This window comes from Gorilla gorilla, chromosome X, assembly GCF_029281585.2.
Source record: "Gorilla gorilla gorilla isolate KB3781 chromosome X, NHGRI_mGorGor1-v2.1_pri, whole genome shotgun sequence".
Classification (NCBI taxonomy): domain Eukaryota; kingdom Metazoa; phylum Chordata; class Mammalia; order Primates; family Hominidae; genus Gorilla; species Gorilla gorilla.
The window spans coordinates 59377620-59654107 of NC_073247.2; the positions used below are offsets into that span (position 1 = coordinate 59377620).

Genomic DNA, 276488 nt, shown 5'->3' on the forward strand with positions numbered 1-276488 from the left:
TGCACAACCGCACCTGGCCTCTTTGCATATTAGGAATATTAACAACTTTTTTGGGTGAGGGTGGACGGAGTTTTGCTCTTGTCGCCCAGGCTGGAGTGCAATGGCGCGATCTTGGCTCACCACAACCTCTGCCTCCCGGGTTCAAGCGATTCTCCTGCCTCAGCCTCACGAGTAGTTGGGATTACAGGCATCCACCACCACGTTTGTATTTTTAGTAGAAATGGGGTTTCACCATGTTGGCCAGCCTGGTCTCGATCTCCTAACCTCAGGTGATCCACCCGCCTCGGCCTCCCAAAGTGCTGGGATTAAAGACGTGAGCTAAGCTACCACACACGGCCTTTTCCTTTTCTTTTTTCTTTTTTTTTTTTTTGAGACAGGGTCTCGCTCTGTCATCCAGACTGGAGTGCAGTGGTGCAATCTCGGCTCACTTCAGCCTCGACCTTCTGGGCTCAACCAATCCTCCTACCTCAGCCTCCCAAGTAGCTGGGACTACAGGCACAGGCTACCATGCCCAGCTAATTTTTTTTAAATTTTTTGTAGAAACCAAGTCTTACTATGTTGCCCAGGCTGGTCTCAAACTCCTGGGCTCAAGTGATCCACCCACATCTGCCTTCCAAAGTGCTAAGATTTCAGGGGTGAGCCACCACACTAGGCCTACTTTTGGGTTTTTTTTGTATGTGTGTGATTTTTTGAGATGAAGTCTCGCTCTGGAGTTCAGTGGCCCAATCTTGGCTTACTGCAACCTCTGCCTCCCAGGTTCTGGCAATTCTCCTACCTCAGCCTCCCGAGTTGCTGGGATTATGGGCACATGACACCATGCCCGTCTAATTTTTGTATTTTTGATAGAGACAGGTTTCACCATGTTGGCCAGGTTGGTCTCAAACTCCTGGCCTCAAGGGATCCGCCCACCTCAGCCTCCCAAAGTGCTGGGATTACAGGCGTGAGCCACCGTGTCCGGCCCTTGCCTACATTTGTAATATATAAATTATGTTGTCACAGTCTCCATTCCATACTGGATCCCCTGACCTCCTGGTTGCTTTTTTAAAATTTTTGCATACATTAACAAACTTTTTTTGTATCGTAAAGATCAATGGGTTTTGACAGAAGCATTTTAAAGTGTTCCACACATAGATTTTTTTCACATTTCTTGTTAGATTTCTTCCTAATTATTTTCTTTGATGCTATGGATGCTATTGTAAATGAGGTTTTCTCTATCATTGTATCTCTTTTTTTTTTTTTTCGGTAGAGACAGGATCTCACTATGTTGCCCCAGCTGGACTGTACTGGCTATTTATAGGCATGATCATGGCACACTACAGCTGTGAACTCCTGGGCTCAAGCCATCCTCCCATTTCAACTTCCCAAGTAGCTGGGACTACACATGTGAGCCACTATGCATCTTTATATCCTCTCATTGGTTATTGTTGATATATACAAAAGCCATTGATTTCTCTATGTTAATTTTATATCCTTCCATTTTACTGAATACTTTTATTGTTAGAGTGTTTTATCATTGATTCTCTAGGGTTTACCAGGTACAAAATCATATCATCTGAAAATAGGGATATCTTTATTCTTTTCCAATCAGTTACACTGGCTGTAATTGATTTCTCTTGCCTAATTACCATTTTCCACTAACAGAAACCAGGGCCCCTTAGAGAAATAGCTGATTGCAGGGCTGGGGCAAGGAAAGTACAAGATTAGCCTGGAACATCTTGTTTTAACCACACATTGAAAGAATTTGAATTAAAAAAGAATACAAGAGTCCAAAGTGATCTAAATAAATAAATGGAGGCGAAGGGAAAACTCTTCCTCACAGAGGAATGCCAACTAATAAATGTACAAGTAATGATGGAATTAGAAAATAACTATTTGGCAACTACTACTGTAATAATTGTTTTAGGCAAGCATCATTGGCCAGGCGCAGTGGCTCACGCCTGTAATCCCAGCGGTTTGGGAGGCCGAGGCAGGTGGATCAATTGAGGTCAGAAGTTCGAGACCAGCCGGGCCAACATGGTGAAACCCCGTCTCTACTAAAAATACAAAAATTAGCCGGGCATGATGGCGGGCACCTGTAATCTCAGCTACTTGGAAGGCTGAAGAAGGAGAATCGCTTGAACCTGGAAGGCAGAGGTTGCAGTGAGCCGAGGTCGGGCCACTGCACTCCAGCCTGGGCGATAGAGCAAGACTCTCTATTAAAAAAAAAAAAAAAAAAGTGCTGTGGTTCACGCCTGTAATCCCAGCGCTTTGGGAGGCCAAGGCAGGCGGATCACCTGAGGTCAGGGGTTCAAGACCAGCCTGACCAACGTGGTGAAACCCGGTCTCTACTAAAAATACAAAAATTAGCCAGGTGTGGTGGGTTCAAGCGATTCTCCTGCCTCAGCCTCCTGAGTAGCTGTGATTACAGGCGCCTGCCACCATGCCCAGCTAATTTTTTCTATTTTGAGTAGAGACGGAGTTTCACTATGTTTGTCAGGCTGGTCTTGAACCCTGACCTGACCTCAGGTGATCACCCCGCCTCGGCCTCCCAAAGTGCTGGAATTACAGGCGTGAGCCACCACACCCGGCTCAGAGGGCTAATTTTTAAATTTTTTGTAGAGATGAGATCTCACTATGTTGCCCAGGCTTACTTTTTAATTATAACAAGGATTAGGGTAACTTTATAATGGAGAACACTACCTTAACCAAGTCACCTTTAGCGTCACCAGGACAGGGACAAATTGGTATTATGTGCTTTCCGACGTAATGCACTGAGAAAGACACAAATCACTTCTGTGGTATTTCTGCCAAAAATTCATAATCTGAATCGAATCATGAGAAGCTATTAGGCAAACCCCAACTAAAGAACTCATCAAGACATCAACATCATAAAAAACAAAGATCACTTGCAGTCAGGAGTTTGAGACCAGCCTGGCCAACATGGCGAAACCTGTCTCTACCAAAAATACAAAATTTAGCCGGGCGTGGTGGCAGGCGCCTGTAATCCCAGCTACTTGGGAGGCTGAGGCAGGAGAATTGCATGAACCCAGGAGGCGGAGGTTGTAGTGAGCCAAGATCGCGACACTGCACTCCAGCCTGGGTGGCAGAGCGAGACTTTGACTCAAATAAAAAAAAAAAAGAGAATGACTTTCTCTTACATGTCTTTGGAGAACGACTTTCTCTTAAATGTCTTTATACAGAAGAGACTGAGACTATTATCCTTAGAAAGATCTGATTGCAAGGTTAGCCCTTGACTAGCATCTGCAAATTTGGCTAGTAAACAGTTCGCTACACTGATACGAGTTGTTCATTGTGGCTGGGCGCAGTCGCTCATGCCTGTAATCCCAGCACTTTGGGAGGCCGAGGCGGGTGGATCACTTGAGGTCAGGGGTTCGAGACCAGCCTGACCAACATGGTGAAACCCCGTATCTACTAAAAATACAAAAATTAGCTGGGCATCGTTGCAGTGTCCTGTAATCCCAGCTACTGGGGAAGCTGAGGTAGGAGAATTGCTTGAACCCGGGAGGAGGACGTTGCAGTCAGCAGAGATTATGCCACTGTACTCCAGCCTGGGCGACAGAGCGAGACTCTGTCTCAAAAAACAAAAAAAACAAAAAAACAAAAAACAAGAGTGGTTTATTGTGCCTAAACTGTTTGTAGAAACTACGTGGTTTATGCGGAACACCTGCATTCCCTCAGAGTCTAGGATTCTGATATGTGCTAGGTAGAGAGTACCTATGTGACCAGTCCCCACTAAAAAGCCTTGGCCACTGAGTCTCTAATGAGCTTCCCCAGTAGACAACACTTTGCACATGTTGTCACAACTCATTGCTGGAGAAATTAAGTGAGTCTTGTATGACTCCACAGGGCGACTCTTGGAAGCTTGTGCCTGGTCCTCTGGATTTCAGTCTCTTGCTCAAGGGAGGTACAGAGCATAAAGAAGCCTGTGCATGGATTTCCTGGATCCCACCTGTGTCCTTTTTTTTTTTTTTTTTTTTTTTTGAGACAGGGTCTCACTCTGTCATCCAGGCTGGAGTGCAGTGGTGCAACCTCAGCTCACTGGAACCTCCGCCTCCTGGGTTCAAACAATTCTCCTTCATCAGTCTCCTGAGTAGCTGGCATTACAGGTGGGCGCCACCACGATGGGCTAATTATTGTATTTTATTTATTTATTTATTTATTATTATTATTATACTTTAAGTTTTAGGGTACATGTGCACAATGTGCCGGTTAGTTACATATGTATACATGTGCCATGCTGGTGTGCTGCACCCATTAACTCGTCATTTAGCATTAGGTATATCTCCTAATGCTATCCCTCCCCCCTCCCCCCACCCCACAACAGTCCCCAGAGTGTGATGTTCCCCTTCCTGTGTCCATGTGTTCTCACTGTTCAGTTCCCACCTATAAGTGAGAATATGCAGTGTTTGGTTTTTTGTCCTTGTGATAGTTTACTGAGAATGATGATTTCCAATTTCATCCATGTCCCTACAAAGGACATGAACTCATCATTTTTTATGGCTGCATAGTATTCCATGGTGTATATGTGCCACATTTTCTTAATCCAGTCTATCATTGTTGGACATTTGGGTTGGTTCCAAGTCTTTGCTATTGTGAATAGTGACGCAATAAACATACATGTGCATGTGTCTTTATAGCAGCATGATTTATAGTCCTTTGGGTATATACCCAGTAATGGGATTGCTGGGTCAAATGGTATTTCTAGTTCTAGATCCCTGAGGAATCGCCACACTGACTTCCACAAGGGTTGAACTAGTTTACAGTCCCACCAACAGTGTAAAAGTGTTCCTATTTCTCCACATCCTCTCCAGCACCTGTTGTTTCCTGACTTTTTAATGATTGCCATTCTAACTGATGTGAGATGGTATCTCACTGTGGTTTTGGTTTGCATTTCTCTGATGGCCAGTGATGATGAGCATTTTTTCATGTGTCTTTTGGCTGCATAAATGTCTTCTTTTGAAAAGTGTCTGTTCATATCCTTTGCCCACTTTTTGATGGGGTTGTTTGTTTTTTTCTTCTAAATTTGTTTGAGTTCATTATAGATTCTGGATATTAGCCCTTTGTCAGATGAGTAGGTTGCGAAAATTTTCTCCCATTTTGTAGGTTGCCTGTTCACTCTGATGGTAGTTTCTTTTGCTGTGCAGAAGCTCTTTAGTTGAATTAGATCCCATTTGTCAATTTTGTCTTTTGTTGCCATTGCTTTTGGTGTTTTAGACATGAAGTCCTTGCCCATGCCTATGTCCTGAATGGTAATGCCTAGGTTTTCTTCTAGGGTTTTTATGGTTTTAGGTCTAACATTTAAGTCTTTAATCCATCTTGAATTGATTTTTGTATAAGGTGTAAGGAAGGGATCCAGTTTCAGCTTTCTACATATGGCTAGCCAGTTTTCCCAGCACCATTTATTAAATAGGGAATCATTTCCCCATTGCTTGTTTTTCTCAGATTTGTCAAAGATCAGATAGTTGTAGATATGTGGCGTAATTTCTGAGGGCTCTGTTCTGTTCCATTGATCTATATCTCTGTTTTGGTACCAGTACCATGCTGTTTTGGTTACTGTAGCCTTGTAGTATAGTTTGAAGTCAGGTAGCGTGATGCCTCCAGCTTTGTTCTTTTGGCTTAGGATTGACTTGGCTATGCAGGCTCTTTTTTGGTTCCATATGAACTTTAAAGTAGTTTTTTCCAATTCTGTGAAGAAAGTCATTGGTAGCTTGATGGGGATGACATTGAATCTATAAATTACCTTGGGCAGTATGGCCATTTTCACGATATTGATTCTTCCTACCCATGAGCATGGAATGTTCTTCCATTTCTTTGTATCCTCTTTTATTTCATTGAGCAGTGGTTTGTAGTTCTCCTTGAAGAGGTCCTTCATGTCCCTTGTAAGTTGGATTCCTAAGTATTTTATTCTCTTTGAAGCAATTGTGAATGGGAGTTCACTCATGATTTGGCTCTCTGTCTGTTATTGGTGTATAAGAATGCTTGTGATTTTTGTACATTGATTTTGTATCTTGAGACTTTGCTGAAGTTGCTTATCAGCTTAAGGAGATTTTCGGCTGAGACAATGGGGTTTTAATTATTGTATTTTAAATAGAGATGGGGTTTCACAATGTTGGCCAGGCGATGGTCTCAAACTCCTGACCTCAAGTGATCTGCCTACCTCAGCCTCCCAAAGTGCTGGGATTACAGCCATGAGCCACCAGGCCCAGCCAACTTTTTTTTTTTTTTTTGAGACAGAGTTTTGCTCCTATTGCCCAGTCTGGAGTACAGTGGCGAGATCTCAGCTCACTGCCACTTCTGCCTCCCGGGTTCAAGCAATTCTCCTGCCTCAGCCTCCCAAATAGCTGGGATTACAGGCATGCACCATCATGCCTGGCTAATTTTTGTATTTTTAGTAGAGATGGGGTTTCACCATGTTGGTCAGGCTGGTCTCCAACTCCTGACCTCAGGTGATCCACCTGCCTCAGCCTCCGAAAGTGCTTGGATTACAAGCGTGATCCACTGTGCCCAGACTTTTCATTAATTTATTTATTTTTGAGATGGAGTTTGGCTCTCGTTGCCCAGGCTGGAGTGCAATGGTGTGATCTCTTCTCACTGCAACCTCCACCTCCCCAGTTCAAACTATTCTCCTGCCTCAGCCTCCCAAGTAGCAGGATTACAGACATGCGCCACCACACCTGGCTATTTTTTTTTTTTTTGAGATGGAGTTTTGCTCTTGTCACCCAGGATGGAGTGCAATAGCGTGATCTCAGCTCACTGCAACCTCCACCTCCCGGGTTCAAGTGATTCTCCTACCTCAGCCTCCCTAGTAGTTGGGATTACAGGTGCCTGCCACCAAGCCTGGCTAATTTTAAATTTTTTTTTTTTTATTTTTAGTAGAGATGAGGTTTTGTCACGTTGGCCAGGCTGGTCTTGAACTCCCGACCTCAGGTGATCCACCTGCCTCGGTCTCCCAAGTGCTGGGATTACAGCCATGAGCCACTGCATCCAGCCTTTCAGCCTTTTTTTTTTTTCCTTTTTTTTTTGAGATAGGGTCTCAACTCTAGTCTCCCAGGCTGGAGTGTAGTTGCAGGAACACGGCTCATTACAGCCTTGACCTCCTGGGCTCAAGTGATCCTCCCACCTCAGCCTCCTGAGTAACTGGGACCACAGGCACCTACCACCAGGCCCAACTAATTTTTGTATGTTTTGTAGATGCGCCCACCACCACACCCAACTAATTTTTGTATGTTTTGTAGAGATGGTTTTTGCCATATTGCCTAGGCTGGTCTTGAACTCCTGAGCTCAAGCAATCAGCCTGCCTCAGCCTCCCAAAGTGCTAGAATTATAGGCATGAGCCACCAGGCCAGCTGCAACTATTCTATTAATCCGAAATTATTTCAAGACATAATTTAAAATGGAAAAACCGGCTGGGCGCGGTGGCTCACACCTGTAATCCCAACACTTTGGGAGGCCGAGGTGGGTGGATCACTTGAGACCAGGAGTTTGAGACCAGCCAGGGCAACGTGGTGAAACCCCCTCTCTACTAAAGATACAAAAATTAGTCGGGCTCGGTGGCACACACCTGTAGTCCCAGCTGCTCGGGACGCTGAGACACAAGAATTGCTTGAATCTGGGGGACAGAGATTGCAGTGAGCTGGGATCGCACCACTGCACTCCAGCCTGGGTGACAGAGCGAGACTTCATCTCAAAAAAAAAAAAAGAAGGAAAAGAAAAATAGAAAAATGAAAATGAAACCAAATCTGTACCCTAGATGCGCTTATTGCTCATTGCTAGAGATATATCTGTTTCTAGGCCCTCTCAGTGAACAGACAGGGGACACATACACAGACATGCACACTAGTTCTCTTTATAACATAACTCTCTTTCTCTGTCTATATATAAAACCATGAGATCATCCTGATACCTCCAATTCCAATTCAACACTTCAGGGTAAACTTTTGTTTTCCCCATCCATATTTGTCACTCTTTTAGTAAGTAATCTAACTCCCATTATTCCTAATTACTTGTTTCCTCAAACCTAGATTACACAAAGGAATTTTCAGAATTGCCTAAACCACACCACTACAAAAGCAAATCTACTTACCAGAGTACAATATTTGTTTACAGATATATATATATACATATATATATATTTTTTTTTTTAGAGACCGCGTCTTGCTCTGTCACCCAGGGTGGAGTGCAGTGTGGCACGATCTCAGCTCACTGCAACTTCCACCTCCTGGGTTCAAGCAATTCTTGTACTTCAGCCTCCCAGACCTTTTTTTTTTTTTTCTTGAAGACAGGGTCTCACTTTGTCACCCAGGCTGGAGTGCAGTGGTGTGATCACAGCTGACCGCAGCCTCAAACTCTTGGGCTCAAGCGATCCTCCCACCTCAGCCTCTTATGTAGTGGGGACTACAGGTACATGCCACCACGCCTGGCTAATTTTAAAAAAAAATTTTTTTGTGGCCGGGGGCGGTGGCGCACGCCTGTAATCCCAGCACTTTGGGAGGCCAAGGCGGGCGGATCACGAGGTCAGGAGATCGAGACCATCCTGGCCAACACGGTGAAACCCCGTCTCTACTAAAAATACAAAAAATTAGCTGGGATTGGTGGCACGTGCCTGTAGTCCCAGCTACTTGGGAGGCTGAAGCAAGAGAATCGCTTGAACCTGGGAGGTGGAGGTTGCAGTGAGCCAAGATCGCACCACTGCACTACAGCCTGGGCGACAGAGTGAGACTCCATCTCAAAAAAAAAAAAAATTTGTAGGCCGGGCATGGTGGCTCACACCTTAATCCCAGCACTTTGGGAGGCTGAGGTGGGCGGATCACCTGAGGTCAAGAGTTCGAGACCAGCCTGGCCAACGTGGTGAAACCCCATCTCTACTTAAAATACAGAAATTAGCTGGGCATGGTGGCGGGCACCTGTAATCCCAGCTACTCAGGAGGCTGAGGCAGGAGAATCGCTTGAAGCCAGGAGGCAGAGGTTGCAGTGAGCCAAGATTGCGTCATTGCACTCCAGCCTGGGCAACAAGAGCCAGACTCTCAAAAAATATATAGATAGATAGATAGATATGTATATATATATACACACACACTATATATACACATACATATATATATATACACACACATACATATATATATATACACACACACATATATATAGTAGAGACAGGGACCTTACTATGTTCCCCAGGGTTGTCTCCAACTCCTGGCCTGAAGCAATCCTCCTGTCTCAGCCTCCCAAAGTGCCCAGATTGCAGGTTTACAGGCATTTTTCTTTTTCTTTTTTTTTTTTTTTTTTTTTTTTTTTTGAGACAGAGTCTTGCTCTGTCGCCTAGGCTGGCTGGAGTGCAGTGGCGCAATCTCGGCTCACTGCAAGCTCCGCCTCCTGGGTTCACGCCATTCCCCTGCCTCAGCCTCCCGAGTAGCTGGGACTACAGGCGCCTGCCACCACGCCCGGCTAATTTTTTGTATTTTTTTTAGTAGAGACGGGGTTTCACCGTGTTGGCCAGGATGGTCTCGATCTCCTGACCTCGTGATCCGCCCGCCTCGGCCTCCCAAAGTGCTGGGATTACAGGCGTGAGCCACCGCGCCCAGCCTGTTTACAGGCATTTTTGAGGTAAAATTTACATGTGGTAAAATTCACAAATCAAAATTCACAGCAGCCTGATAAAGAATACACTTGGCCGGGTGTGGTGGTTCGCGTCTGTAATCCCAGCACTTTGGGAGGCCGAGGCTGGCGGATCACGAGGTCAGATCGAGACCATCCTGGCTAACATGGTGAAACCCCATCTCTACTAAAAAAAAAATACAAAACACTAGCCGGGCGTGGTGGCGGCTGCCCGTAGTCCCAGCTACTTGGGAGGCTGAGGCAGGAGAATGGCGTGAACCCGGGAGGCAGAGCTTGCAGTGAGCCGAGATCGCACCACTGCACTCCAGCCTGGGTGACAGAGTGAGACTCCGTCTCTAAAAAAAAAAAAAAGAATACACTCAAGTAGCTCCTACCCCTGTCATGATATAGAATGTTTACATCAGCAGGGCGCGGTGGCTCACACTTGTAATCCCAGCACTTTGGGAGTCCAAGGCGGGCAGATTACGAGGTCAGGAATTCAAGACTAGCCTGGGCAACACACTGAAACACCGTCTCTACTAAAAATACAAAAATTAGCTGGGTGTGCTGGCGGGTGCCTGTAATCCCAGCTACTCGGGAGGCTGAGGCAGGAGAATCGCTTGAACCCAGGAGGTGGAGGTTGCAGTAAGCTGAGATCGCATCACTGCACTCCAGCCTGGGCGACAGAGCTAGACTCTGTCTCAAAAAAAAAAAAAAAAGAATGTTTACATCACCCCAGTTCTTTCCCAGCTGTTCTCAGTCAATCCTCTCCCCCATGAGGCAATGAGTGTTAAAACTTCAGGGATCCTGTAATACCAGCACTTTGGGAGGCCGAGGCGGGTGGATTGCTTGAGGCCAGATGTTGGAGACTAGCCTGGCCAACATGGCGAAACCCCATCTCTACTAAAAATACAAAAATTAGCCGGGCGTGGTGGCATGCGACTGCAGTCCCAGCTACTCAGGAGGCAGAGGCACAAGAATTGCTTGAACCCGGTAGGTGGAGGTAGCAGTGAGCAGAAGTCACACCACTGCACTCCAGCCTGGGCGACAGAGCGAGACTCCATTTCCACAAAAAAAAAAAAAAAAGAAAAAGAAAAAAAGAAATTGAGGGCACATGGCTATCCAATTTTTCCAACATTATTTGTTGAAAAGAATATCCATTCTGCACTTAACACTTTTTTCAAAAATCAATTGAACATATATGTGTGGGTCTATTTCTGGGGTTTCTATTCTCTTTCATTGATATAATTGGCTGTCTTGACACAAATACCACAATATTTTGATTATTGTAGCTTTATAATAAGTCATGAAGTCAGGAAGTGCAGGTCCTCCAAATTTGTTCTTGTTTTTCAAAGTTGTTTTAGTTTTTTTACATTTCCATATGACTTTTAGAATCAGGTTGTCGGCCGGGTGCGGTGGCTCACGCCTGTAATCCCAGCACTTTGGGAGGCCGAGGCAGGTGGATCACTTGAGGTCAAGAGTTCGAGACCAGCCTCAACGTGGAGAAACCCCATCTCTACTAAAAATACAAAATTAGCTGGGCGTGGTGGTGCATGCCTGTAATCCCAGCTACTCGGGAGGCTGAGGCAGGAGAATTGCTTGAACCTGGGAGGCAGAGGTTGCAGTGAGCCGAGATTGCACCATTGCACTCCAGCCTGGGCAACAAGAGCGAAACTCCGTCTCAAAAAAAAAAAAAAAAAAAAGAATCAGGTTGTCAATTCTACAAAAATATCCGCTGGGATTTGACTGGGATTACATTGATTCTATAGATCAATGTCAGGAGAACTGGTATCTTAATAATATTGAGTCTCCTGCTTCATAAACATGGTGTGTCTATTCATTTGGGAATTATTTAATTTCTTTCTTTCTTTTTTTTCTTTTATTTTTTGAGACAGAGTCTCACTCTCTCACCCAGGCTGGAGTACAGTGGCACCATCTCGGCTCACTGCAGCCTCTGCCTCCCGCATTCAAGGGATTCTCCTGCCTCAGCCTCCTGAGTAGCTGGGACCACAGGCTCATGCCCCCACGCCTGGCTAATTTTTGGTTTGTTTGTTTTTTGAGACAGAGTCTCCCTCTATTGCCCAGGCTAGAGTGCAGCGGCACAATCTCGGCTCACTGAAACCTCTGCCTCCCAGGTTCAAGCGATTCTCTCACCTCTGCCTCCTGAATAGCTGGGACTACAGGCACACACCACCATACTGGGCTAGTTATTTTTTATTTTTAGTAGAGACAGGGTTTCACCATATTGACCAGGCTGGTCTCCAACTCCTGATCTCGTGATCCATCCACCTCAGCCTCCCAAAGTGCTAGGATTACAGGCATGAGCCACTGCACTTAGCCTTTTTTTTTTTTTTTTTTTTTGAGATGGAGTTTTGTTCTGTTGCCTTGGCTGGAGTGCAGTGACGCCATCTTGGCTTACTGCAACCTCTTCCTCCGGGGTTCAAGTGAGATGGGGTTTCACCATGTTGGCCAGGCTGGTCTTGAACTCCTGACCTCTGGTGATCCACCTGCCTTGGCCTCCCGAAGTGTTAGGATTACAGGTGTGAGCCACCGCTCCTGGCCTAATTTTTGCATTTTTAGTGGAGATGGGGGTTTCACTGTGTTGGCCAGGCTGGTCTCAAACTCCCGACCTCAAGTGATCCATCTGCCTGGGCCTCCCAAAATGCTGGGATTACAGGCGTGAGCCACCATGCCCAGCCCATACATGTTATTTTAAGGTTTCAATTTCCTATGGGTCATTGCTAGTTTATAGAAATACAATTAGCTGGGTGCAGTGGCTCGCGCCAGTAATCCCAGCACTTTGGGAGGCTGAGGCAGGTGGATCACTTGAGGCCAGGAGTTAGAAACCAGCCCGGGCAACATGGTGAAACCCCATCTCTACAAAATATACAAAAATTAGCAAGGCATGGTTGCGTGTGCCTGTAAGTCCCAGCTACTCAGGAGGCTTAGGTGGGAGGAATGCTTGAGCCCAGAAGACGGAGGTTGCAGTGAGCCAAGAGCCAGACCCTGTCTCAAAAAGAAAAAAGAAAAAAGAAAAAAAAGAGCTGGGCATGGTGGCTCACGCCTGTTATCCCAGCACTTCGGGAGGCTGAGATGGGTGGATCACCTGAGGTCAGGAATTCGAGACCAGCCTGGCCAACATGGTGAAACCCCGTCTCTACTAAGAAAATACAAAAATTAGTCGGGCATGGTGACGGGCGCCTGTAATGCCAGCTATTTGGGAGGCTGAGGCAGGAGAATCACTTGAACCTGGGAGGCAGAGGTTGCAGTGAGCTGAGATCGCGCCATTGCACTCCAGTCTGGGCCACCACAGACTGAGACTCCGTCTCAAAAAAAAAAAAAAAAAAAAAAGGACATGTTGGCCTGTTTGTAATGTTATGTTAGGAGGAAAGGCAGTCTTTCACCATTGAGTTTGACATTACTATAGGTTATTTGTAATTGCTCTTTATCATATGGAGGAGATATTACCTTCTTTCATTTCTAGTTTTCTGAGAGGTTTTTTTGGTTTTTGGTTTTTGGTTTTTTTTCTGAGACAGAGTTTTGCTCTTCTTGCCCAGGCTGGAGTGCAGTGGTCCAATCTAGACTCACTGCAACCTCCACCTCCCGGGTTCAAGTGATCCTCCTGCCTCATCCTCCTGAATAGCTGGGATTACAGGTGCACGCCACCATGTCCAGCTAATTTTTTGTATTTTTAGTAGACGTGGGGTTTCATCATGTTGGCTAGGCTGGTCTCAAACTCCTAACCTCAGGTGATCCACCCGCCTTGGCCTCCCAAAGTGCAGGGATTACAGGCGTGAGCCACTGCACCCGGCCGAGAGTTTTTTTTAAATCAGGAATGGATGGTGGATTTTGTCAAATGCTTTTCTTTGCATCTCTTGAGATGGTTTTTCTTGCATTCTTGGAATAAATTCAAATTCATCTTGATGTATTTTCTTTTGTATATATTGTTGGATTTGATTTACTAAAATGGGCTGGGCACGTGGCTTATGCCTGTAATCCCAGCACTTTGGGAGGTAGAGGCGGGTGGATCACCTGAGATCAGGAGTTCAAGACCAGCCTGGCCAACATGGTGAAACCCCGTCTCTACTAAAAATACAAAAATTAGCTGGGCGTGGTGGCATAGCCTGCAATCCCAGCTACTAGGGAGGCTGAGGCAGGAGAATCGCTTGAACCCAGGAGGCAGAGGTTGCAGTGAGCCAAGTTTGTGTCACTGCACTTCAGCCTGGGCAGCAGAGTGAGCCTCTGTCTCCAAAAGAAAAAGAAAAAAAAAAGCAAAAAAACAAGATTTACTAAAATGTTAAGAACTTTTGCATCTGTGTTCATGAAGGATAGTTACATATAGCTTTCTTTTCTTGTAATGACTTTCTGTGGTTTTGTATCAGAGTAATGCTAGTTTCATAGAATGAGTTGGAAAGTATCCCCTCCTCTTAAATTTTCTGGAAGAGTTTGTGCAGAATTCATATTATTTCATATATATATATGGTACAGTTCCCCAAGGAAGCCATCTGGGCCTGGAATTTCCTTCAGGGGAATATGTTTTACTACAAATTCAATTTATTTAATATATATAGGGCTAGTCAAGTTATCTATTTCTTCCTGAGTGGGCATTGGTATTTTGTGTCTTGCAAGGAATTTGTTTTGAGAAGTATGGGCATAAATTTGTTTGTAATATTCTCCTTTATCCTTTTTTAAAATTGAGGTAAAATGTGCATGACATAAAATTTATCGTTTTAACCATCTGTAAGTGTACAATTCAGGAGCATTAAGTACATTCACAGTGTTGTGTAACCAACGCCACTGTCTATTTCCAGAACTTTTTCATCATCCCAAACAGAAACTCTGTACCCATTAAGCAATAACTCTCCATTTTCCCCATCCCCAAGGCCCTGGTAACCTCTATTCTACTATCTTCCTCTAGTAACTTGCCTATTCTAAATACCACATATAAGTGGAATCAATATTTGTCCTGTGTCTGGCAAATTTCACTTAGCGTATTTTCAAGGTTCATCCTGAATTGGCCTTCTCCATCTCCAGGCAGTAAGCTGGGCAACCATCATGCTTACCTTGTTTGTTTCCCATCTCTCAGGGATCACTTTCCTTCATTGTCTAATGTCCAGTATCTTTTTTTTTGTTGTTTTGTTTTTGAGACAGGGTCTCACTCTCACCCAGGCTGGAGTGCAGTGGCGCAATCACAGGTCACTGCAGCCTTGACCTCCTGGGCTCAAGCAATCCTACCGCCTCAGCCTTCCAAATAGCTGAGGCTTCCAGATTAGCCACCACACTCAGCTAATCTGATGTCCACTATCGTGAGATTTGTTTTTCCATTTTATTCGTCTGGATTTTTGTTTGTTTCAGGCAGGAGGGCAAATTCTGTCCCCATTATTCCATCTTGGTTGAAAATTGGGCTGGGCGCGGTGGCTCACACCTGTAATCCCAGCACTTTGGGAGGCCAAGGCAGGTGGATCTCCTGAGGTCAGGAGTTCGAGACCAGCCTGCCCAACATGGTGAAACCCCATCTCTACAAAAATACAAAAAATTAGCCGGGCATGATGGTGGGTGCCTGTAATCCCAGCTACTCAGGAGGCCAAGGTGGGAGAATTGCTTGAACCCAGGAGGTGGAGGTTGCAGTGAGCCGAGAACAAGCCATTGCACTCCAGCCTGGGTGACAGAGTGAGACTCTGTCTCAAAAAAAAAAAAAAAAAGAAAACCAATGATTACAAACAGCAGAAAATCATGCACCAGGTTTCCAGACAAATTTGGTGAAAGATAAGTAGAACAAAATAGTTTTTTAAATAAAAAGAATGTAATAACAGCGAACTATTTATCAGTTTTTTTGTTTTTTTGTTTGTTTGTCTCAAAGAGCTCCCGGCCGGGCGCGGTGGTTCATGCCCGTAATCCCAGCACTTTGGGAGGCCGAGGCGGGCAGATTACCTGAGGTCAGGAGTTCAAGACCACCATGGGGAACATGGTGAAACCTCGTCTCTACTAAAAATACAAAAATTAGCTGGGCGTGGTTGCACACGCCTGTAATCCCAGCTACTCGGGAGGCTGAGGCAGGAGAATTGCTTGAGCCTGGGAGACGGAGGTTGCAGTGAGCCGAGATTGTGCCACTGCACTCCAGCCTGGCCAACAGAGCGAGACTGTCTCAAAAAAAAAAAAGAAAAAAGAAAAAAAAAGAAGGAAAGGAAGGAAGGAAGGAAGGAATGAAGGAAGGAATTCAGTGCCAGGCACGGTGGCTCACACCTGTAATCCTAGAACTTTGGGAGGCCGGGGCGGGTGGATCACCTGAGGTAAGGAGTTCAAGACCAGCCTGGCCAACATGGTGAAACCCCATCTTTACTAAAAATACAAAAATTAGCTGGGCAGCCTGGCACAATGGCTCACGCCTATAATTCCAGCACTTTGGGGGGCCCGAGCCAGTGGATCATGAGGTCAGGAGATCGAGACCATCCTGGCTCGATTCTCCTGCTTCAGCCTCCCGAGTAGCTGGGACTACAGGCGCATGCCACCACACCAGCTAATTTTTGTATTTTTCTTAGAGACATGGTTTTACCATGTTGGCCAGGATGGTCTCGATCTCTTGACCTTGTGATCTGCCCGCCTCGGCCTCCCAAAGTGCTGGGATTACAGGTGTGAGCCACTGCACCCGGCCGTTTTTTGTTTTTTGTTTTTGAGACAGAGTCTCGCTCTGTCACCAAGGCTGGAGTGCAGTGGTGCGATCTTGGCTCACTGCAACCTCTGCCTCCCAGGTTCAAGCAGTTCTCCTGCCTCAGCCTCCCAAGTAGCTGGGACTACAGGCATGTGCCACCACGCTTAGCTAACTTTTGTGTTTTTAGTAGAGATGGGGTTTCGCCGTGTTGGCCAGCCTGGTCCTGAACTCCTGACCTCAAGTGATCTGCCCTCCTCGGACTCCTAAAGTGCTGGGATTATAAGCGTGAGCCACTGCGCTTGGCCTACACTCTTCATTAGAAGCAAGTCTCTAAGTCCAACTCACATTCAAGAGGAGGAGGGGAATTAGGTTCCACCTTTTGAGGGGATGAGAATAAGATATCTAATACATATTTTGGAGGTGATAATTTTTTTTTTTTTTGAGATGGAGTCTCGCTCTGTCACCCAGGCTGGAGTGCAGTGGCGCTATCTCGGCTCACTGCAAGCTCCGCCTCCCGAGTTCACACCATTCTCCTGCCTCAGCCTCCCGAGTAGCTGGGACTACAGGCGCCTGCCACCACTCCCGGCTAATTTTTTTTAGTTTTTTTTTAGTAGAGACGGGGTTTCACCATGTTAGCCAGGATATTCTTGATCTCCTGACCTTGTGATCCGCCTGCCTCAGCCTCCCAAAGTGCTGGGATTATAGCCATGAGACACCGAGCCTGGCCTATACTTTTTAAAAATAATATATTTTTTGGCTGAGCACAGTGGCTCACGCCTGTAATCCCAACACATTGGGAGGCTGAGGCGGGTGGATCACTTGAGGTCAGGCGTTCAAGACCAGCCTGGCCAATATGGTGAAACCCCATGCCAGGTGTGGTGGCACGTGCCTGTAATCCCAGCTACTCGAGAGGCTGAGGCAGAACTGCTTGAACCCAGGAGGTGGAGGTTGCAGTGAGCTGAGATTGCGCCACTGCACTCCAGCCTGGGCAACAGAGCGAGGCTCTGTCTCAAAATAAAAATAAAAATTAAAAAAATATATATTTTTTGACATGGGGTTTCACCATGTTGCTTAGGCTGGTCTTGAACTCCTCAGCTTAAGCGATCCTCCCACCTCAGCCTTTTGTTGGGATTACAGGCGTGAGCTGCTGCGCCCAGCCTGAAGGTGATACTTTAAGGATGTGCAACTGTGTTTCACCTTAAAGTTTTGCCCACTAGTTTTAGCATTTAGTGGATCTTGTCTGCAGCAATTATTACTGTGGTATTCTAATGGGAATTTTCTACTTCCCTCATTCCTTCTATATTTATTATTTGGAATTCTTGTGTAAGAAAGAGTTGACCCTTCTCCATCATTCATGTATTTATTAGAGACAGCATCTCCCGGTGTCATCCAGGCTAGAGTTCAGGGGCTATTCACAGGAGTGATCATGGTGCATTACAGCCTCAAACTCTTGAGCTCAAGCCATTCTCCCGCCTCAGCCTCCCAAGTATCTGGGACTACAGGCACACACCACCTCGTCTGGCTCTCAGCATTTATTTATTCAATCATATCACTTATATAAATAAGTATGGAATCATGGATGTTCATTTTTTGAACTATAATCTAATATTACCCTTTCTGTTATTCTTGCTCAAATTGTTCCAGCTTTGGCCATTGGGAGTTGTTTTTCTTTTTTTTCGAGACGGAGTCTCGCTCTGTTGCCAGGCTGGAGTGCAGTGGCGAGATCTCGGCTCACTGCAACCTCTGCCTCCCACGTTGAAGCAATTCTCCTGCCTCAGCCTCCCGAGTAGCTAGGACTACAGGCGCGTGCCACCACACCCAGCTAATTTGTGTATATTTAGTAGAGGCGGGGTTTCACCATGTTGGCCAGGATGGTCTTGATCTCTTGATCTCATGATCCGCCCACCTTGGCCTCCCAAAGTGCTGGGATTACAGACGTGAGCCACCGCACCTGACCAGGAGTTCTTTCAGGTTGGCTTCTGTATCTTATGACATGCTGCAATCATTGCTTTTTTGTTTGTTTGGTTTTTGTTTTTTTTTTTGAGATGGAGTTTCGCTCTTGTTGCCCAGGCTGGAGTGCAATGGCATGATCTCGGCTCACTGCAACCTCCGCCTCCCAGGTTCAAGCAATTCTCCTGCCTCAGCCTCCTGAGTAGCTGGGATTACAGGTGCCCCCCACCACACCCGGCTAATTTTTTGTATTTTTAGTAGAGATGGGGTTTCACCATGTTGGCCAGGCTGGTCTGAAACTCCTGACCCCGGGTGATCCACCCGTCTTGGCCTCCCAAAGTGCTGGGATTACAGGTGTGAGCCACCGCACCTGGCCTCCATCATTGTTTTTAGGCATTTCCTTACTTTCTGTCACTACAGGATGCTCCAGGCTCATCTTGTATTTCTCTCCACCCCAGACTGAAAATCAGCCATTTTTCCAGGAGCACTGGTTTCTTTTATTGGAGAATGGCATTTAGAAACCAAGGTCCAGGCCAGGCACGGTGGCTCAGACCTGTAATCCCAGCACTTTGCAAGGCCAAGATGGGCAGATCACCTGAGGTCAGGAGTTCAAGACCAGCCTGGCCAACACGGCGAAACCCTGTCTCTACTAAAAATACAAAAAGTAGTCAGGCGTGGTGGGCAGCGCCTGTAGTCCCAGCTACTCAGGAGGCTGAGGCAGGAGAATCGCTTGAACCCAGGAGGCGGAGGTTGCAGTGAGCCAAGATTGCGCCATTGCACTCCAGCCTGGGTGACAAGGGTGAAACTCTGTCTCAACAACAACAACAAAAAAGAAACCAAGATCTGGCCACTAGATGTGCTCATTGTTTCTGGGATAGCATGATTTGTAGGACTTCTCAGTGGACAGACTGAGAAACCGTCTGCAAAAACCAAGAAGATAGGACCACTTAGTACAACATAGTATCTATGGTAGGTGCCTTCTGAGATGCCCTCAACCAGTGCTCCCCGCCTGCTATATTCTTGGTCTTGTGTAATCCCCTCCCCTTTAGTAACTTGCTTGCAAGTAACAGAATGCCTCAACCTTGAGGGGATATCACTTCCATAATTAGATCACAAGAGATGTGACCTCTGTTTTGCTAGCCAACTCTTTCTCTCGCTGGCTTGGATGAAGCAAACTACCATGCTGTGAGCCACTGCGTGGAAAGGCACACATGGTGTGGATGGTGGGCACCTCTGGCTAACAGCCAGCATGGAACTGGGGCCCTCTGTCCAACAGGCTGCAGAGAACCGGATCCTGCCAACAAATATGGGAGCACAGAGCAGATCCTTCCCCGGTCGCATGTTCAGAGAAGTCCTCAATCCTGCCCAACTCCTTCCTCGATTGTGCCTTAGTGAGAGAGGCTGAAGCTGAGGACCCAGCTGAACCCAGCCTGGATTCCTGACTTGCAAAACCTGAGAGATAATTTATGTGTATTGTTTGGAGCCACTAAGATTGTGGTCATTTGTTTCACAGGAATAAGTAGTACGGCATACTTACTTGGATCCTAGCACAGAAAAGACGTTAGTGGAAAAGCCAGTGAAATCCAAATAAAGACTGAAGTTAATAGTACTCTACCAATCTTATTTTTTTTTTTTTATTTTTTATTTTTTTTGAGATGGAGTCTTGCTCTGTCGCCCAGGCTGGAGTGCAGTGGCACAATCTCGGCTCACTGCCAGCCTCCCGGGTTCATGCCATTCTCCTGCCTTAGCCTCCCGAGTAGCTGGGACTGCAGGTGCTCGCCACCACACCCAGCTAATTTTTTATATTTTTAGTAGAGACGGGGTTTCACCGTGTTAGCCAGGACGGTTTCAATCTCCTGACCTCGTGATCCGCCTGCCTCAGCCTGCCAAAGTGCTGGAATTACAGGCGTGAGCCGCCGCGCCCAGCCCAATGTTATTTTCTTAGCACTGATAAATGTGCCATGGTTACGCAGAATGTTAACATTAGGGGGAGGTGGGTGACAGGTATGAAAGCTCACTAATGGTGATGCAACTCTTCTGTAAATCTAAAATTATTTCAGAAAAACTGTTAAAAAACCTCTGGGAGGCCAGGTACGGTGGCTCACGCCTGTAATCCCAGCACTTTGGGAGGCTGAGGCAGGTGGATCACGAGGTCAGGAGATCAAGACCATCCTGGCTAACGTGGTGAAACCCCATCTCTACTAAAAATACAAAAAAATTAGCCGGGCGTGGTGGTGTGCCCCTGTAGTCCCAGCTACTTGGGAGGCTAGGGCAGGAGAATGGCTTGAACCCAGGAGCCGGAGGTTGCAATGAGCCAAGATCCCACCACTGCACTCCAGCCTGGGCGACAGAGTGAGACTTCGCCTCAAACAAAAACAAAAACAAAAACAAAAAAACACACCTGTGGGAGGCCAGGTGCAGTGGCTCACACCTGTAATCCCAGCACTTTGGGAGGCCGAGGCAGTTGGATCATTTGAGATCAGGAGTTCAAAACCAGTCTGGCCAACATGGTGAAAACCCATCTCTACTAAAAATACAAAAATTAGCCGGGCAGTAGTGGCATGTGTCTGTAATCCCAGCTACTCGGGAGGCTGAGGCAGGAGAATCGCTTGAACCTGGGAGTTGGAGGTTGTGGTGAGCCAAGATCATGCCACTGCACTCCAGTCTGGGTGACAGTGAGACCCTGTACCCCCTTCCCCCCCAAAAAAAAACCTCTGGGCATTACATGTTACGTTTAAAAAATAAAGAAGAGGCCAGGCACGGTGGCTCATGCCTGTAATCCCAACAATTTGGGAGGCCGAGGCGGGCGAATCATCTGAGGTCAGGAATGCGAGATCAGCCTGACCAACATGGTGAAACCCCATCTCTACTAAAAATACAAAAATTAGCTGAGCAGTAGTGGCACATGTCTGTAATCCCAGCTGCTTGCGAGGCTGAGGCAGGAGAATCACTTGAACCTGGGAGGCAGAGGTTGCAGTGAGCCGAGATCGCACCATTGCACTCCAGCCTGGACGACAGAGCGAGACTCTGTCTTTAAAAAAAAAAAAAAAAGGCCGGGCACAGTAGCTCACCCCTGTAATTTCAGCACTTTGGGAGGCCGAAGTGGGCAGATCATGAGGTCAGGAGTTTGAGACCAGCCTGACCAACATGGTAAAATCCTGTCTCTAATAAAAATACAAAAATTAGCCAGGCGCGGTGACAGGTGCCTGTAATCCCAGCTACTCGGGAGGCTGAGGCAGGAGAATTGCTTGAGCCTGGGAGGTGGAGGTTGCAGTGAGCCGAGACCGTGCCACTGCACTCCAGCTTGGGCAAAAGAGCGAGACTCCATATAAAAAAAAAGAAAAGTACCTAAAATTTGCCAGGCATGGTGGCACATGCCTGTAATCCCATATACTCAGGAGGCTGAGGCAGGAGAATCGCTTGAACCCGGGAGGCGGAGGTTGCAGTGAGCTGAGATCGCGCCATTGCACCCCAGCCTGGGTGACAGAGGGAAACCCTGTTTCAAAATAAATAAATAAAATAAAATAAAATAAGAGAGTATAGGGCCAGGTATGGTGGTTTACGCCTGTAATCCCACTTTGGGAGGCCACGGCAGGTATATCACTTGAGGCCAGGAGTTTGAGACTAGCCTGGGCAACATGGTGAGACCCTGTCTCTACTAAAAATACAAAAATTAGCTGGGCGTGGTTGCGCGTCTGTAATCCCAGGTACTTGGGAGGCTGAGGCACGTGAATCTCTTGAACCTGGGAGGCAGAGGTTGCAGTTAGCAGAGATTGTGCCACTGCACTCCAGTCTGGGCAATAGAGTGAGACTCCGTTTCAAAAAAAAAAAAAAAAGAGAGAGAGAGTACAGCAAAGTTGAGGAGAAAAAATAAAGGTTATTAGGGAGCCATCAGTCTGGTTACAGAGATTCAGCAACCAGGCTTGGAGGGGTAGCAGTGTGATAGGTTAGAAAGAGCTAGCAAGGGTCGGGTGTGGTGGCTTACACCTCTAATCCCAGCACTTTGGGAGGCCGAGGCAGGCAGATCACTTGAGGTCAGGAGTTCGAAACCAGCCTGGCCATCATGGTGAAACCCCGTCTCTACTAAAAACACAAAAAATTAGCTGGGTGTGGTGGCAGATGCCTGTAATCCCAGCTAGAGAGGTTGAGACAAGATAATTACCTGAACCTGGGAGGCAGAGGTTGCAGTGAGCCGAGATCATGCCACTGCACTCCAGCCTGGGTGACAGGGCGAGATTGTCTCAAAAAAAACAAAAGAGATAACAAGTATGGTGGTCACAGTCTAGGGTAGTCACGGTGACCAAGCCCAGTTCCAGCCCTCAGAGGTCACAGTCTGGTGGGGGAAATGGAGGGACCAGGCCTGATGCTTGTTCTAGGAGTCAGTGTCTGGTTGAGAAATTGCGGGAAAATACTTTTTCCCAGCCTTCAAGAAGATACTTGTGTTCATTTAAATTCTCCCAAAATCTCAACATCTGTTCCAAAATTCAGTTGGTTGCCTGTTCCTCTGCCTTTCAGATATTTGTCTTTGTCCTTTCCACCATCTTAAATACCTCTGTTGTCTGCCAGGAAATATCCTCATAGACTTCTTTATCAGTTTCAAAAGTGGATTTGCAAGAAAAGCTTCTTTCCCCCTCTGCCCTCAGCGGCATTTTTCAATCGAGCCCTCACTCACCTGACTTTACTGTTTTACCGCCTCACCCATTTACAGGCTTGCATATCTTCAGAACAGTTCAATTATATTCCTCAGCTTCTTCAAAGACCAAATGGAAGTAAGAAGCAGCATGTTCTGACTAACATCCCTTTAGAGAAATAAATTAGATGAAACACTTGCAGCAGTTAAAATTGTGCCTGGTGATTGGTCTTTAAAAGTACTGTCTTTTGTTTGCATATTGTCTTCCTCCATGCCCTCTTCCTTTCTAAATTCTTTTATCCATCCTTCTGGAATCTGTTTCTCCCAAGGACTTTTATCCCTCTTGGCCTGCATGGGCTATGTTCACTGCACAGTGAAAAACAAGGACAGGAGACTCTTTGCCAAAGTTAAAAGCGCATCAAACACGCCTAGCTTTTATTATTTTAATCACAAACCTATAGACCCCTCAGTATACCCTCCATGGGGCCTGGCCCCAGCAATCCAAAGCTGACAACCTTGGGTGTAGGTATGAGGGGTGGGAATGGAGGGGGGAGTGTCTCTTGATAACTCTGAAATGGGGTGATTCTTCCAAATGAAGAACTGGGTGGGGAACAGAGGTTGGGGTGGCCTAGATTCTCAGTATACGGAGCAATAAAAAAATCAGATAAACAAATGAGGGGGTACAATATGCTTTTACAACCCTCCTCCAAGCTTCTGCCTTGCTGGGGGAAGGCTTCCAGTTTTTCCTGGGCTGGGGAGGTCCCAGGATAGCCCCTTCCTTCATCCTCTTGCCCTACATGTTGAAAAAGAATACTGAGGTACTGGTTCTGGTAACCTGAACTCAGTCGCCACTAATACCCATCACCTTCCCAAACTGCCCCTCAAGGAAGAAGGCAGGACTCTGCCCAAGGGTGGGGGCCTCTCACTCCAGATATAGGTCTGGAAAATTCATCCATGAAATTTCATAATCTGTCCCCTCCCTCAAGAGCAAGGTTGGCTCAGAGCCCTCCTAGGTTAGGTCAGGTTGGTCCCAGGTTAAGGCAGGGGAGCTTAAGTATCACTCCTCCCTGCAGTGTGGAATGCTTAGATGGGATGTTGCTGAGGGACAAGGGTGGGGCTGTGATCTCCACAAGCACTAGCGGTGGCCTGGTCCTACTGATTCTTTCACACCTGAAATACCTGTGCTGGGCTGTTCCTATAGGGAAGGGGTGGGGCCTGGCTCCTCCATTCCTAGAAGGCCAGGAGAGTTCCCAGGGGAAGGGGCTGGGTCTCATCCTCGCTTCTGTTCCTTGCCTGGGCAGAGCAGGGCAGGGTTCATGGGGAAGGGGCAGAGCTTAAACCCCCAGGGCTGGGACCTCCATTACTTGACTCCTCTTCTGTGCCAGGACGGACTAGACTGGTGGTTCCAAGACAAAGGATGGAGCAACATCCTGACATCTCCCTTTCCCAGGAGACCTGGCTAGGACAGTCCCTAGGGAACAGGGGCGAGACCTCATCCTGTCTCCTTCCCTCACCTGGGCAAGGATGAGTCCCACAGGGGCAGGGGTGAGGCTGTGATCCCCAGGGGGCAGGCCCTGATCTCATGTCCTTCTCCAGCCTTCTCCTTCTGAAATACCTGCACTGGGCGGTTCCTTCGGGGAAGGTGCAGGGCCTCATCTGACTCCTCCTCCTTGCCTGATTACAGGGGTGGGGCCTGATCACATCTCCTCTTCCCCCAGGATACCTGGGCAGGGCAGTCTCATGGGAGGGTGGGGGAAAAGGCGGGGCCTCATCCTGACTGGTCCTCCTTTCCTGGGTGGGAAAGTCCCAGGGGAGGGGTGAGGCCTGATCAGGACTCCTCCTCCATGCTGAAGCTGCTGCGGCGGCTGCTGGCCTTGGAGACAGCAGGGGACACTGAAGAGAGCAGGGGATCGGAGGCAGCCCGCAGTGGGGACAGGGCACCCCCCGACAGTCCTCCCACCACCCCCTCCTCCTCCTCCATCAGAATGTCCTCCAGCCCCAGGTGGAAGGGGTCTCCCAGGTCCCCCAGGTGGTCGCTGGGAAAGTGCAGGTCCAGAAGGGCATCTGAGGGCGGTGCGGGGGGCTGCTGATGGGGAGCATTCTGGGCAGGTCCCCCCCCTACATGGAACGTTGCTGCGCCTGGCCTGCCCTCCTCCTCAATGTCCAGCTGCTCTGGCTTGAGGCTGTCAGAAGCCGAAGTCGTGGCCAAGGAAAGCAGCCCTGGAGTGGGAGGTACTGGCAGGCCATGGATCTGGGCCTGCAGTTCTAGTTCCTGTAAAAAATAGGGGTTGGGTGCAGGATAAGTAGGGTTCAGAGTCCCTCAGAGGCAGAGGAGTATAAAGGTTGAAAAGGGTAGGTTCCCTGGGTTGGAATTCAGCTTCTGCTACTCACTAGTTCCAAAACTTTAGGCAAGGTGCTTAACATCTCTGAAGCTTCAGAGTCGCAAACTGTAAAGTGGGTATATAATAATGGCCCCTAGGCTGGGCGCGGTGGCTCACGCCTGTAATCACTTTGGGAGGCCGAGGCAGGTGGATCACCTGAGGTCAGGAGTTCGAGACCAGCTTGACCAACATGGAGAAACCCCATCTCTACTAAAAATACAAAAATTAGCTGGGTGTGGTGGTGCATGCCTATAATCCTAGCTACTCAGGAGGCTGAGACAGGAGAATTGCTTGAACCCGGGAGGCGGAGGTTGCGGTGAGCCGAGATTGCGCCACTGCACTCCAGCCTAGGCAACGAGCGAAACTCCATCTCAAAAATAAATAAATAAATAAATAAAATAATGGCCCCTATCTCATAGAATTCTGAGGATTGAATAAGTTAGTGGATATAAAGCTCTTGTCACAGTACAGAGCACAAGATAAATGCTATGTACATTAGCAATATTATTATCCTTGTTAATATTATGATTATTATTTATCATTATCACTATCATCATCGTGTGATCTGGGAAGCCCAGGGATCCCCCAAGTATGCCAGGAAGGGAAACCCTGGCCTGCTCTCTCTCTGCCTCCACCTGCAGGAAGCTTTCCCCCTCTTCCCCCACCACCATCTCCTCTTTTCAAACCTGAATTCGGAGCTGCAGGCTGCGGTTGGCCTGCTCCAGGGATCGCTGCCGGCTCTCCAGGTCTTTGGAGCGCTGCTGCTCCTTCTGCAGCTTGCGGATATAATCCACAGAGGCCTTCAGGATGGTGCCCTTGTTCCAGCGCATCTCCCTGTGGGGCCCAAGTGGGAGGCAAGCAGGAAATGCCACATGAGGGGTTTCTCAGGAGCTGAGGCGGGGATTGCACCAGGTGGGAGCCTCCCACCACATGCTTAGAACTTGAGGCTGGGGTCTTTCAAAGGTATGGAGTACCCAGAGGAAAACTTCCCGCCTGGAATCTTACAATGGTGCCCCATCACACTCCAAACCCTGGAAGCCGTCTCTGACCTGACCCCTTAGGATTCCTCTCTTCCCTATGTCCCTCCAATTGATCTCACTACAGCCACATTGGTCTCTCAGTGCTCCTAGAATATGGAAAACCACTCCCATCTCAGGGCATCAATCCCAGCCGTGCCCTCTGCCTTGAATACTCTTACCCCCAGACACCCATGTGGCTCCCCGCCTTGCCTCCTTAGGCTCTTTATTCAAACGTTTCCTTGTCAGTTGGGGCCTGCCCTGTCCTCACCTTCCTTATCCCAAACTAACCCTCTCCAACATTCTCCCATTTTCCTTCCAGTCTTTATTCTTCTCATAACACTCATCATAATGGATCTCATCGATGTTTACTTATTTACTATTTGTCTGCCCCCACTAAAACATCAGTTTCATGAGGTCTGTTTTGTTCCCTCTGGTATCTTTAGGGCCTAATATGGTACCTGGCACAAACCAGAGGCTCAATAAATAAATCTTTCTCTTTTCCTTTTTTTTTGCGGGGCGGTGGGGGATGGAGTCTCGCTCTGTCACCCAGGCTGGAGAGCAGTGGCACAATCTCGGCTCACTACAACCTCCACTTCTCGGGTTCAAGCGATTCTCCTGCCTCAGCCTTCTGAGTAGCTGAGATTACAGGCCTACGCCACCACGCCCAGCTAATTTTTTTTGTATTTTTTGTAGAGATGGGGTTTCACCATGTTGGCCAGGCTGGTCTCAAAATCCTGACCTCAAGTGATCCACCCGTCTCGGCCTCCCCAAGTGCTGGGATTACAGGTGCCCACCACCACGCCCCGCTAATTTTTATATTTTTAATAGAAATGGGGTTTCACCATGTTGGCCAGAATGGTCTCGATCTCCTGACCTCGTGATCCACCCGCCTCGGCCTCCCAAAGTGCTGGGATTACAGGCGTGAGCCACTGCGCCCGGCCATCTTTTTTTGTTGTTGTTTTTGAGACAAAGTCTTGCTCTGTCACCCAGGCTGGAGTGCAGTGGCACCATATTGGCTCACTGCAACCTCCACCTCCCGGGTTCAAGCGATTCTCCTGCCTCAGCATCCCGAGTAGCGGGGATTACAGGTGCGTGCCACCACGCCCAGCTAAATTTTTTTTATTTTTAGTGGAGACAGGGTTTCACCATGTTGGCCTTCAACTCCTGACCTCGTGATCCGCCTGCCTTGGCCTCCCAAAGTGCCAGGATTACAAGTGTGAGCCACTGCACCTGGCTAATTTTTGTATTTTTTAGTAGAGACGGGGTTTCATCATGTTGGCCAGGCTAGTCTGAAACTCCTGACCTTAGGTGATCCACCCGCCTTGGCCTCCCAAAGTGCTGGGATTACAGGCATGAGCCACCACACCCGGCCAATAAATAAATCTTGAATAAATAAAGGAAGTACCATTGCACCACTGCACTCCAGCCTGGGTGACAGCATGAGACTCCATCTCAAAAAAAAGAAAAAAAAAAAAGGAAGTACTAAGTGAACAGAAAAGTAGGTGCATATATCCTATGGGGACCAGATGGGGCACACAGACCATAACATTATGTGCCTAAAATTTTAGGTGCTGACATAGTGAGGGTCTGCAACCCTGCTCAGGCTGAGAAAGAACCAGACAGAGGAGAAATGCCTGGGCCGAGACTGCCTGGTGAGCCCACCAAGGCACAATTTTAGTAGCATGGGACGCCTGCCCCACCTCCCGCTGGCCTGAGGGTCCCAGCCCAGACTCACGGGTCACTGGACTTAGGGATGAGAGTGCCCAGTTCCTTGATCCTGTCGTTAATGTTGAATCGCCTGCGACGCTCAACTTTGGAGAGGGGAGGAGAGGAAGAAAGAGTGGGAGAAAGAGTTGTCAATTAGCCAAAAATGGAAGAGACAGAAAGTAGGGAGTTGGGAGGCTGTTGCAGGGAAGGAGTTCCCCATGGGGGGCCAGGACTCGGGGTGAGGCAGGCCTGCACAGCACCCGGGCAATGCACACGCTCTCTGGCTTACTTAGGTTGTGATTGTCTTTCTTCTGCCGTTCCTTCAAAAGGGCCTTTGCCTCGGTCTCTGGAAAAGAGTGGAGTGATCAGGGCCTCTGAGCACAGGAAGGCAAGAAACACATGCAGATGCTAAGGTAGGGTTTGGTAGCCAAAAGCAGGGGAAATGCCTTTTTTAAAAAGTGCCTTCTTTTTACTATTTTAAGCCATGGTGATAGGCTGGTTGTTAAATCCAAGATGAGAGGAACTGAAGTGGGGTGAAAGCAAGACCACAAGCCATACGGGGAAAGGGGACAAACAGCCTCCATTTCCATATGTCCAAACCATTCCCCTCAGAATCAGGCCCATCTCTAGACCTGGTAGGCACAGGGCTCACCTGGGGTAAAGTGTAGGGCCATGGGGCCAAGACCCTATCACCTACCAGAGATCTCCCGTTTGATGTTGGGCAGCTCAGCTGGGCAGGAGTTGCTGACAGTGATGGCTGGTGTGGCCACGCCTTGACTACTGTACACATCAAGCAGATTCCCTGACACAGGCAGCTGGGGGCAGAGAGGGCAGAGAACCACCAGTTGGGAACAAACCCCAGGCTTGGCTCCTCCTCAGAACCAGGTTCCTGAGCTTCCACATATCCCAAAGATGGGGCACCCTCTAATGCAAGGACTGGCTGACTCAGCACCAGAACCCTTGCTTCTCCTTCAAGGCAAATTCACATGGCGACCAAACAGGGAGGACAGAGCAAACCGGACCTACCTTGCTTCGCTGGGAGACTGGAGCCTGCCTGGCCTGCTTATCACTTCCTCCAGTCCCTCATATCCCTCAGTGACCTCTAAAGCCCCTTTCCCAAACCCCGGGGCTGGCTCTGAGAAGAAATGCTGGAAAACCACCCTTCTCAGGTCTTTGTCGGCTCTGATGGGACATTCCAGTCCGTTAGCTCCTCCCAGCACAACATTCCAATCCAGCATTCTTGGAACACTCCAACCCAATCTTCTCCGACCTTGGTAAATTGTCATGACAACATTCTATCCAAAATCTGGCCTTCTGGAGAATTCCAACCTAATCTCCAGTCTTTCACTCTGATCAAGTTGTACCATCTTCCACTCTGATCAAGTTGTACCATCTTCCACATCAGGGTCTCCTGCTGCTGTGGACCAAGGTCCTGACTCCAGTATCTTCCTGCACATTCTGTTCTCTCAGGAGATTCTTATCCAACTATTCAATTAGCACTGCTTTATGTCAGCCTAGTTTTTTTTTTTTCCTCTCCTTCACACTTTCCTGGATATACTCCAGAGGAGCACGTCAATCTGAAGTATACCCAGGGCCAGGTGCAGTGGCTCACGCCTGTAATCCCAGCACTTTGGGAGGCCGAGGCGGGCGGATCACTTGAGGTCAGGAGTTCATGACCAGCCTGGCCAACATGGTGAAACTCCATCTCTACTAAAAATACAAAACAACAAAAAAAATTAGCCGAGCATGGTGGCCTGCACTTGTAGTCCCAGCTACTTGAGAGGCTGAAGCACGAGAGTTGCTTGAACCCAGGAGGTAGAGGTTGCAGTGAGCCAAGATCACACCACTGCACTCCAGCCTGGGCAACAGAGCAAGACTCCATCTCAAAATAAATAAATAAATAAATACAAATAAAATAAAGTATATCCAAATCCCACTTCTTCATGAGTTTTAATCTCTTTTTTTTTTTTTTTTTTTTGAGACGGAGTATCATTCTGTCACCCAGGCTGGAGGGCAGTGGCGCAATCTCGGCTCACTGCAAGCTCTGCCTCCCAGGTTCACGCCATTCTCCTGCCTCAGCCTCCCGAGTAGCTGGGACTACAGGCACCCGCCACCACGCCCGGCTAATTTTTTCGTATTTTTAGTAGAGACGGGGTTTCACTGTGTTAGCCAGGATGGTCTGGATCTCCTGACCTTGTGATCTGCCCGCCTCAGCCTCCCAAAGTGCTGGGATTACAGGTGTGAGCCACCGTGCCTGGCTGAGCTTTAATTTCTTGAACCCACTTCCAGTCTGGTGGATATAAGGTCCCAATCTCTAGTTGTGTCCAAATCAATAAAAAGTTCTGATAAATTAGTCCCATTTTTATACATGCTTCCATCCTATTGATAAGTTGGAAAAAAGCAAAACTACAGCCACTTGGTATGCTCTAAAGCAAGTTATGAGACCAGGCATGGTGGCTATGTCTGTAATCCCAGCACTTTGGGAGGCCGAGGTGGGCAGATGGCTTGAGCTCAGGAGTTTGAGACCAGCCTGGGCAACACAGTGAGACCCTGTCTCTACTAAAAATGCAAAAAATTAGCCAGGCATGGTGACACAAGCCTATGGTCCCAGTTACTTGGGAGGCTGAGGTGGGAGGATCACTTGAGCCCGGAAGGTGGAGGCTGCAGTGAGCCAGGATTACACCACTGCACTCCAGCCTAGGTGACAGAGCAAGACCCTGTCTCAAAAATAAATAAATAGGCCGGGCGCAGTGGCTCAAGCCTGTAATCCGAGAACTTTGGGAGGCCGAGGCAGGTGGATCACCTGAGGTCAGGAGTTCGAGACCAGCCTGACCAACATAGTGAAACCCCGTCTCTACTAAAATACAAAAATTAGCCAGGCGTGCTGGCGGGCACCTGTAATCTCGGCTACTTGGGAGGCTGAGGCAGGAGAATCGCTTGAACCCAGGAGGCAGAGGGTGCAATGAGCAGAGATCGCACCATTGCATTCCAGCCTGGACAAGGAGAGCGAAACTCCATCTCAAAAAAAAAAAAAAAAACACTCAATCAAAAAAAAAATAAATAAATAAATAAAGCAAGTTAGGCCAGGCATGGTGGCTCATGCCTGTAATCCCAGCACTTTGGGAGGCCGAGGCAGGCAGATCACAAAGTCAGGAGATTGAGACCATCCTGGGTAACACGGTGAAACCCCGTCTCTACTAAAAATACAAAAATTAGCCGGGCATGGGGGCACGCGCCTGTAGTCCCAGTTACTCAGTAGGCTGAGGCAAGAGAATCGCTTGAACTTGGTAGGCGGAGGTTCCAGTGAGCCGAGATAGCACCATTGCGCTCCAGCCTGGGTGACAGAGCAAGACTTTGTCTCAAAAAATAAATAAATAAATATAATAAAGCAAGTTATGAGACTCTTGGAGTGTTCAAAACCAGAATGTTACAATGGTATATCCCTTGCTCTAGAAAGTTTTATCTACTGACTAGAAGGACTCTGCCTCCTGGCACAGTTCACTTGGTATATTCCAATCACTACGAGATTCAACTACTTGTTATAACCCACAGCAAGTTTGAAAACTTTAGTTATGCTTCAAGGCCGGGCGTGGTGGCTCACACCTGTAATTCCAGCACTTTGGGAGGCCAAGGCAGGTGGATCACTTGAAGTCAGGAGTTCAAGACCAGCCTGGCTCACAGGGTGAAACCCGGTCTCTACTAAAAATACAAAAATTAGCCAAGCGTAGTGGCGTACACCTGTAATCCCAGCTACATGAGAGGCTGAGGCACGAAAATCGCTTGAACCCAGAGGCTGCAGTGAGCCAAGATCGCACCGCTGCACTCCAGCCAGGGTGACAGAGTGAGACTCTGTCTTAAAAGAAAAAAAGGTAAAAATAAAATAAAACAAAATGCTCCAATCATTACATAATCTGGTGTATATGTCCCGATGACCTGAATCCCTTGGTACATTCAAGTTGCTATAAGATGCTCATCTCGGCCAGGTGTGGTGGCTCACGCCTGTAATCCCAGTACTTTGGGAGGCCGAGGCAGGCAGATCACGAAGTCAGGAGTTCAAGACCCGCCTGACCAACATGATGAAACCCCGTCTCTACTAAAAATACAAAAATTAGCTTGGTGTGGTGGCACGTGCCTATAATCCCAGCTACTCAGGAGGCTGAGGTAGGAGAATCGCTTGGACCTGGGAGGCAGAGGTTGCAGTGAGCTGAGATCGCGCCACTGCACTCTAGCCTGGGTGACAGAGTGAGACTCCGTCTCGAAAAAAAAAAAAAAAAAGATTATCATCTCTTGGTACTTCTCACAGCAAAGCCCAAGCACCTTGATATGCCCTACTGTCTCAGTGAACTCCCCACCTGTATCTCTCACAGTCTACATGGTCCACCTCTCAACACAGTCCAACAAGGTCCAAGGGCATTGTTGACATACCCTGTTCTCGTCATAAGGCCTCCCTCTCTATCTTAGCACAATCAAGGCAAGGGTCTCATATACACACAGCCAGACTGAGTATGGTCTTGGTGATACAGAAATGCCCTAATTTTCAGACCAACCTCCCATCTCAGGGCCTCACCGTGCTGGGGAGCTGCAGTCCTGTGGTGCCTCCGGGCAGATAGCTGAGCATTTCATCATTGTAACTGGACTCCAGGCTGATGATCTCATCAATGACATCATCAATCTAGGGAAAGAAGTAAATATTATACAGGTTTAGAAGAATTTGGGAGGGGAATGTGGGAGGAGGTTTGGCTGTAGCCTCTTACCTCCTTCTCTGAGCTGGACCCGATGGTGAGCAGTGCCATGGGGCTGTTGGGCGCACTGCCTGTGGGGCCGGTAGTGTGGGCAGCCTCGGGGGCAGGCAGTGGCTGGGCACTTGCGGGCCCCGGCGGTGGGGTGAGGGCCTGGGAAGCCAGCTTGGGCCCAAGTGTGGTGGACAGGTACTGTTTCACCTGCTGCCGGCGCGCCTGCTGCAGGTGGTAGCGCGTTGGGTTCTCCAGATGGGTCTGCACCTGTGAAATAAGGTAGACAAGGAAAGAGAGGGGACAAGGCAGAACAGGAGTCAAAGGGGTGAATTCTGAGCCCCAGCCTGACCCTCCTAACTCATTGGTGCCTAGACTCAGGCAGACAAGCTGGGCCCAGAATCTGAGAACAACCCAAAAATATTGGCGAGTCTCCCCCAGGACCCAAACTCTCTTTCTCAGAAATCCTTCACAGCTGCCAAGATCCACCCATGACTGACAGGATCCCTCGTAGTTTCTGGAAAACCCTGTCACAGTCCCCAAGATTCCCCACCTAGTCTCTGACACCACCTAATAGACCTGGGAACCATACAATGCTTCCCAAGACCCCCTAATGGCCAAAGAACTAATGTATCCCACACACATGAAGCTCTTCCTACAAAGCCAGGGCCCACTTGGGGCACTCATGAGCCTCCATGGTCCACCAAGACATCCTCATGGCCCCCACGAACTCCTCGCAATTTCAAAAGATCATCTCAGAAACCCAAAACACATGAGACATGAACACAGATAATTTAAACAGTACCAGGGACCTTCCTTAGAGCCCCTAAGACCTTGCCCCCAAATCACCAGCACATCGAGGCCATCCCTAGCTCCTAGGATCACTCCTCAGTCACTAGGAGCCCCCTCCCAGGGCCTCTGGATCTCACCTTACCTTGAGCACCTCCCTGGGCACCTGAGCAGGGGGTGGACGGCTCAATGTGTGGCCCCCAGCAGAGACGCCAACCACAGAGATGGCAGGAGAGGCAGGTGCAGGACTGGGGAAGGGAGCCGCGGCGGCCTGTTCCCGACGCTCACGCCTCTCCTGCTCCTGCGCCTGGGCCCGCATTAGCTGCTGCCGCAGCAAGACCCTCGATGAAGAAGATGACGACATGGCAGGGGTCCTGGAGCCCCCTGCAGAAGACGATGCAGAGAGTGTAGCTGGGGTGGCTGGTGTGGCCTGCAGTGATATTGGGAGGCTGTGGAATGGGAAATATGGGGCCATATTTTAGGTAAGCTAAAAGTCTCATCCCAAGCCTAAAGGGTCTTAGCGTGACGGAGCAGACACAGGAACCAGGCCTGTTCTCTGCCTTCCGAGGCCACAATGTAGAAGCAGAGACACAGGAACCAGGCTTGGTGATGGCTCTCAGGGGTCACAGTCTGATGGGGGACACACTGGAGGTCAGTCTGGTGGGGGAGTTTTAGCCTTTGGTCCTTATGGTGAAGCCTAGATTTGAGCCTGTTCACATATTAAGTGGAGATGCTATTGTTCAGCTCTGCAAGTGGGGGTTTGTCCTATTTACAGGAGAGCAGAAGAAGCAGAATTGAGGCTTTGGCAGCAGAATGTGGATACAGAGGGCTCCTAAGCCCAATGTGAGGCTAGAGAAGCTCTCTGAGCTCCTGGGGGTGGGCGTCAGGTGACAGGAGAAGCCCCAGGTTCCTCTTCCTCCCCTGCCTGGGCCTCTGGTCCCAGGAGCTAGTCAGTCTTGAAAACCTCGGAGATTTCACAATACTCTCTTCCTGCCCCTCTTCCCCCTCCCGTCCCCTCTCTCAGAGCCCGGGCCGATGACTCAGCACATTTAGACTTCCAAGCTTGGGGAAAGAAGAGACCAGCAGGGGCTCCTCAAGGGCTGAGGGTGGGTGAGTTGGTAGTGTGGGAAGGGACTGAGTTGGGGCTAGAGGCATGTCCCCGCCCACCCGGGGACATGAGTTTAAGCAGGCCACGCCCTATCTCTGAGCACTCCAGGCCGGCTGGAACACCTGAGGCTGAAACACTTGCATATGAATGGGTGTGCAGGTGGGCTGGGGGCAGGCAGGGGAGGTCTTGACAGAGATACTGGAGTCCTAGCTTGGCCACCTACTTTCCTGTGTGACATGCTCTTTCTGGTCCCTAATTTTACCACCTAGAAAACGCAGGCTGGTGAAAGAATGGGTTGGGCTGGTACTGAGGGCCTCTGCCCATCAAGAGGGGAGAGGAGGGCTGAGGAATTGGGAGGGGAATCAGATAGACAAGTCATACATACCTTGAGCGAAGGGGTAAGGGTTGGCTTTTGAGCTCGTAGAAGCTGTCAGGATCAAGGACGTTTTCTAATTCTATGTCAGCAACAATCCCGGATTCCGGAAGCAAAGAGTTCAGGCTGAGGGGGAGGTGGAGTGGTGGTCAGTGATTGAATGAAGGACCTTATTCCCCAGCCCTCCCCTGAGACAGAGAAAGAGAGAGAGAGAGGGGGAGAACGAAGAGGAGGGCACAAGCCCCTCATATTTGGCCACCTTGCTGGGTACCACACCACCATGAATTCCCACCTCCTTCCCCCATCCCCCTTTCCCTTCCCCACTGTGTTACTCATAGTCCCTTAGGAGTCAGAATAATAAGAACGCCTGCATCCCAACCCCCACACTGTAACAACCTGGGTTTGAGGAAAACAGAATTTAGGAATAACAATTCACTTTATAGAAGGATTCCTGACTTCCTATTCAGAGTTCTCCCAGCCCCCATATCCCCCTACTTTTTTTTTTTTTTTTTTTTTTTTGAGACAGAGTATCACTATGTCACCAGGCTGGAGTACAGTGGTGCGATCTCAGCTCACTGCAAGCTCTGCCTCCTGGGTTCAAGTGATTCTCACGCCTCAGCCTCCCGAGTAGCTGGGATTACAGGCACACGCCACCACGTCCGGCTAATTTTTGTATTTTTAGTAGAGACGGGGTTTCACCATATTAGCCAGGATGGTCTCGATCTCCTAACCTCATGATCCGCTTGCCTCGGCCTCCCAAAGTGCTGGGATTACAGGTGTGAGCCACTGCGCCCGGCCAACCCCCTGCTATTTTCTTTACAGCTAAATGTGAGCCCAGGTATATGTGTGTACACACACACACACACAGAGCAAGTAGGGGCATCCCTCAGCATAACAGTCCCTTGTAACACAAACTGAATGCATCACAAAGAGAACTGGGAATAATTCACTTGACGTAAAGATCTACCATTTCACAAATGAGTTTCTCCCAGCCCCAGCCAGAGTTCATGGGATACCAACACATGCCTAAATATAAAATAGAAATATCAAAGGCTCCCCTCGCTCCAACAGACTGGATTTACAAGAGGGAGAATTTGGGTGGTTGATCCACTTTATACAAGCATTCTTTTCTTACCGGAGGAGCCTGCCCAGCCTTCTCCTGTTTTTTTGGATAGATCAAAACACACACACACCCCCAACACTAACACCCACTGGCGCACAAAATAAGAAGCCATATACACCCATCCCTTTAACTATGTCCACTACTGCGATGATCTAGGTTGTTACAGAGGAATCAGAAGATGGTGAATCGATATACAGAAAGGCTCTGCTCAGCCCCAGAGAGCAAGGGACAGTTAACACACACGTGGATGAATATGCATCCTTCAATTTAGCTAAACATTTAGAATGCTGAGAGATTGCTGGTGACTTCACTTGACAAGAATCCTCTCCCCTCCCCAAGGATCTGTCTTCCTTCCTCTCCTCACCCTCAGATGGAGCCCTAAAACCACCCAGGAAGTTGGGAAGAGGAAGCTCGGGCGAGTCACTGAGCTCAGCACAATCCCAGGCACAAAGGAGGCAAAGACCCCCCCCCCCACCCAGGGCTCACACACCCATTGCACAGAAGTTGGAAGAGATGGGCACTGGGGTGAGCAGGGAGGGCTGGGGCTCCAAAGCCCATTGATGAAAATAAGGATGAGAAGAGGCCAGAGGGGATCCACCCAGGCAGGGATGGTGCAATCTGTACTCGTTCCAGCTCTATGGACAGATTCAAGATTACCCCCAGGAGCTCGGAGATCGAAAAGAAGATAAAAAGAAAAGGGGTGTGGGGCTAGGGAGTGGGAAGGGCTGAGAGGCTAGAGCAAGTAGCAGCATGAACAAGAGCCTCCTCTGGGTTCCCAAACAAGGTCTGAGGCCTCTGAGCTAAGAGGTAACATCATCACCCTCTGCCTGGCTGTCTATCTCCCATTCAGGCCCTTAACAGGTGTGGGAAGAGGGTTTTGCCACTATCCTTGGGATCTGCCCCAGCTGGGTAGGCGGGCAGAGGGGAAAGGATTATTCTGGTCAAGTCTTGCTGAATGTTGCTTCTCTTGTTCATTCACACGCACTCACAAGGCTGGTCCCAGGCAGCATATCTGAGATACCTCCAAATCCCTCCAGATTCATGTTATCCCCAAACACAGCAACCAGTCACTGAGAGGCACCAAGCTCCCAAGACAGCACTTCTGTCCCTCAGGACCCCTTCTCCCACACTGAGGGAAAAAGATTCTAGGATTCCCTTAAAACCAGTGACTGACCTGACAGTGTCCCCTCAAATTCATTCCCCTCATGTCCGACTGAAAATCCCCGAATTCAGCCTCTAATCAGAGACCCTGTCTGCCAAGTTCAGCTATCTCAGACCAGTTTCTGGATACTCCAGAATAGGCCCCTCTAGACGCAGTCAAGGGCTCCCCAAACCTGACCCAGACCCCGCTTAATGCACTCCCACGACTCCTTTAATAAAGCCACAATCCAAGCAGGCCACTGCCGGATTCCTTAGGTGCCCCCCCAAGACGGGCGCCCCGACGTCCTCCAAGGCTAGGCCGAGGGCCTCCAATCCCAGTCCGGGGCCCCCGCTGCCCCCGAGATCAGGCCCCTGGGAGCCCCAGTCGGCACTCCCGGCCCCAGGCGGCCCCGCACCTGAGCAGCTGAGCCGAGTCGGCCGGCCTGCGCTCCTCCAACAGCACGAACACGGCTCGAGGGCCCTCCGCGCTGGCCTCTACGCCATCCCGAGCTGGTTCGGCCGCATGAGACATGACGCCCGGCCCCGGGCGAGCCCTGCCAGGCCGGTCGGGCCTCGGCCCGGTCCCCCTAACAAAATAAGAGTCCCCCCTCCCCCCAGCTCGCCACCGCCGCCTCCTCCGCTAAGCCATGGAGCTAGCACTGCGCGGGCGGGCGGTGTCGGGGAGATGGGATGGGCTGTGAGTCATCCCCCGCCCAGAACGGACCGACGCCCCCCCTCAACCTAACCCCGGACGACCGCCCTCCTCCCCCTCGTCTTCTTCCCCCTCCTCCCCCCTCCCAGGGATGGGGAAACTCCACAGGAAGTGACCGCACTGGGGATGGACGGCCCGTCTGGCCACGACCCATTAGCGAGGCGGCCAATCGCTGAACGGCGATTCGAGGGCCCACCCTAAGCGACGCCTCCGACGAGGAGGAAAAACGCGATTCGGCCCGCCCTCATTCCGAGAAGCAGCACCCAGACCACGCCCTCAGGGGCAGCGACAAATAGGCGAGGGTTGATTTGGTTGAACCACGCCTCTATGTTTGCGTCGCTTTCGGAGCCACGCCCTCTCTTCTCAAATTATCCCTCTGCAAGGTAATATTAAGCCGCTCCTTGGGTCCTCTGCGCCTGCGCATCGGTGGCCAGTCGGCGCACGGAGGGTCTCCCGGCCAAGCTTTTAGCTGCGGAACCGCGCCCTCTTTCGGCCAATATTTGTAATATCTGAGCCCTAGACCGCGCTCCAACCTCGATCTGTCTGTGCTCTCTCAGCCAAAGCCATAACTATGAGGCAGAGGCAGCTACATTCCCTGAAGGTGCGGGCCAGAAACCCCGCCCTTTCGCTGTCCGCAGTCCAGCCGCCCAGCTGGTCTTCCGGGAGTATTCCGCCTGTTCCATGCCATCGAGAGCGGTTGTACTGTGTTCATTGCGCTGCGCAATATGTGCTTAATAAATTCTTGACGGGTGGATGAATCTGGTCCCTTCGGTGAATGACGACTTCTGGAATCACAAAGATCCAGGTTTGAATAGGGAAGGGGACCTCCCCTCTCCCAGCCTCAGCTTTCCTGGCCTGTTAAATGGGGGTCAAAATACCTGTCTGGCAGGGTTGTTCTGAGGATTAAAGATAATGTATGAAAAGTGCTAGCAGGTTGTTTGGCATACAAGAAGCTTCCCAAAATTAGTTGATTCACTCATTTGTTCACTTATTCAACATTCACTGAGCGCTTCTGTATGCCAGACGCATGCAAGCCGGCTCGCACAAGGCGGAGGGTCTCACCCATATATCCTCAGGTGCAAATAGCTCACAAAACACCCAGACCTACAGCCTTCCCTTCCTCTTTCCTGACATCCCAAGACCCCACCCTGAGTTGCGCCTCCAGGAATTTCACCGGGCTTTCATTTACCTTGGACCTTCCTGTATTGGCATCATTATTTCACAGGTCTGTCAGTTGCTTTCGTAAACTCATCCATACTCACACACAACCATCTCGTAAGGGGGAAACCTCTACATAATAAAGATGACTTCTGGCCGGGCGCGGTGGCTCATGCCTGTAATCCCAGCACTTTGGGAGGCCGAGGCGGGTGGATCACCTGAGGTCAGGAGTTTGAGACCAGCCTGGCCAACACGGTGAAACCCCGTCTCTACTAAAAATACAAAAAATTAGCCGGGCGTGGTGGCGAGCGCCTGTAATCCCAACTACTCGGGAGGCTGAGGCAGGAGAATCCCTTGAACCGGGAGGCAGAGGTTGCAGTGAACCAAGATAGTGTCACTGCACTGCAGCCTGGGTGACAGAGTGAGACTCAGTCTCAAAAAAAAAAAAGAAAAAGAAAAAGAAAAAAGAATACATTACCAATTGTACCAATCAAAACTCTAAAATGGAACTTGTAGATCCAATGTTAAAATTCCTATGATGCCTTAAACATGTAAGAATGGGCCGGGCACGGTGGCTCACACCTGTAATCCCAGCAGTTTGGGGGGCCAAGGTTGGTGGGTCGCTTGAGGCCAGAAGTTCGATACCAGCCTGGCCAACATGGCAAAACCTCGTCTCTACAAAAATACAAAAATTAGCCAGGCGTGGTGGTCTGCGCCTGGCCTGTAGTCCCAGCTACTCGGAAGGCTGAGGCAGGAGAATAGCTTGAACCCGGCAGGCGGAGGTTGCAGTGAGCCGAGATCACGCCACTGTGCTCCAGCCTGGGGCGACAGAGTGAGACTCTGTCTCAAAAACAAAAACAATGGCCCAGTGCGGTGGCTCACGCCTGTAATCCCAGCACTTTGAGAGGCCGAGGCAGGTGGATCACTTGAGGTCAGAAGTTCAAGACCAGCCTGGCCAACGTGGCAAAACCCTGTCTCTACTAAAAATACAAAAAAATTAGCCAGGCATGGTGGCGTGTGCCTGTAATCCCAGCTACTAGGGAGGCTGAGGCACAAGAATCGCTTGAACCCGGGAGGTGGAGGTTGCAGTGAGCCGAGATCGTGCCACTGCACTCCAGCTTGGGAGACAGAGCTAGACTCCGTCTCAAAAAAAACAAAAACAAACATGTAAGAATGGCTAATTTTACAAAAGAAGAAAGAGGAGGGTCCGGGGGGGTGGTTCCCACCTGTAATCCCAACACTTTGGGAGGTCAAGGTGGGAGAATTGCTTGAGCCTGGGAGTTTGAGACTAGTCTGGGAAACATAGGGAGACCCCGTCTGTACAAAAAAATTTTTAAAAAATTAGGCCGGGCATGGTGGCTCACGCCTGTAATCCCAACACTTTGGGAGGCTGAGGCGGGAGGATCACGAGGTCAAGGGATTGAGGCCATCCTGGCCAACATGGTGAAACCCCGTCTCTACTAAAAATACAAAAATTAGCTGGGCATGGTGGCACGTGCCTGGCCTGTAGTCCCAGCTACTTGGGAGGCTGAGGCAGGAGAATCTCTTGAACCCAGGAGGCAGAGGTTGCAGTGAGCCGAGATTGCACCACTGCACTCCAGCCTGGGGACAAAGTGAGACTCTGTCTCAGAAAAAAAGAAAAAAAAAAGAAAAGAAAAGAAAAGAAAAATTAGCCAGGTATGGTGGTGCACACCTGTGGTCCCAACTACTTGGGAGGCTGAGGCAGGAGGATCGCTTGAGCCTGGAAAGTTTGAAGTTGCAGTGAGCCGTGTTTGTACCACTACCCTCCAGCCTGGACGACAGAATGAGACTCTGTATCAATTAATCAATAAATAAAACTACATACTGTCTGATGAAAGATGCTACAAAGTTAAAAGACTTACAACAGACTGGCAACAAATATTTACAGCAGTAGAGCCACAGAGTAATTATCCTGTCACACATCCCAATCCTACAAACACCAGCTTCACACACGCATCTCAAATGTCTCCATGACAGGTGATATCCCATGACACCCTGCATGATATGCCTACCCTGCATCTTTCTGGGTTTCTCTCTCTCTTTTCTTTTTCTTTTCTTTTCTTTTTTTTTTTTTTTGAGACAGAGTCTCGCTCTTGCCCAGGCTGGAGTGCAGTGGCACGATCTTGGCTCACTGCAAGCTCCGCCTCCCGGGTTCACGCCATTCTCCTGCCTCAGCCTCCCCAGTAGCTGGGACTACAGGCACCCGCTAACATGCCCGGCTAATTTTTTTGTATGTTTAGTAGAGACGGGGTTTCACCATGTTAGCCAGGATGGTCTCGATCTCCTGACCTCGTGATCCGCCTGCCTCGGCCTCCCAAAGTGCTGGGATTACAGGCGTGAGCCACTGCACCCGGCCTTCTTTTTTCTTTTTCTCTCTCTCTCTCTTTTTTTTTTTTTTTTTTGAGATGGAATCTCGCTCTGTCACCCAGGCTGGAGTGCAGTGGCACTATCTCGGCTCACTGCAGCCTCTGCCTCCTGGGTTCAGGCGATTCTCCTGCCTCAGCCTCCCAAGTAACTGGGATTACAGGTGCCCGCCACAGCGCCCAGCTAATTTTTTTTGTATTTTTAGTAGAGACAGGGTTTCCCCATGTTGGCCAGGCTGGTTTCAAACTCCTGACCTCAAGTGATCCGCCTGCCTCGGCCTCCCATAGCGCTGGGATGAGCCACATGCCCGGCCCTAGTTTCTATCAATATCTCATTCTCAACTTTCTCAATACTTGCACCCCTGCCATATAGTTGGAGTTCCTTTTTTTCTTTCTTTCTTTTTTTTTTGGAGACAGGGTTTCGCTCTGTCATCCAGGCTGGAGTGCAGTGGTGCGATCTCGGCTCACTGCAACCTTATCTGGGGTTTCACTGCAAGACAACTTCAAGGTGCTGTGAAGGAGACATGTGGAGCGAAGTGGGAGGGCAGCTGGATGGTGAAGTTGGGGGTATTTAGGGATAGATATGAGTGGTGATTGAAGGTGGCTTGGGGGTGAGTTTGGGTTCTACAACAGGACAGTTTGCAGGCAATTGAAGGATCATTTGAAGGTCTTTGGGAGGAATGGGGCTTCAATAAGACAGTTTAAGAATGCAGGTGGGAGCTATTGGGAGGGTGGATTGGGAATACGGTTAATGGGTGGAGGATGGTTTGGGGTACAGTTGGAGGGAATATAGGAAGATGGGTTTTTAGAGATAGAGTTCGGCCTTCTGTAAGGTGGTTTAAGGAACAGATGTTAACTGTCATAAGATGGTGTGGTAGGCTGAATAATCCCCTCCACCCCTGCCAATATATTTATGTCCTATGTCCTAATCCCTGGAATTTTTTTTAATTAATTAATTTTTTTTAGACGAAGTCTCACTCTGTCACCCAGGCTGGAGTGCAGTGGTGTGATCTTGGCTCACTGCAACCTCCGGCTTCCGGGTTCAAGCCATTCTCCTCCCTCAGACTCTCGAGTAGCTGGGACTACAGGCAGGCACCCGCCACCACGCCCGGCTAATTTTTTGTATTTTTAGTAGAGACGGGGTTTCACCGTGTTAGCCAGGATGGTCTCGATCTCCTGACCTCGTGATCTGCCCGCCTCGGCCTCCCAAAGTGCTGGTATTACAGGTGTGAGCCACCGCATCCGGCCAAGGAACTCTTTTTTTTTTTTAAGAGTCTTGCTCTGTCACCCAGGCTGTAGTGCAGTGGTGTGATCTCAGCTCATTGCAACTTCGTCTTCCTGGTTCAAGCGATTCTCTTGCCTCAGCCTCCCAAGTAGCTGGGATTACAGGCATGCTGCACCACGCCCCATTAATTTTTGTATTTTTAGTAGTGACAGAGTTTCACCATGTTGGCCAGGCTAGTCTTGAACTCCTGACCTCAAGCAATCTGCCTGCCTCTGCCTCTGCCTCCCAAAGTGCTGGGATTACATGCATGAGGCACGGCGCCTGCCCCCTCACCCATTTTTTTTGTTTGTTTTTTGAGTCAAGGTCTCACTCTGTCACCCAGGCTGGAGTGCAGTGGCATGATCACGGCTCACTGCAGCCTCCATCTCCTGGACTCAAGCAGCCCTCCCGCCTCAGCCTCCCGAGTAGCTGGGACTACAGGTGTGTGACAGCATGCCTGGTTAATTCCCTGGAACCTTTGAATGCTACTTTATGTGACAAAAGGACTTTGCAGGTGTGATTAAGGATTTTGAGATGAGGAGATTGTTCTGGATTAGCTGGTAGACCCTAACTGTAATCCTAAATGTTCTTATAAGAGGTAGGCAGAAGCAAATTCGACTGACAGAAAAGGAGGAGGCAATTTGACCACGGAGGCAGACTGTAGTGATATGACTGCCAAAAGCCAAAGAATGCCTGAAGAGGCAACAGATAGTCCTTTTTGTTTGTTTGTTTGTTTGTTTGTTTGAGATGGAATCTCACTCTGTCACCCAGGCTGGAGTGCAATGGTGCAGTCTTGGCTCACTGCAACCTCTGCCTCCTGGGTTCAAGCGGTTCCCCTGCCTCAGCCTCCCAAGTAGCTGGGACTACAGGCGCCCTCCACCATGCCTGATTAATTTTTGTATTTTTAGTAGAGACGGGGTTTCGCCATGTTGGCCAGGCTGGTCTGGAATTCCTGACTTCAGGTGATCCACCTGCCTCGGCCTTCCAAAGTGCTGGCATTACATGTGTGAGCCACCTCACCTGGCCTAAAGACAATTTTTCCATGGAGTGTGGTGGGGGATGGTTTCGGAATGAAACTGTTCCACCTCAGATGATCAGGCATTAGTTAGATTTTCATAAGGAGAATCTTGAAAGCATGTAACCCGGATCCCTTGCATGCACAGTTCACAATAGGGTTTGCTCTCCTATGAGAATCTAATGCCACTGCTGCTGTGACAGAAGCTGGAGCTCAGGTGTTAATGCTTGCTTGCCTGCCACTCAGGCTCCTAACAGGCCACTGACTGGTACTTGTCCTTGGCCCAGGGGTTGAAGATCCCTGCCTTATAGCCTCCAGAGGGAGTGCAGCTCTGCTGACACCTTAATTTTGGCCCAGTGCAACTGATTTTAGACTTCTGGCCCTTAAAACTGTGAAAGAATACATTTCTGTTTTTTGTTTGTTTTTAAGAGAGGTAGCTATTTATTTATTTATTTATTTAGAGATGGAGTCTCGCTCTATTGCCCTGGCTGGAGTGCAGTGGCATGATCTTGGCTCACTGCAACCTCCACCTCCCAGGTTCAAGCGATTCTCCCACCTCGGCCTCCCTAGTAGCTGGGACTACACCATGCCTGGCTAATTTTTGTTACATTTTTTTAGTAGAGACGGGATCTCGCCATGTTGTCCAGGCTGGTCTCAAACTCCTGGCCTCAAGTGATCCGCCAGCCTGGGTCTCCCAAAGTGGTGGTATTACAGGGGTGAGCCACCGCGAATTTCTGTTTTTGTTTCTTCTTCTTTTCTTTTCTTTTTTTCTTTTTTTGTTTTTTTTGAGATGGAGTCTCGCTCTGTCGCCAGGCTGGAGTGCAGTGGCGAGATCTCGGCTCACTGCAACCTCCGCCTCCCAGGTTCAAGCGATTCTCCTGCCTCAGCCCCACGAATAGCTGGGATTACAGGCATGTGCCACCATGCCCGGCCAATTTTGTATTTTTAGTAAAGACGGGGTTTCACCATGTTGGCCAGGATGGTCTCCATCTCTTGATCTCTTAATCTGCCCACCTTGGCCTCCCAAAGTGTTGGGATTACAGGTGTGGGCCATCCTGCCCGGCCCTCTTTGTTTTTTTAAGCCACCAAGTTTGCAGTAATTGGTTACAACAGCCACAGGGAAGAACTACAGATGGCTTTGGGGAAGAGTTGGGGGTCACTGGAAGGACGTAGGGCTACGTTGGGGGTTACCAAGGGCAGTTTGAGAGTATAATTAGAGGCTGTTGGAAAGCATTTGGGTGCAGTTGGAGCCATCAAAGGGAAAATTGAGGTGGGATTTCGGGGGTCATTGGAGGGTGGATGGGAGGTATAGTTGGGAGACTGTGGGGAGGTAAATGGGGAATGTTTACAGGTAGCATTGGGTGCTATTAGAGGGCAGTTTAGGGTGTAGTTGGCAGTTCTTGGAGGGTGGTTTGGGTGGTATTGTTGGGAAAAATTGAAAGATGTTTTGTGGGTGTAGTTGGTCATAATTTAAGACAAGGTTGGGGCTGGGCGCAGTGGCTCACACCTGTAATCCTATTACTTGGGGAGGCTGAGGCGGGCAGATCACCTGAGGTTGAGAGTTCGAGACCAGCCTGACCAACATGGAGAAACCCCGTCTTTACTAAAAATACAAAATTAGCCGGGCGTGGTGACACATGCCTGTAATCCCAGCTACTCGTGGGGCTGAGGCAGGAGAATCGCTTGAACCCAGGAGGCGAAGGTTGCAGTGAGCAGAGATCTCACCATTGCACTCCAGCCTGGGCAACAACAGCCAAACTGCATCTCAAAAAAAAAAAAAAAAAAAAAAAAAAAGACAAGGTTGGGCATGGCGGTCAGTGAAGAGTGGTTTGAGGTTACAGTCTGGGTCTGCAGTTCTGGGACCAAAGGAAGGTAGTTAGTGGGTAGAGTCATGGCTGGGGCTGTTGGAAGGGGAATTTTAGGGGTGGGGTTTGGAATTGTTGGAGAGTAGTTTAGAGTTAGGTTTGGGTATTACTGAAAAGGCATTTTGGGGATATTCTTGGGAGTTGATAAAGGGCAGTTTGAGGATGTAGAGCAGACTGCTGGAAGGTGGTTTAGGGGTGAAGATGAGGCTCGGGAGGGAAGTTTAGTGATGATATGTGGGGATTATAGAGTGGTCTGGGGTACAGTTGAGGGCTGGTAGGTATGGTCCAGTGTGCAGTTTGGGGGTCTGTTTTGAAGTCTGGATGTCAGAGGGGTGTTTTGAGTTGTGGTTGAGGAGCTATTGGTGGGTAATTTGGAGAGAAGTTAAAGATCATTGGATAGACTACTGTTCAGCAATAAAAGGAACAAACCACTGTTACATGCTATCACACGGATGAACCTCAAAAACACCAAGCTAAATGAAAGATGTGAGACACAAAAAATCCACATATTGCATTTTTATGAAATGTCCAAGAAAGGCAAATTTATAGAGACAGAAAGTAGATTTGTGGTTGCCTATGGTTGGGAATGGGAATGGCATTCAGTCATGAGGGATTTTTTGGGGGGTAATGGAAATGCTCTAAAACTGGGCTATAGCGATTGTTACACACTTTGGTAAATACTTTTTTCTTTTCTTTTCTTTTCTTTTCTTTTTTTTTTTTTTTTTGAGACAGAGTCTTGCTCTGTCGCCCAGGCTGGAGTGCAGTGGCATGATCTCAGCTCACTGCAACCTCCGCCTTCCAGGTTCAAGCTATTCTCCTGCCTCAGCCCCCTGAGTAGCTGGGATTACAGGTGCCTGCCACCACGCCTGGCTAATTTTTGTATTTTTAGTAGAGATGGGGTTTCACCATGTTGGCCAGGCTGGTCCTGAACTCCTGACCTCAGGTGATCTGCCCACCTTGGCCTCTCAAAGTGCTAGGATTACAAGTGTGAGCCACTGTGCCTCACTTAGGTAAATTTACTAAAGTTGTTGCATTGCACACTTAATCGTGGATGACTTTTATGGTACATAATTATCATTATTATTTTTTGAGATGGAGTCTCACTCTGTTGCCCAGGTTAGAGTGCAGTGGCACTATCTAGACTCACTGCAACCTCCACCTCCTGGGTTTAAGCGATTCTCCTGCCTCAGCCTCCTGAGTAGCTGGGATTACAGGTGTGAGCCATCATGCCCGGCTAATTTTTTGTATTTTTAGTAGAGACGGGGTTTCACCATGTTGGCCAGGCTGGTCTTGAACTCTTGGCCTCAAGTGATCCACTCGCCTTGGCCTCCCAAAGTGCCGGGATTACAAGTGTGAGCCACTGTTCCCGGCCTGGTACGTAAATTATATCCCAGTTAAGTTGTTTTAAGAAAAAAATCACTGAGAGTGCTTTGTAATTTAGGTCACTTAAGTATGATCCAGGGTGCATGTAAGTCTTTGGAGGGCTTAGGGGACACATTTGGGGCCACTGGAGTATGATTTGGGAGCCCAGTTGGGTAACTACAGCAGGATGGTTGGTGGCTATTCGGAGGTACAGTTGAGGACTGTTGGAGAGTGTTTGAGGTGCAGTTTGGGTCAGTGGAGTGTGGGTTAGAGGCGTAGATGGTGCTGGAGGGTGGCTTGAAATGCAGTTGAAAGACCACAGAAAGTGTAGTTGGGTTATATGGCACAGTGATAGGGGCTGTTGGAAGGTAATTTTGTGGGGATACGAGGGGAGGTCAATGAAAGGTGGCTGGGTAAGAGGGGTCCATGGAACATGGTTTGGAGGTAGTGTGCGTGACTGTTGGAATTATTTTGTGGTGCAGGTGAGGCCCACGTTGAGGGTAATTAGGAATGTTTGGGCTGGTGTTGGGGGCTCCTGGAGAGCCATTTTGGGTCAATGGAGTATGGTTTGGAGGGTACACGGAGAGGAGCTTGGGGTCAATGGAGGGTGTTACGGGTGCACATTGGAAGTAGATAGCAGGTGATTTGGACATGCTGTTTGGAGGGTAATGGTTTCAGGGCTGATTGCAGATGGTTTGATGGAGCAAACTGGGGGTAGTGTAAGGTAGTTTACTGCTACAGCTTGGGTGTCCATAGAGGGTGGACTGGAGGTACCGCTTGGAATCAACAGACAGTAGTTTGGGGATATAATTTGGAGGATAATGGAGGTTGGTTTGGAGTGCATTTGAGGAACAACAGGGAGGGTAGCTGGGGTTTACAGGTGTGGGGATAGCTTACAGAGAGCAGCTTGGGGTACTGCTTGAGGGTCCCTGGGGGACGACCTGGGGTGAGGGGCGCCAGTAGGCTCCCTGAGGGGCGTGGCCTCGGCGAGGGAGGGCTCCGCCGCCCTCGAGAAAGCGTGTGCGCACGCGCTCCCAGCTTGTTCGCTCCTGGCGCTCCCAGGGCAAGAAAATCGAAGACCCGAGCCGGCGCCTGCGCACTTCGTCTCCGCCGCTGCTGTGGTCTCGTGCCCCGCCCCCCGGTCCCCCCACCCCCTAGGCTAGGCTGAGCGGCGGAGGTGGCCGTGCCGCTGGAAGCGGACAGACCCGAGTTAGAGGTGGGGGCGGGGGTCCATCGCCCGCGGCCGGGCCGGCGCTCCCCTCCTACCCTCCCCGCGACCCCCGTCTGGCCCCCACGGCTAACGGTAGCGCAGCCGAACACGGCCCACGGGCAGGGCGCCGAAGAGGAGCAGGCGCGCGCCCGGGGACGAGCAGGGCGCAGTGAGGGAGGGGCGCGTCCACTGCCCCGGCCCGTCGACACCGACCCCGCCTACCGCGGCGCGGGGACCCTTGGTGAGTAACCAGCCCCGCCTGCGGAGGAAGGGAGGGGACAGGGTGGGGTGAAGGCCCGGAAACGCCGACGGGGCGTACCTGCGCGCGCACCCGCGACCTCTGACCCCGTGGCCTCAGCCCTGACCCCTTACGACCTGACTACATCTTTTTTAAACCTCAACCCCTGCTGGCCTTGGCCTCAGGACCTTCCATCCGAGCCCTGACCTAACCATATTCTGGCCTGGTATGATCCTCAACCCCTGTTTTGTCCCCCTAAATCCAGTCCTGACCCCAAACCCCATCCAGTTATGTCCTGGGGATCTTTGACCTGACCCTGATCCTTGCCTGACCCCGTCTCATCTCTGAAACATCTTGCCCTATCCTAATGCCCAACACTGACCCCAGTTTCTGTCCTGACGCTTGAGCTGTCTGTTCCCTAAACTCTTATCCAGTCTCCAAACCTCTTCCAGTCATGTCCTGTCCCCCTAACCACAATCTGGTGTAGTTCTGTCCTGATTCCTGCCCTCTAACTTCTGTCCTTTCTCTGCACCCTATATGATATCCTCTCCTGTATACTCGTGATCTGCATCCTGGCTCACCACCTTCGTCTCCTGCCTTGTCCCTGCTCCTGACTCTGCCCCGTTTTTCCCTCTTTTCTTGTCCCATCACCATACTCATTCCTATCCTCATTGTGTCCTGATCTTTTCCTGTTCCTGACCTCCATCCTGAACCTGCCCTTTTCCTTGTCCCCTCCTTTGACCACTGGCTTAGCCTTTCCTAGTCATGTCTTCTGACTGCTGTTCTATGTTAATCCTGACCCCTGCCCTGCTGTTTTGTCTCTTTCTTGTACTTTGTCTCTGACCCTTGTCCTGTGAACCCCACCTTATCCCATCCCCTGGCCAGTGTTCTGGCTCATTCCCCATCCTGCCTCTTGACCTCCATCCTGCGATAACTCTGGCTCTATCTTGTCCCCTACACTCCTTCCTGTTCTGTCCCTTCCCATCCCAGCCCCAGGGTGTTCTTCCTCTTACCATGCCCCTCCACCCTGTTCAGATCTTCTTCCTTCCTAATATCCACTTGCCATCCCTTCTGAGCCCAGGACAGGGGTCCCATTATACTGTGCCCGGAACTTGAAGATTCTGCTGTTCCCAGGACCTCCGAAGTACATCCCAAATGCTTCTCTTAGCAAGAGCAAGCAGCCCTATGTGCCCTGCGTGGCTGATGGGGGTTTTTGTGTGTGATCTCCCCTATCCCCACCCTAGTGATCTTACATAGAGCTTACATTTCTCTTCCTGCCCCAGGAGGGCATGCAACTGTTCCTACGCCCCTGCCCTCCGCAAGTGTGAAAGAATACCCTAAATTATTCAGTGACTCTCTGGGAGTCTGAGAGGTCTGGGTCATGTTTCCAGTCTTGCTGTGTTGGGGACTGCCTCGTGTTGGGGGGAAGAGTTAAGAAAATATGAAGAGATGGGGGACCCAGGGGTATGTGTGAATCTTCTAGGCCATGTTTGATTCTGGGTGCATGATCCCTGCTTTCCTGGCCTGAAAAAGAAGAAGTCTATTCTAGGCCAAGGCTTCGGGACTTGGTATAGAGGAGGGATGGGGTCAAGGATTCATCCTCCTTCTCTCAGTAAGCAATAAAAATCTTGGTACTAAGTCCACTCCACCTCTGTGGGGCTTGTCTGTGGGGGAGAAGGCCAGGCAGTCACTGGATTTAAGAATCAGGCCTATCCAGTGGTAACAGTAACAACAATAATGCAGTGTTCCCCTCATTGTCCGAATCTCCTTGATTCTGAGGATGATGGGGAGAACTTGGATAGCTAGAGGGTAATGTGTTACTCAATTGGGTTTCGTTCCTGCATTTCTCATAGAGACTAGTGAGTTTGAATAACTAGATGCCAGACCTATCTTATCCTGAACATCTATCCAAACCTATTGATAACAAAACAAGCATTCCTCACTTTCCCAATCTATTTGGTACCTGAATTCTGAGAGGGAGAGTGCCCAAAGTTCAGACAGTGAAACCTACCAAGTTATTTGAAGGTATTTTGTTTTCACATCTTACATAGTGAGTAGGGAAAACTGAGATAATGAAGAATAATGACTAACTAAAAAATGTATCCGAATCTATGAGCTTTCCTGAGCTCCAGGGACAAGAGTTGGGATAGTGAGGGTACCCTGTTATGTAAATGGTTCCTGCATTTTGTTTGGAGGGTAAGGAAAGTTCAAGAATGAGGGATACCAGTCGTATCTCAAAAATGTTTCTGAATCCATTCAGTTCTTGCATTTGGATGGTGAGAGTTCAGACAAGTTCTCTGAATGTATTTGGTTCCTGCATTTTTGATGTTGAAAAAGGAGAGGTTGGATCATGAGGGAAACAGCTCTGTTTCAAATATGTCTCATTTGGTGAGCAGGGAGGGTACCGTGTCTAGATAGCAAGTGGGATTTGGAAGCTGAGGGATACCAGTTCTGTCTCAAAAATGCATCTGAGGCCGGGCGCGGTGGCTCACGCCTGTAATCCCAGCACTTTGGGAGGCCGAGGTGGGTGGATCACGAGGTCAGGAGTTCGAGCCCACCCTGGCCAAGATGGTGAAACCCCATCTCTACTAAAAATACAAAAATTAGCTGGGTGTGGTGGCACGCACCTGTAATCCCAGCTACTCAGGAGGCTGAAGCAGGGAACTGCTTGAACCCGGGAGGTGGAGGTTGCAGTGAGCCGAGATCATGCCACTGCACTCCAGCCTGGGTGACAGGGTGAGACTCCGTCTCAAAAAAAAAAAAAAAAAAATTGCGTCTGAATACATTTAGTCTCTGATTTTGGATAGCAAGAGTTCAGACAAGTTATCTGAGGAAAAACAACTGTTTCAAATGTATCAAGTGAGACTGAAGGACACCAGCTCTGTCTGGAAAAAATGTGTCTGAATGTATCTACTTGATTCCTGACTTCCTGTGGGGAAGAATACTTGTAACTGTGACAGCCAACATACACTGAGCTCTTACCAGGCACTGTTCTGCACAAGCTTTAAATGTATTAACTGATTTAATGCTCACAATAGCCCCGTGAGGTACATACTGTTATCATCGTCCCCAGTTGACAGAGAGGCACAGAGAGGTTAAGTAACTTGTTCAAGCAGTCACACAGCTAGTAAGTGGCAGAGCTGGGTTGAATCCCAGACTCACCATTTACTAGTGATAGCAGGGTCACGTGAGGCCCAGGGCCCAGCTGGGGTAGGGCTTAGAGGTTGGGTCCTCTTCGAGGCTATTAAAAGTCATGGACCAGGGCAATGATGTGTGTTAGTGACTGCCCCATTTGTCTGCCTGGCCCAGGAGGTCCAGTTACCTGCTCTCCCCCAGTTACCCCCACAACAGCCCACCTCTGTGTGAGTGTATTAATTGTTGTTAGTAAGAGTCATTAATGACATGGTGTGTTTCCTTGCACTTTGAAATGCCTTTCAAAGTTACTTGGGGCCTCCATTGTCTCTGTAACCACCTTTTACCCATTTTACAGATGAGGAGACCTAAGCTTTGAGACTCAATCTACATTGCCAGCCAGATTCTCATCCCTCTTGGCTCTGATTTTATTACTGTCTCGCTTCCCAACATCTTTGGTGGCCCATAAGAGGTGGGAGAGGCTGTGGCCGAGAGGACACTCCCCAATGCCCACCTTACCACTGCCCGCCCCAGGCAGTGAAGGGGGGAGGGCGATGAAAGGGGCCTTTGTGTTCCATGCTGGAAATCTCACACCCAGGAAGAAAGGTGGGCAGGGATGGCGGGAGGCCTTAATAGTATGAGTCTGGGGCATTGCTGATTCAGAGCGAGCTCCTCTCTAGGCTCAGCCCATCTGCAGCTTTTCTCACTTCAGGTCATGGTGTGGGCTGCTGCAGGGGTCTGGGTAGGGCTTGGGCCCTGGGTCACAGAGCAGATGGTCCTGAATGGAGCACAGGATGTGTGCTGTGTGCCGAGACTGGCCCAGAGCTCAGGTGGTAGTGGTGATGGTGGTGGTGGTGATGGTGGTGGTGGTGGGCGGGGTGAGGGGAGGCAGGGACAGTACGTCGTAAGGACTCAAAGCTCTCATTTCGTTCTCTGGCATGAAGCCTGACTCTCTGAAGAAGAGAGACCCAGCATGGATGTGAAGAAGCATGAGCCCCCTTCCCTACTTCTCCTTCCCACTTGCAGGAGTAGCCTCTGTCTGCCTCCCAGCCAGGACCCAGCCCCCGGAAATTCTGATTTCACCTGCTCTTCTGCCACTGTGATCTGAATCAGGCCTCTTCACCTTTCCAGGCCTCAGCTTCTGCATCTATAAAATGGCTGTGAGGAGGCTGGGTCTGTGCCATCTTGCTACCTTTGTAGGAACCAAGAGGGATCAAAACCCATAAGTGTTTTGTAGGGTGTAAGTTGTGCTTGATTTATTGAGATTATTTCTTCTGGAGCCACAGAAGGATCTTGAGACCTGACCTCTCCTTAGAAAGGTTGACTTCCTCTGTCCCCAACTTGGGAAACTATTATTCCCCAGTGAGGGTGGGAATTGCCCCAAGGCCTTCTACCACTGCCTTGCCCTGGGAGGAAAGGGTAGGGGCCTCAGAATGTGATGCTTACTGCCAAGACACAAAAACCCAGTTTACACCCGAAGCCTCCCATGTACTTTACAGCTCCCCACACCTCTATGGCCCAGATCCAAGTTGCCCCTTGGGTGGGCAGCGTCTAATCCTCTGGGAATTTGGGCAGTAGGAGAGGCAGCTGCTACTCCCACCACTCTCAGCCCTTCTTCCCAGTTTTCTGCTAAGTGTATGGGGTGAGGAGGCACAGGCCTCCATGCCTGGCCAGTTTTAAAAAAAATTTTTGTAGAGATGGGGGTCTCATTATGTTGCACAGTCTGGCCTTGAACTCTTGGCTTCAAGCAATCCTCCCACCTCAGCCTCCCAAAGTGCTGAGATTACAGGCACCAGCTACCCTGCCTGGCCCAGGCTGTCTTCTTAGACATGCTGAGCACCCTGAGTGGACCTGGCCCTGAAACCGCCCCCAGGGGTGACCCTAGTCCTGGTGGCAGACAGGCAAGGGTTAAAAGGTGTGGGCCGGCCCAGTTCCTGGCCAGGTAGGCTGGGCCATTACCTAGTGGGAGGTGGCCAAGGCATCTGCCACTGCTGCTCACTGCCACTACCAGCCGGAGCCAGGGCCTGGTCGAGACAACTATTTTTGAGGTATCTGAGGCTACCCCACAGCACTCTTTGGCATTGGTGAGCACCTGGGAGCAGTGGGCCCAGGGTGCGAGGGGGATAAGGGCATTGGGGATCTGGGGCAGGGTGTACTGAAGTTCCCTTCGGTAGAGAGCTAGGTCTGTTGGAGAGGCACACCAACAATGCAGGGCAGGGTGGTGGTGGGGGGGTAGGGGGGCAGTGAGAATGGAGGGCCTGAGGACAGGGGCAAAGCCCAAAACACCAATTTCCTTTCCTGGCACCAAGCCGATTCCCGGCCGGAAATGGACGAGGAGGGATCGGGGAAAAGAGAAGTATGAGTCCCCACTTCTCCACCCTATCCCTGCTTCCTTTCCTCCCGCCCAGGAGTAGCCTCTGTCCTCCCCCAACCCAGGGCCCAGCTCTCCAAGAAAGACCAGACTGGGCTACTAAGAAACCATTACTCAGGCACCTGCCTGCCTATGCCTGATTTGTTCACTGCAGTGGAGGAAGCAGGGGTTCTGGGGAGGGTAATGGCCCAGACATTGAGATTTTGTATTTGCTCTAATAGTGGCAGGATGTGGAAATGACCCCCCAAGTGTTGGGGTGCCACCCAGGTGAGGTATCTTGGTTGTAAACAGTTATTACAGCCAGGAATTTCTTTCTCGGCTGTGGTGTCAGAATGGCAGACCTGAAAAACCTGCCGGGTCCGCCTCTGGGTGTGGGGGGTGCCCTCTACTGCTCTCCCGCTGCAGCTGGTCCCTGGGACAGGATGGGGGCCATGGGGTCACTGGTAGGGGGAGACCTGGGGTTGGTGTGGGGGTGTGCTGGGGAGGGGTTTGCTGGGATCCCTTTCTCGCCATCTGGGCGGGGATGAGGCAGCTCCAGGCCCCAAGGCAAGTATGCAGAGGGCAGGTGAGCGGAGGCAGAGGCTTAGGAACTGGGTGTGGGGGTGTGGGGCGTTGACTGTGTCTAGCCTGCCCAGTGACCCCATGACTCATACTCTAACTATGTCCCCCCGAGGTCGGGCTGATAGGGAGGAGTTGGGGTTCCTGTGTGGACCCTGTCTGGACTTCCAGGACACTCTGAGAAATTAGAGGAGAAAGGATCTGCTGGGCGCAGTGCCTCACGCATGTAATCCCAGCACTTTGGGAGGCCGAGGCGGGTGGATCACCTGAGGTCAGGAGTTCAAGACCATCCTGGCCAACATGGTGAAACCCAATTTCTACTAAAAATACAAAAGTAGCCAGGCATGGTGGCGTGCACCTGTAATCCCAGCTACTTTGGAGGCTGAAGTGGGAGAATTGCTTGAACCTGGGAAGTGGAGGCTGCAGTGAGCCAAGATCGTGCCACCACTGCATTCCAGCCTAAGTGACAGAGCCAGATCCTATCTCCAAAAAAAAAAAAAAGAATCGAAGCAGCCCAGCATGGAATTGGGATTGGATTGGGACCAATGCTGGCAAGGGGGACCGTGGATGGAGTTGGGTTCCTGTGGGGGTAAAGGAAGGTTCCAGGGAGCCCTGGGAGAGTTCCTTGGGCCTAAATGGGGGCTGGGAAAGTTGGAGCCCCAGTGATCTGGGATGTGGAGGAACCCCTGCCATGCTGGGAAGTGTCAGACCTTAGATGAGTGGGGATGTGGGGCCTGGGTTTGTCAAAAGGCTTTAGGGACTGATCCCCACCCCTGCTGTTGAAGGCAGGGCACCACTGCTTCAAGAGAGGGGTACAGGCCCTATGGGGCAGGCAGGAGGACTGCAGTGAAACATGACACCTTACAAGCAGCTTGGCCTCACCCCACAATACACAGATGGGGAAGGGGCTTGAACTCATGCCTCCTTGGTTGGCTGGGTCTTCCTCACACCAGGCTAACATGTCATGACAAGCTGCCGACTTCAAGGTAGGTGATAATGGGAGCTCTGTGGCCCCATAAAGCCCTCCCAGTCACCTGCCACCTAGGTTAGGCCAGGTGGTGGGAGGTGATGTCACTCAGCTGCCCAGCTGGGGACTGAGCATGATGTGGAAGGAAGGGAGCAAACTCCAGAGGAGGGGTGGCCAGCCAAGGCAGGTTCCATGGTCAGCTGAGCCATCGGGGGCAGAGAAGGAGGCAGGAGGCAGGTGGTTTGTTATTTGCAGCTGTGGACTTTGCTTCTCACAAATCCCAGCAGGAGGACTTCCCTACACTAGGCTCAGGACAGGCTGTCATGGTGAGAGGGGCTGGAGGGACCCTGGGTCAAGTGAACATTCTCCTTGCTGCACTAGAGCTACAGAATGGAGTTGGGACAAGCACAGACCCACAGATCTGAGCTTGAACCCTGGCTCCACCGCCTCCTCATTCACTTACTCTATCTTTTATTCATTCAGCTGGCACCCATTCATTGAGCACTTGTGTGTACAGCCATGTTCAGGGTGCTGGTGATGCTGCTGAAAATGGGACAGATAATGTTTCCTGTCCTCGTCGATGTTCCAGGAGGCACAATCTCTTGTTGGACAACCGTTTGTGAGAGGATATAACTGTGGAAGTGATAATTAAGTTCTAGAATGATAAGTGTGATGCAGGGGCTGGGGTGGTGAGAGGTTGAAGAAAGCACTTCAGGCAGCATCCACAGCCTGGGCAAAGGCCCTGAGGCCTGAGGGACCAGGGAGCTTATGAGGAAGTTGGTGGAGTTAGAGCGGTTCTCATGAGCGAGAGTGTAGGACCAGAGAGGTGGGCCTGGGTTATATCTGTGGCTATGGGCCAGTTATTTCACCTCTGTGCCTTCCTTTCCTCATCTCTAAAATGGGGATACGAATCTTTCCGGGTGGCTCTGAAGATTGAGTGTGGCATCATAGGTAACTGTTGCAGGCACCCAGGTGTTGACTGCGTGTCCATTGTTGTTATAGTTGGTTGAATCTGTCCCATTAATTCTCCTTCCCCAGGCAAGACTCGTGGCTGTGACCCATGGGCCTCTGAGGAGGCGTTGTAAGTCCGCCCAGCTCCCCACTTGCTGTGCTCTCACTCAATGCGAAGGGAACCAAGGTACCAGGGCCAAGTGGGTCCAGACATCCACACGGATTCTGAAAGGGCAGGTCAAGCAGGCACGTGGGGCCCAGGTTACCCCTTATTCCCCGCTGTGGCATGGGAAGCTGGGAGGGGCTGGGGGTTGGGGTATCATGGGATGTGCTTCCTTAACGGCTCCTGTGTGTCACTGCCAGACTTTGTCCAGCCATCAGCCACGGCCTCTCGACAGCACCAAGATGGAAGTCAAAGGTCAGCTGATCAGCTCTCCTACCTTCAATGCCCCAGGTCAGTGGCTGCTTCCCCTCCTGGTGCCTCCACCCCTGCTCTGAATCACCACCTGCTTGCTCGGGAAGAGTCGGTCCCTTGCCCCACAGCTGCTCCAGAATGCCCTGGCTGTCCCACTGATCTTTGCTCCCTCTGTGTCCAGCTGCCCTGTTCGGAGAGGCTGCCCCCCAGGTGAAGTCAGAGCGTCTGCGGGGGCTGCTTGACCGGCAGCGGACCCTGCAGGAGGCCCTGAGCCTGAAACTTCAGGAGCTCCGCAAAGTGTGTCTCCAGGAGGCGGTGAGGGCCTGGCTCTAGGGGTATCAGGCGGGGAGGTTGGGAGGAGGTGAGGAGCTGGGGCCCCTAGGTAGACAGACTTGGGTGGCAATTCCTCAACCACTTGTCTTGGCTGTAGATTCCCTGTCACCTACTTTCTCCTCAAAGCTCAGCTTAGATGTGTTAGAATGAATGAAATAGGGTGGGCGCTGTGGCTCACGCCTGTAATCCCAGCACTTTGGGAGGCCGAGGCAGGTGGATCACCTGAGGTCGGGAGTTCGAGACCAGCCTGACCAACATGGAGAAATCCCGTCTCTACTAAAAATGCAAAATTAGGCTGGGCGTGGTGGCTCACGCCTGTAATCCCAGCACTTTGGGAGGCCGAGGTGGGGGGAACACGATGTCAGGAGATGGAGACCATCCTGGCTAACACGGTGTAACCCCGTCTCTACTAAAAATACAAAAAATTAGTCAGGCGTGGTGGCGGGCACCTATAGTTCCAGCTACTCGGGAGGCTGAGGCAGGAGAATGGCATGAACCCGGGAGGCGGAGCTTGCAGTGAGCCGAGATTGCACCACTGCACTCCAGCGTGGGCGACAGAGCAAGACTCTGTCTCAAACAAAAAAAAAAAAAAAAGCAAAATTAGCTGGTGTGGTGATCCCAGCTACTTGGGAGGCTGAGGCAGGAGAATCACTTAAACCCTGGAGGTGGAGGTTGCGGTGAGCTGAGATTGCGCCATTGCACTCCAGCCTGGGCAACAAGAGCAAAACTCCACCTCAAGAAAAAAAAATATGGTAATACAGGCCCACTGTTGACAATTTCAAATCCAACAAACCTCAGAAAACAGGTTCTGTCCAAAATTTGGCAGCACAGTCTGACCTGAACTGGCACAGGGTGATCTGTAGTTTCAGTTTACCCCTCTTACTGTGAATGCCCACAGTGTGCCGGAAATAATACTACAGCTCAGACCACGCAGCCACAGCCCCTGAAGGGAGTTATATAATACGTAGGATCTCGATGGTGTCACCTTTATAAAAACAAAACAATTCTGGATTCCAAAGCAGGTCTCCCTGCCTCCCATGCCCACCACCCCAGGGGTTTGGGCCACTGAGGTTTGGGCACACCTGCCTAGTGGAGATACTGGTAGGAGGGAGGGGAGTATCGTGCATGGTTGCTGAGCAGGGCCAGGCTCCTGGTAGGACTTCTGTAGCTTCTGGGATCATTAATGCTTCACCCCATCCTTCCAACTAACCCTTGGTAGTCTCTGACCCCTGCCTCCCACCAGGAGCTGACTGGCCAGCTGCCCCCTGAGTGCCCACTAGAGCCTGGTGAACGGCCCCAGTTGGTCCGCCGGCGGCCCCCCACAGCCCGCGCCTACCCTCCACCGCACCCCAACCAAGCACACCACTCCTTGTGCTCTGCTGAGGTGAGCAGATGGGTGTGGAGAGCAAGAGGGTGGGGAGAGGGGACAGGTACAGAGGAGTAGCCAGGAGGAAGGTGTGGGGAGGGGGCTTGTGGCCAGGTGAGGGAGAGGCTAAGATGAAAAGGAAAAGGGCTTCTGGAGTTAGGTTCCTGCGATGAGGGAGGATGCTGGTCCCTAACTGTCAGGACAGGCCTCCCACCCTAAGGAAGATGAACAGACCCAGCCCTTCACCAAGAGAGGCCCTGACACGCCCCCTCCCCCGGGTGAATAGGTCTGAATAGGCTGCAGGAAGTGCAGGCCAGCCTCTACTGGGTTTGGCCCCGCCAGGTCCCTGTTCCTGGCCATTTCCAACATTTGGGTGGGCCCGACAGGAGCTGGCTCTTGAGGCCCTGGAACGCGAGGTGTCAGTGCAACAGCAGATCGCGGCGGCCGCCCGCCGCCTGGCCTTGGCCCCTGATCTGAGCACCGAGCAGCGCCGGCGCCGGCGCCAGGTCCAGGCAGATGCACTGAGGAGGCTGCATGAGCTAGAGGAGCAGCTCGGGGATGTCCGGGCCCGCCTTGGCCTCCCAGTGCTCCCGCTGCCCCAGCCACTGCCACTGTCCACGGGGTCAGTGATCACCACCCAGGGAGTCTGCCTGGGCATGCGTCTTGCTCAGCTCAGCCAAGGTGAGCATCCCCTGGTGAGGGTGGGAGAGTGGACACTGGCAAATGGACGTGGTAGGGCTGGGATGGGTGACTGGCCGGTGAAAACCGGGAGGTAGGCACAACTCAAGTGGCCCAACCCGTGAGAAGAGTTGCGACAAACTGGCTTACCGGAAAGGACAAACTGTGGGGGACTGATGAATATCTGCCAGGACAGTCAGGAACCAAACTGGGGTGGTCTTGGGCTCTGGTAAAAGCAGATTCTTGGGACGGGAACAGGATGAGGCGGAAACTGGCCAGAAGGTGGCCCAAGTAGAGGTGCCCACCCAGTGGTGTAAGGGGGCAGCACCCAGGCCTGGGAGTGAGAGGCCCACTTCTCCCCCTCTCACCTGTAGAGGACGTAGTTCTGCACTCAGAGAGCAGCTCCCTCTCAGAGTCTGGGGCCAGCCATGACAACGGTGAGGACTCCTATCCCCCAAACCTGCCCCCGACTCCTACGTCCCTTTAGCCCATCCCCTTTATTCATCCGACCACATCCTGCATGATCAGCCCATCCTTTGATGCCCAGCCCCTCCTGTGCTGCTTCAGCTTCTCCTTAGCCATGCTCCATCTTCCTATGGGTCCCCCATCTTCTTAGCCTCACCCCACCCCAGCCCCACAGCCCCAGAACCTACTTGTCAGCCTTAGTTCCTCCTCAGCCTGCTTAACCTGTCCCAGCACTTTGCCCCTCCCCATGGCCTTGCCCCCCAGCCTGTCCTGCCCCCTCTGGGCCCCCCTCATTGAATTCTATCCCACTTGCTCTCTTCCACTCAGAGGAGCCCCATGGCTGCTTCTCTCTGGCCGAGCGCCCCTCACCACCCAAGGCTTGGGACCAGCTGCGGGCAGTATCTGGGGGGAGCCCTGAGCGGCGAACCCCATGGAAACCACCTCCATCAGATCTTTATGGGGATCTGAAGAGCCGGCGGAACTCTGTGGCCAGCCCCACCAGGTGAGAATGAGCCCCTCCTCCCCTCCGCAGGAGCTGGGAATGGGATAGCAAGCCTGGGCTGGCAGAGGGTCTGCTGGTCGGTACAGTCTCTAACCTAGGCCCGCCTGTCTCTGTCTAGCCCCACACGCTCGCTGCCCAGGAGTGCCTCCAGTTTTGAGGGGCGAAGTGTGCCTGCCACCCCTGTCCTCACCCGGGGCGCTGGCCCCCAGCTCTGCAAGTAAGGGGAATCTGAGGGTGGGCTGGAGGATCAGAGGGGAGGGAACCATTAGTTCTCACTGGAAGCTTGAGGACAGCATTATCAAAAGGTGGGATGGCTGGGCGCAGTGGCTCACGCTTGTAATCCCAGCACTTTCGGAGGCCGAGGCGGGCGGGTTACTTGAGGTCAGGGGTTCAAGACCAGCCTGACCAACATGGTGAAACCCTGTCTCTACTAAAAATACAAAAATTAGCCAGGCATGGTGGGGCATGCCTGTAATCCCAGCTACTTGGGAGGCTGAGGCAGGAGAATCGCTTGAACCCGGGAGGCGGAGGTTGCAGTGAGCTGAGATCAACATCATGCCATTGCACTCCAGCCTGGGTGACAAGAGCGAAACTCCGTCTCAAAACAAACGAAAAAACAAAAGGTGTGGGACATGGGAGGCTGGGCATTAAAGGTGAGCAGGCATCTCGGTGGATAATGGGGTAGGAGTCAGTCTCCTCATTTGTGAAATGGAAATAATAATATCTGCCTTTGAAAGACATGGACATAATAAGTTCTGGTTAACATATACTGAGTGCCTGCCATCTGCTAGGAATTAGTGTTTTACGTGGCATCAACTCATTTAATCATAATGAGATCCCTATGAGGTAGGTGCTATTGTTATTCCCATTTTATAGATGAGGCAAGTGAGGCACAGAAAGGTTAAGTAACTTGTTAGTAAACTGAAGTCCTGGAGTTTGAGCCCAGGCAAGTTTTACTCTAGAGTCCATGCTTTTAACCACTGTCCTCTGCTGCTTCTTAAACAGAGTGCCTACTTTCCCCAGGCTCTGAACAAAACCAAGTCCCCGTCCTTGTGGGGCTTGCATTCTGTGAACAGTGGCTGTTGGGATGGTAGCTTTGGATGGTTCATACGTATGGTCGGATAGAGAATTCAGGCAGGGTTTTACATGTGAGCCCTAAGGCCTAGGACTTAATCCTGGAGGCCGTGCGAGCCATGAGAACGGCCTTAGCAGGGGGAGGGGTCAGCTGGATTAGGAACAGCCCCCTGCCCGGCATCTACTCTGCTAGCCTTTCCTCTGAGTCCCTACACAGATTTACACCTCCCTTGGAGCTAACAGTGCCAGGCCTCCCCCACGCATTTCTACCCCTGACCGCCTGGCCTAGGATAGAACCTCAGCTGCCCTTTACATGTCACTACCTGCCACCTTTATACACACAGCTTCCAACCCTGGGCCCATTTGGAGATGTGAAAGTGAAGGCTTAGAAAGGGCTGGGGTAGGGAGGGCACTGCACGCCTTCTGCCTGATTTTTCTGACCCTATTCCCATGACCCTCGCCTCTCACCCCAGACCTGAAGGCCTTCATTCTCGTCAGTGGTCCGGCAGCCAGGACTCCCAGATGGGCTTCCCCCGGGCGGACCCTGCCTCCGATCGCGCCTCCCTCTTCGTAGCTCGCACCCGCCGCAGCAACAGTTCTGAGGCCCTGCTGGTGGACCGGGCCGCTGGTGGGGGAGCTGGCTCCCCGCCTGCCCCTCTGGCTCCCTCTGCCTCTGGCCCCCCAGTCTGCAAGAGCAGTGAGGTGCTGTATGAGCGCCCCCAACCAACCCCTGCCTTCTCCTCCCGCACAGCAGGCCCCCCAGACCCTCCCCGGGCCGCCCGGCCTAGCTCAGCTGCCCCTGCCTCCCGAGGTGCCCCCCGGCTCCCACCTGTGTGTGGGGACTTCCTCTTGGACTATTCCTTGGACCGGGGCCTACCCCGCAGTGGCGGTGGAGCAGGCTGGGGGGAGCTGCTGCCTGCAGCTGAGGTCCCAGGACCCCTCTCCCGCCGGGATGGGCTCCTCACCATGCTCCCCGGCCCACCACCTGTGTATGCAGCTGACAGCAACAGCCCCCTCCTCCGCACCAAGGACCCCCACACCCGTGCCACCCGCACTAAGCCCTGTGGCCTGCCCCCAGAGGCTGCCGAAGGCCCTGAGGTGCATCCAAACCCTCTGCTGTGGATGCCCCCACCCACCCGTATCCCCTCGGCTGGTGAACGCAGTGGCCACAAGAACCTGGCTCTGGAGGGGCTGCGGGACTGGTACATCCGGAACTCGGGACTGGCTGCGGGGCCCCAGCGCCGGCCTGTGCTCCCTTCCGTGGGCCCGCCACACCCACCCTTCCTCCATGCCCGCTGCTATGAGGTGGGCCAGGCGCTGTACGGGGCCCCCAGCCAGGCGCCACTCCCACACTCGAGGAGTTTCACGGCGCCCCCTGTCTCTGGCAGGTATGGGGGGTGCTTTTACTGATGGGTAGGGGGTCTCGTAAGGCAGATGGCAAAGATATCCAGGCCAGGGAGTGGCTAGTCATGATAGCTAATGAATTGGACCATGAGGAAACTAGCTGCTGTGATGGCACAGGGTCACTCTACTGCACATGACCTGCATTAGTCCATGGGGTCCTGGTGGAGGGGATCTTGGGCACTGGTAGCAGCAATTCTTTATCAAGTTATAGGCTGAAGATGAGCCTTGAAGCCAGGGTGCCGGGAGGAAGGGACATCTCATGCCCCTTGCTGTTTTCTTCCTTTTTTCTCCATGCCCCAGAGCCTGAAAGTGCTGTCCTGTGCCTGCCTCCACCTCTTTAACGAGCCTCTTTTCCTTTCTTTTTCTGTGTCTTGTCTGTCTTTTCCTCTTCTTGTCTTCCCTGCCCTGTCCTCCGGATTCCTGCTACCCCTTCTAAAGATACTACGCGGACTTCCTGTATCCCCCGGAGCTGAGCGCTCGTTTAAGTGACCTGACGCTAGAGGGGGAGCAGTCCTCCAGTTCTGACACCCAGACCCCGGGGACACTGGTCTGACCCCTTCTGATATGTCCCTTGTTGGCCTGGGCACGATTCCAATCTGGGGAGCACACAGCTGACCTTGCTGGGCCCTGGGGTGTGGTTGCTCTCAGTCCTGAGCGGAGTGCGCCAACCTAATCTTCCAAGGCCCCTGGCTCCCCGTAGGCCCAGGAAGGTGTCTGACACCCTGCTTCTTCTCTCACACTGTGCTGGGGACTGGGGGCCCTCAGCCAGCTTAAAAGAGGGGGGATGATGTCATGGGGACCCCAAGCCCCTTCCTCCATTTATGTTTACAGTTGTGACTTAGGTATTCACTGTCTTCCTCCAACACTAGGCGTTTTACAAAAGGGAAGCTGTGATCTCATCTGGTTGGGTTCATTCCTGTTCCCATGCCCAACCAGGTTCCATTCAGGAACCCCCTCCATAAAATGGACCATATCGGGTCTCAGGGCCATTTAGGGCAGCCAGGAGACTCCGGTGTGAACAGAAATCCCTGCCACGCATCGCCAGGGCAGTTGTTGGGGCAGTGGGCTCTCTGCCCACACTTGGAAGGACTGCAGTCTGGGTGGGATGCCTGAAAGAGCCCAACCCCGTCTGTGCCTATGGCCTCTGCCCTGACCACCCCCAGTCAGGAGGCCCCACAGGAGGGGTAAAGGGAAGAGCCATCAGGTGTGCTGTGTCCTGGGATCCTGTGGGGGTTGAACTTGGCATCTACCAGATCTGGCACCCGGTAGATGCCAGTGAAATCGTCAGGTGAGGTCTGCCTACGGGCCACGGGCCACTCACCACTCACACCTTCCTTGGCTTTCCTTCCACCCTTTTTTTTTTCTCGAGACGGAGTCTTGCTCTGTCGCCAGGCTGGAGTGCAGTGGCGCAATCTCAGCTCACTGCAACCTCTGCCTCCTGGGTTCTCCTGCCTCACCCTCCCGAGTAGCTGGGATTACAGGCACACGCCACCATGCCCAGCTAATTTTTGTATTCTTAGTAGAGACAAGGTTTCACCATATTGGCCAGGCTGGTCTTGAACTCTTGACCTCGTGATCTGCCCGCCTTGGCCTCCCAAAGTGCTGGGATTACAGCCGTGAGCCACTGCACCCAGCCCCAATCCACCACTTTTTAAGCAAACCCACACATGTTGTGTTTTCTATGATACCTGTCTGTGATTTTCGGAGCTGGGCGTTCCCCTACCCCCTTTTCCTGGCGTTAAGCTTTTCTTTTTATACCAGTGGATCTGGACCCAAGACATTACCCACACTGGAAGGGGATTTGTATAATAAATGTGTAAACTGAACCCATGTGTTGCTGCTTTGTCTGCCTCACCTTGAGGACCCACACCTCTAGTCAAGACCAGATAATATATTTTTGCAGGAAAAAACATACCTTGGGAATAGCCTGTGATAGTGTCATCTGTTTTGACTTTACTTGCTTTGTGATGTGGGGCAACTTCTTTGCCTGTCTGCACTCAGATTTCTAGCCAACCTCAAACAATAACTCTTGGTAATATAAATGGTGATAACAAAGACTCTGTCCTTAACCTCCCTATACATTTTTTAAAAATTTTTATTTTTTTGAGACAATGTCTCACTCTTGCCCAGGCTGAAATGTAGTGGTGCGATAACTGCTCACTGCAGCCTTGACCTCCTGGACTCACAATCTTCCCACCTCAGCCGCCTGAATAGCTGAAACTACAGTTGTGCACCACCATACCCGCTAATTAAAAAAGAAAAAAAAAATTGTAGGCCGGGTGCGCAGTGGCTCACGCCTGTAATCCTAGCACTTTGGGAGGCCAAGGTGGGCAGCTCACGAGGTCAGGGGATCAAGACCATCCTGGCTAACAGTGAAGCCCCGTCTCTACTAAAAATACAAAAAAATTAGCCGGGCATAGTGGCACGTGCCTGTAATCCCAGCTACTCGGGAGGTTGAGGCAGGAGAATCGCTTGAACCCGGGAGGCAGAGATTGCAGTGAGCCGAGATCATGCCACTGCACTCCAGCCAGGGCGACAGAGCAAGACTGTCTCAAAAAAAAAAAAAAAAAAGTAGAGATGGGGGTCTCATTATGTTGCCCAGGTTAGTCTCGGACTCCTAGGCTTGAGCAGTCCTCCTGCCTCAGCCTCCCAAAGTGCTGGGATTGCAGGCGTGAGCTACCATGCCCAGCTTTTTGAGACAGGTTCTCACTGTTGCCCAGGTTGGAGTCAGTGGCACAATCACAGCTCACTGCAGCCTCTGCCTCTTATGCTCTGGCCATCCTGCCACAGCCTCCCAAGTAGCTGGGACTACAGAAGCACACCACCATAACCAGCCAAATTTTAATTTTTTTGTAGCAATAAGAGTCTTGCTATATTGTCCAGGCTGGTCTCAAACTCCTAGCCTCAACTGATCCTCTAGTCTCAGCCTCCCAAAGTGTTGGAATTACAGGCGTGAGCCACTGCACCTGTCCTTCCCTGTGCTTTAATGCTGATCCAGAGGTAATAAGTTCAAGGAAGGGCCTCAGAGATCACCTCTTCAGCCCACATATTCAGGAAGAGTCTAGCAGAATTGAAAAGTAGGCCACTTCTGTCCTTTGAAATGTACAAGGACTTTACCCAGGAGGCTCAAATTGGCATGAGAGATGCAACAGGCTTTATTGTTGCAGCAACACTAACATATACGCCCCATTCCCTGCTGAGGCCTGTCCCCACCTCACCCCTTGGTTGTCGATGGTGTAGAACATTGGGGTGAGGGGCAAAATGCCTAAGCAGAGCTGGAGGGAGGCAAATGGGACTGGTGAGGGTTGGGATCACCTGGACCAGGGGTCCAACAGTCAGGATACCCGACTCCATCCACACAGGGGAATGGAACACTTGGGTTCTGAGTTCAAGATTTGGCAATGTCTTGACCTGGGTTGGAAGGTAGGGTGGGGTCTGGAAAAGCTTTGGTCCAGGGCTCAAGATTTGAGAGTGCCTTGCCCCAGGCCCATTTGGGGATGAGCATGGAGAAGGGTGGATGGGAGTGTCTCTGGGTTCACAATTTGAAATTGGCCATGGATGTTCTGGCCTGAAGCCCCAGTTTTGGGGCTGGATGTAGGTGGCTCTTGGTCCTAGGTTCAGGGCTGGGGAAGACTCTTGTCCCTAGGTAATGGGGGCTGGGTGTGAGGGATATCTTAGTTTGGGGCTGGCGTGGGGGTAGGGCGGTCACAGATGTCCTGTTTTGTTTGGGCAGGGGGCTCTAGGCTCCTGTTTTAAGTGCTGGGAAAGGGCTCTGGGTCCCAATTATGGGCTGGGGGTGGGGTGGTATTCTCCAGGTCCTGGGTACAGATCCTAGGGGCCTAGGATCCAGCCTCCTGCTCTTGTCCCAGTGCCTCTAGTAGCAGGCCCATTGGCGTCCGCTTGAGACCAATGCTCTCGATCTTGTTCTCAATCTTGTTCTTAAGGTTGCGCAGGCGCAACGAGGCGTGCACCAGGATCACTGTGGGCGGCACCGAGAGGGGTGGTCAGTGGAATAGACCTCAGCCTGCAGCCAACCGGTGCCCACCGAAGGGAATTGGCGCGCAGGCAGGCCAATGGAGTGGTGAGCAGCCAGGACGCCTCAGATACTGAAAGCGTGGCCGAGTAATTGGCTTGGCAACGTGGGCATGGCCAGGGAAGACGCCCGGTAACGGGGACGTGGCCAGTGGAAGGCACTTAACACCAAGAGTGAGATAGGAAAGGCGATAATAAAAGGGGTGTTCCCAGAAGGGGGAACGAAGCCCGGGAAGGCGCTTTTAGCGGGGGCGTGGCCAGGTCCTCGGGTTTCCCAGCCCCCTCTCAACCCGGGGACCGGGGCAGGGCTGGCCTGGTGCCTTAAGCATGCTCTGGCCGCTTTCCTGGCTATCTCGGGGTAGTGGAGACTCACGAAGCACCGGCCCGGCGATGCTGAACAGGAAGGTGCAAGCGCCGCCCGCGACCCAGAGAACCAGGAGGCCGACGGCAAGCACTGCGGCCAGGCAGGCTGCAGGGTGGCTGCGACGGCAGCGGCGCACAGCTGCGCGGGTCTCAGCTGCCCACACCAGCACGCCGAGGGCCACCGCCACTACCAGCGCGCTCAGGAGCGTATGAAGTGGCCGCACGTACCTGCGGGTACAAGGGAACCAAGCTAGCCGGCCGGGCGGAGAGACGGCCTCCGGACCACCACCCACCCTGGGCCCCAAGAGCCAGGGTCTCCCGTCTCCGGACACTCCAGCCTGGCACATCCTCCCACCAGCCCTGTCTCCAGCAGGCCCATCTGCCAGGGCTCCCGACTCACCCTTGTAGACCCCTCCTTTCCTCCTTGTCAATTCCACTGTCCTGTCTTCCTCAGGTCCCCGCTTCAGGCCCTCCCATCCTGCTAGACACTCCCCACACCCCCGGGCTCCCAACACTTCCCTGGACTTTCCTTTCGACTCTGCCCCCGTAGGGCCCCTCATCAGCCTGCCCGCAAGCTCCCCCTTTAACCCCAGCCCCTGCAAATCCCTCTTTCAGGCCTTCTGTCTTCACACGTTCCCCTCTCCCCAGGCCTAGGGTCCTTATAGGACCGCCCTCCAGGCTCCCATTTCCCTATAGATTCCTCCCTCCATCATTGCTAGGACCTCTTCCAGGTCGTCAGCCCCACTCTGAACTTTCAGCACTGCTCAAGTCCTTCCTCCAGATTCTCCATCCCTCTCTGGTCTCAGGCTTTCCAACCATGGATCCTCCTCCTGGGCCCAAGTTCCCCAACAGGTACCTGCCCCTGGCGCCTTCCAATCATAGCCAGGCTCCCCTCCAAGACCGGATCCCCAATAAATACATCTTCCAAACCCTCCAACTTTACCGTCTATTTCCCGGTCTCTGCCCTAAGTACTCCAGGGTCGGCCTCAATCTGGCCCCATCATTCACATCACACCCCCCCTACGCCCCTCAAGTACTCTCATGTCCCCCTTTCGGGCCCTCCTTTTTTTCCGGTTCACCTTCCAGCCCACTTTCCCCTTCAGTCCCACACTTGTCTCCATCCTCCCCATATCTTCCCTGCAGACCCCCATCCCCCGCAGGCCCTCCTCATCAGCCAGGCTCCATCTCCCTGAGGCCCTCCTTATAACTAGGTTCCACCTCCTTCAAGGCCCCCCTTCCAAGCCCCTCAGGCCGTCCATCTCTACTGACTTCGCCCTTCCCGGCCTTGCATCCCCCTCAGGTTCCCCGTCCTGGTCCTCAAAGACCTGTGGGTCTACCCCCCACGCTCTGCAGACGTCCCTGGCCAACCGGCGCCTCCCTCCCTCACCCGGCGAGAGCGAGGCCGATGCCGAAGCAGAGAAGGTAGTTGGTTTGGTAGTAGAGGAGGTTGTTGATGACGCGGTGGCACCATCGCTGCGGGTCGCATGGATCCGGAGCCGCCAGACGCGCCGACCCCAGAACAAAGTCGTCCAGGGCGCGCAGCGGTGGCAGCCGCACCTCCGACATCCTGCCGGTTAATGTGGCTGGACCAGCCAGGAGGGGGCCGGACTACAACAACCGTTACGCCCCCTCGCCACCGCGGGGCACACCGGGAAATGGAGTCTGGGCTGGGCAGCTTTTTCCTACCCTCCTAGGTGAATTGCGCAGGGGCGGCGATGCACGTGACCGGAAAAGCAACTAACACGCCGCTCAGGAAAGCAGCAAAGGCTGCCGGGAAATCAAGCCTTTGCCACGGAGCGAGATGCTCCCAACCCTTAAAACTGCCATCCACCCCCGCGCGGGGCGCCGCAGGGGCTGCTCCGGGCGGTGCCAGCGGCTCAAGCACAAAGTAGCCAGACAGATAAGAAAGGAGGGACTGTCACAAGGATCCGAGTTGGATTCCACCTCCTTCCTGTCAGCGCCCAAGAGGGTCACATTTCTCCAGGAAACTCCATGCCCCGCCCCTGAGGTCAAGCCGTAAATGCCATTAAGGGCCTTTTATTCGTATTCATCACATCGGAGATCATCTCTTCCTAGGAAGCTTTTAAAAAATCCCCAGGTTGGATTAGGGCACTCCCTCTGGGTCCCTGGCAATTTCCTCCAGGTTAGGGATCCCAAGGGGTCGCTGCCTTCCTGGGTCTCTGGCCTGGCCCTTGGGGCACACAGTCATCAAGAAGTGCTGGGGGGAAGTGAGCTCTTTATTTAGACATAGCTCTGCTGAGTGGAAAGTGGGCACCAGCCCCATTAATGCTTGCTGGCTGGTGGCTTCCAAGCACGCCCCACTGCCAAGGCTCAGCTCTGCAGTCTGCCACTGCAGGTCCCTAGCACAGCCCCCAGGGTCCTTAAAAGTCATCATCATCACAGATGTCAAGGTACACGTCGAAAGCCTCTCTGTTGCAGTTTCCATCAGGAGTGAAGACATATTTGTGGAAGGTCCCATCTACGCAGATGGCTGGGGGAGGGGAGGTGGTAAAAGGTCAGAGGCTGCCACAGCCACAGGCTCCAGTCCTCTCAGGCATCTCAGGACCTAGGGTCTGCCTCCAGGCCTTTGCCCAGTGCTGTCCCCCTTACTGATGATGAAGCTGAGCCTCACATGGCCCTAAAATCCTTTCAGGTCCAACCTGCAGGCCTTTGCCCCATGCAGTACCCCCAACCAAGGGGCTGTTCCCACTCACCAATGACAGAGTTGACGTTCTTGGAAGTATTGCGACCGAAGGCGCAGATGCAAGCTGACTCAGCAGGCACAGTGAAGCTCGCCAGGCTCCACTGAGAGTCCACGTACTGCCCAATCATAGGCCCCACCTTGCCCACGCGAGCCAGCCTGCAGGCAGCACTGGCTAAGCCCAGGTATGGTAAACGGGCAGGGGGACAGGGACACGGTAGGGTGGGGAGGGGGTACTCACGCGGAGCGGCGGTTGAGGCGGGTATCCTTGAGAGCAAAGATATGGACAGTGCCCTTATCACTGGAAGCGCAGAGGAAGGAGGAGTCGTGGCTGAAGTTAATGCTAGAAGACAGATCAGCAGTGATGCCCACATGTCATGTGGTATGGGGTCACCAGCCCACCATGCATACCCTGTGCTCACCAGTAGAGGGTGGCAGGGTCAGTGCCTCGGCGCAGCTCCACCAGTTTCTCCTTGGATTGTGTGTCAAAGAGGCGAATAAGGGTACCCTTCTGGGAGGCTGAGGCCACTACAGTGCCTGGCTGGTTTAGAGACACACAGGCTATGTCACTCTGATGTGCATTGATCGTGAATGGAGCAGACGAGGTGCCAGGCTTTGTGCTCGCCAGGTCCTGGGGTAGGAGGGAGGAGTCTGAGGTTGGGGTGGTATGCAGGGAAGGGGCCAAGAGTCCACAAGGAATCCAGTCCACCAACCTACCCACCCTTGTCCACTGGACGGCTCACCACAAGTTGCAGACTCCCACACTTGTGTCCTGGGAACACTAACAGTTGCTTCTCCAGGCTGGGGCAGAGGTCACAGAGCCCTAGGGTGTGAAGATGGGGGGTGGGGTGGGCGGCTGAAGAGGAGGCAGCATCTCAGAATGGACAGAGCTGGATGAGGACCAGACTTCAACCCTCCACGATAAGCTTAACCCGAAGAACCCTGAGGGGGCTCGGCTCAGCTGCACGCCCTGCCAGCTAGGCAGATTCCATTCCTTGCTCTGCAGCTGTGGAATCTAGTAAGCTGCTATCACAGCCCCAGAAGCTCAGGGATCCCTGACACACCCACCCATGTCCTCACGAGGTATTTTTGCTCTGCCACTGGGGTACCCAGGGGTGGGGCAGGACCGGAGGTGGGGAGAAGTGGCTGAGGGCTGGAAAGATGGAGAGGCTATGAGTGTGAGCATCTCCCTGCCTCTTTCCCCATTTCTGTGTGTGAGTGCCCCTTCCTTTCTTTCCTCATCTCTGCCCCTCTGCCCCATCCACTGTTTCATGCCCTTACACCTGTGTATCTGAGCCCTCTCACCCTTGGGGTTGTCCCGGGTATCAAACTCAAACAGCTTTCGGGGATTGTCGGGGAAGGAGTACACATAGATGCGGTTCTTCAGCACGATCACGATCCTGTGGGTATCACACAACACAGGATGGCCGTGAGGGGGTGGCGGGATGCCCAGGGAGGACTATCCCTCTCACTTACTGTGGGGACCTCCTACCTCCCACCCCGGTCCTCCTCAGGCTCACTTGTCATGGCGCATGCGCACAGAAAGCACTGGCTTGGTGAAGGTGAACTCCAGCACCAGCTTCTCCTTGGAGTCCTTGCCCTCCCGGGCATCGTCCCAGATCAGCACTGCTGGGCAGGTGGGTGGGTTGTCGGGGCCAAGGTTTAGGGTAAGGGGCAGCCCTGGTGACACAGGATCCACCCCTGCTTCCCAGGGACCTCAACCTACTTGCTTAGCCTTTCAATAAACAACCAGTGAGATCCTCGCACAGCACGAGCACTTGTGGATATGATCCCTGAGAGGAGTGTTCTAGACTGTTACACTCATCTACAGATGAGGAAACTGAGGTTCAAAGTGGTTGAGTGTCTGGCCAAGGACCTCAAAGCTCATCAGCAACCAAACAGGGACTCACACTCAGGACTGTAACTTCCCCTCGGTAACTATTTCTGCCTCCAGGGTCCTAGTCCATGCACCCTGGAGATTTCCGTGAGGAATCCTAGGGCTCTGTGACTCACCTAGGGCAACTCCTGCCTTGTCCAGATGGGATCATCAAGAAAAACCCTTAAAGTAAGATGGCACTTGAGGCTCAAGCCAAGGGGGTATTGGGAAGACGGCTCCAAGATTTTAAAACCTATTGCTTGTGTGACCTTGGATAAATCACTTAACTGCACTGGGCCTCAGTTTCCTCATCGGTAAAGATGGGGATAATGATCCTTCCTACCCCATAGAGTTACTGTGAGGATTAAATGAGTTAATAAACGTAAAGTGCTTAGGGCAGTCCCAGGCTCACAGTAAGTGCTCTAGGGCATGGCACACAGGAGGCACTCAATCAGAATTTTTAAAATGAAAACAAAGCACCAAGCTTCTCAAGCTATAAGATCCATGACTTCCAAGCTGTAGGCCTCCTCTCTGTGTGACTCTGAAGTACTCTGACGTCTTCATCTGCCAGTACCTTGGGGTGCCTGTGGGAGGCCAGGAATCCGAGAAATCTGGGCCAAAGGGCAGGATGAGGGCACTTACCTGAGATCTCTGAGAACTTGGGACTACTACCACCGCCCACCAAGGCCAGAAGGTTGGAGCGGTGCAGCATCTCCACCAAGCCCATGCTGCCCACCTGCTCGTGGTCTGGACAGGGACCAGGGTGTCAGTGGAGGTGGGAGCCAATGCCCAGCCCAGCTCTTCTGCCCATTGCCCCTCCCCTGCCAACAGCTCACCCAGATGCCCCTTCTCCATCAAGGGCTCCACGTTGTAGATGCGCACACCTGTCTCCATGGCGCAGCAAAAGCAGCCTGGGGGATGGAAGGAATCCAGACTGCCTTAAAGAATGCCCAGGTAGGAAGCTGGGGGCCCATGGCCCACTTCTGACCCCTCTTTTCCTCGCTTCCTCCCACAAGGGTACAGGCCCAATCCTCTCTCACTTTGGTCTTGGTTGAAACGCAGGCTGGTCACTCCTCGAAGTGGCTGTTGAGTCATGGTGCAGGATTGTTCCCCTGGATACAAATGGGATAAAGATGAGAAGAGTCCTGGAGTCTCCCCTCCAAGTTCTGCCTCACCTGATTTCCTCCTCCCACTCTGCTAACTACTGACTCTGGAGTGACTGCAAAAAAGATAAAAACAGGCCAGGCGTGGTGGCTTATGCCTGTAATCCCAGCACTTTGGGAGGCCAAGGTGGGTGGATCACCTGAGGTCAGGAGTTTGAGATCAGCCTGGCTAACATGGTGAAATCCCGTCTCTAATAAAAATACAAAAGTTACCCGGGTGTGGTGGGGGGCACCTATAATCCCAGCTACTCAGGAGGCTGAGGCAGGAGAATTGCTTGAACCCGAGAGGCTGAGATGGCAGTGAGCCGAAATCGAGCCATTGCATTCCAGCCTGGGTGACAGAGTGAGACTCCGTCTCGGGGGGAAAAAAAAAGATAAAAACAGAGAGAGTCCCAGGGTCTCTGCTCCAAGCTCCCAAGATCCCAAACAGCATGGCCAGGAACCCTCCTTCTTTCAGGTTTGGCAAGCTCCAGGCCCACACTGACGTGGACCCCACACCTCCTCTTTACATGCTGGCCCTCACTGACTTGTCAGGAAGTAATGTGATAGGGGGTGCCCCCGTGATATCTCCTCCCCACCGCCAGCCAATCTTGATCCCAATGCCAGACATGGCCTGGAACCACTCCCAACCCATTTCTCATCTTCAAACCTGACCTAGCACCCGACTCTCTCAATAAATAGACAAAAGTGGGCTAGGAGATGCACTTCTTGTACCTCCCTGACTTGGCCCTGGGACTGCTATGCTTGGTCTGCCATCCCCAGGAACTCCTCTGCTCATACCCTTCTAACTGTACCCCAACCTATTTGACCACCCCAGAGTCCTCTCATACCTTTCCCCCTCACCGGCTTCCACAAACTCCTTCAGGATGCCTACCTTGGGATGACCCCTTCTCATGCCTTGGTAACTACCCTTCAGGGCCAGCCTAGACATTCCCTTAGATTGGCTTATGCCCTGGGGACTCTACCCTAGGATTCCCCCTAGCACTCTAAATTTTCCACCCCTGGGACATCTCCTTTCTTGTGTTCTGCTGTCCTTGACTACAACATAACCTGGCCTGGACTCAACCCCAGGAACCCCACCCATCCTCCTAAGATTCCCCCTCTAGACCCCTATCCAAGACCCTGCCCCAGGGCACCCTTGCCTTCTAAGACCCTTGCCCAAAACAAACCACCCAAAACTCCTACCTAGGAGAACCTCAACCCCTAAGATGCCTGCGCAGTCCCCTACTAAGATTACTGCCATACAGCCCCCAACTTCCCTTCAAATCCTCAACTCCCCAATAACTCTGGCCAGACATACTCCCTCCCCATCCTCCAGGAGTCCAAATCTCCTTCCTTTCTTTCAGTTACACCCTCCACTGGAATGCCTCATGCTCTTTCTTTGGACAGCTCTGCCTTAGAGTTATTCTCTGGACAGCTCCAACTTTCAACACCCCTTTTTTGCACCTCCATTCCAAGACTCTGTCCGGGATGCCTCGCCCCTCTCCCAAGACCAGCCGCATGCTCCTTCCAACGCCAGCACCCACTCAAGACCTCTGCCTTAGACCCCTACTCGAAAGACTCCCAGCCTCCCCCAGACCCAACCAACCCTGGGATCGTGCTCCAGCTTCCTGCCGCCTTCACCGGCCTGACCTCCGCGTGTCCCTGACCCAGGCCCCAGCTGTCGGTGCCGCCCGCGGCCCGGTTTTCTGACCTCCCGGGCCTTGGAGCCCGGCTCGGGTGTTTACATCAGGCCCTACTTCCGGGGGAGGGAGCCTGTCGCAGGAAATGACTCACCCCAGCTGGAAAAAGGCGGCCACCGCCTTCCTCGCCCAGTTCCCGGGTCTTCGGAGCATCGCGAGTGACAGTGGGGTTCTCCGGGGAGGGCGCGGGGAGCGGAGGAAGGTTGGCTGGGGGACCGGAGGCGAAGGGGGTTCCTCAAGGCCGAGACTGTCTGAGGGAACCCGGAAGGGTGGGGAGAGAGAGCGTGCCTTGCCCCCAGCAAAGCGAAACCGGCCAAGCCCTCAGCCCCTTGGTCACCCACAATGGGGGAGTAAACCTTCCCTGCTAACAAGACGCGGACCTCCGCGGCGGCCGAGAGTAGCCGCCCCGGTTCGCAACACACAGTCCTCCCAGGCTTCCAGAGGGGCGGCGCTGGGGGTTACAGGCGGGGGCGGAGCTGGAGACCTTGAAAGTGGAGAAACCTCCTCGGCTCCGGGAAGCCAAGGAACAGATTTCGCTTTCTTTCTCCTCACCCTATCCCCCCAACCCCGCCAGCTCTGAGTTTTGTCTTTTGTGTTTTGTTTAGTTTTGTTTTCTGAGACAGAGTCTCGCTCTGTCTCCCAGGCTGGAGTGCAGTGGCGCGATCTCGGCTCACTGCAACCTCCACCTCCCGGGTTCAAACGGTTATCCTGCCTCAGCCTCCGGAGTAGCTGGGACTGCAGGCGTGCGCCACCACGCCCATCTAATTTTTGTATTTTTGGTAGAGACGGGGTTTCACCATATTGGTCAGGCTGGTCTCGAACTCTTGACCTCAGGTTATCCACCCACCTCGGCCTCCCAAAGTGCTGGGATTACAGGCTTAAGCTACCACGCCCGGCCTCTGCTTTTAGTTTTACAAAATACAAAATAGCTTTTTGATAGTAAAAGGTATGAATGCTTTGGGTTAAAAAAAAAAAAAAAGAGGTCCTACCTATGATAAAGCTTTTTAAAAAAAAGGCCCCAAATTATATGCATACTGGAAGGAATTTTTTTTTTTTTTTTGATACAGAGTTTGGCTCTTTTTGCCCAGGCTGGAGTGCAATTAGCGCGATCTCGGCTCACCACAACCTCCGCCTCCCGGGTTCAAGGGATTCTTCTGCCTCAGCCTCCCAAGTAGCTGGGATTACAGGCATGTGCCACCACGCCCAGCTAATTTTGTATTTTTAGTAGAGACCGGGTTTCTCCCTGTTGATCAGTCTGGTCTTGAACTCCTGACCTCAGGTGATCCGCCTGCCTCGGCCCCCCAAAGTGTTGGGATTACAGGCGTGAGCCACTGCGCCCAGCTGGAAGGATTTTTAATTAAACTTTACATTAAGAAATAATAAATAGGCTGGGCGCGGTGGCTCACGCCTGTAATCCCAGCACTTTGGGAGGCCGAGGCAGGCAGATCATGAGGTCAGGAGTTCGAGATCAGCCTGGCCAGCATGGTGAAACCCCGTCTCTACTAAAAATACAAAAAGTTAGCCAGGCATGGTGGTGCGTGCCTGTAGTCCCAGCTACTCGGGAGGCTGAGGCAGGAGAATCACTTGAACCCAGGAGGAGGAGGTTGCAGTGAGCAGAGATCACACCACTGCACTCCAGCCTGGGTAATAGAGACTCTGTCTCGAAAAAAAAAAAAAAGCCAGGCATGGTGACACGCTCCTGTAATCCTAGCTACTGGGGAGGCTGAGGCAGGAGAACCACTTAAACCTAGGAGGCGGAGGTTGCAGCAAGCCCAGATCCTGCCATTGCACTCCAGCCTGGGAGACAAGAGCGAAATTCCCGTCTCAAAAAAAAAGGGCTGGGCATGGTGGTGCATGCCTGTAATCCCAGCAATTTGGGAGGCCGAGGCAGGTGGATTGCCTGAGCTCAGGGGTTTGAGACCACCCTGGGTAACATGGTGAAACCTCCTCTCTACTAAAATACAAAAAATTAGCCGGGCGTGGTGGCGGGCACCTGTAAGTCCCCTACTCGGGAGGCTGAGGCAGGAGAATCACTGGAACCCAGAAGGCAGAGGTTGCAGTGAGCCAAGATCGCGCCACTGCACTCCAGCCTGGGCAACAGAGGGAAACCCTGTCTCCAAAAAAAAAAAAAAAAGAATATTCTTGAAAAAAAGAAATATGCTTTTTGCAGTGGCAGTATCATAGCCAATGAGGTTTAGCCAAGGTGTGGATATTGCTAATTGGAAACTTTTCCCAATACCCCGCCCCGAAGACTTGCAATATAGTCAGCATTGGCAATTTTTGACAGTCTATGAAGACCGAATATTAAAGAAAAAAAAAGAAAAAATACAGAGAAATCTCATACTTTTAATACAATCAGGGTTTCACATTGATGAAATCCCCCCTTTTTTTGAAGTATTGTTTTGATGCTTCTGTTTTTTCATATATTAATATATAAGAACATCTTTTTAACTCATCCTTTTTAACTGGTTCATGATATTATGTAGCATTGTTCAGCCCTTCCCCAACTGATGGCTGCCTAGGTTGTTTCAGATACTGTGTCGTCAATTCCCATGTATATATTTACTTGTGAATTTTGGCCTTATATACTCCCCTTGGCATGATTCCACTACTGTGCTCCTCAACAAGGCCAATCATCTGGCTTTCTTCAGACTCCACTTCCTCATGTCCCAGACCATATTCAACTCAATTCAATTTGGTGTCTGTCACTCCTGTGTCTTTGGGACTGCTCTTAACCAGACCACTGATGAATAATAATCTTGCCAAACCAGCAATCACTTCTCTGCCCTCTCCTGTGACTTTCTAGTGAAACCCACAATTTCTTCCTCTCACTCTCTTGGTTTTTCTTTTTCTTTCTTTCTTTCTTTTTTTTTAAGATGGAGTCTCACTCTGTCACCTAGGCTGGAGTGCAGTGGCACGATCTCGGCTCACTGCAACCTCTGCCTCCCGGGTTCAAGCGATTCTCCTGCCTCAGGCTCCCAAGTAGCTGGGGTTATAAGCATGCACCACCACGCCCGGCTAATTTTTGTATTTTTAGTAGAGACGGGGTTTCACCATGTTGGTCAGGCTGGTCTCGAACTCCTGACCTCGTGATCCGCCCGCCTTGGCCTCCCAAAGTGCTGGGATTACAGGTGTGAGCCACCGCGCCCAGCCTAATTTTTGTATTTTTAGTAGAGATGAGGTTTCACCATATTGGCCAGGCTGGTCTGGAACTCCTGACCTCGTGATCCACCCGTCTCGGCCTCCCAAAGTGCTGGGATTACAGGCTTGAGCTACCACGCCCGGCCTCTCTTGTTTTTTGTTTTTTTTTTTTTTCTCCATGTCTGGCTACTCCTCCGCTTGTATCAAACTTCCAAATATTAGAATATCCTTGGGTATAATCCTGTCTGATCCTCTCTTCCTAAGTGACTTCCTCTTCTCCTGTAGCCTTAATTATTGCAAATATTTGGAAGATCCTCTAGGCCTTCAGCTTAGACCTTTCTCTGGAACACCAGACTCAAACGTACTGTAATGACCTGTTTGACATTCATGTGGGTGTCACATACTGCTTATCCATCCAAACAGATTTGTTCTATTTCCTTTGCTCAGATGCTCCCCCACTGTCTCCTTCATCTCAGCCAATGGCATCACAGTACAGTTTGTGGCCAGGCGTGGTGGCTCACGCCTGTAATCCCAGCACTTTGGGAGGGCGAGGTGGGCGGATCACTTGAGGTCAGGAGTTGAGACCAGCCTGGCCAACACGGTGAAACCCCATCTCTACTAAAAATACAAAAATTAGCTGGGTGTGGTGGTGCACACCTCTAATCATAGCTACTCAGGAGGCTGAGGCAGGAGAATCGCTTCAACCCGGGAGGCGGAGGTTGCAGTGAGCTGAGATTGCACCACTGCACTCCAGCCTGGGTGACAGAGCGACACTCCGTCTAAAAAAAAAAAAAAAAAAAGAATAAAAATTAAAATACATTTTGTTACTTGAGTCAAAGAGCAGATATATCATGCTTAATTCCCCTCCATTTTCTTTTTCTTTTTTCTTTTTTTTTTTTTTTTTGATAGAGCCTTGCTCTGTCGCCCAGGCTGGAGTGCAATGGTGTGGTCTCAGCTCATTGCAACCTCCGCCTTCTGGGTTCAAACGATTTGCCTGCCTCAGCCTCTCAAGTAGCTGGGATTACAGGTGCCCACCACCACACCCAGCTAATTTTTGTATTTTTAGTAGAGACGGGGTTTCACCATCTTGGTCAGGCTGGTCTCGAACTCCTGACCTCAGGTGATCCACCTGCCTTGACCTTCCAAAGTGCTGGGATTACAGGCATGAGCCACCACGCCCAGCTGATTCCCCTCCATTTTCATTGGCAAATTCTGTTGGTCCCACTGTCAAAAGTTATCATGGGCTGGGCATGGTGGCTCATGCCTGTAATCTCAGCACTTTTGGGAAGCTGAGGTGGGAGGATTCCTTGAGGCTAGGAGTTTGAGACCAGTCTGGGCAAGTCCCTGTCTCTACAAGAAAAAAGGTGTCATGCACTCTCAGTCAAAGTGGAATAACAGGGACCAACTTTGTCCTCTCACAGGAAACAACCAACTTTGCCCCCCACAAAAAAACCAAAATACATGAAACAATGTTTTTTTTTTTTTTTGACGGAGTCTCACTCTGTTGCCCAGGCACAATCTCACAATGGCAAGATCTCTGCTCACTGCAACCTCTGCCTCCCAGGTTCAAGTGATTCTCCTGCCTCAGCCTCCTGAGTAGCTGGGGTTACGGGCACCTGCCATCATGCCTGGCTAATTTTTATATTTTTAGTAGAGATGGGGTTTCACCATGTAGGCCAGGCTGGTCTTGAACTCCTGACCTCAGGTAATCTGCCTGCCTCGGCCTCCTAAAGTGCTGGGATTACAGGTGTGAGCCACCGTGCCCGGCTGAAACAATGATTTTTAAGACATTAGACATCAGGCACCAAAGGACAGTGATCCCTGAAAGATGGGAAACAACGTGAGCACTACAACTGTCCCAGCACACTGCCTGGAGAGCTTCCATGCTATGGCACTGGAACGGGAAACTGAGGCAGCGCCTGGTGGACTCCCTAAGTTGAGGTGGTCCAGAGAGACAAGGGCAGCTGGAGTTAAAAGGACAGAATCTCAGCAGAGAGGAGCACAGAGAATCACAGAGATCTGCAGAGGGTCCCCCTTCAGTATTTAGCAGAGTGCTTATCAACACATGCATATGAGGCAGCTACCTAAGGCCAGGAAAAGAACCATCCAAATGGATTGGAGGGAACAGGTCCTGACACTCACATGGAGCTTTTGAAAATAGTGCCTGCACCCACCAACCAGACTGGAAAACTCATAATTCACAGGGCATAGAGTACACAGGAATGTCTTGTCTCAGTTGTGGGGAGTAACTAGCCCTAGACTTAGTATTGCTCCAGGCTCACTTTACACATCATAAAAGAAGACCCTAAAAGATCCTTAGGAATAACAAAGATTGATAAGAATAAAAAAAGACCCAGCTCCTAAAAAGGTAAAGTTGACAATGTCTGTTATCCAAACAAAGATTACCAGGCATAAAAAGAAGCAGGAGGCTGGGTGCAGTGGCTCATGCCTGTAATCCCAGCACTTTGGGAGGCGGAAGGCGAGCAGATTGCTTGAGCCCAGGAGTTGGAGAAGAGCCTGGGAAACATGGTGAAACCCTGTCTCTACAAATAATTTTAAAAGTTAGCTGGGAGTGATGGCGTGTGCCTCTAGTCCCAGCTACTCAGGAGGCTGAGGTGGGAGGATTGCTTGGGCCCAGGAGGCCAAGATTGCAGTGAGCCATGATGGGGCCATTGCACTTAAGCCTGGGTGACAAAGAGTGAGACTCTGTCTCTAAAAATAAATACATAAATAAAATGAAAAGGACAATATTCCAATGACCTAGTAATCTGTGGAAAGTTGGATGAAAGTTTAGGTATTCCAGACTTGTTCAAATTAATTGTATCTATATCTCAGAGAAAATCTTCCTCAAAACATGATTTTTTTTTAATTGGGGAGACAGCTTCCAATGTAAACTGAAAGTGCACACCCAAAACACAAATATCTAAGGTAAAAATTACTCTGCTCAGACCCAGTTGAGCCAGCTTTAATATTAGTGTCCCTCCTTTATTACCACAAAGGGGTCCCAATCCAGACCCCAAGAGAAGGTTATTTGAGATGGAGTTTCACTCTTGTTGCTCAGGTTGGAGTGCAATGGCATGATCTCGGCTCACTTCAACCTCTGCCTCCTGGGTTCAAGCGATTCTCCTGCCTCAGCCTCCTGAGTAGCTGGGATTACGGGTGCGTGGCACCACGCCTGGCTAATTTTTGTATTTTTAGTAGAGACGGGGTTTCACCATGTTGGTCAGGTTGGTCTCGAACTCCTGACCTCAAGTGATCCACCCACCTGGGCCTCCCAAAGTGCTGGGATTACAGGCATGAACCACCGTGCCTGGCCCAACATCTCTTTAAACAACTGCCCCTGGGCATGGGTGGGTGGGTGGAGGATGTGACTGAGCTGAGATGCTCCTTTCTCTCTGGGACTGATAAATTTTGCATACTTTACATAGCTCAGACTGCCCTTGGGCTATTTGTCTTTTCTCTTTTTTTTTTCCCCGAGGCAGAGTCTTGCTCTGTCGCCCAGGCTGGAGTGCAGTGGCACAGTCTCCACTCACTGCAGCCTCCGTCTCCTGGGTTCAAGTGATTCTTCTGCTTCAGCCTCCTGAGTAGTGGGGATTACAGGCGTGCACCACCACGCGGGCTAGTTTTTGTATTTTTAGTAGAGATGGGGTTTCACTGTGTTGGCCAGGCTGGTCTGGAACTCCCGATCTCAAATGATCTGCCCGCCTTGGCCCCCCAAAATGCTGGGATTACAGGCGTGAGCCACTGTGCCCAGCCTCCTTTTTTTCTTTTTTAGAGACAGGGTCTGGATCCTCCTGTCTCTGCCTCCCAAAGTGCTGGGATTACAGGCATAAGCCACCGCTCCCAGCCTAGTTTTATTTTCTCAGTGCAAATTTAGGAGCCATCAGTATACTGTTTTTGTTTTTTTGTTTTTTGTTTTTTTTTTTAAAGATAAAGAAGGCTGGGCATGGTGGCCTACGCCTGTAATCCCAGCACTTTAGGAGGCCAAGGCAGGCAGATCACCTAAGGTCAGGAGTTCAAGACCAGCCTGGACGACATGGTGAAAGCCCGCCTTTACTAAAAATACAAAATTAGCCGGGCATGGTGGTGCATGCCTGTAATCCCAGCTACTTGGGAGGCTGAGGCACGAGAATCTCTTCAACCCGGGAGGCAGAGGTTTGCAGTGAGCTGATATCGCGCCATTGCACTCCAGCCTGGGCAACAAGAGCAAAACTGCGTCTCAAAAAAAGAAAAAAAATTAGCTGGGTATGGTGGCACATGCCTGTAATCCCAGCTACTCGGGAGGCTGAGGCAGGAGAATCACTTGAACCCGGGAGGTGGAGGTTGCAGTGAGTCGAGATTGTGCCACTTCGGTCCAGCTTGGACAACAGAGCAAGACTATATCAAATAAATAAATAAATAAAATGAAATGAAAGAGATCACCTAGCAAGTGATGTAAATAAATAAGAGGTTATAGGACTAAGACGTGGGACATTGCTAAGATATAGGGCTCAGGGGAACCAGGAGGAACTAGCAAGACTGAATAGGAGAAGCCATCGAGGCAGGAGCAGAGCCAAGAGAAGATTCCAGAAAGTCAAAGGAAAAAGCATTTCAAGGACAGGTGCGGTGGCTCACGCCTGTAATCTGAGCACTTTGGGAGGCCAAGGTGGGAAGACTGCTTGAGCAGTTGCTGAGATTGTTTTAGCCGGAGGTTGAGGCTTCAGTGAGCCATGATTGTGCCACTGCACTCCAACCTGGGCAACAGAGCGAGACCCAGTCTCAAAATTTTTAAAAACACAAAAAATCAGTGGCAGTTGTTTAACATCATAGCTGGTTGAGATGGTGATAAGAGCTAGAGTAAACAAGCAACAGACCAAAAAGCATGAAAGGAAAAGCTGGGGAATGAGATGTCTATGAAAAGTTCTGACACACTGCTGGATATCTGGAATGCCATATGCATGCCCATGCATAGGGCTGTGAGCATGCCCAAGAAAGAACCAAGAAAAGGCCGGGTGTGGTGGCTCACGCCTGTAATCCCAGCACTTTCGGAGGGTGAGGCGGGTGGATCACTTGAGGTCAGGAGTTTGAGACCAGCCTGGCCAACGTGGTGAAATCCTGTCTCTACTAAAAATACAAAAAAAGTTAGCTGGGCGTGGTGGCGTGTGCCTGTAATACCAGGTACTCGGGAGGCTGAGGCAGGAGAATCGCTTGAATCCTGGAGACGGAGGTTGCAGTGAGCCGACATCACACCATTGCACTCCAGCCTCGGCAACAAGAGCAAAACTCCGTCTCAACAACAACAACAACGAAGAGAACCAAGAAGACCTTAAGCTCTTATTTGTGGGGGACCTTCAGGCTTTGGGCAAGGAAAAAGTGAAGGCTAAGGCACAGTTGTGAACTACCTGAGGGAGTGTTCAAGGTATTCTCCAACATACATGGACACACATTAGGCAAATGCTGGAAGAAGTAATGGTTCAAGGCATTTAAGGGAACCTTTGCCTAACTGTTATCTGGTCAGTAAGCTAATGAAGCAGGGCCTTCAGTGGCCACACACAACAAAGAATACAGACTTTATAGAATTAGTTCAGAAAAGTTGCTAAACAGGCCAGGCATAGTAGCTCATGCCTTTGGGAGGCTGACATGGGAAGATGGCTTGAACCCAGGAGTTTGAGGTGCAGTAAGCTATGATCATGCACTACAATCCAGCCTAGACAACAAGAGGGAGACCTTATCTCAGAAACAAACAAAAAGAAGTCACTAAACAGCAGTGATAATAAAAACAAACAGCAGCCACAACAAACCCTGGGAAGGAGACAATCTGAATTTCAGAGTTGCCACATTATTTAAAATGTCCAGATTAAAAAATGCAAAGAAACTAGAAAGTAGGCCAGACACAGTGGCTCATGCTTGTAATCTCAGCACTTTGGGGAGGCCAAGGTGGGTGGATCACCTGAGGTCAGGAGTTCGAGACCAGCCTGGCCAACATGGTGAAACTCTGTCTCTACTAAAAATACAAAAATTAGCTGGGCGTGGTGGCGCACGCCTGTAATCCCAGCTACTCAAGAGGCTGAGGTGGCAGAATCACTTGAACTCAGGAGGCGGAAGCTGCAGTGAGGCAAGATCATGCCACTGCACTCCAGCCTGGGTGACAGAGGGAGGCTCCATCTCAAAAAATAAATAAACTAGAAAGCATAGCCCATACACAGGAAAGAAAAAAAGAAGAAAAAAACGGTAAATAAAAACTTCCACTGAGGAAGCTCAGATGTTGGAATTACTAGACAAAGTTTTTTTTTGAGACAGAGTCTCACTCTGTTACCCAGGCTGGAGTGCAGTGGTGTGATCTCAGCTCACTACAACCTCAGCCTCCTGGGTTCAAGCGATTCTTGTGCCTCTGCCTCCTACGTAGCTGGAATTACAGGCATGTGCCACCACGCCCCACTAATTATTGTATTTTTAGTACACACAGAGTTTCGCCATGTTGGCCAGGCAATATAGTGAGACCCCATCTCTACAAAAAAGTAGCTGGCCATGGTGGTGCATGCCTGTAGTCCCACCTACTCAGGAGGCTATGGCAGGAAGATCGCTTGAGCCTAGGAGGTGGAGGTTGCAATGAGCTGAGATCGGGCCACTGCATTCCAGCCTGGGTGACAGAGCAAAACCTTATCTCAAAAAAAAAAAAAAAAAAAAAAAGAAAAGAAAAGAGAAAAAAAGAAGTACTGTACTTATACGTGTGGTACAACATGGATGAACCTTGAAAATATTATGCTATATGAAATAAGCCAGACACAATAGGCCACATATTTTTATGATTAATTTATACGAAAAACCAAGATAGGCAACTTCATAGAGACAGAAAATACATTCGTGGTTTTTAGGAGCTAAAGGCTAGGGGATGGGTGGAATAGTGACTGGTAATGGCTATGGGGTTTCCTTTAGAGGTAATGAAATAAAGGAATAAAGGTTTTTTTTTTTTGAGACAGGAGTCTGACTCTGTCCAGGCTGGAGTGCAGTGGTGTGAACTTGGCTCACTGCAACCTCTGCCTCCCAGGTTCAAGCGATTCACCTGCCTCAGCCTTCCGAGTAACTGGGATTACAGGCGCCTGCCACCGCGCCCGGCTACATTATGTATTTTTAGTAGAAACGGGATTTCATCATGTTGGCCAGGCTGGTCCGGAACTCCTGACCTCAGGTGATCCACCCGGCTGTGCCTCCCAAAGTGTTGGGAATACAGACGTGGCCACCACACTCGGCCCAAAATAAAGCTTCTTGAATTAGATAGTGTTGATGTCTGCACAATCTTGTGAATGTACTAAAAACCACTGAATTGCACACTTTGAAGAGGTTGGTTCTATGATATGTAAATCTTACCTTACAACTATAAGAAAAGGAATGACCTATTGAAACATGGAACAAACCTGGTGAATCTCCAATAATTTTTTTTTTTGAGATGGAGTTTTTTGCTCTTGTCACCCAGGCCAGAGTGCAATGGCACGATCTCAGCTCACTGCAACCTCCGCCTCCTGGGTTCAAGCAATTCTCCTGCCTCAGCCTCCCAAGTGGCTGGGACTACAGGCACCCGCCACCATGCCCGGCTAATTTTTATATTTTTAACATGGGCAGAGTTTCACCACATTGGCCAGGCTGGTGTTGAACTCCTGACCTCAGGTGATTCACCTGCTTCGGCCTCTCAAAGTGCTGGGATTACAGGTGTGAGCCACCGTAATCCGGGCCTTTTTTTTTTTTTTTTTTTTTTGAGACAGAGTCTCGCTCTGTCACCCACACTGGAGTGTGGTGGCGCGATCTCGGCTCACTGCAACCTCTGCCTCCCAGGTTCACGCCATTCTCCTGCCGCAGCCTCCCAAGTGGCGCCCGCCACCATGCCCAGCTAACTTTTTTTTGTATTTTTAGTAGAGGCGGGGTTTCACCGTGTTAGCCAGGATAGCCTTAATCTCCTGACCTCGTGATCCACCCGCCTCGGCCTCCCAAAGTGCTGGGGTTATAGGTGTGAGCCACTGCGCCTGGCTTCCAATAACTTTTATAGAGTGAAAGAACTTAGAGAGAGCTAGTCTTGGTGGCTCATGCTTGTAATTCCAGCACTTTGGGAGGCTGAGGCGGGTGGATCACTTGAGCTCAGGAGTTCAAGACCAGCCTGGCCAACATGGCAAAACCCCATCTCTACCAAAAATACAAAAATTAGCTGGGCGTGATGGTGCATGTCTGTAATCCCAGCTACTTCAGAGGCTGAGGCAAGAGAATCACTTGAAACCGGGAGGTGGAGGTTGCAGTGAGCCGAGATCGCAGCACTGCACTCCAGCCTGGGCGACAGAGCGAGACTCCGTCTCAAAAATAAAGAAAAGAAAGAAGGAATTTAGAAGAGTTCATACTAAGATGCACTTATATGAAACTCTTAAAAAGGCAAAATATGCCAGGCGCGGTGGCTCACGCCTGTAATCCCAGCACTTTGGGAGGCTGAGGCGGGTGGATCACGAGGTCAGTAGATCGAGACCATCCTGGCTAACACGGTGAAACTCCGTCTCTACAAAAAATTAGCCAGGCGTGGTGGCACTTGCCTGTAGTCCCAGCTACTCGGGAGGCTGAGGCAGGAGAATCACTTGAACCCGGGAGGCAGAGGTTGCAGTGAGCGAGACCACGCCATTGCACTCCAGCCTGGGCAACAGAGCAACACTCCATCTCAAAAAAAAAAAAAAAAAAAAAGGCAAAATATAACAAAGTATATTTTGTACACTTTGTTATATTTTGTATACTTTGTTATATTTTGTATGCTATAGTAACAAAGCAGATCCGTGGTTGCTTGGGGATGAGGTGGGGCAGTTAGGAAGGGAATTAATTACAAAGGGGCATGAGGAAACTTGGAGATGATGATATGTTCACTATCTTGATTATGGTGATGGTTTCATGAGTGTATGCATATGTTATTTTTTTCAAAACAAATACCTAACACTTCTGTTTCTTGGACCAATTTTTTTTTTAACTTACCCTGCCCCCACCACCTGCTTGGACCAAAATATAATACCTATTTATGTCCTAAAAAAAAATAGTAGTTTAGAAAATCGACAACACATAGATAGAAAAAAAAATTGTTAAATAACTACAATTGCTTATTAATGGATGCATGTTTGTTAGACTCTGCACACCTTCCCAAACCTTAATCAGATTGTCTGATATCACCTAAATCACTTTATCCATGCTGATTTTTGTCAGGTGTTTGCTTTTTATCACAGAAACTGCTGTAAACCCAGCTTTGCAAAAAGATGTCATTGAAAGAAAAGTAGTTCAATGTAACTTTGAAACTTTGAACTCCCTTGAATAGTTTATGAGGTATCTGACATGTTGAGTACCCATATATTTCCCTCAAACAATTTAAAGCATCTTACAGCGTCCCTGAGAATTCACTATGGCACTCTGAGGTGCCTCAACACAGTTTGGGAACTGCAATCCTAACTCATGCTGGTCTGTGTTTCCTCATTCTGTTTCTTTTCACTTAGTATTATGGTTTTTTTGTTTTGTTTTTTAGAGGGAGTCTCTGTCACCCAGGCTGGAGTGCAGTGGCGCCATCTCGGCTCACTGCAACCTCCGCCTCCTGGGTTCAAGCCATTCTCCTGCCTCAGCCTCCCAAGTAGCTGGGATTACAGGTGCCCACCACCACGCCTGGCTAATTTTTGTATTAGAGACGGGGTTTCACCATGTTGGCCAGGATGGTCTCGATCTCCTGACCTCGTCCTCCCAAAGTGCCGGGATTACAGGTGTGAGCCACTGTGCCTGGCCAGTATTATATTTTTAAGCTGGATACTTTGTTTTATTTTAATAGAGATGGGGTCTTGAGGTCTCACTATGTTGCCCAGGCTATATTTTTTTTGAGACGGAACTTGGCTCTTGTCACCCAGGCTGGAGTGCAATGGCACGATCTCAGCTCACTGCAACCTCCACCTCCTGGGTTCAAGCAATTCTCTTGCCTGGGATTACAGGCTTGAGCCGCTGAGCCCGGCCAGCCCAGGCTAATCTTGAACCACTGGGCTCAAGTAATCTTCCCGTCTCAGTCTTCCAGAGTGCTAGGATTACAAGCGTGAGCCACCACAATCAGCCTTCTTCTTTTTTTTTTTTTTAATGAGTCAGGGTCTCCCTCTGTCACCCACACTGGAGTGCAGTGGTGTGATCATAGTTCACTGCAGCCTGGAGCCTCGAACTCCTGGGCTCAGGCAATACTCCCACTTCAACCTCCCAAGTAGCTGGGACTACAGGCGCACTTCACCATGCCCAGCTTTTTAAAACATATTTTTTGTGAAGATGCAGTCTCATTATGTTGGCCAGGCTGGTCTCAAACTGCTGGACTCAAGTGATTCTCCCACCTTGTTCCCCAAAGTGCTGGGATTACAGGTGTGACCCACCTTGCCTGGCCCAGGGTGTCTTTTTTTTCTGAGACGGAGTCTCACTCTATCGCCCAAGCTGGAGTGCAGTGGTGTGATCTCAGCTCACTGCAACCTCCACCTCCTGGGTTCAAGCGATTCTCCTGCCTCAGCATCCCCAGTAGCTGGAATTACAGGCACGCACCACCATGCCTGGCTATTTTCTGTATTTTTAGTAGACACAAGGTTTCACCATGTTGGCCAGGCTGGTCTCATAGGGTGTCTTTAACTAGCATGGAACCCACAAGGTCCACTCATTCATTTTTGTATTACCTCCCAGGCTCAGCATGGTGCCTGAACCTCTATAAGGAGGCAATGTGTGTTAAGAGAGACAGGAGGGGTCAGGTGCGGTGGCTCACACCTGTAATCCCAGCACTATGGGAGGCCAAGGCAGGCAGATCACTTGAGGCCAGGAGTTCGAGACCAGCCTGGCCAACATGGCAAAATCCCGTCTTTACTAAAATTGCAAAAATTAGCCATGCGTGGTGGTGTACGCCTGTAATCCCAGCTATTCAGGAGGCTGAGACATGAGAATTGCTTGAACCCGGGAGTTTGAGGTTGCAGTGAGCTGAGATCGCCCCACTGCACTCCAGCCTGGGTGAAAAAATAAGACTGTCTCAAAGAAAAAAAAATTTTTTTTTGTAGAGACGGGGTTTCCCCACGTTGCCCAGGCTATAACTGTACTTTAAAAGACACAATACTCTAGAGATGTCATTACAGTTAGTAGATTATTATCTTAATTGACCCTAAATTCGCTATTTTGGAGCTAAGCAACCAATTACAGCCTGGTGGTATATTCACCTGCTCCTTAGATGGAGGTTCTGTGAAGGCAGCAGCTCTGTCCATGTTGTTTACTGTAGGGCTGAACACTGACCTTGAGACATAGTTGGCACTCAAAATTATATGTTGAATGACAGAATTTTGATTAGGTGGATCTAACGCATTTGAAATAATTCATAGGGCTGGGCACGGTGGCTCAAGCCTGCAATCCCAGCACTTTGGGAGGTGGAGGCAGGCAGATCGCCTGAGGTCAGGTGTGCAAGACCAGCCTGGCCCCAGCCTCCCTAGTAGCTGGGATTACAGGCATGCACCACCATGCCTGGCTAATTTTGTATTTTTAGTAGAGATGGAGTTTCTCCATGTTGGTCAGGCTGGTCTCAAACTCCCGACCTCAGGTGATCTGCCTGCCTTGGCCTCCCAAAGTGCTGGGATTATAGGCATGAGCCACCGAGCCCGACCATCCTGGACATCTCTTAACCCAGCTTTCTCTCTGCAAAGGGAGCATGCATTTCAGTGAAAGTTTAGAAGAATTACAGTGATATCACTTTCATGAATCAAAATTGGCTACTTGACTACAGGGGACCATTTGTGAAAATTACTGTTGCGGCTGGGCATGGTGCCTCACACCTGTAATCCCAGCAATTTGGGAGGACAAGGTGGGAGGATTGCTTGAGCCCAGGAGTTCAAGACTGGCCTGGGCAACATGGCAAAATTCCATCTCTACAGAAAATACAGGCTGGGCACGGTGGCTCACACCTGTAATCCCAGAACTTTGGGAGGCCAAGGCGGGCGAGCCTCCTGAGTAGCTGAGACTATAGATTCACACCACTACATCCGGCTAATTTTTTTTTTTTTGAGATGGAGTCTTGCTCTGTTGCCCAGGCTGGAGTGCAGTGGAACGATCTCGGCTCACTGCAACTTCTTCCTCCCAGGTTCACGCCATTCTCCTGCCTCAGCCTCCCGAGTAGCTGGGACTACAGGCGCCCGCCACCACGCCCAGCTAATTTTTTGTATTTTTAGTAGAGACGGGGTTTCACCATGTTAGCCAGGATGGTCTCGATCTCCTGACCTCATGATCCGCCCACCTTGGCCTCCAAAAGTGCTGGGATTACAGGTGTGAGCTACCGCGCCCGGCCTTTTTTTTTTTTTTTTTTTTTTTTTTTTTTGAGGCGGCATCTCGTTCTGTCACCCAGGCTAGAGTGCAATGGCGTGATCTGGGCTCACTGCAACCTCCGCCTCCCGGGTTCAAGCAATTCTCTGCCTCAGCCTCCTGAGTAGCTAGAATTACAGGCGCCAGCTGCCACGCCTGGCTATTGTTTTTGTATTTTTTTTTTTAGTAGAGATGGGGTTTCAATAAGTTGGCCAGGCTGGTCTTGAATTCCTGACCTCGTGATCCACCCACCTCGGCCTCCCAAAGTGCTGGGATTACAGGCGTGAGCCACCGCGCCTGGCCACATCTGGCTAATTTTTTGTAGGGTTGGGATTTCTCTATGTTGTCTAGGCTGGTCATGAACTCCTGGGCTCAGGTGATTTGCTCGTCTTGGCATCCCAAAGTGCTGAGATTACAGGCATGAGCCACTGCACCTGGCCTATAACGCAAATTTTATTTTTATAATTTTTTTTTTTTCTGAGACAGAGTTGCACAGGCTGGAGTGCAGTGGTGCGATCTCGGCTCGCTGCAACTTTCGCCTCCCAGGTTCAAGTGATTCTCCTGCCTCAGCCTCCCAAGTAGCTGGGATTACAGGTGCCCGTCACCATGCCTGGCTAATTTTTTTTTTTTCTGAGATGGAGTTTTGCTCTATCACCCAGGCTAGAGTGCAGTGGCACAATCTCGGCTCACTGCAACAACCTCCGCCTCCCGGGTTCAAGCGATTCTCCTGCCTCAGCTTCTCGAGTAGCTGGGATTACAGATGTGCGTCACCACACCTACCTAATTTTTGTATTTTTAGTAGAGATGGGGTTTCACCATGTTAGCCAGGCTGGTCTCGAACTCCTGATCTCAGGTGATCCACCCACCTCAGCTTCCCAAAGTGCTGAGATTACATGCATGTGCCACTGTGCCCGGCCAATAAGACTACTACTACTTAATCAGAAAAAGTTTTGAAAGGTTGGATATTTTTAAACATTGAAAAAGTATTTTTTGCCAGGCACAGTGGCTCATGCCTGTAATCCTAGCACTTTGGGAGGCGCAGGCAGGAGTTCAAGACCAGCCTGGCCAACATTGTGAAAAACCCTGTCTTAAAAATTAGCAGATGTGGGCCAGGCGCAGTGGCTCACACCTGTGATCCTAGCACTTTGGGAGGCCAAGACGGGCGGATCATGAGGTCAGGAGATCGAGACCATCCTGGCTAACACGGTGAAACCCCGTCTCTACTAAAAATACAAAAAATTAGCCGGGCATGGTGGCGGGCACCTGTAGTCCCACCTACTCGGGAGGCTGAGGCAGGAGAATGGCATGAACCCGGGAGGCGGAGCTTGCAGTGAGCCGAGATAGCGCCATTGCACTCCATCCAGCCTGGGCAACAGAGCGAGACTCTATCTCACACATACACACAAAAAATTAGCAGACGTGCACGCTTGAACCCAGGAGACAGAGGTTGCAGTGAGCTGAGATCATGCCACTGCACTCCAGCCTGGGTGACATAGCAAGACTATCTCAAAAAAAAAAAAATTGTGGCTTAAGAAATATTGACACTTAAACTACCTTGAAAATAAGAATAGATTTTGTCTAGAAATAAATTATATTATTTGAAATAATGATTAAGTTTTTATTTGGTTCACTAATTCCATAAGGTCATAAAACAGATAATATAAAAAGCTTCCATGGTTCTATTTATATGGACATTAGTAGGAACTTGCAAGTGCTACTGTAATTCCTCAATGTATTGTTTCAGCAGTACTAATTTAATGCAGATATAGTCTAGATTAAGTTTTACATTTTTTTTTGAGATGGAGTCTTGCTCTGTCGCCCAGGCTAGAGTGCAGTGGCACGATCTCGGCTCACTGCAAGCTCCGCCTCCCGGGTTCACGCCATTCTCCTGCCACAGCCTCCCTAGTAGCTGGGACTACAGGTGCCCGCCAACCCGCCTGGCTAGTTTTTTGTATTTTTAGTAGAGACAGGGTTTCACCGTGTTAGCCAGGATGGTCTTGATCTGACCTTGTGATCCACCTGCCTTGGCCTCCCAATCCCAAAGTGCTGGGATTACAGGCGTGAGCCACCCTGCCCGGCCAAGTTTTACATCATTAAGCTATCCATGTTCTCTTGGGAACTGAACTTTTTTTCCTCTTGATGCTCTGGATTTGACATTGCACTTGACTTTTTATGTAGTAACTGACATGTGCCAGAGTTGGCATCTTCCCCCAAGTCCAAGCATCATCAGTAACTCTTGCTTATCTCTCTCTCTCTCTTTTTTTTGAGACAGGTTTTGCTGTCACCTAGGCCGCAGTGCAGTGGCGTAATCATGGCTCATTGCAGTCTCAACCTCCTGAGCTCACTCAATCCTCCCACCTCAGCCTCCCATGTAGCTGAGACTACAGGCACGCACCACCACACCCAGCTAAATTTGTTTATTTTTGTAGAGACTAGATCTCACTATGTTGCCCAGGCTGGTCTTGAACTCTGGAGCTCAAGCGATACTCCTGTCTCAGCCTCCCAAAATGTTGGCATTATAGGCGTGAGCCACTGCACCCTGCCTTGCTTATCTTTATAGATTCAAATGGTAGGCATTTCCCATCACCTAGTTCCTTTTTTTGTTATTGTTGAATAGGGTCTTGCTCTGTTGCCCAGGCTAGAGGGCAGTGGCCCGATCACAGCTCACTGCAGCTTCAATCTTTTGGACTCAAGAAATCCTGCCTCAGCCTCACAAAGTGCTGGGATTACAGGCATGAGCCACCAGGCTTGGCAAGTGATGACATTTTTTATTTTTATTTTTTGAGACGGAGTTTCGCTCTGTCGCCAGGCTGGAGTGCAGTGGCACAATCTCGGCTCACTACAACCTCCGCTTCCTGGGTTCAAGCGATTCTCCTGCCTCAGCCTCTCAAGTAGCTGGGACTACAGGTGCGCACCACCATGCTCGGCTAATAAGAGATGGGGTTCCACCATGTTGGCCAGGATGGTCTCCATCTCTTGACCTCGTGATCCGCCCACCTCGGTCTCCCAATGTGCTGGGATTACAGGTGTGAGTTACCGCGCCTGGCCAGCAAGTGATGAAATTCTTATAATTTAAATGGCTACAGACTTAAAAGGCAAGCTATATACATTGAAGCACTTTTTTTTTTTAGCATTTGTACTTTTCAAATAGATCCATTCTTTTATTAATAAGCTAAAGATTTTCTTTTCCTCCCCCATCTTCTTTATTTGTAAATACTTTTGGGTGTGTTTCTTTTAGTTAAGTATGCACAACAGATAAGAAAGGGTGTGTTTCTGTTATTTACTTATTTGAGATGGAGTTTCACTTTTGTCGCCCAGGCGCCCACCACTAGCCCCAGCTAATTTTTTTTTTTTTTTTTGAGACAGAGTCTCGCTCTGTCGCCAGGCTGGAGTGTGGTGGCGTGATCTGGGCTCACTGCAGCCTTCACCTCCCGGGTTTAAGTGATTCTCCTGCCTCAGCCTCCCGAGTAGCTGGGACTACAGGCACGTGCCACCATGCCCAGCTCATTTTTTGTATTTTTAGTAGAGATGGGGTTTCACAATGTTGGTTAGGATGGTCTTGAACTCCTGACCTCAGGTGATCTGCCCGCCTCGGCCTCCCAAAGTGCTGGGATTACAGGCATGAGCCACCGCGCCTGGCCTCCCCCAGCTAATTTTTGTATTATTATTATTTTTTGAGATGGAATTTTGCTCCTGTTGCCCAGGCTGGAGTACAATGGCGCAATCTCGGCTCACCGCAACCTCTGCCTCCAAGGTTCAAGCAATTCTCCTGTCTCAGCCTCCAGAGTAGTTGGGATTACAGGCGTTAGCCACCACACCTGGCTTATTTTTTGTATTTTTAGTAGAGATGGGGTTTCACCATGTTGGTCAGGCCGGTCTTGAACTCCTGACCTCAGGTGATCCACCTGCCTTGGCCTCCCAAATTGCTGGGATTACAGGCACGAGCCACTGTGCCCGGCCTATTTATTTATTTTTTGAGATGAGGTCTCTGTTGCCCAGGCTGGAGTGCAGTGGTGTGATCATGGCTCACTGCGGCCTCTAATTGCAAGGCTTAAGTGATCCTCCCACATCAGCCTCCTGAGTAGCTGGGACCACAAGTGTGTACCACCAAACTGGGCTAATTTTTGTAATTTTTGTAGAGACAGTGTCTCACATTGCCCAGACTGGTCTCAAACTCCTGGCCTCAAGTACTCTCTCTTTAAAAAAGATAATACTGCAGGGCGTGGAGGCTCATGCCTGTAATCCCAGCACTTTGGGAGGCTGAGGTGGGCGGATCACTTGAGGTCAGGAGTTTGAGACCAGCCTGGCCAACATGGCAAAACCTGGTCTCTACTAAAAATACAAAAATTAGCCAGGAGTGGTGGCGAGCACCTGTAAATCCCATCTACTCAGGAGGCTAAGGTGCGGGAATTGCTTGATCCTGGGAGGCGGAGGTTGCAGTGAGTCAAGATCGTGCCACTAAACTCCAGCCTGGACAACAGAATGAGAACCTATCTAAAAAAAAAAAAAAAAAAAAAAGGTAATACAGGCTGGGTGCAGTGGCTCATGCCTGTAATTCCAGCACTTTGGGAGTCTGAGGCAGGAGGATTGCCTGAGCGCAGAAATTTGAGACCAGCAGGGCAACACTGTGAGACCTCATCTCTACAAAAAGTAAAACATTAGCCAGGTGTAGCGTGGCGCACCTGTACTCCAAGCTACTTGGGGGGCTGAGGTGGGAGGATGGCTTGAGCACAGGCTGTCCAGACTGCAGTGAGCCATGACTTCACCATTATACTCCAGCCTGGGTGACAAAGAAATACCCTGTCTCTACCCCCCAACCAAAAAATGAGTTAATATAGCTTATTGTATGTTTGGTTATACTGTAATCTTTAGAACAAAATCCCAAACAAAAACAATGCACCCCTCACTTCCTATGGCATCTGAGTGGCGAAACTGAAGCATATACAAAGTATTATATGAAACGGAAGTATATACAAAGTATTATACAAAAGTGAAGTATACATGTTACAAAGCCAGCCACTCTCAGAAATATCCAGAGGAGGGGCCTGGCACAGTGGCTCATGCCAGTAATCGCAGCACTTTGGGAGGCCCAGGTGGGTGGATTATCTGAGGTCAGGTGTTTGAGACCATCCTGGCCAACATGGTGAAACCCCATCCCTACTAAAAATACAAAAATTAGCTGGGCGTGGTGGTGCGTGCCTGTAGTCCCAGCTACTCGGGAAGCTGAGGCAGGAGAATCGCTTGAACCCGGGAGGCAGAGGTTGCAGTGAGCCGAGATCACACCACTGCACTCCTGCATGGCAACAGAGTGAGACTCCATTTCAAAAAAAAAAAAAAAAAAATCCAGAAGTGACTAATTGCCCGGACTTCAACTGAACCTTTGAAGAGTGCTACCCAGTACTCCAGTTCCCACACACTCACAGTTAAAATAGCAACCTTTTTCCTCATTCCTGAGAAAAGAGGGATAAAATAACAATCTAAGAGGAAAGGAAAGAACAATGTTTCTGGGGCGGGCGTAGTGGCTCATGCCTGTAATCCCAGCACTTTGGGAGGCTGAGGCAGGCGGATCACAAGGTCAGGAGATCGAGACCATCCTGGCTAACACGGTGAAACCCTGTCTCTACTAAAAATACAAAAAATTAACCGGGCGTGGTGGCGGGCGCCTGTAGTCCCAGCTACTCGGGAGGCTGAGGCAGGAGAATGGCGTGAACCCGGAAGGTGGAGCTTGCAGTGAGTCGAAATCGCGCCACTGCACTCTAGCCTGGGCGACAGAGCGAGACTATGTCTCAAAAAAAAAAAAAAAAAGAACAGTGTTTCTTGGGACCAGACCTGATATCAACGTTGTTTCTTGGGACCAGACCTGATATCAAGGTTGGCTGTTTTCAGCAGTGGAGGCAGCACCACGCTATTGGAGTTTCCAAGCTAATTAAGGGAATTTTTTCCCACTTGGTGAAAGCTGGGGCCTCAGGCCTCAGGTTTCCTAACATTTTGGGCACCCAGTTAAAAGATCAACAGTCCCCTGTCCCTTCAGCATGTGACTCACCCCAGGGCAATGAACTGGGCCCACGGCTCCATCTGCATCTATATCCCTGTAAATCATGGATTTATACATATTGGTATATACGTTTATAATGCTTGCAATATATACTTCCATTTCAACTTACATATATATAAAATGTAACAATTTCTTTTCTTTCTTTTTTTTTTTTGAGACGTAGTTTCGCTCTGTCGCCCAGGCTGGAGTGCACTGGCGCGATCTCGGCTCACTGCAAGCTCCGCCTCCCGGGTTCACGCCATCCTCCTGCCTCAGCCTCCTGAGTAGCTGGGACTACAGGCGCCCGTCACCACGCCCGGCTGATTTTTTGTATTTTTTTAGTAGAGACGGGGTTTCACTGTGTTAGCCAGGATGGTCTCGATCTCCTGACCTCGTGATCCACCTGCCTCGGCCTCCCAAAGTGCTGGGATTACAGGCGTGAGCCACCGCGCCCGGCCAAAATGTAACAATTTCAACCTGTAAAAAGATAAGTGGTCACCTTACCGATGATGTGGATTAAATAAGACGTGTCAACGCAGCCATCCTGCCCCATCCGACCAGACCTTAATGCTCCAAAACCATCAGTTTGCGCCTGGAAAACTGGGGAAAGTGTTTATTCCCTTACACAGGCTTCGCCAAAGGCCCTGACACTTAGGGCTTTTTCACTGCTGCAAACGTTGGACCGGCTTGTGAGAAGGAGTACAGTTAATCTAACTTTGGTATACTGTATCCAGAGACCACAGAGGGCTCGCTCTGCGATTTATGGTGCGAGGAGGACCAGACACCCGCTGTGCCCGTCCTACTCCTGCAGATCAAACTCAAAGCCACACTTTCCGGAGTGAGAAACGGGACAGTAAATGAACGCAGGAACCGCGGTGCGCAGGCACAGAACCCGGCTGGGTTTGCTACGAAGGTTGAGGTGGAAGCGCCCAGCGCACCAGGCGTCACGGCCCGGTGTGTGACCTCACTAACCTCCACCAGCGCGCACCCTGTCCTGCCCCTTCATGGGCGAACAACCCCACACGAGGCAGTGGTGTGGGAGCCAGCACAAGGAACCGTAAAAGCACGGCTTTCCCGGAGCCCAGGCACTGAATGGCACCCACTGCGCATGCCCCAGAGCGACGACGAATGGGAGCCCGGAGCGCAGGGGCGGAGGCGCGCCCGGGCAGCTACCGAGAAGCGCCAATCAACCATCGACCAATCAGATCATCACCGTCAATCGTCATCGACCAATCAGAACCCACCGCGCCCCGGCCTTGAGCCAGTTGCTTGTTTCGCTGCGGGAGGGCTGGGTCAAGACTAAGCCTTCGGGGGAGAGGGCAACGCGGTGGGCGGGAGAGAGGCCGAGAGCCGCTCGGGTCTGGGAGTGCCAACAGGACGGGATGGGCACGAGCATGCCGGGCCCCGCGCGGGGAAGGGGCTCTTTCCTTACCCCACACAAAAAGGTGTGCCCGGGTTGGCTGCCCCTGCCCAGTGTTGTGGCTCCATGTGGACGCTTTCGTGCGCGCGTCCCTGCCCCGCGCGTGGCGGGCCATTCCAGGCTGTGGGCTGCGGGCTCTGGGGTCCGAGGGCCGGACACGCTGGGGAGTGGACACCCCTAGGGTCACACAGACAGGGCTTTGGACACCCACAGGGGCACATACATTGGGGAGTGGGCACTCCTGGGGTCACACAGACCGAGGTGCAGGGATGTAGGGGGCGCCCGCCCAGGGGTAGTTGGTGGTGGCTGAGGGTGAGGGCAAGGTAGGGACTGGGAGGAGATTTCTGGTTCCCTGACTGGGCCAGGGTTTTCCTGTGCAGGTGAGGGGAGTAGGCCGGGGCCTCTCGTTGGCGAGGAGGGCTCCAGGAGCCTGTCCCAACCCTGCAGGCCTCTGGCTGAGCCTCACAGAAGGGAGCTCTGAGATGGGCTGTGCAGCAGGAGAAAGAAAAAGAGAGGTCGGTCGCCTGTTCTGGGTTCTTGACCATCCACCAGTGGTGGTGGAACCTGGAAGTCTGAGGGAGGAGGGTGAGGAGGCGCTTGAGGGACGGGGGGAATCTAGGCGTCAGGAATGATAGTTCGTTGATCCAAATTACCCAGTAATGGATAATTTTAACACGTGCCAACCTCTCCTGATTACGTGAATAATTTCACTGCATCTTCACAACAACCTTAACTACTATTATCATCGTTGCGTTCTGGATGAGAGACCTAAGGCCCTGTAGGGGTTACCAGAAGGCACACAGCTGAGCAGAGCCAGAGCCAGGGTCAGGCTGTGCACTCTGGACTCTGTGTTCTGACCATGCGTCACTGACTCTACAGATGTCTCTGCTTTCTGTGCTCACGCTGTCCTCATTCCGCCCCCGGCAGGACAGAGGGCCCCTGAAGCATCCATTTGCCCACAGCATCAGTGAACTATGTAGAACTCTCTCTGTGCAAGGGAGCTGGCCCCTGCGCACCCTGAGTCGTTTTTCTTCTCTGGCTCCCCACGCAGGGGCAGTGAACAGAGGACAGGGACGCTTTGTAGGAAGAGGGCAGTAAATCACAGCATAGTTATCCAGACTGCAATTATTTACTTAGTGCATTCAGGGTCTTGTACTAGGTGGTGGGGATTCCACGCTGAACCAGACAGACAAGGGTCCTGTTCCTGCCTGCCCTCGGGGTGTGTTTTGGGAATTCCTCCTTGAGGGTGCTTTGGCACTGAATGGGCAGAGGTCTGGTGCTGGGGGGCTGTCCCACACCAGCAAGACTTGTAATGTACATGAATGTGAATGTCATTTCAGGATGGTAAAAGGAGGCCGTTTCTTTTCTTTTTTTTTTTTTCTGAGACAGAGTTTCGTGCCCAGGCTGGAGTGCAATGGCACGATCTTGGCTCACTGCAACCTCTGCCTCCCAGGTTCAAGTGATTCTCCTGCCTCAGCCTCCCTAGTAGCTGGGATTACAGGCATGTGCCACCATGCCCAGCTAATTTTGTATTTTTAGTAGAGACAGGGTTTCTCCATGTTGGTCAGGCTGGTCTCGAACTCCCGACCTCAGGTGATCCACCCACCTCGGCCTCCCAAAGTGCTGGGATTACAGGCATGAGCCACCGCGCCCGGCCGACATGTTTCTTACTAAAAGGGCGCACTGGATCTGAGGGTTGGGAAATGACACTTCCTTAGGTCAGGCCTGTCCCAGGAAGCACCCCGCAGTCGGGTACGGAGGGCCATGAGGATAGTACAGTGAGGGGAGGAAGAGGATATAGCAATGTAAATTTTGCCATCTTGGCCTCAGTTTGGTCTTAAAGGACAGCAGCTGGACCTTCCCTATGTGTAGGACTCAATCAGTGGGGCTAGGGTGTGGAAAACACCCCTGTGTCTTATTACCTACTCAGGGCCTGAGGTGTGGCAACCAGGATCTTACAGGGAATGCCTTCCCAAAAAGAAGCAAAATACAGAAGATATAAACAGGAAGCCAGGCATAGTGGCTCACACCTGTAATGCAAGCACTTTGGGAGGCTGAGATGGGAGGATCCCTTGCACTCAGGAGTTTGAGACCCACCTAAGCAACACAGTGAGACCCTGTCTTTATAAAAAAATTTTAAAAATTATCCGGGTATGGTGGTGTGTGCCTGTAGTCCCAGCTACTTGAGGGGCTGAGGAGGGAGGATTGCTTAAGCCTGGAAGTTCAAGGTTGCAGTGCACTGTGATCGTGCCAGTGCACTCCAGCCTGGGTGACAAAGCAAGAACCCTGTCTCAAAAAAAAAAAAAAAAAAGATATAAACAGGAGGTGATTCATCTGGTGCCCCTGGAGGTTGGAGACGAAGGTGATGGGGTCTATCCCAGTTCTTGGGCTGGATTAAAGCTGTTGTTTTTAAGTCTATTTGAAGGCCCAGGAGAGCAAATTATCTCTGAGGTATTACCTCACCAAATACTGGCATCCAGTGCAGAAAAGCAAGAGTTGATGGAGACACATAAAAAACAAACTCGGCTGGGCACAGTGGCTCACGCCTGTTATCCCGGCACTTTGGGAGGCTGAGGTGGGCGGATCACCTGAGGTCAGGAGTTCGAGACCAGCCTGGCCAACATGGTGAAACTCCGTCTCTACTAAAAATATAAAAATTAGCTAGGTGTGGTGGCGGGTGCCTGTAATCCCAGCTACTCGGGAGGCTGAGGCAGGAGAATCACTTTAACCTGGGAGGCAGAGGTTGCAGTGAGCTGAGATCGTGCCACTGCACTCCAGCCTGGGCAACAGAGCAAGACTCTGTCTCAAAAACAAACAAACAAAAAACAAACTAGCTCTGGCTGGATGTGGTGGCTCACGCCTGTAATCCCAGCACTTTGGGAGGTGTGTGGATCACCCGAAGCCAGGAGTTCAAGACCAGCCTGGCCAACATGGTGAAACCCCATCTATACTAAAAATACAAAAAATTAGTCTGTCGTGGTGGTGTGTGTGCCTGTGGTCCCAGCTACTGGGGAGGCTGAGGTGGGAGGATCACTTGTGCCTGGGAGGCAGAAGTTGCAGTGAGCTGAGATTGTGCCACTGCACTTCAATCTGGGTGACAGAGTGAGACCACGTCTTATCAAAAAAATAAATACAAATATTAGTTGGGTGTGGTGGCATGGGCCTGTAATCCCAGCTACTTGGGAGGCTGAGGTGAGAGAATTGCTTGAACCCAGGAGATGGAGGCCTCAGTGAGCCGAGATCACGCCACTGCACTCCAACCTGGGCAACAGAGCAAGAATCTGTCTCAAAAAAAAAAACAAAAACAAAAAACAAAGGCCAGGCGCAGTGGCTCACACCTGTAATTCCAGCACTTTGGGAGGCCCAGGCAGGTGGATTACTTGAGGTAAGGAGTTTGAGACCAGCCTGGCCAACATGGTGAAACCCTGTCTCTACTAAGAATACAAAAATTAGCTGGGCATGGTGGCCCATGCTTGTAATCTCAGCTGCTCCGGAGGCTAAGGCACAAGAATCACTTGAAACCCAGGAGGCAGAAGTTGTAATGGGCGGAGATTGCACCATGGCACTCCAGCCTTGGCAACAGAGTGAGACTGTATCTAAATAAATAAATACATACATACAGACAGACATACATACTAGCTCCAAATTACTGATGCCAATCAACAGTAATAAAAAATATGAATGATATGAAACGTGATATTAAAATGATTAGTAAATCACTATAGTCCATAATGGGAAAACTCATTCCATTATGTACTAAAATAACAAAAATCAGGCCAACACTTTGGGAGACTGACGTGGGCAGATTCCTTGAGTTCAGAGGTTCGAGACTAGCCTGAGCAACATAGCAAAATTTCATCTCTACAAGAAATATAAAAATTAGCCAGGTACGGTGGAACATGCCTGTGGTCCCAGCTACTCGGGAGGCTGAGGTGGGAGGAAGAGGATGGCTTGAGCCTGGGAGGCGGAGGCTGCAGTGAGCCGAGATCACGCCACTGCACTCCAGCCTGGGCAACAGAGCCAGACCTTGTTTTTTTTTTTTTTTTTTTTTTTTAAATCATTCTCATACCTTGATAAGGAAATATGCAACTTTTAAATGTTAATTTAGAAAATAACCAGCAAATGTAGCAGATTTTTAGTGTCCCCTAAATTAGTGTTCAAGGGGATCGATCTGGACGCAGAGAAAGAAGTAAAAAAATGGAGAACAGGCCAGGCACAGTGGCTCACGCCTGTAATCCCAGGGCTTTGGGAGGTTGATGGAGCAGGATTGCTTCAGCCCACGAGTTCAAGACCAGCCTGGGCAAAATGGCAAAGCCCAATCTCTATGGAAAATAAAAACTTTTAAAAATTAGCCCACCATGGTGGCACTGGCCTGTAGACCCAGCTACTCAGGAGGCTGAGGTGGGAGGATCCCTTGAGCCCAGGAGTTGGAGGTGGCAGTGAGCCATGATTGCGCCACTGTACTACAACCTGAATGATGGTGAGACCCTATCTCTAAAAAGAAAAAGCAGAATAATTTTATCTTGGCCCCCATGTGGCACCTCACAGCTTGGGAACAACAATTTCTCACGTTTCCTCAGCTCCAACCACCACTCACAAGCTGTGTGACCTCGAGCAAGGCACCCAAGCTCCTCTGGACCTCAGCTTCCCTGTCAGTACAATGGGGATAACAATAGTGCTTACTTTATGGGGTCATTTGTGAATGTGAAATGAGTTAATAAATGGAAAGCACTTAGAAAAACCTCTGGAACCACTGAATCAAATTGGATATCATTATTGATCCCTCATTCAATCCTTCAATACCCATTTAGTGTCGTCTGTCCAGATGCTGGAGATACGCCTAGCACAGAGTGACTGCTCAGCAAACAGTGTCACAATGAACATGTGCAATGGCCTTGAAGCCCACATTGGGGCTTGCCCTGATCAGCAGGTTAGAGGTGCTCCAGGCCCGAAGCTTAGCTGTGAGTGGGGACATGGGAGGGAGGTTGGAACTACCACTGCAGAAGGGGCTCTGAACCTAGGTTCAGGAGAGAGGCTTTGAACTTGCACGTGTGGGGAGCCATGGAAGTTTCCAGGAAGGACTGCAGGTCCCACCTGGAGATGTGCCGTTCCTCCTTCAGGTACCTGGGAATGTCAGTCACACCCCAGACCTGCTCAGCTCCTCCAAACTGCTGTTCCTGTATCTGAGAGCTTCAAGTCCCCAAATGGCCTATCTAATACATGGGGAAACTGAGGCCTGGGGACTGAGCTAGCATTCACTTGTGGAAATAGTCTGGCATCACCTGAAGAAGTTAGAGACATGCAAACCCTACGCCCTCAGATTCCCCTCTGAGAGTCTGCGTGCCTATGTGAACCAGGAGACATGTGTGGGAGTGAACACTGCAGTGTTACTCCCAACAGCAAGAACCAGAAACAGCCCAAAGGGCCGTTACAGGAGAATACGGACACCCAGGCTGCACATGCACACCACGGAATGCTGTATGGCAGTGGAAATAAATGAACAGCTACCCCTACAGGCAAACAGGAATCATAGCAACAGCTGGGAGTGACGGCGTGAAACAGAGGGACAAGAATGTGCACTCATGCCGGGTCTGCCTGGCTTACAATCCCGGCTCTCTGCTTGCCAGCTAGAACTATCATGCAAATCATTTAACCACTCAGTGCCTCAGTTCCCTCATATGTAAAATGGACATGGTAACAGTGTGTATCCCACAGGCCATTATGAGGATTTAAATGATTTAAAGCATTGTGGGCTGGGCACAGTGGCTCAAGCCTGTAATCCCAGCACTTTGGGAGGCCGAGGTGGGTGGATCACCTGAGGTCAGGAGTTCAAGACCAGCCTGGCTAACATGGTGAAACCTCGTCTCTACTAAAAAAAAAAAAAAAAAAAAAAAAAAATTAGCCAGGTGTGGTGGCAGGGGCCTGTAAACCCAGCTACTTGGAAGGCTGAGGCAGAAGAATCACTTGAACCTGGGAGGCAGAGGATGCAGTGAGCTGAGATCGTGCCACTGTACTCCAGCCTGGGCAACAGAGTGAGGCTCGGTCTCAAAAATATAAATAAATAAACAAACAAATAAATAAAGGATTGTGAATGTAAAGGGGACAGAACAGTGCCTGACACACACATCAAGTGCTACATGAGTGTTAAGAGAAAGCCGGCTGGGTGTGGTGGCTCACGCCTGTAATCACAGCACTTTGGGAGACTGAGGTGGACGGATCACCTGAGGTCAGGAGTTCGAGACCAGCCTAGCCAACGTGGAGAAACCCCGTCTCCACTAAAAATACAAAAATTACCTGGGTGTGGTGGCGGGCACCTGTAATCCCAGCTACTCGGGAGGCTGAGGCAGAAGAATCGCTTCAATCTGGGAGGTGGAGGTTGAAGTGAGCCAAGATTGCGCCACTGCACTCCAGCCTGGGTGACAGAGCGAGACTGTCTCAAAACAAACAAAAAACAAAAACAAAAAGAAAACCAGAAGCTGGGTGCAGTGATTCATGCCTGTAATCCCAGCACTTTGAGAGGCTAGGGTAGGAGGATCGCCTGAGGCCAAGAGTTCAAGACCAGCATAGGCAACATGGCGAGACCCTGTCTCTATTAAAAATTTAAAAATTAGCCAGGTATGGTGGGATGCACCTGTAGTCCCAACTACTCAAGAGGCTGAGGGGCGAGGAATACTTGAGTTTGAGGCAGCAGTGACCTATGATTGCAGCACTGCACTCCAGCCTGGACAACAGAACAAGACCCTGTCTCAAAAAAAAAACAAAAACAAAAACAAAAAAAAGATAAATCTAGAATGTCCAGTGGGGAAAAAGTAAGTTTCCAAAGATTACATAGTGTTATGGTTTGATGACTTGTACCTCTCAAACCCAGCACTTTGGGAGGCCAAGGTGGGTGGATCACCTGAGGTCAGAGGTTTGAGACCAGCCTGACCAACGTGGTGAAACTCCATCTCTACTAAAAATACAAAAATTAGCCGGGCATGGTGGCGGGCACCTATAATTCCAGCTACTCGGGAGGCTAAGGCAGGAGAATTGCGTGAACCTGAGAGGTGGAGGTTGCAGTGAGCTGAGATCGTACCATTACACTCTAGCCTAGGTGACAGAGCACTACTCTGCCTCAAAAAAAGAAAAAGAAAAAGAAATGTAATTGCCATTGTAACAGTATTAAGAGGTGAGATCTTTAAGAGGTCATCAAGCAAGCAAGAGAGAGAGAGAGAGAGAGAGTCTTTTTCTACCACGTGAGAACACAGTGAGGTCATCTGCAAGCCAGGAAAAGAGTCCTCATCAGAAATGACCCTGACAGACCTTGTTCTGGGAATTCTAGCCTACAGAACTGTGAGAAAATAAATTTCTGTTGTTTAAGCCAAAAAAAAAAAAGTGGTAATCAAGAGGCCTCATGAATGGATTACTGCTGTTATTATGGGAGTGGGGAGTGGGTTTCTCATAATAAAATGGGTTCAGCCCCCTCTCTGGCCCTCTCTTACTCTTTCCCCCTCCACTATGGAATGACACAGCAAGAAGACCCTGGCCAGATGCTGCACCTAGATCTTGGACTTCCCAGCCTCCAGAACTATAAGGAATAAATTTCTATTCTTTATAAATTACCCAGTGTCATGTATTTTGGTACAACAGCACAAAACAGACTAAGATGTATACATTTTTTTTTTTTTTTTTTTGAGACGGAGTCTCGCTCTGTCACCCAGGCTGGAGTGCAGTGGCGCGATCTTGGCTCACTACAAGCTCCACCTCCCAGGTTCACGCCATTCTCCTGCCTCAGCCTCCCGAGTAGCTGGGACTATAGGCGCCCGCCACCACGCCTGGCTAATTTTTTGTATTTTTAGTAGAGACGGGGTTTCACTGTGTTAGCCAGGATGGTCTCGATCTCCTGACCTCGTGATCTACCCGCCTTGGCCTCCCAAAGTGCTGGAATTACAGGCGTAAGCCACTGTGCCCAGCCTAAGATGTATACTTTTATACAGTTCAGAAACACCAAAGATGAAGCAAGATATTTAGGCTGCAGACTACTGACTTCCTGTATTCTCACATAGCTGAAAGAGGACGAGAGTCTCTGGGATGCCTTTTAAGGCACTGATCCCATCTATGAGGGCTCTGCCCTTGTGACCTAATTACCTCCCAAAGGCCTCACCCCTAATGCCATCACATGGGGTGGTTATGATTTATTTTTTTTTCTTTTGAGATGAAGTCTCGCCCTATTGCCCAGGCTGGAGTGCAATGGCGCAATCTCAGCTCACTGCAACCTTCGGGTTCATACGATTCTCCTGTCTCAGCCTCCCAAGTAGCTGAGATTACAGGTGCACGCCACCACGCCCGGCTAATTTTTGCCTTTTTAGTAGAGATGGGGTTTCACCATGTTGGCCAGGCTGGTCTCAAACTCCTGACCTCAGGTGATCCACCCACCTTGGCCTTCCAAAGTGCTGGGATTATAGGCGTGAGCCAGTGCTCCTGGCCTCTACAAAAAATTTTTTAAAAATTAGCTGGGCGTGGTGGCGCACACCTGTAGTCCCAGCTACTCAGTAAGCAGGAAGATTGCTTGAGCCCAGGAGATCAAGGCTGCAGTGAGCCATGATTGTGTCCCTGCACAATCAGCCTGGGAGACAGAGTGAGACCCTATCTCCAAAAAAAAAAAAAAAAAAAAAAAAAAGGAAGCCTTGCTGGGCATCTAATGGGAAAATCTGTGTTCCCAACAATGGAAATCAGCTAGATTGACCAAAGCACCAGAGGAACAAATGTATTTAGAGTGGTTCTGTGTGCACATGGTGGGGGGTGTATGGCAAGTGGGGAGTTGTCAACTGGCAGTCTTTAGCAGTGGCTATATGGAGGCTTCTCATGATTTCCACTTCAGTCAGAACAAAAGCCATAGTAGTTCCAGTGGACTGACCTTAACAGCACTACAGGATCTCCCTGACCTGACCTCCTACCACCTTCTCCCTCACTTACTCCCCTGCAGCCACACCAGCCTCCCGGCTGTTCCTCACACATGCTAGCAAAAGTGCTACCACAGGGTCTTTGCACTTCATTTCCCCTGCCTAGACCACTTTCCCCAGATAGCTGCATGACCGTCCCTTACTTCCTTAATACCGTTGCTTAATGTCACCTTCTCTCTAAGGCTTTCTGTGGCCATCCTATTAATACTGCCCCTTTCCCCCATGGTTCTTAGCTTCTTATAACATCTTCCATCACTTACTTCTGCTTATTGCTCACTGTCTCAGCCCCGGTGGAGTGTCAGCCCCACAAGGGCAAGGATGTTTGTTTTGTTTGTAGCTCCATACTCGGTACCCAGGATGCTGCCTGGCATATAGTAGGGTCTTGATATTAAGTGATTTACTCCATACGGTTCCCCTAGCATGCAGGATGGTACCTGGCATTCAGTAAGAGCTCAAGAGATGTTTGTTGAATGAATTGGTGTGATAGGGGACTTGGTGAGGACCTGCCCCCACTTAGATAGCTTTAGAAGCTGTTGGATACTTCATCCCTCTGCGTGGTGCTGCAGACATGGAGATGAAGAGGTGGCCTCAGTGTGGGAGTAGAGGGGAGCATTCCCTTGACTGAGGAAGGAATGTTAGAAAAGAGAGCTGAGGCTGGGCATGGTGGCTCATGTCTGTAAACCCAGCACTTTGGGAGGCCGAGGTGGGCAGATCACGAGGTCAGGAGTTTGAGATCAGCCTGACCAACATTGTGAAACCCCGTCTCTACTAAAAATACAAAAATTAGCCGGGCATGGTGGCATGCACCTGTAATCCCAGCTACTAAGGAGGCTGAGGCAGGAGAATCACTTGAACCCGGGAGGTGGAGGTTGCAGTGAGCCAAGATCACGCCACTGCATTCCAGCCTGGGCGACAGAGCAAGACTCCATCTCAAAAAAAAAAAAAAAAAAAAAGCTGAGGCCAGGAGTGGTGGCTCATGCCTATAATCCCAGCACTTTGGAAGGCCAAGATGGGAAGATCACTTGAGCCCAGGAGTTCAAGACCAGCCTGAGCAGTATAGTGAGACCTTGTCTCTCTTATATTTAAAATAAAAAATTATTTAAAAAAAATTTTTAAAAAGAAGAGCTGACCTGTCCATATCTGCCACCGAACACAGCCCAGACAGCAACCCACAGCACCTCAATAATTGACTCCTCTCTGAAAGGTAAAGAAATTGCTTCCTGAGTCTGCTGCTACAAATTCAAGGCTTGGCATCTGGACAATTTTTAACAGAAGCAGACCCCTGCCAGGGAAACTTCTGGGGGCTTGGCAGAAGAGGCAGATGCCTTTTAATCTACCTCTTGCTCAATCCCTGTGATGTGAAAAAAGCCAGTCTGGACAAATTGTACAGGTCACAGTCCCCAGCTTGTGAGGGGCCTGTAGAGAATTCTCGGGCTCACAGAAGCCGTTGCTGCAGTAACCACTGCCGCAAGAGCAACTTTGGCAGCAGGCAGGTGCCAGGCAGCAAGCTGAGAGAACACTGCACAGATTCAAAGCGTCTTCAGATACAAGGCTTTGTTTGTGCACAGTGAACAAGGGGCATATTGGGAAGGCCTCCCTATATTGTCCACACTTCCCTGAATGTAAGGAGCCCTGTCCTCAAAATGGGGATCAGCAGGGCTCCTTTCAAGGCAAAGCAGAAAAAGTCCCAGTGGCCTGTCAAGGGAGACCAGGCGCTTTGGCTGGAGCTAGGTGTTCTGGACAAAGGGCCATATTCAAGAACTTTGTGCCCCATTTTCAAGCGTAGGCTTAGGAGAAAGATGAATTCCAGGAAATCTGAAGCTGATGAGATATCTACTTTAGCATTGTGGCACGGGGAGGAGATGGAGGGTGTCTGAAATGGCCAGGTTATGTTGTGTTACAGGCAGAGACAGAGCCCCAGTGCCATTCCCTGGGGAGCTTTAGCCCTTCTCAAAGGTGCTACCAAGGCTGGTTTATTATGATTGGAGAAAGGAGGAGGCCTCCTTGACAGAGTGAAGTGCATAAAGCATAGGAAACGGACTACTGGACATGAGAAGTTGGGAATATCCTCCCTACGATTAACAAAATACAAGCCAGAGACCAGGCACGGTGGCTCATTCCAGTGCCTATAATCCCAGCACTTTGGGAGGCTGAGACGGGAAGATCGCTTGAGCCCAGGAGGTCAATGCTGCTGTGAGCTATGATTGCACCACTGCACTCCAGTCTGGGCAACAGAGGAAGACCCCAGGCTCAGCATATTCTCTGGGGTCCTGCTCTAAACTGAGAGTGAAAGCATACTTTGCTGCTGGTTGCTAGAGTTCTTGCTCAGAAAGTTGTTCAGAGATACAGTATTTCAGATTCCACAGCATCTAAATATTTTTTTTTTTGAGACAGAGTCTAACTCTGTCCCCCGGGCTGGAGTGCAGTGGCGAAATCTGGGCTCACAGCAACCTCTGCCTCCTGGGTTAAAGCGATTCTCTTGCCTCAGCCTCCTGAGCAGCTAGGATTATAGGCATGCACCACCATACCTTGGTAATTTTTTGTATTTTTGTACTTTTAGTAGAGACAGGGTTTCACCTTGTTGGCCAGGCTGATCTTGAACTCCTGGGCTCAAGCGATCCATCCACCTCAGCCTCCTAAAGTGCTAGGATTACAGGCATGCACCACTGTGCCCAAGCTCATAGTTTCTATATTCCAAGAGTGAGCTCACAATCAAATGAGTCCTTTAACTTGTCCTGTACCCTGAGCAGAAAAGCAAGGCTGAAAAGTGAAATGGTTCCCACCTCAGTCAACTCAGTTCCCACCTTAACTCGCAGCTCATCATACCACTTATGATTTCATCTTTCTATTAAGTACTTGAAATGGTTTTTATTATACCCTAAATTTTGGTAAATATTGGGTTTGTTTCTAGCTTCCTTACTGGTTCACCCATCCCTTTCCCTTGTCCTTGTCCCAGGACTGCACCAGAAGTAGAGGATGGAACAATGATCTTCCCACCTTCTGAAGGCAACTTTCTCATATGGTACAGAACTGGTACCAGCCTGGGGGATGGGAGGAGTCCCATGGGTCAGTCATCATCTGTGTCACTAGGGCCCATGTACTGGCAGATGGCATCGTAGTGAAGCTCCACCACCTGATTTTCTCTTGGCAGTTGCACCAAAGCCCGGCTCCGTGCTCTGTCCCGGCTCAGCAAATGTCCCACCTGGAACAGAGGTGAAGTGGAATCAGCAAGGCAAGCCTAGACCCTGGGACAGGCCCTGAACGACCCACAAACCTCTACTGCCAGGTCTGAGACTCACCCTTCCAGTCTGTGGGCCCAGCACCACCATCACACGGTCACCCTCTGCCTTGGGAACCAGGGTCTCCAGCATGTCTTCCCTCAGGCCTATGGATAAGGGAGAGGGGAGTGAGGCCCACAGCAAGGACCAGCCCAACCAGCGTCCTGTCAGAAGGCCTTTCCTGGCCAGGCGTGGTGGCTCACACCTGTAGTCCCAGCACTTTGGGAGGCTAAGTTGGGAGGATCGCTTGAGCCCAGGAGTTCGAGACCAACCTGGGCAAGATGGTCAGACCTCATCTCTACAGATTTTTTTGTTTTGTTTTTGTTTTTTGAGACTGAGTTTGGCTCTTGTTGCCCAGGCCGGAGTGCAATGGTGTGGTCTTGGCTCACTGCAACCTCCGCCTCCTGGGTTCAAACGATTCTCCTGCCTCAGCCTCCTGAGTAGCTGGGATTACAGGCACCCACTACTGCGTTTGGCTAATTTTATATTTTTAGTAGAGATAGGGTTTTGAAATGTTGGTCAGGCTGGTCTCAAACGCCTGACCTCAGGTGATCCACCCTCCTCGGTCTCCCAAAGTGCTGGGATTACAGGCATGAGCCACCGCGCCCAGCCTACAAAAAATTTTAAAATTAGCCAGGCGTGGTGGTGAGTGCCTGCAGTCCCAGCTACTCAGGAAGCTGAGGTGAGAGGATGGCTTGAAACCAGGAATTCGAGGTGGCAGTGATCCATGATGGTGCCACTGCACTCCAGCATAGGTGATAAAATGAGACCCAATCTCAAAAAAAAAAGAAAAAAAAAAAAGAAGGGCCTTTCAGCTGGGTGTGGTGGCTCATGCCTGTAATCCCAGCACTTTGGGAGGCTGAGGCAGGAGGATCACGAGGTAAGGAGTTCAAGACCAGCTTGGCCAATATGATGAAAACCTGTCTCTATTAAAAATACCAAAATTAGCTGGGTGTGGTAGCAGGCACCTGTAGTTCCAGCTACTCAGGAGGCTGAGGCAGAAGAATAGCTTGAACCCGGGAGGCGGAGGTTGCAGTGAGCCAAGATTGCGTCACTGCACTCCAGCCTGGGTGACAGAGTGACTCTGTTTCAAAAAAAAAAAAAAAAGAAGGGCCTTTCCTGTATTCCCTGGAGCCACTCTACACCCTGTTGACAGATGGGAGTCCCGCCACATCCATTTCACAGATGAGGTAGCCTAAGGAGTAGTTTACAAAAATCACTGTAATAAAGGGTGGTGGTGATAACAACAGGCACCTTTTATTGTGGGCATGTTTTAACCCCTGTCCTGCACTGAGAGCTCAATACACATTCCTTCACTAAGGCACCAATCACAAGAGGAAGAAATAGTAAATTCCATGCTAATTTGACAGACCGGAGGCCGAGCGCGGTGGCTCACGCTTGTAATCCCAGCACTTTGGGAGGCCAAGGTAGGAGGATCACTTAAGGTCAGGAGTTCCAAGACCAGCATGGTCAACATGGTGAAACCCTGTCTCTACTAAAAACACAAAAATTAGCCAGGTGTGGTGATGCTTGCCTGTAATCCCAGCTACTCGGGAGGCTGAGGCAGGAAAATCGCTTGAACCTGGGAAGTGGAGGTTGCAGCGAGCCGAGATCACGCCACTGCACTCCAGCCTGGGTGACAGAGTGAGACTCTGTCTCAAAAAAAAAAAAAAAAGAAAACTTGACAGACTGGGAGAGTGGGGCTGAAGATAACCACCATCATGGAAGTGTCTAATGTTCTGTAAGAGGATGCTAGGCCTTGCAAAATACCTGAACTCTGCCAAACCTCCCAGCTTTGCCTGGGCCAGGCTCTGGGCCTAAAACACTCTTCTTGATCAACCTCCAGCTGCCATTGCTCAAACTCACCTTCCAGGACTCGGCCTTCATCTGTCCGACATACACAGGTATCTGGGCTTAGGACATCTTCAATTATCATCTGGGGATACAGGTCAGGGGGATGTGAGATTTTAGAGAGGTAGGGGGGCCCAGTCCCTAGGAGAGGGAGGGGGACTCAGGCTGCAGGGTTCCCACCTTGGTGTTGTAATATTGGCCTCCTTTGTACATGTTGTCCACAAACCGCACACGCAGGTCCCTGTGCAACCAGTGCTGACTCCTGGGGGCTGCTTTCTCACTCTTGGCTGCAGGCCCATCCTGTCTGTGGAGAAGGTGCCAGCACCAGGCTTAGCTCTTCATCAGATGCACTTTCCAGTTGCCCTCCCTTTGCCTATGCTATGAAACCCACCCACAGTGCAGTTCCCCGTTCCTTCTACGAGCCTGCCTTGCCTTGGAAGCCTTCCCTGGCTGCTCGAGCCTACCCACAGCCCTGCCTTCTTGACCCCTCCCGCATGCTCAGAGTCCCACCGGTCTGGAAGGTGTTTCCGCTTCCTCTCTGAGTTGTCCTGCTGGATGTGGAGTTCTTGATTCCAGAGGGTCTTCCGTGATGAGGCAGTTCCGTTCTGTTGCCCTGGGGAAGGAAGTTTTGCTCACCTGGCCTGTTCAAGAGGTTATGAGGAGAACCAGGACAGAGCCTCAGTGTCTCACTGCCCTTTCCTTCCAAGGCCATGTCTCAGCCTAGAGCCACCTCCCACCTGCCAAAGTGCCCCTCTCACCCCTCATGCATTTGCTAGTAGAATGCCTCTCCCCCACCTCTCAACCATTTCAGCTTCCTTCAGGAACCCTCCCGCAGCCAACCTAGCCCACACCAACAATGCTCACCTAGTGTGGACTAGAGATTCCCAGAGAGCTCTGTCTGTACCCATTTGCCAAACTGCCCCGTCCTACCGAAATGCCTTCGCCTGTGCTGTTCTGTCTGCCTAGAATTCCTTCCTTCTTGATCACACCCTAATCCTAGCAGTTCTCACTCCCTAGTAAAAGAGAGGTTCATCACCCCAAATGGACAAAGATCTCGAAGGTAGGAATTGGTTTCTGCACCTGTTTCTTCTCACTCAGAGACAGGCTACAGACCCAGGGGTATGACATCGACCTTTCTCCAATCAAATGGAGTAAGTCACTTATGTCCATTCTCACCTCCTGACCTCTGATTGGAAGTCATATCTGCCAGGCACACTGCTGCCCCTCCCTGATGCAGATCTAAAACCACCCCATTAGCCAGGCCCTGCCACCCCTAGGAATGCGTTGCCAACTCCCCTAGCTCTACAAGAGGCTCACTCACTGAGATCCAAGGTGTTCTTGTCAAACTCCTGCTGGGAGACAGGCCGCAGGTAGTACTCACTAACAGTCACCACCCGGCTCCCCACAGACAGACGAACCATGGCCCGAACATTGTCAGGATCAAGGCCTTCCACCTAAAGTGTTGAGGGGAAGAAGTCAGGTAGGGGTTGTGGACTCCACCCACACTCCTAGGACCAAGATGTCAACCCCTTACCTCTAAGAGGCCTGCTTCCTCTGTCTCCCCAACCAGACTCTGACCCCTGAGAAGTGGGACCAGGTCTGGTTCCTGTGTCTCCCTCAGCTGACTGTGGGGCTTCCTTGGATCCTTTAAGCATTTAATCTTCAGGGACTTGTGGCATATGGCATTCTCTTCCTTTTAGCTGGGAACTGAGGCTCACGAAGGCCAGCAAGTGGTCCTGGGTTACTGAGTGAGGCAGTGGGCCAAGCAGACCTAAAAGACTAGGAGTCCCAGCCTTTCTACCTCAAATCCAATTATTCCTCCATCTGACCCTCAGATCAACCTTCCCTGCTGCCTGTTTTGGGCTCCCGGGATATCTTGGTTCCTTACCTTCCCATAGAGGCCTCGGTGAGGGCCAGAAAGAACCACCACAGCTCCTCCAGGCACCAGCCCTTGAGGCTGATCTTCCTTATCTTTCTCTTGCTCCTCATCTGGTCTTGGCATGCGGGAGGGGCCAGTGGGGGTCAAGGCCTGGGCCTCGGTCAGGTTGGCACCCAGCCCTAACCCCTTGGGCCTCAGTGAGTTGACACGGGGCTTCACTACTCTGCAGGGAGGTATATGGGTTTGTTGGAGAGGATGTAACAGTCTTCAACACCTTATTTACTTCCTCTTCCTGCCCAAACCCGCCCCACCCGCCCCATTGACATTTTCTTTTCTTTTCTTTTTTTTTTGGAGACGGAGTTTTGCTCTTGTCATCCAGGCTGGAGTACAATGGCTCGATCTCGACTCAATGCAACCTCCACCTCCCAGGTTCAAGGGATTCTCCTGCCTCAGCCTCCCGAGTTGCTGGGGTTACAGGCGCATGCCACCATGCCCGGCTAATTTTTGTATTTTTAGTAGAGACAGGGTTTCACCATGTTGGTCAGGCTGGTCTTGAACTCCTGACCTCAGGTGATCCGCCCTCTTTGGCCTCCCAAAGTGCTGAGATTACAGGTGTGAGCCACCGTGTCCAGCCCCCACCAATATTTTCAAGGTTGCCCTTTCTGATCTCATATTAGGACTGTTTTTGACCTACAGAAACAGCAATTTCATTTGGTTCAACCTAATAACATGCTGCATATACCATCTATTACATAATATCTACAGTGAGATCAGAGGCAGATCGCTGTAACCAAATATACTATTTCTACAGGGGAAATCATATGAATATTCACACCGAGCAGGAGAAACCAGATTATAAATACTCAACATGGTTGGGCATGGTGGCTCATGCCTGTAATCCCAGCACTTTGGGAGACCGAGGTTGGTAGATCACCTAAGGTCAGGAGTTCAAGACCAGCCTGGCCAACATGGGGAAACCCCATCTCTACTAAAAATACAAAAATTAACCAGGCATGCTGGTGCATGCCTGTAATCCCAGCTACTCAGGAGGCTGAGGCAGGACAATCACTTGAACTCAGGCGGTAGAGGCTGCAGCGAGCCGAGATTGCGCCACTGCATCCCAGCCTGGGTGACAGACAGAGACTCCATCTCAAAAAAAAAAAAACAACGCCAATTCAGGTCATATTTGGCTGCCAATGGGTTATGAAAAAATGTTTGGTTTTCAGAATTATTGAGTTTGCAATTGTGAAGAAAGGGTTCCAAGTCTGCATGACAATAGCAAATGTTTAGTCTACGCTTTCTTGGGGTCAGGGCCTACTGTATGTGCTTTATGTATATAATTTCTTTTCCTTTTCCTTTTTTTTTTTGAGACGGAGTCTCACTGTCACCCAGGCTGGAGTGCAGTGGTGCAATTTCGGCTCACTGCAAGCTCCGCCTCCCGGGTTCATGCCATTCTCCTGCCTCAGCCTCCTGAGTAGCTGGGACTACAGGCACCCGCGACCATGCCCGACTAATTTTTTGTATTTTTTTTTTTTAGTAGAGATGGGCTTTCACCGTGTTAGCCAGGATGGTCTCGATCTCCTGACCTCGTGATCCACCCACCTCAGCCTCCCAAAGTGCTGGGATTATATGTGTGAGCCACCGCACCCGGCCCTAATTTCTTTTCTTAAAATTAATTAATCTTTTGTAGAGATGGGGCCTCCCTATGTTGCCCAGGCCAGTCTCAAACTCCTGGAGTTAAGTGATCCTCCTGCCTCAGTCTCCCAAAGTGCTGGGATTACAGGCATGAGCCACTACCTGGCCTATGTGTATAATTTCATTTAACTCTCACAATAGACCTATGAAGTCAGTACTATTACCCCCATTTTTCAGATGAGGAAATTGATGCCCCTAGAGGCAAACTTTATATAAATGGGATTCTATTAGAGTTTCAAAGGGCAAATGGGAGTTTAAAACAGTAGTGGAAGGGGCTGCTGAATTAGTTAGGGCGATAATGTATCCTCCCTCCCTGCCTAGGTGGTTCTGGTTTGGCAGTGACCCTGGGGATCTTGATTGCAGCCTGATCTGTCTGTCCCCTCGACCCTATCCCAGAACTCACTGATTGAAGGTGCGGCCGATGCCCTCGCCAGGTTTCCAGCCCATGCCCCGCAGCATGGCCAGCCCATAGGCCTCCACGGGGACCGCCTCATAATTAGCCTCCTCTGGCACCTACAGGTTCAGGTAGAGGAAGGAGGGTCAGGCTTTGCTTACACTGGGTCTTCTATTTGAAGTGCACTTGCTGCCCCCCACTGGGAGACCTGCTACGCGTCTTTTCCAATCAGCTCAAGGGTGAGTTTTGATTTCCTCTTTCCATCCCTCACTGTACTCCTCCATGTTCAGTCCTTCAACAAATATAAAGCACCTTGTCTATGGCAAGTACTGTTCTAGGTACTGGGGATGAAGCTGTGAACCAAACAGACAAAAACCCCTACCCCTGCAGAGCTTCTGATCTAGTTGTGGAGACATACTATAAATAAAACCCAGAAAACATGATATGTCAGGTGGTGACATAAAGAACAAGAAAACAGGGTAAGAAGATGCAGAGGGATGGAGAGGGAGTGCCACTGGGTTGACATTTAAGCAGAGATCAGGAGATGACAGCAGAGGGAGCCATGAGGATATGAGAAGAAAGTGTCCCAAGCTGAAAGCATAGTAACAGCAAAGGCCCTGAGGCCGGACAAGGCTTGGTATGTGTGAGGGGTATCATGAAAGTCACCGTGACTGAAATGGAGAGAGTGAGAGTAGACAGCAGAGAAGGGTGGGGAAGAGACCAAATCAGGAGAGCTGGGCAGGAGTCAGAGGACCTTGAGCCAGGTGGGAGCCACAAGAGGGACCAGTGAGGAAATTACTCTAATAGTCCAGATGAGAGATGCTGGTGGCTCAGCCCTTTGCAGTGGTATTGGTGGTGGTGAGAAGTGGTCAGTTCTGGGTGTCATTTTGAAAAAAGATGATAGGATTGTGCTGGCATATTGTATGGGGCACGAAATAAAGAGAGGAATTGATGATGACTCCAAGGTTTTCTTTTTTTTTTTTTTTCTTGCGATGAAGTCTTGCTGTGTTGCCCAGGCTGGAGTGCAGTTGCACGATCTCAGCTCACTGCAACCTCAGTCTCCTGGGTTCAAGCGATTCTCCTGCCTCAGCCTCCCGAGTAGCTGTGATTACAGGCACGTGCCACCATGCCCAGCTAATTTTTGTATTTTTACTAGCGATGGGGTTTCGCCATGTTGGCCAGGCTGGTCTTGAACTCCTGACCTCAGGTGATCCGCCGGCCTCAGCCTCCCAAAGTGTTGGGATTACAGGCGTGAGCCACCGCGTCTGGCTGACTCCAAGGTTTTTACGCTGAGTGAGAGGAAGGATGGATGGAATTTTTGGTCACCTGATATGTAGAAAGCTGCAGGAGGAGGTTTATAGGGGAAAAATTAGAATGAGGCCAAAGCTGGAACAGGATGAAAGGATGAAGAGGGAAGTGAGGATCTTTTTTTTCTTTAAAGATGAAGGAGCTGGGCACAGTGGCTCACGCCTGTAATCCCAGCACTTTGGGAGGCTGAGGTGGGTAGATCACTTGAGGTCAGGAGTTCAAGACCAGCCTGACCAACGTGGCGAAACCTCGTCTCTACTAAAAATACAAAAATTAGCCAGGCGGTAGTGACATGTGTCTGTAATCCCAGCTACTTGGGAGGCTGAGGCAGGAGAATCGCTTGATCCCAGGACCGGGAGGTTGCAGTGAGCTGAGATCACACCACTTCACTCCAGCCTGGGCGACAGGGCAAGACTCTATCTCAAAAAACAAAAAACAAACAAACAAAAAAAAGTTGAAGGAAACCAGGGCACATCTGAAGGCTGAAGAGAACAGTTCAGTTGAAAGAGAGAGTGGTGTGGGGCTGTAGGAGAACTAGACTCAAAAGAAGCAGTGCAAGAAATTTATGAAAGAAGAGGTGAAAAGTCATGTCTGTGGGTATGAAAGACAGACTTGGTTACTTCTGTAGACATGCCTCTCACGTCCCCTCTTGTCACCTCCCATCATCACTCCTTCCCATTCACTCCAGATACACCACATGTTGCCTCACTGATGGACACACACCATATCGATTTTCTGCCACTATGCCATTGCTTGGGCTGTTACTACTAACAGGAGTACTCACTCTGTTCTTCCCTCTCTCACTAAATCCTACTTATCCTTCCAGACCACTCTGGTCTAAGTCCCCAGCATCTCTAGCCTGGACTACTCATCCCCTTGCTTCCACCTTCACTAATGAGTCTGTTCACAGCTGCCAGAGGGATACTGTCAAATCATAAATCATATTTCATCTATGCTCAGGGCTTGTCCAGGCTCTCATCTCACTCAGAGTAAAAGCCAAAGTCCTCACAATGGCCTACAAGGCCCTGCCTGGTCTAGCACCCCCATCTCCTTTCTGACTTCGTCTACTACCCCTTCCCCTTACTCATTCCACTTCAGTCACACTGGTCTCCTTGGTGTTCCGCAAACACTTTAGGCAGTGTCTACCTTCAGGGCCTTTACATTTCCTGTTCCCTTTGCTGCACACCTCATTCAGATAATCCTAGGATTCAAGTACGTTTTTAGCATCCAGATACCCAGATTCATTTGGTAATGCTTCCAAAATGATGACAGGAGAAGGGGCAGGTGGCGGGCCTCTAGCACACACACAGATTTTCCCTGCTATGTGCAGGGACACAGCCTGGCAGACAGGGCAAAGAAAGGCTGGGGCAGGAGGGGGACAAGGGGCCAGCTCACTGTCTCTGCCCGGGGTTCGCTGTCTGCCCCTTCCCCGCTGGGGGTGCATCCTTTCTGGATCATGGGGATAGCGAGCGTGGGGTCGACACCCGCATTCTCTCTCTCTTCCAGAGACTTCTTGGATTCTAAAGGAAGAATAGGAGGGAGCAATGAAGTCCCACTCTATCCTTCCACCTTCTTCCTCTTCTTCCTTCACTGGGGAAGGGTAAAGGGGCATCACTCACCCGCAATGAGCTCCTTCACAGCCTGGGACAGCACCCCATCCGCCAAGGCCCCAGTATCTGTGGATGGCCCAGGGGGCCAGGCTGGTGGCTGCCTGCGATGGCCATTCTGGATCAAAGGGATGACGAGTTCCTTGGGGGCCTCCTGGGGCTTCACACTGATGTGGACACAGAGGGGTGGGGTTGGGAGAATGGCAAGGTCAGTGGGTCACACTCCTTCATTCAGAGAAAACACAAGAGCCAAACTCACCCCAGCCCCACAGACCATGTCTTCCCTACTCCATGTCTGGATCTCCTGTACCTCTCTGATCGTGCATTCTTTGGATTATCTCCCCAGTGCCCCCAACTCATAAATGTCAGTGCCTTCGAGAAATAAGTCCTGCACTCTCTGTTTAACTCAATACCGGCTTCCACAATGGCCCACAAATCACTATCTTCAGCCCAGACCTTCCCCAGCTACAGGTTCCCAAACAGCTTCCTAGATGCCTGATTCTCTTCTGGAAATCCCTCCCTCAGACCCCTCAGACTCTCCTCTCCTCATTAAGCTGATGGTGGCCTCCATCAACCTGAATCTGCCGCTCCATCCCGTTTCCCATATCGGAGACGCCTCACCACTTCAGTTGAGACACTAGCAGGTCCTGTCATTTTCTCATTCTTTCCTTCTCCCAGAACGCACAGACCTTAGTGTCTTCAAGTCCTAAAGACACTTCTTCTCAGTAATACATCCTCTCTTCGCAATTCCCACGGCTATCAGGCCCAATTTCCTCACCCCCTCCTATAAACTCCCGCCTTCTGGCCTCCACGAATTTACTCAGGCTGTGCTTCAGGCTTAACAGGTCACTGTCACCAAGACAAACAACTGAGATTCCTCCCTCCCGCTTACGCCCACCGCAGAGATTTCCAAGGGGTGAAAGACCCGGCGCGTCACCTCTGCAGCTCCCTCCCTTCCACGGTTTTCAAGAAATCCTTCTCCTCCGGAGATGGCCCCGCGCCGTCTCCCGAGTCGGCCAGCCGCCTCCGTGCGGACGTGCGAGTGAAGCCGAATGAAATTGGGGCAGTGGAAGCAGCCGTCAGCGGCAAAACACCCTCTTCGGAGTCAGCCATCTTGCTCCTTTTCCCAGGCCGGCGCGCTGCTTGCTGGGAAATTTAGTTTGGGTTCAGATCGCTAGGGGCCGGCCAAAGTGCGTAAAAACTACCTTCCCATCAACCACTGTGGCACCGGCGGGAGGGGGCGGTAAGGGGCCGTGGGAAGTAATTGTCGCTCTTTCAAACGTGGTGGGAGCGCGTCGCGCCAAGCACCCAGGGAAATGTAGTTTTGTTTTGTTTTGTTTTGTTTTGTTTTTTAAGATGGAGTCTCGCTCTGTTTCCCAGGCTGGAGTGCAGTGGCGTGATCTCGGCTCACTGCAACCTCCGCCTCCCAGGTTCAAGCGATTCTCCTGCCTCAGCCTCCCGAGTAGCTGAGACTAAAGGCATGCGCCACCACGCCTGGCTAATTTTTGTATTTTTAGTAGAGACGGGGTTTCACCGTGTTAGCCAGGATGGTCTCGATTTCCTGACCTCGTGATTCTCCTGCCTCGGCCTCCCACAGTGCTGGGATTACAGGTGTGAGCCACCACGCCTGGCTGGAAATGTAGTTTTTAGCGGGGTAGGCATGGTGGAAGGTGGATTCATTCTTGCCAGAAATTAATCTTCCTTCGTGTAGGCGTTTGACAAGTATTTATGGAGCGCCTAATGTGTGCCCTACTTATGTGGGAAGTGTTGACGAAGTAAATCATTTAGAAATAATCAGCTGGGTGTGGTGGCGCGCACCTGTAGTTCCATTTACTCCGCAGGCTGAGGCAGGAGGATGGCCTGAGGCCTGGGAATTCGAGGCTGCACTTAGCTCTTATCGCACCACTGCATTCCAGCCTGGGTGACAGAGCAAGACCCCATCTCTAAAAAAGAAAAAGGTCGGGGGTGGGGGGGATGGAGCGTCAGTTGTGTACAATAATAAATAATAGACATAAAATAAATAATAGGCATAAAAAACCCCGTCTCTACTGAAAATACAAAAATTAGAGGGGCGTGGTGGCTCATGCCTGTAATCCCAGCATTTTGGGAGGCTGAGGCTGGTGGATCACCTGAGGTCAGGACTTTGAGACCAGCCTGACTCATATGGTGAAACCCTGTCTCTACTAAAAATACAAAAATTAGCCGGGCGTGGTGGCGGTGCCTGTATCCCCAGCTACTTGGGAGGCTGAGACAGGAGGATTGCTTGAATCCGGGAGACAGAGTTTGCAGTGAGCCGAGATCCTGCCACTGCACTCCAGCCTGGGCGACAGAGCGAGACTCCGTCTTAAAAAAGAAAAAAGAAAGAAAGAAAGAAATAGTGCCTATTGGCCAGGCTCACACCCGTAATCCCAGCACTTTAGGAGGCCGAGGCGGGCGGATCACTTGAGGCCAGTAGTTCGAGACCAGCCTGGCCAACATGGTGAAACCCCGTCTCTACTGAAAATACAAAAATTAGCAGGATGTGGTGGCGCATGCCTGTAATCCCAGCTACTCGGGAGGTTGAGGCAGGAGAATCGCTTGAACCGGGGAGGCGGAGGTTACAGTGAGCCGAGATCTCAACACTCCGGCCTGGGCTGTAGAGTGACACTCAGTCTCAAAAACAAAAGAAAAACAAACAAAAAAAAAAAAAAAGAAAGAAAAAGAATAGTGCCTACTGATGTCAGATTTTAATACTCAACAAGGCACTAGATTCAAATATCAATAAAATAGGCTGGGCACAGTGGCTCATGCCTGTAATCCCAGCACTTTGGGAGACCAAAGCAGGCAGATGACCTGAGGTTAGGAGTTTGAGACCAGCCTGTCCAACATGGCAAAACCCAATCTCCACTAAAAATACAAAAATTAGCCGGGTGTGGTGGCACATGCTTGTAATCCCAGCTACTCGGGAGGTGGAGGCAGGAGAATCGCTTGAACCTGGTAGGTGGAAGTTGCAGTGAGCCAAGATTGCCTCACTGCACTCCAGCCTGGGCAACAGAGCGAGACTCTGTCTCAAAAAAAAAAAAAAAAAAAAAAAGAAAAGAAAAGAAAAGAAAAAGAAAAAAAAGAAACTTGTAGTCTAGTAGGGAACACAGACATTTAAATACATATTTTAAAAATATAGCAACATGTGCCGAGCTTAGTGGCTCACGCCTGTAATCCCAGCACTTTGGGAGGCCTAGGCAGGAGGATTGTTTGAGCTCAGGACTTTGAGACCACCCTGGGCAACCTAGTGACACCCTGACTCTACAAAAAAATTTAAAAATTAATGGGGTGTGGTGGCGCACATCTGTGGACCCAGCTACTCAGAGGGCTGAGTGGGGAGGATCACTTCAGCCCAGGAGGTTGAGAATGCACTGAGCGGTGATCAGGCCACAGCACTACAGCCTGGGCAACACACACACATATACATATAGCAACATTAAACATATTGTGAGAACCAGGTCCTAAGGCTTCAAAGATTACTGATATGAAGGAAAAATGAAGCAGTCAGAAAATTAAAAAAAAAAAGATTATTGAGACAGATCTCTCTCGTGTAGGACCTCAAGAGTTCATACAGGCAGGGTGCGGTGGTTCATGCCTGTAATCCCAGCACTTTGAGAAGCCGAGGCAGGTGGATCACTTGAGGCCAGGAGTTCAAGACCAACCTGGCAAACATGGCAAAACTCTGTCTCTACTAAACATACAAAAATTGGCCAGGCATGGTGGCAGGCGCCTGTGGTTCCAGCTACTCAGGAGGCTGAGGCATGAGAATCGCTTGAACCCGGGAGGTGGAGGTTGCAGTGAGCCGAGATCACGTCATTGCACTCCAGCTTGAGCGACAGAGTGAAACTCTGCCTTAGAAAATGAAAAAAAATTTAAAATGAAAAAAAAGAGTTTATATAGAGTGGCTTATACAGAGTTGCTGGGTGTGGTGGCTCACACCTGTACTTTCAGCACTGTGGGAGGCTGAGGCAGGAGGATTACTTGAGGCCAGGAGTTGGTGGATGCAGTGAGCTATGATCGTGGCACTGCACTATAGCTTGTGTGACAGAGCAAGATCCTGCCTCTAAAAAAGTAAATAAGTAAAATAAAAATAAAATAGTTTGTACAGTAGATGACAGATACTTAAATATTCTTAAGAAAGAGTTATATAATTCTGCTACAAATTAGGCTCAAGGAAATCATTGAAGATGTGTAAAATAATTTTTTATGAGATTCATTATCATATTATTGTGGCAAAAGCTTGAAGACCACTTAAATTATCAACAGAAGGGGATGCAGTAAATGAATTACAGCACACACCTTGGATGAAAGAAATACGCCTTTACATTGGAAGTTGTAAATAAATATATATATTTTATATATAATATATATTATATATAATATATATATTTTATGTATATTATATATATAATATATAATAAATATATAATATATATAATATAATATTATATATAATATATAATATAATATATATAATATAATATTATATATAATATATAATATAATATTATATATATAATATATATAATATAATATTATATATAATATATAATATAATATTATATATAATATATAATATAATATTATATATAATATATAATATAATATTATATATAATATATAATATAATATTATATATAATATAAAATATTATATATAATATATAATATAATATTATATATAATATATAATATTATATATTATATATAATATAATATTATATATTATATATAATATAATATTATATTTATATATAATATAATATTATATATTATATATAATATAATATTATATATTATATATAATATAATATTATATATAATATATATTAAATAATATATAATATATATATTATATATATTTAATATATATAATATATATTAAATATATATAATATATATAATATATATATTTAATATATATTATATATATTAAATATATTTAATATATATATTAAATATATTTAATATATATTATATATATTAAATATATATAATATATATTATATATATTAAATATATATATATTATATATATTAAATATATATATATTATATATATTAAATATATATATATTATATATATTAAATATATATATATTATATATATTAAATATATATATATTATATATATTAAATATATATATATTATATATATTAAATATATATATATTATATATATATTTTTTTGAGACAGGGTCTCACTCTGTTGCCCAGGCTGGAGTGTAGTGGTGTGATTTCGGCTCACTGCAACCTCCACCTCCCGGGTTCAAGCGATTCTCGTGCCTCAGCCTCCTGAGTAGCTGGGATTAGAGGTGCCTGACACAACGCTGGGCTAATTTTTCTATTTTCAGTAGAGGTGGGATTTTGCCATGTTGGCCAGGTTAGTCTCAAACTCCTCACCTCAGGTGATCCGCCTGCCTTGGCCTCCCAAAGTGCTGAGATTACAGGCGTGAGCCACTGCATGACCAGCTGCTATAAATATAATTAAATGGACTGGGCACGGTGGCTCATGCCTATAATCCCAGCGCTTTGGGAGGCTGAGGCAGGCAGATCCTCTGAGGTCGGGAGTTCGAGACCAGCCTGGCCAACATGGTGAAACCCCATCTGTACTAAAAATAAAAAATTAGGCATGTGTGGTAGTGGTTACCTATAATCCCAGTTACTCGGGAGGCTGAGGCAGGAGCATCGCTTGAACCCAGGAGGCAGGGGTTGTGGTGAGCTGAGATCGTGCCACTGGACTCCAGCCTGGGTGACAGAGCTAAACTCCCTCTCAAATAAATAAATAAATAAAAGAAAGGAAAAGAAAAAAATATAAAATTAAATGAAATGGGGACATACCATATTTTGGAAGGTAAATTAGTATGGTGGTTTGGAGAATGGTCTTAAAAAGAGGCAACCCATTATTCAATCTCATGGCCGTGTTTCCAGGTATAGAAGCTCTGGGCATTCTGGCATGGGCCCTGGAATCTCAAGGGTAAAACCACTTTGCTTTTCAAGATACAACAAAATTCATTAAAATGTATTTAAAGGTGAGGCACGGTGGCTCATGCCTGTAATCCCAGCACTTTGGGAGGCCAAGTCAGGAGGATCGCTTGAGCCCAGGAGTTGGAGGCTGCAGTGAGCTCCGATTGCACCACTGCACTCCAGCCTGGGCAGCAAAGGCAGAGGTTACGGTGAGCCGAGGTCGCGCCACTGTACTCCAGCCTGGGCGACAGAGCAAGACTTCATGTCAGAAAAAAAAAGACTTTAGACTTCTGCTTTTTTTTTTTTTTTTTTTGAGACGGAGTCTCGTTCTGTCACCCAGACTGGAGTGCAGTGGCACAACCTCCGTTCACCGCAACCTCCACCCCCCCCAGGTTCAAGCAATTCTCCTGCCTCAGCACCCCCGAATAGCTGGGACTACAGGCGCATGCCACCAGGCCTAGCTAATTTTTTGTATATTTAGTAGAGACAGGGTTTTACCGTGTTAGCCGGGGTGGTCTCGATCTCCTGACCTCGTGATGCGCCTGCCTTGGCCTCCCAAAGTGCTGGGATTACAGGCGTGAGCCACTGCACCAGACCTGGTTTTGTTTTTGTTTTTGTTTTTTGTTTTTGATTTTTGAAATGGAGTCTCACTCTGTCACCCAGGCTGGAGTGCAGTGGCGCGACCTTGGCTCATCGCAACTTCTGCCTCCTGGGTTCAAGAATTTCTCCTGCCTTGGCTGGGCACGGTGGCTCACGCCTGTAATCCCAGCACTTTGGGAGGCCGAGGCAGGCGGATCACGAGGTCAGGAGATCAAGACCATCCTGGCTAACATGGTGAAACTCCATCTCTACTAAAAATACAAAAAATTAGCTGGGCGTGGTGGCGAGCGCCTGTAGTCCCAGCTACTCAGGAGGCTGAGGCATGAGAATGGTGTGAACCCGGGAGGTGGAGGTTGCAGTGAGCGGAGACTGCGCCACTGCACTCCAGCCTGGGCGACAGAGTGAGACTCCGTCTCATTAAAAAAAAAAAAAAAGAATTTCTCCTGCCTTAGCTTCCCGAGTAGCTGAGATTACAGGCACCCGCAAACGCCCGGCTAATTTTTGTATTTTTAGTAGAGGCAGGGTTTCACTATATTGGCCAGAGTGGTCTCGAACTCCTGACCTCGTGATCCACCCGCCTCGGCCTCCCCAAGTGCTGGGATTACAGGTGTGAGCCACCGTGCCCGGCCTTTTTTTCTGTTTTTTGAGATGGAGTCTCATTCTGTGGCCCAGGCTGGAGTGCAGCAGCGCCGTCATGGCTCACCGCAAACTTCACCTCCTGGGTTCAAGCAATTCTCCTGCCTCAGCCTCCCAAGTAGCTGGGATTACAAGTGCGTGCCACCACGCCCAGCTAATTTTTGTATTTTTAGTAGACGGGGTTTCACCATGTTGATCAGGCTGGTCTTGAACTCCTGACCTCAGGTAATCCACCCACTTTGGCCTCCCAAAGTGCTGGGATTACAGGTGTGAGCCACCACGCCTGGTCCAAAAAATACTTCTGAAAAATATAGTTCACTTATTTTCTGGAACACCCCTCAATACAGATTTGTCTTGTGATTTCTCATTATTAGACTGAGATTATGAGTTTTGGGCAAGAATGTCATGGAGATGATGTGCCCTTCTAATCACATCATATCAAGGAGTTCATGATGTTGATAAGTCCAATTGTTAATTACATGAACATGAATCAGTTGGTTAAGGTGTTGTCTACCAGGTTTCTCCACTGGTTCCATTGCCTGCAATGCAAACTGTCCGTGGAGGAAGTGATACCTACTTCCTAAAGCAGCCGCCTGAGGCAATGTGCGCAATGCAGCCTTATACACGCTGGGACAAGAGGTCCCTGAAGGAGTTTTGTTTTTTGTTTTTAAGCAAGAGTTCCTAGGAAAACCTGAGAGTTTTACCTTCTCAGCTGGTTCACACTCTGTCTCTGACTTGCTCCTGATATGTATCATGGAGATCACCCCAGCCTAACCTGATCCTGATGCATTTTTTTTTTTGAGACAATCTTGCTCTGTCACCTAGGCTGGAGTGCAGTGGCGTGATCTCGGCTCACCGCAACCTCCATCTTCCGGGTTCAATCGATTCTCCTGCCTCAGCCTCCCGAGTAGCTGGGACTACAGCCATGCGCCACCTCGTTCCGCTAATTTTTGTATTTTTAGTAGAGATGGGGTTTCACCATGTTGGCCAGGCTGGTCTCGAACTCCTGAGCTCAAGTGATCCACCCGCCTTGGCCTCCCAAAGTGCTGGGATTATAGGCATGAGCCACTGCAGCAGAACTTGATGCAAAATTTTTGGTGGTGAAAATATAATGGTGACTCATGCCTGTATCCTCAGCTACCCTGGAGGCAAAAGTGGGAGTGTTGCTTGTACCCAGGAGTTTGAGACCAGGCTGGGCAACATAGTGAGATCCTGTCTGTAACAAAAGAATAAAAAAGAGGGAGGAAGAAAAATATATAATAAGAGAAAAGACCTTTGTTTCTGTCTTTACTTCATACTGAAAAAATCAGGAGTAACATTTAGAAAAGTATTTGCTTACCATATAATTAAGGAAGACCATATCCAAGTTTTACAAAACCAGCCATTTATTCTTTTGCTCATTCAATAATCATTAATTGAGTATCCACTCTGTTAACAGGTCCTGCCTCCAAGGAACTCATATGAGATGGGAGAATCAGGGATTACAAATGTGTCTAAGACCTCAGACACAGATGGCTGTAGGGAAGGGTGGTCAAACAGACAAAATGGGGATTAATTGTGCCCAGCACTACTTCCAAAATGGACCGAAGACTGAAAAAGGATTGTGAAGGATGGCAGGAAGTGAAGTTGGAGTGATGTGCAGAGGCTAGGTCATGGATAGCAGGGAATATTAGGACTTTGCTGGGGTAATGAGGAAGTCATGAGAAGGTTATGGGACATGACAAAAATTTGTGTTTTATTTAAAAGTATTTAAAAAAAAAGGTAGAACAGCCTGGGCAACATGGCAAAACCCCATCTTTACAAAATATACAAAAATTGGCCTGGCGCGGTGGCTCACACCTGTAATCATAGCACTTTGGGAGGCCTAGGCGGGTGGATCACGAGGTCAGGAGGTCAAGACCAGCCTGGTCAATATGGTGAAACCCTGTCTCTACTAAAAATACAAAAATTAGCCAGGCGTGGTGGTGCACACCTGTAATCCCAGCTACTCAGAAAGCTGAGGCAGAAGAATCGCTTGAACTTGGGAGGCGGAGGTTGCAGTGAGCTGAGATCGTGCCACTGCACTCCAGCCTGGGTGACAGAGTGAGACTCCATCTCAAAAATAAAATAAAATAAAATAAAATAAAATAAAATAAAAAAATAAAATTATTAGCAGGGCATGGTGGCAGGCGCCTGTAATCCCAGCTACTCGGGAGGCTGAGATGGGAGGATTGCTTGAGCCCAGGAGGTCAAGGCTGCAGTGAGCCAAGATCGTGCCACTGCACCCCAGCCTGGACAACAGAGTAAGACCCTGTTTCAAAAAAACCCCAAAAAGTAACATGCATAAAACATACAGGGTCAACATCCCCAAAACGCAAAGAGCTCCTCCAATTCAATAACTATCAACTGCAGGAAATCCCTGACTGAAAAATAGGCAATGGACATAATCAGGTATTTCATAACATAAGATATACAGATTGAGAACAGTGGCTCATGCCTGTAATCCCAGCACTTTGGGAGGCCAAGGCGGGCGGATCACCTGAGGTCAGGAGTTCGAGACCAGCCTGGCCAATATGGTGAAACCCCATCTCTATTTTTTGTAGAAATACAAAAAAATTAGCTGGGCGTGGTGGCGGGCACCTGTAATCCCAGCTACTCGGGAGGCTGAGGCAGAAGAATCGCTTGAACCTGGGAGGCGGAGGTTGCAGTGAGCCGAGATCGCGCCATTGCACTCCAGCCTGGGCGACAAGAGTTAAACTCCGTCACACACACACACACACACACACACACGAAAAGAAAAAAAGAAAAAAAAGAAAGAAGTACAAATCACGGCCGGGTGCGGTGGCTCACTCCTATAATCCCAGCACTTTGTGAGGATGAGGCGGGCGGATTATGAGGTCAAGAGTTTGAGACCAGCCTGGCCAACATGGTGAAACCCCATCTCTACTAAAAATACAAAAATTAGCTGGGCGTGGTGGCAGGCCCCTGTAATCCCAACTACTCAGGAGGCTGAAGCAGGAGAATTGCTTGAACCTGGGAGGTGGAGGTTGCAGTGAGCTGAGATTACGCCACCGTACTCCAGCCTGGGGAACAACAGCAAAACTCCATCTCAAAAAAAAAAAAAAAAAAAAAAAAAAAAAGAATTAGTTCACTTTGGAAGGCTGAGGCAAGACAATCACTTGAGGCTGGGAGTTCAAGACCAGCCTGGGCAACTTAGCAAGACCCCCCCCCCCCATCTCTCCAAAATTAAAAAATTAGCCTTGCATGGTGGTGCCTGCCTGTAGGCCAAGTTATTGGGGAGACTGAGATGGGAGGATTGCTTGAGCCCAGGAGTTGGAGGCTGCAGTGAGCTATGATGCCACTTACTTTATCGATAAATAAGTGTCTTAGACTGTTTATGTTGCTATAAGGTAATAAATGAGCCTGATTTATTTATTTATTTATTTATTTATTTATTTTTGAGACAGAGTCTTACTCTGTCACCCAGGCTGGAGTGCAGTGGCACGATCTCAGCTCACTGCAACCTCTGCCTCCCGGATTTAAGCGATTCTCATGCCTCAGCCTCCCGAGTAGCTGGGACTGCAGGCATGTGCCACCATGTCCGGTTAATTTTTGTATTTTTAGTAGAGACGGAGGTTTCACCATGTTGGCCCGGCTGGTCTTGAACTCCTGATCTCAGGTGATCTGCCCACCTCGGCCTCCCAAAGTGCTGGGATTACAGGCGTGAGCCACCGTGCCTGGCAGGTAATTTATTTTTATTTTATTTTATTTATTTTATTTTATTTTTTGAGATGTACTCTTGCTGTGTCGCCAGGCTGGAGTGCAGTGGCACGATCTCAGCTCACTGCAACCTCTGCCTCCTGGGCTCAAGCAATTATCCTGCCTCAGCCTCCCAAGCAGCTGGGACTACAGGCGCCCGCCACCACGTCTGGCTTTTTTTTTTTTTTTAGTAGAGATGGGGTTTCACCATGTTGCTCAGGCTGGTCTTGAACTCCTGAGCTCAGGCAATCCACCCGCCTCAGCCTCCCAAAGTGCTAGGATTACAGGCTTGAGCCACTGCACCCGGCCTTATTTTTATTTTATTTATTTATTTATTTTTGAGATGGAGTTTCGCTCTTGTTGCCCAAGCTGGAGTGCCATGGCATGATCTCGGCCCACTGCAACCTCTGCCTCCCAGGTTCAAGCGATTCTCCTGCCTCAGCCTCCCAAGTAGCTGAGATTACAGGCACGTGCCACCACACCCAGCAAATTTTGTATTTTTAGTAGAGACGGGGTTTCTCCATGTTGTCCAGGCTGGTCTCAAACTCCCAGCCTCAGGTGATTGGCCCACCTCGGCCTCCCAAAATGATGGGATTGCAGGCGTGAGCCACCACACCCAGCCAGGTAATTTACTTTTATTTATTTATTTATTTTTGGGAAAAGGTATCACACTGTTTGCCCAGGCTGGAGTACAGTGGCTCAATCATAACTTACTGCAATCTCAAATTCCTGGGCTCAAGCACTCCTCCCACCTCAGGCTCCCAAGTAACTCCCAGCTAATTTTTTCTTTTTTTAGTGGAAAGGAAGTCGCACTATGTTGCCCAGCCTTGTCTTGAACTCCTGGGCTCAAGTGATCTTCTTGTGACTGGGTAATGTATTTATTTTTATTTATAAATGTTTTATATTTATATAATTGGGTCTCACTATGTTGCCCAGGCTGGTCTCCAACTCCTGAGCTCAAGCAACACTCTTGTCTTGACCTCCCAAAGTGTTAGCATTACAGGTGTGAGCCACTGTGCCTGGCACTTGAAATCTTTTTAAACATTTTTATTTACTTATTAGTTATTTAAGGCTGGGTAATTCACAAAGTGAAGAGGTTTATGTGGCTCACAGTTCTGCAGACTGTACAAGAAGCATGACAGTATCTGTTTGGCTTCTGGTCAGGGCCTTTTGCTGCTTTCATTCATGGCCTAAGTCCAAGGGGAGCCACCATGCAGAGATCACATAGGAAGAGCCATGCAAGAGAGAGGGGAAGTGCCAGGCTCTTTCTTTCCTTCTATCCTTCCTTCTTTCTTTCCTTCCTTCTTTCTTTCCTTCCTTCTTTCTTTCCTTTCTTCTTTCCTTCCTTCCTTCTTTCCTTCTTCCTTCCTTCCTCCTTCCTTCCTTCCTTCCTTCCTTCCTTCCTTCCTTCCTTCCTCCCTTCCTCTCTCTTTGTTTCTTTTTTAGATGGAGTCTCACTCTGTTGTCAGGCTGGAGTGCAGTGGTGCAATCTCATCTCACTGCAACCTCCGCCTCCCGGGTTCAAGCGATTCTCCTGCCTCAGCCTCCTGAGTAGCTGGGACTACAGGCACGCGCCACCACGCCCGGCTAATTTTTTGTATTTTTAGTAGAGACAGCGTTTCACCATGTTGGCCAGAATGGTCTCAATCTCTTGACCTCGTGATCCACCCACCTCGGCCTCCCAAAGTGCTGGGATTACAGGAGTGAGCCACCACGCCCAGCCTTTGCCAGGCTCTTTTCAACAACCAGTTCCCCAGGGAACTAAGAGTGAGAACGAACTCACTCCCTTCCTGAGACATCCACCCACAAGATCCAAACACCTCTCATCAGGCCCCTCCTCCAACACTGGGGATCAAATTTTAACACGAGGGTTGGCGGAGCCAAACCGTGTCTAAACCACAGGAGTAAGCTTTTCTGTGTTATTCGTGACAATTCATCAATCTGTATGCTTATAAATCAGTGTATGCCGTACCATGATTAAACAGGTTTAAAAATTCTTCTAGAAGTTTTAACAGGGAACAATAGCTAGAATATTTTGTTAAGTGGAAAAAGCAATTTCAGAAGTGTGCAGGTGACTTCTGGGGAATTGGTCACAGTCTCTTTTTTAACCTGGCAGGGGTTACACATATATTAATTTTACAATTCATTAAACTGTTTATGTACATTGTATGCATGTTCTTCTCTATTAGCTATATATCACCATTTTAAAAACTAGAGAGAGAAGGACTTTCAGATGGGTAGGATGAGGAGCTTGGTGGACCTTCTCCCCAACAAAGCAAGCATAACTGGTGGAAATTATTAAAAAATAAAACAACAACCCCCTGAGAGTTTTCAAAGGTCATACAGCAAATGGAGACACATTTATTCAAGAAAATAGGCCGGGTGTGGTGGCTCACGCCTGTAATCCCAGCACCCTGGGAGGCCGAGGTGGGTGGATCATTTGAGGTCAGGACTTTGAGACCAGCCTGGCCAACATGATGAAACCCCGTCTCTACTAAAAATTAAAAAATAATTAGCCGGGTGTGGTGGCACATGCTTGTAATCCCAGCTACTGGGGAGGCCGAGGCAGGAGAATTGCTTGAACCCAGGAGGCAGAGGTTGCAGTGAGCAAAGCTCGCGCCACTGCACTCCAGCAAGGGCAACAAGAGTGAAACTGTCTCAAAAATAAAAATAAAAATAAAAAATAAAATAAAATAGGCCAGGTGCGGTGGCTCACACCTGTAATTCTAGCACTTTGGGAGGCCGAGGTGGGTGGATCACTTGAGGTCGGGAGTTCGAAACCAGACTGGCCAACATGGTGAAACCCCATTTCTACTAAAAATACAAAAATTAGCCGGGCGTGGTGGTGCATGCTTGTAATTCCAGCTACTCGGGAGGCTGAGGCAGGAGTATTGCTTGAACCTGGGAGGCAGAGGCTACAGTGAGCCGAGATGGTGCCACTGCACTCCAGCCTGGGCAACAGAGCTAGACTTCGTCTCAAAAAAACAAAACAAAACAAAACAAAACAAAACCCCAAAAAACAATAACAACGACAAAAAAAAAACCTTAAGGGAAGGGGAAGGTATGATGACACTATTTCATCAAATAGAGAAGATTAAGTAAGAAGTAAAAATTACAAAAAACCCACAAATTGCCGGGCGCGGTGGCTCACGCCTGTAATCCCAGCACTTTGGGAGGCTGAGGCGGGTGGATCACGAGGTCAGGAGATTGAGATCATCCTGGCTAACACGGTGAAACCCCATCTCTAATAAAAATACAAAAACAAATTAGTCTGGCGTGGTGGCGGGTGCCTGTAGTCCCAGCTACTCAGGAGGCTGAGGCAGGAGAGTGGTGTGAACCTGGGAGGCGAAGCTTGCAGTGAGCCGAGATCGCGCCACTGCACTCCAGGCTGGGCGACAGAGTGAGACTCCGTCTCAAAACAAAACAAAACAAAACAAAACCCCACAAATCTTGAAGTTGAATAGTACTGTATAATAACTGAAATGAGAAGAGAGAAAAGAAAAAAATTCACTAGAGGGGATAACAGTAAATTAGAGCTGGCAGGCAAAAGCACCAGTGAACTAGTAGAGAGAACAATATGGATTATGCAAACTGAAGACCAGACAGTAGAAAGAATCAAGAAAAATGAACACAGCATCAGAGAAATATGGGACACCATTAGGTGCACCAACACACAAGTAACAGCAATAGCAGCAGAAGTGGAGACATGCAAGATGAAAGGGGAACATTAAACATACATACATACATACATACATACATACATAAAAGAAGTGAAGACAGGAAGTATCATGGCTGCGAGTAGCTGGGGCCTGTGTTGCAAGCAGTAAAGGAATTTACCAAGACAGTCGTAGGTAAAGAAAAGCAGATTTGGCTCAGCATGGTGGCTCACGCCTGTAATCCCAGCACTTTGGGAGGCCGAGGCAGGAGGATCATGAGGTCAGGAGATTGAGACCATCCTGGCTAACATGGTGAAATCCCATCTCTACTAAAAATACAACAACAACAAAAAATTAGCTGGGTGTGGTGGTGGGTGCCTGTAGTCCCAGCTACTCGGGAAGCTGAGGCAGGGGAATGGCGTGAACCCAGGAGGCAGAGCTTGCAGTGAGCCAAGATCGCGCCACTGCACTCCAGCCTGGGCGACAAAGCAAGACTCTGTCTCAAAAAAAAGAAAAGAAAAGAAAAGAAAAACAAATTTAGGCCAGGCACAGTGGCTCACATCTGTAATCCCAGCACACTGGGAGGCCTAGGTGGGCGGATCATTTGAGGTCAGGAGTTTGAGACCAGCCTGGTCACCATGGTGAAACCCCATCTCTACTAAAAACACAAAAATTAGCCAGGCATGGTGGTGCATGCCTGAAATACCAGCTACTTGGGAGGCTGAGACAGGTGAATCGCCTGAACCCAGGAGGCGGAGGTTGCAGTGAGCCAAGATTGCGCCACTGTACTCCAGCCTTGGCAACAGAGGGAGACGCCGTCCCCCCCAAAAAAATTTAAAAAAATAAAAAATAAAAAAGTCTGGGCACGGTGGCTCATGCCTGTAATCCCAGCACTTTGGGAGGCTGAGGTGGGAGGATCACCTGAGGTCAGGAGTTTGAGACCAGCCTGACCAACATGGAGAAACCCTGTCTCTATTTAAAAAAATACAAAATTAATCCCAGCTACTTGGGAGGCTGAGGCGGGAGGATCACCTGAGGTCAGGAGTTTGAGACCAGCCTGACCAACATGGAGAAACCCTGTCTCTATTTAAAAAAATACAAAATTAATCCCAGCTACTTGGGAGGCTGAGGCAGGAGAATTGCTTGAACCTGGGAGGCGGAGTTTGCGGTGAGCCAACATCACGCCATTGTACTACAGCCTGGGCAACAACAGCTAAACTCTGTCTCAAAAAAAAAAGAAAAAAAGGGAAAAAGAAAAGCAGATTTGTTAGAGAAAGTATGAAGATACATTGCAGGGTACAACAGGCAGCAGAGAAGGGGCTGTCTGCCAAGAGGTGGGGGCTGGAGGTTCATGCTGGAGGGGCCTACCTGGTGGAATGAGGTCATTGTGCCAGCAGGTTGTTTGTGATTAGCCATCTCTCAGAACAATTGTTCATTGTTCTCTCCATCCTGGGGCCCTTCCTGAACTAGGGCCCCTTCCTTGTTACTTAGTTATCAGGACTAAACAGGAAGGAACAGAAAAAAATATCCAAAGAACAGCTAAAAACTTCCCACATTTGATGGAGAAACTTGTTTGTTTGTTTTTTTTTTTTTTGAGATGGGGTCTCACTCTGTCACCCAGGCTGGGGTGCAGTGGCTCAACACAACTCACTGCAGCCTCGACCTCCCAGACTCAAGCGATCCTCCCACCTCAGCCTCCGAAGTAGATGAGACTACAGGAACACACCACCATGCCCAGGTTTTTAAAAAAATTATTATTTGTAGAGATGAGGTCTTGCTATGTTGCCCAGGGTGGTCTTAAACTCCTGGGCTCAAGGGATCTTCCATCCTAGGCCTCTCAACCTGTTGGGATTACAGGCATGAGCCACCATGCCCAGCCTGATGGAGAAACTTTCTTTCTTTCTTCTTTTTTTTTTTTCAGATGGAGTCTCCCTCTGTCAACCAGACTGGAGTGCAGTGGCTCGATCTCAGCTCACTGCAACCTCCACCTCCCTGGTTCAAGTGATTCTCCTGCCTCAGCCTCCTGAGCAGCTGGGATTACAGGTGCCCGCAACCATGCTAAGCTAATTTTTGTCTTTCTTTCTTTCTTTCTTTCTTTCTTTCTTCCCTTTTTTTTTTTTTTGAGACGAAGTCTCGCTCTGTTGCCCAAGCTGGAGTGCAGTGGCGTGATCTCAGCTCACTGCAACCTTCACTTCCCGGGTTCAAGCAATTCTCTGCCTCAGCCTCCCGAGTAGCTGGGATTACAGGTGCCCACCACCACTCCCAGCTAGTTTTTGTAGTTTTTACTACAGATGGGGTTTCACCATATTAGCCAGGCTGGTCTCAAACTCCTGGCCTCAGGTGATCTACCCGCCTTGGCCTCCCAAAATGCTGGGATTACAGGCGTGAACCACTGTGCCTGGCCTTTTTTTTTTTTTTGAGACGGAGTTTCACTCTTGTTGCCCAGGCTGGAGGGCAATGGCGCAATCTCGGCTCACTGTAACCTCTGCCTCCTGGGTTCAAGCGATTCTCCTGCCTCAGCCTCCTGAGTAGCTGGGATTACAGGCATGCACCACCACGCCTGGCTAATTTTGTATTTTTAGTAAAGACAGGGTTTCACCATGTTGGTCAGGCTGCTCTCGAACTCCTGACCTGAAGTGATCTGCCCACCTAAGCCTCCCAAAGTACTAGGACTATAGGCATGAGCCACCACGTGGGTCTGTGATGGAGAAATTTTAATCTACACATCCAAGAAGTTCAATGAACAAGTAAGATAAATGCAAAGAGGTCCACACCTAGTGTAGGATCCCTGAGTTCCTCCTCCTTTCTTTTTGTGTTCTGACCTAAAATCACAGAGTGCTTTGGCCATTCTTCCACCCAGCGAGCTGCAGATTTTTCTCAGCAGGCTTGAACCCAAACCAAGGCCTTGAACATTCCCAGGCACTGATAAAGGTATCTGGGTTGTTGCCCAAGCACTGAAAGAAACTGACCCTAGCCCTGAACAAATTCCTTAAAGCCTCATATAAACTCCATACCGTGACCCTTTGGCTGCGGACATACCTAAGTAGAACACCCCTTTTCTCTCATTGTCCCTCATAAGGACAGAGTGCTGTCTCTAGGAATCGATGGAACTGGACTGGATCCCTGAGAAAATATTTTAGTCCAAGGGGAGGTCCACAAGCGATCTGTCTCTGCAGCACTCTGTATGTAAATTCCCCCAACATGCATTTTGGGCTTATCACCCTGGCATTTAGTGCTTCTTTTTTTGGAATCCCAACTCATCCCATCTCAGGATCATTTTGTAGCAGGACGAGCCGCAGACAGAACCCCTCAGACACTGGGTTAAAGAAGGAAGAGGCTTTATTCGGCCAGGAGCATCGGCAGGCTTGCGTCTCAAGAACCGAGTCCCAAAGACAGAGTTCTTGGCCCTTTTAAGGGCTTACAGCTCTAAGGGGTCCACATGAAAGGGTCGTGATAGATTGAACAAGCATGGGGTACATGGCTAGGTGGGGGTGGTGAGCAAGGCAAGTGTTTCTCCATACCATTGTCTGTGATCTATAGATAGCACAAGTGGTTAGGGTGTGGGTTAATCTTTAACCTACGGGCCTGGCCAGTGGTGCCGATCAGTCTGTTATTTTTTCAGTTTTTACTTCCTCCTTTTCTTTGGAGATAGGGGACAGTAGGAGAAATGGCCTCTCTCCTCATCCCCCCCTTTGAGAACCTCACTCACTAGTGGGAGTTCTCATTATCATCCTCACTATCTAGATCTTCCTGTGAGACAGATCAATAGTGATTCATGTAGTATACTTGTGCTGAGGTCTTTTGATGAACTAAGGTGATAACGAAGCTTCTTAGTAACTGGAGAAATATGGGTAACATACAGGGGAGTAACATGCAGGTTCCTAACACCATTATCATTCCTATTATAAGAGTTTTAAATCCTCCTAGAGCTGGAAGCCATTTTCCAAACAGGGATCCAGGATCAAACCTATGCCAAACCTGCATGGGTACATGTGCCAGCTTTGTCATGTCTCTAACTATATTTTTGACTACTTGTCCTTGATTATCTCTTTGCAGACAGCAATTGGTCAAGTTGAATTTTTCACAGACTCCTCCTTCAGCTGCCAGCAAATAGTCTAAGGCCAATCTATTCTGATAGATGGCATTTCTCATTTGGGTTTCCTGCTGGGCTAAAAGAGTTAAAGCTCAGCCAGTTTCACTAGTGATTATTTCTAAGATGGCCTGTAACCGTATGATCCAGTTGAGCATGTAGATGGGGGTATGGTATCCCTATGAGTCATCTTGTGCCCATGTGGCAGGCCTATAGTACTGTATGATCCTTTCGGGGCACCACTCATCATCTTTCCAATTTCCTATAGCTATGCTCCTCTTTTCTTGGGAGGCATAGACAGGGAAACCTAGGAGGTCACCTGTTTTTATGGGCAGTAGGAAAAAGGATGGCTTAATGGTGCCAATGACACAACTACCTGCCCATTGATCAGGTAACTGATTGTAGGCTCTGTGCCTACATATCCAGTATAGTCCAGCGGGAGCCATCCAGTCTTGATGAGATTGTGGATGGGCCTAAGCAGTCTGTAATTTAGGAAATTTACTGAAGGGATTATTTTCAGTATGGTTTAGACCCCACCAGGTGACTGTCCCTGTGTCCCTGTTATGCTTTTATACAGCTTCTGTCCTAGACAATTGAGCCTTCCTACAGGGATGGTGAAGTCTTTTCCTTTTCTAGCTATGCAGTATTGTCCATTAATAGAGGTTTTCAAGACCCAGAAGTTGCTAGTTTGGGCCTTCTGGACTGGAATTATGTCAGGAACTGGATCAGTAGGCACTAATTCTCGGGTTTCCCAAGGCCATCAGTCTCCCATAGTGGTTCCCCCACATACATAACAGGAAGTAACATTGAGGGAATGAGCTACATATTCTGCTAACTGGAGAAACAAGTTCTTTGTCCTTTTTTGTGGAAGCTCTGGTGCTGGCAGATTCAGCTCATCATAAAAGGTCTGAAACACTGGTTTGGAAGATCGCTTGTGGACCTCCCCTTGGACTAAAATATTTACTCATGGATCCAGTCTAGTTCCATCGACTCCTAGAGTTATATACTCTCCTGTTTTCCAGCAGGGATCAAGGGGATTGGTAATTAGTAGTTCAATGGGTTACCGTGACCACTAGTGCAGGAAGAGTTACTCTTTCCTTTTTGAAGGCGGACAGGGTCCTTCTCATCTTTTTTTCCAGGTGGCCTAAATGACACAGGACCAGTAACTACATTTATCACTACACAGTCCTAATTCATGACAAACATACTTATTTTCTACTATATAGCCCCTTTCCCAATCTAGAGAGCCACATCTTATTCTATTTCCGTATGGGTCACTGTTGATTGCTGCACAGGCATCAAATTTTAAGATAATTTGTTTGGGGACTTCTTTCTCTTCTGTTCTAGTTATTACTTTACTAGTATCAGCTTTTCCCCAGCTGCCAGTCCTCAATCTTATTTCAAAAACAGTAGTCATAGGGGGCTCAGATGGGTTATAGTACACATCAAACTGGTCACTTCCTGGGCTACATACCTTGTATAGAGTAGCATTATACAAACAAGTTCCTTTTAGAGTCCCAGTACACTCATACTAACTATAAAATAATAGGACTGCAGCAACCTTTTGTCCTACCTTAGTGACTTGATTTTGTCCTACAGTTCTCAGTCTGAGGAAGGTCAGTTGAAGTCCTTACTGTACAAGTCCAAAATTTAAGGAAAATGAGTCCCACGATGAGTTTTCTCATGCTTTGGCCATGCGTGGACCAGTCAGCTTCTGAGTGTGACTGGAGCAGGGCTTGTCATGTTCTTCAGAGTCACTTTGCAGGGGTTCTCTAGGCTTGGTCTCGCCTCCCAGGTCTCAGGTGCTGCAGGTTTTACCTGGCTGTGTTGGATCCAGGCTGGGATTCCCTCTATCTTTACGGCTGTGGGAGTGGTCAAGATGATGGTCTGGGGTCCTTTCCACCGTGGCCGCAAGGGGCCTACATTCCAATCCTTGATCCACACCTGATCACCTGGGGAGAAAGGGTGAACTGGGGAGAATAAGCTGCCGGGGCACCTCTCATTTACCCAGGCTGAAATTGTGTAATTTTCCCTAAAGCCTGTAGCTGTTGCTGTAACGCAATTTCACCTAGCTCTCGAGGAGTGCCTGGGAGTCCCCGTAGTATGGGAGGGGGCCTATGATATAATATTTCATAAGGGGAATATCCTGTTCTTCTAGAAGGGGTACATCTAATCTTAAACAATACCATAGGGAGAGCTTGTACTCACTTTAATCCTGTTTCTTGACACACTTTCCCTAAACTATTTCCGATAGTGCGATTCATCTGCTTCACCTTTCCGGAACTTTGTGGTCAGTAGGTGGTATGTAGTTTCCATGTGATCCCCAATACCTTTGCTGTCTTCTGTAACAAGTCAGCCACAAATGCCGGCCCATTGTCTGAGCTGATTTGTAAGGGCAGTCCAAACCTAGGGATGAGATCTCGGAGAAGCACATGGGTTACTTCACGAGCTTTCTCGGTCCGTGTTGGATAGGCCTCCACCCACCCAGAGTATGTACACACTAGAACTAGCAAATACTTGTTACCTCCACATTTGGGCATCTTGGTGAAGTCTACTTGGAGATCTTCAAAGGGGGCTGCTCCATAAGCTTGTATGCCGGCAGGGATGGTTAGACCTTGCCTAGCATTGTGCTGCCAGAAGGTGACACACTGCTGCGCCACTGTTTTGGCAAGGGCTGAAAGATGCGAGATGTAGAAGTACCAGCCTAACAACTTTTCAAGTGACTCTTGGCCTAGGTGGGTGGTCTCATGCACAGCCAGTATGACTGCGGCTCCTAGCAGTTGTGGCACAGCTATTCTTCCATCTGATAACTGGATCCATCCCTCTTCTATCACCTGCCCTCCCTCTGCCTGGAGAAAGTCCTTCTCTTTAGAATAAGTAGGTACAAGGTCAGGTGCCTGAGGGAGCAGGGGGCTGTGACTGATGCCTGGTAGGGGGTGGATGCTGCTTTTCGAGCCTCTGAGTCAGCTTGGGAGTTCCCCAAGGCAATCGAGGTAGAAGCTCGCTGGTGTCCTCTGCAGTGCATGAGCCACCTTTTGGGGCTTCCACACTGCCTCTAATAATTGCAGGATCTCTTGCTGATACTTTATGTCTTTTCTCCCAGCGTTCAACAGGGCTTTTTCCTTGTAGAATGCCCCACGCAGTTGGAGAGTTAAAAAGGCATACCAAGAGTCAGTGTAAATGTTTACAGTCTTACCTTCACTTAGCTCAAAGGCCAGAATTAAAGCAATGAGTTTGGTCTTGCGGGCTGAAGTGCCCTGGGGCAACGATTTGGCTTCAATGACAGCATCCAGGGTTACCATATCCTACACACCTCTCTTCTTGTGGGTCGACGAAGCTGCTCCCGTCCACGTACAGCTCCCAGTCTACTGTTGTCCAAGGATGGTCTCGGAGGTCGGGCCTGCTAGAATAAACTGACTCCAACACCTCTACACAGTTATGTTCAACTTGGCTCTCTGATACCAGGAGCAAGGTAGCGGGGTTCAGGGTGTTGCAAACTTCAATGGTTATGCGGGGATTCTCACAGAGCAAGCTTTGGTACCTAGTTAGTCTAGCATTCGTTAGCCAGTTACGTCCTTTGGTGTTCATTAGTGTTACCACAGCATGGGGGGGCCTTTATGTTTTTTCTTTTTTTTTGAGATGGAGTCTCGCTCTGTTGCCCAGGCTGGAGTGCAGTGGTGCGATCTCGGCTCACTGCAAGCTCTGCCTCCCGGGATCACGCCATTCTCCTGCCTCAGCCTCCCGAGTAGCTGGGACTACAGGCGCCCGCCACCATGCCCGGCTAATTTTTCTGTATTTTTAGTAGAGATGGGGTTTCACCGTGTTAGCCAGGATGATCTCGATCTCCTGACCTCATGACCCGCCCGCCTCAGCCTCCCAAAGTGCTGGTATTACAAGCGTGAACCACCGTGCCCAGCTAGGGGGCCTTTATGTTTAGGTTTTGCCCTAAACATAAAGTTAGGGCAAGAGGTAGCTTATCTGCCTCTAGTGCTAGCAGGGCAGTTGCTGCCAAGGCTCTTAAGCACAGGGGCCAGGCTCAATTATCCACAGATAATTCTTGTCGATACTGGTGTTGAACATTCAGTAGTAACCACCCCAGTCGCCCCCTTATCCAAAAAGACTATTGATATAATTGGAGCCACGGGGGTTTCGGCAAAGCAAGCTTTCTGTTTGCCCCAGACCTGCACTGTCAGGGGGCATGAGATAAGTCACCAGTAATTCATCCTGCCTGGACTTTCTCCAGGCAGAGGGAGGGCAGGTGATAGAAGAGGGATGGATCCAGTTGTCGGACGGAAGAATAGCCGTGCCACAACTGGTAGGAGCCGCAGTCATACTGGCTGTGCATGAGACCACCCACCTAGGCCAAGAGTCACTTGAAAAGTTGTTAGGCTGGTACTTCTACATCTCGCATCTTTCAGACCTTGCCTTAGGAACTCCATCTAGCTCTTTGGAGAGGTAGGCTACCGGTCTTGGCCAGGGCCCCACCATCTGGATTAAAACTCCAATGGCCATTTTTTCTCTCTCTGACACACATACAGTGTGAAAGGTTTTGTTAGGTCAGGTAGCCCCAGGGCTGGGGCCGACATGAGTTTCTCTTTTAACTCATGAAAAGCTCATTGCTGTTGGGACCCCCATTTGAAAAGTTCTGTGTCTCCTCACTTTGTGACTCCGTACAGGGGCTTAGCCAATACTGCAAAGTTTGGGATCCACAACCTGCAGAACCCTACAGCTCCTAAGAATTCTCTCACCTGCCTTCTGGTCTTAGGCTCCGGCAGGTTGCAGATGACTTGCTTTCTTTCTGATCCCAGGCTGTGCTCTCCCTATCGGATAGTAAATCCCAGGTAACATACCTGCTATCTGCAGATCTGAGCTTCCTTCTTGGACACCTTATACCTATAGTCCTCCAGGTGCCAGAGCAGGGTATCCATTCCCTTGGCACACCTGACTGCCATGGGGTGTCCCAGCAGGAAGTTGTCGACGTACTGGAGCAGCACGAAGCCTAGGTCTCTGGTGGGAATTTTCTGGAGGTCTCGAGCCAGTGCCTCCCCGAAGATGGTGGGGGAGTTCTTGAACCCTTGGGGGAGCCGGGTCCAAGTGTACTGAGTGGTGACACCTGGCTCCAGATCCTCCCACTGAAAGGCAAACAGTTTTTGACTCTCAGGAGATAGTCTGATGCTAAAGAAAGCATTTTTTAGGTCCAAGCAGGTGAACCAGCTGTCCTCAGCTGGCAGCAACCCCAACAATGTGTATGGGTTGGATGCAAAGTCACTTTGCTTGGTTGACCATATGCAAATCCTGTACTGGCCTGTAGTCCTTGGTCCTCAGCTTGGGAACAGGTAGGAGGGGAGTGTTCCATGGAGACTGACAAAGGACTATAATTCCGAAGGCCCTCAGATGCTTGAGATGGACCCGGATGCCCTCAAGGGCTTCTCTGGGGACCGGGTACTGCTTTTGCCTGACCAGCTGGGCCCCAGGCTTAACTTCTTTTAGTATGGGGGCCTGGTTGATTGCCAACCCTGGCGGGTTGTCTTCCTCCCACACCCTTGGCCACCGCTTAGCCAGAGCTGGTCCTATCTCTTGGTCTGGCTCAGTTAAGAAGAGTCTCCATTCCTCCTCCTGAGGAACCATAAGGGCCATGATGACTCCCTTTCCAGGTAACTTTAGCTGTAAAGAGCCATGCTTTGTAAAAGAGATAGTGGCTCTCAGCTTGCTAAGTAGGTCCCTTCCCAGTAAAGGCAAGGGGCAGTCAGGCATGTACAGGAACTGGTGAATTACCTCATGTCCCCCGACAGTGCAGGTCCAGGGCAAACAGAAAGCTTGCTTTGCCGAAACCCCCGTGGTTCTGATTATATCAATAGTCTTTTTGGATAAGGGGGCGACCAGGGTGGTTACTACTGGATGTTCAGCACCAGTATCGACAAGAAACTCAATGTCCTTGCCCCCGACTGTCATTCTGACCATGGGCTCTTTGGGTGCACATGAGCCTAGTCCCCCTCAGTCCAGTAACCCTTCTGCCAGATTAAACAAGGCCCTTTCGTCCTTATCTGAGGCCTCCTGCTCAGAGTCACCTTGTTTCCCTTTCAACTGGGGGCACTTGTCCTTCCAACATCCTATTTCCTTACAGTAAGCACACTGGTTACGCTGCAAGTGTGGATGGCCAGACTGGGTATTTTTCCTGGGGCTCCCCTTTCTCGCCCCTTTGCGGGGGACCCCTCTATTGCTGCGGCTAGCAGGTCGGCGTTTCGCTGGGCTTGGCGTTCGCTCTCTCTGCAGTTCTCTCTGCGGCTTACAGCATCTCTATTCACAAACACCTGGTTGGCTGTCTCCAATAACTGTGAAGTGTTCATGCCTGCAAACCCAGCCTGTTTATGTAGTTTTCTTCTAATGTCTTCTGCACTTTGACTAACTAAAGCCATGTTAATCATGCGCTGGTTTTCAGGGTTGTTGGGATCAAAGGGAGTATACATACGATAGACCTCACGTAGTCTCTCATAAAATTGTGCTGGACTCTCTTCCTTTCCTTGAATAACCTCAGATATTTTATTTATATTGGTGGCCTTCTGAGGTCCTTTCTTTAACCCTTCCAGGAGGGCTTCCCTCTACCAGTTTAGCCTTTGCATACCCTGTCTTTCATTTGGGTCCCAGTGGGGGTCTGTTCCTGGTAACTGGGCCATCACATACTCTTGGGGGTTTTTGTAATCAGCCGGAACATGTTCCTCTAGCCACTTAGTTGCTGCTTGGAGCACCCTTCGCCGTTCATCCGTGTTAAACAGGCACATGAGCAACTGGTGGCAATCAGCCCAAGTAGGGTTGTGGGTCTGGATAATAGTTTGGAGCAAATCAATTATAGCCTGAGGCTTTTCAGTATAGGATGGGGTATTGTTTTTCCAATTGAGGAGATTGGCAGAGGTGAAGGGTTGGTACACAAAGGCACGCCTTTCCACCATATGCCCGTCCTTGTTTACCCCAGTATACCGTTGCTCTCTCAGGGGCATTTGTATCCCAGTTTTAGGCCTCAAATGGGCTACCAAGGGAGGAGTTTCTCCTGAGGTCTTGCATCCTTTCTTTTCTACTCTAGGTGGCCTAGGGGTATGTAGGCCTTGTGGAAGCTTGGGCACAGTGGCCTCAGGAGTGGGAGGCCTTCTTTCTTGGTGAAAGGAGGGGCCACTGGCACTGTTTCTTGCCATGAATCCTTTGATGTTGGGTCGGACAGGACTTTAGGTGCCGACTTCCCTCGGTGGGTGAAGCGGGATTCTTCCTTGGCTGTCTGTCCCTTTGCCACTAGTACTGCTGCTGCCTGTCCTCTTAACCACTGTAGGGGGTCTAAAACTAGCTGTAACCAAGTGTCTATGTATGGAAACTGGTCTGGGTTTTCTGGCTTACCAGTTACCTTGTGCCATACCTTTGAAACAAGGGACCTGTCTAGGCTTCCTTCTGATGGCCAACCCACTTCTAATGCTGGCTAATCTATCTCACACGAGGTCCTAAATTTTCCTGGGGTCATAGTAACCCCATAATCTCCATTAAAACCTTTTTTGAAATTCTTTAACATAGTTCCTAATGGAGTGGGCTTACTTTGCGTCTCACCCATCTCCACCCCCACCCAAGACAAAAATGGCACTCACGACACAAGAAGGGAAAGGGTAAAGGGGTCACCCACTCTCCTTGGCAGTCACTGGCCGCTTCCCTCACGGGAATCTCAGATCCTCTTAGCTTAAGCAGGCTGGTACCAGGCGCCAGCACGAACTGCCACTTAGCCATGTGAGGTATCCTACGGAACTGCAGCTTGGGGCTCAACGCTCACTTTGGATGGCGACCACTGTCCATCCTGTGCCCGTCTAAAACAAGCATTCACTCACTTTCACTTTCCTTTTTTTCAAACAAGCCAAGCCAAATCATAATCAAAACTGAGACCAAAGTGCCGATAAGGGCACACTGTGGGTGATCAGGCCACGCTTCCACTCAAATGGAGTGGGTAAGTTCCCAGGACTGGTCCTACCATATTCCAGATGTCCGGACTCCAAGTGCCAGTTCCTTCCTGGTGTTCAGCCGCTGCATTGATCCTCCGCGGGGGCCTGCCGTGCACCGCTCTGACGAGGTGTTCCATGAGGGCAAATGCCTACCCGGGAGCGCTCTCAGGATCCGCGCTGCTCAAACTGGCCGGAGTCCCCTGCAGGGATGCTCCGCAGGGCAGGCCTAAGCCGCCTAAGGGGCTGCCTCGACCATCGTTAATCACCTCGCTTCCCGGTCAGGGAACCAAGAAATGTAAGGAAGAGGCTTTATTCGGTCAGGAGCGTTGGCAGACTTGCGTCTCAAGAATGAAGCCCCCCTAAGAAAGAGTTCCTGGCCCTTTTAAGGGCTTACAACTCTAAGGGGTCCACGTGAAAGGGTCGTGATAGATTGAACAAGCATGGGGTACATGACTAGGTGGGGGTGGTGAGCAAGGCAAGTGTTTCTCCATACCATTGTCTGTGATATATAGATATCACAAGCGGTTAGGTTGTGGGTTAATCTTTAACCTACAGGCCTGGCCAGTGGTGCCGATCAGTCTGTTATTTTTCAGTTTTTACTTCCTCCTTTTCTTTGGAGACAGGGGACAGTAGGAGAAATGGCCTCTCTCCTCAATTTCAGCCACTCCCTTGTGGGAACTCCCTTACTGCTGATTTTTGAGAGATTCCAGCCATGGTTAGACAGGACAAAACACTCAGGCACATCATGGTCAAAAATCTTGAAATCCAAAGAGAATATCTTGCAAGCACAAATAGAAAAATGACCTGTCACATATAAGGGAACTCCAATAAGATTAAGAGTTGACTTCTCATCAGAAACAAGAGAGCCCAGAAGACAGCTAAAATCATATTTAATGGTGAAAGACTGAATACCTTCCACCTAAGATCAGGAACAAAACAAGAGCGTCTGCTCTTGCTCCTTCTATTCAATATCATATTAGAAGTTCTAGCCACGGCAATTAGGCAAGAAAAAATAGGCATTCAGGGCCGGGTGCAGTAGCTTACGCCTGTAATCCCAGGACTTTGGGAGGCCGAAGCAGGTGGATCATGAGGTCCGGAGTTTGAGACCAGCCTGACCAACATGGTGAAACCCTGTCTCTACCAAAAATACAAAAATTAGCCAGGCATGGTGGTGCGTGCCTGTAATCCCAACTACTCAGGAGGCTGACACAGGAGAATTGCTTGAACCTAGGAGGCAGAGGTTGCAGTGAGCTGAGATCGTGCCATTGCACTCCAGCCTGGGCAATAGAGCAAGACTCCATCTCCAAAAAAAAGGCTGGGCGCGGTGGCTCACGCCTGTAATCCCAGCACTTCGGGAGGCCGAGGCAGGCGGATCACAAGGTCAGGAGATTGAGACTATCCTGGCTAACACAGTGAAACCCCATCTCTACTAAAAATACAAAAAATTAGCCAGGTGTGGTGGCGGGTGGCTGTAGACCCAGCTACTCGGGAGGCTGAGGCAGGAGAATGGCATGAACCCGGGAGGCAGAGCTTGCAGTGAGCCGAGATTGCACCACTGCACTCCAACCTGGGTGACAGAGTGAGACTCCGTCTCAAAAAAAAAAATAAATAATTTTTTAAAAGTTAGCTCAAAATTGGCTGGGTGCGGTGGCTCATGCCTGTAATCCCAGCACTTTGGGAGGCTGAGGTGGGCAGATCATCTGAGGTCAGGAGTTCAAGACCAGCCTGGCCAACATGGTGAAGCCCCATCTCTGCTACAAATACAAAAATTAGCCAGTGTGGTGGCGCATGCCTGTGATGCCAGCTACTCAGGAGGCTGACGCAGGGGGAATTCCTTGAACCCAGGGAGGGGAGGTTGCAGTGAGCTGAGATCGTGCCACTGTACTCCAGCCTGGGTGACAGAGCAAGACTCTGTCTCATATATATATATATATAATTACATATACATATATATACACACACAATGTATTTATATATATATATGTATATACACATGCACAAATGGCCAATAAGCACAATGAAAAGATGCTTAAAATCTGTATTAATTTCTGATTGCTGCTCTAACAAATTACCATACATTTACTGGCTTGAAACAACACCACAAAATGTCTTACAGTTCTGTAGGGCAGAATTCTCATCAGGCTAATATCACGGTGTCAGCAGGGCTGCCTTCCTTGTGGAGAATCTGTTTTCCTTGCCTTTTTAAGCTTCTACAGGTGGCCTGCATTCCTTGGTATGTGGCCATTTCCTCCATCTTTTTCTTTTTCTTTTCTTTTTTGAGGCGGAGTCTCGCTCTGTCACCCAGGCTGGAGTGCAATGGCGTGATCTCGGTTCACTGCAAGCTCCGCCTCCCAGGTTCAAGCTCCGCCTCCCAGGTTCACGCCATTCTCCTGCCTCAGCCTCCCAAATAGCTGGGACTACAGGCGCTCGCCACCAGGCCTGGCTAATTTTTTGTATTTTTAATAGAGACAGGGTTTCACTGTGGTCTCGATCTCCTGACCTCGTGATCTGCCCGCTTCGGCCTCCCAAAGTGCTGTGCTTACAGGAGTGAGCCACCGCGCCTGGCCACTTTTTCTTCTTTTTTTTTTTTCTTGAGATGGAGTTTTGCTTTTGTTGCCCATGCTGGAGTGCAATGGCGAGATCTCTGCTCACTGCAACCTCTGCCTCCTGGGTTCAAGCAATTCTCCTGCCTCAGCTTCCCGAGTAGTTGGGATTACAGGCGTGTGCCACCACGCCCGGCTAATTTTGGTATTTTTAGTAGAGACGGGGTTTCACCATGTTGGCCAGGCTGGTCTCAAACTCTTGACCTCAGGTGGTCCGCCCGCCTAGGTCTCCCAAAGTGCTGGGATTACAGGCATGAGCCACTGTGCCCGGCCAGCACTTCCTCCATCTTCAAAGCCAGCACTGCATCATCTTCAAATCTTTCTCTATCACCCCTGCTTCACATTTCCTTTTCATCCCTTGTCATATTTTCTTCACTGATTCTCCTGCATCCTCTTTTATTTTTAAGAACTCCTTTGACTATATTGCCCCCCTCAATAATCCAGGATAATCTCCCCATTTCAAGATCCTTAATCACATCTGCAATGTATCTTTTGCCATATAAGGTAACATATTCACAGGTTCTAGGGATTAGGAGGTGAACATCTTTGGGAGCTTATTGTTCTGCCTATCAAAACATTTATCTAAAGCATATAAAAACATAATTATTTATTAGGAAAATGCAAATCAACCACAATGAGATCCAACCTCACATCCACTAGGATGTTATATTAAAAAATACAGACAAGGGGCCAGGCATGGTGGCTCACACTTGTAATCCCAGCACTTTGGGAGGCTGAGGTGGGTAATCCCTTGAGGTCAGGAGTTTGAGACCAGCCTGGCCAAAATGGCAAAACCCCATCTCTACTAAAAATACAAAAATTAGCTGGGTGTGGTGGCACTCACCTGTAGTCCCAGGTACTTGGGAGGCTGAGGTGGGAGAATCGCTTGGACCCGGGAGGCAGAGGTTGCATTGAGGTGAGATCACACCACTGCACTCCAGTCTGGGCCGGAGCAAGACTCCATGTCGAAAAAATAAATACATAAAATACAGATAAGGCAGAGAGTGGTGGCTCATGCCTGTAATTCCAGCACTTTGCGAGGCTGAGGTGGGTGGATCATTTGAGGCCAGGAGATCTAGACTAGCCTGGCCAACATGGCAAAACCCTGTCTCTACTAAAAATACAATAAAAAAATAGCCAGGTGTGGTGATGCACACCTGTAATCCCAGCTACTGAGGAGACTGAGGTGCAAGAATCACTTGAACCCGGGAGGTGGAGGTTTTTTTTTGCAGTGAGCCGAGATGGTGCCACTTCACTCCAGCCTGGGCAACAGATCGAGACCCTCTCTCAAAAAAATATATAGACAATAACAAGTGTTAGAGACGACTTGGAGAAATTGGGAACCTCATACATTGCTGGTGGGATTGTAAAATGTTGCAGTGACTTTGGAATATAGTTTAATAGCTCCTCAGAATGTTAAACTTACCCAACAATTCTACCCCTAGGTATATACTCAAGATAAATGAAAACATATGTCCACTCAAAAATTCATACACAAATGTTCAGGGCAGCATTATTTATAATAGCCAAAAAGTGGAAACAATCCAAATGTTCATTTACCAATGAATGTATAAATAAAATATGGTATGCCCATACAAGAAATATTAATTAGCAGTATAAAGGAGTGAGGTAATGGCACAGGCTACAACATAGAACTTCAAAAACATTGTGCCTTGTGAAGGAAATCACAAAAGACCACATATTGTATGATTCAATATTTAGGAAATGAGAATAAGCATATCCGTAGAGATAGTGTGTTAATGGTTGCCAAGCGCTGGAGAAGTAGAGCTAAAGGTTGTGGGGCAGACTCTGTGACCATGCCTGCAGTCCCAACTACTCGGGAGTCTGAGGCAGGTGGCTCACTTGAGTCCAGGAGTTCGGGCTGTAGTGTGCTATGCTGATTGGGTGTTCACACTAACTTTGTGATCAATATGGTGACCTCTCAGGACTGGGCACCACCAGATTGCCTAAGGAGGGGTGAATCTACCCACGCTGGAAACAGCAGGTCAAAACTCCTGTGCTGCTCAGTAGTGGTATCACAACTGTGAATAGCCACTGCACTCCAGCCTGGGCAACATAGCAAGATCCCATCTCTCTAAAAAAAGGCTATAGGGTTTATTTATTTATTTATTTATTTATTTATTTATTCATTCATTCAGTCATTCATTGAGACAGGGTCTTGCTCTGTTGCCTAGCCTGGAGTGCAGTGGTGTGATCAGGACTCACTGTAACATCCACCTCTCCTGCTCAAGTGATTCTTCTGCCTCATCCCCTGAAGTACCTAGACTACAGGCATTTGCCATCATGTCAGGCTACATTTTTATTTTTTATTTTGATTTATTTATTTTTTGAGATGGAGTCTTGCTCTGTCACCAGGCTGGAGTGCAGTGGCACGATCACGGCTCACTGCAACCTCTGCCTCTTGGATTCAAGCGATTCTCGTGGCTCAACTTCCCGAGTAGCTGGGATTACAGGCACGCGCCACTGCACCCAACTAATTTATGTATTTTTAGTAGAGATGGGGTTTCACCATGTTGGCCAGGATGGTCTCGATCTCCTGGCCTTGTGATCCGCCCACCTTGGCCTCCCAAAGTGCTGGGATTAAAGGCGTGAGCCACCATGCCCAACCTTTATTTTTTACTTTTAGGAGAGACAGGGTCTCACTATGTTGCCCAGGCTGGTCTGGAACTCCTGGGCTCAAGTGATCCTCCTGCTTCAGCCTCCCAAAGTGTTGGGATTACAGACATGAGCCACTGCGACTGGCATGGGGTTTCTTTTAGGAAGACAAAAATGTTCTAAATTTACAATGGGATGATGATTGCACAATCTTGTGAATATACTAAAACCAAGTGTACACTTTAAATGGGTGAATTGTATGGTATGTAAATTATATATATATATCTCAATGTCTATTAAAAAGTTATTAAAAGATTGCAATAATTTTCTACCCATGATCTCCTGTATTTCAAACAAAAAGTCTGAAAGTTGATTCAGAAAAATACAGGTTACATGGTTTTGGTTTTTTGTTGTTGTTCTGATTCTTAACATGAATATATGTATTTTGTTTACATTCGAGTAGCTAAGTTTTTCTTTCTTTCTCTTTTCTGTTAGTTTTGTTTGTTTGTTTGTTTTTGAGATGGAGTCTGGCTCTGTTGCCCAGGCTGGAGTGCAGTGGTGCAATCTTGGCTCCCCACAAGCTCCACCTCCCAGGTTCACGCCATTCTCCTGCCTCAGCCTCCCAAGTAGCTGGGACTACAGGTGCCCGCCACCATGTCCAGCTAATTTTTTTTGTATTTTTAGTAGAGACGGGGTTTCACCATGTTAGCCAGGATGGTCTCGATCTCCTGACCTCGTGATCCGCCCACCCTGGCCTCCCAAAGTGCTGGGATTACAGGCGTGAGCCACCGTGCCTGGTCTAGTATTTTTTTTTTTAAATTTTTAGTTTCAGGGGTGGCCCAGAGCAGTGGCTCATGCCTGTAATCCCAGCACTTTGGGAGGCCGAGGTGGGTGGATCACTTGGGCCCAGGAGTTCAAGACTAGACTGGACAAAATGGTGAAACCCCATCTCCACTAAAAATACAAACATTAGCTGGGCATGGTGGCGGGCACCTGTAATCCCAGCTACTCAGAAGGCTGAGGCAGGAGGCAGAGGTTTCGATGAGCCGAGATGGCGCCATTGCACTTCAGCCTGGGCAACAGAGCGAGACTCTGTCTCAAAAAAAAAAAAAAGTTAAGGGGTACATGTGCAGGTTTGTTACATAGATAAACGTGTGTGATGGGGGTTTGTTGTACAGATTATTTCATCCCCCAGGTATTAAGTCTGGTAACCATTAGTTATTTTTCCTGATCCTCTCCCTCCTCCCATCCTCCAATCTCCAATAGGCCCCAGTGTGTATTGTTCCTCTCTATGTGTTCATGTGTTCTCATCATTTAGCTCCCACTTACACTGAGAACATGCAGTACTTGGTTTTCTGTTTCTGCGTTAGTTTGTAAAGGATAATGGTCTCCAACTCCATCCATGTCCCTGCAAAGGACATGATCTCATTCTTTTGTATGGCTGCAGCTAAGCTTTTCACAAAGAGCTTAAATAACATACTGAAGGTGAGGAAGCAGGTAGAAGCAGTCAGACTTGAACCCAGGCTGCCTAGCACCAGAGTTTGGAGTCTTACCCAATTCTCCATATTGGCTCAGGGCTTGTGCTATGTTTTCAGCCTAGCTTTGTCCACTGCCCTTCCTCACCTTCCATCCTTCCCCATACCCTTGTAAGCCTCCCGCCCCCAAGGTTCATTAAGGCAGACTCCAGAGCCACGTACTGTTCACAGCTCCCAAAAAGTACCCAAGGTTTTTCACGCCTGGCTGTATTTGTCATGATAGAACCTCTGCATGAAAGGCGAGGGGGTCTGTGGGGCAGACGACTATCCATGACATTATTGTCCTTACAGCCCAGAACGATAAAGGCTAGGGGATTGAAGAGGCGGAGAAAGCGGTTAGAGACTCTCCACAGAAATTGTCTCAGCCCTGCCCCTTAAATTCACTTTCTAGCCGCAGCTCCTTGAATTTACGTCCGAGCCACGCCTCCAATTAAACTGTCTCCCCACCCTCATCTCAAGTAATCCCCAAAGCTCCACCTCCTTAAATAATCTTGGGCCCGGCCATTTGAACACCTCCAGACCTTATCTTCCTATCTCCCTTTAATAAAGCGCAGAAAACATTTCTCAAATAACACCTTTAGGATTATCTCCAAATATGGTCACACACACAGGCAAACTCCATTCGGCCCACCCTGGAGAATGCTACTTCAAAATTTGGCTCCTGTGGGGAACATCGCACACCGGGGCCTGTCGTGGGGTGGAGGGACGGGGGAGGGATAGCATTAGGAGATACACCTAATGTAAATGACGAGTTAATGGGTGCAACACATCAACACGGCACATGTATACATATGTAACAAACCTGCACGTTGTGCACATGTACCCTGGAACTTAAAGTATAATAATAATAATAATAAAAATTTGACTCCGGAACCTTCCAGAGCACACCCTTTAATTAGCCTCTAACCGTCATCCCATTCCTGACATCTCAAGCCCCGCCCCCATGGGCCTATAGGCTCCATCCCCATGACTCACCTTTCAGGCCTGCCCCTTCGCTGCGTGCTCGCCCCCAGCACTCTCCAGGCCTCAACCCCTCGGAAAGGACCCTCAAGGCCCCGCCGACCAGAACGGGGATCCAGCTACGCACTCTCAACTAATCTGGCCCTCGCCTACTGCGATAACCCTCAAGGAATATTCTAGGATAACCCCAAGGATCCTTCGAAGCATCCTCCGATCCCCGCCCTCCCAAATCGCGCCCCTTGGCCCCACCCAAAGGCAGGGCAGTAGCTGCTGACCCCCCAGGCCTGCTCCTCCGAACCCAGCTCCTCTCCGAACCTGCCCCCTGGGAGGCCCCACCCCCGTCACACACCCTCCTTCCGGCGCAGGCGCAATGTGGCGCCCGCCCTGTGTACCAGCGCCGCCACATCGACCGCAGCCCTCGCCGCCAGGGGGCGCGCGTTCAGCCGCGCCAGGAGCGGAACGGCGCTGGGGCACGCGGGCGGGAGGGGCCCAGGCCTGCGCGCAAGAGGGGACAGGTCAACGCCGACCATCGGCCTCCGCCAACCCCCATGCTTCCGGACGCTCAAAGACTAGAAATGCCCCTCAGGATACCCGGCGACCCCTGGCCACTCCCTCGGTAGTTTCGGAGGTCACTGCTGTCCCTCCCCTCTCACGCGATCCCCGACCATCGCGGGTAGCGGGTGCACCCCCAGCCTGCTCTCACGGTGTCCCTGGAGATCGCTGTTTGACTGCAATAGTCCTGGACACCTCCGAACACCCCGTGAGGTCCTCGACTGCCCCCTAATCACCCTGGATGCCCAACTCTTCATCCACGATATCTCAGGGGACCCATTTCCCCCAGATATCCTGGGAGAACACGGCCTGACCCCGTAGCCCCGGAACCCCCAATTCCCCCTCTAGGTATCCTAGGCAACCCCTGCTACCCCCATGAATTCCCTCAGAGGGCCCGTTCCCCCCATGGCCCACATACCTCCAGAGTCCCCCTCCACAGGTCCCCAGGGGCCCCCAGCTCCCCTCCCCCCAGTTCACTACAGACCCTGAGTGCCCAGGTGTCCCTAGTGACCACGGGCAGACCCCTCCCCGCACATCTGCACGTCTCCCTGGAGACTTCTGAGAGCCCCTCCCCTGCTCTGGTGCGCGGCTCTTTCCCTCGTGTGTGGGTGTGGGTAGGGGACCTCCAGCCCAGCCTCCATCGCTGGGCCCCTGCCCCCTGCCACCGCCACTTGGGCGCCAGAGCCGCTCTGTTTACCACCTGTCAGAAGGAAAAGGTGTGGAGCAGACAGGCGGGACGGGGGTGGCGGCGACTCGCTCTGTCCTTCCCCAACATCCCCAATCTCTGTACTTCCTCTGCTCCCCTTAGGGTTCGCGGCGCCCCCTGTGCGCGGCTCCATGGCCAGTAGTCGGCCGGGTGGACGCAGGGCAGCCAGCGACGAGTTTTGAGCTCTGGGGCGTGCTCACCTGGTGACCCACTCAGACCCTGGAAACAGGGTGGCGGGCCCGTGCCTGGTTCCTGTATCTGCGGGGTGGCCTATCTGGCGGCCAGCAAGGAGGCCTCCGTTAGCTGAGGACGCTGGGCTGGCTCGTTTTTCCACTCTGGGATGTTGCTATTCCAGCATAGGAAGGGGCAGTCGAAGCCCAGAGAAATTAGGGTACTGTCTGACCTCTGACAACTAAAAGCAGGGACGCAGAACTGGAGCCCGAGTTTACTAGGAAACTCTGCAATCTCCACCAGAGCTTTGCACAAGTAGGCACTCAGTATATTTGCAGGGAAAGTTTATCTCCCACTGTCCCTATTGGGAAACTGGAAATGTGTGGTGGGACTGAGTAGCGTTGGAGCTTTTGGAGCCAAAGAATGGTTTGGTGCTCTGGGCATTATGAGGTTGCGGAACTCAAAAATTGGAGAGGGTGGGCTGGGCGCGGTGGCTCATGCCTGTAATCCCAACACTTTGGAAGGCCAAGGCAGGTGGATCACTTGAGGCCAGGAGTTTGAGACCAGCCTGGCCAACATGGCAAAACCCCATTTCTACTAAGATTATAAAAATTAGCCGGGCGTGGTAGTGGGCATCTGTAATCTTAGCTACTCGGGGGGCTGAGGCAAGAGAATCGCTTGAACCTGGGAGGCGGAGGTTGCAGCGAGCTGAGATCGTTCCACTGCACTCCAACTTGGGTGACAGAGCAAGACTTCCTCTCAAGAAAAAAAAGAAAAAGAAAAAGAAAAAAAAATTGCAGAGGGCAGGTCTCTTGGAGAGTGGATGAGAGATGGGACCCAAAATTGAGGAGGCTCTGAATGAATGCATTGGAGTTGGATGGGACACTAGCCGATGTCAGTGGAGGAATGAGGCCTCTTCTATGTTTGAAAAGGGGAGTGTCTGGGGACATAAGCCCCAAGCAGGGAGCATTCGGACACAGTGTGACTGTAGTGGAAGGAGGAATGGGATTGCAGTGAGAGAGGGCCTTTCACCACTACTTTGCCAAATAAGAAACTCAGGGTCTGAGAGGCTCAGGGACCTGCCTAGGTCCCTGCAGCAAGCCAACAACACCAGTTTCAGGCAGCTTACCTACAAGACTCACTTGGTTAGTGACTATTTCACTATGGCTGTGGACACACTGTGTCCTAATGTCCATTCTGGCTGGTTGTGCAAGCCTCTCTCGTTCACCTTTCAGAGACCCAGTATCCTCATAGGTGAAAGGGTCTGAACTACGGTTCCTGCTTTCATTCCACCTGCAGTCCCCTGCCTCTTTCACCTCTGACCTGACCTTGTCTAAGGGGGGACACCCTGGACCTCCTTCACTGCTCCTCCCAATTCTTGTTGAGACTTCCACACCTGAATCTGGAGAGGGCAGCTTCCAATCTGGGGCTCCAGGTTTTAAGAACCTGTGGATGTGAGAGTGAGGTGCTTACACACTGTGAAGGAGAGCTTGAGGCTCTGTAGCTCCATGGATGGGAGGGTCTTGCAGACTGGGGCATTGTCCAAGGGCCGAGGACAGATGGACAGTGAGGGGAGGCATCCAAGCACCAGGTAGAATCTACTAACATCGATCAGGGAGCTTGCCAACTGGATGGGAAACTGCTTCCAGGCTGGGAGGTATTCAGGCTTGGGGAATCATGAACGAATGAAGGGGTCCAAGGACGTCCTCAGGGGACGTGAATTACAGGGGCGGGGGCCCAGGATGCTGGATAGGTGTTCACTGAGACAGCTGACACCAGCAGGGCTGAAATTACAGGAGCAGGGGCCCAGGATGCTGGATAGGTGTTCACTGAGAGAGCTGACACCAGCAGGGCCGAAATTCCAGGGCCAGAGAGTAGTGCATGTGTCACTGAGGCTGCTGGCAGGGTTAGGGGTGTAGAGAGGATGCAGACATGAGGGAGGAACTCCAGCCACTGCATTGTCTGACACCTCAATGTACCTCTCTGGGAAGTGGGTGTGATGAGATATGCATGGTAAGACTGTCAAGAGAGTTCAGAACAAAGCTTCCAAATTGCTGGTGTTGTGCCAAGCCAAGCTATTTGGTAGCAGTATTGGTGCTTATCTTTAATATTGATTACAATGACACTATGGGGGAGCAAACCCTCACTTAGCCCTGCCCCACTGTGGATTCAAATCAATGCCCCTCTTAGCCTCATCCATTTGTGAATACAACCCAATTACCCATGCTGGGCACGGTGGGTCATGCCTGTAATCCCAGCACCTTGGGAGGCAGAGATGGGCGGAGTTTGAGACCAGCCTGGCCAACATGATGAAAACTTGTCTCTACTAAAACTGCAGAAATTAGCTGGGCGTGGTGGTGGGTGCCTTTAGTCTCAGCTACTTGGGAGGCTGAAGCATGAGAATTGCTTGAACCCAGGAGATGGAGGTTGTAGTGAGCCGAGCTCGCACTACTGCACTCCAGCCTGGGTGACAGAGCGAAACTCCATCTCAAAAAAAAAAAAAAAATCATTAAAAAAACCCCCAATTACCCCTTTTAGCCTCACGTAATTCAAGAATTAAGTCGATTTCTCTCACAGCCCCACCCAATTCATTAATTTAACAAAAGATTGTATTTATTTATTTATTAGAGACAAAGTCTTGCTACATTGGCTAGGCTGGTCTCAAAATTCTGGGCTTAGTGATCTTCTCACCTTGGCCTCCCAAAGTGCTGGAATTACAGGCATGAGTCATCATGCCCAGCCTGTTTTGAGAATTTATATTTTATTTTTTTAAAGACAGGGTCTTGCTCTGTCACTGAGGGTGGAGTGCAGTGGCATGATCACAGCTCATTGTAACCTCTAAGTCTTGGGCTTAAGTGATCCTCGTGCCTCAGCCTCCCAAGTAGCTGGGACTACAGGTGCATGCACGACACCCAGCTATTTTAAGTTTTGAAGGGGTTGAGATATAATTGACTTCAATTTGATAGGTTTTGAATATGTTTATATCAGTGAAACGATCACTACAGTGAAGATACTGAACAGGCTGGGTGTGGTGGCTCACCTCTGTAATCCCAGCACATTGGGAGGCAGAGGTGGGAGGATTTTTTGAAGCCAGGAGTTTAAGACCAGCCTGGACAACATAGTGAGAAACCCCCGCCCCAGTCTCTACAAAAATGTAAAAAATTTGCCAGGCATTGTGGCACATATGTGTAGTCCTATCTGCTCAGGAGGATCCCTTGAGCCCAGGAGTTTGAGGTTACAATGAGCTATGATTGTGCCACTGCAATCCATCCTGCATGACAGAATGTGACCCTGTCACTTAAAAAAAAAAAAAAAAGAAATACTGAGTATAACTATTTCTGCCAAAAGTTTTCTCCTGCCCTTTGTATTTCCTCTTTCCTGCCCTTTTGGCCCCCTCCCTCCAGGCAACAACTAATCCACTTTCTGTCACTGTATATCAGTTTGCATTTTATTAGATTTTTATATAAAAGAAATCATACAGCATGTGCTTTTTTGGAGTGTGGGTCTGGCTTGTTTTACCATAATTATTTTTGAGATTCATCCAAATCCTTCATTGTTTTTTATTGCTGAGTTGTATTACCCTGTATGTGTATACCATAGTTTGTTAATTTATTCATCTATTTTTTTTCATTGAAAATTGTTTTCTTTTTGAGAGATGGGGTCTCACTATGTTGCCCAGGCTGGTCTCGAACTCCTGGGCTCAAGCAATCCTCCTGCCTCCAGCTCCAGCCTCCCAAAGTGCTAGGATTACAGGCATTAGCATTTTTAAAATAGAGACAATGTTTCTATGTTTTTAAAATAGAGACAATCTTTCACTATGTTGCCAAGGCTGGTCACCAACTCCTGAGCTCAAGCGATCCTCCCACCTCAGCCTCCCAAAGTGCTGCGATTACTGGCCTCATTCAACTATTAATGGACATTTGGGTTATTTCCAGTTTTTGGATATTAACAAATATTATGGACTGAATTGTGTCCACCCATAAATATATATATATATATATATATATATATATATATATTTGTTGTTGTTGTAGTTGTTGTTTTGTTTTTTTGAGAGAAGTCTCGCTCTTATCCCCCAGGTTTGAGTGCAATGGCTCGATCTCCACTCACTGCAACCTCTGCCTCCTGGGCTCAAATGATTCTCCGGCCTCTGCCTCCCAAGTAGCTGGGATTAAGTCACCTAACACCACGCCTGGCTAATTTTTGTATATTTTAGTAGAGATGGGGTTTCACCATGTTTGCCAGGCTGGTCTTGAACTCCTGAACTCAGGTGATCCACTCGCCTTGGCCTCCCAAGGTGCTGGGATTAGAGGCGTGAGCCACTGTGCCCAGCCATAAATATATATGTTAAAGCTCTAACCTCCAATGTGACTGTATCTGAAGATAGCTTCTTTAGGAGGCAACTAAGGTAAAATGAGGTCACTAAGGTGGAGCCCTAACCAGATAGGACTGTGACCTTATAAGAAACAGAAGAGAGAGATCTCTCCCTGTCTCTGTGTGTGTCTCTCTCACGCCTTTACTCTCCTTCACTCTCTTAATTCCATGTGAGGACACAGCAAGAAGGCAAGCATCTGCAACCCAAAAGGAGAGACCTCACCAGGAACCAAATTGGCTACCACCTTGATCGTGGACTTTCCGGCTTCCAGAACTGTGAGAAACTTATGTTGTTTAAACCACCCAGTCTATGATATTTTGTTACAGTAGTTCTAAATGAATAAGACAGGAAATAAAGCTGCTATGAATATTTGTAAGACAAGGCTGTGTAAATGTATGCTTTCTTTTAGATAAATACGCAGGAGTGGAATGGCTGGCTCATATGTGTACGCTTAATTTTTAAAGACACTACCAAACTGTTTTCTAAAGTTGCAGGCCGGGCGCGAGTGGCTCACGCCTGTAATCCCAGCACTTTGGGAGGCTGAGGCGGGCCTCGCCTGTAATCCCAGCACTTTAGGGAGTTCGAGACCAGCCTGACCAACATGGAGAAACCCCGTCTCTACTAAAAATACAAAATTAGGGGGGCGTGGTGGTGCATGCCTGTAATCCCAGCTACTCAGGAGGCTGAGTCAGGAGAATCACTTGAACCCGGGAGGCAGAGGTTGCAGTGAGCCGAGATCGTGCCATTGCACTTCAGCCTGGGCAACAAGAGCGAAACCCTGTCTCTAAATAAATAAATAAAGTTGCAATATCATTTTACATTTCCACCGGCGGTATAGGAGTTCCATTTCCTCCATATCTTCAGCAACAGTTGGTATTGTCAGGCTTTTAAATTCTAACTAGGACCTTTAGTTAACAGAGTGCGGCGCCTGCAGCAGAGTGAGGCCAAGCACTCCTCCTGGCTCCTACAGCCAGGCCTCCTTGCTGGCCGCCAGGTAGGTCACCGCGCGGGTCCGGGAGCCAGGCACGGGACCCGCCAGCTTCAGCCTCCAGGGCCTGGGCGGGCCGCCAGGTGAGCGCGCCCCAGAGCTCAAAATTCGTAGCTGGCTGCCCTGCGTCCACCCGGCGGACTACTGGCCATGGAGCCGCGCACAGGGGATGCCGCGGACCCTAGGGGGAGCAGAGGAGGTACAGGGATTGGGGTCATTGGGGAAGGACAGGGCGAGTCGCCGCCACCCTCGTCCCGCCTGTCTGCTCCACACCTTTTCCTTCTGACAGGTGGTAAACAGAGCGGCTCTGGCGCCCAAGTGGCGGTGGCAGGGGGCAGGGGCCCAGCGATGGAGGCTGGGCTGGAGGTCCCCTACCCACACCCACACACGAGGGAAAGGGCCGCGCACCAGAGCAGGGGAGGGGCTCTCAGAAGTCTCCAGGGAGACGTGCGGATGTGCGGGGAGGGGTCTGCCCGTAGTCACTGGGGACACCTGGGCACTCAGGGTCTGTAGTGAACTGGGGGGAGGGGAGCTGGGGGCCCCTGGGGACCTGTGGAGGGGGACTCTGGAGGTATGTGGGCCATGGGGGGAACAGGCCCTCTGAGGGAATTCATGGGGGTAGCAGGGGTTGCCTAGGATACTTAGACGGGGAATTGGGGGTTCCGGGGCTACGGGGTCAGGCCGTGTTTTCCCAGGATATCTGGGGAAATGGGTCCCCTGAGATATCGCGGGCGAAGAGTTGGGCATCCAGGGTGATTAGGGGGCAGTCGAGGACCTCACGGGGTGTTCGGAGGTGTCCAGGACTATTGCAGTCAAACAGCGATCTCCAGGGACACCGTGGGAGCAAGCGGGGGTGCACCGGCTACCCGCGACGGTCGGGGATCGCGTGAGAGGGGAGGGACAGCAGTGACCTCCGAAACTACCGAGGGAGTGGCCAGGGGTCGCCGGGTATCCTGAGGGGCATTTCTAGTCTTTGAGCGTCCGGAAGCATGGGGGTTGGCGGAGGCCGATGGTCGGCGTTGACCTGTCCCCTCTTGCGCGCAGGCCGCGGCCCCTCCCCGCTCGCGGGCCCTAGCGCCCGGCAGCTCCTGGCGCGGTTGGACGCGCGCCCCCTGGCGGCGCGAGCTGCGGTCGACGTGGCAGCGCTGGTACGCAGGGCGGGCGCCACATTGCGCCTGCGCCGGAAGGAGGGTGCGTGACTGGCGAAGGGCCTCCGCTGGGGTTGGGTTCGGAGAGGAGTTGGGTTCAGTGGGGCAGGCCTGGGGGGTCAGCAGCTACTGCCCTGTCTTGGGTGGGGCCAAGGGGCGCGACTTGGGGCGGGGATCGGAGGGTGCTTCGAGTGGGAGGAGCCTTGGGGTTATTCTAGCATATTCCTTGAGGGTTATTGCAGTAGGCGAGGGCTAGATTAGATGAGAGTGCGGAACTGGACCCCCGTTCTGGCGGCGGTCCTTTTTGAGGAGGCAGGGCCTGGAGAGTGCTTGGGGGGAGGGCACGCAGCGAAGGGGCAGGCCTGAAATGTGAGTCACGGGGGTGGAGCCTATAGTCCCATGGGGGCGGGGCTTGAGATGTCAGGAATGGGATGAGGGTTAGAGGCTAATTAGAGGGCGTGCTATGGAAGGTTCAGGAGCCAAATTTTGGAGTAGCATTCTCCAGGGTGGGCCGAATGGTGTTATTTGAGGGATGTGTTCTGCGTGTTATTAGAGGGAGATAGGAAGGCCTGGAAGATTATTCACATGGCTGAGCCCAGGATTGTTTATTTAGAAGGTGGGGTCAGAACAGTTATTTGTTTGGGCTGAGAACCTTTAAGATTACTTGAGGGGATGGTGCGTAAATGGTGGGCCAGTTTGTATATGAGCTGCAGGGGCAAGACAAGTAGATGAGGCTAGAATGTTAACTCAGGGAACAGGTCCTAGGTAGTTTCCATGGCATGTCCCCCAACAGCCCTCTCCACTGCTTTTATCTCCCAGCTGTTAGCGTGCTGGACTCTGCAGACATAGAGGTCACAGACAGTCGTCTGCCTCATGCCACTATTGTGGATCACCGGCCCCAGGTACCATCTCATCCTTCTATCGGAGGCCACCTGCCTCAGGGCAAACTATGTACACCTGTGTCCTTTATTCCAGCACCGTTGGTTAGAGACATGTAACGCGCCTCCCCAAGTGATCCAGGGTAAGGCACGTAGTGCTCCGAAGCCATCCCAGGCCTCTGGTCATTTCTCTGTGGAGCTGGTCCGCGGTTACGTAGGCTTTGGCCTCACCTTAGGTGGGGGCCGGGATGTAGCTGGGGACACTCCGCTGGCCGTGCGCGGGCTGCTGAAGGATGGCCCAGCACAGCGCTGTGGTCGTTTGGAGGTGAGCCCTGAAGCCCCTTCCACTGGTAGGTGCTATCCCTGCCTTTGTTGGAGTGCTCTCCTTTTGCCTTTCCAACACGACTGCATTGCACTCCTCCAGGTCGGGGACCTCGTGCTCCACATCAACGGAGAGTCAACGCAGGGCCTCACCCATGCCCAGGCCGTGGAGCGGATCCGAGCTGGAGGCCCCCAGCTCCACCTGGTTATTCGTCGGCCTCTGGAGACCCACCCTGGCAAGCCTCGAGGGGTGGGAGAGCCCCGAAAAGGAGTTGGTGGGTTTCCCAAGGGAGAGAAGTCAGAGATCAGTGAGGAGAAGGGAGAGGTTCACAGAGTGGAGAAGCTGAGATTCTGGGTGGGAAGGGTTTGGTGGTCTCTGTGGGGAGGGTCTGCAAGAGGTCATGGTATTCTCACAAGTAGGGGCAGGGAGGGGTACAGGGTCCCAGGATAGGAATAACGTGTGGGCAGGGAGGGGTGTCAGTCCCGAGGATAGGAACTTCGGAGGGTGGGTTTTCCAGGTACTGGGGGGAGAGAAGGGAAGGGGTCTAGGATAAAAGCAAGTGTTTGGAAGGAAGGGTCTTAGTTCTCAGAGGCGAAGGCAGAGTGGATCTTAGCCGGGGGAAAATGGGATGGGGATCCAGAGAGTAGGGGGTCTAGTTCTGAAAAACAAAGGGTCGGTGGTTTGGGAGTCAACGGAGGTGGGATGAGAGAGGAGAGAGCAGGGGCTCCTAGATGAGCGGGGTTTGATTTCCTTTGGAGATTGTGGGAAATGATTTCTGAGGGGCATGTTCTGGATCCAGGAGGGGAGGGGTCTCGGGAAAGGAGGTGTCGGGGTTGTGAGGGGTGGTGCTGATCCTAGAAGGCCTGGAGGGGAGATTTCTCTAAGGGTCAGGGTCTCATCTCCCGCAGCCTTTGGGTTCTCCTGTCCATCCTCAGCCAAAGGCCTGGATTTCCCTTCCCTACTTCACCACCCAATCTAATCCGTAGTCCCGTCATGGCCAGATCGCAGCCCAGATCCTGGAGGGCCGGAGGTAACGGGGTCTCGCAGCAGCAGCACTTCCCTAGTTCAGCACCCTCCATCCCGGACGACGCTCAAGAAGACCCGGGGCAGCCCGGAGCCTAGTCCAGAGGCGGCCGCCGATGGCCCCACGGTTTCTCCTCCTGAGCGCCGCGCTGAGGATCCCAACGACCAGATCCCGGGTTCCCCGGGGCCCTGGCTAATGCCCAGCGAGGAACGGCTCTCGCGGGCCCTAGGGGTCCGGGGGGCAGCGCAGCTCGCTCAGGAGATGGCAGCCGCAAGGCGGAGACACTGAGCCTACCTCTGACGCGCGGGGCTCACTAGTTACCGCCCAACCTGGATCCGGCGCGTGTGGCCGCTGGGCACTTGGCACCTCCCCGAGAGCTTCCACTTGGTTTGGTCCCCCCACCCGCTGCGCAGTGGCTCTGCCCACACTCCCCTCGCAGCGTCAGTGGTACGACCCTTCCAGCCGGCTAGCCTGCGCTTCTGGTTCTGGGAGGGGGAGGTAATAAAATGGTTCGATCCGGTCTTGACTTGCTAGGCGCTCGAGGCGGGGTGGGGCTGCCCAGGCCACTCTGTAAAGGAGCAGGTGGGTCGATCCTGCTTGAGTAATCGCTGACGAGCTTCGTCCTGCTGCTTTCCTGCTTGCACATGTTATCTTTGCTTCTGCTGGTCCTCAGTCTGGCGTGCTTTCCTTTTCTCTTCGCCGTCTCCTGCTCCTCTCCTTATTCATTAATTTCACCTTTTTGGAGGTGTACAGGGTCTCACACATAAATTATTGTGCATGGCATGGAGAATGCAGAGGTGAGCCTGTCGTGGCGGGACTGCACCAGTGTATCCACAGTCCTGTCTCGGAATCATACAGACCCTCAGCTGACGTCGGGATAGCAAGGCTAGAAGCCTAGAAGCAGGGCAGCTTCCTTCGCCAGAGGCCTGCGGTCTCCCACTTCCGGCCTAGTCTGCCAGCTTTTGCTGGCACGTAGGCTACCACTCTCCGGGCACCGGCTGGGGCCCTGGAGCCCCCTTTGGGGCGGAGTGGGGAAGGTGTGAGTCAGCGCCCCTGGACGGGCCGGGCTAAAAAAAGGCTGTTAGAACCTTTGGGCCGTGCCCCCATTTTCCGTACATGGTGAAGAACTGCAGCCGGGCTTGTGTGCACACGCCACACACTGGGCGTTCCCGGCACGGGAGAGGCCCAGAGTTTCCTTCACCCTGGGAACAGAGCCCTACAGCCAGGGCTTATATGGCCAGCGGGACTCCAACCGGGGTAGCCGCGAGGAAGGCGCTGGCAGAGGACAGAAATGTCCAGTCACCTCCGCTGTCACCACATCCTGAGCACTCGGCCCCATCCCCCCACAGGAGGGAAGCTGTGGTCTGACGGAATGGGCAACTTTCGCCCCTGTGGGGAGGGGACGGGGAAGGAAGAAAGAATTTAAAGGACCGGAATGCGAGAGTCCAGGTGGCCTTGGAGAGGAAAGAGGAACGGTGAAGACAAGCTGCGAGAGCTGGGAGCTGGAGGGTGAAGAGGTGAACACTTGAGTGGTTAGAGCTGTAGATAGACATTGTGGGGAAGTGTGGCAGGGTGGCTTCCAGCTACCCCTGACTTAGAGCCTGGTGGAGGTGTGGTTCTTCAGAAGTCAGCAAAGGGCTCAAGAGCCCCAGTCCTATAAATACAGTCACACCCAGGAGACTAATAATAGTAACCCCAGCCACCATGTACTTAGTTTTATCCCTGCTACTGGCTTTATTGCAATATTTATTTTCATCTACAATAGTTGCACATCTACTCAACTATCCGAATATGTCCATTTCGCAGAGGAGGAAAGTGAGGCCCAGGGAGTGCAGATAGGTAGAGAGAGGAGGGTCAAAGTACGATTTAATCAAGGCCTGATTCCCAAGTCTGTCCTCTTAATTTCACCTGCATTGACAAGTATTAATTGAACCCCAACTGTATATGTTGCACTGTGCTAGGTACTGTGGAGATGCTGGAGGAACAAGACATAAAATTTCTTTGTGTAGCTGATGTATGTAATGAGGGTAGACAGATGTCAGACAAAAAAGACAAGAAAATGAATTAATAAAAAACCAGGCCAGGCGTGGTGGCTCACGCCTGTAATCCCAGCACTTTGGGAGGCCGAGGCTGGTGGATCACGAGGTCAAGAGTTCAAGAGCAGCCTGGCCAAGATGGTGAAACCCCGTCTCTACTGAAAATACAAAAATTAGCCAGGTGTGGTAGCAGGTGCCTGTAATCACAGCTACTCGGGAGGCTGAGGCAGAGAATTGCTTGAACCCAGGAGGTGGAGGTTGCAGTGAGCCAAGATGGCACCACTGCACTCCAGCCTGGATGACAGAGCAAGAATCAGTCTCAAAAAAAAAAAAAAAAAAAAAAAATTCAGGCCAGACATGGTGGTTTGTGCCTGTAATCCCAGTACTTTGGGAGGCGGAGGCGGGTGGATTGTTTGAGACTACGAGTTTGATACCAGCCTGGGCAACATAGACCTTGTCTCTACAAAAAGTTTAAAAATTAGCTGGGAGTGGTGGCTCATGCCTGTAGTCCCAACTACTTGGGACACTGAGGTGGGAGGATCACTTGAGCCTGGGAGGTCAAGGCTGCAGTGAGCCATGATTGCACCATTCCACTCTAGCTGGAGTGACAGTGAGACCTTATCTCAAAAAAAAAAAAAAAAAAAGGCCAGGCACGTGGCTTACATCTGTAATCCCAACACTTTGGGAGGCCAAGGCAGGCGGATCACCTGAGGTCAGGAGTTCGAGACCAGTCTGACCAACATGGAGAAACCCCATCTCTACTAAAAATACAAAATTAGCCTGGTGTGGTGGCACATGCCTGTAATCTCAGCTACTCAGGAGGCTGAGACAGAAGAATCGCTTGAACCCGGGAGGTGGAGGTTGCGGTGAGCCAAGATTGTGCCATTGTACTCCAGCCTGGGCAGCAAGAGCGAAACTCCTTCTCAAAAAAAAAAAAAAAAAGACAATTTCAGAGAGAAGTGAGAGTCATGAAGCTATGAAGCTAGCAAAAGGAGGTTACATTGTGGGAGACGATGGTGAGCTTCTGGCCTCTTTGAAGACATAACTTTTGAGCTGCAACCTGAATGACCAGAAGCCAGGTATATGAAGCACTGAGTGAAGGGCATTGACAGCAGGGGGAATAGCAAGTGCAAAGGTGTTGAAGTGGAACCAGGTTCATCTTGTTTCAGAAATTCAGACGTGTCCTCACAGAGTTGGAAAGCACATACTCATCACTAGGAAAAGTATGTTTCATCCCTTCCACTATTCACTCACTCTTCCGGCAACCGGGGCTGAAAGAGGGGAGCTCTTTCCTTAGTTTTGAGGGGCCCTGTGTTGGCAGAGAGAGCAGGCAGTCCCTTGGGTTGAATCCTCCTGGCCATCCAGTTATGATTCTCCCCCACTTCAAATGAGATGAGAATAAAAACAACTTCTAGTCTGGAGAGTGTGTCCCTCAGGGTACCTCTGGGATCCTGATTCCAGGAGACCAGATGCATGTCTTAGATGCAGAAATTAAGGCTGAGCTGGGGGAAATTACTTGCTCAAAATAACGCACTTAGCCAGGCGCAGTGGCTCACACCTGTAATCTCAGCACTTTGGGAGGCCAAGGCGGGAGAATTGCTTGAGGTCAGGAGTTCAAGACCAGCCTGAGCAACATAACGAGACCTTGTCTCTACTAAAAAATAAATAAATACAAACAAAGTGTCTACAAATGTCACCCAGCCTTGCACCCCAGGAGCCATCCATTCATCTTGCCAATCCCCTAGAAATAAACTTTCCTATTCCTCATGTACGATTGTGCTGACTGGCCCCTCTCTTCAGAACCAGGAAACTGAGGCCCAACATTTAGGGCCAGGACTTCCTTGGGATTGCAGAACACAGAATCAGACCTTGGGCTCTCTGGGCTCTAACACTATTGCAAAATATGTTTTTTAAAAATAGAGACAAGCTCTCACTACGTTGCCCAGGCTGGTCTTGAACTCTTGAGCTGAAGTGATTCTCCTACCTCGGCCTCCCAAAGTGCTAGGATTACAGGCATGAGCCACTGCTCCTGGCCTTGGGCTCTAACACTAGAAACAATGCTTGCCCTATTTCTGAGCAACTCAATGCTCACCAACCCCTATTCTCACACAGCCTTTACACTGGCAGGGTCTTATTCTCATCACTGCTCAGAGGTTTATTCCACTGTCCACAATCCATTATCCAAAAACAAAAAGCTCTGGAAACTGATGGTTTTCCCACAAGATAGGCACTATTTGGTTACAAAACCTGACCTGATCTAACGAGGAACAATTTTCTTTCTTCCTTTCTTTTTGTTTTTCCTTTTTTGGAGACAGGGTCTTGCTCTGTTGCCCAGGCAGGAGTGCAGTGGTCTGATCATGGTTCACTGCAGCCTTGAACTCCCGGGCTCAAGCAATCCTCCCACCTCAGCCTCCCGAGTAGTTGGGATTACAGGCACATGCCACCATGCCTGGGCTAATTTTTTTCTTTTTTCTTTTTTTTTTTTTTTTTGAGACGGAGTCTTGCTCTGTCGCCCAGGCTGGAGTGCAGTGGCGCAGTCTTGGCTCACTACAACCTCCACCTCCCAGGTTCAAGCGATTCTCCTGCCTCAGCCTCCTGACTAGCTGGGATTATAGGTGAGCGCCACCACACCCGGTTCATTTTTTGTGTATTTTTAGTAGAGACGGGGTTTCACCATGTTGGACAGGCTGGTCTCGAACTCCTGACCTCGCGATCTGCCCACCTCGGCCTCCCAAACTGCTGGGATTACAGGCTTGAGCCACCGCGTCCGGCCGCCTGGGCTAATTTTTAAAATTATTTGTAGAGATGAGGTCTCACTATGTTGCCGAGGTTGATCTCCAATTCTTGGGCTCAAGCGATCCTCCCACCTGAGGCTCCCAGAGTGCTGGGATTACTGGCATGAGCCACTGTGCCCAGCCGAGGAACACTTTTCAATCCTTACCCAGTTATTGTGAACGTTCATACCTTTTCTTGAAGAAATACCGTTTTTGTTGTTGTTGTTGTTTTTGAGACGTGGTTTCGCTCTTGTTGCCCAGACTGGAGTGCAATGGCATGATCTTGGCTCACCGCAACCTCTGCCTCCCGGGTTCAAGCGATTCTCCTGCCTCAGCCTTCCGAGTAGCTGGGATTACAGGCATGCGTCACCGTGCCTGGCTAATTTTTGTATTTTTAGTAGAGATGGTGTTTCTCCATGTTGGTCAGGCTGGTCTTGAACTCCCGACCTCAGGTGATCCACCTGCCTCGGCCTCCCAGTGTTGGGATTACAGGCGTGAGCCACCGCGCCTGGCCCTTTTTTTTTTTTTTTTTTTTATAACGCGGCAGCTCCAAACCCCGCTGAGAGTATATGCACGGGAAAACTTTCTGAAATCAAAAATATTCTGAGTTCTGGCAACATACTGGGCCCCAAGTCTTTCGGATTTAACTCTGCCTCGGCCGTTTTATTCAGTTAAGGAAACTGAGTCACTCCATCCCAAAGCCAGATTCCCGCGGTTCTAAGCTGAAGCTGTCTCGGGTGCATTTGCATTCCAAAAAGGCGAAGGGTCCCGCTATTACTGCTCCTGGTACCTGGAGCTGCCAAGCACCCCTGCGATGGGGCGCCCCGGGGGCTGTGCGCCAGGCTGGGAGTATCCTTGGGGGGCGGGGCGAGGGGGCTTCCGGGGCGGCAGCCACCTGGCCCGGCTCCGGCCCCGCCCGCGTCAGCTCTGCGCGGTGATTCACTCCCTCCTTCGCCCCGGGGCCCCCTTCCCGGCCAGACGGCGGGCAAGACAGCTGGGTGTACAGCGTCCTCGAAACCACGAGCAAGCGAGCAGATCCTCCGAGGCACCAGGGACTCCAGCCCATGCCATGGCGGATTCTGAGCGCCTGTCGGCCCCTGGCTGCTGGGCCGCCTGCACCAACTTCTCGCGCACTCGAAAGGGAATCCTCCTGTTTGCTGAGATTGTGAGCGTTCTGGGGCAGGCGCGTGGGCAAAAGCGGGATGGGGTGGCTGGACCATGCGGAACTGGATGGTCCGGGTGAGGCAGGCACTTGGCCGGGGCGCTCGGCAGTGGGGTGCAGGTGGGTGGGTTCACGGTGGAGGCCCGAAACCCGGGGCGCAGGGCGAGTCGGTGGGGTTTGACGAAGGTTGTTGAGATCTGGTGGTCCCCGGGGTGAAGCAAGGAGCCTCTAACGCATACGGAGGGCTACGTGGGGACAGCCTGCGTGAACTCATCAGTGGACGCATCGAAGGGGTCCCAGGGTGCTGGGAAGTGGGGGCCTCCTGTGGCAGGGCGTGGCGCGGCCTGGGCACAGGAGGGCGGGCTGGCAGCGCGCCCAGGGGCAGGGCCTGTTGGGGTGGGCCCCCCCGCCCCGCGCTAGTCCCGCGGTGTAGAGCGCCCCGCCCTTCGCCAGTTCTTCCTCGCCCTTCTGAGGCCGGGCGGGATGTCCTTAGCTTTTCGGGGTTTCCACCCTTCTCAAAGTGGGCGCCGCCTTTGAGTCACTTGTAAAAGGGGTGCGGCGCCTTTAACGGAGTCCTGCCTCTCTGGTGTCACTCTCACCGCTTCCCAAAGGGGTTGCTGGGGGAACCGCGTGTTCCGCCCCGGTCAAGGCCACAAAGCTGGCGTCAGCGGGGCTCACAAAACACCTGGCAGCGCCACTCCCCTCAGGCTGCCCGTATCCTAGAAGGGAAAAGAGGAGGAAACTGAGGCACCCAACTCTACTCCTTACTTGTTGGGTGACCCTGGCCAAGCCATTAAACCTCTCTGTGCCTCAGTTTTCTCGTCTATAAATTAGAAAGAGTAATAATAGTACCCAGAGCATTAGATTGTCGTGATGATTGAATTTGGAACACAGTGAGCACATAAAAAGTGTTTAGCTATTATTGTATGTCATTTCCCCAGCCCTCGTAGGCATCTCAGTATGGGACCCCCAATTTAAACCAATCTTCTCAGCCCTGGTTGCTGATTGAGGTCCCCTTTCCCATGTCACCCTTCCAGATATTATGCCTGGTGATCCTGATCTGCTTCAGTGCCTCCACACCAGGCTACTCCTCCCTGTCGGTGATTGAGATGATCCTTGCTGCTATTTTCTTTGTTGTCTACATGTGTGACCTGCACACCAAGATACCATTCATCAACTGGCCCTGGAGTGTGAGAAGGGGTCCACAATGGCAAGACCAGGGAGGGGTCTGGGCAGTTAGGATTGTCGGGGAACTGTGGTTGCTGACTTCCCTCTTCTCCTCCCTACACCTCACAGGATTTCCTCCGAACCCTCATAGCGGCAATCCTCTACCTGATCACCTCCATTGTTGTCCTTGTTGAGAGAGGAAACCACTCCAAAATCGTCGCAGGGGTAAAGGCCATGGGAGCAGCTCTGAAGCACAGAGCGAAGGGTTTGAGGAGCCAGGGACCATTTCTGCCTTTGCTTCTGGCAGAAATCGTGTGACCCACAGCAAGTCACACTTGTCCTCAGGCATGGAGGAAAGTCTGGCCCAGGACTTGGTTTTGCCTCCCAAGGTCTTCATTTGCTGTGAAGGGCAGTCCCTTGTCAGACACAAGGACCTTGGTGAGAGGTACAAACAGGCGGCCCCTTTGTCAACGCACTAGACTACCATCTGCAAGAACTTTGTCCCAAATGTAGTAGAAATTGGGGCCGGGCGCAGTGGCTCATGCCTGTATTCCCAGCACTTTGGGAGGCTGAGGCCGAGGCAGGCAGATCACTTGAGGTCAGGAGTTCAAGACCAGCCTGGCCAACATGGCGAAACCCCATCTCCACTAAAAATACAAAAATTAGCCGGGCGTGGTGGTGGGCGCCTATAGTCCCAGCTACTCAGGAGGCTGAGGCAGGAGAATCACTTGAACCCAGAAGACAAAGGTTGCAGTGAGCCAAGATCATGCCACTGCACTCCAGCCCCAGTGACAGATGGGTGACAGAGTGATACTGTGTCTCAAAAAAAAAAAAAGTATGAATTGAATTGTGCCCCCTACTGGCCTCCCTGTGTTGAGAGGTATAGGAGGAGGGAGAGTGGGGTAGGATGCACTCTCTTGGCCTTTCCCTGGCTTACCAACCCGGTGCTTGAGTCCCATCCTGCATGGGGCAGGTGCTGGAGGTGGTGGATACAAGAAGATAAGAGACTGAGTAACCTGACCAGCTAATCTAAACCCCCTCACTCCTATCCTGTCCCCCAGGTACTGGGCCTAATCGCTACGTGCCTCTTTGGCTATGATGCCTATGTCACCTTCCCTGTTCGGCAGCCAAGACATACAGCAGCCCCCACTGGTAAGTGTGTGTGTGTGTTGGTTGGGGGTAAGGGGGTTGCTGAGAGGGCAGAGGGAAAAAGGAAAGGGATCTCTTAAAGGCACGAATGCCAACTCTGGTCTCGTATTGGTACTTACGGCTTTTGTACCAATAGGTACCATAAGCTTCGGTATTCTTGTGTGTAAAATGTTCACGGACTTTGGATCTTGTTTTAAAAAATGGGCATATAGATTCAGCCAATGCTTTCTCTTTTCCTCACCTGCAGACCCCGCAGATGGCCCGGTGTAGGCGAACTTCCCTCATTTCTCTCTGCAATCTGCAAATAACTCCTCCATTGAAATAACTCCTCCCCACCCCAACAACAACATTCCCAGCAGACCAACTCCCACCCCCTCTTTGAGGTAAAAGTGCCTTTATTGGGAGACTTTTGTCTTCCAGCCTGCCAATCAACCCTCCTGGGTGTGGCCACCATATGCGTGTGCCTAGGTCCTCCTTCTGCACGATCCAATAGGAGACACCAGTTCTGACTGAACCATGCCCCCACCTAAGTCACAAAATGAGGGAAGTGGGGAGTTAGATTTCAGAGTCCAGGCCCTAGGTTGGGACCCACTCCAAATAATCTCCTCGGTGTGGGTGGTGGTTCTATAGAGGGATAAGTGAATAATAAACATTGTTAAAATATACGATAATGAATAAAGTAATCCTTTCATCAAATGTGGGTAAATTTCAAGCATCAGGAGGCGGAAATGGAGTGGAAACAGCTGGGGCAAGGAGGCAAAGAAGCCAGGCCTGTTTTACAACAAATATTAAATTACTTCAATAATACAAACGAGAGGCCCGGTGCAGTGGCTCATGCCTGTAATCCCAGTCCTTTGGGAGGCTGCGGGAGGATTGCTTGAGCCCAGGAGTTCTAGACCAGCCTGGGCAACATGGCAAAACCCCATCTCTACCAAAAAATTAAAAAATTAGCTGGGAACGCTGACACGAGCCTGGAGTCCCAGCTACTTGGGAGGCTGAGGTGGGAGGATAGCTTGAGCCCAAAACTTTTGAGGCTGCAGTGAGCCCTGATCACACCACTGCACTCCAGCCTGGGCAATAGGGCAGACCAAGTCTCTAAAACAGAAACAAAAATAGAAACAAACAGATAAAGGAGGGAGGAAGAGGATTTATGACTTAGGTTGTGGGGGCGGGGCGTGGGGGTGAGGGGTATGGGCCTCATCATCTACTCTGACTGGAGAATGGAGCCCCCTCCAGGACGGCCTGCCTTCAAGCCACGATGCAGTTCTTGTCTCGGGCCTGACGAGGCATCCCTGGGCGAGAGTCCCTGGGGAGCGATAAAGATGGGGAGTTGAAGGTCTCCGTTGCAGTGTCCCGAGCAGGCATGGGCCTGCACAAATGCGGGGGCAGAGGGATGCGCTCTCCTAGGAAGAAGCCATCATCCTCTGACGATTCGGAACTGGAACTGGAGGGCGAGCTGGAGCAAGATTCCGAGTCTGACCCTGATCCCGCGTCACATTGATAGTGGCGACGTCTGCTTGGGTGGCGGTTGTGATGGTGATGGTGATTATGATGGTGGCGGCGACGGCTGGGGGCCCTGGGTGGGGGACTGCGTGGCCTGCGGCGCTGGGCCGGGGGTGCACTGAGGGTCCGGCGCGGACCTCCTTCAGACACCAGAGGGTCGCGGAAGCTGACGCGTGGGGTGCTCTGACGACCGAAGGCACTATCATCCGGGCGCAGGTTAGGCTGGCCGGGGGACTCTGGGGGCGGCTCGGGGACACTGCGGAGCCCCAGTTCCGGCATGGAGTGGCGGTGGGGAGCCCCTCTCAGAAAGCGGGAGGGCTCCTCAGGGCCTGTAGCTGTTAAGGGGGAGACAGAGTGACTCCTTGTATCTGCCCTCCCACTGGCCCCCTCCTAAGAGGAGGCCTGCGGAAGGGCCTTCTTTCCTCCAGTAAGACTGGGAAAGTGGGGGCAGGGGTCGGAGAATGGCAGGGAGGTGGGAAGTCTGGGAAGTGTGAGGCCTGGAGCAGGCTCTGGGTGTTGAGAGGGTTGGAAGGAAGAACACGGAGCAAGATGGGACTGGTGTGGGGGGCGTGGCCAGGGCACCCGGGGTGGCTTCGGACGGAAGAGGTGTGGCATAGGCTGGAGTAGATTTGGTTTGCGATAAAAGGGGTGGGGCCTGACTGCAGAGGATGAAGGGTGACCGGCTGGAGAAGAGGAAGAGGAACTTGGGGTCAAGCAGAGACAAGTTGAGGTAGGGGACCAGCCCTGTATTGACAGGGTGGAACCAGGGTTCATGAGGCGGGTGTAGTTTGGGATGGAAACCAGGCCTGGACTGGTGTGCGGAAGGAGGATGAGCTGAGAAATGGGCGGGGCCCAGGGATACAGCAGGTGAAGGGCCTGGGCGAGTCAAGAAGGAAGGGCCAGGGCTGAGGCAGGGGCAAGGACGTAGGGGTGACTGGGCTGTGGCTGGGTGTGGCTAGAGGGTTAGCTCACCTGGCGCTAACTCTGTGCTGGTGCCTTTGGTGGTGGTCTCTGATGCCCCCTCCACAGCAGAGAAAGAGGCTGTGGAGGCTGCAAGTGGGGCTGTGACAGTGCCGGCACTCCAGCTGCGGCGGCTCGGCCCTGGAGCTGTGGGCTCGGACCCAAGGCTGCAGGCTCGAGAGCAGAAGATTAGGCCTCGGCGTGGCAGGAATGGGCGGCCCAGCAGGGCCCGCCCACAGCGACTACAGCAGAAGCAGCGGTCTGAGGCATGCCAGTGCTGGCCCTCGTAAGCCATCTGGCCTTGGTCCAGGCCTGTGGGGAACGACGAGGGGGAAAAACTGAGGCAGAACCCCCAGGCGTAACCCCACCCCTCGTGAACGAGTCCCTTCTCAAGAAGAGGTGGGGAATCTGAGGCAGGGCACCCCTGGGTGACTTCCTCCATCCTCCAGAATGGCGCCCTTTTGGAGAAAGCAGGAAACAGGTTTTGGTTCTCTCCTGGAGACTGGCTGGTGAACCTCTCTCTCACTCCTCCCTTTCTTTCCCAGGGTGCTCTCTCCCAGAGTGGGGTGGGCATTGGACTCTAAGATTCGGGCCAGGCTTAGACATTAAGGGGTGGCTCCAAGTGGAAGGAGAATGGAAGGCTGGGCCTGAAGAGGAGGCCTGGCTGGTGGGGGCAGGGCTTAGCAGGTGGGGAGTGGCCCTGTTGAGAAAGGAGTGGTTCTCAGAGGATAGGGTGTAGCTAGAAGCTAGGCCTGACTTAGGTTGATACAGGAGAGTGGAGGAGAACGGGGCACAGCTTGGGGTGGTAGAGGCTAGGAGTAGGGCGAGCCCTGGGGCTGGAATTAGAGCACCCTCTGGAGGTGGGTGTAGACATGTGGTGGTGGCCTAGCATTGTGTTAGGTGGGGTTTAGAAAGCATGGCATAGTGGGGACATTGGGAGTGGGACTTGCAACCAAGCGTACAGGTCTATAGTGTTGGGGCTGGACAAAGTACAGGGCACAGTGGAGGATGGGGCCTGGAGGACAGGAGGAGTCCTGGTGGGGTAGGACTGTGGCCCAGCTGTCCATCCATCCCTCTGTCCAGTCCCACAGCATTCACCCACCGATGTGCTCCCCACAGCCATCACAGTACTCCGCATGGCGGGCCTCGTAGCAGGCGCAGCAGTGGGGGCGGCTCTGACGCATGACATAGCGCTGCCCTCCTAGTGAAGCTTCACACTCAAAGCAGCAGAAGTGATCCATGTGCCAGTGGCGGCCCTCAGCCTCCGTGCACTCAGGGGAGAAGATGATCTGGAGGGCGCAGGCCATCTGTGGCTGTCAGATGAGCCTGCTCCTGGCCCTGCCCACCCTCCACTCCCACCCCTGGGCAGGGAGGCCCAAACCTCGTCACAGGCTTGGCAGCGTGGACGCAGGCATTCGGCATGGTGACGCCCGCAGTAGACCTTGCCAGCATGGTAGAAGTAGATGAGGTCAACCAGCAGTTCCTGGCACGTGGTACACACGAAGCACTGTGGGTGCCAGCAGGCACCCAGGCCTGCACGGCTGGCAAACACTGCGATGTCCCCACCTCCAATCTGCTTTCCGCACTGCCATGAGACAAGCACCAAGATGGTTACCATCACTGTCACCAAGATGGTCAGATGGATGGGGTCAGCCAAAGTATGTTACACTTGGGCCTTTCCCACAGTGAAACTTTGTGATCAGCCCTACCCACGGGGTAACTTTGACACAGGCCCTGCCTATACCAGGGATGGGGTTGGGCGGTACCTTAGAGACTGACCCTGCTCATGAGGGAAGCCGTAGAGACAGGCCCTACCCATGGTGGGTGGCCTTATAGGCAAGCCTCCCTCATCAGGGGTGGGGAAGACAGACAGGCCAGGCCTAGTGGGGGAAACCACAGAGATAGTCCCCACCCACCGGGACCTTAGCAATAGATCTCACCTAACAGTAGGATCTAAGGACAGGCCCTGCTTACCACTGGGCCCTGCAGACAGGCCCTGCCACTGTGGGTCAGCTCTTGAGGACAAGTTCTGACCACAGGAGGACCAAAGAGATAGCCCATGCCCCATGTCCACTGCACAGAGGGGGAGAAAAACACACTAAGGCCTCCTTACAGACAAACCCCACACGACAGTGGGATTGATGGGACAGGTCCCTGTCCACCAGGGGTTGCCTTAGAGACAGTCCCTGCCCAACAGTGAGATGTGAGGAACAGACCCCGCCCACAAGAGGGGACCCTAGAGACACCTCACTGGGGCTTAAGTGGCAGGCCTCATCTTCCCAGTGCTTGGAAGATGTGTCCTGCTCCCCAGGGCTTGGAGCAGAGGCACTGCTCACTCGCTGAGGCCCTCCACGGCTCACCTCCTCACAGATGGCCCCAGTGATGGTCACCGGGAAGATGCGCACGATGCCACGCCCCAGATTCTCCCGCTTCCGCTGCTGGCTAAAGGCTCGGAGCTCTTTCCTTTCCTCCTCTTCCAGTGCTGTGCAGTACTGTGCCTGGGAGGAGAAGGCATCTCCCAGGCTCCTCCCTTGACGCCTGTCCCTGCCCCTCTTCCAGACTTCATCCATGCCCCGAAAGTTTACTTCTAGGTCTTTCTATAGATGGTGCCTCCTGCCTGAAGTAACCACCTCTTCTTCCAAGGCCCAGCTGTGGTTTTGCCAAGGAATGTCCCCTGATGACCCCTGCCTGTCTGGACCACTCACCTCAGATCAGCTCACCTTTCCTCCTCTGACCCTGCCCTGCATTGGCCCAGGCTGTGTGCTGTGCCTGGCATGCCCTTCCTGTCTTCTCTCTCCTCACCTCACTGTCGTGTGGGGGCAGCTGGTGCAGCAGCTGCTTGATCCTGTATTTCTCCCCAGGACTGTTGACGTAGGGGACCTTGTCCTCTGGGAGGCAGCTGAAAAATTGATATACCTGGGAGGACATAGGAGTGGGAGAAAACAACTGAAATGAGAGGTGAGTTGGGATGCAGTGAGATGGCGGGTCCCCATTTCTCTGAGAAAATGAAAGGCATTAGGAGGGACCTTCTGACTCCCCCATCTCTCCTTCCTAAAGGCGGATCATTTCCCTCAGCTCCCAAACACGCTGAGGGTTCCTGCATGTATTGACCTCACTTCCTCCTCCAGCTGCTGATCACCTTTTTTTTTTTTTTTTTTTTTTTTTTGAGACGGAGTCTCTCTCTGTTGCCCAAGCTGGAGTGGCGCGATCTAGGCTCACTGCAACCTCCGCCTCCTGGGTTCAAGCGATTCTCCTGCCTCAGCCTCCTGAGTAGCTGGGATTACAGGCACACCACCATGCCCAGCTAATTTTTTATTTTTAGTAGAGACAGGGTTTCACCATGTTGGCCAGGCTGGTCTCGAACTCCTGACCTCAAGTGATCCGCCTGCCTTGGCCTCCCAAAGTGCTGGGAATACAGGCGTGAGCCACCGTGCCCAGTCTACTGATCCACTTTTCTTTTTCCCTTTACAGGAAAATTCCTCAAAAAGTTATGAGCACTTGTGTTCACTCCACTTCCTGTCCCTCCAATCTCTCTTGAGCCTACTTGAGGCAGGCTTCCACTCCCATCCCTCTTCCAAAGCTGTCAAGGTCATCGATGACTTCCCCATTGTTAAAATCATTGTTCAGGTCTCAGTCGTCATCAGACTTGATGATGGTAGCACTGCACCGAGCTGACCACTCTCTCTTCCTGGAAACACTTTCTTCCCTTGGCTTCCAGGACACCACACAGTCCAGGTTTTCCTTCCACCTTATTGGCTGCTCCTTCTTTGTCCCTGTTTTGGCTCCTCCTCAACTAGCTGACCCCTAAATGCAGGAGGATCCTAGGACTCAGCTCTTGGTCCTCTTGCCTCTGTCTACATTCAATTTCTTGGGAATTACATTCAACCTTATGGCTGTAAATATCATCTATTTGGCTGGCTAATGTGTCACCTCCAGCCTGTGACACATAATGACAAACACATACGTCCAGCTCTGTAACTTATCCCTTGAGTTCCAGGCAATGTGGCTATTTAGATGTCTAACAGGCATCTCAAACTCCAGATGGCCAGAACCAAACTTATGCTCTTACCCCTCAAACTGCTCCTGTCTTGGCCTCTCCCACATCAGTTAATCTACCTATCCTCAGGGTCATCTTTCACTCCTCTTTCTCCCACCCCCACAAGCAAATCCTCTGAGTGCTACTTCCAAAATATAGGCTGGGTGCTGTGGCTCACACCTGTAATCCCAGCACTTTAGGAGGCCCAGAGGGGAAGATAGCTTGAGCCCAGGAGTCCAAGACCACCCTGGGCAACATGGCAAAACCCCATCTCTACAAAAAATACAAAAATCATCCAGGCGTGATGATGCGTGCCTGTAGTCCCAGCTACTTGGGAGGCTGAGGTGGGAGGATCACTTGAGCTCAGGAAGTTGAGGCTGCAGTGAGCTGTGATTGAGCCACTGCACTCCAACCTGGGAGACAGAGTGAGACCCCCCCCCTCTATATATATATGTACGTATAATTATTATACGTATATTATTTACGTAAATTATATACATAAAATAATTATTTTATATATACGTATATAGATGTATACATATGTGTATATATACGTGTATATATATACACGTATATATGTGTATATATACGTATATATGTGTATATATACGTATATATATATACGTGTATATATATATATATACACACACACATATATATATATTAAATAATTATTTATTAAACGGAATTTTGCTCTTGTTGCCCAGGCTGGAGTGCAATGGCATGATCTGGACTCACCGAAACCTCCGCCTCCCGGGTTCAAGCGCTTCTCCTGCTTCAGCCTTCCAAGTAGCTGGGATTACAGGCATGTGCCACCACGCCTGGCTAATTTTTTTGTATTTTTAGTAGAGACGGGGTTTCTCCATGTTGGTCAGGCTGGTCTCAAACTCCCGACCTCAGGCGATCTGCCCGCCTAGGCTTCCCAAAGTGGTGGGATTACAGGCGTGAACCACTGCACCCAGCCTATTTTTTTTTTTTTTTGAGACAGGGTCTTGCTCTGTCGCCCAGGCTGGAGTACAGTGGTGCAATCTCAGCTCACTGCAACCTCTGCCTCCTGGGTTCAAGGAATTCTTGTGGCTCAGCCTCCCGAGTAGCTGGGATTACAGACATTTGCCACCATGCCAGACTAATTTTTGTATTTTTAGTAGAGATGGGGTTTCACTATGTTGGCCAGGCTGGTCTCAAACTCCTGACCTCAAGTGATCCACTCGCCTCGGCCTCCCAAAGTGCTGGGATTACAGGTGTGAGCCACCATGCTGGCCTTTCTGTCTGTCTGTCTGTCTCTCTCTCCATATATATATAACTCCTTGCACTGCCAGTGCCATCATCATCAGGTTCCTCACTGGTCTCCTGATTCCACCCTTATTCCTCCAGGCTGTCCTCTGCTGACAACCCTCTTGCGACTTTCCCTTTCATTCACAGGCAAAGCCAAAGTCCTCTCCATAGCCCCTGCCACATCTCTGACCTCATCTCCAGCTGGTCTCCCCCTTGCTCACTCTGCGCCAGCAGCACTGGCCTTGCCATCCCTTACATATGACAAGCACACGCCTGCCTCAGGGCCTTGGCATTAGCCATGCCCTTTGCCTGTGTGAATCGCTGTAACCTTAGATGTCTGCATGGCTCACTTCTCACCTCCTTTCGGGCAGCTCAACCATTAAATTCTCACAGAGGCTTATTCTGGGCACCCTATTTACAATTCTAGCATCTCTCTCCCTCCCTCTCTCTTTCTTCACCCCACCTTCCTTGCTTTTTAATTCCATAGCACTTACACCATCTGACATATATTTACAGGTTTGCTTATTGGGTGTTCCTCCTTTCCAGAATCTACCCTCTGCCTGGGCAGATTTTTTTTTTTTTTGAGAAGTATCACTCTGTTGCCCAGGCTGGAGTGCAGTGGCACGATCTCAGCTCACTGCAACCTCCGCTTCCTGGGTTCAAACAATTCTCCTGCCTCAGCCTCCTGAGTAGCTAGGATTACAGGTGTGCACCACCACACCCGGCTAATTTTTGTACTTTTAGTAGAGACGGGGTTTTGCCATGTTGGCCAGGTTGGTCTCAAACTCCTGACCTCAAGTAATCCGCCCGCCTCAGCCTCCCGAAGTGCTGGGATTACAGGTGTGAGCCACCGTGCCCGTGGGCAGATATGTTATTTTGTGTTTTGCTCATTGCTGTGTCCTCAGTGCCTAGAACAGTGTCTCACATGCAGTAGGTGCCCCATAACTATGTGTTGAATGAGTCAATCAATGAAGTCATGTGGTGAATGAAGTGCTGGGAGGGTAGAATAGGGAGTGGGGCCATGCATGGTGGCTTGCTCTTGTAATCCCAGCACTTTGGGAGGCCGAGGCAGGATTACTTGAGCCCAGGAGTTCAACATCAGCCGGGGCAACATAGGGAGACCCTGTCTCTACAAAAAAATTTTAAAAATAGCCAGGCAGGGTGGCATGCGCCTGCAGTCCCAGCTACAAGGGAGGCTGTGGTGGGCAACAGAGTGAGACCCTGTCTCAAAAACAATCAATCAAAAATAATAGGATTGGGGTGAACAGGCCCTGAGGAACTGGTCCCTCAGTCACCCAAGGTATGGGGGGCTGACCACTCCTCCATCACAGAGGGGCCAGAAGGACCCTCGGTCTGACTGCACACTCTAGCATAGCCCTAGAAATAGGTTCCCACCTGAGTGTGTGTGTGTGTGTGTGTGAGCATTAGTGTGCACCCACTGGACAGCAAGAGTGGAGGGCTGGCCTCTGGTCACCTGCTCCGGCTTAAGGCCTGGGGGCACCCAGGCATACTCCTCCGATGCACAGCCTGAGTCGTCGTCGGAGATGGAGTGGCGCTGGAAGTCCGAGATTAGCCGACACATGATGCGTTCCAGGTCCACAGGCACCGCGTGCACTGCATGCTCCTCCCGCGGGCATTTGCAATGCTGGCAGATCTTTCTGAGGGGGCCGGGATGGGGGTCAATTACTAAGGGGTTGCCCACCCGAAGCCCTCGGCAGCCCAGGTCCAACGGAAGAGCGGGGACATACAGATTATCACCACCAAAGGTCTGTGAGCGGGGACAGGGATCTGGGCCTGGGGGCGGGGCTGCAGGAGGTGGGCCTATGAGCCAGGGTGTGGCTGGGCTGTGAGCCAGAGGACAGGTCGTGGGGAGTGGGATGCTTTGTGGGGGAACTTTCACTAGACGCAGGCATCTAACCTGTGGTGAGGCTCTGAATTTGTGGGCTCTGAGCCTGTCGGTAGGGCCTGAGTCTGGGGGCTGTAGGCTCTGTTTGTTGGGTGCAGGGCTCCAGCAGGAGGATAGGACGCTCGGCCTGGGAGAGTAGGTCTGAGTCTAAGAGGGGTGCTGGAGGCCAGAGGGCGGCGCTCAGAGTTAGGGACGAAGAATCTCCCTAGGGATGCGACTCAGCGGCTACGGGAGAACACTTCTGGGGGAGGGGCTGCGTAGTGGGTGGAGCTCTCCTGGGAAAGGACTTTGGGGATGAGTCAGGGGGCGGGGCTCTGAATCTGAGCCTGAGGCTCTTTTCCCAACTGAGATCCCTCTGTAGGCGGAGCTCAAGCGTAGGGGCGTGGCGTAAGGCTCCTGGATTTCCCCCCGAAGGCGGAGCTCTGACAAAGGCGAGGCCCTTTAGGGGCGCCACTTACCTCCAGCCGTGGAGCAGGAAGCCGGGGCACTGCTCCCTACAGGAGTTGCAGGGCTGGCCCCGGTCTGGGTCCTCTGCCTCTGGAGGCTGCAGTGGGCGGGGGCAGATGCAGGGCCGGGTGAGGCGCGGAAGCAGGGAAGGAGAAGTCAACGCCCGCCCCTCCACTTCATTGCCCGCGACCGCACGCTGGGGCCTGTCTTACCTGGGCAGCGCTGGGCAGGCTGGGACAGCGCCCAGAGTGCGGGGGAGCGGGACACAACCGAGGCAGAGGCGGGGCAGTTGGAGCCACCTCCTTATATGTCCCCTTTTCAGGGAATTCCCCTTCCTAGGCTGGCCTCGGACCCCCCCTCCCCGTCCGCCCCTAGCCTCAGACACCTCCCACCAGCCTTAGATCCTTCCAGGGCTCAAGCACCTCCCCTATAATTCATTGTACTCTCCCCACTAGAGCACAGAACCCCTACTCTGGGCATCCTCTCCCCGGCCTCATCCCGGTTCCCTCTCCATCTACGCTGCCAGCAGCACTCCAGTTCCACAGGGTAGGAGACGAGACCGCATTCTTCCTTGAGATCCCCACGTGAACCCTGCCCCTCTCTTCAGAAGCTCAGGAGCTCCTCCCCTAAACCCTGGCCTCATGCCCTGATACCCAAGGAACTGGGGACCCTCCCCAGGATCTCAGGAGGCCCCTGCTCCATTCAGAAACCCCCATCCCAAGAAACCTTGGCCTTTACCCATCCTATCCTAGGGCTATTTATTCCTTCTCCGGACCATCAAACCCAGACCCCACATTCCCAGGTCAGAGACCCACTCCAAAGGAAGTGAAAGACCCTCCTATCTAAGAAGTCAAAAACTCCCTTGCTCAGGCGGAACCCTGGAAGCCTTGTCCCCCCAAATCCCAGTCTCTTGACTCTCAGCATTTCGGCATCCCAGGAGTGTAGGACTCCATCCCTCCGTCCACATTCCTCAAAGGTACTGTGTCCTTTAGAAGCTGAGGAGGTCGGCCAGGATCGGTGGCTCACGCCTATAATCCCAGCACTTTGGGAGGCCGAGGTGGGCGGATCACCTGAGGTCAGGAGTTCGAGACCAGCCTGGCCAACATGGTGAAACCTTGTCTCTACTAAAAATACAAAAATTAGGCAGGCACGGTGGCGGGCGTCTGTAATCCCAGGTACATGGGAGGCTGAAGCAGGAGAATCGCTTGAACCCAGGAGGCGGAGGTTGCAGTGAGCGGAGATAGCACCACTGCACTCCAGCCTGGGTGACAGAGATTCAGTCTCAAAAAAAAAAAAAAAAAAAAAAAAAAAGCAGCAGCTCAGGAGGTTCCTGCTCAACCTAAGGCATCAAGACCCAGTTCTCTGGCCCTCAGGATTCCCTCCCACAATTCACAAGAGAGGGGTCCCCACCAGGTCCCAGGAGTGCTGATGAAAGTGTGTGGAGAGGTGATTAGGGGGTTTGGGCCACCAGATCTACACCTTCCTCCATCCATTCGCCTCCAGCAGCCCCAGCCCCAGGTCTGGGAATGCAGGGGGTGGGATTCCCAGATCCTCTGTGGGGCACCTATTCGCTATGCCTATCCATTGCCCCCTCGCCTGGGCCTCAGTTTACCCCCGACCCCCACCGCTGCCCTGACTCCCGCTCACCGCACGCCCGGAGCGGCGCCTCCGGGACCCACGCGCGAACATGGCGCGCCCGGGCAGGGTCAAGCCGGGCCGGGTCAGGCGAATGTAATCCTTGCGACCGTCAGGCCACCGCGCGTCCGGCCTGGGAACTCGGTTCCGTAAACCCGACACCCTCGTGGGAGGAGCGCGCCCCGCAGGGCCCGCCCCCGGGCATGTGGTCTCTCCGCTGCCAGGGCGCCCCCTGCCTAGAGGTGAACTGCACGTAGCCCGGAGTGCCCCGCGGGAAAGGCCTCTGCCCTCCCGCTCCGGGCCGGTGCGGGGCGTCACAAGGCACGACCCCCAGAACCCCGGTGTGCCACGTGGCCTCTCACGGGACCTGGGGCTTGAAGGCTCTGTAGTGGAGGATGGGGAGACTCAGAGGTGGCCAACTGGACTGAGGGGGGTGGCGCGCTAGGGTGCTTGTGTTGACGCTTTGTGTCGATTTATTTCGGATGCTTATTTGGGAGAGGGGTTAAAGACACCTCTTGGCTCCTCCCCACTGGTGAGGTTCCGAGGGTCTCCCCGATGAATGCTGTAACAATGGGCCCCAACCTCACCCGCAGCCCCAGCTGGTGCTCGCTGGGAACCTGGGAACCTGGCCCTAGCCACCAGAGAGCTAGATTTTATACGCACTCCTCCCTTCTCATTCCCCTCTCAGCCAGGCCAGGTTCCAAAGCCCTCCTCCCCTCTCTCCCCTCATCCTTATAAGCCTAGCTGTCCAGCCCCGTCCCCCCACCCCAAGTCTTGAGAAGTAGATCTTAAAGCCTTCCCTCCCCCACCCACATTTTTCTCTCTCCAGTTATCCCCTTCCCCAGCTCAGTTCCAGGGCGGGGAGCCTCTCCTTCACGCTCTCAGGCTTGGCTGTGCCTCCGGGCTGGGGGGAGGGGGTCCCATGGCCTCAGTCAGAACTCGGCCCGGGTCTCTAATTATGCACGGAGACTGCAGCGGCCAGGCCGTTCATCGCGGGCCCCGGGGACCTCTCCCCGCCCCCCATTACACATGTCCCTGTCACTTCCCGTGGAGTGGAGAGGTAAAAGAGAATAACTAATGAACTAAGGAGTCACCCCGGCGCCCCACCTCCCCTCCTTGCCTAACCGGTCTCCCATTTCTCCAGCCTGGGCGGAGGCAGGGAAAGGAGAGACAGTAGGGTCTGAAGATTAGGGATGGGGTCAGGCAATGTGAGGTTTCCTCCTATTCGGACCCCTTGGGGATTTGAGGAGAGGGTTCCACAGGGGCTCGGAAGAGGCTTGGCTAAGGGACCAGAATTAGAACCAACTCCTAGAAAGACCGGGCATTTGGTGGCCAGTAGTGGGAGGGTGAGCAGGGCTACTCAGAGAGTGACAGAGTGATTGGCAGGAGGGGCTTCCCAGAGGATGCTGCTCTGCCTAACACTTTTGAAGGGGCCTGAAATGGTGCAGCAAACTGAACTGCGGTCGGTGGGTCCGGGTGGAGCTTGTTCTCACCACCTCTCCCTCCTTTCTCCCCCGGCCAACCCCCTCCCCGGTGCCCGAAAAAGACACACTGAGAAATCAGAGCCGGGTAGACTAGGTGGTTAAGGAGTTTATTTGGGAGAGGAGAATCATATTTGTTCTTCCTTGGGGAGGGGGGTTCTTCGAACAATACCGAAGGGTTTGGGAAAGGGTAGGGGTCTGGAGGGGAGAAGGAGGGGCCACAGCCAGACAAAATGGCAACACACGATCACAGGCACTACTGACATCACAGACACAGCAGAGGGTGCAGGATAGGGGCTCCAGACCAGGCCTCCAACCACCCCAGGACGGGTGGAGGTGTGGAGGGAGGGAGGGCGCAGGGGAAGGGGGAAGAGGGGTGGGCCAGTCCCACAGACCTGTTGGTTCTGTCCTCTTATTAACCTAGCTGTTTCATCACGAGAGTGGGGAAGGGTGTGTGTGGTGGGGTGCTTCTCTCTGGACCCCACGCCTCACCCTACAAGCCATATCACTCGACTCTTCTCAGGCCACTTCCGTCCCAAGTCGTAGCCAGAGCCATTCTCCCCCACCCCTAACAAAACCCATCTGGAAGCTCCTATCCAAGTCCCCTCTCCACTGCCCAAACCCAGCCATTGTAAAACATTTTCTTCACTGCACCATGGGGAGGGGCTGCCCTTTCTGAAACCACCATGGAAGCCCCATTCTAAGCCCCACCCTGTCTGGAAGCCTGGCTTGGCCCATTCCTGAACCCCACTTCTTCCCTTGCTCAAGATCTGTCCCCTTTAGAATCAAGCTCAGTCTCCCAAATGTTCCAAGCCACACCCTTTCCATAGGCTCTGGTACCAATCCAAGACTCACCTACTCTGGAGCCCACCATTCTGCCTCGCTTAAAGCCTCGCCCCTTCTAGAACCCTGCCCTCAGCGTCCTTCCAAGCCCCACCCCAGAATGCTCTAGCGCACTCCTCTCCTTCAGACTCCAGATCCACTCTGTCTGGAACCCAACCCCCCTGCTGACCCCTCCACTCCACACCTCCTCTCCAAGACCACCTTGGGTCCTAAACTGTCCTCTCTACCCCAAGCCCCCCCAATCTCTGCCTTTCTTTCACCCTGGAGTTGGATTTCCCTAATGGCCTTTGTTCAGGCAGGCATTGCTGGAGGAACCAAGGCCAGAGTTGGGAGGAGTGGAGGGAGAGAGAGGAGAGAGTCTGAAGTCACGCCTACCCTCCCCACACAGCCGAGGTCTGTTCCCTCCCTGTCCTCCTTTTAGATCCCCTTAACCTCAGGGGACAGGGAGGGTAAACAGAGAGGGGCCAAGGGATGCAGGGAAAGGGACGGGGTAAGAGAGGGGGCCCACTCAAGACTGGGCACCTAGTGCATGAGGGGAGTGGAGTGAGGGCAGGGCTCAGACAGATAAATAGATATTTATATATAATATATATATATATATAAACAGCAAAGACAGTTAGGGTCTCCTGGCTTGAGGGGTGGAGACCTAGGGTATAGGGGTGGGAAGGGGGGCAGGCCTTCTCCTGAGCTCTTGCCCCCCCAGGTCCTCCTGGGCTTCACTGACCTGTAGAGACAAAAGACACAGAAAGGAGAGGGGGTCCGACATGGGTGGCGCCCTCAGATAGGGGTTGGGCTGTTATGCTTTTGTCCTGGCTTTATGTCTTTTCTTCTTTCCTGGAGCCAGCTTCATCCCAGCTGCCTCTGCTGAGAAGATATACCTGACCTTGCCCCCACTGGGTTAGGTACCAAAGAGATTACAGTCTCTTTCCTCCAACCAAAAAAATAGTCCCTTAACAGGTACTGTTCTAGCCATTTGTGATAAACTATATTGAGCAAAACAAAGATCCCTGTCTTTGTGGAGCTTATACTGAAGCAGAGATAGACTTCACAGAGCGAACATGATGCATGAGTGGATTATCTTGTATAACATAGGGTGACAATAATAAGTGAAATGGAAAAAATAAAGTGAGCTGGGCATGGTCGCTCACACTTATAGTCTCAGCTACTTGGGAGGCTGAGGTGGGAGGATCACCTGAGCCCAGGAGTTCAAGTCTAGCATTCCTAAAGTGCTAGGATTACAGGCGTGAGCTACCACGCCCAGCCTGCGACAGGGCAGAGTTCTGACACAGGAGGACTGTGGCCTAATTTAGGATTTAACAGAATCCCTCCAGATGCTGTGAGTAGAACAGAATGGAAATGGAGACCTGAGAAGAGGTCTGGGAGAGATGACAGTGGAAGATGAAGGATATATTTTTTGAAGGTAGGACCCACAGGATTTTTTGATGAATTAGATGTGGGATGCCCTTTCCATCCTGGCTAACCCAGTGTCAGAAGCTACCTCCATCCAAGTATTGCCACCTTCTTGCCTTCCCCCACTTCATGCCACCCCTTAGCCTTTTCCTCCTGCCTTTCCTCCCCTATATCCTCTCTCCTATCTGAGGGAAATCTCACTTCTCTTTTTCTTTTTTCTTTTTTTTTTTTTTTTGAGACAGAGTCTCGCTCTGTTGCTCAGGCTGGAGTGCAGTGGCGCAATCTCGACTCACTGGAACCTCCGCCTCCCAGATTCAAGCGATTCTCCTGCCTCAGCCTCCAGAGTAGCTGGAACTACAGACGTGCGCCACCACGCCCAGCTAATTTTTATATGTTTAGTAGAGACGGGGTTTCACCGTGTTGGCCAGGCTAGTCTCGAACTCCTGACCTCAGGTGATCTGCCCACCTTGGTCTCCCAAAGTGCTGGGATTACAGGCGTGAGCCACCTCACCTGGCCTCTTTTCTTTCTTTCTTTCTTTTCTTCCTTTCTTTCTTTCCATTTTTTTTTTTTTGAGACAAGGTCTCGCTCTGTTGCCCAGGCTGGAGTGCAGTGGCAGGATCATAGCTCATGGCAGCCTCAGCCTCCTGGGCTTAAGTGATCCTCCCACTTCGGCCTCCTGAGTAGATGGGTCCACAGATGCATGCCACCACGCCCGGCTAATTTTTGTATTTTTTGTAGAGGTGGGATTTCATCATGTTGCCCAGGCTGGTCTCGAACTCCTGGGCTCAAGCGGCCCGCCCGCCTCGGTCTCCCAAAGTGCTGAGATTACAGGCATAGGCCACCAAGCCCCGACCCTCACTTCTCTTTTAAGGCCCAGCAAGAAGGCCGACAAGCCTTTCCAGGACCCCACCCTATCCCTCTTCCTCCTTTGAAATTCCACACTACTTCCCTCCCCTCCAGCGTTGGGGAGAGGCGGCAGATCTATCCCCTCCTCCCGGATTGGTGAACTCGTCTGACCTTCAAGATCCACGCCCATTTACCCTCACCATCTATTGGCCTTATCACCTACTGGCTTATCAGTCACTTCTAAGACCCACCTCCTCGTCGCTTCCGTGGCTCTTGCGCTCCGCTGATTCGCCACTGCGCAAGTCCCCCGATATTCCCTCCCTTTATTGGTTGCTTTGCTTCTCTCCCCCCGCCTTTCCGCCGAGTTGCCCTTCTACCTCCCTCCCATTGGCTCTTCATTCTGTCCATCTTGAAGCACCATTCTTCTTTTCTCCATTCATTAGCTAGTTTTTCAGCTCTTAGCAGGTAGTTCTGCCTCTTGATTGGCTCCTTCAAACTTCAGTCCTTACTTGCCCCAGTAAACGCCTTACGTACTCTCTACCCCCGACTCTTATTGGTTCACTGACCCGCTCGTCTCCTTCCTTGTACCCTCCTTGGCCGCACCGCTCGCCGGTCACTCACCAGACTACATCTGATTGGAGAAGGAGGTGGGTGCACCCTGCGGGCCGTAGCCTTGCTGCCCATAGTCGCCCTGAGGCCCGTAGCCACTGCCACCGCCGCCGGCTGGTTGACCATAGTCAGGCTGGTAGCCGCCCTGAGGCCCGTAGGAATCCTGGGGCCCGTACCCGCCGGGGCCCTGCCCGTAGCCTGCATCGCCGTAGGCGTCCCCGGGTGCCGGTTGTTTCTCGGGGGCGCCGGGAGGCGCGCGCAGGAACGGGGCGGCCCAGCCTGTTTCCTTAAACACGAACCACAGGTTGCCGATCCAGAGCACCAGGTTCAGGAAGCCGAACACCTGCAGGGAGACAAGGCTCGGCTGTGGTACCCCGCCCATTGCCTTGGCGGCCCTGCGTGCAGGAATGAGCATGCTGGGAATGAATACGTAGGCTCCGCAAGGTGGGGGTTTCTGAAACCCAGACTCTCTGAGTCCCAGTGCGAGAACGTCGATGTGCAGAAAAATCACCTCTGGCGGGGTGGGCGTGTTAGAAGAATTTGGAGCCCTGGGGATGCTGCGATCTATCAGTATTACATATACAATTATTTACATATTTGCACATATACACATTATATGCACATTTATGCATGTATAAAATGTAAATTTGTAATATATTCATAGTAAAATGTAAGGATACAAACTTATTAAATATAGCTATACCACTAACATGCATCTAAATACATAAATGTAGATAAAATATATGTATAAGTGCACATGTATAAGATATATGAAACTTGCATAATTTTTTTTTGAGATGGAGTTTCGCTCTTGTTGCCCAGGCGGGAGTGCAATGGCATGATCTCGGCTCACCACAACCTTCGCCTCCCGGGTTCAAGCAATTCTCCTGCCTCAGCCTCCCGAGTAGCTGGGATTACAGGCATGCACCACCACACTGGCTAATTTTGTATTTTTAGTAGAGATGGGGTTTCTCCGTGTTGGTCAGGCTGGTCTTGAACTCCCGACCTCAGGTGATCTGCCCGCCTCGGCCTCCCATAGTGCTGGGATTACTGTCGTGAGCTACCGCGCCCGGCCACATAAAGTAATTTTAAGACATAAAACACTTTCTGTACCTTTCCTTATATGCCATGCCCTCTTCTAAGAGCTTTACATGTTATAAGTTCACTTAAAATTCAGTTTTGGGCAGGAAATACTATCTCCATTTTACAGTTGAGGAAACTGAGGCCCTAGAGGCTAAGTTACCTGAAGTCTCACATCCAGCAAGTGACAGGAAAGAAAAGTTGTAATCTTAGCATCTGTAACCCTTGTATACGACTTACCTTGTGCCAGGCCCTTTTCTGAGCACTCCGTATTCTTAGTTCACTAAATACTCAACTTTGGAGCAGGACCTATTATTAGTCTTCGATTATACATGCTCAACTGAACCTTGAGAGGCTGTGACTAGTTTCAGGTCAGGGAGCTTGCAAGAGGTAGAGCTGGGATTTGAGCGCAGACAGTCTGACTCCAGCCAGTAGGGGGCATCCAAGTGGGGGAACATTTCAAGTTTTTCCTTCATTTTGCACGTGAGGAAACTGAGGTCCCAAGAGGGTGCTGAGTTGCTTATTTTACATGTCTAGGCTGGGTCTGGGATCCAGGTCTCCCAAACCTGTCATGTTCCCCCTTTGGGGACAGTCTGTGGTGTCACAGTGGTTACAATTGCTAGCTCATCCTTCAACGTTGTTGTTGGCACGCGTTCTTCAGGGACACCCCTTGGATCTCCCCTGACTCTCCTCTTATTCTCCCACTCCACCACTCCCCATGCCGGACTGTACTGTTTTCCACTCTCCCTCCTCCAGCCAGCACCCAGGGCTTACCACCGAGGTGTTGAGTCCCGAGGTCACAGGGTCTCTCAGCTCCTTGCATGTGTTCCCTGTCTGGCGGCAGACAGGCATCTCCTTGATAATGTTCTCTGGGTCTGTGGCCATCTTCACATCTGACAGCCCCTTGGCCCATGCCGATGAGCTAACTAGCCACATGAAGGCGAACACAGCCGTGGCCAGAAAGTCCTAAGGCAGGCAGGGGTGAGGAAGACAGCACTGTGAGTGGACTGCTTCACGCTAGGCCCTGGGGCCTCCTCGGATCACAGGTCCCCCAGAAGAGGCCTGTCTCTCCGCTGCCTTTTCAGCTCTCAAGCCCACAACACTTTCACCTGAAGGTGGCCCTCCCAGCTTGAGCTTGTGTGTGTACATGACACAGAGGATGTGGGAGTGTGATTGTGATATGTGGCTGTGGGTGTTGGGGGGAGGGGAACTCTGTGGGATGATTTCCGAATCTGTGGAAAGTAATGTGTCTTTCCACTTTTGTCTGCATGTGGGAATTTTTGTCATTTTGTGTCTAGGCTGAGGGTATGTGAGTACAGTGGTGTAGGAATCAGTGTGTCTGTGTGGCATGATGACAGGCATGACTGTCACAGCGAACCTCTGTGGGCCTCTTCCTTTGATCTAGGCTGTGTAGTTGTGTGAGAGTGGGAAGGTTCTCAGGTGTGGGCCTGTCTGGGATTCTGCATAGGCTGTATGTCTCCGTGACTCTATGACTCTGTGTCCCTGATGCCTGGTGTGGATTAATAGCAGCAGCAGCTATATGTGTGGCTGTTATGGTGGCTGTTTGCATGTGGGCCTGTCTGGGATTTGGTGTGGTCTGTGAGCATGGCTGTGTCCCTGGGGTTCCGTGTCCCCATGGTCCCTACATGCAAGTGGCTGTGGGGACTCACCAGCATGGGCCCTTTGTTATTCTCTCGGTACTTGTTCTGCAGGAAGATGTAGGTGGCCAGAGCCCCCATGGAGTAGAGGAAGGCAAACACGGCCACGGTGACAAAGAATTCGGCTGACGAGGAGTAGTCCCCAACTAAGAAGACCTTGGTGGTGCCCCCTCGGCAGGTGGGTGCATCAAAGTACACTTGGTGCAGCCTGCAAACAGAGGTGGGCAGGTGTGGCCCAGCCCCTAAGAACACCCTCAACCCTCCAGCCCAATCATGGGTCCCCCCATTTCTGACAAGGCCCCAGGAAGAGGAGGAAATAACCATTCATCGAGCACCTACTATGTACCAGTCACATTTCACTGATTGCTCAAAACATCCTGGTGAGATAGGTGTTATTCATCCCTCACTCCAACCCAAGCACTCTGGCCTCTTGATTATTTCTAGAACTTGCCAGGCATCCTCCCTCCCTAGGATCTTTGTTTGTACTGGCTGTTCCCTTTGCCAGGAATGCTTTTCCCCTAGATAGCTTCGGGTCTTACTCCCTCATCTCCTTTTTTTTTTTTTTTTTTTTTTTTGAGATGGAGTCTTGCTCTGTCGCCAGGCTGGAGTGCGGTGGCACAATCCCGGCTCACTGCAACCTCTGCCTCCCGGGTTCAAGCGATTCTCCTGCCTCAGCCTCCTGAGTAGCTGGGATTACAGGCATGCGCCGCTACGCCCAGCTAATTTTTGTACTTTTAATAGAGACGGGGTTGGCCACCATGTTGGCCAGGATAGTCTTGATCTCTTGACCTTGTGATCTGCCCGCCTTGGCCTCCCGGAGTGCTGGGATTACAGGCGTGAGCCACTGCGCCCGGCCTCCCTCATCTCCTTGAAGCTTTGCTCAACTGTCACCTTCTCACTGAGACCTTCCCTGATCTCCCTACTTAAAATTAAATTGAAACATTCTCGCAACCAGCACTTCTTAGCCTGGCTTCCTTGCTCCACTTTTCTCGATAGTAGTGGTACCCATCTGACGTACCAGGTATTTTTTTTTTTTAATCTTGGTTTTTGCTGTAACTACAAGAGGGCAGGGCTTTTTCCTGTGTTTTCGCCTCCGTTTATCTCCAGGCCCTGGAACAGTGCTGGCACCTAGCAGACACTCAAGAAATGTTTATCAAATGAAATGTACAGAGGCGGAAACAGAGGCTCAGGGAAGTGCATTAACTTGCCTAAAGTCACACAGCTGGCAAGGGAATGTCAGAGTTGAGATCTGAACCTTGTTTTCTCCCTATCTCATGTTGACTTTTCTACCCCACCCCAGTTCAGGTCCCCGAGAGAAAAAAATGTATGCATAGCAGAGGAGAGGCCAGCGACTAGATAACAGGAAAAGACAGACAGAAAGAAAGGAGGGTAAAGGGATCTTGGAACAGGGTGTGTGTATGTGAGGGAAGAGGGGAGGTGTCCTGGGACTAAGGCCTTTCCTGTGGTGTGATGGAGGAGAGGTGGGGGTTGTAGAGAGAAAATGTCTGTGGGAGAAGTACTGGAGCACAGTCTCAGATTGGAGGCCAGGATCCTGAGACTGAGCAAATGGTGCCAATGCCTTTGTGTAGCAAAGGCCCTGAGGGAAGAGGCTTGCACTTATTAGTCACCTACTAAGCAGTTTACATAAATGTCTCATTAATGACAGCCTCCAGCAATTCTCTAAAGAAGGCATTATTAGACCCTTTTTACAGATGAATAAACAGAGGCTTAGCAAGGTTATTACTTGCCCAAGGTTGTACAGCTCCTAAATGATGGAGCTAGGAGTTGCATCTGGGTTTGAGTTTCTGTTTCTAGTGGGCTGGGTCAGGAGAGGGGGTCCCTAAGAGGGAATGAGAGGTCCTTGGGTATTAGGGCAGTTTGGGAGGGATTTTGCTCAGGGGGACCCAGGGCCAAGACTGTTTTTCTGGGGGACTTGTGGGCTAGAGCCTTAGGACCCAAAGTTCTAGACATGGGAGGCGTGGGGAGGGGGCACAGGGGATGGTTGTGGTCTTGTGGATCCCCAAAGGACCGGCTCTAAGCAGTGTCCCTTGCTGCCAGCTCCCCCTCCTTCCCCAGACTCTTTTCTCCCTTGCCTTTGTGGACCCATGGATACCTGGCTGCCCCTCTGCCTCTCAGGCCACACTTTCCCGGCATCTCCTCTCTTTTCCATCATTGCTCAGGGCCTGTGCTAGGTTTTCTTCTACTTTCACTCTTCCATCTCCCCACTGGGTGATCACTTGAGCCTACATTTACCCTCAGTGCTCGAAGACCCCCAGTTTCCAACTCAACCCCTGTCCTCTTTCCTGAGTCCCTTAAATTTATTTTACTTATTGAACAGACACTGATGGAGCACTTATTGTGTGCCAGGCACTGTGCTAAGCACCTGATGAATATTAACTCATTGAATGCTAACCACGACCCTGTGAGGTAGGTATTATTAGTATTCCTTTTTACAGATGAGGAAATTGAGACCCAGAGTGGTTATGTGATTTGGCCAAATAGTGGGGGAGTCTCAGAAACCTGTGCGGGGATTGTGTCTGTGGGTCTCTGTCGTCCCACCCTGCAGGAGGTAAACATCATTGTGAGGGTAGTGCCCATGCCAGCCGTGCTCATTCTTGTGCACCTAGCACCCAGTGTAGTGCCCGGCACACAGTGTGAGCTCAATAAATGTCAGAATTGTTTAATTGGGTTTAATTTTTCCCTATATCTAAGCAGCACCCCTCATTATTCTATTCTCTACCATAAAACCCTACATGAGGATCCCCTCGAGTTTCTCTCAGTCTGCTATTATCCTCTTTGTTAATTTATTTGTTATAATGTAGGCTCCATGAAGGTAGGGAGTTGGGTCTGGTTTTTTTTTTTTTTGGAGATGGAGTTTCGCTCTTGTTGCCCAGGCTGGAGTGCAATGGCGCGATTTCGGCTCCCAGGTTCAAGTGATTCTCCTGCCTCAGCCTCCTGAGTAGCCGGGATTATAGGCATGCATGACCACGCCTGGCTAATTTTGTATTTTTAGTAGAGACGGGGTTTCTCCATGTTGGTCAGGCTGGTCTCGAACTCCTGACCTCAGGTGATCCGCCCACCTCGGCCTCTCAAAGTGCTGGGATTACAGGCGTGAGCCACTGTGCCTGGCGGGAGTTGGGTCTGTTTTAGTTACTATCATGCTTCCAGCACTTTGAGTAGTACCAGATATACAATAAGTTCTCAAAAATGTGTATAGAATGAATGAATGGGGATTAAATAATAATATTGGCTAACATTAATTGAGTACCTACTGGGTTAAGGTATGTATATACACCTGTCTTACTTTTGTATCTTGTTTATTGCCTGTCCCTTACCCCTTCGCTGGAACAGAGCCAGAGGGCCACAGCCTATGTCTGCCTTGCTCACCACATAGTCCTAGAGTCCAGAGCAGTGCCAGGTACAAGGCAGGTGCTCAGTGATCCCAGTGGATGTAGCCTCGAGGTGGGAGCTGGGCAGGAGCTACTTGCGGGGGGAGGTATTGGCCGGTTCCACCCTGCCCCTTCCTCTCCCAGGTCTGTTGGTATCCCAGGGTGGGAGCACACCTGAAGGGGTACTCGAACTCGACCTCGATGCTGAGGTCACTCTCGGTCTTGTTGGCACAATCCACGCTCAGCTGGAGCTCCCCACTGTAGCTGCCGCATGTGGCAAAGGCGAAGATGGCGAAGACCTTGGGCAGCAGGGATGGGGATGGCCACAGTGAACCTGTGTGCATGTGGGAGGGAGGTGCCCTCCTCTGGACAGATCGGGGGCCCAGCACAGGCAGCAGCAGATGGAGCAGTCCCCACCCCCACCCCCTAATCAGGGCTCATCGGGACCAAGGACAAGCTGATTACAAGGGTATGGCTGTCTCTTCCTGTTTCTCTCTCTCTGTGTCTCTCTCCGTCTCTGCCTTTCCATGCTGACCTCCCTCTTCTCTGTTTGTCTCTGTTGTTCTCTGTGTATCTCACTGTGTCTCTGTTTCTCTCGGTATCTGTTTCTCTATGTGTCTTTGTCTTTCTCAGATGTCTCTTTGTCTCTCTGTGTCTCTGATCCTCTCTGCCTCTGCCTGTCTGATCTGTCGGTGTCTCTTTTTGTCTCTTTTTTCTCTGTCTGTGTAAGTGTATGCCTGTATGTCTGTGTCTTTCTGTTTCTTGGTCTGTCTCTGTCTCTCTGTCCTGTCTCTCACTCGGTCTCCGGATGGTTCTCTCTCTGTCTCCCTCTTGCCTGTCTCTGTGTGTTGGTTTCTCTTTTTTTTGAGTGTCTCCTCTCTGTGTCTCTCTCTCCCCCACTCTGTTTTCCTGCCTCTCTCCCTGCGTCTGTTTCTCTTTGCATCTGTTTTCTGTGTCTCCTTTTTCTTTGTTTCTGTTTGTCTCTTCTCTCTTATCTCTGTATCTCTTCTCATCTCCATATTTCCGTTTTTTTCTCAGTATTTCCATCTCTGTCTTTATCATTCCCTGTCCCTCATTCTCTCTGTCACCTTCACTGTCTCTGGGTTTCTCTGACTTTGCATCTCTCACCCAGCATCTGCTACAGGCTCCACCTTCCCCACCCCTCCCTCACTTCAAGAGAGGAGGTAGGACGTCACAGTCTCCCATTTCACAACGGGGGTACCTTCAGCCCTATGTGACGTCACAGCTCATCTGTTTTCTGGCTTCAGACCCCTGAAACCTCACCCTGGAGCCCAATTCCCCCATCCCCTACAACCCCCACACTCATCCCTGGCTACTCGCCTCTACTCCACCCCTGCTCTTCTGGACCCCATGACCTCCCTCTCTCCCTGCACTCTGCCCCAACAGCCCGGACCACACTCACCCATTGCAGCACCTTCACAAAGCCGAGGGGCTCCTTGACCACCCGGAACTGACCCCCAGCCACCAGCTGAGGAGAGAAACAGTGGGGAAGGGGTGGGGTTGTTGGAGGTACAGGGAGGTGAGCGGCAAGGCTGCCCATCAATGACCACAGGGGATGGAGCATGTGACTTCGGGGAGAGGGTGAGAAGGAGAAAGTGACACCTTGGGGAAGGTGTGAGCCCCAGGGTCCAAGGACTGGTGGGAAGGTCTGAAGAGATGGTGAGTCAGATGGCAGAGGAGGTCGGAGGTGAGGGAGATGGGGATGAGGTCAGGACTAGTTAAGGAGGGGGAGCAGGTTTGAAACGTAAAGGCGAGTCGGATGGGGAAGGGGTTCGGGTAGAGAATGGGGATGGAGTGGGGTGCATTCGGGTGGGGGGGTTGTGATGGTGAAGGTGAGTCATAACGGGGCAGGAGTCGGTTTGGCTCAGGTGGGGGAAGGGTCTGCAGGGGTAAAGGTGTGTTAGACGGCGGTGGCGGTAGAGATTTGAGGTGATGGGGATGGGGAAGGGTTGGGACTGATTGGGGGTGAGTTTCTGAGGTGGCAAAGACGAGAGACATGGCGGAGAGGGTCTGGACTGATTAAGGTGGGGGAGGGCTGGGACATGGCTTCAGTCGCTATGTGTTGGGGGTGAGGAGGCTGGGGGTTTTGGAAGGAGTAAAACCGGATTGTCCCCTAGGTGTGCTCTGGGGGAAGGGGTGGTCGCCTATGGGGGTACAGTCTCTGTTTGGGAGGGGCGGGTGCCAGCCCTCTCCCCCATCCCCGCCCCCACACCTTCTGTCGCTCTATTTCCTAGCTTATCCGCAGCACCCCCCATCTTTCTTCCACTCTACCCTCCCCTTGTCCCTTGCCCTCACTCCAGCCCCCAGGCCCCTATTCCTCCCCTCGCGGTCGCCAGTAATAAACGGGGCTCCGGGGGCCCCCGCTGCGGCAGTGAGGACGGCCCTCGCTGCGGCAAAGAGCGCACTCCTTTTCTCCACCTCCCCCTTCCTCCCCTTCACCTGCCGCAGACCCCCAGCCCCAGCGCCGGGGACCGGGTCTCCGCTGCCAGACCCTGGCCACCACCTCCCAGAGTCGGCTGGCCTGAGCGACCCGGCCTAGGCAGCCGGGCGGCGGCGGGCTCTGTCCACGGTGCTGGAGCGCGTACCTGATTCACCACGTCCATGTCCGCCAGCAGCAGCATCAGCAATGCAGGGGGCGGGAGGCTCGGCTAGCAAGGGCGGCGCGGGGCGCGGCGGGGGCGGCGCGCGCTCGTTGGAACAGCCCAGGCGGCTGCAGCCCCGCCCCTCGCGCCCCCTCCTTGCCCGCCACGCGCCTGCGCACAGCGGGTTGTACCACAGTCTCACCGGCAGCCATTCCGGCCCGGAGGCTGGAGCCGTGAAGCGTGCCGGAATTTGCGTTGGGAAAACACAAGTCGAGGGCCGGGGAGAGGAGACCTCCCTGCTCGGTCCTACAGTGTGACAACTTTGCCAGGCTCTTTTCTGAGTTTGTTAAACATGTTCACTCATTTAATGCTTACAGAAGTCCTACGTTGTAGGGACTATTAGGCCGTTTTTACAGACGAGGAAAATAATTCCCCAGAGAGCTTAAGTGACTCTCACAAGGTCAGCCAGCTACTAGCTGGCAGTGCCCAGAGTCCCTGCAGTTTAAACACGGTTCAAGGCCTTCCAGGTTCCTTTTTCATAGTCTGCATTTTAAGCACACCCTGAAACTCCTGCCCCCATCTAGCCATCTCCCTTATTTCTTTCTTCCTCTTTGTCAAATTAATGCCTACTCGAACTCTACCACTTTACCTATTTATTCCTTAGCTCTCTCTTAATTGGAATAACCCTCCTTCCTGCGACTAAAACTAGGCCCATCAAGGTCAACAGTGATGGCTATGATGCAAAATCCAAAATACAGTTGGGGCTTAAGATGCTCAACTTCGGCCAGGCGCAGTGGCTCATGCCTGTAATCCCAGCACTTTGGGAGGCTGAAGTGGACAGTGGATCACTTGAAGTCAGGAGTTTGAGACTAGCCTGGCCAACATAGTGAAACCCCATCTCTATTAAAAATACAAAAATTAGCTGGCTGTGGTGGCAGGCGCCTGTAATCCCAGCCACTTGGGAGGCTGAGGCAGGAGAATTGCTTGAACCCAGGAGGCGGAGGTTGCACTGAGGCGAGATTGCACCACTGCACTCCAGCCTGGGCAACAGAGCGAGACTCCATCTCAAAAACAAAACAAACAAGCAAACAAAAATACGGAGATACTGTTTTTCATCTTTCAGGGTGGTGAGTATCAAAAAGTTTGATAACGTTCCATATTGGTAGGTTGGCCAGAAACAAGCGTTCTCATAAATCGCCTGTGGAAGTTTCATTGGTATAACGTGTAGAAGGCAATCGGGCAAAATCTAAAAAAAAAAAAATAACAAATTCATTTACTGTTTGGTTCACCTTCATACTTCTAGGAATTCGTCTTACAGATAGACTCATACATGTGCTAAAAGATATATGTATAAGATAATACGTGACTGGGCCGTTTATTTTTTATTTTTTTTTTGAGACGGAGTCTCACTCTGTTGCCCAGGCTGGAGTGCAGTGGCATGATCTCCGCTTACTGCAACCTCCGCCTCCCGGGTTCAAGCAATTCTCCCTGCCTCACCCTCCCTGAGTAGCTGAGATTACAGGCATTCGCCACCACGCCCATCTAAATTTTTTTTTTTGTAGTTTTAGTAGAGATGGGGTTTCGCCATATTGGCTAGGGTGGTCATGAACTCCTGACCTCATGTGATCTGCCTGCTTCAGCCTCCCAAAGTGCTGGGATTACAGGTGTGAGCCACCGGGCCAGGCCAGGGCTGTTTATAATAGGATAAAGAATGGACACTCCCAAAGTGCTCATTGTTGGTAGCCTGTTTAAATAAACTCTGATACTATGCCGCTGTCATTATAATAACATGGAACTATGGAATGATTGCCAAGATATTTAGTTAAGTAAAAAATGCAAGATGTCAAACTGTGTGGTAATTGTGTACAAAGAGAAGAGAAGGGTTATATCAGACAGAGAATAGCTAACATTTAAATTGTGGCTGTTTTCTGTCAAGTACTCTTTAGAGAACTTCGCCTGTATTACTCACTTAAATTCTTACTGTAACCCTATGTGACAGGTACAACAACTATCTTTATTTTACAGCTGAATAAACTAAGAGGCAGAGAGGAATTTTCCTAAGTTCACACAGCTGGTAAATTGGTAGAACCAGGATATGAACCCAGGAAGTCTGGCTCCAGCACCTGTTACTCTTAGCCACTGTGCTAACTTATCAGTACACCATCTTTTTTTTTTCAGCACACCATCTTGTATGTCTGTAAAAAATACCTGATAATACTATTTGCTTCCAGAGGGTAGGGAAACTTTTCACTTTATACCCCTTTGTACCTTTTGAGACTCCATCTCAAATAAAATAAAAAAATAAACAGCCTGGTAGTGTATCATCTTATACATACACCTTTTAGCACATGTATGAGTCTACCTGTAAGAAATTCCTAGAAGTATGAAGCTGAACAAAACAGTAAATGAATTTATTTTTCTAGATTTTGCCCAATTGCCTTCTACACAGGTTATACCAATGAAACTTCCACAAGCGATTTATGAGAACTCTTGTTTCTGGCCAACCTGCCAATATGGAACATTATCAAACTTTTTGAAACTCACAACCCTGAAAGATGAAAAACAGCATCTCAGTAGTTTTGTTTTGTTTTGTTTTGTTTTGTTTTTGAGACAGAGTCTCGCCCAGGCTGGAGTGCAGTGGTGCAATCTCAGTTCACTGCAACCTCCGCCTCCTGGGTTCAAACGATTCTCCTACCTCTGCCTCCTGAGTAGCTGGGATTACAAGCACACACCACCACGTCCGGCTATTTTTTTTTTTTTTATATTTTTAGTAGAGATGGGGTTTTGCCATGTTGGCCAGGCTGGTTGTGAACTCCTGACCTTAAGTGATCCACTGTCCACTTGGCCTCCCAAAGTGCTGGGATTACAGGTGTGAGCCACTGCATCTGGCCTACCTTTTGAATTTTGAACCATCTGAATGAATATCTTTTTTTTGAGACAGGGTTTCCCTGTGTTGCCCAGGCTGGAGTCCAGTGGCATGAATATGGCTCACTGCAGCCTCGACCTCCTGGACTCAAGCGATCCTCCTGCCTCAGCCTCCTATGTAGCTGGGACCACAGGTGTGAGACACCACGCCCAGCTAATTTTTAAATATTTTTGTAGAGACGAGGTCTCACTTTGTTGCCCAGGCTGGTCTTGAACTCCTGGGCTCAAGTGATCCTCCCGCCTCAGCCTCCCAAAGTGCTGAGATGACAGGCATGAGTCACCATGCCCAGCTCAATAGCTGTTTTTTTAAACATGAAAATTCACACATATATGTAATGGATACTTCCCAGTTGTTGCCTTATTGGGGAAGCAGTACACAGGAGGGGTTAAAAGCATGGATCTTGGCATCAAACTGCTTGAATTTGAATACCACCTCTGATACTTCTTGTTTGACCCTGGACAGGTAAGATGGTTTAAAATGATACCTATAAGGTTGTTGCACTGATTCAACGAGATGATCACTGTAATGCAGTTAGCACAGGGCCCAATAAATGGTTCATTTTACCTCCTACACATCTCTGGAATCCACTCACTTCTCACCATCTCCTCTGCCACCTCCTCTGGCTAAGGCGACCATCATTCCTGCCAATTTTAGCATCTCCAGTCTCTTCCCCCTCCCTTCTGTTTTCAGCACAGCCGTCAGAACATCTATTTAAAATGCAATGTTAACTATGTCACTACCCTACTCAAATCCCTCCCATGGCTCCCCACTGCTTATAGGAAAAATCCCAGAGTTTGGGACCTGGCATTCAAGGTTCCACCTGATCTGGCCTCAGTGGCTTCTCCCACCTCATCCCTCAACAGTCTCCCTTCACTCTCTGTGCCCTGCCCATGACTTGCTGTTCTCACCTAACTCCAGCCCAACCACTTTAAGCCTTTGTTTCAAGGCCTAATGTAACTCAATCTTCTCAGTCCTAGTCTCCAATTCTGGCTTCCCTCAAATTTCAGTCCTGGCTTGATTGGCGCAAATTATACAAATGAGACACCCCTGTTCTGGGAGCTGGGAAGAGTTCCTCCCCGACTGGTGGTCTCATCCTGCACCACTCCCAATGCTACCTTCAATTCCTCTGGAGTGGGGCTGACTCCCACTTTGGATGAGACCTGTCCCGTGTTTCAACCAGTTCAGTTTGCCCCGAGAGAAACCCAGAGCCGGTGCCTGGCACATAGTAAGTGCCTGATAAGCCTTCAGTGAGCGAATGTAACCCCAAAGGCTGGGTGAGGAGTAAAGCTGGGGCAAGAAGCAGAGAGGACCTCTGGGATCTGTGTGGGATAAGAGTAGGTTACTCTTAGGTGGTCTCAGGAAAGCCAGGTGGGCCCTGAGTGGGTTCCCCAGGGCTGGGAGCCCTGACCTTTGCTGTCACCTATGTTGTCTACTGATGGATTTAGGTTTTCTTTTCTTTCTCAGGCAGAAAGTGGGAGATGGGAGACAGCGCGATCTCAATTTAGCCACCCTAAAATTCCTGTTGCCGTCAGAGGACCCCTCTGCCTAAGATGCATCACATACCAGGCCAATTCCAACCTCCAGGCCTCTCCCTTGGCAGGATTCTTCTCTGGGTTTCCTTGTCCTTTCCTTCTCATCCGTCTACCCTTCCTAGTTTGACCTGGCTGAGCCCTGGTGAAATCTCTGCCTCTCTTCCTCTCTGAGTCCAAGCACCCCTCACACCCTCTCTCTCCCCTTTCCTCCATCTCTGTCCAGTGCCCTCCCCCTCCCCCCTCCTCCACTCTGCCTCCAGCTTTTTTTGGCTGCTGTCTCTTCCTCCTCCTCCTCCTCCTCCCTCCTTCCCTGACGCTGAATAATCAGGCCTGGCTGTCCTGGTTTCTGGAAATACCCGTGTGTGGGCAGTGGCTCAGGGCTAGAACAGGGGATGGATGGATGGGGGCCCCTGGGCAGCCCCAGACCCCCAGTGCAAAGACAACAAAATCCAGGGATGTGGTCCATGCCTGCCTCCTGCTGGGGAGGGGAGGGCAGGAGGTTTATTGAGCAGTTGGGGAGGGGTGGGAATTCAGAGGTTATGGACGCAGGCCATCTCGTCTCCCAAGTCCTCCTCATCGAAGCGGGAGAGGATGGACTCCTCGTCGCTATAGAGAGAGCTGGTTCCCTGTGCCAGCAGGTCACTGGCAGCATTGTCCATCTCATCCAGCGTCAGGCGACACGCATCTGCAATCTCCTGCTTGGCCAGGGCCACGAAACGTGGGTCTCGAGCAAAGAGGCCCAGACCCTCTGAGATAAGCACCTGGGGGCACAGGTGGGATCAGTGTTGACCGATGGCACAGTGTGCACAGAAGGTTCAGTGTGGATAAATGACGTGCCCATGAGGGCATGTAGGGAAGTCAGTGGGGGACAGGGGTGAGCAGAGGTCGTAGGGCAAAGGGATATCTACATGCACAACACAGGACCTGGGGACTCCTTTCCCTCCTCCTCCAGTACCCACCTCCTCCCCTTCTCCCCCATCCATCTTGTCTATATGCCCTCTGGACTCACAGCCTCCACCAAGCTGTCGGCACTGCCCCTCTTCCCATGGCTGGGGTCCGAGTGGGTTCCAGGCAGGTGCAGACAGGTGAAGGTGCGCAGTGGGCCACTGGATCTGCCGAGGTACCCCTCCCCCGCTGCGCCCTCTTCCACCAACAACAGCGGGGCATACAGGAGCCGACCCCGCTGAGGTGGTGTTGCCCAGGAACCCTGAGCCAGAATAAACATCAGAGGGGCAGGGATGGATGAGTAGGGTATGAGGGTCTAGGACTCACCGCTGTGCCTACTTCTTTCCCTCAGTATACAACTGGAGTGAAATTGAATGGGTATAAGTCAGGCTTGAGTTTATTTATGTAAGAGTGCAGGAGGCCTGGGTTTAAATGTCAGCTCTGCCACTTACTAGCTGCATGATCTGGGGTAAACCTCTCGGGACCTCAGTTTCCTCACAAGTACAGTGAGCATTGTGTGCATTCATTTATATGTGTCCTGTTCTTCAGAAGGCTCTGAGGCCAGGCGCGGTGGCTTATGCCTGTAATCCCAGCACTTTGGGAGGCTGAGACAGGCAGATCACCTGAGGTCAGGGGTTTGAGACCAGCCTGGCCAACATGGTGAAACCCCATCTCTACTAAAAATACAAAAATTAGCCAGGCATGGTGGTGAGCACCTGTAATCCCAGCTACTTGGGAGGCTGAGGCAGGAGAATTGCTTGGACCCGGGAGGCAGGGGTTACAGTGAGCCAAGATCTCAACACTGTACTCCAGCCTGGGCAGCAGAGCAAAACTCTGTCTCAAAAAAAAAAAAAAAAAAAAAAAGGGCCTGATATGTGCTGTGTTTGAGAAATTCAGCCTAGGCTGCCCCCATCTCTCCAGACCCCAGACCCCAGCACCACCTCCACAGCCTCACCTGAGCCCTATTGGGCCCTGAATTTCGCCCACGATGATAGGTGCCTGGGATGGGTAAATCCTCACAACTGCCCTGGCGCTGCAGACACTGGATGGTGAAGGAGGGCTTCCGACCTGGGGGTGGGTGGGGCACCAGGGGCAAATAGCAATGTCAGTGCTTCCCCAGATCTCTGTCCTGCAGGCCTGTGGGGGCCCCTTGGATCCATCCCTGCTCTCACCTGCAGGTGTGGGGGGCAGCAGACGGCGGCGTGGTACCAGGTGCCCATCCATGTATCTCTGAGCTCTGTGAGGTGGCAAAAGGACTGAGCACGGGGGAGTCCCTGCCTGCTCATCTAGGTAGGAAAGCCTGTGTGGGTGGGAGGGCCAGGGGTGAACTTGGGTCTGGGCCTGGACCTGGGCCTGGGAGATGGGGCACCAACAGTCCTCCCCGACCCAGTTCCCACCCCTCCTCCACCCCAGCTCATGGGTTCATCCCATGTGGCATGGCCAGTGTACCGATCAGGGACTTCCTTATCCTCATCTTGCTTGTTTTGCCCTTTGGTTCCCTTGGGCTGAGAATTTCCTTCTTCTGGGATGGTGAAAATGAGAGCCCCAGAGCCTCTCCTGGGGAAAGGGAGGCACGTTAGGCAGACCAGATCCCTCAATATGTGGCCCTGGACCCCTGGTTCCTCTCATCCCATGCCCCAACCCTTACAGAAACACTGGGCTTTTGGATTTTTTTGTTGAGGACAAGTCACATAAAATTAACCATTAACCATTTTAAAGTGACCATGGGCTTTTGTTTAATAGATGTTCATCTAATTAGGACTGAAAGTTTCAAAAAAATCAAAGTTGACCTGTAGAGAGACACCTTGAACACAAAACTGGGCATGTATTAGGAGTGGGGGGAGCCTGTAAAAGCTAGGCACTTTATTTTTTTATTTCTATTTTTTATTTTCTGAGACGAGGTCTTACTCTGTCACTTAGGCTGGAGTGCAGCGGCATGATCTCAGCTCACTGCAGCCTCAACCTGCCAGGCTCAATTTATCCTCCCACCTCAGCCTCCCAAGTAGCTGGGACTACAGGCATGCGCCACCATGCTCGGCTATTTTTTTATTTTTTGTATGGACAGGGTCTCATTATGTTGTGCAGGCTGGTCTTGTACTCCTGGGCTCAAGCGATCCTCCCACCTTGGCCTCCAGTGATCCTCCCACCTTGGCCTCCCAAAGTGCTGGGATTACAAGTGTGAGCCACCGTGCCTAGGCAAGCTAGACACTCTGAAAATTTTTAAAAAATTTTTCTTTCATCTGCTTCTGTATTGTCTAAAATCTAAGTGTTTGACATGCATTACCTCATTTCATCCTTTCTTTATCCCTGTGAAGTAAGTGCTTTGTCATCCCCCTTAAACAGGTGAGGAAACTGAGGCTCATAGAAACGAAGTGACTAGGCAGGGCACGGTGGTTCAAGCTTGTAATCCCAGCACTTTGGGAGGCTGAGGTGGGCAGATCACCTGAGGTCAGGAGTTCGAAACCAGCCTGGCCAACATGGCAAAACCTCGTCTCTACTGAAAAAAAAAAAATTAGCCTGGCATTATGGCGCACGCCTGTAATCCCAGCTACTCGGGAGGCTCAGGCAGGAGAATCGCTTGAACCCGGGAGGCAGAGGTTGCAGTGAGCCGAAATCGTGCCACTGCACTCCAGCCTGGGAGACAGAGCGGGACTCTGTCTCAAAAAAAAAAAAAAAGTGATTAGCTCAAGGTCACTTAGCAAATGGCAGAGGCAGAATGTGAACTGAAACTCTTGGTTTCACATAATGTGCTTTTTGCATTAAACCTTTGTATTGCCTTTCTCATATGAATCTCTTATCACCCTCTATTCTTACCTGAGCCCTTGAAACACCTCCATTCTTCCCAAATTTCTGCTTGAAGGCCTCTAGGCCCTCCCTCCCACCCCCCTCAACTTCCTGCCTCCTGAATTGCCTCCATCCAGTGTCTAGTCCTTGCCTTCCCTCACAATCTACCTCCAGACACTTGATAATACCTGTGGGTGTTGGATCCAGCCTGGGGCACACTGGGCTGACTGGAGGTGGGAGTCCCCCTATCATCATCACTGGGCCCAAAGGAGAGTGAATCTGGAAGTCTGTCCCCGACAGGCAGAGACACAGAAATCCTGGAGCCCTGGCGAGTTGAGGGCTGGGAGACCACTGTGGCCTGTGGAGAGTCACAGGACTGAGTGTTGCATGCACTTTGTGGCTAAGTCATTTGGTCATATAGCATGTCTCCCCCACAGGTCCATGAATGTGGGCCTTGCCCTCCAACAGCAATGGTAAATGTCAAATAAATAAATACGTAAATAAATAAATAAATAAATAAATATTTGCGATAGGGTCTTGTCCTGTCACCAGGCGGGAGTGCAGTGGCATGATCACAGCTCACTGTGGCCTCATCCTCCCAGGTTCAAGCAATCCTCCCGCCTCAGCCTCCCAAGTAGCTGGGACTACAGGCTTGCACCACCACTCCTAGCTAATTTTTAAATTTTTTTGTAGAGAGGCGGTTTCACTATTTTGCCAGGACTGGTCTTGAACCCTAGGGTTCAAGCGATCCTTCCACCCTGGACTCCCAAAGTGCTGGGATTATAGGCATGAGCCACCGCTCCCAGCCTCAAATAAATATTTTTCTATTGCAGAGGGGGCTTCTCTGGGGGAGCTTCTTCCCAGAAGCAGTGTCAAAATCACTCAGGGGACTGACGAAGTATTTTACAATCAAGTTCCTGGGAGAGTGAAAACTTGTCCCCACTTTGTTAGTTTCCAAGTCCTTCTCATCTTCCTCCTCCACTCCCTCCTGCCCCTCTTCTTCCTCCTCCTCTGTGTCACAGGTGAGGGCCTGCCGCATCTCAGGACCCAAGTCCTGTAGGCTCCGCAGACCAGCCTGTGGGGGTGGAGAAATAGGTAAGCAGGCAGCTCAGGGTCTGAACTTTCCCTCTCTGTTTCCCATGCAGGCGGGTAGGGTGGGGGAAGGAGTCCTTCAGCCACCCTGGCCCTCCGTGAGGCCTGGGGCCTCAGTTTCCTTATCTGTGACATGGGTTTCACAAGATCAAAATGGGGGTCAGCCTCAGCCACAGCACTGCCACACGTGCCCATCCACACTAGGCCCTGCCCCGAAGACCTGAAGGGCGGAAGAGGTGCTAGGGGCTGCCTCGTTGCCTAGTAGCCCTTTTTCTTTCCTCCGCCGGAATTTGCGGAAATAGTCCTGGATCAGAAATGTGGCGTAGAATTTGCCCACGGTGACCTCCTCCTCTAGGGGCAAGGGAGAGAAGGCAAGATCACACAGGGGCTCTCTGACCCAGCCCACCTCGCCACCTCTCTACCCACCAGCATGGACTTCCCCTCGCCCTCTGCCCAGCGCTGGTTTTGTGGTGGAGAGCGATCATCTGCCATTCAGGGGCTGGCGCGGGGAACTGGGGCGGGGATAGCTCACCGTCTGGTGGGGGGATGACCTCATCTAGCAGCTTCTGTTTCATCCGCTTCCAGATCTTTTTGATGACAATCCGCAGCTCCTGGTTGGCTTGCTCCAGGTTCCCTGCGTTGGAGGAGGATGTGGGGCATGAGCCAATAGGAAGAACCTCCACAGCTGCCCCCTCACTGTTGGGGGGTGGGGGAACTTCACAAGCTGCTACCGCAGATGCACACCGCCCCCATTGGACGGGGTGGGGGGAAACAGGCCTGGAGAATCCGGTCACCCATTCTGGGGTTCAGAGCTAGGAGTGGGGCCCATGATTCAATGAGTTTGCTCCTTGCACCCTCCCCAGGAACGATCCCACTCCTGCCCCTCCCCTACACCTTCTGTTTTGATCTTCAGGGATGTCCGGACCAGGGCAAAGAGTGTGGCGTTGAATGTCACCGTCCCATCTGAGTTGAGGGGCATGTTCATTGCCACAAGTCTCTGCGAACACCAGAGACATGAAACCCACTCTGGGGAAATGCCGGGTATGCAGGAACGAATGTCAAGGGGCAGAAACCTCTGAGGATGTGATCAAACACCCCTCCCCACCCAAGGCAGATCCCTTCCCACCCTTGCCATGTGATAGAGAGTTCTCTCAGGGGCCTGGGGGTGGGCAGGTGCACAGACCTTGCAGGCCACTCGGTGTGGGCACAGCTTCCCAAATCCCAGAGGGGGCTGGATACGTCTCAGCAGGGCAACCACATCCAAGTGTTTGATGCGGCCCCTGGAGGAGTTGGGGAGGTACAACTGGATTGGCGATGCCCCCACTAGCCCTTTCTCAAGGCCCCACCAGCTCATCACTACCTCCTCCTACCAATACCCCAGAGCTTGCCAGGGAAGAACTGGAGGGCAGTCAGAGAGGGCAGAGGACGGGGCAGTGGAAACTTTGGGGCATCTATTGACTGGGTAATGGGATGCAGCAGTCGGAGGTTTGGGGGCTAGGGGACTGTGTAGGGCAATACATTGTCCCCTGGATTCTAGGTAAGGGTATAGAGGGCATACTTGGCCCCAGGGTCATATTCAGACCAGATCCTCTTGAATTCATCAAGGTGATGGGGGCCCAGGATGGACCAATCTCTGGTGAGATAATCAAAGTTGTCCATGATCACAGCCACAAAGAGATTTATGATCTGTGGGCCAGTGAGCAGGGGAGCAGTTAGGTGAAGGGCAGAACACTGTCATGGAGGGATGGTGGGAGGCTGGGGTGGGCTTATATGGTCATGAGTCTCTGGGTTGATCTTGTCATCAGACCAGCCCTCTCACCCACTATGAAGATCTGGGCTGCCCACGTCACATCCCTGAGCCCCTCAGGGCCAGCCCCCGTGACGGTGGTGGTGGTTGTGAGGAAATGGTTCTCACCAGGAAGGCACAGAGCATGAAGAAGCTGATGAAATAGGCGATGGCAAAATTGCTACCACAGGTAAACTCTTCACCAGGGCCGAAGTCAGACTCAGGATCACACCGATTTCCGGGAAGGCTGGCAAGCATTATCTCCTGCCATGCCTCACCAGTGGCACACCTGGTGGGGGTCACACAGGGGTAGCATCCTGAAGGGGAGGCTATGAAGTCATGGTAAATGGAGTTGGGGGAGGACTGGGGAATGAGGAGATGACCTACTTCTCACCAGGGGCTACATCTGGCACAGATAACATTTCAATATTTTAACAGCCAGTGTGGCCATGTTGATGACAGTCATGTTTGCATCTTACAGATGAGGCACTGAGACCTGAGAAGGGGAGGTGTCTTACAGTCAGAAAGAAAATGGCTGAGGCTAGAATACTCTAACAGACTCCTCACATCATAGCCAGGAAACATCTTGGGCTGTATGGAGCCCCACGCTGCCATATTATTCCCGTAGCTCAAGCAGTCTGGGGCTCAGAGAGGGTGGGTGGGCACCCACGGGCATAAGGTGGCAGGGGAGTGAGTAGATGTCACCTGAACAGAAGCAGCACAGCCTGTGGAAAGGTCTGGAAGTTGTTGTTTCGGTTTATCTGTGTGCCATCCTGAAGAGCCACCTTGCCGAACATCTGTGGACACATCAAGGCTGTGTCAGTGGGGTGAACCCATGCCCCGCCCATTTCACACCTCCTAATACCTAAAGGAGCCTCATAACCCTGACAAACAGGGCATCACTGCTGATCTCATTTCACAGATGTGTAGATTGACCCAGGGCCGTCCAGCTTGTCTGTCTACCTGCCACCCCTACTTTGGGGCTATTCTTAACCCATCCCCTGCCAGCAGAGGAGTGCCTAAGGGATGCTTCCTAGGGTCCCCACTTGCCTGCATGCCAATGACGGCATAGATGAAGAATATCATTGCGATGAGAAGAGCCACATAGGGCAAGGCCTATAGGGATGGGGGAGGGGGGCAGAGAATAGATGCACAGGCTCAGGCAAAGAACTATAAGCCCCAGAATGCACTGCTTTCCCTGGCCTGGGCCTACTGGGAGATGCAGTCCATCTCCAAAGTGCCAAGGACTGTGGTGTCTCTCAAATGTGAACATAGTGTTAAGTAGATAGAGTAAGGTCAGTGAGACCAGAGGTGAGTTGGAAATTGAGAGCCCAGAAAAGAGAGAAAATTGGAATAATAATTGGGAAAGGGGTATGGCATGTTGGGAGATGTAGTTCTGAGGGTGGTAAAGGGGCAGGCTGAGAAGTGTGAAATGGGGGCGAGGTATGGTCAAAGGGATGGGGTAGGGGATTACCTGGAAGGACTTGATGAATGTCCAGAGCAATGTGCGGATCCCTTCACCCTTACTGAGAAGCTTGACCAGCCGCATGACTCGGAAGAGGCGAAAGAAGGTAATGGAAATGCGGGAGCTGTCCTCAGAGCTCTGGGGTGAGGGGTGCAGTAGGGATGCTCAGTTTGCATTTACTCCAGCTATCTCCCTATCTCATGCTTTGGCCCTCCCAGTACCAAAATCCCTCAGGCCCCAGGGTAATCCAGAGGGATGGAGGGACAGAGGGACATGGGAAAAGAAGCAGAGAGTCCCTGTTATTAGGGTGGGCTACCTCGCCAAGGTGGCCACCATTCTGGAGGGAGATATGGCCAAGAAAAAGGTGATACAGGAGATGATGACATCATAGGCCCAAATGAACAAGGCGAGAAATGATGGAGCAGATATAGGGGGTGATGGTGGGGTCATTACACAGGGGACAATGGGAAAGTTTATATGGTAGTGGATTAGGATTAGGAAAAAGTGGGCAATGGGAATGGAAGGGAGAGGAGAGAGTAAAGGAGGTGATGGATCAGAGACATTGGAGCCAATAGAGGAAATGATGGAACCAGTGGTGTCATAGAGATGATGGAGATGAGAGAACCGATGGAGAAGCCAATGGAGAAGCCAGTGATGGAGATAGGGAACCAGCAGCGTTGTCAGTTGAAGTGACAGAACCATGTAGTACCCAATGGAGGTGATGGAGCCAATGATATAGTCAATGGTGATGACAGAGCCATGAAAGAGCCAGTGTCAGAGATGATGAAGTTGGTGGAGAAATGAAGCCAATGAAGTCATCAGAAAAGATGGAGCCAAAGCAGGAGCCAGTGAACATGACGGAGCCAATGGATGGGGGATGTAGAGGCAATGAAAGAGATAACAGAAATAACAGGAGAGGCATTTCAGGAGATGGTGGAGCCAGTAGATAGGTTACAAAATGGAATGAGAAAGCCAGTAGAGGGGGACTTTTGCTGAACCCAACAGGGACTCAGAAGAGATAGAGCTAGAATGAGGACTGAGTCTCCAGGAGTAGGGAGCATGTGCGTGGGAGCCACCCACCCACGTGAAAGGGAACCCCGGGATAGAGGTGAGGGAAGGTGTATAGGGCGAGAGTGGATTAGTGGAAAGGCCAGTTCTCACATTGACTTCAGTGACGGCAATATCCACTATGCTGCCCACCACAATAAGAGCGTCAAACGTGTTCCAGGCGTCAGTGAAGTAATGCTGCAAGCAGGAGAAAAGCAGTGCCCTGTCTTCTCAAAGCTCGCAAGCCAGGGTAGGGGGCCAGTAGTAGTAGGGGGCGCCGGAGGGGGGCAGGGCTTCGCTTGGATCACATGATGGGCCTGCACCTGAGTCCCTCTCACTCCCTAGACTCACACTCCCTGGCTGCTGCCCGCATCCCCAACCCCAGAGCTCTGCAATGAGCTCCACTCCCAAGGAATTCATCCACTGGTGGGTGGGGCTAGAGAAGGGGGGCCACCTTGGGCTTGAAGGCGATGATTTTGAGCACCATCTCAATAGTGAAGAGGCCAGTGAAGACCATGTTGAGGATGTCCATGGCATAGTTGAAGGGAGCAGTCTGCTCATAGTGCTGCAGGAGAAAATCAGGTTGAGATGGAGCCTGAGGCAGAGATTCCGCCACACCCAACCAAATATTCCCTGGCCTGGGCTGAGGCGAGTCTGGGGACTTGATCGCACTGTGTATTGGTCAAACCTCTTGCACTGTCTGCCTCCCATTATGGATACTGGAAAGTTTAGTTCTTGATTACTAGCTTTTCTTGTAGTTAGGCAAGGCCAGGTTGACTAGTGAGACATAAACATAAATCTGCTTTTGGTTAGCAGCTTCTGTAAAAAAAATTTTGCTTTCCGATGAAAGGATCAAATAAGGAGAGGCCCCAGGTGCAGCTCTCCCTGCCTTGAGTGTGGTTTTGATGCCTGGAGCTGTGATCATGAAACAACAATCATGAAAATGAATGCCAACTTGCTAAGAATGGTGAAGCAGAAAGATAGAGCATGGGTCCCGGATGAACAATGAACAAACAGCCTACCTCTGCACTTCTCAATACATGAGGTAATTACCACAGTTCATTGACTCCAGGAGGCACATCTTTTTACATTTTAGAATCTCTGAAATTGGGGTGCATTTTATAACAAATGGCAACTTACAATGGCCACTGGCTACTTTTTTTTTTTTTTTTTTTCACATTCTTACATCTCCGAAATCAGAATGCAACTTACAAGTACTGGCCATAGACTTAAAGAAATGTGGCAAATGTCTTTATAGCTTAAGTTGCTGTTAGTTGGCAGGGGGTTTCTTATTTGCAGCCTTAAGTGTTCTTAATGGTTCCCAAGGGATTATGTGGAGATAATAGGGTCAGGAGTCTGGCGGGGGTCAGGAAGGGATCTCAGACCTGCATGGCTAGGGCAACTGTGTTGAGCAGGATGAGCAGGAACATCAGGTACTCAAAGGCAGCAGAGTTCACAGTGGCCCACACGCGATACTGATGCGGGTTCTTGGGGATGTAACGACGGAGTGGCTGGGCCTTGAGGGCATATTCCACACATTGACGCTGCATACCAGGGCAGGGCATGAGTGAGCAGTGGGGTCCTGAGGCAAGGAGGGAAGGGTTGGTGACTATCCATAGGGGGTCAGGGGTCAGAGGTCACCTGGTTCTTGTCCAGCTCACAGTTTTGGTACTCCTGCTCGCCCTGGGCACGGAAAGTGATGATGACGAAGCCCACGAAGATGTTCATCATGAAGAACGCAATGATGATGATGTAGACAATGAAGAACACTGAGATCTCCACACGGTAATTATAGATGGGGCCGTGGTCCTCTGCATATGCATCGATGGCCTTGTATAGCAGTCTGTGGGAGCCAGAGGGGGGTAGAGGTGGGGGCAGGTGAGGGGATATCCCAGCCCCCTCAGACCTGCCCCCAGTCTACTTATCACAGACACCCCAGAGTTTCCTGCCTGGCACCCCAAAGACCCCTAAATCTCCTGACCTAACCACCTGGGACCTCCATACATACTCTAAGAGACCCCTGCCAGGCCCTCAAAGAGTCCAAATCCTCTGTCCCATGCCCTCAGAAACCCCCATAGAGTCCTCCAGAGAATCTCCATTCAGAACCTCAAAGACCCAGAAATCCCCTAAGTTTCCACAGACCTTCAAATCCCCTTCTCCAACCACCTGGAGACCCCCATGCGCCTCCCCAGAACTTCCACACAAACCCCCAACGATCTGTAAATTTATCCCTGTCCCATCAACTTGAATCCCCACTCCATCTCCCCACAGAGCCCCACAATGAGTATCCCAAAGACCTGCACAGCTTTCTAGAAATCCCTGAATCCCTGCTTCATCTCTTCAGAGACCAATCCCACTCCCCTCAGACCTCCACTCTGTCCCCCCAAACCATCTCCAATCCTTTCTAGGCTTCTATCTAGCTACCTAGTCCCTTAGAAACCGCTCTCCAATTCCTGGAGACCCCTCACTCAAGTCCCCAAAGAACCTCCACCCAGCTTCTGGGAACTCCACCTCTACAGTCCTCTGATACACCCACCACTCTCCAGAAACCCCTATCCAGTCTCGAGAGACCTTCGTCACATCCCCAAGGTACACTCCCACCCATTCCCAGGAGATCCCAACCCAATCCTGCAGAGACCCCTGCCTCATCCCCTGATAAACCCAGGGCCCTGTCCCTCACGCAGGCCAGCCTTCAAAGGTGGAGACAGTGAACAGGGCCATCATGGCTGAAAGGACATTGTCAAAGTTGAAATCACTGTTGACCCAGAGCCGCTCCCGGACCAGGGGCCGTGACACGTCTCCATCTGGGTATACCAGGAAGGAGCCCCTGTGGATGTGCAAACAGGTTAGATGGGTGAGGAGGGGTGAGGAACTGGGGAAAGGGTCTGGGGTCTCCAGCATGGAGGCAGCAGGACATAGTGGCGGAGCAATATGGTCTAGGTTCAAATCCTGTCCCTCCATGTCCTGGCTGGATGACCTTGAGCATTTACCCTTTCTGTGCTTTTGTTTCCCCATTCTAAGAAATAAGGATAATAACAGAATTGATTTCCTGGCTTGTCACAAGGATTAATAAATGTCACAAGTCAATAAATGAGACTAGTGTCTGGCACATAGTTGGCATCATTTCATCATCACCATTATCATCCTCATCATCGCCCACCAGGAAAAAGTAAAACGAATAATAGCCAACGTTTATTAGCAGTAACTATATGCCAGGCACTGAGCTAGATTTTCTTTTTCTTCTCTTTTCTTTTCTTCTTTTCTATTCTCTCTTTTTTTTTGAGACGGAGTCTCGAAAAAGACTCTGCCCAGGCTGGAGTGCAGTGGCATGATCTTGGCTCACTGCAACCTCCGCCTCCCGGGTTCAAGCGATTCTCCCTCCTCATCTTCCCGAGTAGCTGGGATTACAGGCGCACAACACCAAGCCCAGCTAATTTTTGTATTTTTAGTGGAGACCGGGTTTCATCATGCTGACTAGGCTGGTGTCGAACTCCCAACCTCAGGTGATCTGCCTGCCTTGGCCTCCCAAAGTGCTGGGATTACAGGCGTGAGCCACAGCGCCTGGCCCAAGCTAGGTTTTCTGTGTAGCAACTTTACATTGTACAAAGTACATTTTCCATGTAGTAGCTCATTTACTCTTCACAACAGCCTTGTGAGATAGGCATTGTTTAGCCCCGTTTTTCAGTTGAGTGAAATGGAACTGAGTAAGTTTAAGAAATGTACCTAAGTCTCATGAAGTGGATTTGAACCAGTAATGTCTGACTTCACAGCCCAGGCTTTTAACTACTACCCTCTACAGGAGTCTCAAGATGGAAGCTGGGGGCTCAGGGTGGGAATGGTGATTGCTAATGGGTCTGGAGTGGAATGTAGGTCACTTGGGGAATGCAGAGAGGGATTTGGGGGAGGTATCGGGGGACCTCCGAAGACTTGGTGAGATCTGAGGGCCTCTGCAGTTCTTGGGACAATTCTGGGACTATATCTTTGGGCCTTGGTGAGATCTAGAGGCTCTAAAGTCTTTGGGAGGGGTCCTGAGCTCCGTGGAGGGCAGGGTCTTGGGCACTCACTTGCATTCTTGAGGGGTGTGTTTGGCCTCATCCGTGCAGGTGTAGAATTTCCCCTGTAGAGAGGATGTCTGTCAAGTAGGTTCACCCTTCATCACGCTCCCGCCCAGACCCCTGCCTGGCATTCTCTCCAGTGTTTGCCCCACCTTGAAGAGCTGCACCCCGATGCAGGCGAACATAAATTGCAGAAGTGTGGTGACAATCATGATGTTCCCGATGGTCCGGATGGCCACAAATACACACTGCACCACATGCTGCGGGCACCCAAGCATATGGCTACTGAACACTACAGGCCACAGTGGTCATGGGGCAGGGACTCTGGTCATAGATGCAGCTCAGGGACTTGGGCTGGGGACATGTGGTGATGGGTCAGGGATGTATGGTTAGCCACATGTGTTCAAGGAGGCAGTGTTATGGGCTAGAGACGTGTGGGCATCCACCAGGAATAAGTGTTTGCCAGGTGGGGATCTGTGGCCACCTGTCAGGGAGCTGGGTCTGAGAAATGTGGCCACTGGTAGAAACATATGGTCACTTGGAAGGAACATGGGTCAGGCCACATGGCTAGTGGTCAGAGATGTGTATTTATGTGTCAGGTCCAGGCCGTATGGTCATGCATCCGTGCAAATGGTCAGTTTGATCAGTGATCCTGGCCCCAGGGGCAGGGCAGGGCCTGGGTCCTCTGGGTTTGGGTGGGGTGGGGTTACCTTGAGTCCCTTGGCCCTGTTGATGGCTCGGAGGGGCCGCAGTACTCGGAGTACTCGCAGAATCTTCACCACCGAGATGGCGCTGGAGCTGGGGAAGGGGCAATCCTCAGGCATTGGCCCTGGCTGGGCCCTGGCTGTGAGAGGAATGGGGTGGGCTGGGGATCTGTCACTTACTGGATGCCAAAGGAGATGAGGGACACACTGACCACCAGCAGATCCAACATATTAAACCAGCTACGGCAGAAGGAGCCGCGGTGCAGGAAGGCCCCAAACACTGTCATCTGGGGACAGGACACGAGGCTAGACTCAGACCTGGGGATGGTGGGGGTTGAGGGAGGTGGGGATGGGGACAGGAGAGGTGGGCTGCAAGGACCAGTGGGGAGAGTGCTGGGGCAACTGAGGGTAGGACTGGGGTCCCATTAGTCACCTTTAGTAGAATCTCCACAGTGAAAATGGAGGTGAAGGCATAATCGAAGTAACCCAGAATCTGGGGTGTGAGAAAGAGCGGGGAGCCACTGAGTCACGGCTGAGGGGGATCCTAGGTGACTTCTCAAAAGGCTTGGCCATCAGAAAGATTAGGGTTCAAATTTGGACTCTTCTGCCTCTACCCAGCTACATGGGCGCCTTTGGCCTGCTTAACCTCTCTGAGCACAGCTTCCTCCTCAGTCAAATATTGATCTCCCTGGTGCTTCCCCGTGTGTTGCACATGCCGTAAAGGCTGGCACTGCATCAGCTGCATTAATGAGCCCCTCTCTCGGCTCACCTAGGGCTCTTCTCCTTATCTCCACCCTGACCCAGCTTGTGCCCACTAGGACACCCCTGGGAGTGTCCCCTCAGCTCCTAGCTCCCAGCCAAAGGCTCACATGGTTGCGGAAGGAGTGGGCTCGGATGGGGTCCTCAGCGGCCAGGGACACACTGCTGAGGATGATGAACACCAGGATAAGATTGGTGAAGACATGATGGTGGATGAGGGTGTGGCAGCCCTTCCTCAGCCTGTGGAGAGGGAGTGGGCCATGGTCAGAACTCAGGACCACAGAATTGTTCAGGGATTCCAAGGGATACAGTTCTGGCCCTGACACAACACCCATGCCCCCACTCCCACCTTGGCTGCTCCATGCTCCTCCACCTGCCCTAGCCCCTCCTGCCTCACCCCCTGCCACTTCCGGCACTCACGGGTTGGTTTGGCTGAGGCAGAAGAAGGCACTGCCCTCAGGGATGGGTACCACCTTCTCCTTGGGTACAACTTCCTGCAGGAGTTCCACACCCCCTGCACCCTCTTCCTCTTCTTCCTCTTCTTCCTCCTCCTCCTCCTCCTCCATGTCTGGCACCAGAGAAAAGCAAAAAAAAATTAATTGAGCAAGTTGATGTAAAGCACCCAGAACAGTGTTTGCCACATGGTCAATTCTTCCCATTTCCCTGCTAGAATGTCAGCTCCTCCAGGAAGGTATTTTAGTCTGTTTTGTATGCTGCTATGTCCACAGCACTTAGAACAGTGCCTGGGACACAGTAGGAGCTCAGTAAATGTGTGTTGAAAGAATGTTGTATATACAGACTATTTTATAATAAAGGCTCTGAGAAGTTCAGCAGTAAACAAAACGTGTTTCTCTTCTTCTTGCTTTTCTTTAAAGATAGGGTCTTACTCTGCTCCCCCAGGCTGGACTTCAGTGGTGCCATCATGGCTCACTGCAAACTTGAACTTCTGGGCTCAAGCAATCCTCCTACCTTAGCCTCCTGAGTAGCTGGGACTACAGGCTTGCATCATAATGCTTGGCTAATTAATTTCTTTTTTAGAGATGGGGTCTTGCTATGTTGCCCAGGCTGCATTTCCCTTCTTTAACCTCAATGTTCCCAAATGTTGCTGACCACATACCAAGTCTGTTATTTTCAGGATGATCTTGGAAAAGGCTGATCTCTGGAGAGGAGGGTCTCAGGGGTCAGGAGCTGTCTGCCTGAGCTCTTTCCCCAAGGTCCCACACCTGCTCCACCTGGCCCTGCCCACTTGCCTGCTCCTTCCCTCCTTGCACCCTCCTCTTCCTCTTTCTCCACACCAGGCACCTGAGGACAGGAAGACGGGAGTCATCAATGGTGAGGGAGACACAGGGAATGGACACAGGGGAGACATGGAAGAAATGTAATAATAGGGGAAAGAATAGGCAGAGGATGAAGGTTAAAGACATGCACATATGGCTGGGCGCAGTGGCTCATGCCTGTAATCCCAGCACTTTGGGAGGCTGAGGCAGGTGGATCACTTGAGGTCAGGAGTTCGAGACCAGCCTGGCCAACATGGTGAAACCCTGTCTCTTTCAAAAATAACAAAAATTAGCCAAGTGTGGTGGCGCATGCCTGTAAATCCCAGCTACTTGGGAGGCTGAGGCAGGAGAATCTCTTGGACCCAGGAGGCAGAGGTTGCAGTGAGCCGAGATGGCACAACTGCACTCCAGCCTGGGTGACAGAGTGAGACTCTATCTCAAAATAAAACAACAACAACAAAAAAACAGATATGCACACATAGACAGGTAGTGGTGGGAGTGGGAGGTGTAGACAGTGCCCAGGCATCTAACTCACCAGGCCTTCATTCTCCTGTGGGAGATCCTTCTCATTGCTCTTCTCCCTGTGCAAGGAAATAGGGGTGATTGCTGCAGATGGGCTAAGGGGGATCACTACAGTCAGAACAGACCTTTCTTGGGTCCCATAGAACTTTCTTGCTTCCGCTCTTCCCCACCGCCCCTCCCAACAGTCCATTCTCAAAGCAGCCAGAGGGAGCCTGTTAAACCCTGTCTGGGATATCCCAACTCTGCCCACAACCCTCCCACGACTCCTTAATTCAGGAAAAACTACAGTCCTCACCCTGGCCCAGAATGCCCTCAATCTGGCCCTCCATTTCCTCCACTGACCTTCACTCCATACCACTCTCCTCCTTCCTCACTCCATTCCAGCCTCACTGTTTTTATTTTTTTGAGACGGAGTCTCACTCTATTGCTCAGGCTAGAGGGCAGTGGTGCAATATTGGCTCACTGCAACCTCCGCCTCCTGGGTTCAAGCGAGCTTGTCCAGCTAATTTTCTTTTGTATTTTTAGTAGAGACAGGGTTTCACCATATTGGCCAGGCTGGCCTCGAACTCCTAAGCTCAGGTGATCCACCCTCCTCGGCCTTCCAAAGTGCTGGGATTACAGGCGTGAGCCACTGCGCCCGGGCATCGCTGGTATTTTTTGAAAGTGCTAAGAATGTGGTCAGGTGTGGTGGCTCATGCCTGTAATCTCAGCACTTTGGGAGGCTGAGGCGGGTGGATCACCTGAGGTTAGGAGTTCAAGACCAGCCTTGCCAACATGGTGAAACCCCATCTCTACTAAAAATACAAAAAAATTTAGCTGAGCGTGGTGGTGTACGTCTGTAATCCCAGCTACTCAGGAGGTTGAGGCAGGAGAATTGCTTGAACCTGGGTGGCGGAGGTTGCAGTGAGCTGAGATAGCACCACTGCACTCCAGCCTGGATGACAAGAGTGAAACTCCATATCAGAATAAAAAAAAAAAGTGCTAAGAACATTAGCGCCCCAGGACCTTTGCACTTGCCACTCCCCTTCCTTGAATACTCTTCCCCCAGATATTTGCATGGCTCACTCCCTCACTTCATTCAGGTCTCTGGTGAAATGTCACTTCCTCACAGAGACCTTCCTTGCTGACCTTAACCCCAAAGAGCAATCTTCATTTCTTGCTATCCTTTCATTCTGTTTTCTCTTTATTACATATTATTAACATATATTATATATTCATTTGTTTTATTTTTCTTGCCTTCCTCAACTAGAATGTTAGTTCCATGAAGGCAAGGACTCTTGTCTGCCTTGACCCCTGTTGTCTCCTCAGCATCTAGAACAGGACCTGGCACACAGTAGGCACTCAATAGATGCATGTTGAATGAATGAGGACTGGCAGATGGTATCTGGAGATGGGGATTACCAGGGTGACTAGAAGCATCTCTGGTGGTGGGGGTGTCTGAGGGGTTCCCAGTCAGGGATCCCAGAGAGAGACTGTGTTAGGGGTGGAGCCAGATCTCACCCGCCCTTGTCCTTGGCAGTGCCTGCATCTCCACTGGCCAGGTTGTCCACAGCAATGGCAAGAAACACGTTCAACAGGATGTCTGGGATGAGCTTAGGCTGCAAAGGATGGAGAAGCACCCTGCCTATAGACCACCCAGTTCCCCTTACCCACCCCGACTCCACCATCATCCAGCCCCACAAAGCTCCAAGGATACAGTTGCCACAGATGAAGAGAATGATGAAATAGATGCACACCAACATTCCTGGGAAGAAGGGACCACCATATGCCATGATACCATCATACATGACCACGTTCCAGTCCTCGCCTGTCAGGATCTGGGGGTGGGAAGTCACTGTGGAGCTCTTGGACCCCCTCCAACTCCAGGGTCTCCCCGACCCACCCATCCCATGGTCTCCAGATCCTACCTGAAAGACAGTGAGGAGGGCCTGGGGGAACGTGTCAAAGGTGCTTCGCTTGGTGTGGGTCTGGTCAAAGTTGAACTTGCCCCCAAACAGCTGCATGCCAAGCAGGGAGAAGATAATGATGAAGAGGAAGAGGAGAAGCAGCAAGGATGCGATGGATTTCATTGAATTGAGCAGGGATGCCACCAGATTGCTCAGAGAAGCCCAGTGTCTGCAGCAGAAATGGGAGGGGGCAGGGTCAATGCCATGTCCACTGGACATGGCTGGAGCATCAGGAGCCAGGGCAGGGCTCCAGCTTGAGATGCACCTCGGCAGGTTGGGCTCAAATAGGCTTTGGTGTCAGGGTTAGAAATGATTTTGGAGTTGGGGTGAGATGAGAGTAAGAAGTGGGGGAAGCTGGGCCCTGTGGTGGCTCATGCCTGTAATCCCAGCACTTTGGGAGGCCGAGGCGTGTGGGTCATGAGGTCAGGAGATTGAGACCATCCTGGCTAACACAGTGAAACCCCGTCTCTACTAAAAAAAAATTAGCCAGGCATGGTGGCAGGTGCCTGTAGTCCCAGCTACTCAGGAGGCTGAGGCAGAAGAATGGCGTGAACCCAGGAGGCGGAGCTTGCAGTGAGCCAGGATTGCACTGCACTCCAGCCTGGGCGATAGACAGAGACTCTGTCTCAAAAAAAAAAAAAAAAAAAAAAAAGAAGTAAAGAGGTAGGGGAAAGTTGAGAGTTTGGGGTTAGGGTTGGTGGTAGGGGTATAATGGGAGACTGGGAGATGAGGTTAGGATGGAGTTTTTTTTTTCTTATCTTTTTTTTTTTTTTTTTGAGATGAAGTCTCACTGTGTTGCCCAAGCTGGAGTGCAGTGGCACAATCTCGTCTCACTGCAACCTCCACCTTCCAGGTTCAAGCGATTCTCCTGCCTCAGCCTCCCGAGTAGCTGGGACTACAGTCACTTGCCACCACTCCCGGCTAATTTTTTTTGTATTTTTAGTAGAGACGGGGTTTCACTACATTGGCCAGGCTGGTCTTGAACTCCTGACCTTGTGATCCACCCGCCTCAGCCTCCCAAAGTGCTGGGATTACAGGCGTGAGCCACCGCGTCCAGCCTAGGATGGAGGTTTAATGGAAGTTGGTGAAGCTAGAATTGGGTTTCAGCTTGGGACTGGGCCTGGTGTTGGGGATGGGGTTGTGATGTATTTGGGGTTGGAGATGGAGTTAAGGATAAGTTGTGGTTGAGGACTGGGATAGAGGAGGGGATGGGATGAGACTGGGGCTGAGGCTGGAAATGGAGTTGCAGTTGAAGATAGGGTGATGGTTAAGGGTTAGGGACGTGGGAGTTCTCTTTGGGGATTGAGGATGGTATTATGGTTGGTGGTTAGTGACAGGGATGGGGCTGGGAGTTAGGGATGAGGTGGGAGATGGGGTTGGGCTTGGGAATGGGTGTTAGCATTGTAAATGGGCTCATAGGTGACCTGTGGTTGGGGGTTGGGATCAGAGATGGTATTGTGGTTGGGGGTTGGGATGGGGTTTGGGCTGGGAATGAGTATGGCATTGAAATCGGAGACAGGGTTGAGGAAAAACGTTAGAGCAGGATTTGAGGTTGAGGAAGGCATTGGAAATGGAGTAGACATTCTCCCCAGTGGATGAAGACAGGAACTTGTGTCTGCTTTGATTCCTGGTGTTTCCCTAGGGCTTGGTAGGGTGCCTGGCACACAGCAGGCACTCAATGGATGTCTGCTCAATGAATGGTGAAGCAGATGAAGTTATCATTGGAGCTTGGGTGGGGGTGTTGAGGCTGTGTTTGGGGCCCTGGTCTTCCCCCTCCCCTAATACAAACCTGGTGACCTTAAAGATCCTGAGGAGGCGCACACATCGGAGCACTGAGATGCCCAAGGGCTGCATGGCGCCCACCTCCACCAAAGTGGTCTCTAGGATGCCCCCACAGACCACAAAGCAGTCAAAGCGATTGAAGAAGGAAGAGACATAGGCAGAGGGGCCCAGACCGTACAACTTGAGAAGCATCTCCACCGTGAACAGACAGAGCAACACTTTGTTGGCATACTCTGTGGGGAGAGAGGCAGGGATGATCGGGCTGGCCAGTTTCTGTGGTGACATGTGGGGAGGTAACTAGGGACCATGGGGTGACCCATGGTAGCTGGTATCAGTCCAGGTGCTGGCTGAGGGAAGGCTTAGGGCTAGGGATTGGGGTGAGTTTGTAGGTCAGAGTAGGTGAAGTTTTGAGGGGCTTGGAGATGGGGATGAGGGGCAGATTCGGGGTGGGGGCCAGAGTCAGTGTCTATGAGTCCAGAAGACCCAAATTCACAAGTAGAGTTAGAGTCTAGGGTTTCTTTGGGACTGGGGCTGGTTTGTGGGTTATGGGTTAGAAATGTGCTCGGTATTCAGGCTGGGGCTGAGATTATAATGAATAATAGTAAGAGCTGACACTTATAAAGTGTTAGCTATATGGTGGGCCATACAATGTCCTAAGCACTTTTCACTTTACATCATTTACTCCTCTTCGCTGCTTCATGAAGTGGATACTACTATCTATCATCTCCATTTTGTAGATGTGGAGAACTTTTCCAGACAGTGTGATGATAAGAGCCTGGATTCTGGAGCCAGGCTGCCTGGGTTCTAATTCTGGCTCTGCCACTCACTAGCTGGGTCCCGAGATTAGTCGCTTAACCCCTCAGTGCCTTGGTGCTCAGTGTTCTGTGCCTTAGTATTTAATTCGCATAAGGTTGTGGTGAAGAAATTGTCAGTACACATAAAGAAAGGTGCTGAGAAAGGAGCTTGAGGCACACAGCAAGTGCTACCTGTGTAAGCTACAAGGTGGGATGGGACAGGCTAAGGGCTCTGGATTTATTTGGGTAGGGGGGAAGGCAGTGTCTTGGGGGCTGAGGCGCCCTAAAGGTTTTGGATTTAAGCTTCTGGGGTAGAAGGAATAGGAGGCTGGGGGAGACGACTGGCAGGCTGGGGGTGTACCCTGGATCTGGGTGAGCCACACAGGCTGCCCGTGGTGCTCAGAGGCGATGGTCAACGTGTTGAGGAAGACGAGCAACAGCACAGCCCAGTAGCAGGCATTGGACTTCACCGCCCGACGGCAGCGTGCCCGAAGGACCCGGTTGGCTCGGCGGAGGCGGCGGCTGGGGGAAGGGGAGCCCACAGGCTGAGATCACCTACCTAAGCCTGCCCTGGGGGGCTCAGGTGGGGGATCCCAAAGGTCATGAGGGCTTGGAGGTGGGGGGGTTTCAAAGTTATGGAGTCAAGGATTCGCACAACTTTCCCAACTCACCAGACTCTGGTTTTCATGATCTTGTTTCTGAAAAAGAAGGGGGATGGGAGGTATGTGTCGTAAAGGGCAGAAGGGGTGTCAGTGACTGGGGCCAGAGGTCAAGGACTGAGATCGAGGCTTGAGGCTAAAGAAAGGACTTGAGTCAGGGTTTGGACTGGCTTCTGGGCTGGGTCAGGGGCTGGGGGCCCTCACAGGCAGCGTGTACAGCTGGCCAGAGCCCCCTCCTCCTCATCCTCATCGCCTTGGGTCTCTGTCATGGAACCGGTGTCACTGGCTGGGAGGCTGGCTGTAGGCAAGGTGGGGATAGTGGTCAGGACCTGAAGACCCCGAGGTCCAATCTTTGGCTTTCACCTCTGCCTACCCACCCCCACCCCAGCCTGGCTGGACCCCCACCATGGCTGCTGGTGGAGTGTGTGGAGCGAGTAGAATGACTGAACCAGCGCAGACGTCCACGCCTCCTATTGGTCAGCTCGGCCAGCTGTGGCCCTGCAGGGAGAGAAAGGACAATTAGGGAGGACATACTGGGGCAGGGTTAGGGCCATGTCTAGGGTAGGGGTGTCATTTGGAGTCTTTATAGCTGAGGCTGGTCTTGGTTCTGCATTTTGAGCCATAACTTGGGGGCTGGGGCTAGAGTTGTTGCAGATCAGGCCTGGGTGGGTCTCAGGAGGGCAGACCACATCTAAGGCATGCAGGGAATGGGCCAGATTGGAGTTGCCTACGATGGCCCGCCCGGCCCTCTTCAGCCATAGAACCAAGGTTGCCATCGGCGGAGGGGTCCTCCATGTCCAGCTCTTCAGCTTGAGTGATCCAGTCCAGGTAGCCCCGCAGGTCTTCCTCCATCTGCTGCTTCTCCCGCTGCTTCTGGAAGTCCCCGCGAGCTTTCGCTTTCTCTCTCTCCTTGGAGAACTCCCTGAGGGAGGAGGATAGAGGGCTAGGGGGAAGAGCCAATCTGAACACCTTGCTTTCATCACTCCAGCCACACTAGCCTCCTAGCTACTCTTTGAATATGCCAAACACATTCTAGCCTCAGGGCCTTTGCACTGACCATTCTCTTTGCTTGGAATGCTTTTCCCTCAGATAACCACATGGTGCACCCACCTCATCTCTTTTTTTTTCTTTTCCCCAGATACAGGGTCTCACTCTATCACTCAGGGTGGAGTGCAGTGGTGTGATCATAGCTCACCGCAGCCTCGACCTCCTGGGCTCAAGCGATCCTTCCACCTCAGCTTCCTGAGTAGCTAGGACTACAGGTGTGCACCAACATGCCCAGCTATTTTTGTTCATCTTTTGTAGAGATGAGGTCTCACTATGTTGCCCAGGCTGGTCTCGAACTCCTGACCTCAAGCCATCCTCCTGCCTTGGCCTCCCATAGTGCTGGGATTACAGGCATGAGCCACTGCACCTGGCCTCTTTCACATTTTTACTCAAATAACACCTTGTCAAGACAGCCTTTCCTGACATCCCTATTTATAATCACAAGATCTCTCCATTCTTATCTTTTATCTTTCCTTTCTTTCCACAGTACACATTCCATATAAAACACTATATATATGTGTGTGCCAATATATAAATGCACACACTTATTTTATTGCATATGTTGCTACTTTCTGTCTCTCCCCATCAGAATGTAAAACCAGGAAGGCAGAGATTTTTGTCTTTTGTTCCATTCCTAAAATGGTGCCTCACATACAATAGATGCTCATGATTGAAGGAGTATTTCAGATGGGTTTTGAAGGATGTCTAGGAGTTTGCCAGGCACAAAGAAGTGGGCAGTGGCTGAGGGGTGGGAAGCAGGGGGTGTCTAGGTCCCTCACCCACTCAGGACGCCAAGCACAAGGTTGAGGACGAAGAAGGACCCAAAGATGACAAGGCTCACAAAGTACACCCAGGGCAGTTCATACCCCATGGCATCTTGCATCTGGGGAGAGAAAAGGCATGCATCCCTCAGGGCAGGCAGACACTCCTGCGTGAGTGTCAGGGAGGAAAGGCAGGTGCAGCCTTTGAGCTCTGTGCCCACAGTCCACCTCACCCAGTAGAGCACATCGGTCCAGCCTTCCATGGTGATGCACTGGAAGACTGTCAGCATGGCGAAGAAGAAGTTGTCAAAGTTGGTGATGCCTCCATTGGGCCCTGGCCAGCGCCCGCGGCACTCAGTCTGGTTCAGCGTGCACGCACGCCCCGATCCCGAAGACGCACAGGGCGATGGGTCCTCTTCTGCTTCCATGTCTGCAGGAAGACTGGAGCTTGGGGCTTCGAAGCAGGCCCACTCTCAGTCGCTGCCACCCTGAAGCCCCGCCCACTTAGGAAGCTCGACTTGGGTCCTAGATTTTTCTTTCTCTTCTTTCTTTTCTTTCTTTCTTTCTTTCTTTCTTTCTTTCTTTCTTTCTTTCTTTCTTTCTTTCTTTCTTTCTCTCTCTCTCTCTCTCTCTCTTTCTTTCTTTCTTTCTCTCTTTCTTTTTTTTTTTGAGACGGGGTCTCCCTCTGTCGCCCAGGCTGGAGTGCAGTGGCACGATCTCGGCTCACCACAACTTCCGCCTCCCGGGTTCAAGCAATTCTCCTGCCTCAGCCTCCTGAGTAGCTGGGATTACCGGCGTGTGCCACAACGCCTGGCTAATTTTTTTTTGTATTTTTAGTAGAGACGGGGGTTTCACCATATTGGTCAGGTTGGTCTCTAACTCCTGACCTTGTGATCCTCCCGCCTCGGCCTCCCAAAGTGCTGGGATTACAGGCGTGAGCCACCGTGCCCGGCCAGTCCTAGATTTTTCTAAGGCAACACTTAGCTCCACTTCTAGGGCAGAACCCTGCGAGCTCCGTATTCTGAACCACTGGGAAGCTAGGGATCCCACCAACAGGGATTTAAATCCTGGCGTGGAGTCTTGTAAATAACAATGAGGCAAGAGCCTGGGGGCGGAGTCTTGTGAATTTGGACGGGTCTCTTGAAAATAGGGGAGGGGCAAGGCATGGGCTGGAGTCTGGGTAAATGGTCTGAGTGTATGAGACCAGTCGTGGAGAATAAAGCTTTTTTTTGGTTTGTTTTTGTTTTTGTTTTTGTTTTGTTTTTGAGACCGAGTCTCACTCCGTCGCCCAGGCTGGAGTGCAGTGAGTGGTGCGATCCGATCTCAGCTCCCTGCAACCTCCATCTCCCAGGCTCAAGTGATTCTCATGCCGCAGCCTTCCGAGTAGCTGGGATTACAGACATGCACCACCACGCCCGGCTCAACTTTGTATTTTTAGTAGAGATGGGGTTTCACTATGTTGGCCAGGCTGGTCTCGAACTCCTGACCTCAAGTGATCCATCTGCCTCGGCCTCCCAAAGTGCTGGGATTACAGGCGTGAGCCACGGCGCCCAGCTGAGGATAAAGTTTTTTAAAATTGTTTTTGTTATTATTATTATTTTTTGGAGACTGGATCTCACTGTTTTGCACAGGCTGGTCGCAAACTCCTGGGCGTAAGTGATCCTCCCGCCTCGGCCTCCCAAATGCCGGGAATACAGGTGTAAGCCAAGGCGCAGAGTTTTTGTTTTGTTTTGTTTTGTTTTTGAGACGGAGTCTCGCTCTGTCGCCCAGGCTGGAGTGCAGTGGCGCATCTCGGCTCACTGCAAGCTCCGCCTCCTGGGTTCACGCCATTCTCCTGCCTCAGCCTCAGGTTCACGCCATTCTCCTGCCTCAGCCTCCCGAGTAGCTGGGACTACAGGCGCCCGCCACCACGCCCAGCTAATTTTTTGTATTTTTTTAGTAGAGGCGGGGTTTCACCGTGTTAACCAGGATGGTCTCGATCTCCTGACCTCGTGATCCGCCCGCCTCGGCCTCCCATAGTGCTGGGATTACAGGCGCAGAGTCTTGTCTTAAGTGCGGGGCACTTGCACTTAAGTCTTAAGTGCGGGGCACTTGCACTTAAGTCTTAAGTGCGGGGCACTTGCACTTAAGTCTTAAGTGCGGGGCACTTGCACTTAAGTCTTAAGTGCGGGGCACTTGCACTTAAGTCTTAAGTGCGGGGCACTTGCACTTAAGTCTTAAGTGCGGGGCACTTGCACTTAAGTCTTAAGTGCGGGGCACTTGCACTTAAGTCTTAAGTGCGGGGCACTTGCACTTAAGTCTTAAGTGCGGGGCACTTGCACTTAAGTCTTAAGTGCGGGGCACTTGCACTTAAGTCTTAAGTGCGGGGCAGGACCTTAGCCTGTGGGTACAGTCTCGTGATGGGGCGGAGCTATTAGCGAGGTGGGGTTGTAGTCTGATTTAGGGCAGAGTCTTGAATATATGGGTGGGACTTGGTTATCTGAGGATGGAACCTGAGCCTGGGGGCCGAATCTTGTGCATTTCAGTGGGTTTCCCTGAGTGCAGCATTGGATCTAGGAACCGAAGGAGGGGGCATGTTCTGCCTAGGAGGGGCGGGCCGACTAACCGGATCCCAGGAAGTAGCACGTCTTGTGCATTCGTCCAAGGAACAGCTCGAGCCCAATGATGGCATAAATGATGATGACGAAGAGCACGAGCAGTGCAATGTGCAGCAGCGGCACCAGAGCCTTCATGATGGAATTGAGCACTATGTGCAGGCCTGCGGGGAGGGAGAGGGAGGCAGAAATAAGGGCGGGGTCAGCTCAGCCCCACCCCCACCCTCCACCTCCGACCTCGGGGGATGTGCCACTCACTCGGGACCCCAGACACCAGCCTCAGTGGCCGCAGCACCCGAAACGCCCTCAATGCCTTCACATCGAAGCCTCCTGGCTTTCCCCCGGTGTGCGGGGCGTCGCCTGGCCGTCCGGGGCCCTGCTCCAGCAGAACGCTGAACAGCCTGATGGGGGAGCACCGGGCAGGGAGGCGGAGGTCAGGCCTTGGGATTCCCCCCTCCACCCTAACCTTCTCAGAAAAGCACAAGTCCCTGTAACTAGAAATAGAAATGGGTTTTAATAATATTCCTGATTCTGGCTGCCGAATGGGGGCGGTCTGAAAGAGTCGCTTTCCTGAGCCCAGAATTCAGCGGGCCTGAGGGTAGGAAGGCGACTAGGGTGGGGTGCCTCCCGCAGACGCGCACCCGACCACGACGATGATGAAGTCGAGCAGGTTCCAGCCATTGCGGATGTAGGCGCTGGGGTGGAGCACCAGCCCGTAGGCCACGATCTTGAGCACCGTCTCCACAGTGAAAATCACCAGGAATACGTACTCCACCTGCTCCTGGGGGTGGGACCGGGGGGCGGGTCGGGAAGTCGGGGAATTATTTGAAGGCGAGGTTTGACGGGGGCGTGGGGAGCATAGTCAGGACCGAGGGTGGGGCTGAGCCAGGCAGGGCCATCCGGGTCAGAGAGGGGGCGGGGTCTGGCTGGAAGGAGTGAGCTCTACTGGGGCTCTATTTGGCTGGGAACTGGCTGGGGCGGGGCGGGCCTTACCAGGTTGTGGTTGGCAGTGTTGGAGTCGTCCTCAGGGAAGGGGATGTAAACTCCCAGGGCCACGCAGTTGGCAAAGATGGTCAGCAGGATGAGGATGTCGAAGGGCCTCAGGTGGACACAGTCAAGGACCCTGGCAGAGTGGCATTGGAACCCCCCTACTCCCTTGGGAACCTCCCACCCAGTGCTGACCCTTGACGCCCAAGGTGACAGGTCCTGGCATTCTCGACCCCTGCCCTGACAAGGCCTTGAGTTTGTCCCTCCTGGAAACCTTAACCATCCCCAACTCTTGCTGTGATTCAGTCCTTGACTCTTGAACCCTGGTGACCTTTGCCTTTCTGAACCTGCCCCCCAACCCAGTTCTTGACTCTTGACCTTGATGATCTCAGCCCTCCTCTATTCCAGCCCTGACCCAATTCTTTACTCCTGGTACCCTGATGACCCTTACCCCTGGGCCCTGCCCCTGCCTTCCAGGATGCTTCCACTCCACGATGCTGATGCAGGACCGTCGCAGAGGATTGGCCAGGGTGAGGCAGAAGAGTGCCCGAGGTGACCGCTGGGCACTGGCCACTGCCACTGTCTTGTGCTTGCTGTGCTGGTTTCTTCGCTTAGGGGTCCCTAGGCCTGATGCCCCACTGCTTTCACCTTCCACAGCTGGGGGCCCGGGGCACAGCCCCCATTCGGGACCAGGGCCTGCCCCATTGGCTGGACTGGGCTCTGGGGTGGTGTCTATATGGAGAAACTGTGTCAGGGAGGGACAGGGCATTGGGGCAATTGTGGCTGCTTCCTACCTGATCCTGTCCCTCTGTTTGAAGGAAGGAGAGAAGAGCATGGAAAATTAGGGAGAACTGGGAGTAGCTGGGTTAAGGACTGGGAAGTAAGAGTGTTCGAATTAAGATTAGGGCTAGAGTGAGAGTTTATAGGGGAGTGAAGGTGAGATGACATTTCCAAGTGAAGTAGGGTTTGGTGTTTAAGTTGGGGGTAGAGTTTAAATTGCCATGGGGTGGGCGAATTTAAGGTTTAATTTGAGTGGTGGGTTTTGGGTTAGGGTGGGGATGGGTTTAGACATAGGTAGGAGTGGAGTTTTGTCTAAGGGTTAGGACTGGGTATTTTGAATTGGAATTAGAATTAGGATACAGGTTAGGGTCGAAGTTGAGTTTTGAGTGGGACTTGAATTTTGCATTGGGGTTTTCAGCTAAGGCCACTCCCAGTTCCCATGGTCTCGTTTCAGCCTCAGAGGGCGGTAGATTGGCCTGGTTAAGATTCCCAGCTTTGGATGAAACAAGCTGCCTGAGTTTAAATCCTGACTTTACCACTTGGTAGCTATGTGTTGCCTTGGGCAAATTATGTAATCTCTTTGAGCCTCAGTTTCCTTATCTGTATAATAAGGATGATAATAACAGTACCTAAAATATAGCGGTGTTATGAGGATTAAATAAGTTCGGAATCAAAAGAATGCCTGGCACATAGTGTTATTCCCATTTTGCAGATGAGAAAATTGAGAAGAAAAAGTTAAGTGACTTGCTGAAGTGGCTGAATGGGGAGTCACACTCAGTCTAACTCTAGAGCCCTCATGGCTTACTACCACCATCAAGTATGTGTTCTCTCTCTTTCTCTCTCTCTTTTTTTTTTTTTTTTTTTTTTAAGGGTCTGTGCACTTTCTGAAAGTCAGAGACTGCAATCACTAACAGTATTGACATCCCGGGGTTGAGGTTGAGGTTAGGTCACTTTAGGTCTGTATCTGGGCTGGGGTTTAGACTCTAACAGGGGTTTGCCTTCTGGCTGGTAGAGTTTGTGTTAGGTTTCAGGTGGGCGTTTGGATAGGGGTCAGAGCCAGGATTGAGGTTGGGTTTCCTTTGGGAACTAAGGCTGTGGATGAGGCTGAGAGGCCATGGGGGGTGGTATCTGGGTCAGGCTGAGCGTTAGGGCTCTGGTGGCAGAGAGGCTGTTTGGGGCTGGCTGGGATGGGGAACAGGGTGATGTGGTTCTTGTCCCCTAGAGGCTCTCTGGGGGTGGGGTCTGGGTGGGCAATGGGTGGGTCAGAGGGGCTCTACCTTGCTCCAAGGGTCTGCATGGATGGGAGGATTCTCTCACCTTTCCCGCCTTCAGATTCCGACATCTTTCTTTCGAGATTGAAGGGCCATCTGCACACAACCCCCCTCTCTTCCCCCAGCTTTGGAGGGATTAAGGCCGCAGGGCGGGGCAATAACAGTGTCGTATGGGAGGGTGGCGGTGGGGGTGCAAATGGGACGTTTGTGGGCCAGAGCCTGGCAACAGATGAAATATTTACCAAATATATACCTGCAGCAAACAGTCAAACTAAAATAAGAAAAACGATGTCATTTTCCAGTAGTATATGGAATTCGAAGTATGTAGGAAAAACCTAATATATGTGCAATATCTCTATGGAAAAAAGATCAAATATTATCAATTATTATTATTTTTAGAGACAGGGTCTTGCTCTGTCACCCAGGCTGGAGTGCAGTGGCGTGATCATAGCTCACAGTAGCGTTGAATTCCTGTGCTCAAGTGATCCTCTGACCTCAGCCTGTGTAGCTGGGACTGCAGGTGTGCACTACCATGCCCAACTATTTTTTTTTTAATTTTGGGTTGCTTCGAACTTTATTTGAGAACAACAGAAGACAAACCTATCAAAAGAACACACAGGTGGGTGCGGGGGCACGGCTAGTGGCGGCGGCCGGGGTGGGCATGCGGGCTAAGGCTTTTACTTGGCTGCAGACTGGTCGGATTTCGCAGCTCCTAGGCCCCCAAGCTGGGCCCGTGACTTCAAGGTGATCTCGTTGGACTGCGTGGCTAGCTTGGGCATGGGGGCCTCCACGGTCAGTGTGCCCTCAGGGGACAGGGAGGAGGAGACCTTGGTGGGGTCCACACCGGGGGACAGCGTGTATTTCCGGGTGAAGCATCGGGAGATGTAGCCATGCTCGTCCTGCCGCTCCTCGTGCTTGCTGGTGATCTCCACCATGCCATCCTTGGTCTTGACCGTCAGCTCGTCGGAGGCGAAGTAGTTGATGTCCAGGGATACGCGCCAGCGGTCCGCTGTGGGCCGATTCTCCGAGACCCCGCTGCTGAGCTGCCGGCTGAGCGCGTAGCTGTAGGCGGGCGCGGCCACCGCGGGGCTCTCGACCGCGGCGGGGGCAGGGGACGCACGTAGCCGGGCCAGCCGCTAGTGCCGAACCACTGCGACCAGCCCGAAGGCCTGGTCAAAGAGGCGACTGTGCGGGTACCAGTCGCGGAAGGGGTCCCAGCTGGGGTCCCGCAGGAGCGAGAAGGGGACGCGGCGCTCGGTCATGCTGGCTGGCTCTGCTGGGGACGTCTGCTTGGACAGGTGTCAATTTTTTTTTTTTTTTTAAGAGATGGTGTCTTGCTGTATTGCCCATGCCGGTCTCAAACTCCTGACCTCAAGCGATCCTCCCGCCTTGGCCTCCAAAACTGCTGGGATTGCAGGTGCGCGTCGGCTGTTCAAGAAATGGTTACATAGATTTCTTCTGCTTTATTTTTTTATTTAGAGACGGAGTCTCGCTCTGTTGCCCAGGCTGGAGTGTAATGGCGCAATCTCAGCTCACTGCCACCTTCGCCTCCCCAGTTCAAGTGATTCTCCTGCCTCAGCCTCCCGAGTAGCTGGGACTACAGGCATGTGCCACCATGCCTGGCTAATTTTTCTCATTTTAGTAGAGAGGGGGTTTCACCATATTGGCCAGGCTGGTCTCGAACTCCTGACCTCAGGTGATCCACCCGACTCGGCCTCCCAAAGTGCTGGGATTACAGGCGTGAGCCACTGCACCCAGCCGGTTACATAGATATTTGCTGTGTAATTATTCTTTGGAGTGTACAAATGTGTATCATATTAAAGCATTTATTGAATGCATGGACACTAGTAACTATAACTTACATAGTGCTTTCTTATCTTATGTGTCAGGCACATAGTACAATGTGCTTTATATAAATTAATTCTGTTTTAATCCTAAAAAGCAGGTACTGTCAATAGTCCCATTTTACAGATGAGGAGACTGAGACACAGGGAAGTAGTCGCTTTGTGTTAAAATTCTGCCCTTAATGTGTACACTTTTATAGCCTAGAAGATGAATGCCGCCTTAAACGAATGAGTCAGGAAGCCCCTTTCTGTCCGGCCCCTCCACTCCCCACCACACGGGTTGTTCCTTTTTCCCTTGGAAGAGCCCACTGGACTGCAGGTGGAAGAACTACAATTCCCAGCAGCTATTGCAAGCTCAACCTCCGTGCACACTCACCCCAGGCCTCACATCCGGCATGCGCCGTGCTTGCTCACAGAACTACACTTTCCAACTCTCCCCACACGACCCGTGACACTCTGTGGACCGCGAGCACGGAACAGGGTTTCTACAGCTGCTCCCCACTTTCTCGGACCCGGTCCTGGACCCAGCCCCCGACTCCGACACGGCTCCACCATGGAGGAGGCGGACCGAATCCTCATCCATTCGCTGCGCCAGGCCGGCACGTAAGGACAGAGCCCCCGCCCACCCCCGAAGCCCACATCCGGGACTCTAAAGCCCAGGACCCCGTTTCCCGGGAACCTTAAAACCCGGGATCCTGACATTCAGGGCTCCAACTCCAGGATCCTAAGACCCTCACCCCCTTACACACACACACGCACACACGCACACACACACCGCCCTCCCTGACACCGACATCAGAGGCCTCCCAAATCCTTTAACCATGATATTTGGTACACCCAAAGCTCTGGGACCCAGACACCTTGAGACGTTACAACCTTGAAACCTCAAGACCCGGAACCCTGTAATCTGGGGAATCTTAACATCAGTTCCCTGAGACCTTGTTATCTGGAGACCCTAAGACACCTGTGCCCTAAGAACCAGGGAGCGTAAAACCCCAGGACCCTGGCACTCGGGGACTCCAAAAAATCCCTGGACCAGATACTTGGGATCCTTCAAACTCCAGTTCCCCAAACTCCTGGGGCTTAAAAAAACCCAGGATTCTTTTTTTTTTTTTTTTCCTTTTCAGAGATGGAGTCTCGCTCTGTCGACTAGGCTGGAGTGCAGTGGCGTGATCTCAGCTCACTGCAGCCTCCGCCTCCCAGGTTCAAGTGATTCTCCTGCCTCAGCCTCCCAAGTAGCTGGTATTACAGCCGTGCGCCACCTTGCCCGGCTAATTTTTGTATTTTTAGCAGATACAGGGTTTCACCATGTTGGTCAGGCTGGTCTCCAACTCCTGACCTCAAGTGATCTGCCCGCCTCCGCCTCCCAAAGTGCTGGGATTACAGGTGTGAGCCACTGCGCCCAGCCAAAAAAACCCAGGATTCTAAAATCTGACATCAGCATTTGGTCACCCTGACGCACGAAGACTCCTCCGTTCAGGGGCCCTAAAAACCCAGGATGCCAACATCTAGGGAGTCTGATTTTTGTATTGCTTGAAACTAGGTGGTCTTGATATTCAGGGATCTTGATACCCAGGGACCCTGACATTTGGAACTTCTGAAAACAGCAGCCTCCTAAAATCTAGTCTTCTCAAAACTCTAGCAGCTCAATATGTATGCAAAGAACATACTATCTGGGAACCAAGAAACCCAGAGATTGTGCCACCTGGACCCTTTCACCTTCCCAGACTCCCAAATTTTGATATTTTTCTAAACTGAGTTCTCTTCCACCCACCATTCTCCTACTCCAAGATCTTAGGACTTGAGGATTTCCCTAGTTCCTGGTTTTCCAAATGGAAGTCACAGTCACCAACATCCAGGATCTGTCTGAACTGTAGGCATCCTCCCTGCCCCTACCCTGGTACTAGTGTTTCCAAAAGGCTGCAGGGCTCAGCCTGATCCCTGTTGCCTGACTATTCCTGCGATCAAGCTGGTCCCCTTCTTCAGGGCAGTTCCTCCAGATGTGCAGACCTTGCGCGCCTTCACCACTGAGCTGGTTGTAGAGGCTGTGGTCCGCTGCCTGCGTGTGATCAACCCTACGGTGGGCTCTGGCCTCAGCCCTCTGCTGCCTCTTGCCATGTCTGCCCGGTTCCGCCTGGCCATGAGCCTGGCTCAGGCCTGCATGGTGAGTGGCCCTCCTCCTAATGCACACATCCTCTTCCTTCCTCTTTTACAAAGTAACCAAGTTCCTTTGCAACACTTGCCTTTCCTCTGCAACACTTGCCTTTCCTCTGCAACACTTGCCTTTCCTCTGCAACACTTGCCTTTCCTCTGCAACACTTGCCTTTCCTCTGTCATTTTTCCTGCGGCTTAGTTTTCATTAGTGGTTAAGGCTGCTGACTGTACTCCCAAACTGCCTGAGTAGTTTAGATCCTAGCCCCACCACTTGGTAACTGTGTGACCCTAACCCTTCTGGGCCCCAGTTTTCCTATTTGTGAAATGGAGATAATAAATGTAGGGCTTTTATGAGGAGCAAATGAGTTTATCCAGTTTGCACCTGGGCTGCTCCTGGCTTCTATGGTTTAAATTTAGCTGCAAAATACCACCCCCACCCCATAGTATCCATTTCCTAGTTCCAGAAAATACTCTGTCTGGGTCATATACTCCTAAACTAATCACTCTGTGCTCTGATTGGCCCAGTCTGGATGACATGGTCATTCCTTTTTTTTTTTTTTTTTTTTTGAGATGGAGTCTCACTTTGTCGCCCAAGCTGGAGTGCAGTGGTGCGATCTTGGCTCACTGCAACCTCCGCCTCCCGGGTTCAAGCAATTCTCCTGCCTCAGCCTCCCGAGTAGCTGGGACTACAGGCGTGTGCCACCACACCCAACTAATTTTCATGTTTTTAGTAGAGACGGGGTTTCACCATGTTGGCCGGGATGGTTTTAATCTCTTGACCTCATGATCCACCTGCCTTGGCCTCCCAAAGTGCTGGGATTACAGGAGTGAGCCACCGTGCCCAGCCTTTTCTTTTCTTTTTTTCTTTTTTTGATGTGAAGTCTCTCTCTGTCACCCAAGCTGGAATGCAGTGGCATGATCTCGGCTCACGGCTCACTGCAACCTCCGTCTCCTGGGTTCAAGTGATTCTCCTGCCTCAGCCTCCTGAGTAGCTGGGACTACAGGCATGCACCACCATGCCCGGTTAATTTTTGTATTTTTAGTAGAGACGGGGTTTCACTATGTTGGCTAGGCTGGTCTTGAACTCCTGACCTCGTGATCTGCCCACCTCGGCCTCCCAAAGTGCTGGGATTACAGGCGTGAGCCACCGCGCCTGGCCGACACGGTCATTCCTATAGGACACTGTGATTAGCCACTCCTTCAGGATCCCGTGGAGTTGGGATAAGGATGATTATCCAAAGAAAGGCATGCTGGTTACCTAAAAGAGTGTCTGCTATATTACCTCTGTGGGAACCACATATCCTGCCTCTGCTAAGAGCAATTCCAACAATGTCTCTGTGACAGAATAAATAAAGTGCTTTTCTTTTTAAAAATATTTTAATTTTTTTAGAGGTAAGTGTCTTGCTATATTGCCCAGGCTGGTCTTGAACTCCTGGCCTCAAGAGATTCTCCTGCCTCTGCCTCACTAGTAGCTAGGACTATAAGCACATGCCACCCTGCCCGAGAATTTTTTAATTTTTCGTAGAGACGGGGTCTCGCTTTTGTAGAGATGTTGCCCAGGCTGGTCTCAAGCTCCTGGCCTCAAGCAATCTTCCCGCCTTGGCCTCCTGAGTAGTTGGGACTACAGGCGTGCACCACTGTGCCTGGTAAAGAGCCATTCTGATGAAACACTCACCCATTCCCAGTATAGAGCTGAGTCCAGGAGTCCAGTTCCTGTATTCAAGAGCTGCAAGTAATGCCACTCCCCCTGGCTCACTCACTCTGTGACTTTGGGCCAGTCTTTTTTTTTTTTGAAGCCCAGGCTGGAGTGCAGTGGCGCAATCTCGGCTTACTGCAACCTCCTCTGCCTCCTGGGTTCAAGCAATTCTCCTGCCTCAGCCTCCCGAGTGGCTGGGATTACAGGTGTCTGCCACTGTGCCCGGCTAATTTTTTTGTATTTTTAGTGGAGACGGGGTTTCACCATCTTGGCCAGGCTGGTCTTGAACTCCTGACCTTGTGATCCACCCACCTCAGCCTCCCAAAGTGTTGGGATTACAGGTGTGAGCCATGGCTCTCTTAACCTTTTTGAGGCTAAGTTTCCACATGTGTAAAATGGGTATAAGAATTGTAGCTACTGTATAGGGTCACTGTGAGGATTAAACATGAGTTAATGTGTGAAAAGCTGGTTATAATAAGCTTTGCATAAATGGGATTACTATTATTGGATAGGTCCGATCTGGAACCTGTGGCTACATAGTGAATGGAAACACTTTGAACTGACCCAGGAAGTATATGGTGGTGGAGGGACGATAGAGTAACTACCGTGAAAACTTTCATTTAGATGTAGGGGACTGGGTGGCTAGAGTTGTTAAATTCGGGCCTTGCTTGTGCAGTCTCTGTCTCTTAGCAACAGGTCTCAGAGCTCCATCCATCCGTTCGCTCTCAGGTTCACCCAGCTCTCAGGAGTTGTCACATTGTTCTCTCTGGGGCTCTTGGTGGCCTTATGAGGCAGGCAGTCTGTCCCCTGGCCCAGGACTGTATGTATTCTTAAGGTTAGCACTTAATAGGGGGGAAGTTATGTCTTCTGTTTGCAGAGGAGAGTACACAGCAGGAGGTGTTGAGGTGGGGGCTCAGGCTTCCCGCAGTTCTCTGTTCTTCTCTCAGTGCTGTCTCTCTTGGATTTTGTTTACCTGCTTTTGCTTACATTGATTTTAGTGGGAGTTAGTGACTATGGCTTTTCCAGTGGCCAGGAGGTACATGTGGGCTGGGCACGTTGGCTCTTGCATGTAATCCCAGCACTTTGGGAGTCTGAGGTGGGAGGATCAGTTGAGCCCAGGAGCTCGAGATCAGCCTGGGCAACATAGTGAGACCCCCATCTCTACAGAAAATAAAAAAAATAGCTGGGCATGGTGGCACACGCCTGTGGTCCCAGCTACGTGGGAGGCTGAGGTAGGAGGATTGCTTGAGCCTGGGAGGTCCAGGCTGCAGTGGGCTGTGATTGCGCCACTGCACTCTAGCCTGGGAAACAGAGTGAAACCCCATCTCCAAAAAAAAAAAGACTGGGGACGGTGGCTCCTGTAATTCCAGCACTTTGGGAGGTGGAGGCGGGCAGATCACCAGAGGTCAGGAGTTTGAGACCAGCCTGGCCAACATGGCGAAACCCCGTCTCTACTAAAAATACAAAAATTAGCCTGGTGTGGTGGTGTGTGCCTGTAATCCCAGCTACTCAGGAGGCTGAGGCAGGAGAATCGCTTGAACCCAGGAGGCGGAGGTTCCAGTGAGTCGATATCGCACCACTGCACTCCAGCCTGAGCGACAGAGCAAGACTCTTGTTTCCAAAAAAATAAAAAACAGGTACATATGGTTGTCTGGCCCCCAGCAGCCTTGGTTTACCAGCAGCAGGCAAAAGGGGTTCTCTTAATCCAGCTGTGTGCTGTCCCTGTAGCCCCCCCTCAACTCAGCACTGCCATGTTCTGGCATCTTTTCTTCATATGCCCTGCTCCTGGCAACAGTTTCTGCACCTTAGCCACCTCCATATTTTGGCACCTTCCCCACTCCTGGAATGAGTTTCTATATCAGTCACAGCTCTTTGATTGCATATGTTGGAAAAAATCCAAAGTAAAATACCTTAAAAGCCAGTGGTTATACTTATTTGACCTTGCGCCTCCAAAATAAATATATCTTGCATTGTGACCCAGTATACTCCTAAGTATAGAATAATGATGGCTTCTAAGTGTACTCTGTGCCAGGCCTGTGGTAAGTAACATGGTGTTAACTCATTTAATTCTCAGGACAACCTTCTGCTATATGTACTGTTGGTATACCCTCTTTCAGATGAAGAAAGTGAAGCACAGAGGGGTTAAGTGATCTGCCTGAGGTCGTATAGTTGGTAAGAGGCAAATCTTGGGTTTGAATCCAGGAAGTCTGCTTTCAGAGTCCATGCAGTTCCAAAGCAGTGGCAACTCTGGAAGAAAAAGGCTTTCCTAGGCCGGGTGTGGTGATTCCCACCTGTAATCCCAGCACTTTGGGAGGCTGAGGTGGGCAGATTGCTTGAGCCCAGGAGTTTGAGACCAGCCTGGCCAACATGGTGTAGCCCTGTCTGCACTAAAAATACAAAAATTAGCCGGGTGTGGTGGCACGCACCTGTAATCCCAGCTACTCGGGAGGCTTCGTGGGAGGATCACTTGAGCCCAGGAGGCAGAGGTTCCAGTGAGCCAAGATCACGCTACTGCACTCCAGCCTGAGCGACAGAGCGAGACCCTGTCTCAAAAAAAAAAAAAAAAAAAAAAAGGGAAAAAGGCTTTCTTTCTCTCCTGGCCTGTTTCCTCAGTCCCCATCAGAACCCTCATGAGTCCTTTTGTTCTGAGCTATTGTGCTTCTGGTCTTTTTGGCCTGTTTATTTTTAGGCACTCTTTCTATAATAGGTAGATTTGCTCTTTACCTATGATATGGGCTCCAAATATTTTTTCCCAACTTGTCATTAACTTTTAACTTTGCTTATTCTATTTTCTTTAAATATTTTCTTTCTTTTCATGTATTCAAAAGTACCCATCTTTTCTTTTATGGCCTCTGGATTTTGAGTCATAGAAAGGCCAGAGCTTTAATCTTGTTTCTTGTTCTCTGTAGCGTTGACTATCATCACTTTGTGACTCCCCCCAGGGCCCAGAGGCCTTGGGGAGCCGGGGGAGGTTGGGAGGGTGGTGGTTAGTGAGAAAGCGGGAGCGTTTTCAGCCTAGGCCCAAGTCTCCCAGGGCAGGAGGACCCTGCCTGCTTCCTGATAGCCGCCCACCAACCCTCAGGACCTGGGCTATCCCTTGGAGCTTGGCTATCAGAACTTCCTCTACCCCAGTGAGCCTGACCTCCGAGACCTGCTTCTCTTCTTGGCTGAGCGTCTGCCCACCGATGCCTCTGAGGATGCAGACCAGCCTGCAGGTACTGGGTGTCTGGGGTGTGGGCAGGGGCGGTGAGGGGAGAGGAGGGCCTTCTAGGGGCTGTAGGGCTGAGAGAGGTAGAGGTGGTAAAAAGGTTGATGGGTAGGGGTGGCGGTATGTGCCTTCAGGAGAGCTAGGCAGGAGGATTAGGCATCAGAGAGGGGCTACAGGGCAGGGGGCAGGGGGCTGAGGTTGAGCTGACCCCGGTGGTGCATTGGTGCGGGGAGGGGCCTCCCTGACTCAACCCCTGTGCCCTCCCTCTCTCTCACTTGGCTCTAACCACTTGGGCCTCCTGGGTGCTACTCAAACATACCCCAGTACACTCCCGCCTCTGCACCTTTGTATCGTTGGTTACCTTTCCCCTAGGTACCCTCATGGTTCACTCCCTTACCTCTTTGAGGTTAACCTCCTCTCCGCAGCCCTCTCCTGATCCCCACCTGGCTGCAGTCTGGATGGTATTCAGGATCCTATTCATGATCTCTCTCCTCTGCTAGCTTGCCGGCTCCCTGAGGGCAGGGACCTTTATCCAGTTTGTTCCACGAAGTAGCCCTAGTGTCTAGAACAGCGACCTGTACATAGTAGGTGCTCGGTGTTTGTTGAATGACTGAACGTGAGAACGCAAGCTGGATAGATGTGTATCTCTGGATGGGGGTCAGGAGTGGAGGCTGGTCTCCTAGGGTATGCCCTTTTGGATTTGCAGCATTGTCATCTGATTCACTTCCTCCCTGTCCCCCATAGGTGACTCAGCTATTCTCCTCCGGGCCATTGGGAGCCAAATTCGGGACCAGCTGGCACTGCCTTGGGTCCCGCCCCTCCTTCGCACTCCCAAGCTGCAGCACCTCCAGGTGAGACCCCTGACTCCCATGGATCTTCTCTTGTCCCCGTCTGGGTGCCCAGGGTTTTGGCCCCCTACCCCTGGCAACCCTCATCCCACTTCACCCTGGAGATTCTGAGCCTGCTCTCCCACCAGGGCTCGGCCCTCCAGAAGCCTTTCCATGCCAGCAGGCTGGTCATGCCAGAATTGAGTTCCAGAGGCGGTGAGCATGAGGCTGTGGGGAGGGGTGAGGAGGAAGGTGGGGGGGACCCTCATAGCGTTGCCATGCGGCAGGGCCAGCTGACTCTGTTCCTGCCTCCAGAGCCACGGGAGTTCCAGGCGAGTCCCCTGCTGCTTCCAGTCCCTACCCAGGTGCCTCAGCCTGTTGGAAGGGTGGCCTCGCTCCTCGAACACCATGCCCTGCAGCTCTGCCAGCAGACGGGCCGGGACCGGCCAGGGGATGAGGACTGGGTCCACCGGACATCCCGCCTCCCACCCCAGGTACAGCCAGATGCCTGGCTCCCTGCTGTCTGGGCTGCTGCTCACTGACACTTCCGCTGGTCCTCTGCTCTCCTTCCCCACTTTGTCCCTCCCTTCCATTGTTTCCCCTCTGTGTGTGCTTACCTAGCTCCCCACATGAAAGAACACTGGAGTCAGAAAAAAGGAGAACCTGGGACAAGTCAGTATCCCTCCTCAGAGCCTTGGTTTCCTGTGCTAAAAAATTGGGTAGTAATAGTGCTCTCCTCTCAGGGCAGTAGTTAGACTGAATAATGTGCGTGAGATTCCTGGCAACTGGAGCAATCCAGATTGGCTACCTGCCTTCATCATTCATTAATTCATTCATTCATTTGGAGTCTTGCTCTGTCACCCAGGCTGGAGTGCAGTGGCATGATCTCAGCACACTGCAACCTCCATCTCCCGGGTTCAAGCGATTCTCCTGCCTCAGCCTCCCAAGTAGCTGGGATTACAGGCTTGCACCACCACACCTGGCTAATTTTTATATTTTTAGTAGAGACAGGGTTTTGCCATGTTGGCTAGGCTGGTCTCGAATTCCTGACCTCAGGTGATCTGCCCACCTTGGCCTCCCAAAGTGTTGGGATTACAGGCATGAGCCACCGCACCCGGCCCTAATCTTTCTCTGTTTCTGCACTTGTCACTGATGTTCATTTTTCTGGTTTCTAGGTTTTTGCACAATTTCTGCCTGTCCCCATTATTCTAGTTCTGTGTTTTTGCTGCTCCTCTTTCTTACCTCTCTGTCTCCTCATTTCTGTACTGAATTCCTCTCTCGCTCTGTCTACCTATCTGTTCCCCCTTCTCCTCTGTCTACTTCTTTATCTGTCCCCTCTTCTTCTCTGTGCACCTTTTTATCTGTGTCCCCTTCTGCTCTGTCCACCTCTGTATCTCTTCCCTTCCTTGCTGTCCACCTATATCTGTCACCCCTCTGCCTCTGTTTACTTCTTAATCTCTCTCCTCTTCCTCTCTGTCCACCTCTGTATCTGTTGCCCCTTCCCTCTGTCCCCTTATCTCTCCCTTCTTCCTCTCTGTCCACCTCTGTATTTGTCCCTCCTCCCCTTCTGTCCATTCCATCTCTTTATCTGTCCTCTCTTCTTCTTTTTTTTTGAGACGGGGTCTCGCTCTGTCACCCAGGCTGGACTACAATGGCATGATCAGGGCTCAAGGAAGCCTCAAATTCCCGGGCTCAAGCAATCTTCCCACCTCAGGCATCTGAGTAGCTGGGTCTACAGGTGCGTGCGCCCGGCTAATTTTTGTATTTTTTGTAGAGATGGGGTTTTGCCATGTTGACCAGGCTGGTCTCGAACTCCTGACCTGAAGCAATCTGCCCACCTTGGCCTCCCAAAGTGCTGGGATTACAGGCATGAGCCACCATGCCCAGCCCCCTCTTCTTCTCTGTCAACCTCTTTGTCCCCTCTTCTTCTCTATCCATCTCTGTATCTGTCCCCTCTTCCCCTCTGTCCACTTATCTGTCCCCTCTTCCTCTGTCCACCTCTGCATCTGTCCCCTCCTTCTCTCTGTCCACCTCTCTGTCACCCCTCTCCCTCTGTCCATTTCTTTATCTGTCCCCTTTTCCTCTCTGTCCACTTCTCTTTTTCCCTCCCTCCATTCTGCTCTCCTATTTCTGTTCCCTCTTCCTCTGTGTTCACCCAGGTATCAGTACCCCTCCCCTTCTGTCCACCTTTATATCTGTCCCCTCTTCCTCTCTGTCCACCTCTGTATTTGGCCCCCCTCCCCTTCTGTCTGCCTCTTTATCTGTCTCCTCTTCCTCTGTGTCCACATCTCTGTCTGCCCCTCTTTTTCTCCACCTCTGTGTCGGCCCCCTCCTGGTCTGTCCACTTTTTTATCTGTCCTCTCTTTCTGTCTTCACCTCTGTGTCTTTTTACATTTTTATTTTTTTATCATTATTATTATTTTTTGAGATGGAGTCTCGCTCTGTCACCCAGGCTGGAGTACAGTGGTACGATCTCAGCTCACTGCAACCTCTGCCTCCCGGGTTCAAGTGATTCTCCTGCCTCAGCCTCCCACATAGCTAGGACTACAGGCATGCACCACCACGCCCAGCTAATTTTTGTATTTTTAGTAGAGACAGGGTTTCACCATGTTGGCCAGGATGGTCTCGATCTCTTGACCTCATGATCCATCTGCCTTGGCCTCCCAAAGTGTTGTGATTACAGGCGTGAGCCACCACGCCTGGCTGTCTGTCTTTGTTTTTATATCTGTAGTAATTTTCAAACATAGAGAGAATATTCTAGTGAATCCTATGTACCATTTTGCCAACTTTTCTTCATCTTTTCTCTCCCAACTTTTTCTTTGTTGCTGTATTATTTTAAAGCAAATCTCAGACATCATGTCATTTCAGCTCTAAATACTTAGGACTACATCTCTTAACTCATAAGGACATTCAGTTTTCAAGGTAACCACTGGACCATTTTCATGGCTAATGAAGTTAACAATAATATCTTGTGGGTTTTTTTTTTGTTTTTTTTTGTTTTGTTTTTGAGATGGAGTCTCGCTCTGTTGCCCAGGCTGGAGTGCAATGGCGTGATGTCGCTTCACTGCAACCTCCACTTCCTGGGTTCAAGCCATTCTCCTGCCTCAGCCCCCAAGTAGCTGGAATTACAGGAGCACACTAAGTTTTGTATTTTTAGTAGAGTCGGGGTTTTACCATGTTGGCCAGGCTGGTCTTGATCTCCTGACCTCAGGTGATCTACCTACCTTGGCCTTTCAAAGGGCTAGGATTATAGGCATGAGCCACCGTACCCGGCCAACAATGATATCTTAATACCATCCAATACTTGAGTTCATAATCAGATTTTCCCATTATCTTGAAACTCTGTTGTCCCTCTCTTGCCTCTCTCTCTCTGCCTCTTTCTGTGCTTGGTACCTTTGATTCCCTGTCTCTGCCCTGTCCCCCGATATCCTGTCTATGCTTCTCTTGGATTTGGGGGCTCTAGGCCCACCCCCCTCTCTTCCCACATCCTTCTCCAGCATGGGGATCTAGTGGGTGGAGAGAAGTATGTCTGTGAGCAAGAGGAGACCCCTGTCCTCGAGGAGATCCCAGGCTGGTGGAGCAGGAGAGTAGAGCAGGGCCTGCCTTAGTGGGAAGGCTGGAGGGTGGGGGTGACTTGTCTGTATACTCTTGCCAGGGGGTCCTTGGAGGAGGCAGGGCCTTGGGTGCTAGGTGGGCCCCTACACCTTCCTGCTTCCCCCGCCTTTTCTCCCCAGGAGGACACACGGGCTCAGCGGCAGCGGCTGCAGAAGCAACTGACTGAGCATCTGCGCCAAAGCTGGGGCCTGCTTGGGGCCCCCATACAAGCCCGGGACCTGGGAGAGCTGCTGCAGGCCTGGGGTGCTGGGGCCAAGACTGGTGCTCCTAAGGGCTCCCGCTTCACGCACTCAGAGAAGTTCACCTTCCATCTGGTGGGTGCGCCTGAGGACATGAGATGTGTGGATGGGCGTGGCAGGCTTGGAGGGTGGCTTTTTGTGTCAGCACCACACCTTTATCCACACAGGTTCCTGTGTTCCCACTGGACAGGCCCTCGCCCCACTGTGGGATGGGTACCCAGAGGGGTCCCCTAGCTTATTAGGGACTTGACTGGAGAAAATGTGGATAGGTGGGAACCATGCAAGGGTGTGGGGGTGTTCTTGGGGCAACACCCCCTTTCCTCAGGCAGTTTCCTTTGAGCATATCTTCTGTCCTAAGATGTTCACTCTGAGGGCCCCCCATCCTTCTCATGGGCATTTGAGGCTTGAGAGATGGGGCAGGTGGGTAGGAGCTGTGACAGGGTCAGGGAGCTTTCTCCACGAGCAAGCACTCTGGCCCGAGGTTGCAGATGGTGCCTTTACCCACATAGTCACAGTCTGGCCACCATCGGTGCTTCAGTGGGCATGCATGCCGCACTGGGGGCAGTTCTCAGGGGAGGCTGAGGCTGGGCCATGTGAGGAACGGCCTTCCCTGGCAGCCAGGATGCCCCTCGTCACTCCCTTAGGAGCCCCAGGCCCAGGCCACTCAGGTGTCAGATGTGCCAGCCACCTCCCGGCGGCCTGAACAGGTGAGCAGAGTGGTTTGGAGGGGGGTGTCCCAGGCCCTTGCTTGTCTACTGGGCCTGACACCCCAACCCTGACTGGCCTGGGCCTCCCAGGTCACGTGGGCAGCTCAGGAACAGGAGCTCGAGTCCCTTCGGGAGCAGCTGGAAGGAGTGAACCGCAGCATTGAGGAGGTTGAGGCCGACATGAAGACCCTGGGCGTCAGCTTTGTGCAGGTAAGGGGCGGAGGAGGGGCTGCGCGTTGGGCTAGGTCAGAAGGAGGGCCTCGGGGTGTGAGGGACTAGATGGGGCAAGAGGTGCTCTGTAGAGGTCTGCACATGGCAGAAGGGTTCCTGGGAGCCATTAGGGATCTGTGGGCCTCTTGAGGGTGGCTATGAGAATCAGGCCAGGGTGAGGGTCTGTGGGCATCTATGGGGCACCGTGGGTCTGCATGGGCAGGGGATTGAGGGGTCCTCGGAGGGTCTGTGGGCATCTGTGGGGTAACCACGGGTCTGCATGGACGGGATTAGGGGGTCCTCGGGGTCCTTGGCACCAGCGTGGAGCTGTTAGAGAGGCCTATGGGGGCCACAGGGGTGTAGAGTCATCTGTGGAGCTCCATGGGGGCTGTGGCATGTGACTGGGTATCCGCCGGCCAGGCAGAGTCTGAGTGCCGGCACAGCGAGCTCAGCACAGTGGAGCGTGAGCAGGCCCTGCGCCTGAAGAGCCGCGCGGTGGAGCTGCTGCCTGATGGGGCTGCCAACCTTGCCAAGCTGCAGGTGGGGTTGGGGCTGTGGCTGGGCGGAGAGGGGCAGGGTGGGGCGGGGTGGGGTTGGAGGGCCCAGCCTGTGTGACATGTACCCATCCCCCACCAGCTTGTGGTGGAGAATAGTGCCCAGCGGGTCATCCACTTGGCCGGTCAGTGGGAGAAACACCGGGTCCCACTCCTCGCTGAGTACCGCCACCTCCGAAAGCTGCAGGATTGCAGAGAGGTAAGCAGTGGGGCCCTGGGCTGTGGGCTGGCCAGGGCAGGCTCGATCCCTCTCTAGGGGGCCATCCCTATGCTCTGCTCACTGTCTTCTGCCTGTGGGCTCATGGCAGCTGGAATCTTCTCGACGGCTGGCAGAGATCCAAGAACTGCACCAGAGTGTCCGGGCGGCTGCTGAAGAGGCCCGCAGGAAGGAGGAGGTCTATAAGCAGCTGGTAAGGCCTGTGTGAGGGACCTGGGTAGCTTAGGAGGGTGGGGGGATGGTCCTGGGGCAGTGCCTGCTATATCCCTGCCTAGGTGTCAGAGCTGGAGACTCTGCCCAGAGATGTGTCCCGGCTGGCCTACACCCAGCGCATCCTGGAGATCGTGGGCAACATCCGGAAGCAGAAGGAAGAGATCACCAAGGTACACTGCCAGGGCCATGGAGGGTGGGTCATGTGGGCTGTCAGGCATAGTGTGGCTGCACAGGGACCTCACACCCTCAGGCAGAGCTGTCCAGTCACACTCTAACACAGAATAGTCACACACAATCCATCCCAGTCACCCCTGACACAGTGACACAGTCCCTGTCTGGTACACATGAGGACCCTCCACTGCTAGCCAGCCTGCCCCAGGCAGGGGCTCATGGCCGCCATGGTGTCTGCCAGATCTTGTCTGATACGAAGGAGCTTCAGAAGGAAATCAACTCCCTATCTGGGAAGCTGGACCGGACGTTTGCGGTGACTGATGAGCTTGTGTTCAAGGTGTGGGGCAGGTTGGGCGGGGGTGAGTGGGGTGAGGCTGGGCTGCTGCCTTGTGCATCTGCTAATGGGCTGGCTGGGGTCCAGACCCAGGCCCTGTGCGAGGCTGGAGGTGCACTGATACCCAGGGCTGGCTTTGTTTCATGGAGGATGAAGCTAGTTGGGTGGTGGGAGAGGGTGGCCTTCTTAGGGCATGGAGATGGTCAAGGGCAGCCCACTGATACCTTTGAGGTCCCTGTGTCTGGTCAGGATGCCAAGAAGGACGATGCTGTTCGGAAGGCCTATAAGTATCTAGCTGCTCTGCACGAGGTGAGGGGAGACATGTGCCTGGGGTGGGGCTGCTGGGGGTGGGTGGGACTGGGTGCAAGCCTTCTGCTCCTGTTGTCCCCAGAACTGCAGCCAGCTCATCCAGACCATCGAGGACACAGGCACCATCATGCGGGAGGTTCGAGACCTCGAGGAGCAGGTGAGGCCTGGGGGCAGGATGGGGAGCCAGGGCAGGCCGGGGGGACAGTTCCTCAGGTTATGCTGAGAGAGGCTGTGGAGCCACACACAGCCTATGGCTGGACACCCAGCCCTGCCCCTTAGTGCCTGTGACCTGGGACAGGCAAGTGGCCTACTGTGAGCCCCAGCTTCCACCCCAAGGGCCCTCCTGTCTGCCTCCCAGGGCCATGGGCAGAGGCTTCAGCTTAAAGATGTAGGGGGAATCCTGCCACATGGCGAAGGATGCTTTGGGTAGAGGGAACACCACACGAGGCCTGGCCATGGGACAGAGCAGGCTGTTGGAGTTGGTGGGAGGGGCCCAGAGTGGCTGTGATGGGGGCTGGTGAGCAGGAGCTGGGAAAGGGGCTGTGTGTGCTGAGGGGGCATGTGTTCACATTGCCTCAGATTGAGACAGAGCTGGGCAAGAAGACCCTCAGCAACCTGGAGAAGATCCGGGAGGACTACCGAGCCCTCCGCCAGGAGAATGCTGGCCTCCTAGGCCGGGTCCGGGAGGCCTGAGGAGCCGCCGGCAGAGGTCTCTCCCCAGCCTCAGGCAGGGATTTGGGGTGCTGGAGGCAGTGGCCAAGCACATGCCCTAGCTACTTCCTCCGCTGTCCAGTTCCTCCTGCTGCGGCCTTGGACCCAGACCCCTGCCCACTGACCGCAACCCTTATATGGGGTGATAGTCCAGCATGTGGGGAGCTCGGCTGCAGTTTATTGGGGACGGTACTGTGGGTTGGGGGCCTTGGATCCCAAATAAATGAGTAGTTCCTTTGCAGTCTAAGCTGAGGCATGGATCAGGGCTCAGGGAATGGGAGTGAGGTGAGTGGCAGGGGAGACACGGGGTATTTTTGGCAAGTCAGTGTGTGTGGCTGTGTGTGTCTGCACGGGACTCAAGAGACCCACTGGGGGGCTGTGCGTGTGCATATGCGTGAGATACACAGGTGAATTCTAACAGGCTGTGTGTGTGAGCGAGCATGTGTTGGGACCTCAGATCCTGAGGATACTGACGCTGCTTCTGTGTAGGCCTCTGGGCACACCCCTGTGTGACAGTGCCCCTGTGGGCCCTGAGGCTGGCTGTGGGTACGTGCCTTGGGGTGTGTGGGTTGTCAGGGCTGTGCTTTTGTGTGATTGTGTGATGATGCAGCTTTGAGGTTGTTTGAGTGTACTGAGGCAGGCTCTCTGTGTTTTGGGGTTTGTGTTGAGTGAGGGACAGGATTGTGACATTTTGTGCATCTGTGTGACTTTTCCAGCCCTGAAGTAATCTGTGCGAGCAGCTGAGGCAGGCTGTGTGTGGCTGGTTGTGAAGGCTCTGTTTGGCTGCAGGGCTCGACTGGGGGGTGTGTCTGGGGCGGAGGTGGGGGCTGGGGCCAGGACCGGGGCCCCTCTGAGCAGCCTTGGGGCAAAGGATATGATGGGGGAGGGGGTGGCTGCCAGTGGGGGAACAGGGGCCCTGGCAGGCTAGACAGTGGAAACCTCACTTCTTGGTCCCTGTGGGCACATCCAGGGCCTGTCATCCCTGCCCCCACCACCTCTGCCTCCCACCAGTTTGGCCCCTGTTCGTCCATCCTCCTTTCCTTGATCTTGAGGTCAGGGGCCAGGTGTAGGGTTGGAACACCTGCTGGGCCTCTGGCTCCGTTTCTTGCGGAACTCCAGCTCATCCACGGTCCACACAGCCCCCTTCTCACTCTCCACCCGCACAAAGCACTTGTGCAGACTCAGGTTGTGGCGGATGGCGTTCTGTGGAAGGCCGGGGACAGGGAGCAGGTGGGCGTCAACCTCTGAGGCCAGCAGCCACCACCAACAACCCACATCCCGTTCCTCCCCAGTGTGCCTATGAGCCCAGACCCAGGCCTGCCCACTTTGAGCTGCGATGGCACTTGAGGCCATCCCAGCCACGGCCACCTCAGAGGAGCTCACCTTCCAGGTGGCAGGATGGTTTCTGAAGAAGGCAAACATGCGTGTGAACCAGTGGTAGATCTCATTGAGTGTCCGCTGCTTCTCTGGAGCCTCCAGGATGGCCTGGAAGTTGGGGGGTGGGGTAAGGGGCACGTTCCCCAAAGTTAGGGTTTAGAGGGGCTATGACCTACCCCGAGCCATCTGACATGGGGGCGGAATTGTAGGGGCAGGTAATCAGGGACAGGACTAGATGTGGGGTGAAGCATGGGGTCAAAGATGGGGTTAGAAAAGGGGTGAAGTGTCGGGTCGGGCAGGGTTAGATGGGTGTGGGTATGGTTATTCTGGGATTAGGTAAGGGATCAGGACTGAGGTTGGGAGTGGGGTCTTGTTCAGGGCTAGGGCTGAAGTGAGGTGAAAGGTCTGGGATGGAGTTGGAGTTGGGGTTCTCTGTGGAGGTGACATTTCAGGGTTGGGGAAGGTGAAGGGTCAGAAGTGGGGTCAAGGATTTGGAAGGGGTAAAGGGCCAGGCCAACTTAAGGGTCAGGGAAGGGGTGGGTTAAGAGTCAGGCTGGGGTGGACTCAGGTGGGGGGTCTAGGGGTGAGGGATGGGATGACTTGGCTTTAGGTCAGAAGCCAGAGATGGTTTGAATTATCGAGTATCTTACATGTCAGGGACATGGTTAGGTGGTTAGGCTCAGGGCAAGGATGAGGTTAGTTGTGGGGTTCGGTGTGGAGTGAGGCTGAGGGTCAGGGAATTTGATCAGTTTGGATTCAGGAATGGGATTACAGAGTCAGCGATGATGATTGCAGTGAGGCTATCAGTCAGGATGGGGCTAGGTCAGGGTTTCAGTTCAGAGACAGTCGGGGAATATCTGGTATCATGTAGGGGTGAGGTTCAGGTTTGGGATTAGGTGTGGCGCTAGGATGAAGGTTCTGAGAAGGCACTGGGGAGGCTGAGATGAAGGAGTTGGGATGGGGTGATGAAGTTAAGGATCAGATGGGTGTAACAAGGAAAGGTTGGGAATGGTGCCCAGTTGGGGGTGTATTGACATACTGGGGTACGTTGGGGCCAGGGAAGGAGATGGGGTTGGGTTGGCATAAAGGCTGGGGAAGGAGTTAGAGTAAGAGCTGGGGTACGTTTAGGGCAAGGTGCAGAGATGGGGTTAGCTTTAGGCTATTTTATGGGTCCAGGAGAGGGTTAGGTATGGGGCTGAGGTGTACATCTGGAAAGGGGTAGGTTTAGGGTCAGAATTTGGCATGCTCTGGCCTGGATGGTGGTTTAGGTTTGGATTCGCGGACAGGTTTGGGGTGAAGCCAGCATGAGGGGTCACATTTGAGGCACGGCTTGGGGATCCTTGGGGCTGGGGCTTGGGAATGGAGGAACCCACTCTGAGGGTACTCAGAGGGAGACAGGAGTTTGGGAGGCAGGTCCCCCACCCCATCTTTGTCTTCCTCCTCCTTGGGGCCGAGCTGCCCTGCTTACCCAGCGGATGAGCGTGGCGTAGGTGAAAGGGGGTCGCATGTTGTGGAACTTGAAGTAGTCCATGTTGTGGAGGAACTCTGTCAGAGGGTGGGGATGAATCAAGCCCCATGCAGGACCTCCTAGCTAGCTCCCTGTCTCCTCCCCGTACAAGGTGAGTCTACAGGCCTGAGATCTCACCGTCAACACCCATGTCCACGGGCACAGGTACTGTTTGCTGAGCACCTGACATAAGTTGTATCATTTATTCTTTGCACCACTTCTGCCAAAGTAGTTCTCCCCGAGGTTGAAAAGAAGCGGAGTAACTTGCACACCAAAGGATGCAAGAGGTTAAATGGCAGAGCCAGGATGACAGTCAAGGTCTCTGATCCCTGCTAAGCCCACAGGCCAGGCCTGGTGGAGAGCAGTGGATAGGTGAGCTTGGGCGAATCCACCCCGATTTTCCTTGGTCAGGGGAGGAAAGGAGGTGCTCCTGCAATTACTTAGCAGGGTCCCTCCCTTCTGATGGCCGAATATAGTAGCTGGAGTCCAGAGTGGGTGAGGCATGGCCCCAATCCCCAAGGGAGTCAGGGCTAGGGGCCCGACACTCGAGACCATATGGGGGGCTTTCAGGCCACGGACATCCTGAAAGGAAGCTTTTGTGAGCGGATGCATTTTCCCAAAGGCTGAGTGGCGGCAGCTGCGGTGGTGGTGGTGGTGGGAAGTGGCAGCATGGAGCTCCTTTGCACCCTCCACCCAGAGCCTGTCAGGATTAGGAGCTTGGGGGCACCGTGTAGTGCAAGGACCATTCTTACCTGGGAATGTGCTGTTTCCATGGCTACCCCACAGGTGCCTCCGGACAGCAAACAGGCTGTCAGGGGCCTCCCGGGGGCCAGACCAGGCTGGGACGACAGGGCCTTGGCTGCCAGCAGCTACGATGCAGCAGGAGCCCTTGTCGGATGATGCCTGGGGGAGGGGGAGAGGCTGGTGACCCAGAGGCTTAAACTTCCCACTTTTTACTTTTTATTTTATGTTTTTTATTTTTTTTGATACTGAGTCTTGCTCTGTCACCCAGGCTGGAGTGCAGTGGTGCAATCTCGGCTCACTGCAACCCCCACCTCCCAGATTCAAGCAAGTCTTCTGCCTCAGCCTCCCGAGTAGCTGGGACTACAGGTGCCCGTCACTACGCCTAGCTAATTTTTGTATTTTTGGTAGAGATGGGGTTTCACCATGTTAGCCAGGCTGGTCTCGAACTCCTGACCTCATGTGATCCACCCGCTTCAGCCTCCCAAAGTGCTGGGATTACAGGCATGAGCCACTGCGCCTGGCTCCACTTTATTTTTAAATCAGTGTTTTTCAAAGCAAGGACGCCCTCTTCTAAATTCCAGTCTGAGGTGGAATCCCACAAAACAGCATGAGCCGTATTTATTAGAGCGCAGGTGTGGATGTCGTATGTGGCCACTGATGCTGGGACCATGAACTGGGGTTGAATAGGGCTCTTTACCACCCAACCGTGACCTTGGGAAAGTCACCTAAACCCCCCTGGCCTCAATATTCCTCATCTGTACATTCGCATCATGAGAAATAAATTACCACCAGCAAAGCGCTCAGAAACAGTGCCTGGCCTCCAGGGCTGGCTTCACGGGCGTGTGACCTATGTGGTTATGTGGCACCCTGTGCTTTGTTTAATGCTCTGTGGTCGCCATCTTGAAATCTGAACAAGGGGCCCTGCAGGTTACATAGCTGGTCCTGCTGGCACACAGCCTGCATCTGGCAAGTCTGGCTATTCGCATTTGCTTTAACAACTCAGGATCACAGTGTTTGGGGATCTTAGAGTCAGAGGGTTTTTTTTTTTTTCTTGAGACGGAGTCTTGATCTGTCGCCTAGGCTGGAGTGCAGTGGTATGATCTCGGCTCACTGCAACCTCCGCCTCCCAGGTTCAAGCAATTCTCTGCCTCAGCCTCCCGAGTAGTTGGGACTACAGACACCTGCCACCACGCCTGGCTAATTTTTTGTACTTTTAGTAGAGACAGGGTTTCACCATCTTGGCGAGGCTGGTCTTGAACTCCTGACCTCGTGATCCACCCGCCTTGGCCTCCCAAAGTGCTGGGATTACAGGCGTGAGCCACCACGCCCAGCCGGGGTCAGAGGGTTTGTAAGTAGAGGGGGACAGATTTCCAGGTCTGGGCATGTTTGGAGCTGGGGACAGGGGCCCCTAGCTCTCAGGACCTGAATGTGAGGTTAGGTTCCCTGCACCCTGCAGACCTCCTCCCTGCCCCCCAGCAGTCTGAGTCTGCCACCACCAGTCCTGGGGTCGCTCACCACAGATGAAGCCTTGGTCAGTGCCATTTTCCCAGCCAGGTGGGCCTGCATGGCACTCAGCTTCTCCTTCTCCAGCACCAGCTGTGAAATGGCACAAACATGAGGGCTCAGCCTGGCCCTTCTCTGCCACATCTTTGCCCAGGCTACGGTCTTCCCTGGGAGTGCCCGCTCCTCTTCCTTCCTTTATACCAGCCCTCGTCCCAGGTGAACTTGGTTTCTGGCACATGGTGGACAGAAGGTTTTGCACACTATCCCTATCCCTTACCCTCCACCGCCCTGGCATTACCTGCTGCTCCAGAGACTGTACCATCTCTCTCTGGAGGAGACATTGTGCCCTGCCCTTCTCATCCAGAAGATGGTCCGCCTGGCAGTGCCTAAGTAGGGAGAAGATTCCATGCAGGTGACCACGACAGGCCTGGTCTGGCTCAATGCTCTGAATGGGGAGGGCCCAGACCCTCTGGGAGTTCTCTCCTCTGAGCCCCAGCTCCCCTCCCCTCTCTACCTCAGTCTCCCTCTCACACCCCTCGTTCCCTTAACACATGCCACTCAGCACCTACTGCATGTCAGGACTGAACTCACCACTTGAGCCTGGCCAGAGTGCTGGAGATAATGTTGGAAGTGTGGTGAGCTGAGAATGGGCCAGGGAGGTGAGAGTGGGCAAAGCATTCTGGGTGGAGGGACGGCCTGTGCAAAGGCCTGGCTGCAAGGAGGACAGGACATGTGGGGTTGCTGTTAAGGGTTGTGTGTAGTGTGGTGTGTATTTGTGTGTGTGTGTGTGTGAGAGAGAGAGAGAGAGAGAGAGAGAGAGAGACATATGGGGGGACTGAGGGGAGGCAGCAGCAGCCATCTAGAGGAGCTAGAACTTTGGGGACAGTGGAATAAGGCTGGCATGTTGGCATGAGGAGTAGCAGGGCAAAGCAGTTAGGAGTGCAGATTCTAGAGCTTGGCTACATGGGTTCAAATCCCAGCTCTGTCACTCAGGAACTGGGAGATTTTGATCAAGACACTTAACCTCTTTGGCCTCAGTCTCCTTGTCTGTAAAATGGGGGTAAATAACAGCACAAACATTTCTTATTATACATACGAGAAAACTGAGGTCGAGAGAAGCTAAGTAATTTGTCCAAGGTCACACAGCCAGTCAGGGATGGAGCTGGGATTTGAACCCACAGTCTCAGAGTTTAGCTCTTGCATCTTACTACTTATTGGGATGAAGCCTGAGCTGAGATCTGCACCCCAGACCTCTCCCCACAAGCCAGGGCCGGTGGACTGGCACAGGCCTGGGCCACTCACTTGAGGAAGTCCTCTGGCTCTTCGAAGACCTTCTCACATCCGGGCCACTTGCAGACACCATTTGCCAGCAGTGGGTAGGAGCTCTGGGGCACAGCCGAAAGGGTGCTGGGGGGACAGAGGGTGTCAGGGGAGGGGATAGGAGGGCGAGGATCCTTCCCAGCCCTGTCCACTGACCTGTCCTTCCTGGGTGCACCAGGATTTGGGAAGGTGCAGAGCAGTGCCGGCTCCCTGGACACCCATTCCAGGCTGGCCACGTTGATCCCTGTGGGTGGGGACAGGGCACCTCTGGAGGCTGTGGGCTGGGCTCTGGAGCTTGGCCCACAAGGCCTCTCATTTTGAGCTTCCCACCCTCCTGAGCCTCGAAAACTCTGACTCCCAGGGGGCTCTGCTGTCCCCAAAGTCCCAGGCTTCTGGCAGAGAAGCTTAAAGACGGCCATTCGCAGGTGCTGACATTTTGACTAGCTTTGTAAAGCTCTGTGGTTTTGTGATTTTGACATTCTGCATCTTTAAGGTTCTGCACCTGATGTTTTTTGGAGGTTGGAGTTTCCAAGCCTCTGAGACCTGACACCTTTGACCCCTAGAGTACTGCAATTCAGAATAGCCTACACTGCTCACAGCCAAGGATCTGGGGACTTGGGGGTTCTGTGAAGCCATGGGGTACGGGCTGAGGTGTTACCAGGTGGGAGGCCAGGCCGGGCCTTGAGGGAGAAGACCCCAGTGGCAGTGGTGGGTGGTGGGAGGCTGATCATGGCTGGGCTCTCCAGGGGGTGCACCTGCAGCACAGGGGTCCGGGCGTGGGCATCCACCGTTGAGAGCTGGGGGGCACATGTGGGCTGTGGTTCAGCCTGACTCGGGGCCCCTCCCCACAGTTCTCCCACCTGCTCCCTCCTCCCTGCCCATTCACCGTCCATACCTGGTGCATGAAATGTGGCCTGTCCTGGAGGAGTGCCTGTAAGTGGGGCAAGGGGCCCAGCCGTGCCCCGGAGGGTGCCACCATGACTAGGGGCAGTGTGGGCAGCTGGGCAGAAAGGCAGGTGGGTGAGAGGCCATCCTGATCCTCACTGTTCTGTGTCTAATTCAAATACTCTGCATTGCAAGCCCACATGGTAGATGCTATGATCATCCCCCTTTTACACGTATGGAAACTGAGGCTCATGGAGATCGAGTAACTTTTTAAAGATCAAACAGCTAATAAGTTGCAGAGCTGGCCTCAGCCCTGTCACCTCACCTACTTGGCCCCAGTCCTCTCCTCTTGTCACATGGGGATGGGGACACATAGCTGTGCTCATGGGACTACAATACGGCCTCCTCCTCTCCTGAGACAGGGATTGGGAGGTCGGGGAGAGCCTCCAATCTCTGAGGCCTGGCAGGTGGGGATTTTCTTGGCCCTGCAACATCTGCATAAGTCACAGACTTGCCTGGGACCCAGAAACCACTTCCTGTGCCCCAGCCAGCCCCCCTCCCGCCCAGTGCCACAGTAAAGGTCGGCACCTGTAGGTCCAGGTACCCCACCCTGCCTGCCCCATCCTGGGCCCAGGCCCTCACCTGCAGCTGCGATGGTGGCATGGGGTTCAAGGAGGAAGAGGAGGCATGGGCCCCGCCTCGAAGATCTCGGCCCTGGAAGGTTCCCCCTGGGGCCCGGGCCCCCAGCAGGTCTGAGGCTTTGGGTGCAGCCCTCCAGCTGGGCGAGGCTCCTGGGGATGGGCCAAGGGCCAAGGAAAGGGCCGAGGGCTTGCCAGTCCTGGGGTTGGGCATCGGGTCCTTGTCCAAGGGCAGGCTGCGTTAGACAATAGGGGAAAGGAGTCACACGTGTGCTAGGGCGGTATGAGATACTCGACCACCTGAACCACGTGGACACTCCTCTGGTCAAAGCAGGCATTGGCTGGGACATGTCCCGAGGGGCCCCATAGTTGCACCCCAGCTCTGGACACACACACACACACACACACCAAGAACACAGGTACATGTACATACCCACACATGCCCCACGTGCAGAGGTCCAGCACCTGGCTTGCCTGCCCACGCTAGCACAGCCCTGGTGTGGATGTGTCCTCTATGAGGGCAATGGTTGTTTCCCCCTCCACTTGAGAGCTGTTTCAAGCCTCAGGCCTCTGGCCCTCCCTGCACCCTGCACAGGCTGTGTTTGCTCATCTTGCCGGAGCTGGTCTCGGACTTTCTCCTGGGAGTCCTATTTTGCCCCAGTGACTAGGCATGGACTCAAAAGATTCATCTGGCTGCTGTGAGTGGGGCTAGTGAGGAGGCTATTGTAACAGTCCTGGCAAGTGATGATGCTGGCACAGAATGGGCTGGTGGCAGTGGAGAAGGTGAGAAGTGGGTAGATTCTGAGACTTAATCTGAAGCTGGATCAGGAGCAGTGCTAGCAGCTTGGATGTAGTGGGCAAGAGGGAGAGTCAAAGTGACATGGGTTTTAGCTTGAGCAGCTGGAAGGACCGAGCTGACATTACCTGAGATGGGGGACATGGCGGGGAGTTGGATTGGGTGCAAAAGTGCAGGTGTGGATAGACATGAAGAGTCTGGCATTAAATATGTGAGTGGAGGAGCTGAGGGGGCAGCTGAATACGGGGGTCTGGATCTCAGGGCAAGGAGGCGAGTCCAGGAGTGTGATCATGCACGGATCCAGCATGGCAAGTGACAGAGAGGAGGAGAGACGGGGTCTCTTGAGCTGGGGCCTGTAGAAGCTTCTCTACCCAGCCCCCATCAGAGTTCACCCCAATTTCTGGCCCTCAAGCCTGGCTCATGCTACACCCCCTGCCTCAAATGCCCACTCCTTCTCCTCTTTCCCTGTCCAAGCCACGCAAGACCTGCTCTTCTATTGTCCTCACCTTGAAAGCCCTCCACAATGGCTCCGGGCCCCCTGCTGAGCCCCAGAACCTTCCACTCCCCGAGGGAAGCACTGGCTTTTCAGGATCCTATAATCCTGGTCTGAGAGGAAGCCAGAGCTGGAAGGGACTGCCCAGCCAACCCCATTATACAGAAGGGGATGCTCAGATGCCGAGTTCCGTAGTCCCATAGCGACTTGAGAACTCCACTTCTTTCTTTAGGAAGTGTTTCTGTGTGCACATTTTATAAACTCTCTGGTGTGTGTGTGTGTGTGTGTGTCTGTGTGTCTGTCTCCATCTCCCCGTTCCACCTCACAGCACTAAGTTGGGCACACAGCTGCTGAGAGCAGCCCGGGGGAGTATAGAAGGGTTCTGGGGGAGTAGTTGCTCCTTCCTTTCTTTGCTGTCACCTCCTGGGGGTGGTTTTCAGAGCTGTGGTGCTGAGGAAGATGAGTGTGAGAATCCAGGTATTAAGTTCTTAGTCTCCTGGGGGCTTAGAACATTACTGCGTGAGAAACAGGAGTGTGGGTCTGTGGAGGCTCCGAACAAGGGCCTGGGAGAGCACTGGTGAGATGAGAAGGTGAGTGAATGAATGAAGCCAGAGATGGGGTGATGCTCCTTCAAGCCAAGGAATAACAAAGATCGCCAGCAACCACCAGAAGCTGGGGGAGAGGCCTGGAGCAGCTTCTCCCTTATGGCCCCCAGAAGGCACCAACCCTGGCAACACCTTGATCTTGGACTCTGGCCTCCAGAACTGTGAGATGATTAATTTCTGTTGCTGAAGCCACTCAGTTGTGGTACTTTGTTATAGCAGCCAGAACAAACTAATACCGATTTCGGTGCAAATGGATGTTTTCCACCACTCTGGCCTGGCCCATGTGGCTGGCCTGCGGTCACTTCTGAAGCTGCCTGGACACTTGGCCAGAGCTAAGAATTCTCCCCAAACACATGTGGGATGGCCTGACTCAGCAAAGCATAGATACATTCTCAGACAGGGACATGGAGATGATCTGTCTGGGGGTAGAGGACCTAGAGGGCCGGGCTGGGCAGCCGGCTTCCTGCACTGTCTGTTGGGACGTCCCTTTCTGACTGGGTTTCTCAGAAGCTGAATGGGGGATGTTTCTGGGACACAGATTATGTTTTCATATCGGGGTCTGCATCTGGGCCCTGTTGTCACAGCCCCCGACTTGCCCAGATTTTTCCGCCATTGACGTCATGGCGGCCGGATGCGCCGGGCTTCATCGACACCACGGAGGAAGAGAAGAGGGCAGATACCCCACCCCACAGGTTTCGTTCCGAGAACTGGCTGCCCTGTCCTGCAGCAGGCTTGGCCCAGGTGGGGTGACATGGGTGCTGGTGGATGTGGTAGGTGATGTCCATCTGGCCACTGTGACAAGCCCCTAGCTCTGAAGACCTGGCCCTTCTTGGGTTGTGGAGAGGACCCAGGTTTGAAGCTCTGAGACTGCCAGGCAGGCTCCACAGATACTGGGACCCCTGGGGTCTTCAAATAGTATAACACCAGGACCTCAGAATCATAGAGCAGCATTTCTTAGATTTAAAGGATCCTAGAATCTCAAAACCACAGACTGTGGGGTCTACGGTCCCAATGTCTCAGTATGTGTAGGCCAGTGTCCCTGGTGTCCAAACTCCTTGGAACCACCTGAAAGTCAGGCAGTTTGCTGCTTCATAGGGCCTCTTGCCTACCAGGCCTGGAAACACAGCCAGCCTCCCTAGGGCCTCAGTCTCCCTGTCCACTCTGGAACAACGTTCCCAAATACATGGCCACTCCACCAGAGATGGCAACAGGGGGAGGAGGAGGTTGAGGCTGGTGTGCCTTTGGTCTGGGCCTCATGGGGGGAGCTGGAAAAGCCTCAGCCTTCGCCAATACAGAGCCCATCATCAGACTCTCTAGAGGGGCCCCACAATCAAGGTTTTTGGGTACCAGCACCAGCTCTTGGGGACACACAGCCTGACTGACTGACATGCCTCCATCATCACCACGCTCTGGCCAACTAGGCCTCCTGACCTATGGAGTCCGGGGCCTCACCTAGCCCAGCTCTTGTGAGGCTGGGCCCCACACTGTGATTGTGGATCGTCCAACCTGTGGGAAGTTGGGGTCCAATGTGTGAGAAGGCAGAAGGGGGAATGGTAGCCCAGGTTCCCCTTCCCCCTTCTGGGTGCTGAGGGGTAAACTGAGGCCTGCAGTTGGGGAGAGAGCCAGAACCAGGGTCCCACCTAGAGTCCTGAGATCTAGGCTTGGATTTCAACTCTGCCGCTGCATTTCGGTGAGGCCCTGAGATCTCTGGTCTTCAATTTGCCCTTCTACACTGAGCACGGAGAGGCGTGGAGTAGACAAGGGCCAGGGCCCTTCTACGCTGTGTCTGGTTAAGTCATTAGGTGTCTGCAGGGCTTCAAGTTGACAAGTGCCCCTCTATCCAGGGGACTGGCTGAGAGATAGGGATACATAGAGACAAAGAGACACACACAAAGAGCGAGCAAGAGAGAACAAGAGATAGTGAGAGACATTGAGAGAAATGGACACATGCATGGAGAGCCAGAGTGCATGTGTGCGAGAGGAGGATTGCCTCAAATAAGAACATTTGCTGGTCTCTGGCTGGTTCAACTGATGCTGCCTGAAATAATCAAGAATAAAGAAGGGCAAGGTGCCAGGGACGCCCATGGCTGGGTATTGAATTGTATTGCAAAGCAACAATCAGCAAAACAGTGTGGTCCTGGTATAAGAACAGATACTGGGGAAGAGAACAGAATAGAAAGCTTGGACATGGACCCACATATGGAGAGAACTGAATTTGTGATGAATGTGGCATTTCAAACTGGAGGACCATGGAGGATGGATTGTTTAACAAATGTGTCTGAGATAATTAGGGAGAAGATAAAGTTATTGAGTGAATAGTCAGTCCATTATCCTAACAACCCCTCCCTGCCCAGTTTGAAATGTCACCATCATCATATACCCTAAAATGCCCAGATCCATTCAAGATATAAGTTTTAACACCTAATGCTGATCTTGGGTTTATTGTGTGTCAGGCCTTGTGCTAAGTATTTACTGTGGTTAAAAATTTTAATCTAAAGAAAGACTCCTGAGGAAGGTACTATTATAATCATTGCAGTACATATGAGGAAATGGAGGTATGGAGAGGTTAAGTGCCTGGCTAAAAATCACACATAGGGCTTGGGGTGACGCTGGGTTTGTCCCAGACAGTCTGGCTCCAGTACCCACACTCTTAACCTCTATAGTAAATGGAAAAAATGAAGCCATAAAAGAGACTAGAAGCCAACATAAGTGAACATTTATCTCATTTTCAAGTAGGAAAGGACTTTCTAAGCACAAAACCAGAGACAGAAGCCACAGAAAAAAAGACTAACCTATTTGACTGTATAAAACCATCATAAGCATCACAAAAAACACCATAAACAAATAGAAAAAAACAAATGATGAATTGGGGAAAATATTTGCTATATATGTAATGGCTGATGAAAGGTTAATAACCATTCCAAATAAAGAGCTGTGGCAAATCAATAAGAGAAAAATAAGATGAACACCCTATTAGGAGTAAGGACATGACCAGACAACCAAAAAAAAAAAAAAAAAAGCACGAATGGCCAATAAATAGTAAAAGTAATCACAAGATGCAAATTTCAACAATGTGATAATGTGTTTTTCTTACCTGTCATGTTGGGAAATAATTAAAACATAATAATACTCACCTAGGGTTAGCTTAAGTAGAGGGAGCATAAAATAGGACAACCTTTTGGAAGGAGAATTTGCAGAGAGGGTCATAAACTTTAAAAATGCACGCCCCCTTTGCCCCAGCAACTCCCTTTTCAGGAATCCAAGGAAGCAGTCAGGGATGTTTATAGAAAAAAACGAGAAACAACCGGAATGTCCAACAATCGGCACTTGGTCAAATCAATCAAAGTTCATGCTGATGTGAGGACAGTCTTGTCCATCATGAAAGATCATGTGTTCAAACAATTTTTAGTAAGCTTCAAAAACACTACTGTTAATTGAATAAAGCAGGAATAAAACCAATATATAGCATGATTCTAATTTGGTTACAGAAATACTAATAGCTAACACTTCGTGAGCACTTACTGTGTGCCAAACGCTGTGCTAAGCCTGCAGAATCGAGCTCACCCCAGCCCTGAACAACCTGTTTGCTTCCTGAATATGGACTCTGGTCACACACATGCAGTCCTGGGGTAGGTCCACACAGCTAAACTACGGTTGACAATGGTGTGAGGTGCTCCCTGCCCCCCCGCCCCAAGGGTCTCCTCTAAAGCGATACAAGCAAAGTTCAGTTAAGTGCTCAGCTTGCCCCGGCACCTTGCAATCCTCCTGCTACCAGGGTGAACAGAACTGATGCTCACTCTCATAAAATGTAAAGGTCCTCGGCGACATTACTATTATTAAACGCCAGCTGTGTACAAAGCTCTAGGCTGGATGCTGGCTGGGAAGGCAGGTGGGGGAAGGCAAGAAAAGAGAGCGGGAGAGATGGAGGAAAGGAGATCGATGGAGTGTGGTCAAGATGGAGGAGACAGAGATAGGGGAGATGGTCAGAGGCCAGGAGAGATGCGGGGAAAGAGAGTCTGAGTGTAGCGACAGACAGATGGTGGGAGAAAGAGAGGCAGAGAAACATGTAAAAGAGCAAGACAGCGTGAGCAGAGAGACAGAGAAGGATGAGAGGCATCAAGAGCTAAGAGACAAAGAGATGAGAGAGATGCAGTTGAAATTTTCAGTTGCACCTGGACAGCATTTCAAGTTGTTCAAAGCTCTGAAATCCATAAAGACTGGCAGCTGACATATTTTAAAAATCCTATCAATCTACGTATCAATTGATGAATTCATTTATTTTTGCCCCTGCCCATGCATTAAGTACTTCACCTTTAAGTCTTCTGCCATTTATTCTATTATTATTTTTTTAAAGACCTTACCTGGCTGGAATCACGGTAGCTGGGTACATCCCACTGTACCAGAGGGCCCCTGACCCCCCCCGCCGTGCCTACCTCCCTGCCATCTCCTCCAATGGGGCCCACATCTGGTAGGGGAGAGCGGGGACACTCACCTTGGTGAAGTGGACTGACAGAAAAGGATCAGCCTGGCTTGTGGGAAACTGTCACGTATCAAAAACAACTTTGCTTTTATACCGAGAAGAAAAACCACGCTGTACGGTGTGGAAGCCGCAGACCTCTCTCTTCTAATAATCCAAATTTTTTTTCGATGAGTGTGTGCGCTGATAATCACGGGGTGGGGGGGGGGTTCTCATAGTTTTTTTTCTCTCTCTCTCTGTGTTTCTCCTTTTCTTGATTATGAGACTTAAACGGAAATTTTGAAATTTTGGGTTTTTTTCTTTGCCCTTTACGAGTCATCTGAAAATATGATTTCTTCCCCTCACCACAGAGGTGAGAGGTATCAATGAGATAATAGGGCTCATGAGAAACCACAGTTTTTAAAACAAAAGTGTATAGAGTTTGAAAAAAAAAAAACAAGGGAAAAGAACTAAAATAAATCACAGGGCCAACCCGAGGCAGGCAGAGACACCATTCTGTGAGTGAGAGGATATTTGAGGGTCTCTGGGGAAAGAAAGAGAATCTGAAGCTCTATGTGTGGATGGGAAATGCCAGGGAAAGAGACAGAATAGGGCTGGGTTCCCAGAGGCCTCGCCCTACTCCAGGCCTCAGTTTCCCTATAGATGGAATTGATATGGTCCCCATTGCTTGAACTACCCAGCGAGGGGAGTTCTGCACCCCCTGCAACACCCCTCCCACAGAGGGTGAGGGGTATGTAAGTTACTTCATGGAGGAGAAAGCGGAGAGCCCACCGTCATCCCCTAAAATTCATGGACTCGAAGAGTCGGAGAATCCCTGGCTCCCAGAATCTACTGACAGCTACTGAATGAGGAAAGAGAGAAAAGTCTCGCCTCATCACATTTTAGGGCTTGAGTGCCCTGACCCAGCCACTGTCCCACTGGGAAGGTCCCTAGCAGGTCCCCAATATTAATGCATCCATCCTCACGATGAACCCCAGAGGCCCACTGGGACCCTGACCCTCTTGTTTCAGGAATATCATGGCCTGATGCTTCTGAGGCCCTCAGCCTTTGGGGTCTTTTACTTCAAAAGGCCCCAGTTTCCAAGGATTTAGGATTCCAAATATCCGCCATCATCTCAGTAGCTGATGTTTATCTTGAATTTTCCATGGGTCAGATACAGTGCTGAACATGTCTCACAAGTGATCATGTTCAATCCTCACCATGGCCCCTTGAGCTCCATCTCATCATTATTGTATTCCTGTTATACAGATGAGGGAAATGGAGGTATAAGTAGTCAAGCAACTTGCCCAAGATCACAGAGCTGGCGAGTGTGGGTCCCGCTTTCTTTGGTGCTGGGCTTTGAAATCCCCAAGCTTTCCTGAACTTGATGTTCTCAGGTTTTAAATTCTAGGATGTGATGGCAGGGAGATCCTGGGATTTGGAGAGTCCTTGGAGACTTGAAGCTTGTGAGGCTTTTAGGTTGTCCAGGAATTGGCGGCTGCATCTCTTGACCTCAGCAGGCACTCTATCCAACCACTGGTCAGCATGGTAGACCAGCCCCCAGGGGCTTCTCCTGACAGGCCATGGTGAAGACTTCCAGCTCCCAGCACCCTGCAAAGCCCAGGGTTCTAGTCGTCCAACATCCACTCCAGCCCTCTACAAGACTGGCTTCAGACCTGGGGAAGAGAAATTGGAAAGGGCTTTTTATTTACATGGTACAAATCTGGTGGCCAAGACCCACCCCTTCACCCCTTTGCCCCCTTTCCTCCCCCAACCTTCTAAGCCCTCATAAAAAGGAGGGCCTCTTTCCTCAACTCAGACTCACCCTTCTGGAAAAGCCCAGAATGGGCCTGATGGCCTGGCTTTGTGAAGACAAGAAAAAAAAAAAAAAAAATAGAAAAAAAAAGACCTTAAAAAAATCAGCCAACAACAATTAAAAAAAAAAAAAAAAACACCCAACCCTCCCTACCATTAGTTCAAAACAAAACTTTCGCTGGTTGAGGCTTCTGAGTTGGTGGGACACATATGAGACCCAAAAATGGCTTGGGTGTGTTGGACAGCCAGGGGAGGCACCAAGGTGGGATGAGGTCCCCTGCTTGGAGGCCTGCAGGGACCCTGTGAACAGCAGGTGTTTAACAGATGTCACGGCATGTGGGAGGGAGCAAGGGAGGGGGTGAGGAGCATACATGTCAGGAAGGAGTCCTGGGGAGCTGATTCTAGTGATGGCCCCAAAGTTAATGACCCCTTGCAGTGATGGTCCTAAGGTTAATGATCCCTTGCACTGATGTTCCCATAGTTAATAACCCCTTGCTCCCTGCAGACTTGGGTCGGAATGTTCCCTACACCTCCTGCGTAATTATAAACCAGGCCAGTTCTATCAGCGGAGGCATTGTTCCCTGCCCCAGCACCTGTCCCCCTCCTGGAAAAGGGGGCTAGTTTTCTCTCTCAGGATCAGAGGTGTGGGCTGCATTCTCCTTATACCTTCCCCAGACCATCTGTCCCTTACTGTCACTCACTCCATGAAAGAGAGTGGCCAGAGATATAGGAGGCAAACGAAGTGAGGGTGGTGGCCGAGAATGTGAGCTGGCCCCTTGGGCAGGCCCAGGGTGTGAGAGGGAAATGCTACGGCTGCTGAAAGCCAAGATCCTTGCAGAATGGGGGCTGGGGTCAGGAGGGCAGAGAGGGGTAGAGGTCGCTACCTCCCCTCTATACTGGACTATATCCTCTCTCATGGAGGGCTTCTCGGGAAGGAGACTGGGAGGGCTGGGAGTTGGGGGTGAGTAGGCAAGATTAAACGGGTCAGGAAAAGTTCCCAGAGACAGGGGCCTCTGACAAAGACTTGAAGGAGATGAGGGAGGGAGCCAGCTAGATATCTGAGGAACTCCAAAGGAAACAGCCAGGGCAAAGGTCCTGAGGTGGGAATGTACCTGATTTGTTCAAGGTCTACAAGGGGGCTGGTGTGGTTAGTGTGGAGAGAGCAAGAAGAGAAGCTGGAGGTGAGGTCAGAAAGGGGACTCGGAGGTTAGACCACGCAGGACCTTGTAGGCCATGGTAAGGACTTTGGCTTCAACGCTGAGTGAGGAGGAAGGCATGACAGGGTTGCAAGCAGAGGAGAAACACAAACCGTGTTAGGATTTAACAGGAAGCCCCTGAATGCTGAGTGTACAATGGGGTCTAGGGCCTGAATGTGGAAGCAGGGGACCAGCAAGGAGCTGGCTACTGCAGTAGTCTAGGTGACTGGTGATAGTGCTGGCAGTGGAGGTGGTGAGAAGAGGATGGATTTGGTAAATATTTTTAATAGACAGCAAAAAGGATTTGTTTAAGACTGAGAGTCTTGGAGCCAGATCGGGACAGACAATGCCCAAACCAGGTGGGCAGGAAGGAGTCCCTGGACTATTTGCCAGCTTGAACTTTTAGGTGAGAAAAAAATAAAGTTCTGTCTTGCTTAAGCCCCCATTATTTTATGATTTTTCTGTTACTTGCAGCTGAACATATTCCTTTCTAACTCATGGACATCCTGGACATGGAGACCTGGGGAGAGGGGCTGCTGGAAGGATCACCTCCCTCCTAGGATGCTGTGAGGTTCTAATGAGATAACAGCATGCTCAGAACCTGGCACTCAGTAGGTGTTCAGTAAATCTTCCCAGGATGGAGAAGGAATGTATGAATGGATGTGTTCAGCGGACAAAAGCTGCAGTTGAGTTCCCACAGAAGGGGAGACCGCAAAGGGAGAGTGAAAGGAATTTACTAGATGGAAGCAGCAGAAGGAACAGCACTCTTGGGAGAGGGAACAGTAGAAACAGAGATGGGGGGACAGAAAGAAGGGAGGTGAGGCCCCTGTGGGGTGTGGAGTGTCAGGTTGGGCAAGAAGGACAGGGCTTTGATTGTGATTCCATTAGTCAGAAGCTACCCATATGCCCAATCAACTTCTGGTAGCACACAGTCAGGTCAGTGTTTGCTGAGCTGAAATTTAAAAAAGTGAATCCTTCAGAAAGTTAAATTTCCTATTCGGCCATTCATTCAACAATAGTATCAAGTCCTGGAGAGTGCTTGTGGCTAACAATCAGGGGCATTCTTGGCTTGTGGCACTGCTCAAGCAAAGGTTGTAGTTGGGCAGGGAGGACCCAGTAAGTAACTAACTGCAACAGGAGAGTCATTTTCACTTTCCTAGTTCACACACCAAGGTGTGGTCTAGGCCTTCAGGGGCTCTGGGTATTCCTGGGGCAATGGGGAGTCACGGAGGGCTAGGGAGAGGGTAACCCCATCCCTGAGAAGCACATTTTTCCTAATGGCTGCCTGCGTTCTATGGTTCTGCTGTCCGGCCACCCAATAGCTCAGACTTGCCTACACAGCGTCCTCCTCTCCAGCCTCCTTATTGGCTACTCATGCCTCCCTTCACACCACCTACACTGCCCCCGTCGGCTCTGCTTTTTTCCCCATCTTGCCTCTAAGTCCTCCCTCCGTCCCGCTGCACTATCTAGCCTCGGCATTGGCTCATCCCATACTAGTACTGTCCTTTGAGGTCTCTCCGCCTTCACCCTGGCTCCCTCATTGGCTATCCGCCAGCTCTCGTCCTCGCTCCCGCCTTCAGCCTCCACCTCCATTGGCTCGGCTCCCTACACACCCGCCTCTTGGTCTCCTTTTAGCCTTCGTATTGGCTAGCTCCACCTTGGCACCACCCCTCGAAGCCGCAGTGCACGCTCACAAGCCTCCCCGTTGGCTCGCTGCAGCCATTGTCGTCATCCCACGCGTGGCTCTCCATTGGCTGTTCTCTCTCTCTAGCTACCATTCCACCGCCTACGCAACCCGCGGGATCTCCCACTTTTTGGGCCTCTGCGTTCGTTCCCGGCTGCCCTCATCGCCTGTAGCCATTCCACTTTTCCCACCGCCCACATGCCTCTCCCGCTCAGACTTCCGCATTAGCTGCTTCTGTTTTCTTCATCATGGATTTCACACCACCCCCATTCCGGCGTCTCCATTGATTCCTCGATCATCCCGCCCCCTACACCGCCCACTCCCGGGCATCCCCATTGGCTGCGTGCTTCTCCGGCTCTCAATTCGCTGTACGTCATCCGCGCATGGCTGCCCATTGGCCCTCTGCAATACTTGTCTTCATCTCACCGCCTACGCCCCCGTGAGCCGTACCCCTCCGCGCTGGCCTTCCCATTGGCTGCCCGCCCCTTCAGGCCCGGCCCCCGCCGGTCCCGCCGCCGGTGCCGTCGGTGCCGCCGCCGCCGCCGATATGGCGCGTACGGCCCCTGTGGAGCCCCCGCTGCGGCATTCCGCACCCCCCTCGCCGGCCGCGGGTGAGCCCCGCACCTCGGTCGAGGCGGCGGTGGCCCCGCGGAGGGTGCTGTTCGCCGACGAGGCCTTGGGGCTGCCGCTGGCGCAGTTGCGCCGCTACCGGCCGTGGGGCGGGCCCGGGGCGGGCAAGATGGCGGCGGCGGCCAGGCAAGATGGCGGCGGCGGCGGGGCCGACGAGGACGACGATGGCGAGGATGGGGATGAAGGGGAGGAGGAAGAGGAGGCTTGCCCCGAGCCCTCACCGCTGTGCCCCGTCCCCGCTGGCGGGGGGTTTTACCTGGTCCCCACATTTTCGCTGCCGCCTGCGCCGGGCCGTCTGGAGCGCTTGGGGCGCGTCATGGTGGAGCTGGAGGCGCTGCTGCCGCCTCCCGGAGCGGTCCCCGGGGGTGCCGGGGTGTGGGTGCCTGGGGGCCGCCCGCCGGTGCTGCGCGGGTTGGTACGCGTGCTGAACCGCTCCTTCGAGAAGGCGGTGCACGTGCGGGCCTCACACGACGGCTGGGCTTCCTTCTGCGACCACCCAGCGCGCTACGTCCCGCGCAGCCCGCCGTGGGCAGGAGCGGGAGGAACAGGAGCAGGAGATCCCATCCTGGATCCGGGGCTCGGCCTGGGCCCCGGCCAGGCATCCGCCTCCTCGCCCGACGACGGCGGCCGCACTGACCGCTTTGCCTTCCAGCTGCCCTTTGCTGAGGGCGCGGGCGATGGGGCGCGCCTCGACTTCGTGGTGCGCTATGAGACCCCCGAGGGCACTTTCTGGGCCAACAACCACGGCCGCAACTACACAGTCCTGCTCCGGATCGCACCCGCTCCCACACCCACTGATGCCGAAGGGCTGCCCCAGCAGCAGCAGCTGCCGCAGCTGGAGCCACAGCCCGAGTGCCAGGGTCCCGTGGAGGCTGAGGCCAGGCAGCTGAAGAGCTGCATGAAGCCGGTGAGGCGCAGGTAATGTCAGCCAGCGCCACCTCCGCCAACGCAGGGCTGTGTCTGGGATGGAGGACAAGCATTCCGGCCCAGGAACCCCTCAGGCCTGCTCTCCAGGACAGGGAGGAGGGTGCATTGAGTCAGTCAGTCAAAGAGTGATGGAGGTCAAACATGTGCTAGGCACTGTTTTAACTGGGGTTTTATTCCTCCATTTATTGAGTTCCACTGTAAAGCCCTGAACAAGACAGACATCTACCCTACCCTCAAGGATTCATACAGGCTCCTATGGGAGACAGTTTGAAAAAACAAGCGAGCAAGCAGATAGGATAAATAGGGACAAAGTTAGCTGCTGAAGGGAGTAAGGGGATAGATTGGGAGGGAATGACTGTGTCAGACATGCTGTTAAAGGGAGGGCCTTTGAGGAGGTGAGTCCCGAATGATGATAAAGAAGAGTTATGCAGATACGGTGGGGAGGTGGGGGAGAGTTTGTAGGAAAAGGAACAGGGAGGACTTTTCTGAGGAGGTTTCATTTAAACTAAGTCCTGAATGATGAAGAACAGTTATGTGCATATATGGAACAAGGGTGTTCTAGGTAGAGGAAACAGCAAGTGCAAAGGTCCTGGGGTGGAAATGAGCTTGGTGTGAATGATCAGCAGTGTGCTGGAGTGGAGAGAACTGCAGTGACATAGTGTGGACCAAGGGCTTTGCCAGTGGGGGGTAGAGCAGATTCTCTTTCTGACAGAGCAGGAAACCAGGATTCCAGAGGTGGAGAAACTGGTTGAGGCAGTGATGGCGCCTGGCTCTTCCAGTTCACCCATGCCTGACCTTGAAGCCTGTGCACTCTACTGTTACGCTGTAATCTACTTTTGAGTCCTGTGGAGGCGAGGGGCTGAGCCCATGCTCTCACAAGAAAGCAGTGGCTCTAGGAGAGACAGAACCAGATGGGTACTGGACTTGAAGTTTTTGTCCCTTGTTTTTTTGCCACACCACCTGTGATCATTCAGGGACAGGGAGAAATAATCAGTTATACCCCAGGGGGCCCCAGAAGATTTCCCTAGGTTTCCTCTATCAAGCTATGAGTTCTTTTAAGGGCAGCAGCTAGGCCTGATTCTTTTTGCGGTCACCTAAGTCTGGCCCAGGATCACTAGATTCTCCCTAAAATGTATACATTTCCCTGTTCCTGGGAGGACTGGGAATGGAAATGGGAAAATGCTTTTTGGACCTTGTATGTATACGCTTGGTCAGAAGCCCCTGGCTGCAGTAAGACATTTGTGGGTTCTGCTGGTTCTGGTAAGGCCTTAGGCTGTGAGTGGTTCAGAAAGGTCTAGCTCCGGGCTGGTGGGCAGATGTGCCTGGGTAACTGAGCAGGCAGGCAGGTACCCACTCACCCACCTGTGAGCCCCACCATAATCTGAGACTTCATTTAAAGGGGGCAGGCAGCATGGTTTTTCTTACAGCATTAAGAGTGTGGATTCTGGCATAGATTGCCTGGGTTCAAATCCTGGCGCTGCCACTTACTGGCCTTGTGACCTTGGCCAACGCATCTAACTACACCATGCCTCAGGACCCTCACCTGTAAAACAGAATTATAGCATCTACTTTATGGGATAAGAGTAAAGGTGCTCAGAACCGAGTCTGGCTCAAAGTAGTATCATACAGGTGTTAGCTAGTGTCAGTATTTAGGGAGCCACACCTACAGTTTCCTGGATTCCTCTCCTAAATTTGGCTCCGCCCATTAGCTGTGTGGCCTTGCCTCCGTTTCCTTCTCTGCTAAGGGAAATGACAGTCACTTTGCATGGTTGGATTGAATGCAGCAAACATGGGCAAGGTAACTGAAGCATGGTGGTAACTGCAAAAGATAACTGGCCAGCATTTACTGATTTCTGTGCTATGAACATCAGATCCATTCTCTCCGTAAGGCCTGCTGTGCATGCTGTGTTGTGTAGGTGCTATGATTATCCCCATTTAGTAGAGGGGAGACAGGTAGCTCAGAGAGATGAGCCAGCTTGCTCAAAGCCTCTCAGCTAGTGAGTGACAGGGCCAGGGAAGAAATGCTAGGGACATTTTTTTTTTTCTATTTTTTTTTTTTTTAAACTGATCCTCTAGAAAGCCTGGCATGATTCAGGGCAAATTCTGGATTTCAGTCTTGGTGTTCCCAGCATGTCGTGCTTTCCTTTTACCTTTTTTTTTTTTTTTTTGCTTTATCGAGGTATACCTACATAAAGTGTACTGATATTCCGTGTATAGCCCAGTGGATTTGTACATATGTATGCACTTGTGTTACCACCACCCAGATGAAGATACTGAGCAGGTCCAGTACCCCAGAGCCACCTTCATTTCTATCACTTTCCCAAGCTGTCATCCCCGCCGGCTGTCATGGGAACCCTGTCTGTAAGATGCGACAGTTTGGGTAAAGGAGTTTGGTCATTTTAAAGAGTGTGAAAGGCAGAGAACAGAGAAATCAAAACCTTGCAGGGCCAAGGTGGGTGGAGAGGGTGTTTTTCTTTTAACATACATGGGCGGTTTTAAGGAGAAATTGAAGCAGCCTGTTCAGACAATTGTTTTGGTATCTGGCCCCAGGTCTGTGGTTCCTAACATGACTTGTGATATTATTTTAAGTGGGCAGATGGCTTTTTGATAGCTTCTTTATCTTTCGATCTCAGCTCTTGCAAAGGGGAGGTTGGTGCTCATTGCAAGATCAGCGATAAGGGTTTCTTTGTAGGTCGGTGGCTTTCTTGGTGAGTACATTTCAACATATTATTGTCTTAGAACCTGTGTGCTGCCAGTGACTTGCAGCACTGTTGAAGACTAGCCACCCTTTGTGACCTAGCCCTCTTGGGAAATGGTGGAGGATCTCAGGGTATATCCCTTACCTGTGGGAGCCCTATCATAGAGGGCTTCCTGTTGAGGAAATGTTAGCTGCAGGCCCTCTGTGCACTGAGCACAGCCACATCAGGTGAGGGCATGGGAGAAGTCCGTGGTAGCCATCAGGATAGAGTTCAGAAACCCAAATGGCTGCTTTCCCTGGGTTGCTGGACCAGGCATTTGGTAACTCTAAAGCTTAGAGATGATTCATCGACAAGCATTTATTGACTGCCTACTGTGTGCTGGGCACAGTGCTAGGTTCCAGCAGGGAAAGAGATGCAGAGTGGTCCTAAGATGTCACAGGGCTTGTGGGATGGAGTACAGAGGATTTGTTGTATGAGACCTGGCTGAGCCCCTGCTCTTCGCCAGGCACTTCACTGAGTACTATATTTTCATACAAGGTCTGGTTTAATTCCGACAACATTCCCTGTGAAGTAGAGGGTTTTAAATTTCTCTTTCCTGGATGAGCAAACTGAGGCTCCCAGAGTCCAAAGTCCTAGGGCTGGTGTGGGGAAAAGCCCTCCTGATCTTCCTTGGCACTTGACACTACCCTTTGGAAGTGTCCTATTCCTCTTAAAAGTAAAGACCAAGAGAGCCTCACCATGGTCTTCAAGCACCCTCCCATCCCATTCCCCAATCTGGCCTCCACTGGCTTATAGTCTTAACACCAGTGGTCTTTCTGAGCTCCTGTCACCATGGTCTTTCTGTTACTCCAAAGGGCCTCGCTCCTTTCTGCTGCAGGGCCTTTGCCCCTGCTGTTTCCTTCACCAGGAACATTTATCCCGTACCCCTTGCAGTCTCCTCCAGTGTTGATCCCTCAGTTCTAAGAGGACTTCCCCAGGGGAGCCTGTCCACCCCAGTGTCCTCGGGCCCCTGGCTTTTTCATAGCACTCATCAGCCCAGCACGTGCTAAGCTTGGTTAGAGAATGTCCCATGGCAGAGCAGATGAACATCGCCACCAGTCGAGGGGTCATCAGCCACCCTGCCTAGCAGTTCTACTATATTTTTTTGATCCACTTGTTTCTCCTCTGAAGTGACTCTTTCAAATGTTCTTTACCTTCAGACTTTCTCTCCTGCTTCAAAAAACAAAACAGAAGCCATAAGAATGGAACTCCCTATAACTTGCGGCCCCCAAGTCTGCACGCTGATTTCCCTCCCCTGTGTTACGGATGACGAGGAGTCCCTTCTTGCTCAGGCCACTTCTCCCTCCTGTGCTCTGGGTCCCAGTTTCTGCTACTTGCTCTAGAATCTGACATCATCAGTCACCTTTTCTCTCCTGGCAGGTTTTCTGCTGCCCTCCTTGCTTGATCCTCTATTCACCTTTGCCTGTGCCAGCATCCCTTCTGTCTCCGCTGACCCCACGTTCTCTCCCTCCTGCTTCTGGCCAGCACCTCATCACCCTCCCCTTCACTGCCGACCCCTGCAGAGTTGCCTGTACTTGCCTTCTGCACTTGCTCACCCCCGTAAGTGTTAGCCCCCGGCATCTGCCAGATTCTGCAGGTGGTTTTTTAGTTTTCCTCTTGAAGTGGTTGACCACTCCTACTTAAAACACTTTGTCTTCCCTTGCCTTGAGACCACACTCTGCTGGTTTTCCTCTTAACTCTCTGGCCCTTCTCTTTCTCCTGCCTCTTCCCTTAGCTTCATGTATCCAAACTCGGCGTCTCCACTTGACTGATGGCCCAAATAATTCCTCAAACTCACCTTGTCGGGGACTGCATTCATCACCTCTCCCACAGTGTTCCCAAGCAGCCTCTCACTCCCCTACCTCCCCACTTGCTCGTTTTGCTTTTCAGCATCCTTAAGCCCTGCCTGACCCTGCAGATTGGGCCAGGGACCCTTATTCTAGGGCATTCTTTCCTTTTCTAAAGGCACTGATCGCAGTTTGTAGTTATATCTTTATTAGGGGGTTGCTGGATGACTCTCTGCCCCGCTAGACTGTAAGCTCCGTGAGGGGTAGGGACATGGTCTGCTTTCATTCACCACTGTATTCCTGCAGGCCTGCCACAGTGCCTGGCACTTAGCAGGTGCTCAATAAATGTTTGTTGAAATAATGAGTTTGAGTATTTTTTTAATGTCTTCCTCCATACTGAATTGTAAGCTTCCTAGTTGGATTTGCTCACCATGGTGTCTCCAGGGTCCGTCACTGGGGCTGATGCACAGGAAGGCCCACTGTCTTTCAGTGCACCTATAACTGAAGGGATGGGGATCCAACCTGCTATCCGAGTTGGCAGCCTCAGGGGAAACCAGAATAACCGGAGTTGAACGGGACAAGTCAGGGGGCATCTTAGTTGTCTGTAGAGTGAGGAATTAATGTGAACGTGATCCTCTTTTATGCCACAGAAAACTTGGTAGGGCATTATGGTTAAGGACACGGGCCTAAGGCCACGTGCTAAGAAAGTGGCAGAGCTGGGATCTGAGCCTGTGTGGTCCTGTTCTAGTGCTCCAGCTCTTAGCTACTGTACCAGGCTGGGTGATGCATTTTACCAGCAGGGCAACACTGGGCAAGTTGCTTTCCTTTCAGAGCTTCAGTTTCCCTCAATGGAAATTTGGAGGGGGTTACTGTTAAGCGCTTTATAGGTACTTTTCAAATATTTCTTTGATCTGCTGAACAACTCACTGATGTAGGTATTATTATCCCCTCCTTAGAGATGAGATAACTGAGGCACAGAGAGGTTAAGTAACTTGCCCCAGGTCACACAGCTGATAGGTGGCAGAGCTGGAATTGTTCAAAATTGCATATCCTAACCCTTTATTGAGTTGTGAAATCAATTTACTGGGTTTCAACAAGCATTAAAAAGAAAAAGGAAATAGCATAAGAAATGCCAGTGTATCACCACATGCAGTAAAGGTAAGTATTGTTTCACTCGAAGAACAACCATTTTTCAGTTATTTATATGTCTGTTTACACGTGTGGGTGTGCTGGGTTATGATGTAGAATGGATTTCTTACTATGGGTCGTGGCCAAAGAATGAAGTCATGGCTGTTGAAGAAGCTCATGGCACGAGAAACTGCTCTCCCTCTACCCCACTGGATCACCCGCAAGTCCCAGAGTTGAGGCTGACACACTTGTTGGGGAAGGCAAAGCAGTGCCCCACATAACTTGGTGGCTTTCACAGCCACCTTCAAACCCTGTTCTTTTCAGAAAGCAGATGGCTCAGGGTAACTGCAATTCTGAGTATCGTGGGGCAGGTTTCTGAAGCCACTCATCCCCCCGGAAAGTCAGCGTTATCTTCAGGTTGACTACATGGGAGCCGGGGTCTGCTGAGTTTCCCTTTGGGTTTCAGTGCCTGACCCACTTTGGGCTGGCAAAATTCTTTGAAAACATGAATGCTGGGGGTGCTCCAGAGGACTCGGGTGGTGGTGGCAATGGCAGTCTGTGACTGCTCTGAAAGTCTGCTTTGCTTTTCTCCACAGGGCTTGTCAGCCCTCACCCACTCGCTTACTCTGTGACTGGCGATTCACCTTTCTTGGCTTTCTTGGCTGGCCTAGGCCGGGGCCAACACCACCTCTTTCCAAATCCTCACCCTCTGGTCTCCTCGGGGCCTATCAGCTTGGCAGCCATTGTGTTTCCTGATGGCCGGAGGAATTTGCACGCCCAGGAGACTGGCGTGCAGGCCTGAGATGGCCCCTTTTAGTCGACATCAGCTTGACTAGTGCTCACTAGCACCCAAATGATGCATGTCCAAGATTTTCCAGATCTGTGTGCCGTGGCCCCTATGGCTCACTGCCCTTGAGGGGATGCCACGTGGTACTTGTGGGGCTGGTGCCAAAAGAACAGGTTTCCTTCTTGAAAACGAGCAGGCATACTGCAGGTACAGTTTTGTTCTTAATCTTCTCCCTCCCCATTTTTCTAAGAACCCCTCTTCTCTGTTACCGATCAGTGAGTCAGTATACATTTGTACTTGATTTCTCTTACTATCCTCATGTTGATTGAAGTCATAGCTGCCCTTGAGTTTTTACTGTGAAAGACGGTTCAAAGATAACTTGTTTCTTTTTAAGCCCACAATTTCAAACTCTCTTCAAAGTGGAGCCCTCCTGGGGTGTTTGTTACCAGCGTGGTTGTGTAGTCAGTGAGTGTAGAGATGCAGTTCCTTGAGTTTTAGTTTTTGCATTTGTAAAAAGGAAGGGTGTTGTTTTGAAGGATAGATGTGAAGGTTTTCAAATGCCTTGGTATGTCAATGAGAGGGGCCCATGGTGGAGGAGGTGAACAATACATGCTTGTGCTTTCTGCTTTCATATCTGACTTTGGAGAACGACTTGTTTGCTTCTGCCGATGTTGTGGATCTTGGGATTGGCTCAATGGCGTGACCTGCTTTTTGGATGTTCTCGCCCTCCTCAGCCATGGAAAGGGTGCTCTGGGGGCTGAAGGATTGATTGTGTATTTGTTTTTCTTTCTCCTTCCTCCAACTGAATTGTGGAGTCCTTTACCTGCTGGCTAGCTGCTTCCTGAGTGTTCTCCTTTTTCTCTCTCACATCTATGACTCTGCAGTGGCTTTTAGAAGCCTGTTTGTAATATATGTCCGGACTAGGCCAGATGGAGGAGAAGGCTTGCCTGCTACTGCGCACAGGTGGGAGGGCTGGCTTTCTGTCTGTCTGTGGGCCTTCTTGAAGAGGCTTGGTTTAGAAGATCCTAGGAGGAGGATGTTTTCTGTCATGAAGGACTATGGTAACAAAAAGAAGTAAAGTTAGTGCAGCCTGGCAGAAATTGTGTTGAGACAAAAGTCCAAAGACCTGGATTTTAGGACCACGGAGGGGCTTGGTGTGGGACCAAGCTGGTTTGCTCTGAATCTCTCTTTCTCATCTGTGATGTGTGGGAGGTGGCAGCTGGGCTCCCAGAGTCACCCACCCTAGGCCCTGTAGTATTCTGATTCAAGTACCTCTGGTGGGATTTGTGAGTCCTAGACAGTAGAGAAAGACAGACGGTCCCTTCTAGACTTTAGATCCGTATATATGGTTCAAACGTTCTCCCCGAGGGTGTTTATAGAAAGCAGTTCTTGCAGCCATTCTGTGTCTAGTGGCCTCCTAGCCACACATGTCCCAGGCCCATGGAGGTAGGGAAATGGGGAATGAATATGTGGGCAAAGGCAGGTCCAAAGAAAAGCCTGCATGAAGGAGGAGGGAGGGATCTTGTCTAGTATTGATGCCTCCCTCCATCTACTTCTAGAAAGGATGGAGATGGGTTGGGTAAGACCCCAGTCTTCCTCATCCAAGAAGCAGCAGCTGACTGGGTAAGAGCCAAAAGGCCTGGGTTGTGATGTGAAGTGTATGACCTTGAGCCATTTACTCAGCCTCTGTTTTATCCTCTGTAAAATGGAGACAATAGTACTGCCTGCTTCAGAGGATTACAAGTACCTGTCTCATAGGGTGATTGTGAGGATTGAATTAACACATGTTGCCCAGGCACCATGGCTCATGCCTGTAGTACTAGGACTTCGGGAGGCTGAGATGGGAGGATCGCTTGAGTCAGGAGTTCACGACCAGCCTGGTCAACATACCAAGACCCCATCTCTAAAAACAAAATTCAAAAAAACAAAAACAAAAACCAAAAAACCCCAAAAACTTCTTTAAAAAAATGTGAAGCACTTAGAACAGTGTGTAATGCCATAGTAGGTACTATGTATGGGTCAGATGGTGATACTCTTGTTTCTGTGAAGGTAATTGGTTATGGGTTTTCAAAAAGTTTCAACCAGGCCGGGCATGGTGGCTCATGCCT

General features: G+C 51.2%; 13 protein-coding genes, 1 non-coding gene and 1 pseudogene across 53 annotated transcripts in view; 6 read left to right on the forward strand and 9 right to left on the reverse strand.

Moving 5' to 3' along the window:
- Nucleotides 1-23220: 23220 nt before the first annotated feature.
- On the reverse strand, nucleotides 23221-38096 carry TFE3 (transcription factor binding to IGHM enhancer 3). Of its 2 annotated transcripts, XM_063703012.1 has the most exons (11): nucleotides 37610-37981; nucleotides 34943-35056; nucleotides 33595-33898; nucleotides 32685-32930; nucleotides 32498-32602; nucleotides 28628-28745; nucleotides 28220-28276; nucleotides 27959-28034; nucleotides 27629-27674; nucleotides 25891-26038; nucleotides 23221-25095 (listed from the first exon to the last, which is right to left on the reverse strand). In XM_063703012.1, the coding sequence occupies exons 1-11, from the start codon at nucleotides 37723-37725 to the stop codon at nucleotides 25010-25012; spliced, it is 1416 nt and encodes a 471-aa protein (XP_063559082.1). In that variant the 5' UTR covers nucleotides 37726-37981; the 3' UTR covers nucleotides 23221-25009. The 2 variants fall into 2 exon arrangements, with proteins under 2 accessions (XP_063559082.1, XP_004064176.2); XM_004064128.4 differs by lacking the exon at nucleotides 27629-27674 and having other exon boundaries at nucleotides 37610-38096.
- Nucleotides 38097-48265: 10169 nt separating this feature from the next.
- On the forward strand, nucleotides 48266-64443 carry CCDC120 (coiled-coil domain containing 120). 7 transcript variants are annotated; one of them, XM_019019336.3, is made up of 11 exons: nucleotides 48266-48404; nucleotides 56468-56626; nucleotides 56744-56834; nucleotides 56977-57110; nucleotides 58372-58512; nucleotides 58881-59175; nucleotides 59547-59609; nucleotides 59965-60139; nucleotides 60258-60356; nucleotides 61687-62601; nucleotides 63056-64443. In XM_019019336.3, exons 3-11 carry the CDS (start codon nucleotides 56786-56788, stop codon nucleotides 63168-63170), a joined length of 1986 nt encoding a protein of 661 aa, XP_018874881.1. In that variant the 5' UTR covers nucleotides 48266-48404; nucleotides 56468-56626; nucleotides 56744-56785; the 3' UTR covers nucleotides 63171-64443. The 7 variants fall into 7 exon arrangements, with proteins under 7 accessions (XP_018874881.1, XP_055231711.1, XP_055231712.1 ...); XM_055375736.2 differs by lacking the exon at nucleotides 48266-48404 and adding an exon at nucleotides 48446-48627 and having other exon boundaries at nucleotides 56468-56567; XM_055375737.2 differs by lacking the exon at nucleotides 48266-48404 and adding an exon at nucleotides 48446-48627 and having other exon boundaries at nucleotides 56468-56510.
- A 1305-nt stretch (nucleotides 64444-65748) lies between these two features.
- PRAF2 (PRA1 domain family member 2) lies at nucleotides 65749-68685 on the reverse strand. Its single transcript, XM_004064134.5, has 3 exons — nucleotides 68400-68685; nucleotides 67023-67240; nucleotides 65749-66596 (listed from the first exon to the last, which is right to left on the reverse strand). Exons 1-3 carry the CDS (start codon nucleotides 68576-68578, stop codon nucleotides 66457-66459), a joined length of 537 nt encoding a protein of 178 aa, XP_004064182.1. The 5' UTR covers nucleotides 68579-68685; the 3' UTR covers nucleotides 65749-66456.
- Nucleotides 68686-69231: 546 nt separating this feature from the next.
- WDR45 (WD repeat domain 45) lies at nucleotides 69232-75104 on the reverse strand. 20 transcript variants are annotated; one of them, XM_055375745.2, is made up of 11 exons: nucleotides 74529-75104; nucleotides 72630-72701; nucleotides 72426-72500; nucleotides 72232-72336; nucleotides 71234-71339; nucleotides 71019-71113; nucleotides 70457-70536; nucleotides 70136-70344; nucleotides 69955-70056; nucleotides 69727-69872; nucleotides 69232-69503 (listed from the first exon to the last, which is right to left on the reverse strand). In XM_055375745.2, exons 2-11 carry the CDS (start codon nucleotides 72682-72684, stop codon nucleotides 69394-69396), a joined length of 1083 nt encoding a protein of 360 aa, XP_055231720.1. In that variant the 5' UTR covers nucleotides 72685-72701; nucleotides 74529-75104; the 3' UTR covers nucleotides 69232-69393. The 20 variants fall into 20 exon arrangements, with proteins under 20 accessions (XP_055231720.1, XP_063559050.1, XP_055231717.1 ...); XM_063702980.1 differs by having other exon boundaries at nucleotides 71234-71342; nucleotides 74529-74889; XM_055375742.2 differs by having other exon boundaries at nucleotides 70457-70569; nucleotides 71234-71342; nucleotides 74529-74869.
- A 1488-nt stretch (nucleotides 75105-76592) lies between these two features.
- On the forward strand, nucleotides 76593-76732 carry LOC115932614 (U4 spliceosomal RNA). Its single transcript, XR_004068855.1, has one exon. It is a non-coding gene; the product is annotated as a U4 spliceosomal RNA (small nuclear RNA).
- A 32425-nt stretch (nucleotides 76733-109157) lies between these two features.
- On the reverse strand, nucleotides 109158-153030 carry GPKOW (G-patch domain and KOW motifs). Of its 4 annotated transcripts, XM_055375753.2 has the most exons (14): nucleotides 152722-153018; nucleotides 123986-124105; nucleotides 120135-120259; nucleotides 119254-119462; nucleotides 118329-118483; nucleotides 118105-118229; nucleotides 115411-115520; nucleotides 113322-113535; nucleotides 112755-112887; nucleotides 111944-112046; nucleotides 111614-111737; nucleotides 111449-111518; nucleotides 109604-109689; nucleotides 109158-109506 (listed from the first exon to the last, which is right to left on the reverse strand). In XM_055375753.2, exons 3-14 carry the CDS (start codon nucleotides 120144-120146, stop codon nucleotides 109372-109374), a joined length of 1476 nt encoding a protein of 491 aa, XP_055231728.1. In that variant the 5' UTR covers nucleotides 120147-120259; nucleotides 123986-124105; nucleotides 152722-153018; the 3' UTR covers nucleotides 109158-109371. The 4 variants fall into 4 exon arrangements, with proteins under 4 accessions (XP_055231728.1, XP_063559055.1, XP_055231729.1 ...); XM_063702985.1 differs by lacking the exon at nucleotides 123986-124105 and having other exon boundaries at nucleotides 152722-153030; XM_055375754.2 differs by lacking the exon at nucleotides 120135-120259 and having other exon boundaries at nucleotides 152722-153011.
- A 6426-nt stretch (nucleotides 153031-159456) lies between these two features.
- MAGIX (MAGI family member, X-linked) lies at nucleotides 159457-163390 on the forward strand. 7 transcript variants are annotated; one of them, XM_019018926.4, is made up of 6 exons: nucleotides 159457-159697; nucleotides 160543-160689; nucleotides 161466-161548; nucleotides 161622-161849; nucleotides 161949-162120; nucleotides 162833-163390. In XM_019018926.4, the coding sequence occupies exons 1-6, from the start codon at nucleotides 159649-159651 to the stop codon at nucleotides 163156-163158; spliced, it is 1005 nt and encodes a 334-aa protein (XP_018874471.2). In that variant the 5' UTR covers nucleotides 159457-159648; the 3' UTR covers nucleotides 163159-163390. The 7 variants fall into 7 exon arrangements, with proteins under 7 accessions (XP_018874471.2, XP_055231736.1, XP_055231734.1 ...); XM_055375761.2 differs by having other exon boundaries at nucleotides 159459-159697; nucleotides 162848-163390; XM_055375759.2 differs by lacking the exon at nucleotides 159457-159697 and having other exon boundaries at nucleotides 160143-160689.
- Nucleotides 163391-168542: 5152 nt separating this feature from the next.
- On the forward strand, nucleotides 168543-171823 carry PLP2 (proteolipid protein 2). Its single transcript, XM_004064141.5, has 5 exons — nucleotides 168543-168845; nucleotides 169880-170032; nucleotides 170139-170234; nucleotides 171071-171161; nucleotides 171406-171823. Exons 1-5 carry the CDS (start codon nucleotides 168750-168752, stop codon nucleotides 171426-171428), a joined length of 459 nt encoding a protein of 152 aa, XP_004064189.3. The 5' UTR covers nucleotides 168543-168749; the 3' UTR covers nucleotides 171429-171823.
- PRICKLE3 (prickle planar cell polarity protein 3) lies at nucleotides 171536-183212 on the reverse strand. 4 transcript variants are annotated; one of them, XM_063703165.1, is made up of 10 exons: nucleotides 182933-182987; nucleotides 181297-181382; nucleotides 180851-180965; nucleotides 180407-180590; nucleotides 176424-176537; nucleotides 175982-176119; nucleotides 175003-175206; nucleotides 174724-174910; nucleotides 173634-173933; nucleotides 171536-172996 (listed from the first exon to the last, which is right to left on the reverse strand). In XM_063703165.1, exons 4-10 carry the CDS (start codon nucleotides 180512-180514, stop codon nucleotides 172407-172409), a joined length of 1641 nt encoding a protein of 546 aa, XP_063559235.1. In that variant the 5' UTR covers nucleotides 180515-180590; nucleotides 180851-180965; nucleotides 181297-181382; nucleotides 182933-182987; the 3' UTR covers nucleotides 171536-172406. The 4 variants fall into 4 exon arrangements, with proteins under 4 accessions (XP_063559235.1, XP_055231732.1, XP_030861600.1 ...); XM_055375757.2 differs by lacking the exon at nucleotides 182933-182987 and adding an exon at nucleotides 181498-182579; XM_031005740.3 differs by lacking the exon at nucleotides 180851-180965 and having other exon boundaries at nucleotides 182933-183212.
- A 1282-nt stretch (nucleotides 183213-184494) lies between these two features.
- SYP (synaptophysin) lies at nucleotides 184495-196971 on the reverse strand. The gene is made up of 7 exons (XM_019019308.3): nucleotides 196844-196971; nucleotides 195661-195726; nucleotides 194412-194536; nucleotides 190861-191056; nucleotides 189965-190156; nucleotides 188123-188453; nucleotides 184495-185968 (listed from the first exon to the last, which is right to left on the reverse strand). The coding sequence occupies exons 1-6, from the start codon at nucleotides 196877-196879 to the stop codon at nucleotides 188127-188129; spliced, it is 942 nt and encodes a 313-aa protein (XP_018874853.2). The 5' UTR covers nucleotides 196880-196971; the 3' UTR covers nucleotides 184495-185968; nucleotides 188123-188126.
- A 4784-nt stretch (nucleotides 196972-201755) lies between these two features.
- CACNA1F (calcium voltage-gated channel subunit alpha1 F) lies at nucleotides 201756-230426 on the reverse strand. The gene is made up of 47 exons (XM_055375765.2): nucleotides 230362-230426; nucleotides 228787-228801; nucleotides 228311-228416; nucleotides 227959-228098; nucleotides 227576-227718; nucleotides 227329-227481; nucleotides 224957-225153; nucleotides 224742-224845; nucleotides 223647-223837; nucleotides 223321-223413; nucleotides 223120-223213; nucleotides 222928-222954; nucleotides 222618-222778; nucleotides 221470-221695; nucleotides 219642-219849; nucleotides 219431-219551; nucleotides 219235-219316; nucleotides 217748-217793; nucleotides 217186-217237; nucleotides 216356-216503; nucleotides 216046-216175; nucleotides 215610-215669; nucleotides 215357-215463; nucleotides 215183-215270; nucleotides 214625-214732; nucleotides 214482-214534; nucleotides 213098-213244; nucleotides 212059-212260; nucleotides 211803-211961; nucleotides 210872-210982; nucleotides 210532-210615; nucleotides 209380-209508; nucleotides 208956-209021; nucleotides 208611-208702; nucleotides 208035-208194; nucleotides 207678-207805; nucleotides 207303-207399; nucleotides 207014-207116; nucleotides 206652-206753; nucleotides 206340-206470; nucleotides 205971-206102; nucleotides 205216-205385; nucleotides 203693-203800; nucleotides 203416-203543; nucleotides 203199-203311; nucleotides 202308-202505; nucleotides 201756-202059 (listed from the first exon to the last, which is right to left on the reverse strand). Exons 1-47 carry the CDS (start codon nucleotides 230424-230426, stop codon nucleotides 201829-201831), a joined length of 5709 nt encoding a protein of 1902 aa, XP_055231740.1. The 3' UTR covers nucleotides 201756-201828.
- A 419-nt stretch (nucleotides 230427-230845) lies between these two features.
- LOC101130650 (heat shock protein beta-1-like) lies at nucleotides 230846-231617 on the reverse strand (annotated as a pseudogene).
- Nucleotides 231618-232585: 968 nt separating this feature from the next.
- Nucleotides 232586-247605, forward strand: CCDC22 (CCC complex scaffolding subunit CCDC22). Its single transcript, XM_055375763.2, has 17 exons — nucleotides 232586-232802; nucleotides 234186-234363; nucleotides 239132-239264; nucleotides 240002-240108; nucleotides 240234-240300; nucleotides 240400-240578; nucleotides 243819-244013; nucleotides 244583-244645; nucleotides 244736-244855; nucleotides 245276-245395; nucleotides 245492-245608; nucleotides 245718-245819; nucleotides 245902-246009; nucleotides 246252-246347; nucleotides 246594-246653; nucleotides 246736-246810; nucleotides 247233-247605. Exons 1-17 carry the CDS (start codon nucleotides 232753-232755, stop codon nucleotides 247344-247346), a joined length of 1884 nt encoding a protein of 627 aa, XP_055231738.1. The 5' UTR covers nucleotides 232586-232752; the 3' UTR covers nucleotides 247347-247605.
- A 77-nt stretch (nucleotides 247606-247682) lies between these two features.
- Nucleotides 247683-263541, reverse strand: FOXP3 (forkhead box P3). Its single transcript, XM_019019749.3, has 13 exons — nucleotides 263514-263541; nucleotides 261725-263364; nucleotides 255343-255574; nucleotides 254711-254815; nucleotides 254474-254612; nucleotides 253972-254059; nucleotides 253798-253902; nucleotides 252794-252881; nucleotides 252508-252588; nucleotides 251001-251151; nucleotides 250210-250286; nucleotides 248748-248849; nucleotides 247683-248567 (listed from the first exon to the last, which is right to left on the reverse strand). The coding sequence occupies exons 3-13, from the start codon at nucleotides 255550-255552 to the stop codon at nucleotides 248418-248420; spliced, it is 1296 nt and encodes a 431-aa protein (XP_018875294.1). The 5' UTR covers nucleotides 255553-255574; nucleotides 261725-263364; nucleotides 263514-263541; the 3' UTR covers nucleotides 247683-248417.
- Nucleotides 263542-266843: 3302 nt separating this feature from the next.
- Nucleotides 266844-276488, forward strand: part of PPP1R3F (protein phosphatase 1 regulatory subunit 3F) — a 17769-nt gene continuing 8124 nt past the window's right edge. For both annotated transcript variants that reach the window (XM_031006067.3, XM_004064144.5), the window contains exon 1: nucleotides 266844-267931. In XM_031006067.3, the coding sequence (XP_030861927.1) occupies nucleotides 266931-267931 (1001 nt within the window). In that variant the 5' untranslated portion in view covers nucleotides 266844-266930. The remainder of the gene's footprint in view (nucleotides 267932-276488) is intronic.

Excerpts from the sequence above, each read along its gene's own strand:
- CCDC22 (XM_055375763.2), top strand. The coding sequence starts at position 232,753 with ATGGAGGAGGCGGACCGAATCCTCATCCATTCGCTGCGCCAGGCCGGC. Across the intron at positions 244,856-245,275 it reads TGGGCGTCAGCTTTGTGCAG|GCAGAGTCTGAGTGCCGGCA; the intron begins GTAAGGGGCGGA and ends TCCGCCGGCCAG. Across the intron at positions 245,609-245,717 it reads AGCTGCAGGATTGCAGAGAG|CTGGAATCTTCTCGACGGCT; the intron begins GTAAGCAGTGGG and ends GGCTCATGGCAG.
- PRAF2 (XM_004064134.5), bottom strand. The coding sequence starts at position 68,578 with ATGTCGGAGGTGCGGCTGCCACCGCTGCGCGCCCTGGACGACTTTGTT. Across the intron at positions 67,241-68,399 it reads ATCGGCCTCGCTCTCGCCGG|GTACGTGCGGCCACTTCATA; the intron begins GTGAGGGAGGGA and ends TTGTACCCGCAG. Across the intron at positions 66,597-67,022 it reads CATCGCCGGGCCGGTGCTTC|TGATCCTGGTGCACGCCTCG; the intron begins GTGAGTCTCCAC and ends TGCCGCCCACAG.
- GPKOW (XM_063702985.1), bottom strand. Across the intron at positions 111,519-111,613 it reads GCCAATATTACAACACCAAG|ATGATAATTGAAGATGTCCT; the intron begins GTGGGAACCCTG and ends CTGTATCCCCAG. Across the intron at positions 109,507-109,603 it reads TGGGCCCACAGACTGGAAGG|GTGGGACATTTGCTGAGCCG; the intron begins GTGAGTCTCAGA and ends CCTCTGTTCCAG.
- FOXP3 (XM_019019749.3), bottom strand. The coding sequence starts at position 255,552 with ATGCCCAACCCCAGGACTGGCAAGCCCTCGGCCCTTTCCTTGGCCCTT. Across the intron at positions 254,816-255,342 it reads TGCCACCATCGCAGCTGCAG|CTGCCCACACTGCCCCTAGT; the intron begins GTGAGGGCCTGG and ends CTTTCTGCCCAG. Across the intron at positions 248,850-250,209 it reads ACGCCACGCTCATCCGCTGG|GCCATCCTGGAGGCTCCAGA; the intron begins GTAAGCAGGGCA and ends CCCAACTTCCAG.
- TFE3 (XM_004064128.4), bottom strand. The coding sequence starts at position 37,725 with ATGTCTCATGCGGCCGAACCAGCTCGGGATGGCGTAGAGGCCAGCGCG. Across the intron at positions 33,899-34,942 it reads CCCTTACCCCTTCGCTCAAG|CCTCCCAATATCACTGCAGG; the intron begins GTATGTATGACT and ends CCCATTCCACAG. Across the intron at positions 32,603-32,684 it reads GGTCCAGCTCAGAGAAGGAG|ATTGATGATGTCATTGATGA; the intron begins GTAAGAGGCTAC and ends TTCTTTCCCTAG.
- SYP (XM_019019308.3), bottom strand. The coding sequence starts at position 196,879 with ATGCTGCTGCTGGCGGACATGGACGTGGTGAATCAG. Across the intron at positions 195,727-196,843 it reads ACATGGACGTGGTGAATCAG|CTGGTGGCTGGGGGTCAGTT; the intron begins GTACGCGCTCCA and ends TTCTCTCCTCAG. Across the intron at positions 191,057-194,411 it reads GAGTTCGAGTACCCCTTCAG|GCTGCACCAAGTGTACTTTG; the intron begins GTGTGCTCCCAC and ends CTCTGTTTGCAG.
- CCDC120 (XM_055375740.1), top strand. The coding sequence starts at position 56,551 with ATGCGAAGGGAACCAAGGTACCAGGGCCAAGTGGGTCCAGACATCCAC. Across the intron at positions 57,111-58,371 it reads AAGTGTGTCTCCAGGAGGCG|GAGCTGACTGGCCAGCTGCC; the intron begins GTGAGGGCCTGG and ends GCCTCCCACCAG. Across the intron at positions 59,176-59,546 it reads TCTTGCTCAGCTCAGCCAAG|AGGACGTAGTTCTGCACTCA; the intron begins GTGAGCATCCCC and ends TCTCACCTGTAG.
- CACNA1F (XM_055375765.2), bottom strand. The coding sequence starts at position 230,426 with ATGTCGGAATCTGAAGGCGGGAAAGGTGAGAGAATCCTCCCATCCATG. Across the intron at positions 215,670-216,045 it reads CCCACTCCTTCCGCAACCAT|ATTCTGGGTTACTTCGATTA; the intron begins GTGAGCCTTTGG and ends CTCACACCCCAG. Across the intron at positions 206,471-206,651 it reads GGTCATCCCCCCACCAGACG|AGGAGGAGGTCACCGTGGGC; the intron begins GTGAGCTATCCC and ends CCTTGCCCCTAG.
- PLP2 (XM_004064141.5), top strand. The coding sequence starts at position 168,750 with ATGGCGGATTCTGAGCGCCTGTCGGCCCCTGGCTGCTGGGCCGCCTGC. Across the intron at positions 168,846-169,879 it reads TCCTCCTGTTTGCTGAGATT|ATATTATGCCTGGTGATCCT; the intron begins GTGAGCGTTCTG and ends TCACCCTTCCAG. Across the intron at positions 170,235-171,070 it reads ACTCCAAAATCGTCGCAGGG|GTACTGGGCCTAATCGCTAC; the intron begins GTAAAGGCCATG and ends CCTGTCCCCCAG.
- PRICKLE3 (XM_031005740.3), bottom strand. The coding sequence starts at position 182,974 with ATGTTCGCGCGTGGGTCCCGGAGGCGCCGCTCCGGGCGTGCG. Across the intron at positions 181,383-182,932 it reads GGCGCCGCTCCGGGCGTGCG|CCTCCAGAGGCAGAGGACCC; the intron begins GTGAGCGGGAGT and ends CGCCCACTGCAG. Across the intron at positions 173,934-174,723 it reads TGGCTGTGGGGAGCACATCG|GCCTGGACCAAGGCCAGATG; the intron begins GTGGGTGAATGC and ends CGTTCCCCACAG.
- MAGIX (XM_055375759.2), top strand. The coding sequence starts at position 160,488 with ATGGGGGTTGGCGGAGGCCGATGGTCGGCGTTGACCTGTCCCCTCTTG. Across the intron at positions 160,690-161,465 it reads GCGCCTGCGCCGGAAGGAGG|CTGTTAGCGTGCTGGACTCT; the intron begins GTGCGTGACTGG and ends TTTATCTCCCAG. Across the intron at positions 161,850-161,948 it reads AGCGCTGTGGTCGTTTGGAG|GTCGGGGACCTCGTGCTCCA; the intron begins GTGAGCCCTGAA and ends GCACTCCTCCAG.
- WDR45 (XM_055375742.2), bottom strand. The coding sequence starts at position 72,684 with ATGACTCAACAGCCACTTCGAGGAGTGACCAGCCTGCGTTTCAACCAA. Across the intron at positions 72,501-72,629 it reads GCGTTTCAACCAAGACCAAA|GCTGCTTTTGCTGCGCCATG; the intron begins GTGAGAGAGGAT and ends TCCATCCCCCAG. Across the intron at positions 70,345-70,456 it reads GTGGGAGTCTGCAACTTGTG|GACCTGGCGAGCACAAAGCC; the intron begins GTGAGCCGTCCA and ends CTCCTACCCCAG.